Genomic DNA, 262,671 nt, shown 5'->3' with positions numbered 1-262,671 from the left:
CTAGTCAAATCTCACATCGCGGTGAAAACAACAGCGGAAATCCGATACGCGTGTCTATTCTGTACCCATATCGGACGCACCGTCCACGAGGGGGACGCAACTGTCTTCCAGAGCGCAGATCAGCTTCTTCAACACCTCTCTCGTCATCCACAGCCTCTTCCCGAAGTTCCTGGCGTTACTGTCTTGTATGGTCAAGTGGATAAAGACCATCATCAAATCGAGGATTATGATGTCCATTTCCCATCGCCTCCAGCTCCAAATGCATTCCCCGACAATGACATTCTCACCCAGTTTCCCGTCGCCACGGCTTTGAAGAGCCACGTTCAACGGAGAGGCGAGAACTTGTTGGGCCCTGACGGTAGCTCAAATGTGCTCACATTCTTCCTTGGCGCAAAGATTGTCGGTGTTGAGTTTCCGGAGCAATGGGGCGGCAAGTGGTGCACCGGGTGGCACGACGGCATTCAAGGACCCTTTCCAGCCAAATACGTTGAGATTGAGAGTCCAAAACAGAATGAGATTTCGTTCCAAGCTACCAGCGCGGTATCGATCACCACGAGATGGAGATGGGACCCTCCCGACAACTCGAGAGCAGGCTGGCTGACGTTTGGGAAGGGGGAGGTGATCAGAAACGTTGGGTGTAAGTGTTGTTTCTCTGCCTTGAGTGACTAGTTAGGCTCCATGCCAGTGCTAACCTAAGCATCTTCAGGGCTTTATCAGGATCATTGGTGCTGGTCTGGAACGAACAGCAAAGGGAAGTTTGGCATCTTCCCTCAGTCACACATCAGCCCTCAGTCTCTGAAAGAGGGCTATTTACCGCCAATCTTAAAGCGAACACAACCCAGCGGACCCATGAGGTTGTTTAGTCGAAGAAGAAAAAGTACTAGTACAGCCTCCTCTATGAGTGGCGATACTTAGTGTAGAATGATGTGTGCAATAATTCCATGCGTCACTCCTTCCCACTATCTGGAATGGCGTTGATTTTCCCCAGCATGTTTATGGTGTCTGATATCTCAATAACCAATCTGAATCAGCACATCTGTATTTGTGGCAAAATCTTCAGAAACTACCAAGAAGACTTTTAAAATGCAGTAGGGACCAGATATCGTGTTCGAACCTCAAGAGCAGTCTCCGCGCTGTGCAATGTGAAGATTGTGGTACGAGAAGCCCTCCTGAGCAGTGGCCTCCACTGGTCACTTTTCGCAATCGCTTCCAATCAGTAACTCGAGTTTCGAGGTGTGAGATTATGAGACGCAGCCACTCATCAAGTATTGGAGCGTTGGATTAGGCACGATTTGAGCCAGAGAACAATTATTAATCGTATCCACTTGTACATCGCAAGCTAGAGATATAATCATAAGGGGAAGAAAGATCATCGCGTTTGAGCTTCACGGGAGAACGGGGTAGACAAAGCCCATTGTCGGGTGTGCCTTAGCACTCAATGGGAGCCTTGGTAGGTAGAATAAGGACAGCGAGATAGATCCCTTGCGTCACAATTCAACGGGCAACATTCCTAATTAGCGGCATCATCTAAGACCAGCCAGGCCGCTATTCTTATTGGTGAGCGCCTTCATAGGCTGAAGCAGACTGTCTCACAGTTTCAAGACAGTGGAGGAACGAACAAAGGTACTTCAGCACGTGGGAAGTGTGGAAGTTTAAATTGTCGCGAAATTTCAGGATCCACGACAAAAAGCAACTCGCTGGCAATGCCCGCAAAGTGACCGTCTTGGGGTTCATCGATAAGTTTGCCGGTGTGCCGTCTCCGCTTCGAAATGATGAGAGTCAGCAACCCGTATTCTTTCCTCGCGATATCATGATCTACAATCATGTTTTCCATAGGTGATCTGACGCGATTTGAACTAGCGGTTGGTTCGCTGCTCCAGTGCTCGCGATAACGGAGCAGCGAAGGAAGAACGCCCCATCCTAGCATGATCCCAGCCGTCAATCCCGATTGGGTTAACCAACAGACGCCAACCTGCACGTTAAGGCGGCCGATCAGGGGAACGGCAGGGTTATGCCGCATAACGGTCTCGAATTAGGTGTGCCCATTCCGTATCCATAATTACGAGCCCAACTCAATGGTGGAAATTATTCCATTGACTTTTTGGGCACTCGGGATGAACGGCATGGGTCTGCTCATCTCCGCGCTCAGGTCGCGCCCGGAACAACGCGAAAACTTGGGGTCAAATCCCAGGTAACCCATCTCATCATGCATACAGATACCAGGTTCCCCATCGTCAGGATATTCTGACAAGTACTCACACATGCAGGATGCGAATTCGAGCCGCTTGTAAATGGAGGGAGTCCAGTAGCAAGGCTTCAACATTAGTCTATAAAAACGTAATTCAAACTTGTGCGAAGGCAACGCCAGACATAACCCATCCGATTTTTGTGTGATATAATCCTCAATTCCCAGCCCCTCCAAATGCACTTCGCTAGTTTGTCGCTACTCCCTTCATCGTAGCCGGTTGGTATCATTCGGGTTTCTCAAAACAGCTCTAAGGAAAAAAACAAGATTCGTGCGTGCATCTAAATCTTGCTTAGAAGAGCATGTAGGCGGCGACGGCGACGGAGCCGAAGATGGCAAAGGTGGACTTGATGGCAGAGGCGCTGCTGGGAGCAGAGGTGGAAGTACCGGAGGCAGCGGAGCCAGTGGCGGTGCCGGAAGCGGTACCTGAGCCGGAGGCGTTAGAGGCAGCGGTTCCAGAGGCCGAGGCAGTGGCAGAGCCGGTGGTCACTGTGGTCACGGTGGTCAGGCCGGAGGTCTGGGTGACGGTGGCAGTGGCCGCAGAGCCGGAGGCCGAGGAAGACGAACCGGTGGCAGAGGCAGTGGCAGCAGAGCCGGAGGCGCTGGCCGACGCAGTAGCGGAGCCAGAGGCAGAGGCGGAAGAAGAGTCTAAGTCACGGAAGGTCAGCGCAATTGCCCACGACCATTTGAGCAGAGAGATGTGCGATCTTTACGTACCGTCAGAGCCAGTGAAGCTGAACTCGTTGGACTGAGCCAGGATACCAGAGTTCTGGGGGTCGACGGAGACGAGGTTGATGCGGTAGGCATCGCCGGCGGCGACCTTGGCGCCCTTCAGCTCGTACTTGCCATCGGCGGCCTGGACGGTGGCGATGGTCTCAGAGACCTCGGGGTAGCCGGACTGGTTGACGATGACGATCTCGAAGCTCTTGGGGTCGCTGGAGACGGTCTCCCAGGTGATCTCGTTGGTCTTGGACAGATCCCAGTCGTCACCCTTGGCGGGCTTGGTGACCTTGACGGCCTCGGCAATGGCCAAGAAAGAGGTGATAGCGACGGCGGTCTTGGAGAACATGTTGTCGGTCTGAGTGAGAAATTAGATATAGTTTGTTTTTGGTGTTTTGAAGTTTTCCGGTATTAGAATAAGTAGTGTGTCTGAGCGAGTGACAAGAACGAACGTCCAAAATTGATGAATCTGAGAAGTTGACCGAACACCACAGGGGAGATTCAGCTTCCCCCCTCAAGCTTTATAAACAACCCATTTGTAGACGATCCCTGTCGATAGTCCGGACGAGTCAGGCTTGGTGCTCCCACCTCCTCCTCCTCCTCCACTCATTAGTGCCACCCCACCGCCCCATCTCGTATGCAAAACCGACTTTCAGAGAATTTTAGATTGCTGTTAAAACCATCAATTCATGGTGGGTTGGTTTCTTTTCTGCCAGCCGTGACGTAGGCGACTCCCTGCTTCGGGCGTACGCGAAGGAAGCAAATGGCATCCACTGCAACTCGTAAAAAGCAAAGGCCGTCGGCCGGTATTGCCGAGACTATGGCCCATTGCCGCCAATAGAGTTCCGTGTTTTTGTTGTGATAGCCAGAGACATCTTGTTTATGAAACTTTAAGCTCTTCAAACAAAAAAACGAGAAAGACTCACTAGGAAAGGTCAATGACTTCAGGCTTTCAACACGAATGCTTTCTTGTCCTCAGGTCCAATCAGGAAACCTCCATTTGTGCCCATCCCCATCATACAAATCCAGGCGAGATGAGGCACACCCATGGTCAACGCTGTTGGGGTTGTGGCTGGCAGGCTAAATTCAGTAACCCCCCTTTTAGCTCGGTTGTATGGTACCTTGCATGGAAGAGCCGCCCCCGTGCAGCACTGATTTCCACCCTAAAGAATCTAGTGTAGTAAACAAAACGGGCTGTTCTCTTCGGGCTCTCCTCCTTCTGTGCCTCTTTTCTCGTCTGGGTTACCAGATACGCACGCACGCAGCAGGCCGGGTTGGGCGTGATTGTCAGATTTGTTGGCACCGGGCAGCGAAAAGCCATCGTTTTCCTCGTGTATGTACTTTTCCGAGGCGACGATCAGTGGCAACGGGCCCCGTCATCTTGGTGGACAGACCTCGAGCCTGTCACTTGTCAATCCAAATTTGACACAACCCGACCAGTTGGAGGCTCGTCCAGCTGTCTTTTCGGTGGGCACCGCCAAGCTGGTTCAAAAGTTCCGACGGCGGAGTTCCTGACAGCTGCAGCCTGCAGCGGGATCAGTAAGTGTGACTAGTAGCAAGGACTTGGCGTCATACCAGCCCACCTGCACTTGGGGCAGAACTATTGATAGAAGACTCTACCTTAGCCGCAAACGAGCCACAGTAGCTCTTCGGGGGAATTCCGGGCCATTGTGTCGTATTTGGAAACAACTCGTCGTATCTATCGTGTTATCTTCGCAAAGTGGCTGCCATCTTCGCCATCGTGCTTTCCAGAGTGCCGGAGAACACACACTGCCGCCGCTAAAGCCGCTGGTGGAATGAGTTGTCATGGTCAAGGCGCCCCCAACGCGCATCGAATCCCCGGCACGGTGGTCTTCGGAAGTAGCCGAATGGGGTCATGATGCAAGCACAATCTTAGCCGCGGCGCGAAATTGAGACTTGACAACCGCATGCCGCGCATGCAGAACGCTCATTGAGATGACTATTTTAATAGTTACCTGATGCTGCCTCGAAATCTGTCACTTCGATGTACTACGTAATATCCAGCCTGGAAAGAGACTCAAGTGAATGATGTGCTCTCATTCCCGCTACCCGTTCTCAGGCAAGGGGATTACTTGAGAACAACAGACAACAGAGCATACTTTTCGAAATTGTTAACCAGCACTTTGTTGGATTTTATTGGCACACCCAATGGTAGTTGGCCGGCAGCGTTGAGACAAGGACACAGCAACATAGTCTTTTCTTCATGGTCTACCAGATTGCCGCCCACGCTATCTTTCAAAGAGAGAATCAAGTGGCGCGGAAAGTCCTTACACCTTGCAAGATGACTTGATCGCTTTGATGCAGGCTACGACTGGGCGTCATGCTGCCAAGAACAAATACTTTCTCATGAAATAAGAGTTGCGGACATCTCCGCTGGATCAACGAAACCTTTGATCATTCATCTATTTCACCCAGTTTCAGCTGGGGTTTACAAATGAATCGATGATTGATTGAGGCTCGGGCTGGTAAAGGAAGGCCACCAGTTGACCTGATAGAGCATGTAGATGACGGAAGGTCTTACTATGTATAGGCATAGCTCGAACTCATGGGAAAAGAGGCATTGCAGCCTTCCTAAAAGAACACTAGAATTATCCAATCCTGAGCCCCCGTTAGCTAGAAATGAATCAAGAGGTCGATGGGTGGTATCATGTACGTAAGACTTGCAATTCCGCTAGCATATATCAGAATAAAGGGCATTAGTTTCAACACCGATGTCAGCTTAGGCATCATTTCTTTGACACAGACACATCAAGAGCCTGCCTCACGTGCACGATAAACATCTTTGAGCCATCAATTTTCAAACCCCAAAATCAGATTTCTCACATTCTCAACATTCATTTCATGCTCGCGTGTATTATGACGTTCACTTTCTCAAGCACAGTGTGGTTTGATGGCTCCTGGCTTGTGAATCTTTTCGGGCATCATTCACAGATTCAATTCAGTATGCATGTGTTCACAAGACCATAAGGTTTTATGACCCATAGCTTCCGTGACTGGCTCTAAAAGCCATGGTGACGGGGCCTGTTTTCGCATTCGAGAGGGGTCCGAAGTTTTGTACCACGCAAATTTTGTGAGCTCCGAAGCATCCATCTGCCTTTTCAGATCGTTCCCCAAGCTACTTAACAACGTTTGGACCAAAAAAATTAAGCTTCAATGTTAGACATCTGTGGTAATGTCTTCAGCATCTCGTCACTATCGTGCCCGTAAGCCACAAAATAACTCCCGATCACATTAAGGGCTGTGAGTTTCAAAGCCTTGGCGAGTATGCTTCCGATAAGACATTCCTGGAAGCCTGTTACTTTCAAACTGCGAGAGCATGAGGTCAACCTTGGCAGGGTCTGGCGGTGCTCTCTTCAGATCTATGAACCAGCTCAGGGGCTCGTCAAGTATCTCGTCAAAACGTAGTTCTTTCCGCTTCTCGGACAGATCGCCGATCGTGTGCTGTCTGAGAACGTCCTCTTGGGCGATCCGCGTCAAAGTTGCAGAAGAGATCGCTTGGAGATCTGAAGCGAAAGATCACGCAGCTAAAAGCCCATATGCTCATAAATCGACAGCTGTTCCAACCAGCATGGTTTCAAGTTCTTTCAATCTCGTCTTAGCTTGTCCGTCAATGTCTCCAGTTACCATGAGGTTGACGATTCATACAGTCACGCGTTTTTTCAGCTAATTGAATCAATCTCACGTTGCATCGGCGTCCACTGGATGAGCGCGGATTATGAGGGCTAAACCGACCTGCGCACACTTCGTGTAACAGATGCCACAGGCAAAAGACAGAGCGTAATCCAGTAACAGGCAATTACTCTTAGGAATACTAGATGCCAATCATGCAGATTGATTCCAAGAAACGTGATTGCTTTCATGAAACGTATTGCACATGCAGCAAAGCCAAAGACGAGGACGCAAGATTACCGCTGAAACGACGGAATATAATAAATACTATAAATATAATGTAGTTTGAGAAACGCACGCTTACAATTACGAGGCAGTCACTGTCTGGACTGGCCTTTAAACAGGAAAACCGCAGACCTCCAAGATAAACTCTCCAATCTCAGTTCTGCGTAGCCTCTTCTTCCCCTTCCTTGGGGAACGGCTTTCGTCCGTAGATGGAGTATCCGTACCAGTAAGCATGGATGCCCAGGTCCTTGGCGTCCTTTCTGACGCTTGAACAAAACGCAAGGACCTCGTTAGGGTCCCAATCTAGCACGCGGGTGAAGAGGGCGAGGCACAGGCCCTCGATGCCGGGGAGGAGCGAAGCCGACGTCCACACACCCAGCGCCTTCAACTTTTCGTCCTTGGCCCAAGGCGACGCCGGCATGACCTGCTTCGTGACTACCACGTCCACGAAGCCGGCCTCCTCGAGCATCTTGTCAAGCTTGGAGGCAATGGTAATGGGACGGCCAATCTTGTCCGTGGCCTCGACGAGGTATTTTGACCACTGGAACAGCGCCGAGTCTTCCTTGAGGGTGCCGTCATCGCACTCGAGGGGGTACACGTTATCGTGGATCTCAAAGTAGCCGCCGGGTTCGAGGTTTTTGAACGCCTGTCTAATGACTTTTGCCCAATCCTGGAAGCTGCCAGCCATATTGCGCGCAAAAATAAAGTCGAACGGGGTCGTCCACGTCCACTCCTTCTCCAGATCATCAACCTCAAAGTAGCAGTTCGGAGGCACGAACTCGGGTTGAATTGGACTGAGGTCTACGCCTAGAACTTCTGCACCTTGGAAGGCGTCGGCGTATAGGATGGACCACACGCCCGTTCCCGTGCCGAGGTCGAGAACCCTCTTGGCGCCCTGGTTCTTGGGGCACAGACAAAACTTACCGTCCCAGGCGATGAGCCAGAGATGGTTCGCAATGTCGAGACGCTCTTGTTCAGTCTCATCGTTGGGAACGAGGTAGCTGCCATCGCTGAGGCGGTGGTAACTGCGGCCGTTCTCGACCCGATAGTCGAAGATGCTTGGGGTCACAGACGCCTGCGATTCGTTTGTTGTGGCAGTAAGTCCGCTCTGCAGTGAGGATGCGTCGGTCTCGTTCTCAGTATCGTCGCCTGCGACTGTCACTTGTGCAGGAGGATCTGTGCTTCCCCCCTCGGCTTCAGGAGAGGCGGCTGCCGGGCTCGCCGGTTGAGCTACCGGTTGATTCACCGTTGCGGCGGCCGGCTCTGTAGCGGGCCCCGATGATGGGTGCGGGGGAGGTGCCGGTGTGTCGGCCATTACAGATGGGTTTCCTGCCGTGAGGTAGCTCGAGTCGTGGAAAGTTTATTTAGTCGTTGCGCTAGAAAGAGCCGTGACTCGTGGGAACAGAGTGGGAAGTTGATGTAGCCAGGCAAATCCCCCCAAGTTCCCCCCTCTCTCTCTCTAATAAGTCCGCCCCCGCTTCCCTCTCGTCCACCGCTAGTTGGTTCTGTTTGTTGGTTTCCGCTCATATCACTAAGAACCCACCACACGAAAATCGGTAGGGGCCCGGGTCCCCGGTCCCCGTTCTAGTCATCTCTTCCGTCCCCCTTACCATTCTTGTACTAGCGCCCATACTCCTTCGGAAACGGAACAACGTCTCCACCGACCAAAAATTCCCCCGGACCCGACACGACCAAGGCCACCGATCGCCTCACATCACCTCACCTTGCTATACAGCATTGAAGCTGTCTCCAGCTCCGCGATCACGACGCACCGAACGCTCGACACCTCAATCGATCCCCGCTCGAACCTCCCGACGAAGCCGTCTACTTTCCCCAACCCCGCCTCGAGCCCAGAACCTCCACACAACCTCCGACCATGGTCGTCCGCATACGCCTTGCCCGCTTCGGGCGCGTCAACCAGCCCTTCTACAACATCGTCGTCACACAAGCAAGGTACGCCTTCAACCTCAAGTCAACATCACCGAGTCACCATCCTCAGGAAATCACATCACCGTCGCCATGAGATGAGCACCATAAACCCCCTCCCCATTGCCAAAGAGCGAAGCTCTCCGCATCGCAAACCCAAACGAACCTCGAACACAAAAAGAGAAACCTCCCCCAAAGCTAACCCTTGACTCTTCTTCACCAACAACAGAACAGCCCGCAACAGCAAACCAATCGAAGTAATCGGCACCTACGACCCCGTCCCCCGCCAAGACCCCTACGACGCGACCACCAAGCCGCACAAGGACATCCGCCTCGACTCCCTCCGCGCCCGTTACTGGGTCGGCGTCGGCGCCCAGCCCACCGACACCGTCTGGCGCTTACTCTCCATGGTCGGCATCCTCCAGCCCAAATTCAGACCAAACGGCACCGCCAACACGGCGACGGCGGCGAAGTCGCTGAGGACACCTGCCTCTCCGGCCAAGGCGGCGGCACCGGCGGAATCATCATAGGCATCGGCAGCGACGATTTGTAGGAAAAGTTTTGCTCAGACGGATGGGACGAGAATAGGGTAGCCAGCCCATATCGGCTGGGACTGTGTCGTGTATCAAAAGCATCAAAAACCGTCGCGCGAATCGCAGGGGTCGCACTTGGCTCTTTCACGCATGAGATTCGTGGCTGCGCAGAGCGGAAGGGGCAGATGGTGGGATTGTACTATTAAGGCGAAAAGAGACGGCAACGGGCAGGCCAGAACCGTGTCCAGGATGCGGCTCGGCTCACCCACGGGCATTGACGAGGGACCGTGAGGTGGTGAAGCCAGATGCATCCAGCACCACGTCACATCACAAGAGTTGTACAATAAAACGACTGTAAAAAAAACCAAAATGTCACTCCCGATTGAAGCTATGTTTGAAGGTTATCAAAAGGCCGCTATGACTATGAGCCGATGGGCCGAGTCTGTCCTAGAAACTGTTTCTAGACTGAACAATGAGAAAAAAGAAAAGAAGACCAATGCAGGACGTAACCAACGCCCCTGACATGCAGCCACCACGCTGGTAAGGGGTACACGAAGAAAACAAGAAAGCCCCTTAGGAATCAGAAGAGAAGCAGACCATCCAACTCCAAAAATGCGCGACGCTACCCGTGGGACTTTTTATGACGTCGCCGTATGTCTATCCCGGGCGGCCGTATAGTAAATATATCTGCATCGTCGTCTCAATGAAATAATTCTTCCTCTAAACTGCATCTTCATCAAAGATGAAAGTAGCCGCAATTAGTGAGATGCGTGGAACACAATGTTCATAAAGAGGCAGACCACCATGACACATACGCCATAGATGGCGAGGGCGAGGGCCATTTTGCGGAGGGCGTCTTGCTCAATGTGCTCGAGGTCCCAACGCCACTTGCGCTTCCATTGGCGAGGATCCGTCACATGGCTGGCAATGCTCCCAAGACTGGCGATACTAGTTGTCATAGGATCGGCATCCTCTTCGTCATTGGGAGCATCGGCGTCATCGTCCTCCTTGTGAAGACGTTGCTGATGGATGCTATCGGGGTCGCTAATCTTGTAGTAAAACAGGCCTGGAAGGATGAAGCTGATGCTGGTTGAGCCGGTGCTTCCAACGTAGGCCAAAACTCTCTCGAGACTGTGTACTGAGAGAGCGGTGACATAGGAAAGAATGAGAATGACTGAGGTTAAGATCGCAAATCGAGTCTCGCCCATGGAAGAGCTGGAGCCGTGGTCGGAGCGTACAGAAGCCGACGAGGGCAGCAGCGGACGTCCGCCCGGAGAGGTAGACCGGCCGTTTGCGTTCGAAGCACGGTTTGGTCGCCACTTTAGGATAGCATCGACGGAGGCGCGGCAAGGGTGAACCTGAAGAGGAACCGAGAACGTGACCAGGACGACTATGGCAAGCTGTCCGATATAGGAAGCGGCGGTTGCAGAATCTGAAGAAAGTTAGCAGGGTCTGAGGGTATCATTCTCCCAGGATCACTTACACATCATGACAATATTGCCCTTGACAGCGTTGCCAAATGTGAGGTAACCAGTGATAGCTACAACAATGTAAATCGAGGCGGCCGTGCCGATGCTAGTGCCAACAACCCCTATGACGCTGCCAGGAGAATTGTCCTTTATCTCATTCAAGATGGCAAACATCTGTCCACGGAATCAGCATAAAGCCCCGACAACCAATCAAAGTCAACTTACGTTTTGATGGCATGTGTAGGCAAAGACAACAACCGGCAATGTGCTGAGGAATGCGACAGCGCTTTCGGGCTCAACAACTCGAATCTCGCTCATGTCCTTGAGCCGGTCCGTTGAGAAGTGATAGATGACCAAAATGACGAGGTAGCCGATGGAGACCAGAGCAACAATACTGGTATACTTGAGCGAGTCGAGCTTCTTGAGGAAGCTGAGAGGAATAATGACCAGCATGAAAGCCGTAATCCAAAAGTTCCTCTCGCCGAGGTAAGGGTTCTGCGCCACGGCACTCGCGAACAAGCCGATGAAGACCTTTGGCATCAAGTCGCCAATGATGATCATGTAGGAGACACCCACTCCAAAGCACTTTATCGCAATGGCAGTGTCGAAAATGATGGCGGCGTTTGGGTACGTAATCTTGGAAATAGCGAAGAAGGACGATGTCCCTCGATCAAGGTAGCGGGCGCAACGAGACTGAAGATACAGGCCAAAGGCGGCCGTAAGTCCAGACCACACGATCATCAACACACCGAGCATACAGCCCATGTGCGACACCACTGATGGCATTGCCAACGTTCCCGCGCCAACGACTGTAGTCAAGATTCGTCAGCTCTTCTTCTTGCCCCGCACTCGTGTGCCATCTCGTGGGAATACGCAACAGCACGTACTAGTATTGAGCAGATTGATCACACTACTCAGCATCGAGGCCTGGCCTCCCCCCTCCTTAGTGTTTCTTCGGCGTTGTCTGCAGAATGGTATCCCATACGTCAGCAAAGTTCTCTTCCATCTGGGTGATCTGGCTGTATGCGCCATCTGCTTCTGCGGGGAGGACCGGGAATTCGGCATACCGTGACATTTCGCCGGAGCTTCCAGACGCAATTGAATTTGCGTTTCCATCAGTAATGCTAGAGTAATTCGTCATAGTATTGCTCGCCCGTTTCGTGATTATCGATCGCCGTCGGTGTCGTCGTTTTGATCAGTCGGTCGTCGGTCGTTGTTCGTTGTTCGCTGTCGTCGCCAGATTACGTCGCAAAGCTCTCTCTCGTTCGAGTGGTTGGTAATAGTAGTCGCAATCGCAATCGCAAAAGCGGAGGTCAGATAAGAATAACCAAAAAATAAAAATAAAAAGAGTCCGTAAGAAGTTGCCGGATTGGGGAAGTAGAACGAAGTGTCCACAACTGCGACCCAAAGTCACAGAACACAGTCACAAGTCGTGAGTTATGATAGATATGGAGCTGGTTTGTTGATGGTTTGGCGAGCAAAAGCTGAAAGCGTACGAGTAACAAGAGAGGTCGAAAGAAAGCAGAGCAGCTGTTCGTCGTTTATCGGAAGAGGAGAAAAGAAAAGAAAGGCGGCGTTTCTCGGCTTCGCGGCGTTTGGAATGCGACTGCGGCTTGCGGTTACGGCTTTGCGGCTTGCGGCTGCAGGAGGTAGGTAGGTGGTCGGTCGTCACTCGTCAGTGGTGTTCGAGTCGTTGCACCCACCCACACACTCTTCTCAGCAGTCGAGGCGGAGAAGGCGTAGAGAAGGCGTGACGTTGCGACGAATGGCCGGCGGAGAGTTTGCGCAGGGCAGCTGTGACGTGCTTTTGGAGGAATCTCTCGAAATCAATCGAGAAAAAGGTGGTTGCCCCTGCTGGGACAAACCTCGCAGGCTTCGGTTCGGGGTGTAGCGACCGAGTAATTCAAGGTTTCTGGTTCTGCGGCGGGCTGTCGCTGGCTGAATGGGGCCGCCGGGCTGGGAAGGCAGCACTGGGACGGACGGTGGACGGGGTGGCCAATACCGGCCAGCAAGCACCTTTCGCCTGTCTGTCGATCTCTGAATGCCCTTCTTGGGGGGCGGCGACAGAACGAGTCACGACGGCACGTCCAAGGTGTCGAAGGTCGTCTCGGTCGCAAAGTCGCAGGACGAACGGATAGATCACACGACAATGTGCGATGCGATGGTCTTTTTGCTTCCCCCGGGACGTGGGTAAGGTGTATACGTGTACAAATGGGAAAAAGGACGTATGTATCCGTAGAACACTTCAGCCCCCCGCAGGTACAAAGTACACGGTGGACGGGAGAGAGAGACAGAAGGAGCAAGAGGAGGGACGAGGGTTCCCGCTCAATAACCGAGAAGTTTAAAGGTATTAATTATGGACAGGCGGCGGGCAGCTCCCAGAGTAAGGTGGTATTAGGATGACAGGACCTGGTCGGGGGACTCGGGGCGGGTAAAATGAGCAGGCACAGGGTGTCGTGAGGGTGGTGGTACCTTGCGTCTTGCGTGGTGGTGGACTGCCAATGTTGGTGGTGGTAGTGGTGGGTATTGGAGCAAGTGGAAGTTTGTCAGGGAAGTAAATGACGAACTGACGAGAGTGTTTGTTACCGCCGAGCAAAAGCTGTCCAATGCCATTGATTCTTGTTACACAGCATTACCTCTGGGGAGCTCTCAGGTAAGAAAACCGGAGACCCGCGACTGGAACTTGACGGGGAAAGCATTTGGCAGTTTAGCAATTCTTACGTATTGCCCAGACCGCAATGGACCCTCGGTATCCGTTCCGACCTACGTAGTGTGTAAGGTACATACGTGCCTCATACCTGCGGAGACTTCCATGGCCACGGCCACGAGGCATTGGCACGTTCCCAAATGTCCGTCAGCGGCCAACACCGGCCCGCGCAGGACAAGGCGAGACAGCATGGCACCAAGCAACAGAATGCCAGCAGGTCCTTACCTTAGCGTTCACCACAACCCGCTCACCCGCTCTACCTATGACACTTGCCTCACTCTGTGCTTGGCGCAGGGGTCGGCGTGGAGTTGCACCTGAAAGTTTGGGGCACGAGACTCAGACGACCCTCACATGCCGTTTGATGTCGTTGGTTTTGATGTGCCTCAACTTACCTAATGCCTGTTAGAGAAGTTGCTTTTGCTTCTCCCTTTCATCGTCTTCCCCGGAACCGCCCCAAATATAGTTGATTAGGATCCCGAAGATATGTGAAGAATAATGACTTTGTAATTAGAGAGACATTGTGGGAAATGAGTCTCAATGCGCCCGAGACCAATTCATTCCATTGGCTGATTCAGCCAGAAAACCTCTTATCTAATCGCATGTCATGGATGGTGTGGTCCGGTGGGTCGGTCACAAGCCACACTTTCCCGGGCAGCTGGCCACACTGATTCTCAACTTCGAGATCCTAAGAGGAGAGCTTCAGCCACTCAACACCGTCCCTTGCTTCCTCACCTCCCAGCCTTACCACGCTAAATCGCAACCCGCGACGATCAACTCTCGGGGAATTGCTTGCTTGTTTCGACCTACCTCCCAACTACGACATCTCCCTCACCGGCCATCACCAGCAACGTCTTGCGCTAGACACGTCAAGCCTGACCCACGCGCGACGGCACACTAGCAGCGCAGTGGAATTCATCTCCTTGCTCCAAACGACACTCACTCAAACACGCGACGACGCAAGGCACGATATCCCCCACGACCATGGACACTTCCCTCGACAAGACGACGCTCTCAACAATGTCCCTCCTCGAATCGCGTCTACTACGCATCGAGCACCTCCTATACGGCCCAACGGCACCCTCTCACTCGTCCCAGACAGAATCAGCAGTCGATACCCTAGAAGATCTCGAGCGCCGCTTCAACCACCTCCTCTCCCGCATACGCGTATATGGTGAATTGATGAAGATCTGTACGTTCCTCCATCAACTCTTACGCTCTGCCAAATTCCGAACCTCATGAGCACAACTGACCCCAAAACCCCTTGCCAGACAACTCCCAACCAACCCTCTTCCAACCCCCGCCGCCCTCCGAGCCGCCAATCCACCTCGCCCCAGAAGCAATCCAAGCCACCGTCCTCGCCTCCGCTGCCGCCTTCCCGGCAACAGCCTCGTCTCTGACCTCCGTCAACGACTGCCCCATCCCCGAATCATCCCAGAGCGCGGCCCTCGCCTCCCTCATGCCCAGACTGCGCGGTATCGAAGCGACCCAGATTGCCCAGGAGGCCGAGATGGCCGAGCTGCGCGCCCGGAGTGAGGATGTCCTCCAGGCATGGTACCGGCAGGGCGTCTTGGGCGTCTCCGACTTCGTCGCCGATGTCGAAGGCCGGGTGGAGATGGCTGAGCGCCGGGTGCGGAGAGCCGAACGAGAGAAGGAGGCCGCTGCAGCCCTTTGATATCTCCCGTCCGGGGATGTCACATCATGTTAACCCTTAACCATGGCGTAAAGACTACCAGCATACACGACGAATGCCGGTGGGCTTGCACCACAGGGCCCTGCATATACTTAGAACGCTGGTTATACCCCCAGGGCCGCTCAGTACGAACAGTCTACCTAGCCAGATCCGAGATCAGGCCATCTGCCGGTACGCATGAAACGGAAGAGTCACCTTGGGTGGGAGCTTGCCCGACGGCCATCACAGCAGCCCCATCCGGGCTAGCAACAGAAAGCTTCCCAGCAACCACCACCAATATCATCACATGAGAATCCGACAAGTCGGTTACAGCACTCTCTCGGCGGATAGATTTTTCTCATCCCAAAAACTCTGGGTCAAAGATAGGAAGCTTTGTTCATAAAGGAGTTTCGCAACAGGATGCTCCTGGCCCGACCTGCAGAAGACGTCGCCCCAAGCCGTGTGCTCGGATGACCCCGAAAAGCTTGGTCTCGGCCGCCCGAACCGCAACGAAGACACAGAAAGCTGCACTCACGAATGCAACATGATGGGGCCAAAGCCCCGATTGCATGGGCTCAATGGATGGGTCGGCTCAGGGGAGAGCAGTATGCAGAATCACACACAAAGTGCTGGCCTCGCAGTGGCGGGATCTCCCTTCTCCGCGTTTCAGAAACAGGTTTGTCGGACTTTGTCCCAAGACTGATCAGTTGTGGCAAGACACACTGAACTCTGGCGAGTTGCTGGGAGGCTGAAATAAACTCGGGAGTAACTTCAGCAAACGCTCGGGCGATGACTTGTCGGTTTGCTGGACCTGCTCTCTCCCGAGTCGTGTAGATATGAACAGTGGCAAATTGGCGATAATACTAGAAGACTGAATGTAAAGTTTCCATAATCATGTCACGACACTGATCTGCCCATATCCAACCGACCTAAGCATATCGGTGGAGGGGCCGCTCGAGCGCTGAGGTGACACTGGATGCTAGAATCGGAAGAAGCCTGATCTACCAGACCAGAAAAGCTTGGCTTTTCGGGTGCTGTCCAATGCAGCTCTCAGGGGGCCTTGTCCGTGAACACTGGGCACGGATGGCGAACTACAGGTGATGGCACCAAGCGGCTGACAACCCCTCACGATAGTGCCCAAGTAGCCAGTGTGTCAGCACAGCTTCTAGTCCGTCCGAGGTGGATCAGTGGCCATTTGAGCTCGAAACCTTCTCCATGAGGACTCCTGGCTGATAGCAGTACAAAAAGCCAGGACGCAGTAGATCGGGTATGGACACGTTGGCAGTCTGTCGTTGAGAATTGGCCAATAATGAAAATGGCAAGACTCGATACCCCGCGTCAGCCAAACTACCGGGTCACCAGATGCTCATTTCCCTGTTTTGCGACTGCTCAAGCTGACGTGTCAAGCCACACGCAGGAGGACGAAAGCCACTGAGGCGTCGACATATTCAAGGGAACATCCTTGGAACCCGTCTGGTTAAAAGCGAAGTAGCTCAATCGTGCCGCTGGCCGTATTGGCTGAATACTCGGACGCGGTTGTTCAAACTTCATGAGATGCGCAGGGGTTGTTCTCAGGGATGCTGGCTGGAGGAGGGGGCTGTGGTAGAAATTGTTAAGACGCACAGTGTGCGACAGGTGGTTTGGGAACCGGTGGGATTGCAACAGATGATTTGCTGCCGCAAGCTCTGTCAATGATTAAAACGTTGCGGAGTTCGAAACCGTCGATCCCGTCTTTGGCACTCTATCAAGCAGAGGAGAGAATCATGCGTATCGTCTTAGTCTTTGATCGAACGCTCTTCACGCCGCCCGCTCGCATGGTAGACGTCGAGATATCATTTCGGTCCAGACTTGGCGTAGTGCCAACACGGAAATGGGGGAAATGGCGAATCCCAGTTCGGAAATAGGGCGGATCCTAGGTGATTTGAATCAAGAACAGTCTCGGGATCTTCGGGTGCATGAACACCAGCAAAGCTCGAACGGTGCCCACCATGGGCCCGCGTCAATGAACGACTGGTGATCAGAGATGGAGGAAAAGAGATTTTCTGCACGTGCTACATCTTGCCGGTTCAACAAGAGGTCCGCCGACTCATCTAAAGTCTCTCTGGCCTTGAGAGCAGGCCCGTCCGTTTCTCTCCGTGTCTAATATTTCGCATATTGGACAGACGCAGAAGGCTGGGCCTCTCGCAGACGATGGCATGTATAGATCTTGTATGAACGGTTTCGTAATACGAACGAAGGATCGAATGCGTCAATGGCAGAAGATTGCGATGGAACGGTTTCGTAATACGAACGAAGGATCGAATGCGTCAATGGCAGAAGATGGGTTGCGATGGGAACCAAGATGGTTGCTGTGCCTGAGTAGATAGTCACAAAAGGACTTGTCGACCGCCCCGACGATATGTAATTCGTTGGTTGGCGGTATTTCAAATTCGCAATCGTGAGCAAGATCGACTCGGCTCAAGACCGGTGCTAGGCCTCGTTATTTCTAGTTGGACGGGTTCTTAGGGTCGGGTGGAAGGTTGATTGTACATGAGCTCTGTTCGACAGGCTGCTGTTGCTCAGCCAAAAATCGTTCCGGCCGTTTGAACGGTAGTTGATCATCAGGATCTTCGGAGTTCCCCCAGAAACGCAACGCATTATGACAAAAGAGGGATGTTGGGACGAAAGGAGAGAGTGCGAGTCAAGAAGATGTCAGTGACGTGCGACAGGCTGTGCGGTTTGCGTAGCAGCAACGGCTATCCTAGACCGAAAGCTTGCGCGGTTCCTCCATAGTGCCACAAGCTTGTGACCATTAGCTGGATCGTGAGACTATGTCGAAAATTCTGATGCGTCTTCCGGGAGCGATCTGTCATAGTAGAGTCGGAGTGGAGAAGGCGTGCTCACGAGGCGACGAAGAAGACTGTTGTCACTAGACGAAGCCACGTTCCGAGATCTAGACATATCGGGGTTCGGTCGCGATGCTAGGCATTTGCGAGACAGCTTTGTGGCGGTGGCTTCTGTTTGGTTTCTGTGGTTTCAAAACTTGAAAGACGCCAACGGATGTCTTTCGTACGAATGGTTCGACTGTCGAACAAAATTTTGGACGATGGCTCAATGGGATAGGCGCCTTTCAGTATTACTCCACAAACTCCATACAGAGATGCAGATGTTTGGCAGCTGTCGGGTTCAGAAATTCGAGAGTCAAGCGCCGGCGAGTACGAGGTGACAGGCACCCGTGTTCCTGCATGTCAAGACAGTCTAGTCTGACCCAGTCGATCACGGCGGCTCTGACCGCGGCACGGTATCATCAGGTTCCATCCGGACAGCTGTCAGGAGCCGTGCTGTGAAGTTCGTTCCCGTAGCGCGCTGCTGCGCGTGTGCCTCGGAGGAGAGCCGGACCATCGGTCGGTGGCATGATGGCATCTATCCCGGAGAAGTCAAGCGAAAGACATGCGAGGGTCCAAGAGCTGGGTATCGAAGTGTCTGAGATCGGGAGACTCGGCTCTCTAGTATTGGCCATCGGTAGCATTACTCCGTACTCAAGTAACTCCTCCTACCTACCAAATCGAGTGTGCGCATGCTGATCTCTGTCCGCGCTTGCAATATGGATGCACCACCACACTGGTCAGTGGTCGTGATGAAACGGCGAAAGACTGGCGGGTAGTGAAGCCATGGTGTGGTGCCCCTGCGTCAGAGACGACAGAAGATTGACACTGTCGTGGCGATGGAAGATGTCGAGACAACAGTGGCATTCTCCACGATTGATAGGCATTACCAAAAGTGATTTCTGTTTGATATATCCGGAGCAAGCGCGCAAGACTTGACGAGATCTTCGCTCCTCCTGTCTGCGAATAGATAGGCTCAGGTAAGGCAAGCAGTGTCAGGGCTGAGCTGTACCAAATTGGAGGGAACTGGTTAATTGAGGTACGTATCTCGCACCCGGATGGAGTGGGGCATCCGTCAGGGGTAAGCGGTATTCATAGCCAATGATGTTCCGCATTTCGCCAGCTCATCCAATGCTGTTGGTGGGATGGCTTGCAGGAACCCCGAAAGGCCACTTGGAAAGTCAAAAAAATCTCAAACCCGCTAGCCGCGACTTCCAGACAAGGGGGGGTGAGGCAGAGACAGACACGGACGACAGACAGCAGAGGAGACCTAAGGATGGACGAGCAGGGACCAATGGTTTCTAGGGAATTGATAGAGGGAACCGGGGAGTTGGCGGGAGATCCCCTCAAGATGAGCACGGTGGGCAGGTACCGGTCTATCAGACGGCTCTTTTGGGACATGTACTCTCCACGATGATCGAATGGGCCAGGCCGTCAAAAAGGGCTGGACTCGTTCCTTCTGTTGAACCTGGGAAAGCACAGGTAATGGAGTGCCTACCTACCTTACTACAAATACCTACCTAGGTAGGTGCGTGACTACGTACCTGCGGTATCTTACCTCGCCCCGTACCGAATGGAAGGGACGCGTCCAGTCGTGCGCACAGTTTCAATACGAAGTCTCGACACAGTGCGGTGCAACAGACAGCGGGAAGCAGTCATCCAGGGCTGTCTTCCTTGCCGCCATTGTCTTCCATCTCTTGGGATTAACAAACGAATACTCCGCAGTACCATATGTTCAGTTCGGCTGGCTCAGATTCTCCTTCCAGGGTGTACCTAATTCCTTACTTTTGTGTGCGAATCTGTCTGCGCCTGCATCATGTCGCCTGCAATATAGCGCTGCCCGATTGATTTCATTGGCAACGGGCAGTTCTCGAGCAGGTGCATATTGGCTGCACTGGCCATCAATTACTTAATGGGGGCCTATAATCTACTTCCATTGCCTTCCGCATGCCCCCTTTGAATTGGATTTCAGCAGTGCAGTGACGAATCGCTTGGTATTCGTCCGGCATGCCGTGACTTCCTGTTCTTGACTCCTTCCACGTCTCCTCTCTCCTTCCCTCTCGCAGCAAGAGGTATCCGTAGGTACATGGGTACGTCCCCCTCGTCTCGCTTACCTAGGTAGGTACCTTACTACCCACCCCCACCTAAGGTACCGCCTGCCCGCGCAGTGTGCCTGAGTTCCGGGTCTGGGTCCTCCTCCTCCTCCTCCTTCCTCTCCACCTGCCACCGGGTCCCTGAGGTTGGTCCACGACCACGTTTTGCGTATCATTGACTCTGGATCCACCGTCCAGTACCCTCCCTCCTCCCTCGTCGAGTCGTCCTCCTACCAGTTGCCCTCTTTGCGGATACGGATACTTCCACTCAAAGTTGGTAGACCAGGAAGTCGCAGGCACAGCCAGCACAGCCTGAGAACCTGCAGCTACAACCCTTGCATCTTATCTGCGCTTGCTTCAGTCAGGTTCCTGGTTGTCTGTCAGAGTGCCCAGTCTTCCACTCTTACGCCGCAGCCTGCCCTGTGTGCCTGTGTCCTCTTTTATTTCCATTCTTCCCACCCCACCGTCCATTCCTCTCATCCCTTTCAACCCTTCTCTGCGACAAAAAAAAACGGTTACCCCCGTTGCTGCCCGCTGTCGACCACCTGAGTGAGCCAGAGAGTCAAGGAACCGGGAATTGGCCATTCGCCCAGTCAAAGGAATTGGACATCTATCAGCAGCGTGAAAGAGGGTCGGCCGAAGAATAAACAACAAATACAATCTCCGCCGCCGCCGTAGTAGCAGAAGCGCACAAGACACGAGCCGCAGCACCAAACCAAACGAGTACCTAACGAGCCCACATCTTACGCCGGGGCGCAACGGCACCCGACAGGCACCGCAGAAGAAAATAGGGGCGCGGATTTGCACATCAACACGCGATCCGGGGGTGCCACGAGCAAGTCAGCTCAGTCTAGCCCTTCTCTCTCAACTCAAGCCTTTACAAGCCTGAGAAACACATAGAGAGAGGTGTACGGATTCTCTCTGTATCCGTACCAACAACAGGCACACCACCACCTTCACCCGTTGCGACCGAGAACTCTGTGCTAAGGAAAGACGCCAAACAAGCACCAAAATCGACGCCACAAGACTCGCGCCTCCTTCTCTTCTCACGGCACCACTGTGAGTTGGGTCTGGCTGGTCTTGGTCTGCTTGGTCCGGTGGCATTTTTCTGCCTCGCTATCCACGCCGCCTACTTCCTCTTCGGGATCTTGCTAGTCGTTGCCCTTCATTTCACGCGGTCAACCGCCAACAACGCCTACCCCTTCTCTCCTCTACCGCCAGCCTTGGCTCAAGCCTGCTGTTCCTACAACTGTCGTCCGTCCCCCGACGCAGCCCGCCTCCAGTCTCTCCTTCGACTTTCGACTCGACATCGCTTTCGTCTTCCACTCTTGTATTCTCTAATCCTATACATCCTTTTCTTCCGATTCCTCCTCGCTCCTTCGACTCTGGACCTTCGGTTCTCCCTTTCTTCCCTCAATCGACAGCAATCCATCGCCGTCTTCGATTCGCTTCATCGCTTCATTGCTCCTATCTTGCATCTCACGGATTCCGACTACCATTCTCTTTTTCTTCTTTAGAAAAGAGGCTGCCTTGCTGGACAACCCTCTGAAACGATCGACTCGATTTCGCCATCTCAATTATCAACCGCCGCAACGTTCATTCGAGCCTTCGTTCGCTGCCTACCAGCTCATCCCAGCTCAGTACAGCGCACACGCTACGTCGCGCACTGAGCAGCACACAGCGCACCCGTCACAACAACCTCTCCAGCGCCCTTTTTCTATTTTGGCCGACAGCCCAACCACCAGTCACTCCTTTCCAACCTAGTCTTCCGAGGTCTTGCATTCCAGCCACGACAACCCCCTCGCGGCATTCGAATTACGTACCCACCGTTGGATTGGCACCGCTCCGCCCATTTGCCGAACACTTCGCTTCGATTACTCGGTTGTCGACGTCTTCTCGTCGGTCGACTCACATTCGCAACCGTGACATTTTTCGAGGCTTCCTCTCGAAATCTGCTCCGAAGCAATTAACTCTTCGTCCATCGAACTCGCACATCATTCTCTATGCCATCCTACGGCTCTCTTCATTCACCATCATTGCGCAAAATGGAACAATCAAGGGTTCAGTACGGGAGGAAGGGCATTAATTTGGGGAACATCATTGGAGATCCCTTCGCCCTGGCTACAGTCTCCATCTCCATGGTACGTCGATATCCAAAGACGCCTCGAGAATCACTGACTCTTCTCGATTGGTTGGTCTTCTATTCATGTCTGTACTAACAGTCTCCTTAGCTAGCATGGATAATTGCTTTCATTAGCTCCATCATCGCGACAACACAAGTCACAAATAACTCCGGCTCATTCCCGCCCTTCGCTTGGTGGACCGTCGTCTACATGTTCTTCCTTATTGCAGGAGTATTCGTCGTTGTGGCTTCAGACACTGCGCAAACTTATCATGTCGCCCTTACGGGATACCTCGGTGCCGCTCTGTCTCTGAACTCACTGACCATTCACTCCCTCATCTACTCCTCCAACGGTGCTCGCCAGGCTGCCGGCGCTGGCTTCATTCTCATGGCCATGGTTACCGTAAGTTCTCCGCCACGGAGGTGAGGACCAAATGCTGACCTTGTCTCTGTAGATTGTCTGGATCTTCTACTTCGGCTCCGCCCCGTCAGCGAAGCCGCGCGCTTACCTCGATTCCTTCGCGCTCCAGAAGGAGTCTGGAAACCGACAGATGATGTATGGCGGTGGCCGGCCCGAAACCTCAACATCGGTCCAGCCTCCCCAGATGTACACTTCGGCGCAGCTCAATGGCTTCGAGAACCCATCCCCCGTTCAGGGCATTCCCACTACACAAACCCGCAACTCCGGAGTGGCCCCGACATTCAACGCGGCGCCGCCTGCAGCGAAGCCTCCTGGTCTTGACCAAGAGGTGGTGCCCCCCACCGAATATCCCTACCGCGCGAAGGCCATCTATAGCTACGAGGCCAACCCCGACGACGCGAACGAGATCTCCTTCTCAAAGCACGAGATTCTAGAGGTTAGCGACGTGAGTGGAAGGTGGTGGCAGGCACGCAAGGAGACGGGCGAGACGGGTATCGCGCCAAGCAACTACCTGATCCTGTTATAATGAGCTCATGATTTTCATTTCGCCGTTGGAGATGGGAGCAAAAAAATGACCATATGGGACATGGAATGGTTTCGCGCTCAAATGCTTGTTGGAGTACATTAAGGTCTCTTGTCCGGGATAAAACCATTGCCGCCTCTTTTGAGCCACAGGCGGCACACGTATATCCGCCTAAACGGCTTCGCTTTTTTCTTCTTCGACCTGTTGTTTCTACTTCTATCCGCCCACCATTGCGTGCAGGCTTTCTCCCTATCACTGCTAGTGTATGTTGCCATTGTCGCTCGAGCAGAGGGATTGTGTGTTTTCTTTTTGAGTCTTCTGGGGCGGGTTTCACGAGCAACGGGTCGGTCATTCGGATAGCTATGGTAGCCCGCAGGTGGAATACCCATGCATATTGGTGTTCCCTTGCTGTTTTACAAATGGCATTTGCATACATTCATATTCCGTCTTCATATTCTCGACAGTGATAATGTGTCATCTTTGAGTGGGATTTATGAGCCCGACAAGTAAACAGCTTATCCAAGCTCGTCATGAGGCGGAGGTAGTGGAGAAGTGGGCATTTCCACGTTGATGTTGTGAATTCTCTTCGTATACGTTACATCATTGACGATCTGGATATTGTGCATAAAGTGAAAGACTTCTTCTTTATCCGTCGTTTGGGTATCATAACACTCTCCCTCCGCCCTCCCCTTAGCCACTTTAGCTGGTAAACCATGAAGACACTCGCAGCCAAGTGACACGTCCAAGCCGCCAGCCCAGGGCGTCATCTTGCAGCCTCAACCTCAACGCTCAAAACACGCCTCTCTCTCTCTCTCTCTCTCTGTCTCTGTCTCTCTTTCAAGCCTTATCAAGCCTTATCCAGCCTCTTCCTCAACTCCCTCTCCTTCGTCAAGACCTCCAGCTCAAGCCTCTCAACACTATACTCCAACCCCTCCCTCCTCTGCCTCACAGCCCTAGCCCGCAAAGCACTCTCTCCATTCAACCCCCTCTTCCCACCACTTCCGCTAGCACCAACAGCCCCTCCTCGTCCCTTTGTCTTCTTGCCCCCGTACCCATCCTCCTCAGACGGCGCAGCCAACCGGCCCTGCAAGAGCTCGCACCTAGCCTGCAGAGTCTCGATGCGCCGTTCGCGGCGCGCGATTTGCGCGTCGGCGCGATCGAGCAGTTTTGCGATTTGCGGGCCGATTTCGTCGCGCAGCGAGGCCTCGGCGGCGGCGAGGGTGGGTTGGGGGATGAGTTCGAAGTGCCGCGTGGGACGGAGGACGGAGGCGAGGCGGGGAAGGTCAGAAACGCCTGTGTCGAGGGTCGATACGGAGTTTTGGAGGAAGTTAAGGGAGGTGCGGAGGGAGGCTACGCAGTCTGCGTATGTTGCTGCGTTTTGGGACATTGTATTGTGGTTTGCGGTTGTGGTTCTCTCGGTGGGGTGTGGTTTTGTTTACCCCCCGTTTTTGGTTGGTGAGTTGTATTGTGGTGCGCTAGACTTCTCTGGTGATGGCGATGTTTTGAGGTGGTGTCAAGGGTGTTTCGCTTCCTCGCTCCGACAAATACGAAGGTTGGGAGAGAGAGATCGTGTGGCGACGGGGTTGGTTGTGGTGTTGATGGTCGAATTGGGCTTGTTTTTGGAGGTTTAGCTTGGAGGGGATGGTTGACAGTAGAGACGGACATCGATTGTTTACAGCCCCGCTAAGGAACTGGTGGCTACGTACCGACTAGAAAATGGTGCACGGGCCATATATCCCCGGTTCGGTGAGGCTCGGTGTGAGGGCACTATCTACAGCTCTTGGCACCTGGCTGTAGCCGAAGAGTGGTGATTACATCACTTTGAGTCCTGAAAACAAGACTCTAAGGTTTTCAGATAAATCCAATAGCCTGTAATATCGATACTAACTGACAGCCTATGACACGTCGATGGGCCATCATAACCAAGGTAAAGCGTGACGTCCATACGGGTGGGTGATCGTGAAAGGAGCATAAAATATTACGCGCATATAGCTACTTCTTCACTTTCTACAACCATATATATATATACTTCGCCATCTAATTTCTGCTAGTAGAGCCTTCTGGTGTCAGTCACTACTTACATCGGCAGTTATTAAAAAGATCCAAAAATTCAAGGTAGACACCATCAAAAGAGTTCACCCCCCCGGTGCTGAACTGGGGGCTACATCTCTGGTGCACATGCCGGGACTCGAACCTGAAATCCTGGCTTAGGCTAAGCTAGTTGAACAGGCTCGCCCGTAACCATCCCGCCAAACGGCAGTTTGACCTGACCTCACAGGCCTGTGAGGCGCCTGCTGCCGTTGGTGACAGGAATAGAATTGAAGGGGGGTATAAGGGAAGGCTCGCATGGGTATGCACTGGTGTATTCAACTCATTTCGCCGCGTGGGACATCTACCTTGAGGGCCAAGGCATCTATGGACAGCGACCTGAAGCCACTGGGAAAAATCTTTACCAGGCGAATGGTAATACGATGTTCATCGCAACGACAGCAAGGCCTGTTCTTTACTTCTACCGTATTGGTACATCTCCTCTTCAATCTTCCGCAATCTCCAATACTAGATAGAGAGTACTCCAGCCCCTTATACTTTGCGCAACATCTTCAACGTGACTAATAATGAACACATCTTCGAGGATCACTGAATGTACCTTGAGGCTCATCTTCTGGAACAATATGCTGGAATATTGAGCAGCACCTAGTCAGTTGAAAGCATCGAAAAGACGACATGAGCCTTACAAGCGTCCCTTTTACCGACCTTATTTACACCCATCGGAGGAATCGTGGGCGAGGCCCACATGCACTTTCTCATCTTTCAACATACACATACGCAGTCTGGTATCAGACATGTCGTTTAGCCTCGTAGCAGGTCTTTCTCACAGCGTTCAGAAGCATCACAGAGCCTGATTACCTCTATGACTGGTTTGGGAGAGTGAAGTCGTCTGTGTAGCTGAAAGGCTGCCATGCTTGTGCATACCCTACCACCATGAGTGTGCAGTTTATGAGCTCATTTTGCAGTAAAAGAGACCACCAATGTAGTTTATTACTCGTCTGTCTTCCAAATACTTTCCAAGCATCTTTGAAATCGCTCTTTAGCCCCTGACAGGATGGGGCCACCAAACGCCAGTGACTTCACGTGTAAACGTTTTCTTATGGCTATGAGTTCTTTGAACAGAGAAATCCTTGTCGAAACTCGTGTGATGTCAAACGAAGGTGACCTTGACTGCCGCTAAACGTGAAGAGGCGTGCACCAAGTAGGCATACAGTCTACTAACATGATGTAAGCAGCCTCCTTCCAGCGACAATCCACGAGTGGCCAGAAATTTTGAGGGAAAGAAATGGTTCGTCCATTTATTGACGCGAGCATGCAGTCAGTGCCAGCTGGCCTTACTCTCATTAGCCCGGCAACATGATGCACAGGTTTCCTCACCGCAGTGGCGTTGTCTTCTGACTACGTGCCAAGCTGGAGGGCCCAAATCCTCAACTGACACGAGCCACGATGTGAAGTGGGCGGCTTGGGAACTCCCGTGTGGCACTTGCAAGCGAAACCGACCAATTCTTTGAGGCTCGATTCAATGGATCCGGTGACTTGACGCCCGTGTGAGCGCACTTTTCGGCCGTGGCTACGATGACTATGGTGCTTTGAGCCTCTCACCTCAACCAAGGTAGATGGGTGACTGCATGCACAAGTCTTGCGGCGTTCAATGATCTTATGGCTTGGATTGCCACGTGAAATGGATGAAAGAGCCGCACGAAGAGGTATCAAATGGTGATGGAATTTCTCTTAAATGCCACCAGCCGAAGCCATATAATCTAGCATCCGTAGATGTCACCTCATTGCTTTTCTCTGAACACACCATACCCTGAAGATCCACTTGTCACACCAGTTACCACAGAACTCGTTGACTCTCACAAGCTCAGGCATCCAAAGGTTCATCATATCAGTCACGCGCGAAAGTCTGTCTTCATACGGCACCCGGCCAGCTCATCTTTTGTCATGTCCCGAGACCACAACCACCCCTCCTTGCACCCTGCAGCAACATCACATGTAAGGATTGCCCTCAATTTCAAGCCAATTTGGCACTGATTCGAGACTAACCGTTCTCAGTCATCTACACCGGCCACAAATGGCATCAAGCCAGAGAGCTCAGGTTCATCAGCCAACAGCACTGCCACTGTAATTGTCGCCGTCGTCGTGGGTCTTCTCCTATTGACGATCATCGTCTGCATCACTATTATGGAATACCGCAAGAAGAATAAGATAGAAGGCTTGAGGGCTAGGACGAAGGAAGACAAAGAGCGGGCATTGGTAGCAAGCGGTTCGAGGGAGTCATTTGGTAGTTTCAAATCCGAGTTGAAAGAACCTGCACATGGGGTAATAGTTTTCTCCCGCATAGCTTCTTAGAGAACATACATATAAGGTAGTAATCAACTCAAGCCAATAAAGATCAATAGTATTCTCTCAGGTATCAATAATGGTCCTGTTCGACTTCTAACCCACGTGCACCCATGCGATACATTGACATCTCCGTCACTCCATGTTCCATTCCGCCCCGGGATGGATTGATCGTTTTCCATTTCCCGGCAATGTATGGCTTGAATCCTTTAGGATTCCGGAAGTTACGCAGCCCAAATCCTCCAGCTAGCCATCTCAATGCAATGTTAAGTCAAGGTTGGTCCGTGTTGCTTGACTGAGTTCGGTCGTAAGTCGACCTAAGTTCCGGACCCACTCGGATCTAACAGCCGTGCAACTACTCCGGTACGGGCCGGCCGCACGGACGCACTGGGCCCCTCGGTCTTGCGCTGTTGCATCCTCAGTCCGTGTAAGTGGTTATAAGACTTCTACTTCACTTCACTCCCATGGTCTCAACATTCGAAGAGACCACAGGCATTCAGGTCACTATCACTTATACCCACACAAATTCAACTTTCGAGAAATCGCCATTCTTCCCGCTTCCCGCTACCTTTCAGCCCATAACCATGGAGTTCAATCTCAGCAAGCCCAACCGCAAGATTCATGCCGGTGTCATATTGACCAAAGGGTAATTATCGAACCAAAATTCCCCGAATCCCCTGCAACATCTGAGCTGAGACATTCACAGCGTCACCGAGATGCTCGACGTTGCACCTTTTGAATTCTTTGCCTGGACCGATAAGACTTCGCGTCAAATGCTTAACCTGCCGCAGGAGATGTGGGAGGACGATATCGAGTTTGACCTCCATTGGATCACCGAGGACGGCAAACCGGCGCAGATGAAGAGCAGGGCTCAGATTCAGCCAACTGTAAGTAACGCAAGGCACCACCATCCCAGTAGAGAGATTCTCCAACACTGATACCTACCGCCCAGGACTCCTTTGAGTCTTGTCCACCCTTGGATATCGCACTCATGGGAGCTCATGACCTAAAGTACAAGACCAGCGAAGCCGAGCTCGCCTTCATCCGCAAGGTCTACGAGCAGTGCAGCGCCTTCTTGACCATCTGTGGCGGTATGTTCCCGCTTCTCGAGGCTGGCCTTCTGGCTGGTAAGACGGCGACTTGCCCTCGTATGATTGTCGGTGCTATGAATAAGAGTGTTCCGGTCGTCGATTGGGTTGAGACTCGTTGGTCACATGACGGGAAGCTGTGGACTTCGAGCTCGCTGCTGAATGGCACCGATATGATGCGGGCTTTTGCTGAGGCTACGTGGGGAGGGAAGACCAATAATGGGTGGGTCGAGGCGGCTCTCGATATTGGGGGGTACCCTTTGAGAGACGTCGACTTTAAGGATTTCAAGGGCCACCATTATGCCGTCGAACAGCTTCCCTTCTAGGATTCTAGGCAGTTGGAGGAGGATTCTGATCGAATGATGGGCCTTGTGAAGGGTATGCTAAGGTGTCAAGTCCGGTGGCATTTGGCTATTGTACAAATTAGTGAAGCAGTAACATTCACACAGATCTGACTTCCATTCCTATTCTCGGTGGCAAACTTGAACCCGATGTACAACGTGACAGCGTGTAGGAGATTCGATTTGTGCGGCTGGGGCACTGTGTGGACTGTGTGGGTCCCTCGGTGACTGCCGAACCGGCGGTGGTTCCTGCGGTCCGGTCGTGTGGTTCGTCACTGACCGGTGTGCTAAACTCCGATGCGGAGTGATGTCAGCCCGTCGCACGTCCCTTCCATCTTCATCCACCTTCCGACTTCCCCAGCACATCTCGAACCATCACCCCAACTTCACGTCAACTCTTTGGAGTCGTCAGAAATCGTCCTGAAGCCTCACACGACAACATCACAAAGTTTGAAGCAGAAGCATCTTGGAAACGTCAACAACATGTCCCTCAGAGTAAGTGGTTAGAAGTAGCATCAGAGAGGGTTTCGCTGACACAAACACACCAACAGACTCTCGGCGCAAAGGCGGCCGCGGCCTTGGACAAGGACCTCATGAGTACTGGTGCCTTCTCAATCGACCAGCTCATGGAGCTTGCCGGATTATCCGTGTCACAAGCAAGTGAGTTCCTGCAACGGCCAATGCTTGTTCGAGCCTTCGGTTGACACCTTGTTGCAGTTTACCGCGTTCACCCTCCCAGTCGGGGTCTAAACATTCTCGTTGCATGCGGCCCCGGTAACAACGGTGAGCAGCCTTCCATAGATTCCCCCGTCTCAACCACCAAGCATCTGACCAGGACCCCTGTACAGGTGGCGATGGCCTAGTGGCTGCCCGACACCTCCGTCACTATGGCTACAAGCCAACTATCTACTATCCCAAGCGGAGCAAGAATGATTTGTATCAGGTGAGTGAAGATGCCATTCGCTTTTGTCTATATCGATTGGGTGGTTCGTTCGGCGCATAGTACATGGGGATGTTCTGGCAACTACATACCATCTATCAGCGACACCTCTTGAGCTCTGGGCCATCCGAGCTCAGAATGCTTTTGTTCTCCTTCCACGCAACGCTATGCAAATGCACAACTCTATGATTCTTCTCTCGACAGAAAGAGTAAAGAAACTGGCAGCATCTTTGCGTGTATACGGTGCTGCCATAAAAACTGACCCCTGCCGACCTTTGTTCTCCATGGGGCTTGCCGTCGATCGGTCGTAGCTTTGCTGACTGAAAATTCCTCAGCGGTTGGCGCAGCAGTTGGTGGATCTGGACGTTCCGTTCGTCGACGATTTCCTCACGGCGGCGAAATCTACTGATCATATCGTTGACGCTATCTTCGGTTCGTTCTTTTTCCCCTGTCTACAACATGATCCGTTCACGCGCCTGACATTTTGAGGCAAGGGTTCAGCTTTTCTGGAGAAGTCCGGGAGCCTTTCCCCGCGGTGATCAAGGCGCTCGAGGAGACAAAGCTGCCGGTCACTTCGGTTGACGCCCCATCATCGTGGGATATCGAAAATGGCCCGCCTTCGTCCGGCCCCGGGAGCTCGTTCCAACCTGAGGTCCTTGTCAGCCTGACAGCACCAAAGCCACTGGTGAAGCATTTCAAAGGACGGCACTTCATCGGCGGAAGGTATGCACAATATCCGCCATAACACCAAGCTTGAGAAATCTGTTGGCTGACCTTGGGAGCAGATTCGTATCGCCGGGCATTGCTGAAAAATACAATTTGGAAATTCCGCAGTACGAAGGCATCGACCAGGTGGTGGAAGTTGATAATAACGGCCAGAAGCTGTAAAATCCGTTAGTCGACTGAATTTACCAAATTTTACTGTGTATTAGCCAAGGGCACTTACAGTCGGCTCTTGCTTTCTCTTTTTTTTCCTTTCCGAAGTTTCTCCCTAAATGACCAAGCAGCCCCCCACGCGGCTATTTGGACAAACAGGACTCGGACATCGCCCGTCGAGCATCTGCATTGGGTGTACTACAACACCAAATGGACACTCCAACAAAGGAGGATGGTATGCTTGACAAAAGGCGACATAGACTAAGAAGAGTCTCCGACAGACTGGGCAAACAGATTTGTGCTCAACACACATGAAAGCCGAGTGAAACGGACGTTGAGCCTCTCGGACAGCGTGTGACGAGTGATTCGGAGGGCGTTGTTTTGGAAAAGGGCAACATGAGAGTATTATCCCGGATTAAAATGACTGACAGAGAGAATAATAGGCGAGGTGACCACAGAGGCAGTTGGAGAGCGTGCCAAACCGGTGGCCTTGGTGTGGCTGATATAAACAACAGCTGTGGCTGCCCCGCGACCTTGGTTCGGGTCATCCAATGGAGAGCAAAGTTTTGAAGGAATTGCCACACGATGGGTTCCACCAGGACCCCTTGCTGGGCCGGAGCGTTTTCGACGACGACGGACGTTGCGGACGGAGGATATCGAAGGCTTCTCTTCTGGTTGGTCAGTGCGGGCAGGGTCTTTGAACCGGGGCGGGAGAGGCGAGCCAGTACCGGATAGTGTACGCAACGGACTCGACGGGAAGAAGAGTCTAGGTGGTGTAGGATGTACGTTGTACCTGGGGGTGGAAGGGCGGGAAGAAGGCAACGTACGAGGGGCGAGTGAACTTGTGAAGGGAAAAGTGGAAGGGGAAGAAAGGTTGAGATGAGAAGGGCAGGGCAATGTTGGCGGCGGCGGAATGGAGCGGATAAGGCGATGACAGTGAAGCACAGTTCTAGTCATACTGGACAAAATTGATTTGTCTGGTTGGGCATATATTTTGGTGCGTTTCCATATCCCGTTCTTTTTTCCACGGTATTCTCCCCCTCTTGCTTGAGGTACTCTGTACTCTGTACAGTACACATTGCCTGCCATAGGTAAACCTTTTTTCTCACAGCTGCATCCCCAGGTCAGGCCCATGTCCGGGTCAGGTAAGGTACATTGGAGGGTGCAAAGCCACAACTTTGGGGCCCAAGGCCCCTTCAATGGGGGAACGGGTGGGAAGACTCCAAGGAAGGGGAGAGCGCGCGCGGGCAAAAAGTCGAATGGGGGCATCTCCAACTCACGGCATAGAACAAGCTGGGCCTTGCCGGAGCAAAAGCTCCGTTTACCCCTGTGCCAGGCCCAAGCGGCAAGGCAGCGCTTACGGGGCCGCATGGAGCACTGCGTGGTACTACCGAACGGGACCCGCTCGTCCTCTTTTTTTCTGGAAGGGAGACTGGGAGACTGGAGTGCATTGTACACTTACCTTTACATTTTAGTGGTCTTGTGCCAGTTGTGGGAGGAGCGAGATGGAGTTCCACCTTGAAGGAGAGTGAGAGGGAAAGTGGAAGCCACGATTGGTGGCCCTCCACTCCCTCTTTCCATTCTCACTTGACTGTTGTACCTTCCATTGCTGACGAATACCTGTACGGGTGTAAGGTACCTACACAGCAAGGTACAAGATCAAAGTGCTTGGGTCCCAGGACGTTCCTGTTGACCTCGGAACCCCGTCAATTGGAGTCGGAGCAGAATTCCTGTGTTCATCCAGGGAAGGTCTAAAGTGAAAAGGGGAAAAAGAAGAGACGAAGAAAAGGGTCTAGAACTTTTGTTGGTGATGTGGGATGTAGATGTAGCAGGTACAATTGACCGGCTCAGTTGCTCCTGCTCTCGTTCTTTCCTCCATCCCACCTCATGGACCCAAAGTATTTGTGTACCTGGCCCTTCCTTGCCTCGCTTTGCATCTATCCTCTTCTCTCTTTTACACTCACACACTTCCGTCATCTTCCTGCATACCAGCCTTGCGCTTCCTTTGCTTCATCTATCCAACATTGCCCCCCTCAGCTGCCGGAAGCTTTCTCCATCGACCAACACCAACCAGGCGGGCCGGTTCGTCTGCGCTAAACCGTTCACCTCTCGGTATTTTCTCTTCGCTCCTCGGATGTCAACAACTGCCATTATCTGGCCTCGGCCTCCGAGTGCCGGCCATCCCAACGTCTAGCACCTGCATCGAGTTCTGGACTATTCGCTCCGGTCGCAACACGGCAGCTCATGGTGCCAACGCTGAGGTGTCGACCTGAGGAGGATGTCGTGGTTCACTGTACAGAGACTTCGCGTCAGCAAGGGTAGGACAACCATGCGTGGCCGGGCCGCCCGCGTGGCTCTCCGGTTATCTGTCCATCCAAGGCCCCTGCCGCTCTCAAGCCAAATAACGGTTCGCAAGACGTCATCGACACTACTAGGAATGGGGGTATCCAAAAATGCACCATGGCCCCGTGGATTTTCTTGACCACGAGGGCAGAAAAAAAACACCCTTCTACTTCAGTCGCGGGACGACAGATCTTTGGCTTCCTCGAAACCTCGGAGCATCACGGTCTAGTTCGCCTCCATCTCACGACAACTTACGATCGGTTATGTCGGACAACGCAAAAGAGTCAATCCTTACCCTTGTCAGGTTCACATGACGAGGTCTGTGTCAATCAGGCACAACGACACCGTCCTCCACAGGCTGAGAACAGTCAAGCCCATGAAATTTGACGGCGTGTTAGCGAACTAGCGACTACAGACCTCAGGGTGCCTACTGTGTAAAGTTTCTGGTGCCTTCGAGCAACATGGCCGCGTCCCGCCCTAAGATGAGACCCTGGACGGGAATGCCCTCTGGGCCTCCCGTCAGGATCAAGCTAAAAGCTACCGGACACAGCGATTAACCTTGACTCGGGCCCCCGCCAGATTGAGGCTGATGCTTTTCCTACTGCAGATGTGGTAGCTTGGAGCACAGCAGTCACGCAGCCACGCAGCCACGCAGACGCAATGGTTGGACCAAAGATGGCCCGTTAGCCTGGCGATCCCTTCGAAAAGACGGATTTTCAGTGATCGCGCCGCCCTCAAAGCACAAGTCCTGCACAGGCCACGCAGTCTGTCACGCGAATTCGCACAACCCGACAACAGAAAATGAAGCATGGTCTGATTGCGCAATTGACTTCGCGGTAATGAAGAGAATGATCAAATTCTGAACCCACGAGACTTACGGCTGGCTAGCTATCCTACTGCCTAGGTATGCTAGATGGCAGAGCTTGCTTCATCAACTCGACAAAGTCGTATTCGCAAAGGTTTACCCCGCCGTCCAGAGCTGTGGCCCCTGGTCATTGAGCGGGGACTGGGGCGTTGCCCGACAGCGTGGCGGATGACGGACACTTCCGACCAGATTGGCAGACTCGACTGTCCTACTTGGGCCTTTTTATGCAGGGATCCGGCAAGGGCAACATCACCATGTTGAATTGGTTGGGTTGTCCTGAAACGGACAACGAATCATCAAATTCTTCCGGCAACGGGGGCTCTCCGTTGGTCCCAGAAGAGCGGATTTATACGGATACATGCTGGACAGCTTTGGAGACAACACCACGCGTTGAGCGGATCGATCGCAGAGGTTCGCGGCAGGCAAATAGGCAGGGGCCTGCATGTCATGTTGTTGCAATGCCTTTTGCGTGCTGATTTCCACGGACTATCAAAACCAGCCCACGTCAATTCAACCGTCGGACTTGATTCATCCTCCCCCTGAAAGAGTTCCTCCGCATTATCAAGTTCTTCACACTAGTCGTCTTGATGTTTGGTACACTAAAGTCCTTCTGCTACCCTGACTTCTGGTACTGTGGAATTGCGGATATTCGTTGCGGCAATGATTCGGCGACTGTCGGCGCCCAACGAGATTGAGTTTTCTTATCATTCCAGCTCTCCCTCTGTTCCTGACTCTGCTGCACTCAGCATGACCATATGTGGAGACGCTTCTTGAGTCGTGCAAAAGCTTTAAAACCTAACGATTCCTTGCCCATTGCTTTTAAGGGTCCATGAGACCATGACAGGCAATGGGGTAGCTGACTGACGTCGGCAACTAGGGACATCTCCCGCATCGCTCTACGCCGCCTTTTTGATATTGCTCATTCGGATCGATGCGACACTGTGTTGCATCTATTGGAATTCAGCGCTGTGAGGCAGCGATTCTTGGCATGAGCTCCTCCACCAACTGATGCCAGACAGATACTTACCGATCTTTCATGGTAAGGCTTGCGCGCCGTAAATTGTGTCCTGATGACTTGGAGCCCAATATTCAAGGTCCCGTGAAAACTGAGTCGGAGCTGGCTCCGGTTCGACAACTTTTTGCGCCAGCGCAGATCACAGACTAGGTAAGGCCGCGCGAGTTGGCCATGTGGGATAATTAGTGGCCGCATCATTTTGGCCACGAAATGCATGGGTAATTTACGCAAGCCCGCGTGCCCGCGTCAAGGATCGACATGTCTACCCACGGAGTAGTGTGTAACTGGCAATCAGCGGTGATCATTCCCTGCCTTGGTCGAAGGCCAATCGTCAGCCCGTGACAGCTCAATTCGGCTCTCTGTTCGATTCGTTTGCCAGTTTCAACTTTCACGATACAAATACCCAATTTCCCAATGCATGTGGAGTTTGAGGGTATTCCCACCCTTGCCTCGTGTTGCACCATTTCTCTGAGTTTGTCTTTCCTTGCTTTTCTCAATATCGTGGTGGGACCTGTCTTGTGTGTTGCATTGTACGAAGAATCTGAGCGTTGCGTTTAGACTTCTCGACGAGATTCGCGAAGATTCGAGCTCGTTGGAGACCCGGGTGGGGCACGGAGTTTCCCACGTCTTATGTACAGTGCGGGCGGGGCCGGTGATGCCTTCGAAATGGCATGACATACCGGTTCACCTGCATGTACGAAGTCATCTTTGACTACGTGGACAAAATTTGCGCGTAATCTTCAGTTTGACTTGGTGTGTACACTAATATCAATCAATGCCTATCGTAACAGAGGGGAAAGAGGGGTCTACGAAGGGGGGCACCGAGTTTGTTTCAACGTCAACCAACGATGTTAGGCGGCACGGCGGACACGGAAGACTATGCCTGTCTTCGTCTGATGTTGCTCAAACCTTGGATATCTAGTTCCAGTGGAAGCTAGAACTCTCACGAATGCAGTAGTTATATCCAGAAAAGCTTGGGATTTCTGCAGAACCGTTGTCAAATGACTTGCCACCCCTCAAATTTGAGGACTGAGTTGTCCATGGCAGAGTTTACAGGGAGTCCTTGATGGAACCAGGCGTAAAATCCTGGAATTCTGGAGCAACAACAAGAACCCGGGTGCAAGTCGCATCTACATCGTTTGTACATTATACATCTCTTGTATCATCTACATCCCCTTGTGACATGACATCGAGTGGTTATACTCAACCCACCGTGTCGGAAACGATGGCCAGGGACGGAATGTAACGATTTTACCAACATCACGGAACCGCGTCGCATGAATCCCAAAGCCACGTCAGAAACCTGGGTGGCGGCGGAGTCCATAGTGTAGAATCATAAGCCACATGTTTGATTTTGCAAGATAAGCTCTAGATCTCTGCTCATCTTCTGCTTCACGCCCTGCCATCGAGTCTTGGCCCTGATCGATAGACTACGTTCTAGACCTGAGTAGAATCTTCTAGCCTCAAATGCCAATCGTCCCAATCTCATGGTAAGCCTGGTGACTAACTCTCCGCCGCGAAGAGTATTTGAACCTCCGGACCTACTCTTCCGATTCATGATGTCGTGGGTCGTTGTTGACGTGGTCCCGACGGGGGCGAATCTACCATACGCTCCCATCTTCGTCAGACAGAGGTCACAGTGGCCTCGGAGGAGGTACGTTGTGATGAGACTTGTTTGCCCCCGGTGACAGAGGCGGTTTGGTGGGGTGGAGGGGCAGTATTGGCGCCATGTCGATTCGATTACATCGCAATCGCGGCACTTGATGATGTGGATTGTGCACATCTTGGAAGTGGCGGGGCGGTGAAGGCATAGCTGTGAGTCGGTGTCGAGTTGATTCTGACGAGTCTTGCAGGGTTTGGCAGGACTTGCTTAGTCTGCTTTTCGAGATTTGTGGACCAGAGATCGGACTTTGAGAGCGGTTTTGTCGGAGGAAGTTTTGTGGTGATTGTGGTGTGACGGTGAATCACCGCTAGGAAGTATAGTGGAGGAATATCGTCTGAACGTTGCTTCATTAGGGCAAGTACGAAGAGTGAATGAGTATGATCTCCACGACAAAATTCAACATCGAGACGAATGAAGGGTGACTCGTCATCTTCGTTTGTAAAGGCTCAGCCCGTCTCTTCGGGCTTCAAGAGTCATGAGTTCTGGGTATGAGACATCGCTCAGTGCAATCGATCGTCGATTATCAAGGTGGGGATTGCAGAGCGCCGCGCATTCGCCACCGCGTTATGTTCACAGAGCCTATGTTATCATAAGTCTTAGGCGATGTCATGTCCCCAACGCTGCCCAAGTGGCTGGCAGAACGAGGCCATGTGAAGTCAGGCTGGATGTAGTGACAGACCAGTAGCTGCTCATAGGCAATTGAAGAGTCAGCGGTCCGTTACACGTGTCAATATCTCTCAATAATTAGAAAGGATAATGTGGCCAAGAAATATCTTGGAACACCTCTCTTTTTGAGGTACCGATCGACCAGACCCAAGGGAACAACATTACGAGCTGGATACATGCATCATGATCCCATAGTATGTCAGTGACAGCCACGAAGGCATTGTTACTCGAAAACTTTGTACTGAGATTGGTAGACTGGTAGTAGAAATGTTTGATCCCAATCCCCTAACCGTTCCTCGACTGTTGAACTCATGTCGATGGACAGAACTTGACAAGCTACACCCACTTTCAGATCGAGAAGCATTCGTCGTAATGTATGCTCCTCATGCCGATGCCTCTCTCCTAATGACCCATTGCCTCTTTCTACCGAAGTAAACATGTCCAGAGATCTCTTCGTTCCTTATTCGCATTGCAAGGGTCTCAAGGACCGGTACATTCAGCCATGCACGCCGCGTAATCCGTGAAAAGTCTTCTGAGGCATGGGACCAAGCATCCAGCCTATTCATATCGTCAGTCAACCGGCCGCTAATTCGTTAGCAAATTTAGGCAAGGTTTCTTACGTCCTAGAGAGCATAGAATATTAGCCGTTCGTCACTGAGACTCTGTGGATTTGGCAAGGGTGTTGTCTACTTACGTTGATGCCACCTCTCCATGGGCGGCGCTCCTCCTCGGGCACTGGGGTAGCGCTGACAGTGGCGAGGAGCAAGACGACGGTCGCCAGGCAACTCATTGATACGCGCATCTTGATAATTCTAGTGAATTTTCTTGTGGATCGAGACCGGTGTGGTGTGGTTGCGAATGTGGATGCGACAGATGCGGAAGCCTTTGCGTGGTGGTGTGGTTGAATGTGATATGTTTCGTCGTTGTGTGGTGGATGAAGATCTCCGATAACATTAATCCTGGGGAAAAGACCATTTATATGTGACTTTATGAGGGCATTGATTACCTTGATAGGTATGCTCAACAAAGTTCCTCGGAGTTTTGGTCCCAGATCTCGGTGCATAACCGCGCCCCATTTACCTTGTGTGGTTTGTGAGGACCTTCCACTGAGCAGCGGTAGGTATTTTGAGTTCCATTGGAATAAGTCAACACGTCGAGCCGTAAGTTCCTCATCTCTCAGGAGCAAAGTTTCGGGCCCTGAAATGAAGGATGTCACTTTAGGAGTTCACTCAGCAAGTATCCATGCGATCATATCTAATGGTCAGATCACGGTGACCTCTTCGCCTTGGGGTTTTGCTGAAAGGACACGGCACTTCCGTATGCCCGGAACTTTGATGAGGAAGGAGGCACTTACATCTTTTCATAGGTAGAATACCTTGAGTCCTTGACCGTCGAACCCTAACAGAGGTCTAGTATTGCCGATGACCTTCACTTTCGACTTATCGAAGGATTTCGAATTTCATCGTTCTCTTAAACACTGAGTATATCGTCCTATTAGTCAAGCATTCATATTGCAACGACAGCCAAATTTCACGTAACTGCCGCACAAAGCGCTCCGAAGCACCTCGCCGGAGACATTTCCAAGTCAGATCAGGGATGTTGTTGTGGGCGGTGGAACTGTTGCTAGATACTATTCTCCATTACCGAGGGAAAGCTCGGAAGAAATCCTTTGTCCAACGTTTTTTGAGCGCGTGTGCAGCTTCAATGGGTCTTCTTGTTCCGGACAAGACGCTCCGAAGACCGAGTCTTGCAATCGATACGGAGGACAGTGCTAGAGAGCTTTAGGGGAAACTTCTGTCCGTATTTTCCCGTTCATTTTCAATCCTTCGAGAGGCTCCTCCAAGGCTTACGCTCCAAATATAGCACTCCCAATATTGTGGTACATTGGGACCGTATGCAACCCCCCAGATCTTTCGTCGCTGACTCTTGACAAAATCCCTGGTCTGCGCACAGTAAAACTAGCCGAAAATGCCGTTTAATGCATATCCTTATCCAGCTGTTCAGAATGCTAGAGAGGCTATGGAGTGTGATCCAAGAATCCCATGGAGGTCAACACAGGCAACAGCTGTGTCCACCAGCTGTGAGAAATATTGGATTTTTCACCCTAGAAAGACCACAGGGAATTTAGGCCATGAATAAAATCCAGTTTTTGTATTGAAGTACATGTTCTACCAGTCATAGAGTGAACTTGATGCTGTTCTGAAACATGTGTTTGGTGCAGTAAAGAGAAATCACTGCTGGGTCATGCCGGGAGGGCAGGGACCAGTGTAGTGCTCACATTCAGCGACCCATTCACCCTTGCCGCCGTACTTTGCGTCACAATCCGCTTGGGTGATGGGGTTGTTCAGAATACACTATGACTACGTCAGTACCTGCACGAAGCATGCGTCACGTTGAAATATCTCACCGCTTGGACGTTGGTCTTCGAGTTCCAGCAGCGGGTGTGACCCAAGCCAGGTCCGCAGAACTTGAGGGCAACCTTGATGTTGGGTTGCTCTCTGTTGCGGCAGTTGCACATCCAAGCCGAAACAGCATTGGGGGCACTAACGATGGTGTCAGTCATCGAATTGTAATAGGTGAAGGGCGAGTGCGGCCTCACAGGAAAGCGAAGGCGAGAACAGCAGCAACCTTCATTTTGAATTAAGGCCTGAGGTTGAGATGATGCGAAAGTGGTATAGAGACACTTGGGTATTGATGTGAATGATGAGACGAATGGAAATGGTGAGAATGCTTGGCGATCTTTTACTCTTATTATACTCAAGTGCGCACCATCTTGATGTCTGCATTTCTTTCTTATCTTTGATTGTGTGTACTTCGCATTCGCATCACGGCTATTGAACAGCCGGGTTGGAATCAAATTTCCGCTTCATGGATCGCAATTTCTGATGGTAGGAAAATCGAACTATGGGAGCATGATGAACAGAACCTCTGTGTCTACGAGAACTTTTGTTATCATGTGCGCCTGGATTAATCTGTTTGATTTCCAACTAGAATGGGTTTGTTGGCAAGCACAGCTCAAACCATGGTGTCAGCACGTTTTGATAGAGTTCATATTTGGCAAGTGACTAAACCAAAGTGCAGACTACGAAAAGCATAAATTGTGTGGATACTGTCTCTCACCAACTGTCTAGTCGGTACTGACCGGATAAGATGATTGATTGCTTGAGGCAGCTGAGTAGCACAGATGCTATGAAAAGACCGAAGTCATCGCGATTGAAGGGCAATGAATGACATGGCCAAGTATCCCTAGTTTGAAGCTTGATAAATGGGTGGGTAAGTCAAACCCCCCACTTCCCGGCACCCCCCTGTTTCTGGCACCCACAAAAACGCGAAAATCCACCACAACGCAATGCCCACCCCCAACCTCCTTTTATCACAACATTTTCAATTCGAGTCCAAATGGGCTCATTTTTTGCACATACCTTCTTCTATATCTAATGCCTCAATATACCGAAGATCAGCTTCGTCAGGCTCTCGAGGACATCTCAAACGGCAAGAGTCAAAGAGAGCCTCATTGGATATGGGATACCACGATCAACCCTCCAACTACGTCTCCAAGGTGGTCAGACTAGGAAAGTGGCTTTGCTGACTGGCAGAGGCTGTCTCCTGACCAGGAGAGTAAGCTGGCACAATGGGTTCGCATTCAGGCTTCGCTGGGCCTCGCACCACGCGCACCAACAGGTGAAGGAATTCGCAGAGCGAGTTCTGGCTGCTGCTGGGGATACCAAACCATTAGGAAAAGGCTGGATCTATGCCTTCGTGAGAAGGAACCCTATCATTAAGGTTCAGAGAAGTCGTTCCATCGATTCTAGACGCGTTAATGGGGCATCTACTGAGGTCATTAGGAACTGGTTTAAGTTCCTTGCTATCCCTGAGATCAAGGACATCAAACCAGCCAACAGATATAATATGGATGAGACTGGCATCCTCGAGGGTCAGGGAGCTAATGGGTTAGTGCTGGGCATGGCTGAGACGACGTCTGTTCGCAAGAAACAACCTGGGTCGAGGGCATGGGTCTCTATCATTGAGTGTATCTCAGCCTTGGGTAGGGCACTTCGTCCTCTTATCATTTTCAAGGAAGACGGTCCAACAACAGTGGTTTCCATTACATCTGGTTCCATACGATGGGTGGGAGTTTACAGCAACAGATAATGGCTGGACTACAGACTTAACTGCCATTGAATGGTTAGAGAAGGTGTTTATCCCACAGACTATGCCCGAGGCTGAGGGCGAGGCTCGACTGTTGATTGTGGATGGGCATGGGGTCATACGACGACAGACTTCATGTGGAATTGCTATATTAACAATATCCATTTACTGTTCTTACCACCACACTCCTCTCATGTCCTCCAGCCACTTGACCAGTCTGTCTTCAGCCCTGTTAAGTCAGCCTATCGGAAGGAGCTCGGTTACTTGTCTCAATGGAACGACTCTACCATTATAGGTAAAGGAACTTCCTGGACTGTTACCAGAAGGCTCGACTTGCTGGTCTATCAGTCTCGAACATCAGAAGTGGTTGGAAGTGGACTGGTCTACACCCTGTAGCGATGGTTAAGCCCCTGATGAACCCTATGGTATTACCTGAGCCTTCTGCTAAGCCCACCACACCCAAACCAACCAGTCGGGGCAAAAAGCGATGCCATAATGGTCAACAAACTACCCCTGTTGAGCCATGGGATTCTGCTTCCTCTGCAGTGGTCTGGTCGACACCCAGGAAGCTGGCAGAGCTCAGCGGTCAACTGCACTTATACACCCAACTCGACAATGATACCAGCACTCAACGGCTGCTGTTCAGGAAGGTGAAAAAAGGCTTCACAGAGCAGGCCTGGCAACTGGCAGCTGCCCAGCAGCAGCTGGCTCACCTGAGGGCTCAAGTTACCAACGCTGCAGTTAGGAAGAGGAAGACTGTTCAGATCGATCCCAACACGAAGTTTGCGAACATCAGGGATATCCATCGGGCTCAAATCGAAGCGGGTGAAAAGGAGGTTATTACGGCTGAATCCAGCGACTCTGAATGCCCTAGTGAGGCTGGCAGTTGTATTGTAGTGGGTGTGGTTGAGGATCAATAGTTAATAGTAATGAGGAGGTTGGGTTGTGATCCCATCGTTTTTGTGGGTGCCAGAAACAGGGGGGTGCCAGGAAGTGGGGGGTTTGACTTAAAGCTAGATCATAATACGCAAGGGATCTTGACTTGGCTAGACGCGGCAAAGACCTTGGTGGGAAATTGCCAGACATGCCGGCTGCCGCCATATTAATCGATGTAGAGAACCCGGCCTCAAGGCAACAGTAGAAGACAATCGCATCTGTTATTGACTACTGTAGCTTTTGAGTGCTGCGATTGCATGGTATCGTAAAGGTGCTAGCGTAATATACGATTTAGCCAAAAGGGCTTCGTGTCCACACGAACTCTGAATACCCCAGAAGTGAGGCAAACGTCATGGGCACTTTTGTCTTCGCGAACTTCCGTTCTGGGTGCCTCGTACAGAAGCATATTAAGCAATAGAATGGAAGTAATGACAGCGATGACTTAGAGAAATTCAGCCGGGAGACCCGAGATTATCTTTGGCATTGCTAGGTCAGATCACTGAACCGGACACTTAACTTCCAGTAGTTAGCAGAGAACTTTCGTGGCCGACTTAAGGCACGGATTCGCACAATTGGGTGCCCTGTCTAGGAAACTTAAACATTGCGTGAGGTTAAACTAGTGCGGACCTTGTAGTCAGCAAGCAACCGCGTTCGTCGGTAAGTCCGCTCCGCAAACGCTAGAAATCATGGAGCAAATACAATATTGAACTCATACTTTGCTGACTCGTGCAACTTCAACTACTGCATAATACCCAATACCCACTAGGTCTCAAACATGATGCTTGCAACTTTTAATTGTGCCCGGACCGATCAAAAGCTTAGCAACTTTTACACTTTTGTAGGAAAGCTTGTGAAAGTTATTGCCTCAATGATGAGTCGGAAGGCAATACCCGAATTCAGTAATCGTTAGCTCTGGACGGAGCATTTGCAAAGATGCAGCTATTTTCAGGCACAGCGACTGCCATAACACTCTTCTATTGAAATATTGTATAAAAGGTATGCTTCAGCTCGCCACGAAATAGTATGTATTCAATAGCACAACATCACATTCACTTTCAAACATTATCTCATCAACTTCCACTCGCTTCATCTAGCTTAGATCTACAAGCTCACCATGCGTTTCGCCGCTGCTACCATCGCTCTCCTGCTGGCTGTTGCCTCAGCCACTCCTGTCCCTGACGTGAACGAGGCGAGCCTCGACAGGGAGCCTGAAAGTGAGCTTTACCTGCAAGAATCGATAATCAGATCTAATGAATGATGTAGGCAGGACCATCGTCGACCTCGGCTTCCTCCAGGCTCACGAGACTCGCGATGTCAACATCGCTGACGGTAAAAAAGCCTTGAGATTCCAGCACTTATACAAAGCTGACATCGAAAAGTTGTCGTAGCCAGAGCTTCTGATGATGTTGAAAACTCGCTCGAGCGTCGTGGTATGTCAGTCCGCTCGTGTTCAGCGAAGAAAAGGGCCATTAACACATCATAGTCTGGCCTCATGACCACCAGAGTGGCATCTTCAAGGCTGGTAATGGCTACTACAAGAGAATCGTCACCGGCCTCGTCATTAATGGAGTCAACGTCGCTGTGACCGCTTGGTTCAACGACATCCATACACTCTTCTTGCAGTTCGATGCCGCCTTCCCCAACGGTTAGTGCTCATCCACCCAAATGGATTCACAGTGAGCTGATACTACAAAGCCCCTAACTTCATCTTCGCCGGATTTGAGGATGTCTCTACCGGCGTGGAGCGCGCCCCCTGGAGAATTAGCTGGGATGAGATTTACAGCCTGGCCATCAAGCCCGGTGAAAGATTCCAGTTTGACAACTCCTTCGTCATGTGGTGGAAATAAATGATGACCCAGCTCTGATGAACCTCAAACATTGTGTCAGCGACTTCACTCACATTGGGGTTCATAGAAAAGCTCTACAGCAGCACGGTGTCTCGACAATTGCTATCTCTGTGTCTGTTCGGCGGGAAACTTATTCGGATCCGAACGCGGGGCTGGTCGCCAGTTAACGAAGGGGGCTTGTAGCCGGGGGTGGAAAAGAGCGCTTTGCCTGTCATTCATTATGTTCAATCATTATATCCGGCAATAAAATCTTTTTCGCTAGGAGGATTAGAACCTGAAGTGGTCATGAGGATTGCACGTGATACTGATCAAATTACCTGACACCTTTCCAAAGCCAAGAGGTATCGCAGGTTAGAGCGCCCAGCTCTCGGCGCCTACATAAAGGGGGTGGGCCCTACAATGGGTCGATGATGGGATGGACTTTAGGGAGCATCGGACGGAGATGACCCCTGGTTCAGGGATCGAACCTTGTCCAAACCACCAATTCACAGCGAACGATGACTACAGATCAGGGGTGATCAGTTCGCCAACAATATGATGGTCGAAAACTTTTAGAAAACTGATTTAGGATTGTTTCTTGATGAAGGACAACGGTAGGTTGGAAAAGTCATGGTCTGATGTTTCGTTGATCTGAATCATTAGGGAGAATCTCAAACGCGTCCAGTCACAAACATCGTAAGGTCTCGACCCATCCATAAGGGAACGCAAGTGTTCTCCAGCCCCATAAGACACCGTGAAACGCATGAATCTCGAGTCGGAGGATTGTGGCGCCACTGTCAACCAGACAATTGCGTTGGGCTTGGCCTTGCATAGAACTACGAAAAATATAACATGCCGTAATTTTGCTGTATAAATTTGGATTGCAGAGTTCAGAGCCTACATCAAAGAAAGAATTCCAGCTTACAACCAATAAATCTGACAATCGATTGTATTGCAAACGAAACAAAGAATGAGCAACAAAACAGGCTCCAGTGGGAGCATGGGCAACTCCAGTAATCCTCGCCCCGGACAATCTCCATTCCCGCCTTCCAATGCCCTGGTCCGCCAAACGCCACCAGGTTCGCAGCAGAGCCAACCATACACGAGCTCATACAGCAACAACTTTGATCGGAGCAGCGCCAGATATAGTACGGGCAGAACTGATGAGAGCTCGCGCTACAGTCAGGAGACCACAGAACCTCCGAAGCTTTCTCGATCACCCCCGTCACGCCGGGAACAAAAGAAGCCTGAACCAAATAAGAACTGGGAGGACAGCATCTACGGAATGTACGGTGATATTAAAACACCCAGGGAGCCGCCACTTCCTCCACCACCGAGGCAACAGCAGCAGCAGCAGCAGCAGCAGCAACGCCGCCGATATGAGCAGCCCGAAGATGATGAAGGAAATAATTCCTTTGATGAAGAGGTACCACGGCGACCTGAGCCGAGACCAGAGCCTCAAAGACCACGCAATAGCCGGCAGCGACAGAATTCCAGACCAGAGCAGAGGCGCCAAAATTCACGACAAGATCAGCAAAGAAACGAGCAAGATGATGACAGAGATGAAGACGGAGCGCGAAGGAGGGTGCATGTTAACATCGATATTGGTGGCGACGGAGGCCGCTCCTGGTCATGGACATCCGACTCACGTGGGCCAAACACGGTCAACTTTGACAATACTCCCTTTGTTGGCGGAGGCTTCCCCTTTGGTGGACGAAATAACAACGGCGGTAGGCTTCCCGTCAATATTCCCTTCGGCGGAGGACTTCCGATCAATCTTCCGTTCGGACTATGATGGCACGACTGGACATCAAACGAAGCGCATGTCTTGCGAGAAGACCGGGCTCTACACAGCTCCTTAGGAATATTTCTCAACCTTATGTAACTTATACTTGCATGTACCAACAGTCACTAGCCTTTACTACTTTGAGAACAATTTTCCCCAATCACCCAAGTGTTTCATATCAATCTTGGATTCTCGCAGCATATCCCAAATGACTGTGATAACGGTGTCAAGTACGAGAATGTCATGCTTGTCCTCCCAGAAAGCCACCCTCTGAGCTGCTCTCAAATTTGTGCAGAATATTGCTATTGCTTCTGGTCTCTGAGCCGCCACAGCGCTCACGAGACCGTCTAACGTAGTTTCGTCGACGCGGCCAAAAGATGAGTTCACCGTAAGGCCTAGATGCCGTTCTTTTTGGCAGCTCACTCCGACACGTGAATAGTTCCGAATGATGGCTTCCTGGACAGCATCTGTGTAAGGAGTGACCAAGCCAAGATCTTTGACGTCAAACTTCTGCAAGGCCTTGTTCAGCGCGAGAACAGAAGTCGTCGCGGGAATTCCTGTTGCCGCAGTGATAGCTGTACACAACCTCTCGTCGGCTTCAAACCCCAGCCAACCCGACGAGGTACCACTCCAACCGATCATGTCAACCTCGGCATCGGCCAAAAGCTGCGCGGCTGAGATCAAGTTATCGGTCTGAAATTGGTCAAGCCCATCGTCATCTAGGCTGATCTTCAGGACTCGAAAACGAGAAAAGTGAACTGTGACATCCGGAAGCCCGGAGATGATGGCTTGTGTGAGAGGTTCGAGGCTAGTATTGGAAGAGGGCGTGATGATTCCTAATCGAATCTTCCGCGCCATGTCCAGGGGAGTTTCGATGAAGACTTGAATTTGCCCGCGATTGGATTTGCTTTCGTTGCTTGATCGTAATCAAGAGTTCTACATGTGTGATTTTTCCCTGAATATTGACATCAACTTTCCGTCGCTGGTCCTAAGCACCGTTATCAATCACCGACGTACCCCGCACCATGTTGACCCATAACTTATCCGAGCCTTTCGGGACGGAGCATGGATCAGCCGGCTGTTGCCTTCCTGCCGTCCGTCTTGGTCGTACCTCAAATTATACCGCTAAGTCAAGGTGGATTTTCAAATCCAGTGCAAATTACCCTAGTGAACCAACTTGTGAAATTGCCTAGTATCTCTACTATGTACCTATCCTGATACCTGTTTCTCAATGCAAAGTTTGCGTAGCTGACAGCAGCTTCTTGAACTCGGAATCAGTCGCTAGCAAGGCATCGGGGGTATCCCACTCCACGACCTCTCCCTGTTTCAAGAGGAGTACCCGATCATACTTTTCGATGAATCTCAGACGGTGTATAACAGAGATTACAGTCTGCTCTGAGAACTCTTCCCCAATAATTCGCTGCATCTTATCTTCCGTGTCTTGGTCGACGCTGAACCGAGGTTAGTCGATGGATGGTCTATGAGTGTTGGGGAAAAGTCCATACCTGCTTGTAGCTTCATCCAAGATCAAGATTTGGCTCTTTTCAACAAGGGCGCGCGTCAATGCTAGAAGTTGTCTTTCCCCTACTGAGAACCCATCGGCATCTAGTTCACTGTCTAGACCACCTGCCATTCCGATCTTACCCAGGAGGCCAACTTTATCGAGTGCTGCTTTAATCGTGTCACTACTTTCGCGGGAGTGTGGATCCAAGTTGAAGCGGACGCTGCCCGGGATGAAGAATGGCTCCTGGGGTATGACGTTGATTCGTGAACGTACTTCCGCTCTCTCCAGACCTTCGAGATCGATGCCATCGATAGAAATCTTCCCGTCAGTAACTTCAATCATCTGAAGAAGTGAGAGAACAAATGAGGTCTTGCCGCTGCCTGATGGCCCGCAGACTGCAATCTTCTGACCGGATGATATTGAAAGTGACAAGCTTTTCAGAGTTGCGTCTCCGTCTTTGGTATATCTCGCAGTGACGTTCTCAAAGTCGATGTGACCTTGCATTGGCCACCTTTCAGGAGGGACACCGGAGCTTCCCAGCTCACGCTCCTCGGAAGGCGTTGTCTGTGCAAACTCTCTTATTCTGGCCACAGCACCGATGGAAGTTTCCAGAGCAGTCCAATTCTTGATTGTGGTCGCAAGAGAATTGTTGAACCCCAGGACCAAGACCATAGACACACCAATTGCTCCAGGAGAAAACTTATCGGTAATGGAAGTTGCCATGCTGACGATGATGAGAGCTAGAGCCCCGACAACGAGATCCAGAACGAGCGCGAGCCATTGTTGGATACAGGCCAGCATGTAGTGGGGTTTCTGTGACGTATTCAGGAGTTTTGTCGCCTGCTCCTCAAAGTTCTCCTGCCATTGGTAGGCGCGAATAGTGGCAACGCCCTTAAGTGTTTCAAGAAAGTGGGTGTAGATTGGGGCCTTGGCTTCGATGTCGAGGAGACGGACTTGGCGAGAAGTGCGGAGATAGTATCGTTGAACGAAGAAGAGCACACCCACTAGAAGAGGCACGGATGTCGCCAAGTACTTGCCCATGACACATAGTATGATGAGCTTCACGATGCAGGCGCAAGCATCTTTAAAAGAGTTAGCTCAGCAAAAGAGTAGCTAGAAAGGTGTTGAAGAGAGAAAACTTACTCGAGGCAAAGTTAATGGCGTTGGACGGAAGAGTCACATCAACCAGATTGAGATCCTGGCTGAATCTAGAGTACGAAGCGGTCAGACTTACGTTCAACTACAAAGTAAGACGTCGCTATAAGGCACACGTACCTGTTGGTGATTGAACCTGTATCAGTGGACTGGAAAAAGCTAAGAGGTGCTCTAAGATAGTGTCAACACATGCGACAGCAGAAAGGGGTCGGTTCTCGCGCTACCTCAAGCTTGTGTGCAGTAAATCGCCATGTAGGCTCATGGCTGTCGCGCTGATGATGCGTATGAAGAGGAGCCTGCCAAGAATGGTCAGCGGCACCGAACCTTAGAAATCAAGTTCTCTCAGGTCTTACCAGCATTCCACAGAAAGCCCAATGCACGCCATCGCGAAGAGAAGGGCGTAAACCCCAAGATACATGCCGAGGTTGTCATTTGGCCGTTTTTCGTTGGCTTCTACCCACCATTGAAACCAGATATCTGAGACGCACGTTAGAGCGATATGAGCAATTCGTATGATTCCCCAAGAACGTACTTGTAAACCCGCTGCAAAACGCCTCGGTGAAAGTGGCGAAGACGAACGCGCCAACTACCAGCCAACCAGCTCGCTCGAAGTAGTACTTGTAAACTGACCAAGAACCGTTTTGGCGCAGTCTATCTTCCTCGGCATCCAGGGTCCTTTGGATGTGTGTGGGTTTCAAAGCCTCCTCAGCTTGCTCCAAATCTTCACCGCTCTGAAGATTATCGTTATCTTCTGATCTCGATTTTGTGATAAAGTCAGGCGAGCTAGCAAGGACCTGTTGATATGGGCCCTGACTCAGGACTTCACCATCGGCAAGAACGATTAACTCATCTGCATGTCGAATTAGGGCACCTGTGTGTCGTTAGCTGAAAGCCTCCGAGTTGCTGTCAACTTCTCCCCGTGGGCAGTCTTACTGGTGTGAGTCGCAAGAATGACGGAGATATCGTTCCGGCGGAAGTGACCATCCTTGCTGAAGAGACGGCTTGAGATCTGGCTGACACTTTTGGAATCAAGGCCGCCGAAGATGTCATCGAGAACTATAACTCGGTGTCTGGAGTAGACCGCGCGAGCGAGTGCCTTGCGAGAACGTCAGACATGGCCATACTTGTGCCTTGCGAAAGGAAGGGGTTCCCAACTCACCACACGCTGTCGCTGTCCTCCGCTCAAGCCGACACCGTTACTGCCAATGTTGTACAACTCTCCTCCAGGCATATTCTTGACGTCATCAGTCAAGGAGCACAGCCACAAGACTTGGTCGAACCATTTCGGATCATGATCGAAGCCACCAGTGATGTTCCTTCTCACGGTGTCGTTCATCATCCACGGAGTCTGCGCGCAGTAGGCGATACCATGAGCCATGCACTCTCTGGTCCCGGCGCTATGTGATGTCTCTCCGAGGATACTCTCCATCAGGCAAGACTTTCCGCATCCAACAGGGCCTACTACCATAGTGATGCCTTTCTTTATCGTCAAGGATAGGTCTTTAAAGACTGTGTCTGAATCAGGCGACCAGGAGATCTTTGCATTGCAGAACGAGATTATCATTACTTCCGATGACTTTTGCGTTGAATGATCCGCGAGCTCGATGCTTGTCCTGTTCAAGGTGGTGACTGATGAGCGCGATGGAGGTGTTGGGTGTTCCCGCAGTGATCCTTCGTGCACTTTCAGACAAAATATTTCGATGCGCTTGAAGCAAGCCACCCCTTGTACAATGTTAGGCACGAATTGGCAGAATAGCAAAAGTGGTTCTGTCAAGAGGCCGATTAAAGACAGAGCAGTGAAGGCATTCGTTGTCGTCAGTGTTTGATCTTTGGTGATGACTGCGATTATACTGTAGATGACAAATGTCGCGAATGGCGCAAATTCGACAGGAAGATTTGCTGCGAAAAGGTTAGCTTTGAAATAGCAGCTCAATGATACAGAGGAACTTGCAAACAAGAATCTGAGAGAGTACTAATTTGCGAAACTTCTCAGAGGTCCTTAACTCGACACGTCGCAGCTCTGTGATAGTGGTTGACAACACGCCTGAGAGACCCAGCATTTTGATAGACTTCATATCTCCCAGCATTGAGGCTGTGACTGCTACTCGCTTCTGTAAACGTTCAATCCAGGCCGTTTGTGCCCTTCCAATGGTCTTAGAGACTGGGATGACGCCAAAAGCGCAGACTTGTGACAACTCCGTCAGCGTTGCGGAGCAGAGTTCAGTTCGTGGACAACCTACCAATAGAAATTACGACTGGCACTACAGATGCAGAGGCTATTTGACGTTGCAGGAGGAATATTGCGATGCCAACTTCCAGAACCGCAGCCCAAATCTGATGAAGGTTGTTGAACGTGAGTACGATGCGTTCGATATCTGTGCCCATCAAAGTAACCGCAGCACTATCTTTCAAGTCATCTGCTTTGAGAGAGATAGTTTGTCTGAATATCATGGACATCAGCCCGGCTCGAAGCATCGTCGTGAAGCGGAACTGGTGGCGGGAAAATGCAGCTCGGGAGACCGCTAGACCGAGGTACGTAAGAACATATGCCCCGACAAGTGCTTGCCCATATCTCTCAGACTGTGGCGTCTTGGGCGTCTGCATGTATTTCACTGTCGCCGTGATGAGGAATGGCTGGCAAAACGTGAACGCAGTGAGAAAGAGACGTGTTATGACGCCGGCGAAGAGAGTCCCGCGATATGCGTGAAAGCCGGAGCGGATCAAAGCATGATACTTCTGCCCTTTGCGCTTCGACCACGCTGCCTCGAGGCTTGCTCCTGCTCTATCTCCAGCTAAGTCTTTGTCAACCTCCGGCATATCCCGGATGTGAATGACCCGCGAGTAGCCGAGACGGAAGAAAGGCATAAGCCAGGTGAAGAAGCTGCGGCCCCAGAAGCCAGTTTCTTCCTCTTTTGTAAGAGCCCGGTACTCTGTTCGCAAGAATCGCTTCTTGCCGATGGACTCCAAGGGAACGACTAGGATGGTGAGAACGATGATGGCAGTCCAGAGACCTCTGGGCGCTCCGGCACTGGTGATGAGCCATAACGTTCTGAGACGCGGTAGTGAGAGTATGGCAGAGGCTGAGAAGTAGAGTATGAGCAAGTCGGATGGACGAGTGGAGCGTTGGTCTTCGAGGAACGAGTGAAAAGTGGCGGCGAAAACGGCGATGAAGTTGAGAATTCCCGCTGCCAGTGAGGTTGGCGTGCCGGGGGCTAAGGTCCTGATGTTAATTACGACAAAACTGAGATGAAGTACAGTCAAGATGCTCAAGAGAGCCTACATCAGTGTTAGTATCTTGAGATGGATGAAGTGAGTTCCTCGAGTCGAGACCCACCAATTTGCAGATGGCAAGTCTGTAAGTGGCTACTTTCACTGGTGTCCGTGCAATGGAAAATATTCGAAATGGAATGAGCAGGAGAAATACTGCCGAAGGGATAATGTGAAAGATGGCATCTTCGAAAAGAAGAGTAAAGTCAAAGTGGCGACAGTTGTAGTCGATCCGAGGGCCGAATTGACCATCGCTGCCCAAATGACAACTGGTGTTGGTCGCCATAGATTCGGGTTTTGTGGATATATTGCGATCAACTCAGTCCAACTTCCCGGACTTTCACAATGAATGCGGATCAGCCCAGTATTTCAAGCCTCGCAGCTGTGTAAGGGACTTTCGTCTTGTGACACCATGTACGCGAACAAACGTCTTACATCAGACCCTTCACTTTCCAAATGATAGCTGTGCTATGCTCAGTGAGGCAGGTCAATCCGGTTCACATAGCCGCTGATTGGACACCATCGAATCGGTATTGACCCGAATATGCATTGCTTATGTCGTCGCGTCCCGGACCCGAGAAGCGGGTCCCGCCATAATGAGTGCAAAAAATCGCCATCTTAGGAATGGACAAGAATGGCGGCGGAAATAAGAGTTAAGAAATTGGGGCCAAACAATGGGGACGCGAATTGAGGAGGGAACTGGGGGTGCCGATGTCGTGATTGATGGGCCCCTCTTTCCTCCGTCCCTCGGTTCTCCACTCGGAGGACCAGAATCCGGAACGTCCACCACGCCCTCAGGCAAGCACCCGTACCCGAAGGTACTTTCCCCGGATCGTCCACCACTGACCCGGACACCTACCGGCCCGAAACTGACGCACGCAAACATGCGCGTTCCTGATCTCATCAGCAACGACAACGCAGTCTCGCAACGCACACGCCAACGTCGCACGTCGTCCACGGTGATAGCTGCATCTGCAGCTTCTTCATCACAATCAGCATCACCAGAAGTGGAAAGTCTACCTCCACCGGTCTCAACCAGAGCCGGCCCACCAAACAAGAAACGACGTGTAACGCAAACAGCAACCCATCTCACGCGAAGAAAACGCGCAGCAACAGCGTGCCAGTTCTGCCGTCTTCGCAAGACGAAATGCGATAACGTCCATCCGGTGTGCGGGTTCTGTCGACATCACCATGCGACCTGCGTGTACGGCGACGAAGGGGAAGATGAAGAAGGAAGAGAGATGGCAGTTAGTGCTGGCCAGGCTCAAGATGAAGGCATCGCTAGTTCAGTCATCTTGGAAAGACTAGATGAGATCAAACACTTGCTGCAGAGAACAAGAAGCCTCTCGAAAGACCAGCCGGCGTCGGTGGAAGCTGACGTACCTCAGGCGGAAACCCATCAAACAGGCGGGACCAAGGTTCATCAGTTTGGGGAAAACAGTGAGCCTCATGGTTACTTCATGGAAGATCATGACCAGCATCGCGAAGAAGCTACCCGCACGCTGTACTCGGCCCTCCGCTGCGAGTCTATGCTCCGGTGGCCTATCTTCGAAGGCATCGTACCAGAGGACGACGCACGAATAGAATCATTCATTCTAGAATTCGGCACCGACATGATCGATAATGGTGTAGACCTGCCCAGCAATTCCTCAACGGTCAACGGATCAGGTATCCAAGAAGATGCTTTCGTCCCCCTTTGCCGGAAGTTTCTCACACATGTCCATCCCCGTAACCCGATTCTCGAGAGCAACGAACTTATAGCCTACGCCAAACAAACAACAGAATACGGCATCAAGTGGGATGCTCCATCCTGTCTTGTGGTAAGAGCCTCAATACCCCTTTAGCGTCCCTAGCAACTAATTACAACCAACAGCTTCTCGCCTGCGCCTTGGCAAGTCTAACAACTCCCTGGGTCCCACCGCGAGAAACCACTACCATGACCTCAATCGACGTTTCAGAGACCCCTCTCCCGCCAATACTTGAACCACAGGACTGCAGCATCGCAGAGGCGTACTACGTCGCAGCATCCAAACGCATCGGTCTTCTAGGTCCCTCCATCCTTGACATACAATGTCTGTTCCTGGCCTCCATGTACGAGAAGTGCCGCCTGCGGCCGCTACGAGCCTGCTTTTACATCCAGCAGGCCTCGACAAGACTGCAAGCTCACCTGCTCCGGCGAGGACGACGGCCGTGGAGGGGGCCCAGTGGACGGGAAGAGCCGACACAGCCCCTTGAGCAACGACTGTTTTGGTCTTGCTTCAAGGCTGAGAAGTGAGTAGCCTCCACCTCCTCTCTGTCTCCACACGGTGAAGGTATTTCCGCTGACCAAAGTAGCGAGATCCTCCCGACTTTGGGCCTCCGACCAAGCGGCCTAGAGGACTTCACCTACCCAGACTCCTTCCCTGCGCCTCCTTCGACACTCTCCACGGCAGCGGTATGCACCATCGGCGTCAACGAGGCACCCGCGAATCCCTCGGACTACGCCTGGTCCCCATTCTCAGACTCCCAACAACGCCTGGAAGAAGAACGCAGTTGGCTTTACTACCTCGCCGAGATCTCCCTCCGGCGAACGATCAAAAACACCATGTCTGTGTTATACCGAAAAGGCGAAGCCTACTGGCTGAGGAACGAGGATTTATTAATCCGACAATACGATGAGTTTGAAAAGGAAATTTCGCAATTGTTAGTTACTTCTGCCCCGCCTTCCCATGTTATCCGGACGGAGTCCTTCCCTGTACCCCCAAATCGAGTCCTCCACTTGATTTCCCCAGTCTTGGCGGATTTCGAAGCACCGCGAATAAATCTCCGAGGAATTCAGCACAGCAACCACCCCAGCCGAATGCCGAACTTACACGTCTCCCAGACACTTCCATCTTCCGCCCCTGATCCAATTTACCGAACACGACTACCCAGAAAACGAACTCGCATTCTATCTCCAAGGTCGCTTCCAAGGATGGCGCGAATCAACCCTCCGCCCGCTCCTCTACTGTGCTCTCCACGGAACCTGGGGCCGTGGCCAACACGACCAGAGCCAGCGGCACCCGACGAACCCGCGCGTAATCCACCTCGCTCAAAAAGCCGTCGACACCTGCGCCGCCATGATCGTCAAAACGGCGCACCACCACCGTCACGGCGGAAGCTGGTTCGTCGCCCGCCGCGCATTCTCCTGCGCCGTCATGGTCCTCGCGGTCGTCGCGGCAGGGACCCATCCTGTGGAGCCGCCCTCTAACTGGGACTCTCTCGTGCGGCTTGCGCTGAGAGTTCTCGGTCGATGGGGCAGAGAGGCGCGTGATCTCGAGCGCATGCGGGAGACGCTCCAGCGGCTCTTCCACAGAGTGCAGCAAAAGGTGGGCTCCGGGGTGGCGGTTTGAGGCACCTTGGGCGCCGCGTGGCGCTCGAGTTTAACTCAGATATAGGTACATGGAAGGCTTCTTCTTTCTGCATGAAGGGCACCGGGCGTTCGAATCACATGTCTATCGATCAAGTCCTTGCGAGAAATGGCGGCGGTATCATATAGTCCCGGAAAACTGGTCGTCCGCACACTTTGGGTACGTTTAGAAAGTGATAGGAAATTGATTCGGGCAACATGATGCCGCACAATAAGTAGGGGCTGGCGAAAACGCGTTGAAGAAGTAATTCTGGGCTGGCCAAACCACTCTCCACAGGGTTAACTATGACACGCATCCCTCGGGGTAGACCTTGAATCAAGGGCACGCTCAATGACGGCCAATTGAGGATCATCCATCTCCTAATTACTCGACATACGTCCTGAGGGAAGCTCTCTCTTTCCGCCCTCGGAAAGGAATCAAGTACGAAGACTCTCTGAGGCCTGAAAAGTACTCACCACTACCACTGCAAGCTTGCTTAGACAGTGCGGCGTGAATACGAGTTAGGCATACCAGTGACAGACCTGAACTCGCCTGTGAGGAGGCTGAGAAGAGCACCCGAACCAAAGAAAACCAGTGAACCCGGTTGGGAAATCTCCAGAGCAATCGAAATCTTAGTATTGATGGTGACTAGAGCCAGCCATTCCACCTTCTCATGTAACAGACACATGAGGCGTTCCCACGCGGAAGGTTGGTGACCACCCTGGACGTTTACCTTCCAGCACCCACAACGAAGCACGCATGCGCCTGCACCCAAAGACACTTTCCAATCCATTTCAGTTATAAACATCCAAAGAGTCATATGACATCACCCGCACAATCTCGTCATGGTGTCCACGAACCTCGAAAAGTGTCCTGGTACCCGTAAGTGTACACAGCAGCTTGCAATTCGGGAGCCCCGTCCCTGCAGAATGCAGCCAAGAGATCCGTGACCCGCTCAACTTGTCCCAGTCCAGGTAAGACCATGATTTGCCGAAGCCTCAACCCGCCGGAGTGCCACACTAGTGGTGCCAGAAAAGGTACCCAGAAGGGTGCATGAATAATGAATGCACTCTCATTACTCTGCAAGGATGCTGCTACTCACCGTATTAAACCCAGGCCGCCAAGCAATCACTTAGAAAACAAATGTAGAGAGTATCGTGTTCAACTTTTTTAGTTGTATTAACAGTTATCTTTGAGCGGTAGTGTAAGCTAGTCACAATCGTGACGACTATGTTATCCCCCACACGCCATGCATTCCACATCAACATTTCGCATTACAAGTTGTTAAGATGCGTCCAAATGGGACCCAACTTCAGAGGTGCCTCCCAGGTTATTCACCCGGTAAGACGGGTAGTATACTAGGGGTATAGATAAAAGTGAAAATGGACATTAGATAGACGCGCACTTAGACGTTGGAAGTGCGACGCTCAATGTTGTCGACGTGGACCTTGTCGAGGACGCCGTTGCGGGCGACCTGGGAGGCGAAGGTCTCATGGGGCTTCCACTTGGCGGAAGTGCGAGGAGTGGTCTCCTCCATCATCTTGTCAACCTGCTCCAGGGACAGGCCCTTGGTTTCGGGAACCAAGAAGTAGGTGTAGACCAGGGCGCAGGTGCAGAGACCACCCCAGACGAAGAAGACGGATGACTTGAGGTTGCCACGCTTCTCACCGACCATGTAGGGGGTGATGACGGCAATGATGGTGTTCCAGAGCCAGTTGGAGGCAGTGGACAGAGCAACACCGCGGGAGCGGATGGGCAGAGGGAAGACCTCACCAATGAGAATCCAGGCACCGGGTCCCCAGGTAGAGGCGAACCAGAAGATGAAGATGGCGATGAAGGCAATCTGGGCGTTGACGGCGGGAATGTTGTTGGCGATGCTCTTGGTGGCATCGTTGGGGTCCGGGTGGGTGTGGTTGAAACCGACAGTGACACCAATGATGGCAACGAGGAACTGGCAGATGGTCATACCAGCAGCACCCCAGAGAAGGATGGTGCGGCGACCGAAGCGCTCAACAGTCCAGAAGGACAAGGGAGTGGAGCAGACGTTGACGAGGGTGAAGACCAGGGAGATCAAGAAGGTGTTGCTGATGGCACCGGTGGACTGGAGGAAAGGAGTCGAGTAGTAGAAGATGAAGTTGACACCGGTCCACTGCTGCATCATCTGGAGGGAAGTACCGAGAATGGTCTTGCGCAGGTTGGAGTTGGCCTTGAAGAGGGAACCGCTGAAGCAGTTGGCCCATGAGCCGAACCAGGTGGCAGAGGGGATGAGCTGGCGCTCGTACTCCTCGTTGGCGACGATCTCAGCAAGCTCGACCTGGATGTACTCAGAGTTCTCGGGCTGGCCACGAAGCTTGGAAAGGGAGGCGGCGGCATCGGCGAGTCTGCCCTTCTTGACAAAGTATCTGGGGGAGTCAGGGAACAGCATGAGTCCACCACCAAGGATCAGAGCCCAGGGGAACTGAATGGCGATGGGGATGCGGTAGGCGCCAGTGTCGGTGCGGTCCTTGGTGCCGTAGACGACGCAAGCAGCCAGGAGAAGACCAATGGTGATGCAGAATTGGTATCCGGCGACGAGAGCGCCACGAACCTTCTTGGGAGACTATGAAGTTGTGTTAGTGGAATACTCTGGGAATAATTCGTCAGGGCGCGAGTGTGAAAAGCTTACAATCTCAGACATGTACAGAATGACAACGGCGGACTCGAAACCCACACCGATACCGGCAATGAGACGACCGGTAACGATGGGAGCGAGAGGGGAGGAACCGACACCAGTGATCATCTGAATGACGACACCGATCATGTAGATGAAGCAGCCGAGAATGACAGTCCACTTGCGTCCCATCCAGTCGGCAACGTCACCGGCAATGAGAGCACCAAAGAAAGTACCGCAGGAAAGAATAGAGACGATGAGGGAGGTGTCAGACTCGCCAATGGCGGTGGCACCCTTGCCCTCAACGGCCTCGATGAAGTTGATGGAACCCAGGACACCGTTGATGTAACCGGAGTCGTATCCGAAGAAGATACCTCCAAAGGAGGCAAAGGCGCAGATCAGGTAGGCCTTCCATGTGACGGGAGCCTCAATCTGGTCGACATTGTCGGTGACGGCGAGGCCCTGGACGGGCTCGCGCGTAACGCCGGTTTCTTTCTCCATTGGAGGTTGTTGCTGTTGTTGTTCGCCTCGGGAGCTTGGCGATGATCCGAGCTGATTGTATGGGAAAGGGACGAGAGGAAGCTTGTCGGAAGAGTTGTTGGCGAGGAAGCTCGTGAGGAAGGGAGGGGAGTAAGTGAGAAAGTGAGGGCGAGACGAGGACCTTTTATCAGTCTTGGTGTCACGTCCAGGAAGGTGCAAAGGTAAAGGTAATGCTACGCAACTGCGTCCGTGTCAGTCCGCCTGTCTGGCATGGGGGTGTGTGTGGTAGTACCGACTGATGGACTGGGGACTGAGAACTGGGGGGGAATTGGAGATAGCTTACTAGGGGAGGGGGGTGTGACACCAAGACTTGGGTCCGGAATGGGGAATGAGAATGAGACGACAGGCCAGGCGGATGCGTATGGGTCAGTCAGAGTCAAACAGAGCAGAGCAGGCTGCCGTGTTGTCGATGAAGACCTTACACTACTACGCCTATGCCTATCCCTATGCCGTACGGACGTGGTGAAGACGAGTGTTGGAAGTGTGAGTGTGTGTGTGTGTGGTGCTTCATCTCCCCATTCCGAGGGTCTGCAGGTCACAGTTCATCGAGAACGAGCTCCCATTGGGTTAGCCCCGTTGGTTAGCCGTCCCCATATTGAAGCTCCTGCTAGCTCATGCTTAATAGGGCCGATAACTTTTGGGCAGGCGTGGAGGCCGAGGGGGAAGGGGAGGGGTGGAAGACTAAGAAGAAGGTACGGCGTACGAGGGGGGGTGGGAAGGGGACTCCCGACGAGTTGGGAAGGGGCCGCGGGGCGGGCAGGCCACGGGGAAGGAGGGAAGGACGACGGGGGTGGCAGCCAAACAGTCATGAGAAAGAGAGAAAGAGAGAGAGAGAGACCAAGAGAGGTACAAGGCACCAAGGGTACATGGAAGGAACTGCTCCCCGTCCAGGTTAGCGGGCGATGTGGGAGGTACCTCCCGTCTCCCACAATAGTCCTTGGGCAGGAAGGTACTTGAATTCCTTCCTTCCATTCCTTGGTTCGGTTCTTTACTCACCTGACGATAGCTACCTCAAGGTGCCATTCAGCATTGCGGTCGTACTTGCTCTTCAGGTACGAGGATGAATATGGAGAGCTCAAGGTGCATGCCACCCTAATTTGTGGTCTGTTTGTTTGCGCATTCAATTCTTGTCAATGTTGGAGCGAGCATTTGGGGAAACAAGGACGCCGTGGTTGAAGAGGCACTTCCCCAATTGCCATTGACTTTTTAGGACTTCCGTCCACTGGAGGGGAGCGAGCACCTGCCACGGCAGCCGACGAGTGATATTAAGATAGGTATGCTAGACGGGCCGGAAGGAACAAGCGACTCCTTAGCAAAAGAAGACTGCAAATGTAAGGTACTGAATGCTCCTGTAGCACATACAAAAGGTACATGAACGGAAATGAATTGGAAATCGAGCAGAAGCAGCGTCCACTTGGTAAGAATTCAATGACTCCAAGTGGACCAAAACCATCAGATCATCAATTCCAGGCGGATCTGGACTGAACACGGCCTCACTAGCCATGACCGCAGCAGAGGGGGAAAGAGTAGTTTAGCGGCCGATGCCCACTACCTTGGTGGACAGATTGACTCGTCAGTGGCGCGCGATGACCGGCAGTCCACTACAAGCGCTAAAACATTTGGAAAACTGAGAGCCGGAGGGGATGACAAGTCAAAGGGGGGAAATCATTTCATAGATTGTTAGCACACACGATTATTGGAATTGGACGTGAAAATTAGCCACTGGGGAACAATAACTGGGGGAGACCACACTGGCCCGGGGACTCCAGTCTTCAGCTGTCTGGCCCCCTGGGGACCCCCCTTTCGTGCCCAACATGGAGAGCGCAGCCACCGGGTCACGGGGTTTCTTTCCCAAGCACCAAGGCCCCCCCGAAATGCCCCTAGCAGAAAAGAGACCAAGAGGAAGAAAAAAAAAAGCTGGGGAAATGGATTTCGCCGTTGTCTCGCCGTCGCGTGGCGTTTTGCGGGGCGGGGCCCTGGAGACTTGGTCATCCTTTTTTTACTGATGAATCGACGCTAGGCTCGATCCAGACCCTTGACCGCTCCCGGCTCTGCTGTTCGCCCATGTTCTGGCAGTTCAGGTCTTTTGCGCTGCGCCGGAGAAGAGCGTGGGCACGGGACACGACACGATTTTTCTCTGTTCGTGTTCCATCCGTTTACTGCTATTTTCACCCGGTGTTCGGCTCGTGTTGGAACAGGTCGATGAAAATTCGAGGAAAAAAGCACTGGGGCTCTGCTGATCTGGGTCCGGTCTCGACCCTTCGGCTCGGGCTGTCGGGTCTGACAAAGAATCTGTCAACTGGAGATCAAGCAAACAGACCAGACGAACGGGTGGTCTCGGCCGCTGTTTGTTGGTGGGCAGTTCTGAACTTGTGGTAGGCTGCAGCAAGAGATTCCAAGTCGCGACCCGGCGCGTCTGTCTTTGGTTGCAATCTCATGAGTGTGCAAGATGTCTAATTGAATACCTACCTTACACCCTGCACACCGAAAACGATGCGCTGGAATCCCCAAAGTCTAAACGCGGAAAGTGTCACCTCGTCGGACCGGTCGTTTCGAGGTCATTTGACGATCCTGACGAGAGTAGTTCGATACGCTTTCATCGCTTGCATCGCAACAAGCGCCGAATAGACGAATCGCCCGCACGCAACCCTGGCTTGGAGAGGTCTTGGAGTCTGGAAATGCGTGACACTTTGCCTCCCCCATGGGCCATGGCCGGCGCAGGACTGCGGCGGGGGAGGGGGCCAGCTGTGCGCCAAGTCTGAACGTGCCGAGCTTGGCCCCGAGCTCATGCAGCGATAATCTGCATACCAAGACGCGCGCCTCTCTCTCTCCAGACTCCAGAGTTTCCAGAGTTGAGGACGCACATGGCTCCATGGACGCCCAAGAATGTCATCGACTCGACACTACTCATCTACGCCGCAGGGAGGGGAACGCGGAAGGGAAGGAAAGCGGCGACGGCGAACATGGGCCAGGCATGCAGTAGGTACTGTAGGTAGTCCTAGGCTCCTAGCAGACAACGGCAGACTTGATGAAATGCGCCCGTTTCTGGCCAAGCGCCCGGTGGCCGTGGTCCAGTGATGACATGCCTTCTCCTTTTCTTGCCTAGTGGTCCTGGCCAAGTCATCGTCACCGTTTGACATGGCTTTGGTATGAGTGTTTGACTGTATGTGGACTAATTTGGAGGTGCAGTTACCTGCTTACGTTTGATGACCTCCTGAATCTCACGATCGCTTCATGCAATTTCAGAATTTTCACCAACAAACGGCCTACAGAACAAGAGTGTCAGAGTTTTCTCCCCCTAAAACTCCCGATTATCTTCATTCGGGTTACTTTCACCCGCGTTTGGTGGGGTCCCCGAGGGGTATTCTTTATCCGACATGAACCTGTCCCGTGGGCCCAACGATTAAAAGTAAGGAATTCCCATAATTCCATAATTCCATTGAAAAAAGGTGCCCCCGTGGAGAAGCAGACTGGAGACTTTTGGCATAGGGACTTGGGGAAAGCGCCATAGAAGCGCCGAAGAGGCAGGCAACAAGCGTCCAGCGCCGTCCCAATGGAAGGTCAGGTCCAATCTTGAAGGTACTTTAGGTAGTTCTTGCCAGTTGGTGCCAGACTGTCACTCCACAGCAATCTTTAAGATACGTACCGGCAAAGTACCGAAGTATCTTCCCCGGCCACTTTTGTGTGGCGCTCATTGGCTTCGCCGCCTCCCTTCTTTCCCTGAGTCCTGACACCTGGGGGAAGATGTGGCCCTTCCTTTTGAGTCTTGGTCTGGTGAGCCACCGGTTCCTCCCTCCGATTCGCCCAGATGTCAATCCCCAAACATGACACACCCAGAACCCCCCGGTCCCTGTTGCCCCGTCATCCTTCCGAGAAGGAAGAAAGTCTTCGTAAGGAATTGCCAATGTCTTGCCTTGACTTGCTCGCAGCCTTCCACGTCGGCGCGTCTTTCAGTCAGGCAATTGGATGATGCATCACTAATTCGTTCGCGCAGGCGGCCTGCGTCCGACTCTGGCGCGCCCTTCTCTACTACCTACCTTACCTTAGGTACCTTAGTTGTGCCTCTGCGACAGGGCCCCCCGTGACTGGCGATGCTTTGCGACACGATGCGATGCGCTGAGATTGGGTGGTGAATCTGCGGCTGGACTCAGACATCACGGCAGCATTGCGGTCTCTAACTGTCAGCAATCGAGACACGAGGCGCCCGTGTGGCTTTTCTTCCCTTGCCGCTCCCTGGACAAACATCTCCACTGTCGTCGTTCGACGGACCATCTGGTTCAGCGCCATGTCTCTTCAGCCGCCGACATCCGCCATGTCATTCGTTCGTGATGAGATGGGCACATGTCGGCCGGTACGCTCGCTGTACGAACAACTTACAAGTACTCCGTAGGTAGGTATGGATTCCGATCCTAAGGGCCACCCTAGTCCAAGCCGCAACGTTGGAGCCCCAAGGGCTCTCCCGCATGCTCTCCTGCAGCCCTCCAACACGTCTCTCCCTATCCGCGGATACCTTACCACAAGCTACAACGCCTTACGCTTGAGCTCTCGACGCTTTTGTGTGAAGCTCGCTTGACTGTTCTTGGCTCAACTAAGCCATCTTATCTTCAGACTTCAACACCTACAATCGAACTCGCTTAGACGGTTATTTGAAGCTATTCGGGCCATTCAACCTCGCCAAAACCTACTTATACAACTACAGTAGCTTTGCTAGCCGCTGCATCTCGCTATCCGGACTGCATGAGATGGATGCAACCCCATTCAATCCATCCCATCTTCATCCCGCACTTTCACGCCCTCCCCCAACTTCTCCCCATCCCATCCAACTTTTTTTTTTCTTCCCCCAAGTTTCCCCATCATCTCTCCCTCCAATCCCCCGGCCCCGGCCCCAAATGGGACAATGCTCGGTGGTACTCGATGCGCTAACTACCTACAGATCTCTCTATTCGGAGTCTACTATGGTAGACACTTCGTCTTGGTGTCCAATTTGGCCGAGTTCCTGTCCGTTGTGGATCGCCTCACATGCACTTTCAGACGCCGTCTGTCTCTCTTTCTCTCCGCCTGGAGATATCGGGGTCTCCAAGCAACCCCATATCTTCAGCTTCACGAAGCCGGTACCCAATCACGACGTTGCTTCCGCCAGATCGCGCGCTTGCTCGTCTGATTCCGCGGGTGCTTTCGGGGCTCCGTGCTCATCGTTCAGTTCAATGAGCCGTACACAACAGCCGTCCTTACGAGGTCACCGCCTATAATCGAAAGAGTCACGTCGTACCACTACCCCACCCGAGTCAGCGCGCGTTGCTGTTAAGAGGGCCCAAAGTCCGAATGACCAACAAGTTTTCCCTCCCCGGCGCTCCAGACTTGGGCTCCCTCCCCCCGGCGCTTGTTCGCCAGTGGGTGCCTTCCGAGCCATCCCTGGTCGGCCTCCGTACCCAGGTGCTTACTTTTACCTGTCACGGCCGTGATATCGGCCCGTCTTTGATGACGGCCCCATCCAACCATGCCCGAAATCACGACAGCGGCCTGTCAACACTGGCGCGTCGCCTTGCCTTGACTGCTTCAGTGCTTCATCGCCTCGGCTTTCGGCCGAGTTTGGGCTTGGTCTCGATTCTTTTCCCCAGCCCACCGCCCTCGTGCTTCTTCTCCAGGACTCCTCTTTGTTCTTCCCCGTGGGAAACTGGTAAAACGACCGCGTTTTCGCCGGCCGCCTGATCTCTGACGCACCGTTCGTCTCGGAACTTGAACTACAGATACGAAGAAGCTTACAAACCGCCAGACCGGTACCAATAGACCGACAGACTGTCACCGCACCGCAAACTCTGTCACTCCACGGGGTCTCCGGACGCGGGCACGGTGTCGGTCTCCGCTCGGAAGGATTTTTCTCTCCAGCAAAACCACGAACATCCAGACTCTATCCCCACTGCGGAGAACGTATCATTAAACACCCCTGCTACCCCTGGTGGACACTTCCAAGAAAGAAAAATTACCCCCAAGATCTCTGCTGGAGACTTGCTAACACAGCCTGAAGCGTGGACTGGGAACCTCACACGATGTTCATCACGTGATGTCTCGACCCAGACCTGAAGTTCATCCGCTGTTTTGCTCGCACGGGGCCGTCATGAACACAAGAAAAGCACAGGCTGCCGTACGCTGCACGCCCATCCCAGCAACCAGGCCGTCCCCAGCCCATCCCGAGTTCTCGGGACACGTGAGTCGCAGGGCCCTTGGGTGGCAACGCCGACCCGCGTCTTTGGTGTTGGCTGATGATGCTGGCGCCGTGCACGCACGATCGTTGTCTCTTCCCCCATTCCAAATGCCCGTCCTCTTGGCCGCCAAAGCTAACGATCGATAGGTAGTGTAAATGAATCCAAACCACCGGATTCTAGCGTGGTAGTCAGGTGCAGCTGTGCCCAGGTCCGAGCTCGACCCCTGTCCGGCACCACCGCCATCGAACCTCGGAACTTGTCGTCGTCACTGACCTGTCACCAACCCGCCGACTAATGGGAGCTGTTGACTAACACCTTTGGTATGGACTGATCTCGACCGGCAGCCGGCTCCGTTGGCCTTCCGCAGTGCCGCACCGCTACGTAGCCCTCACCCGAGTGCCGCTCTGGTACCTATCTAACCTTTGCCTCCCGCCAATCCCACCCATCTTCCAACTTCACCGTCTCTCAACTCGCGGGGTTGAGGTCCTCTTTGTCGTGATGACTGGTTCGATCATTGAGACAATGCAGATCTGGGGTAGCCGCCATTAAAGCGCCGCAGCGCGCCAAGTCGAGGTGTTCAATTGCAGAAGAACTGAGCTATTGAAGCATCAAGCCAATCGAATTCCCTCGTGGCTTGTCACCTGCCAGCTAGAAGCGCACAGGTCGTAGGATCAGCCACCCGATTCTTTTGCTACCATCCAATGGCCGTGCTTTTGCCTTGGAGCCGCAGAAAGACTTTGGGCACTCAATGGCTGCATAGCTACTCAATTAGGATCTCAGGTTTCACAGGCGACAGGCGGGCACGATGGGCAAACCGAGTGGTTGGACCGGTGCTGTGCGGTGCTTCTCCCCTTCTTACACAGCCTCTCCAGCATAAGAATTCTTCACAAAGAGTTAGGTCACGCGCGAGTGTGCGCCGACTTCCAAGTCCCAGACGAGGGTTTGACACTACAGAAGCTCCCTTTGTCTGGCCGTCGGACTAGCAACACGCTTCTGTCATGGTCGGTTCTCGATTGCGGGGTTGGTGTTTGTTAGTGCCCGGTGCAGATTCTTTCCCGCCACTCAGAGGAGCTAGAATAACCAATCTTCTGTAAATCAATTCCCGATCAATGCTTAGAATAGTCCAGTCTTTTTCAATCTACTTGTCGCAGGACTGTGAAGATCAGAGGAATCGCCAATTGAACTAACCGATCTACGTGCATTCTCTGCGATCCCGTGACTCTTGAGTCTTTCAAGAGAGCCTGCCGTAAGGTCTATCAGTGACACTGCAGCTCAATGACGATGCCAACAGCAAGCTCGACTTTTCTAAATCGGCTCAGCTGCAGCTTTTGTTTGTCGGGTGGCGCTTTTTGGTCTAACTGCTTTACCTTGTCGTGCTTGCCTAATACTTCTGGTTCGGGTCCGTCCCCCGGCTCCCCGTTTTCCTGCCGGTAGTCGTCGGTTAAAAGTGGCGAAAGATGCAAGGGCTTGGAGGAGTCTTGGCATCTGCCATTTTTGAGTCTGGTGGTGACGACAATGGGGATGCGGTGATGTGTTTATGGCGGTTTGGCTGGCCATGTTGGATTTTCCAAGGGTCGGTTTGGTTGAATGGAGATGGAAAGGATGAATGGATTTAGATGAGGTTACATGGCGTGTGAGTCTACAGCTTATACTTGAGGCATCACTTCTCGCTCGGCACATTGTCATTGGCGACGTTTCCTTGGGAGCTTCAAATTCCCGGACGCGAACAAACGCCAGAAGACCCACGTGGTCGAATCATGTGGAGGTACCTACCAATGGATAACTGCAGACGGCCTGAGATCTCTCGAAGATTCGAGCAGCGTACCAGGAAAAAAAGACACAGGCGCCAAACGCTTCAGGAGAATCTTCGAGGATGATGCCCCTGACGAGACCGCGAATGAGGCCACGAAGCGCACTTCAGTGGCCCAAGATTCGAGAAATCACCGGATCTCTTGCATCAACTGGCTCAAATCTGGTACCCAATATTCTGGTGCAGTGTGAAACCCGGCTCGGGGAAGTCTACGCTGATGGGATTTATCATAACCGACTTGCGGACTAGAAGCGCTCTCGAAGTGTGGTGCCCTGGCGTGGCTGTAATGTTACACTCTTTCTGGCGACCTGGAACCCTCATGCAGCAGAGCATCATGGGAATGTTCTGTTCGCTGCTGCATCAACTTCTTACAGATGACTTGACGGCTCTGGACCGATCTATGAGCAGTATTCCAACATTCGAACAGAAAGACTCCGAGACAGACTGGACTGTTAAGGAACTTCAAACGCTCTTCTTCAACATCATTCAGCACTACAATCGTCATATCTGTTTGTTTTTAGGTAGTATACTAGGTAGATGAAGTGAGCCCCGAAGACGACGTAGTGAGACTCCTAGATATCATACACAAGCTGTGCATCATTCAAAATGTCGAAATTTGCGCCCCTTGATAATCAGGCTATGGTAAGTTTGTCAAAGTTTCAGCTTAGTTCGAGAACCTGGAGAAGTTGCGCACCTTGCTGGTTCTGCACTCATGAGAGGTACGTAACTATGTGCCGACGTCATCAGTCGACGTAGCCTCACGGAATTCTTTTCAACGACAGACACATCTGGAATCATCCAGTCTAAGGGAAAGCAGCTGCCATTCACGATGCCAGTCTCGGAACATCCCGAGATTGATGGAGCCCTCATAGAGGAAAGGCTTACAACTCTCGGAGACGACTCGGTGGCTCGACCAGGAGTAACAGTAGCGCTTCACATTTGCGATGATTACGTCCCGTGCGATCAGTCCGACGATACCGACCAAGTGTTGAAGATTTTTCTACGTCGGCTCGAGGGCAACGGCCTCACCACTCTTGCGGCGGAGGTTTATTTATACCAAAATGAGCCAGACAAACTCCGCGCTCTCAGAAACCATTTAATCGACGCGCTGCTTAAGCCTAGTGAGTAACAAATCATCTATATGATACGTATTCAAATTAATAACTGACCTAATAGTGCTCGCTCGTGGAAGAGGAAAGGGACTCATCTCCCAGCCGGTGGATGAAGACGCTCAGACTGAGATACAAAGCTCTTTGCACGAAGTTGAAACAGTATCGAGAGACGCGGCACTGAGAAACGAGTGTCTGAAAAGAGACGGCGGGAAGTGCATGATCAGCCAATACTGGTCCGATCCATGGGAGGAGCCTTCTGAGGGAGATATATGCAGCACTAAGTGTGCACATTGCATTCCTTTCTCTCTCTTCACTACCAACGGTAGTTATACCCAAGTAGGTATCCCTGTAAAAATGGGGTGACTAGAATGCTTACACCATGCTGTAGACGGTGAATATTGCCACAATTTGGCTCGCGTATCATCGATATTTCACCGACCTTCAAGGAGCAATTGCTTCTGAAAGCATAAACCAGCTTCCAAATGTTATGACGTTGATGGACACGCTGCAAAAACAGTTTAGAAAGCTGAAGATGGCTTTCAAGTCCACAGGCGTCCGAGTAAGTTCTGCAATGAGCTGTAATTCGAAACATCTATGTGTCTAACTTACTTAGAATCAATATGCCATCCAATGGTTTGGTTCTGCCAAACGGTTCTATCTCAGAGGGATCCTGCCTCCCACAGTTCAGTTTAGTACGCACAATGGTGATGAGAACCTGCCCAACGCAGCATTTCTTCGCTGTCACTACATCTTGGCTGAGGTTTATAACGTAAGCCCTACAATCTATATCCGTGAAAAGTCTATTCCAAAGAATAGTACTTCAGATATCACAGGGTCTCACTACTCTATAGGACATGAACTTGCAAAACCTTTCCCTAAAGGTACTTTCGACGTTCCTACGAGACGAAAAGATGACGCTGAATGACACACTGTCATTTATTGGTGGTGCGAGTGTCGAATTTGTAGAGACACAGCTCAGGACATGAAATTACAATTGTGAACATCGTTTAAGCCTTAAGGGCTAGGCATGGAATACTTGACGTTGATATAGACGACAACAAGGGAGTGAGAAGCATTACTACTCATGCAAAAAGGCTTTTCTTTCCCACAATTCAAAAGACGATGAGATTGAGCGCGGGGATCAAGTGAAAGAGTTCGGAAAGAAATTAGAGGCTGTTGTCGCGAGGAGCGAGATGATGAAAGAAGGACGTCCAAGATCATCTCACAGACCTCGGTTTCAGAGAAGTAACTATATACGCCGACGATGATGGAGTGCAGTATTCTCGTGATATTGCAAAGAAACTGACACCCGGATGGATGATCGTCTGGCTCTACGGGGAATCACCCGAAACTTAAGGCTTCATTCTATTTGACTATATTTGTCACCCATAAGCTATGGCACTCCGATGTGGAACAATACAGTATAGAGAAACCCTACAGTAAGTTTTCCGGGTAATGGTAGTGGCTGGTTTCCAAGCGAATACTGCAGACAGTCTTCCAATTCTCTTCTGTCAGGCTGTCCAGATCCCATCAAATTCTCTTGGATAGGCGACATCACCTGACTAAAAAAACACGCGAATCGCTGATTCTAGCCTGACGGCTGTTACCGTCTTTTCTTCCAGGCCTCAGGAAACTAGGAGATTTGTACTATACGCCCCAAGGAATATGTGAAGCCATGAACGTTCGTCATACCAACTATTGCCAGTTTTCGTTGGATATAGAGAGTGACTTACCGGTTTACCAATTGTTTGGCGATGATGTGACAAAATATTTCACGGCTATATTTGAACACTTGGGGTCAAGAAGGCTCTTATAGTGATGTAGAAAGATAGCGGTGAGAATGCGGCCCGGCTGTGGATCCCGGGATGTCGAAAGCCGAATTCGCAGGGTCACCGAAACTCAATTATAGAACCGTGGTATGCCGGAGCCGCCGAGCACCAGGAATACTCACCCGAGATTAAATCGAAACTCTATTGAGCCTTGAGGAAATCATTCGGCCAATGCCGCTTCCCGTATTTCTCATTACGGACGCCGGCTAGCTGGCTTGAAGACCCCATTTGCAAGGTTTCTTAGTAGTGTTGAAGAATTATGCCTCACCATCCATGATAAAGGAAGAATATAAGTACAGGAGACAGAAGGTAAGCAGTCTTCCAACGGAGCTGTGAAGCTTTGACTATCGAGAGCATCAACTGAGTTGTCTGCTGCGTGGAATCAGTGTTTTTTCCCCCTCGGCTAGTTCTTCACATCTGTTCTTTGTTCTCTGCTGCTCTCAACAGCGGATAATACAAGCCATCATGCGTTTTCAGGCCTTCTCATATGTGGCTCTATCCTCATTAGCCGCCGTCGCACACGCGCAGTTCGAGGACCCAGAGCACCCATACATGGCCCCAGCCTCAACCGATCGCCGCTCACCATGCCCAGCCCTCAATATCCTCGCCAATCACGGCTACATCAATCGCGACGGCGCCTTCATCTCAAGTGAAAGCGCCACGGTAGCTCAGATGCAAGCCTTCAACTTCTCCCGCGCTGTGTCGGCGGGCCCCGTCCCTGCGGCGCTGAAATACTCCACCACGGGTGTGAACGGGACTTTTCACCTCGACGACCTGGCGCAGAAGCCTCTGGATCACGACGGAAGCTTGAGTCGCGGAGACCTCGCGCTGGGTGATAACTTGCGGTTCAATAGAACGATTTGGGATTCCTTCGTGGCTAGACTACCTGACGAGTACGTTACTTGGAAGCAAGCTGCCGAAGCTGGTGCTGCGAGACTCGAGGATGCGAGGAAGGAGAATCCCGAGTTTGTGCTTGATGCCGCTGGTGTCGCGGCTACAGTTGAACAGATGAGTGGTCTCCTTGCCGCGCTTGGAGGAAGTGTCGAGGATGGAAAGGCGAGAAGAGATTGGATCAATGCTAGTTTCGTGGAGGAAAGGTTGCCGTGGTCGCTTGGCTGGAGGACGAATGAGAAGGTGCTTGAGGGGGCGGCGTTTGGCCCAATGGCGAAGGCCTTGAGGGAGTTTGCGCCAGGTGGGGTTTGATCGCATACACCTGAGCAGGAAGAAACTAGACATACATGTCAGTGAATTGTAGTACATACTTCTCAGAGGGTGGTCTTCCAGGGTCGATGAATCTCAGTAGCACCAACTTCCACAACGTGGGTACGTGGCATAACTTCAACACAGATTCATCTAGCACCTCCAATTGAGCGCCCGCCTTATATGAAGAAGCAAATATGTGGAATTGAGTGCTACTGATGAGGTGCTAGCTGAACATCTAGTCGTGGCCAATGACGTTCTTAGGAACATAAGGCTCCTCCAGGTATTTGGCCTCTTCGTCAGTCAGAGTCTTGCCCCGCAGCTCGCAAGCCTCATCGATTCTCTTGACAGAGTTGAAGCCGGTGATGGGAACTCCACCCTTGTAACGGATCCAAGCGAGCGCGACATGGCTCATGCTCCATCCCTTTTTGTCCGCAATCTCCTCAACCCGGTGAATGATGTTCTCATCGGCTTCACTGAGATCGGGGTTCATCGGACCCTTGCCTTGGGATCGGATGCTGGTGTTTTCAGCCTTGACAGACCGCGCCAGCTTTCCGCCGTAAAGCGGCGACCAGGGAAGAAGGCCTACGCCCGTCTCCTTGCAGAATCGGTTCATTTCGCGCTCTTCCTCACGGTAGACGAGGTTGTAGAAGTTTTGCATGCTGACGAACTTGGTCCAGCCGTTCTTCTCGGCGACGAACTGCATGCGCGCGAACTGGGTGGCCCACATGGAGCTGGCGCCGATGTAGTGGATTTTGCCGGCTTGCACGAGGTCATGGAGGGCCTTCATGGTCTCCTCGATGGGTGTGGTCGGGTCGAAGCGGTGGATCTGGAAGAGATCGATGTAGGTCGTTCCCAGGCGGGCAAGAGCGTCATCGACGGCCTTGAAGATGGCCTTGCGAGAGAGGCCGCCTTGGTTGACGTAGTCCTTGCTCTGGCGTATTTCTTGAGGAAACATGGTAGTGTGGAGGTTCGTCTCTTCGCCTACGTAGATGAAGCACTTGGTCATGAGAACGATCTTCTCGCGGGGGATGTTGAACTTCTTGATGGCCTTGCCGATAACTTCCTCGCTGACGCCGTTGGAGTACATGTTCGCGGTGTCCCAGGTGTTGATGCCGCGGTCGTAGGCGGCCTTGAGGATCTCAAGCGATGCTTCCTCGTCCAGCACCCACGGCGCCCATTCACTGGACCCGAGGGACATGCCGCCCAGGACTGGAACGGACACCCGAAGACCGGAGGTTCCCAGGTTTACATATTCGACCTTGGTGGTGTCGAGGCTCTTCTGAAGAGAAGCGGGAACGGGAAGTGCAAACATTGTGAATAGAGGTTGCCTTGAAGGAAGTTGAGTGTTCTGGTGCTTTTGATTCTGTTGTTGATGTCAAGATCGGAGATGTTGCGGTGAGCGTGGATTGATGAGATACTAATTCACGATGTTCGGCTGAAATTGCATGGTTATATAGCAAACAATTTGAATCCTTCATGACATTGAAAGACCATCTTACCTTGAATGTCGGCGTGGATTCATCAGCACTGGCCAAGGGTACTGAGGAGATAGTCGTAAAATCCGCATCATGAAGCCTTACACCTTGAGTATCACCAGGCTTCAGTTGGAGTATCATGGCTTCAAGATAGTAAAACACTGTTAAGACCGTCTATGTCCATTGTTCATTGCCAGGTGTAGAGTGTATGTTTGTCAGACGATGATGGCTGGTTGGCTTCATAGCCGGTGTATCAACGGAAATCTGCCACATTTCCACCGCAAAGTTGCCAAACAGTGCAACGGGCAATTGACGGACTCTTTTCTTGTCCGTTCCATTTGAGTCCTTTTGAACAGTGTCGCAGCATTTGGGACTTTGGTTCTTAAGAGACAGCGGACCTTGGCGCCTTTAGGGCCCAGCTCCGCAAAATCCGGGGTTTAGTGCTTAAGCCCGGGGCAAATTGGCCGAGCCGGCAACGAACAAAGCTTGCTTACATAGCGGCCGACAGGCGGTTGTTTGGAAGTGCGGGCACTACCTCTGGCGCTCTGGTAACAGGAACCTTATGCGACAAAACACCAATTCGGGAGCCTTTACACGCGATTACGTTCAGTCATGATGGCCTCAAGCGCTCGTGTACCGGACAGTTCTATGAGCTCAACTTAATGGCATACATGCGCCGGTGAAGCTGAGTTAGATAGGCTTCACGTTTCTGTTCTAGATCTCAGGGATCCAGCTAGCGCCGCTCATCTTCAAACATACTACATTGTCACCTTCCATCATCGTAAAGTTGTAGCTGTGTGAATGTTCGAGCTCTTTTACCACATACAATTCAGCAGGTGGCATGAGTATGATCATTGAAAAGAAAGATTTCTGCAGGTCCATCCCTTTGGTCATGAGATTAAACGAGTGACCTGGAGGCGGCCAGACTGCCAAAGTCGCTTACGGCATTCCCAGGACTCGGTTGTCGTTGGTTTTGAGTGGGAAATTGAGTCAGCCATTTGGATTCAGTCCAGCCAAGTTACGATGCACGCGACTTGCAACAGGGTTCCCTGACTATAATGATCGTTCGCATGAAATCCGCCCAGTTTTGTGGCACATAAATCAGTAACTATTCCCAATCCCATTATGGTCTCTACGTAGGTATAAGAGTGGGTAGTTCTGAAGGCTCTCGCGGCAATTCGCCTGATCAAGTAGCGCTTTAACTCCGCCAACGATACCTATGCCCAGTGCCCTGCCCATCAAATCCCACCTCTCGACCACCCAAACTGCACATGAGCTCACCAATATGTAGACAAATTCGTGAACATACGAAGCTTGAAACTCTTCCAATGTGTGACAAGTCCGCCCAGTAGGATGAGCGTCTACCTACCTAGCTCAACATCACTGCAGAAGGCAGCCAACGAAATGAGTTGACAGAAACGCCTCTTTGAGCCACTCTGAGACACGGCATGGAGTTAAGGTTGCTCGCGCCCGGCCAGCGGGCCCCATCTACGTCCCGACTTAAGCACTTTGAAAGTTTAGGCCCCTCCCGACCATCTGGAACTGGTCCGCGCGGTCTCCGCTCCGCTCCCCCTTGCTAACTCCGTCATAGACTTGGGATGAAGTCGCAAGCGGCCATTGGTAGTATATAATGGTTTCGTCCAAACACCTTTTCAACGTCATGTCATTAAGAAACCCCTCTCATCACTAGGACTGAATTCATTAGCTTCACTATCATCTACGTATCAATCACTACTATACCCTACACTTAAATCACACAATGGGCTTCATCTACAGCCAGCTCTTCAAGTCCTTGCCGTATCCCACCGGCTCATATGCGGGCAAGACCATCATCATCACCGGCAGCAATGTGGGCCTCGGCAAGGAAGCCGCCCGGCACTACGTCCGTCTCGGCGCCAGCAAGTTGATCATCGCCGTCCGAAGTCTCGACAAGGGCCGGGCCGCCAAGCAGGACATCGAGTCCACCACGGGCTGCGGCAAGGACGTTATTGACGTCTGGCAGCTAGACATGTCCAGCTACGCCAACGTCCAAAAGTTTGCTGAGCGTGTCAAGTCTGAGCTGGAGCGCGTTGACATCTTCATCGCCAACGCCGGTGTGGTCCACAGCAAGTTCAAGGACATGGAAGGGGAGGAGGGTACCATCACCGTCAACGTCGTGTCCACCTTCTTGCTCACTGCCCTCGTCTTGCCCAAGCTCAAGGAGACTGCTGCCAAATTCAACACGAGACCTACCTTCACAATCACCGCCTCCGAGGTGCACGCCTGGACAAACTTTGAGGAGCGCACCGCCCCCGATGGCGAGATTTATAACACCATCAAGGAAAGGGCAAAGGCCTCAGACGATGCCGTAGGCAAGCTCTACCCCCTCTCGAAGCTGCTCGAGGTCCTTGGCGTCAGGACTATCGCAGAAATGCACCCGGCTTCCGAGTATCCCGTCACCGTCAACTGCGTCAACCCGGGTCTCTGCCATTCGGAGCTGGGACGCGAGGCCGGTGGCTGGACCCTGTGGATTATGAAGCTTCTCCTGGCCCGCACGACCGAGTACGGCAGCAGGACGCTGGTTCATGCGGGCGCCTCGGGTGCCGATACTCACGGCAAGTACATGTCTGACTGCGGTATCGAGGAGCCGTCGCCGTTTGTGAGGAGTAAGGAGGGCAAGGAGGCGCAAGATCGTGCCTGGAATGAATTGGTGCAGAAGCTGGAGGCCATCAAGCCTGGTGTGACGGGCAAGATCTGATTTTTGATGACAGTGTCCGGTTTCAATGAGCTCATGTTCCTTGGTAGTCTGTCTATCTAGTCTCCGTAGGATTCCCCAATTTCATAATACTTCGTACCGTTTATGACTTCGTCTTCACGGTGAAACACTAGCACTCATCATCAGCATGCCATGCTTCGTGTACCTGGTAAAGAACATGAGGAGGCTGTGAGTCCATTGCAAACTGCCTCAATTTCGCGATAGAGTTCATTCTCCTTGGAAATCATCTCTCCTAGTACTCACTTGACGACTGAGAAGCTCTCAACCGATATTTGAATCGCATTCAACATCGCGCTCATGAAGCTTTATCTCATCAACCATGAACGTAGTAACACGGACTCACTCAATGCGAAAGGTTGATTTAGGTCAAGGGGGCGTTGTTAAGGAAACTCAAAAGCGAGGCATTATCCAAAGTCTCCTGATGCCCAACTTCAATTCGTGTTATGAGAAGGGGTTAAGTCGCACTTAAACCCGACCGGCCAAGCAAGCCACTAACTGATTTGACGACACCGCTGGCAGCACGCCTCAGCTGAGCATCGGGCCAATAGCGGACAAGTCGAAACTTCCGAAGCTTCAAACTCGACAAGAGTACTCTCTTGATGCGCTTTTACAGTCTTATCACCGTTATAATCAGCTTTTCCGTATTAGCAATCGGTTATGAGGTCGAAATAGGATGCCATCTGAAGGATCGACTGTTTACCGGATTAGGCAACCAATCTCGAGTGCATGGAGATTGTGGTTGGCCGTTCTTAATTCCGTGCCTTGCTTACTCAACCACTGCGTGTAAGAGAACCACCCCCGGCAGAGACTACGAATGGAGGCAATACAGGATTCGCGGTGAGTCGGTCGTAGTTCTAAGCCAGAGATTTCCGAATACTTACTTATAGTCCAGTCCTCAGTATCATCCAATACATCGAAATATTTGCCAATGACAACATCAATGTCCCTCACACAACTCACCTCACAACCGCTTCAACCATCAATGACTTCTCAACCCCCCCAACAGCGCATCTTCTTGACTGGAGCCAGTGGCTACGTAGGCTCTGTCATCACAGAGCTGGCCCTCAAAAACGGCTACCAAATCCACGGCCTCTCCCGCAACAAATCCAGCGACTCAAAGCTCCGCAGCCTTGGCGCCGTACCCATTAGAGGCGACCTCACCTCCCTAGACGTCATACGCCACGAAAGCAAAGCAGCAGACGTCGTCATCCACCTAGCCACAGCCTACGTGTTCGGCGGAGAGCCCTACGAGACCTTCAGACCCATAGACACCGCAGCCGTCGACGCCATAGCCGATGCTCTAGCCGGCACCGACAAGCCTCTCGTCGTCACGTCCGGTACCCTCTGCGTCGCGGCGGATCCCACCGGCGCAGAGACCACCGAGACATCGCCCGCGGATCCGGAGCCCATCAACACCCGTATCCTGACCGAACTACACTCGCTGGATCTCGCAAAGAGAGGGGTTCGCGTCATGTCGATCCGACTGGCGCCCTACGTCTATGGCCGAGGCGGCAGTGGTGTGGCGCAGTTCATGGGCATCGCAGCTCAGACTGGCGGGGTGACGATCGTCAACGGCGGGAAGAAACGGACTACTAATGTGCATGTTGACGATGCGGCGCGGCTCTTCCTCCTAGCCGCGGAGAAGGGACGAGCAGGGGAGATTTATAACGCCAGTTCGGCGACGGACGTTACTTCTTTCGAACTCTCCGAGGCCATTTCTGCAGCTGTTCAGGTTCCGCTGAGGGATATTAGCATGGAAATTGCAAAGGAGCAGTTGGGGCAGACTATCTCCTTCTTCCTGTCTACAGAGAATAGGGCGTCTGGTGCAAAGGCCAGAAAAGAGCTTGGCTGGGACCCCCGAGGTCTAGGTATCTTGGAGGACATTAGCAAGGGTTCGTATGTGGAAGTTGCCAAGGCCCTCAAGAAGTAGCTTGGCGATGAGGAGAGAGAGAAGGAAGAGGGAGGGAAAGCCGCCTTGTGCCTCATGAGGGGGGATGCTGGAGTAAGAGTCAAGGGAGGGGGTGTGAGAAGCGGCACCGGTGAGGGGAACCATACCTAACTCCAAATGCCAAGCAAAGATGCAAGCCACTCAAGACATGTTGATTGCCAAAGATTTCTTGGTGAATCTCTTGGACCTGACTAGCGACTTACTTGGCGTTTGTACAGGCTAAAAGAGCTTAAATTGACGTTGTTTCTGGCATTGGGCCTCATCGCGATGTTCTCTCTTATCCCTCATCCTTGCAGGTAACATGGAGTCGCCCTCAGATATCCAGGTTCCTGTTTCATTACCATGTCTGAGTTACATGTTGGAGGACTTGAATTTTCTCATGAATATGATGAAGATCATTGAAATCAGATGTCTTTAAGACAGTTACAGAATCACATGCACAGGTAATAGGGAACTGAGGTGAGTAAAAAAGCGGCGAGTTTGTCTTCGGTCGCATTCTCATGAGCACTCATGAAGAAAGAACCAGTGATGAGCGTATCTCATCGTCCAATGTTAATCACTGGAGTTAGGTCATGTCACTCCTCATCAAGGGGACAGTATTGCACGAATATCCTATCACGGCGAGAGAAAGCAGATTGGAAGATAATGCATAACATATTGGGTATATTGACGAAGTCAAACTTCATTATTGACTATTACATAAACAGATTACACAACCACTCGCACCTAACACTTAGAAGACATAGCGGAAAGACAGATTCTCCTTGTCAGTCTTGTCCTCGAAGGCGTGGGCAGTGTAGTCGGGCGAAGCCTCGGGAATACCAGCAGCAACCATCTCATCCCTCTTCCTGTTCTCGCGAGAGAGGTAGATGCGGAGGCAGATGATGACGATGATGAGAAGCGCGTAGCAGCCCAAGTGGGTGGCGAAGGCAATAAAGTAGCGGGGACCGTCCCACTTAAGGAAGACCTGGGGGCCGATGGCGTTACCGGCGGCCCAGACGATGAAGTTGATGGCGACGGCGAACTGCTTCTTTGTCTGGCCGGCGACATTTCGGGAGATGAGGGAGAGGGCGAGGGTCTGGGCTGACCAGAAGGAGAGGGTGATGTAGTAGCAGATGAGGAGGCCGACGCGCTGGGAGAAGGTGTTGTTGGGGACGGTCATGAGGAGGACAGTGCCGATGACGGAACTAGCGAGGTTTGTTAGTGACTTATTGACGATGGCACTGTGAGAAGGGGCTTGACTTACGGGACACAGAAGCCAAGCATGACGTAGAGGTTCTGGTTGAACTTCTTGACAAGCCAGACGGAGCCGAGAAGGACAAAGATGATGTAGAAACCGAGAACCATGGCCAGGAGCTGGACCTCGAGCGTGTTGAAGCCGAAGCTCTTGATGATGATATTGGCAAAGGCACCGAGACCGGAAGTGGGCAGGGTGGTGCACAGGGCGATGAGAGAGTAACCCCAGACCTGGGGATCCTTGAGGGCCTCGATGGCCTGCTCGCGCTTGAAGGTCTTGTTCTGGATACCAGTCTGGTTGTCGCGGACACGCTCGACCATCTCCCGCTTGACTTCCTCGGAGTAGCACTTGGCGCGCATGGGCGAGTCGGGCATCCAAAGGAGGACGAAGAGACCAAAGATGACGGAGATGACACCGTAAGCCAGGAACAGCCATTGCCAGGACTTGAGGGGACCAGTCTTGATGTGGGTGAAGCAGTAGGCAAGGAGACCGCCGACGACCTGCTGGGCACCGTTCATCATGTACCAGTACGTGACACGGGACGCCTGCTCCTCGCGGCGGTACCACATGGAAGAGAGAATGACGAAAGCGGGCTGGCAGGCGGACTCAAAGATACCGAGGAGGGTACGAACGATGACGAGGCCCTTGAAGTCGGTGCAGGCGGCGTGGCAGGCGAGGACAGCGCCCCAGGCAATGATGGAGAAGCTGAGGTACTTTGCGATGGGGACACGGGCGATGATGTAGTTCTGGGGGTACTCGACGAAGAGGATGGCAATGTAGATACAGGTGGTGAGCCAGGAGAACTCTTGGCCCTTGAGGTGGGTGTCCTCCTGGAGGCCCATGATGGAGGCGAAGGACATTGTGCCCTTGTCGATGGCCTGGAGGAAGTAGGTGCCGATCATGATGACCAGGACGCGCCTATCAATCATCTTGCGCAGCTGATCGCTGCGCTCTCTGGAGACGGTGATGGAGCCGTCGCCGACGTACTTTGACAGCTCATTGTCGACGTTCTCGAGGCGTTGGTGGTCGGCCTTCTCGTTGGAGATTGTGCGCTCGACTTCGTGGAAGGACTTCTTGCCCGGGCCGCCTCCGCTCATGGGGCGCACGAGCTCCGGGTCGGCGACTTCGGTAGAGGCCATCTTGTCTAGGTGAGACTGAGCGAGAGAAGGTTCCTGATGGTGTGGTGGTGAGGGCCCGAGGTGCGAGAGACGCAGCAAAGGTCTCAGATATTGACTTGATGGGGGCTATGGGGTCCGGAGTCTTGTCTAACCTCTGCAAAGGAAGGGAAGAAGCTGAGCAACCTGCAGGAGAAGAGCAGGAGGTGGAAGAAAGAGGATGCTACCTCGTTCTATATAAGAGCAGATCTCAGGTGGAGCACCCCGAAGGGGTGGTAATGGGTGGGTGGTAAGGTGTTAGGGAAAAGCGAGCCGTGGACCGTAGGTAGTGCTTCAGTTTCCTTCCTTTTCCCCTTCCGGACGTGGTATCAATCTGGGCTGCCAAACCCCGGAATCTCATCCTCATTCTCTCCTCACTTTTACCCCAAGATTTCTTGTTGGGAAGCAGGCAGGACTTCTCCATTTCCCCGGTCCACATCTCGGTTCCCCGCGAAAAGAGACGACGAGACCAAAGCCAGAACCAAACCCCCACGGGCCCTAGGCTCCTGGTATCCCGGGGTGGATATAGAGACGGCTTACCGGGTCCTGTGTGGTTCGGCGAGCCGGATCACAGCTTGGACCAGACAATTGACAGGCGAGGAATGACCAGGAGTCCAGGAGGAGTGGGTGCAATTTGGGACATCATTCGACCGAAGTGGCGGGAAGGGCAAGGTGCGATGTTGGCAGGGCCTGGTTTACCACACCTCCCCCATACGCTCGCTCTCTTCCCCTCTCGAACTCCGCGTTCCTGCGGTGTATGCCCCAATATCTGGGGAGAAGATGGAGGATGAGACCGTAATTTGGGTAACAAAGATTGGATGAGAAGGATAAGAAAGTGGGCAGGGTCATGGCTAGAGCAGCACGAGTCAGGATTAGGGATTGGGGGACAACGTTGCGGCGACTGGGGGACCCATGGGGGCAACAACATGAACATGTGCGTGCTGGTTCTGATGGATGGTCAACCGGAAGGATACCGACAGCAAGATAGGTGGGAATAAGGGTGTGGATGCATAGCTCCAACGGGGAAGTTCTCTGGTTGAACTATCATGGTTGGCACGGCTGGCGAGGTCGACCCGGCGCGATGGCGTGCGCCTATACTGTGGTTCTCTGAACTGAGTGAAGTGATTGGTGGTTTGCTGCAACGGGGGATAAGGCGCGAGACTAGTTCTAGTCAGTAGCATCTTGTTGGAATGTCTCACACGAGTCTGTGATTTCTCGAGGCGGCGAAAGGTCAACTAATCGGTGTTGGTAATCAAGCGTTTAAGCGGTTGAGAAACCACGATCCCATGGACGAGAAGAGACTCTGTTCTTCTGGGTTTTGGAGGAGAGGTTATCGATGAATGAGAATGGATGGCGGCTGCGACGGCAGTGAGCGACTTGGCATGGCACTTGGGCGCTCTCCCGGCCGCCTCATTCCTTGGTTTCTTGGGCTTTTGTCGCCGCATTTCTGGGCAGACGAAATGGTTCAGCAGCGACTGGCGAAGAACAGGAGTCTCAGACCACGAGGTCCCTCGACGGAAGGGGGTGTGTGGTGTGTGAGCCAGCGTGGTGGTGGGCGGAAATGTTAACGACACGAGAAAGCTGCTTCGGGCTGGCGGCGGGCATGCAGGGATGGGATTGGTCGATGTAAGGAAAACGGCCGTCTTGCCTCAAAGCAGCCATGTCGTCGGCGCGAACCCTACCGATTCGACCGGCCGGACTTGGCTCACCACCAAAGGAAAAGCTTGACGAAGTCTTTGGTCTTGACGCTCGGGCTGAGCTGGGTCTTCTCCGTCTCTTGAATGACTTTGCAAATCGTTGTTCCGTCAAATCTGCGTTGTTGACTCTGGCTCAGCTCATGTGAAGACGTGGTAAATAATGGTATCGCGGTGAACTGTACAAAGCGTACCGCAACAGTATGCAGACTTTGACATGGGGCTAATTTCCAGCAGGAGGCTGGGAATACGTGTGGCCGTGTGTGCAGGCACATACGCAGTATGTCGTGTTGCAGCGGTTGCATTGCGTCTAATGTCCTGCGGTGAGAATGCTTGCAAGCACAGTGACTACGAAAGGAAATTGAGTTCCGCAATCAGAAGGTCATAGTAGTCAGGAATGAGGGCAGCCGTCCCGTAGAAGCCGTTCCTATATGAGTAGACGTTTCCGTTCCTTCAATTTCTCAAGATGACTCTAGAAAATCTCGCCCATCTCTGCGATCTCGTTCATCTCGCTCAATCTCACTCCGTATTGTGCCGTCACTGCGGTGCCTGGGAGGGCATGGGATAACCTTATTCTACCGTCCAGGGCTCCGCAAAATGAAGTTTAAGCCTGGTTGCCTAGGGCAGAAATGGCCCCTCAAATCTCCTCTCCTACTCCGTACCTTAGGCTCTGGACAGTTCCCGGTTCCCCGTTGCCCGCCCTCTCCAGCTTTTGCTCGCCCAGAATTTCCCCCAAAGATCCAGTGTAGAAGGGATTGCGGAGAGTGTGCGGAGATGACTTCCCCAAAACACAGACCCCGGACGGCTAAACACAAAAAAGCCGGGGGCGCCAGCAGCGGGTTCGGCGACAAACCTCGTAAGAGGCGCAGGAATTTGGGGAGAGAAACAGGGATGATCCAGACATTGTCCTTGGACATATTGCTAAAGTAATGACAGACCAGTCAGAGACGGAGCAGAGAGAACTGGTAAGAAAAGGAGGCCCACGGGAATTACGGGGGGGCCAGGAAAAAGACCGGGAATGAACAGAAAAATCGGGGAAAGCTTTCTCCACCGGCGCGGGGTAAGAAGCCCGGGGCGCGGGGGAGGAGGGCCCGAGCAGCGAGCGGAGCACCCCGATGGCGTGCCATCTGAAGCGGGTCAACGTCGGGCCCTTCCGGCCAACCATCGACGTCGTTTCCGCACTCGTCGTCCAGGTCCAGGAGCGTACCTGAGAGAAACGGTCTTTGCTCACTGATTCAAGCCTTGCATTACCTAACTCTGCCTTAGCAGACTCAAGTACGGAGTATGTACTGCGTAATTGTTTCCTTATGCGATTTCGCAGTCGCAAATGCACAATCCCAGCCAGAACATCTTTGGCCGTCCATCCAGAGTGTGGGGATCCCCAGCTCTCCTCCCATGATCCATCGTCCTTGAACCAAACCGCCTACTGGAAAGCGCGTCTTGGAAGGACATCTTGGGGCCTTGGTCCTCGGCCACCATCACTCCGAGCATACGTTCCCCTCCATCCTCCCGCCCACGACCCCTCGTTTTTCCCACCAAGCATATTTCGCCGGAGCCCTCCCCTTCATAAAGGATTCCGCACCCAAACTTCGTGCCTTTGAGCGTACCCTTTTCCCCCGAGGATCTGACATATTGTCGATAAATTTCTGCCTCACGTGTCTTCGCGTCTTTCGGTGCCGTGCCGTGCTTGTACATACCTAGATACCCCCTTCCCCAAAACTGTCGCAAAGTCACATGTTATCTGTGCCGCACGACGTTTGAACAAGAAGGTTAGTCTCATTTCACACTACCTGTAGAGTAGTCATTTTGCGACACCAATCGACACGAATCCGACATCATGGGAAACGAGATGACCATGGCCTCACATTACCAGGCCAAAGTTTGACCTCTCAAGGCTAATTACGGACACAGACACCTATAGGGTCTAACAAACAATCCTCACAATAACACAGAAAGAATACCGCCAAAATGCCTGCGGGAATCACAGAGCTCCATGGCGTCAAGCGGGCCGACATTCACAAGCAGGTCAAGCAGCTGATCCACGACATGGTCAACATCAAGGACACCACGGGCGAGTTCCTCATGACGCTCGAGAACGGCCGCGTCATCGACACAAAGGGCTGGGGCGACTGGGAATGGACCCACGGCATCGGCCTGTATGGCATCTGGAAGTACTACGAGCTCAACGGCGACCCGGCCGACCTCAAAATCATCGAGGACTGGTTCCGCGACCGCTTCGAGGAGGGCCACAAGGGCAAAAACATCAACACCATGGCCGTCTTCCTCACCCTCGCCTACGTCTACGAAAAGACCGGAAACGAGACCTACCTCCCCTGGCTCGACAGCTGGGCCGAGTGGGCCTACCATGACCTCCCCCGCACAAAGTACGGCGGCATGCAGCACATCACCTACCTCGAGGTCAACGACCAGCAGCTCTGGGACGACACCCTCATGATGACCGTCCTGCCCCTCGCAAAGATCGGTCTCGTCCTCAACCGCCCCCACTACGTCGAGGAGGCCAAGCGCCAGTTCCTCCTCCACCTGCAGTACCTCTTTGACGCGCCCACCGGCCTCTTCTTCCACGGCTGGACCTTCCACGAAGGCGGCCACAACTTTGCCCGCGCCCGCTGGGCCCGCGGCAACAGCTGGCTCACCATTGTCATCCCAGAGTTCATCGAGCTGCTCAACCTCACGGGCGACGACGCCCTCCGCTCCCACCTCATCAACACCCTCGAGGCCCAGTGCGCCGCCCTCGTGCCGCTGCAGGTCGAAAACGGCCTGTGGAGGACGCTGCTCGACGTGCCCGAGTCCGAGGGCTCCTACGTTGAGGCGAGCGCCACGGCCGGTTTCGCCTACGGCATCCTCAAGGCGCAACGCAAAAAGTACATTGGAAAGGAGTACGAGGCCGTCGCCGTCAAGGCGATTAATGCCATTTTGGAAAATATTAGCCCCGAGGGCGAGCTGCTCAACACGTCTTTTGGCACGGGTATGGGTCACGATTTGCAGCATTACAAGGATATTCCGCGGACGAGCATGCCCTACGGCCAGGCCATGGCTATGATGGCACTGGTCGAGTTCTTGCGCGTCTTTGTATGAAGCTCATGATATAATGCTAAATGAAAAACAAAATGAAACTGAATGAACAAACTATGGTCTCACGATGCTACTTTCCTATGAACTACAATGGAGTGTGACCCAAGCTTTCGAGAATCGAGGGTTCGGTATCATACGCTGGCCGATGCCGCAATGAGTTCAGGCACCTGACTGAAAATCCCCTGTAAGCTTCGTCCATAAGGCGCGTGCGGATCTCTCAGGGGATGGAGGATTCGGTTCACTTTTGACCGAGACATCAAGATATCTTTTGTCGCGAGCCTTGGCGTTGGGGTTGATTCCCCATGCACTCGGGGGGGGTGCCTTGTCAGTACCTTGCGGAAGACGGATACGGGATACAGGGACATGAGCAGAAGCGAAGACAGCTTGATCATCGCTTGAAAGCTACATAAACAAGGTCTCTTGATGTATTCCTCGGCGCTCTCTACTGCACTACGGATATAAGAACTTGACTGGACACACAATGGTCATCTTGACTCAGCTGGAAGAGCATCGCTTGGTGACCGATATTGCTTAGAGTTCCGGGCAGGGGATTCTCAGGATCCTGTAGAACGACACTAACTCCGAAGGTATTGCGTGTCGCAGAATTGAATTTGCTCGGCAGGTCGGTGGAAATCGGCTTCAAGCCATTCCCAGTCGTGACAATAATGTGCGATCCGTGGGGGCCGAGGATATACCGCGCTCCTGGGAACTCTATACACATGGCACCCCCGAGGCCCGGTTCAATGCGGCCCGAGACATGTACGCCTTTGGTTGCAGCCGGACGTGCGGTTTTCATAGTACCCGAATCCAGGGCTGCGGGGCACGCCGGGTGTCAATCTGCCATGTAACTCTACAAAATGTGCCTCAACGAAGAATCTTCCAATGACCTGAGGGAAAAGGCAAGACAGACAAGGATCAAGGCGAAGCTTTCGCACGAGCTCGGTACTGGGAGCTGTTTGTCGGTGACTGATACCGAGATATCGAGTCGCGTCTGTCTAAATATATCATGGCATGGTCATCTGTGATCCGTTGACGCTAGCGATCATAAGAGGGATGGCATCTTGTCGATTCACAAGGTTGCCCTATCTGCCGTAGTCGCCTCTCTCTGCGTTGTTGAGCATTTATAAGACGATCAAAGAGACATCTTGCAAGACTTGATCTCAGTCTCGACCAGAGTTTCGACACGAGATCAATGAAAGATTCGCTGGCATCGCCCACCAGCTACCAGCATTCGCACATGATTCGAAGCCCTTGACGTAGTTCTTCTTCTTTTGAGGCGTCAAGCGCAGGGTCGTGGACCATCTCTTTGCCAGTCTAGAGAAGCACACGACAGGACCCTGCGTGAGGCTAGCTTCGGAGGTTTTCTGATCCAGGGTCAGATGTCTCGCTGCCACGTTAGATGCGGTCTCGGAAAGATTTGGCCTGGTGCCAATATGTGTTGATCACAAGGCAGTCTCTGGTAAACACCGCCGCTACTTTGAATAGCTAAGTACTATGGTGGTGCGGATTCATCACGGTGTGTTGACTCAAATGATTGGATGCTGTCAAAGAGACGAACGGTTGGAGATGCCGAGGAATACACGTGTAGTGTAGAAAGCGATAGCAAATGGGCAAAAGAGAGCAGAGGGCCAACGCCAGGGTTCTAGTGGCTGTTTACATTTTGTCTGCTAGGTGGGAGGGAAGATCTGGGACGATCAAGGCCAGATGAGAGATCCGAGATCAGATGGCATCAGCCAATGACAAAGTGGTGATTTGGAGGGTGGGCGTCATCTTCTGCGCGTGATGCGAGAAGAAAGTCCAATGCGAGCCTCGTGCCTGCCTCGATCTCCTGGTGCGTTGATTGGCTGTTAGTGCGATTGGTGGCAGTCGGTGCGGAAAGCTTAACTTCCCGCCTGCCACCTTCATTTTGGCTTGAGCACGAGCCACAGGCAGCCGCGAGCACTGAGCACGGATCACCCCAGGCCCCAAGCGAAGAGACTACGTACACATCAAAACCAGTGGGAAGGATCGAAGGAAGGGAAGGAAAGGGAAGGAAAGGAAAAAAAACCGAAAAGAAAAGTACTGAAAAATGAGGTCACCCATGTCCGTGCTTCCTTCCAATTGGACCTTCACCCGTCACCTCCCCCCGTCTTCGCTTGCTCTTCTGGGCAGCTCTTACGTCGCATCAGGTCCAGGCCGAGAGCTACCCGCCGATATCCTTCCGCCGACCTGCAGCACCTTCCGTGTTCTTCAACCACCCGCTTAATTAATTGCCTTACTTCATTGCGCCGCAACATCATCCGCGCCTTTCTTCCCCTCGCCCATCTTGCGACCTGCGAACTCCCCCTCCGCCTTCTCACCTCCCAGCTCAGGACATTGAGAGACGCACACCTCCACCCTCCCCAGTGTGCCCACCTCTTCAATTGTCCTGTTCCCCTCCCAAACCACGTCGCCGCTTCGCATTCATAGGCAACTCGAGACCATGCGCTGGAGGTTGCGATTCTGCATTCCATCTCCGTGAGACCCTGGCAGCGGGGTAGCCTCGTCCCAGCAGCTACACCCGAACAAGCAGCTCACCACCGAACCCATCTCCGACCGCCGCAAACCGACAAACCCCCGTAAACCGTGACCGATCTCGACGACCATCTCGACGACGTCACCGCTTGTGCTGCAAGAACTTGTGTAGCTGCATCTGTTCGCCCTCTGGTATCAGGCCCTGCGCCGCCTCGATTGCCGCAGCTGCCAACATGCCTCGCACCACCAACAGCAACAACATTGCTCGCGCAGCTGCTGTGTCCCGGACAGCCTCGTCCGGTTCCTTCCACGCAGGCGCTCCCATACCGACTCTTGGAAACATCGAGTCCAGCCGGAGGACCACGATGCGACGCCAGTCTACTCATAGATATCACACCTTTCCGACACCACCTCCCAAGACCCCCCGCGAGCAATCCTCGGCAGAGCTTTTCCCACATTCCGATGAAGATTCCGATGCCTCAGACGACGATCACCGGCAGACGCCTCTACCTGTTAAGCAGCTTGCTTTGCTTGCCTTCCTCTCCTTGAGCGAGCAGACTGCATTAAACTCCATCGGCCCTTACCTGCCTCAGATGGTCGAGTCCTTCGCCGATATACCCGACTCTCAGACAGGTCTGTACGTCGGTATCCTTGCCTCAGCATTCGCCCTCGCTCAATTATCAACGAACCTACTATGGGGCTACCTATCAGACGTCGTCGGTAGAAAACCGACCATGGTTCTTGGCACCTTCATGTTGGCATGCTGTTTTGTGGGCTTCGGCTTCTGCAGGACCTACTGGCAGATCGTAGTCGTTCATGTGGCCATGGGTATGCTCAATGGCAACGCTGCCGTGGTTCCCACCGTCTTAGGCGAAGTGACGGACCGCTCTAATCAAAGCCGGGCCTTTACATGGCTTCCCGTCATCTACTCCCTGGGCGGCATTACGGGTCCAGCCCTGGGCGGGTTGCTGGTCGGTACTATGGGAAAACGGTACCCATATTTGGCGCCTAACTTGCTGAGCGCAGGGTTATTGTTCATCAGCGTGATTGTCGTCGCAATCTGGTTCGAGGAGACACTGGAAACCTTGGAGCCGGATCACGCAGCATGGATTCCTGCCTGGGCGCGCAAAGCTTGGTCCTGGATTTCGCGAGAAGCGCAACCGCGCAGAGGCTCATGGGCCACCCGCTGGCCTCGCCGCGGATCACAAGCCGTGGTCAGCACTGACGACGACGAAGAAGAGGAAGAAGGAGATGACGAGGATGATGCGGGAGAGGATCAAGGGTTGCTCCAGCATGCATCTGAAAACGATGCTCAGGCCGACGATGACGCGAAACTCCCGGGCGACCTGGCGACATGGCGTCAACTTCTGAACCGCAATACGGTTCTCGTACTATTGACGTACCTGGTATTCCAGCTGTCAAACATCTCCTACAACAGCTTGTACCCGATTTTCGCCGATGCCAATCCTCCAACTGGGCGCGGTCTTCCGCCAAGCAAGATCGGTATCAGTCTCAGTCTGGCCGGCGTGGCTACTATTGTGTTCCAGGCTTTCCTCTTCCAGCATTTGAAGACGCGGCTGGGAAACCTGGGGACCTACCGCATTGCCTTGCTGGGACTGGCCGTTAGCATGGCCCTGATGCCCTGGATTCCGTACTTGGACGACGAGCCGCTGTTCGGTATCGGCAGCGGTTCTGCCTGGCTGTACGCGGAACTCGGCGTTATCCTAATTATCAAGAACATCTGCGCCGTGGGCGGTCTGTCTAGCGTCATGCTCCTGGTAAGTCACCCTTGATGACTGAAATCTTAAATTTTTGCTAATGCTGGCTGTAGATCACAAACTGTGCACCGAATCATGCTACTTTGGGAACTTTGAACGGCATCGCCCAGACGCTGTCCGCCGCGGGCCGCAGCTTTGGGCCATTCGTCTCCGGCTCCCTTTTCACGCTCTCCACGCGTGTCCATCCCAAGGGTGAGGCCCTAGTCTGGGGCATATTCGGCGGTATTGCCCTCTTGGGATGGATTGGCTCCCTCGCCATCCGCAACCGCGGCCTCGAGAGTGACGATTGGGTCGGCGAGGAAGATGGCACTGACGGCGAAACTGAGCCATGAGCCATCCCACCGACGTTTGCGCCAAGAGCAACACATGTTAACCCGCCGGATTTTGTGTTTTTAATACGGTCGGAAAATGTTTCGGATAATCATAGCATTGGGAAAAGGTCGGAAATGCCTGGTCAAAGCGGATATATTTGCATCAATAGAGAGGGGTGGAACCAGCTCACCCTCTGGAAGAGGACGAAGAGGCAGACAGCTACACGGTATAGATTTAAGAGGCCAGTACCGGGCCCAGACTCGTTAATCTCAAGATTTGAATTGGTCTTTGGATACTTTGGGCCGCAGCGAGGCATGTGATTCTCTGGTGACCTGCATCAGTATATGGTCCTTACGAGCATCGCCTTGCCGTGCTCGCAAGGCGCTGCATGTTCACGCCCGCATCCTGGCGATTGCTGCTTGTGATAGATCGCTTACAGTGAGTATTTTCATCAGCTCTTAAGCGTCGTGAAAAGAAGGCCGTGGACATTGTATTTAGCTAAACTACGCCCGAAAAAATGGATGATACTCCGTCGGCGGACCGGCGTAATTTCTGAACCACACAAAGTTCTCACCGCCGCATTCGGCGTGTTCTGTTCCGCTCCGCTCCGCATGCCCCCGATTCGGGCGCCATGCATGCAGTTGCGCCCGGGAAACTTCAACGGCTGTTCCTATCTCTTGCTTGCTAAGCGATTCGATGACTCTAGAATATTCTACATCTCGGGCCTGTAGTGATCTAGGTATAATCTTGCGTTGTCAAATAGTTTTTGCCTGTTGCGCCTGATTGGTACGCACGCGTTCGTGATGCTTCATTTTGTGAGAAAGGTCGACGTATCTTGTAGCGTGCAGCGCTCTCAGCATAGTTGCGAGATTTCATACTCATTCAACCGAGAACTGACATGGAAAGTCCCGGCAAAGTTGCGCAGGAAAAAAAGTTTCTACTCTCTTGATGCTTCTAAATAAGGGTAGATGAGATATATCCGTAGGGCTTGCCAGAAGCCCTCTATAAGTGCAACCTTTGGGACTTGGACACCTCTTCTAGAGGAAACAAGTACAACAAAAAAGGGCCCAGAAATTGCTACAAAACCCGACCATTGTCGTGAGACTGAGTGGTGTATGACGATGCTTCTTCCCAATGCCCAAAATCCCCATGCCAATGCTATGCCCTGAGGAAGAAATCTCGCTCGCTCCCTCGCTCATGCTCTAATACCAAGCAAATCAAATGGACGCCGTAAGATGCGTGCCGTAAATCTTTCTCCATCCGTCTATTGAAGTGTCATGCTCATGTAGGCCGGCTCATCATGATTGTGAGTCCCCCACGGCACAGACTAAAACCACGTCGGGGGAACGGACCAGTGCCGCAACATCGTGTCGACGGCCTTGTTCCATTCATATTCGAAGCAGGCGCCGAGCTGGGCCGCCTCATCGGTGGACGGCTCGCGACCTCCCCACATCTCGGGCTTGGTGGCCTCCAGGGCCGCGTATCCGGAAACGAGATCACTGCAATCGCAAAGGAAACAAATGTCAGCCATTGTCTCTTTAAAGTGTGATTTGATCACAGTGATGGTAGTACTCACTCTTCCTGAATCTTGACGAGACACAACCAGGCTAGGTTCCAGCTCTTGTTCGAATTGGGATCGTTGCGCACGCGGACGTGGGCGTCGTAGAGGAGGTCGCTGCAGAGGGGGTAGCTCCGCGTCAGGCCGCGGAGTTCTGTGAGAAACTGGTTGCTGTTCACATAGTAGTCCCAGGCGGCGGTCATGGGACCTTGGAAGGCCAGGGCGTCTTCTTCGTTCTCGCAGGTAGCCGCCACGCGCTCGATGCGGCAGAGCTCTGTGAGGGTGTTGACTCTGTGCGTCTCTAGGGACTCGATGAGCTGTTGGATTGAGCGCTATGGATAATCAAAGGTCAGTACGGTGCCCGATGAAGAAGGAGGATCGGGTAAGGCAGTCTCATTTTGGACTTGAGACTTAAGATGGATTGGAAAGCTAGATGTAGTGATGTATGCTTGTTGAAAAGGGGGGGTAGTACAAAGAGGAGACCGTGACTAACTTGAACCGCCCTTGGTTTCTTGCTACTCTTGGAGCTACGGTGGTGGCTTGATGACCCTCCCGAACGGCCGGAACGCGACGACGACATGGTTGATGACGGTCTGCGGGAAGGATGAGACTCCTGACTAACTGACGGCGGCGCAAAGGCGACAAGGATATCCTCGACTGTGTACTGGGTATCCGAGTCTATTTGATCTTCAAGCTGGGTGATGTTCGTGTGGCTATGGTCAAAAGAAGGTGGCAGGTTCGGATCGGGGGAAGCTAGTGATATATCCTGTTCCTCGACTTCGAGCTTGATGCTCATCACGACAGACATCCACTTCGGGGTAGAATCTCCGAACCGAGTAGATGGGTCGATCGAGGTAATCAGACACCTTCGGACTGGATGTACCTCGCTGTTGGTAATGACGTCGGCGGAGCTCAGTGACCCAAGATAGCCGTTGAATACTCGAAAGAGATCCGCAGTAGTCGAACCGGAGACGGCGTATCACGAGATGAGTGATGATGTGAGTTTGCGGTGCCTCAAACAGTCGGCAAAGGCCGTCAGAAAAGCTTGGTATGGAGTAACACCGAAGAAAAGTCGCTTCTGTGTCGGGTATCTGAAACGACAGAATGTGTTTGTATGGTCAAGATTCGTTCTTCCAGAGCCAGAAGAAGAAGATTGCAGCCAAATGTGGCAGCATATGATGGTGCATCATATTGATATGGGCTTGCCCAGCCACAACGCACGTCAGTGCCGGACACCGCACCGGCAATGGTGGTCAATCGTTTGAACTCTAAACGGTGAGGAAGCATCCACATGGAGGTAGACGTAGTCCGGAGCTGAGGCTGAGGCTGATGAAGGCATCGGAAAGGACGTCAGGGGTCACGGCAACCATATCAAAGGGGCGTCCACCAAGACGACAGACTGAAGAATGGGTATGCCATGACCAGGGACCGCAGAACGGGTGATCACTGTGCTCCTGACCAGAATCCTCAACCATTCCCAGCAGACCGGCTATGCTGCAGGCCTGGTTGAAGAACATGCTCGCGACTTCGATCACTCTCTCTATCAAGACTTGGATGCTGAGGAGGGGACGATATGCAGTGTGATGGGCGAGAGAACGAGGTTGAGGTCAGTGATTGGCCACATCGCATACAGGTGCCGATGAGTAAAACTGCTGACAGAGCAGACGTATTTTTGTCTCGAGCTCCAGAAGAGCTCACCACCCCAGCGGATGACGATGGGAATCGCGATAGACCGACCCCAGAAGCCGGGACAGCCTAGACATGCATGCTTCTGGGGTGGTACTGGCTGCGCGAATGTCGTAGCTGCAGCCCTACCAGGCATAGTGTCAACGATGAGAGCCATCTCATAGGGTATTTGGGCAGCCGGTCAACGGGAAGAGAGGGTGGCAGGGTCCCAAGAAAACAACGTCAGATTTTAGTGAAGGACAGATCGTATGGCAGGGACTAATGGTTGCGCATCCCACGCCAGTCCCGGCCCGTGATTGTTCGGGCCTCACCGGTCTATCGTCAGGTGAAGATTGCATAGAGCGGACGTTTTGACTGCGGCGAAGGATGGCGAAACCCAGAACAAGGCATTACTGCTGACCAAGATGGGAGGCTCTGTCTGGCAATCCGACGGAGGTCTGTTAGCTTCTTGGGTGGAGGCTTGACGATTGGCGCCAGTGGGCCAATAGGTCTCAGAGGGGTAGTTGGCAGTAGGCGTGCAGATACGACTATGAATTGTAAAGCGACAAGCGGGCCTGGTGTTCTGCCGTGGTGCCAACGGAATACAGATTGGGGGGGCCGGAATAGCATCGAGGCCGGGCACGGAGGGAACGTATGCAAGGAATTTTAGCGGCACATAGGCGTGAGTCTGCAGAATAAATCTGCAAGAGTGTCAAAAAGGGTCGAGGTAGGTATCCGCAAGCGCGAACCAAGCTCTGTCTCAATCTTGCATAGCTCGCGTGATGTTTGAGCATCCCAGACATCAACCACGTTGTGGTAAGTCGTACTCCGTAGATGCGGGGATGCTTCCATAGGGCTGAGTGTCAACCAGGTCGCTTTCTCCACGGGTTGGTTGGTCTGCATTTCAGCTGCCCCGCCGCTCGAACTCTCTTGTTCATGTGTCGGAGGGGACTCTGAGCTCCGATCTGGGCCCATTGTGAGGAATCTTGAATCCCTGTTGTGAAGGATTCGGTCATTAGGATAGAGGTTGTCGTCTGCTTCAGGTTGGGCATCCTGCACGCTTGTTTGGCGTTCCTAGAGGCTGGGAACAGTACCAGGGTGATTCTGGTTCTAGACTTTGAGGCATGGCTAAGCCCGTGCCTCGGCTCCCAAACTTCCCGCTTGCTAGGGTCTTGGGCCAATGATTATGGGCTGAGGTGTTTCTTCTGGAAGTCGACGACGGGCTGCTGAAGTTGAGGCTGGGAGTAGCTGTAAGATCCGGGCCTACCTGAGCAGATCGATCGACATACTGTAGCCGTAAGGAGATCTGTCTGGTCGATCCCGTATCAACAGGATGCTCCAAAGGAAGAAATTTGCCCCATCCGACACAGGATTCTAAGCGCCGAGCGAAAAGCATACAAAGATGTCAGAATAGCCTTGAAAATCCCGTGTTGGATATTCGGCGAGGCAGACTCGAGGATTCTGTATGCCCCGGAGGAGCACTTGACGACGAGCCAAGCGCCGGAAGAGCGCAGATACCGGAAGCGCCGTCTATGGCCCAGGAAGAAAGGGTTATAAGCGCGATGCGAAGCATCTGGTTTGCTGTGTTACGGCTCGAAAGGTCGGACAAGGCCGGGAGACTCGCGGTAGACCGGAAACAAGCGCGGCGACTAACACAAGTTGGGATGAGAGGACGGGATGAAGCATGGAAACTGGGAAGAAGAGAACAAGCAGACAGCAAACAGAGAAACGTCACACGCGCACACAGCGATCTGACAGCACCTCACAATACTCTCGACTGCGCCACAGCCTAATGCGAGTAGCCCAGTTTATAAGCTCAAGTGGATAATATCGACCAATGGAAATCCAGAAAAAGAAGAAAGCAAGGGCCGTGATTCGCTGCGGATGTGGCTTGCCCCGTCGCTCCTCCCTAAGCCATCCGGCTCCTGATAATCCGACGAGACGGCAGAAGGAGACAAGGAGGAAGCTCCGTACCTTGGCTCCCCTTCTTTCTTTCCCAATGAGGAATCATTTCTCATGGAGGGAGCCAACCTACCTTAGGGAACCTTTTAGGCATGCGCCTCGAGTTATGGCTCCTTCTTGAGCAGCTTCCACAGCTTCCAGGATGTCTTGAATGCAAGATTGGAAGCAGTGCCTTGCATCCGCTCTTACATCCTTTCACTTGACAAGCACTTGCCATCGTGAACTCTGCCGGAGCCGGGGCGGAGGCGAAAGTCCTGTCTCCTGGTGCGCTCAAGTGCTCCATCTCCATTTCCATCTCCACCTTCACATCATCTCAACTTCAACGCCCCCACGCCGGACGTCACCGAACCTCAGAGTCTGTTGTGCCCATAGTGGATTCTACCATGATGTCGACTTGCTGCCATGGCGAAATGGTCTCTGTTCGGGCGCATCGTCATAGCCAGTGATTCACGCCGAGACGTCACATTCTCACGACAACCGATGATATGTCAGCCGTCAACATACTGCACTCTGCTCTGTAAGCCAGAAAGAAATCATAGAATCGTTCAAGTTGACCACACGTGACGTAAGTAAGTTACCCAGACAATAACTGACGGCGTTTAGACCAAACCTGCAGTGCGGCCCCCACTCCTCGCGCAGACAGCTCGCTGCGTAGGTGTGAGATTTGTGAGGTTGGGCTTACCCATCGCAGAGCCGATCACGTGTTTCTCACTACCTACTTCCAATTGATTCTCTGCTGCTTACTGCATCGGGTAACAGCAATCCACTGTGTCGCACACCTCTGATCGAAAAGAGAATGATCGAGGTCCCCGAGCCCAGCGGCCTCCGCTTATCTCACGGGGTAGAGCTTTTCTTCCACGGCCACATTGCCGGTAAACCTGCTGACCACACTCCGTGAACTCCGCGAGTTTCGATATGCCTTCACTGACATCATGGCAAGCTAGCAACATCTAGTACGTACATTACTGCATCGTATTGACAAACGTCTGCCTGGAACGCGTCTATCTAAACACATGTCGCTGTTGCCTGGATGACGAGACCTAAATGATCATCAGGTCAAACAGCATGCGGCATTCGGCACATGATCGCTTGGAACCTTGGTACCTCAAGAAACTTCTTCTTCCAGTACCTAATCAAACGCCTCTACCTTTGAATACAGTTTCAAGACCGGTCCGATTCCAGCTTGAATGCCTACATCAATTCGCCACCATGCAACTCCATCACTGTCTCCGGATGTTCCGTGCTTTGCGCTTTTCTAGCCTTTTCACCCAAAGGTGGACATCTCGTCTTGGCCATTGTATCACAAGTATCCAAGGGCGGCGGTGCCATGTTCGATTGGAATCAAACGCATCTGATCTTCTAGCAGTCTCGTCCCAGCATAGACTTATACTCTCAGGATTTTCGCCAGACCCAAGAACGAGTAGAAGCTATTCAAGTCATCCAGGGCTCAAGTTGAACGTCATAGTAATCGAGTAGCTCTATCCACATTCTACATGCGTAGATCAGCCACCTTTACGAGACCCTATATAGTCTCATCATGCACAACGACATTGAATCAGAAACAAAACTCCCATATGTGTTTTCCCACAATCTTCCATTCGTAAACATACATGGCTTCAATCCAGTGGAAACCAAAGCAATGTACAACAACCGTTTACCAACTGCCCATTTGCGTCAGATGCCTCGAGCTCTCGCCAACAAGGAACGAATACTCTCCAAACGTAATCATCGCCCAGTTCTGTTGCCGCACATCCCAGTAGCTGAGGTCGCGGCGTGTCACATTGAACGTGACGGTCCTCTTCTCGCCCTTCTCCAAATTGAACTTATCAAATCCACGAAGGACCTTGACCGGGAAGTCCACGCCGTGCACGTTCTTCGGGTATGACATGTACAACTGGGGGACGACCTTGCCTGCTACAGCGCCGGTGTTGGTGACGTCCGCCTGGACGGTGACATATGTCTCCCACAGATCGGGGTTACCGCCCTCTTCACCGCCGGCTTGGGATGGAGGCTGCTTCACCTCGTATCCGTCTGGGTAAGGGTACGGGTCCGAAGAAATATCGTCAACGGTATCCAAGTATGGGTATACATATTTCTCGAGCTTGCGGAAGCCTTCCGGGAACAAAGCCACCTTCTTGTCAGGGATCTTGTCGCTGAATTTTGGTGGCTCCGCACCGGGCGCTGGGCGAGGTGGAGGAAGTGCGCTCTTTTCCTTGACGCCCTTGACGGTGACATTGGAAAACTCGAAGCTTGTGTATGAAAGGCCGAATCCAAATTCAAAACGAGGTTCAATGTTGTTCTTGTCGAAGTGTCGGTAGTCGATGTAGAGTCCTTCAGAGAAGTCTTGCTGGGGCACCACGCCGTTGGGCAGGTACAAGATCTGTCCGCCCGGTCCAAAGTCCTTCAGAGACTTGGGGATCGTGTACGGCAGCTTGCCACTGGGGTTGACATCGCCAAAGATCACGTCCGCTAGCGCGTTTCCACTCTCTTCTCCCGGGAGGTTGGCGTAGAGAACGGCCTTGACACCGGGATGGTCGATCCAGCGTTCCATTTCGACGGGTCCTACCGAATGAATGACAACGATGGTATCGCCACCGGCCGAATTCCCTTCACCCTTGCCGCAATTGTCGGCAACCAGAAGGATCAGATCGTCTCCTCCCTTTTGCAACTTGAGATCGTTTCGATCACCGCCAATGCCTCCCCATGCCAGGAAGCCTTCTCCCGAGTCCGCGTTCGCAAATACAATGCAGACATCCTGGTTGTGCAGGACAGAGGGGTCCTTTTGGAATGGGGGCGAGTTTGTGAGATACTCGGACAGCTCAACTTTCTCAGACTTGAAGCCCTTCTTCAAGGCTTCGACAGGAGTAACGAGGTACGGGAATTCCACAGCACCACTGCCCCAGCCCGAGCCCAGTGTCCCTTGGTTGCAGCCGCGATCAGCGCAATAATTCGGGCCGTTGCCTGGACCAGCGTCCTCGCCATAAATGCCAATCTTCAACTTGCCCTCGTGGCGCTTGCGCTTCGCGTCGATGAAGCCGTCTCTGCTGATAGGCAAGACGTCCTTATTCTTGAGCAGCACTGTGCCCTCGGCAGCAACGCGGCGGGCAATATCAGAGTGATTGCCTTGCACATGAACATACTTGTTGACCTCGACCTCCGGTTGGGGTGTCTTGCTACCGGGAGCGAGAGTACCCATCTTGTCGTTGGTCCACGAGGAGAAATTGGGAAGCTCATCTGGGTAAAGCTTCTTATCGTCCTGACCCAGCTTATACCAGGAAGCAACAATACGGACGGCCATATCATCCAATCGTTCGACAGGAACGGATCCGTTGAGGACGGCACGAGTAAGCTCGGGGCCCCAAAGAGACTTTCCGTTCTGCCAGAATAGACCATCGCCAGGCATTGTCATATCCAGACCTGCGAGAGCGCTGCCGACACCTGAACGTTGTGCAAGCCAGTCGCTCATTACGAAGCCTTGGAAGCCCATCTCGTCCTTTAGAATACCGTTGAGAAGCTTGGAGTTGTCGCAAGCGTACGAGTTGTTGACCTGGTTGTAAGAGCACATGACACTGGCAACACCAGCCTTGACGGCATCGAGGAATGGCCACGCGTACAGCTCGTGCATGGCCCGGTCGTCGATGTTGCTAGAGATAGCGTTGGGCAATCCCCACTCCCAGCTTTGTCGGAAATGTTCCTGCTCGTTGGCAACAAAATGCTTGATGGTAGCCATGACGCCCTCCTCCTGGATGCCCTTGATCGTCTCAGCGGCAGCGATACCAGACAGGTAGGGGTCGGCGCCAAAGCCCTCCCAGTTGCGGCCGCCGGCAGGCAGTCGACCAAGGGGTCCAACGCAGGGTCCGAGGAGCACGTTGATTCCCTTGCCTCGGGCTTCCTGTCCGTGTGCCTTGCCTCGCTGGTACATCAATTCTTTGTTCCAAGTAGCGCCAACAGTGACGCCGGCAGGGAATGCTGTCGCATTGTCGGCAAACCGGATCCCAAGGGGACCATCTTGTAGTTGGAGCTGCGGGAAGCCAACGTGGACGGCAGGGCCAGTCGTGCCAACCGCGAGACCCATCATCCAGCCAGTTCCTGTTGTAATGTTGACCTTTTCAGGCAACGTCATCTTGGCGACCATCTCTCCGGCCTTCTTGTAGCTCTCTGCCCAATTCTTGGATATACCACCCTTTGGGGTCGGATACCATGGTGGCGATAGACCGGTGGGGGGCGCGCCCTTGAACTTCTTGTACATGACGGCTCCTCCGGCGCTGATGAATACCCACATGATGAAGACGACAGCGGTGATGAGCAGGCAAAGCTTCGAGCGACCCTGAAATAGTCTTCTGAAAGCTGCAATGCAGCCCCGCGGCCTGGCGGAAAGGAAGGCGGGCTTGGGGAATCTTGACTCCTGCTTCTGTTCATTTCGCTCGAGGTAATCCGTGGCGTCGATGTCGGAGCCGTCGTCGGATTCTCCATCGTAGGAGCGGCGGGACTTGTCGCCCAAGAGTCCCTCTTTGCTTGGGTCCATGGCGGACAGAATGGATATGTGTTGTACTGTCCGTGGCTGTGACTCTAGATCCGCCTAGGAGAATGTCGAATGCTTCTGTTGTTTGTTCAATGATGTACAACTTAGGCTGGATCTGCGTCTGACGAGTGCACCAATCCTGTTCAGAGACGGATTGTGGTAGCACGGTTCGACTGGCGTACCATTGCTCGAGACGCCCTCGGGGATGATATCGTAACGAAGCAGTCTCGGTACGTGTAGGAAACAATTGGGGTATCTGCGAGACGGTGCTTACAACTCGAATTCGGTCAATCGAGATGGAGTATGGTGGTATGCGAAGAGCGTAGGCGACCTCGGAAGTTGACGTGATGTCAGTGTCAGGTCAGGACAATCAGACAAAGACTTGTGAAGACGAGAAGAGAGAAGAGTTGGAACTTGGGAAGAGTGACAAAACAATTGAAGGGACCGGGACGAGGGACGGGGTATCAGGTCTGTTCCCCTAAGTTTCGACTCGCAGCACTGCGGCTTGTTCTTTTGGCGTGCTGGCGGCGTGTTGGCGTGCTTAACCTTTCGTAAACCACGCTGCTGAGTGCAGAGGGATCAGGCCGTGCCCGCCTGGATTTGGGAGCTTCCGGTTGAAACAGTGGGGGAATCTGGGTCTGGGTACGTACTGGATGCCCCACGCTTGGACCGCTGCCCCTGTCTTAGTGACGTCCCTTTGGCCTTCCAGTCCTCGATTGCAGCGCCATTAGGCCAGTGGAGCCGTGTTCTTGCTGGGCTGCCCCGCTGATTGGCGCGGGGCCTCGGCAGCACGGGCCCACGATACCTAGCGTCTGCCCCTGGAAGAGCCAGAACCCGGCAGAAGCATGCCAAATTCCCTCCAAATTCCCATCTATTTCCAGGTACCTTAGGTACTCCGTACTTTTAGGTTGTTTGCAACTTTGCTGAGGTTCTTGGATAATGTGCCTCATCTTAGGTAAGCATGTCTGAATCTAAGGAAAGGTAAGCACCGGAGATCTCCCGCTTGGATGCGATGGATTCCATCCCGTCTTGCACCTCATCTCAGTCTCAAGATGCGATACCGAATGACCCACCGACGAAGGTAAAGACACTGACGAAAGCTGGCAGACCATATCAGGTGCTCACGTCCACCTTTTCGTCTTCTGATCAACCCGACGTCACATTCTACTCTTAACATGAAGCAGGGAGCCATCTGCCGTCAGCCTTTTCTCCAGCATAAATAACGTCTATGGGCTGAGACTGTAAAAAAGCAAGCTCCTTTATCCCCAATTTCGCACGAATTAGGCTGCCTCCTCGACCTCGGTCCATCCAACTTCGCGAAAGAGAAACACGAGGTCTCAGCTAGATTTTGACGACGCTCAGAAACATTCAAAGGCCAGCAGCTGGAATGTGCGGGACTGATATGAAAAGCAAAACTAAACTATAGCGGGGAGGCAGTTTAGTGATCCAAACGTCACGGGTGGAAATGTTCCAGGCTCTCGAGAATTCGACTACTACGTAAGATGCTGCCCACTTCGTCTGATGAGTGTTCTGGTACACTTATGCTTTTGTGCCGGTGCTACGCATCAGACTGGCCGGGTTGCTGATCATCGCAGGATATGTCTTTACGAAAACACCGCGAGGCCGTAATTCTCTGAGGTTGTAAAGAACACGAAATGCCCATGTTGAAGCCCTCTCGATGCACCACTGAACCATGGTTCCACAAAATCAGTGCAGCATCTAGACAGGGCTCACATCGGAAGAGGAAGTCAATCCGCAAGTCGGACAATGGGTCGAGACCAGCTTGGCGACCTCGAGGTTCTCTCATGATTTGGTCACCCCAAATGTGATGTCGAACTCGCCTTGGCCAGTTCTTACGATACGGTTGGGATCAGTTCTGAAAGCGATGAGACTAGACCAAGGCCAAAAACAACCGACACTGCAGCCTCAGCTAGCGAACGGCTGTAGCCGAAACTCTGCTGGTCATGGCTGCCACATGTGAAGAGGTTTCTTGGGTCGCCATGTACGCCACGCATCAATCTCCACACAGCTTATGGTCAAGAAGACATCAATCTCTGCTTGGAGTATCTGCAAGGCAGAGCATAACGGTGTTGCGGACTAGAAGAGCCCTTTCAAGATAAGACAAAGCGGGCTAGACGTCGACATTAATGGGAGAATGAGAAGCAACGCTGACCAGAGGCTCTTGCGCACGAAACAGGGTCGCACTCGCAAGACGGAATTTGTTGCTATCTTGAAACGATATGGAAGGACAGTGACCACTTAGCCGAGTCTTTGGCCGACGCTGAGGCGGGACGCAACCGCGGGGTGGACCGCGCTTCCTCAACGGGATTTGGACGCCGGCACCGGAGCAACCGCACCGGAGGGATCCAACATGTTGAGAGAATCTTGCAAAAACTTAAAGGGGAAGAGATGAATGATTTTCCGCTGGACCCTTGGTCCCTATTTTCCTTGCCGAGCAACGAGAGTTGCGTAGTTGGATTGGTAATTCGGGCATCAAGAGCCTTTCGCAGCGGAGCGAAAAGAGATGGAGGCGTACGTATATCGCGAGATTTCGAGAACAACCGATAGGGATACAAAGTTGAATTTTTTTTTTCCACATGGGCCAAGGATGCGATTCTGCTGGTGGATTGTGAGAAACAAAGAGGAAAAATCGCGCCCACATGGGCCAAGGATGCGATTCTGCTGGTGGATTGTGAGAAACAAAGAGGGAAAAATCGCGCCCGGACTTGCAGTGCCCAATCTAAAAAAAAATCTGTGTTGCGACGGAGGGACACTTGTTGCTGACGACCTACACCACACAAACTCGCCGTCCCACGAGAGAGAGGACAGACGAGAGCATCCTTTTTCTTTCCCGCGAAACCCTTTTCCGGTTTTTCCTCCTTCAGAATTGCAGAAGCGAGGTCCCTTGTTTCGCGCGCGCTCTCTCTCTCCCTCTCTCGCCCTCCGACCCCTCTCTCCGAGTGCTGGTTGTCGCTTCCATGCCTCACCCTGTAACCCCGCCCTTATCGCAGCAGGAACAACACCAAGCGAACATGACCGTCGTGGCCAAGGGCGATGCCCCTCCCCCGCCATCCCAAGAAGAGGTTTCGGCCTTCTTGAACTCCATCTTCACCGCGACCACTTCCGCCGCCTCAGTCGATGCCGCCTACGGTCTTTGCGAAGTCCTCAACAACACGGTCGGATACCAAGGTCTTACCCATTATGGCATTCTTGCCGAGATCAAGAAGGCTGCCGCCAACAAGAAGTCTCCTCAGCTTCGCGAGTGCGCCCAGAACCTGCTGGGTGCCCTCTTTGAGCGCATGCCCCCAAAGTCGCCTTTGAGCGAGGTTGTCTTCCTTGTTCAGGATGCCACCCTCGTTCCTGCAGCTCTCGACGCCCTGTCCGACAAGGGCTCCGTTGTCCGCGAGTCTGCTCAATATGCGCTGGACGCTCTCTTCAACAACTTGAGCGCCGAGGCTCTCGTTGTCGGTCTGCTGCCCGTTCTTCACACCTACCTGTCCAAGAGGACCGGAAAGTGGCAGGGAACCGCTGCTGCCCTCCTCTTGCTCCAGAAGATCGCCGAGAAGGCCAAGCAGACTGTCGGCTCCACCCAGGAGCAGGCTGAAGAGCAGGATGTCCTCCGTGAGGCCATCGGAACAAAGCTGGCTGGCCTCATTCCCATCGTCGAGGGCGGCATGCACGACCTCAAGGCCGAGGTCGAGAAGCAGTCTGTCCAGACTATGACCGCCCTTACCGCCCTCCTTTCCAACGACGACGTCGCTCCTCGCGTGCCTCTTCTCATCGATACCATGCACCACCCCTCCACCGAGACTCTTCGCAAGGCCATCCACGCCCTGTCCATGACGACCTTTGTCGCCATCGTCACCTCTCCCGTTCTTGCTCTCTTGACGCCTCTGCTCGAGCGTTCCCTCAACACCCCCTCTACCGCTCAGGAGGTTCTCCGCCAGACCGTCGTTGTCGTCGAGAACTTGACAAAGCTGGTCCACGACCCGATCGAGGCCAGAACCTTCTTGCCCAAGTTGCAGCCAGGTGTGAAGGGTGTCTACGACCGCGCTTCCCTCCCCGAGGTCCGAGAGCTGGCTAAGAGAGCATTGGATGTCATTGAGAAGGCCATGGGTGACGACAAGGATGTCATCGAGCGTGTCTCTAGCGAGGACGTCGGCAAGATCCTTGATGCCGAGATCAAGAAGACCGGCGGCCTTGCCGTCACCGACATTTACAAGGTGGCTCGCCCCTACATCTGCGAGCAGGTTGCCGAGGACGTCAACCACCGTTTCGTTCAGCGCATCTCTGGACGCATCGCTCCCTACCTGCAGGCCTTGGCCCCGAGCTCCAACATTGCCATTGCCGACAGCGTTCAGAAGTACTACGTCGAGGAGGACGAGCGCAAGTACGGTGTTCCCGAGAAGGAGGACGACGGCGAGACAGAGATTGTCAATGCCCACTTCTCCCTGGCATACGGTGGCATGCTGCTGCTTTCCCACACCAACCTGAGACTGCTCAAGGGCCACCGCTACGGTCTTTGCGGTCGCAACGGTGCTGGCAAGTCCACGCTGATGCGCAGTATCGCCAACGGCAAGCTCGAGGGTTTCCCTCCCCAGGATGTTCTCCGTACCATTTACGTCGAGCACAACCAGGGTGAGGATGCCGATATCAGCATTTTGGACTTCGTCCTCAAGGATGAGGAGATCGCTGCTCGCGGTCGTGCCAAGGTCGTCGAGGTTCTTGATGAGTTCGGCTTCGGCAGTGGCCCTGACGAGCGCCAGTCGCACAAGGTCGGCTCCCTGTCCGGAGGATGGAAGATGAAGTTGGCTTTGGCTCGTGCTATGCTGAAGGGCGCGGACGTCCTGTTGTTGGACGAACCTACTAACCACTTGGATGTTGCCAACATCGCCTGGCTCGAGAACTACCTCAAGACCCACCCCGACATCACCAGTTTGATCGTTTCTCACGACTCCGGCTTCCTCGACAACGTCACCACGGATATTTACCACTACGAGCCCAACAAGAAGCTTGCCTGCTACAAGGGCAACCTCGCTGCCTTTGTCAAGGTTCGCCCCGAGGCAAAGAGCTACTACACGCTCTCCGCTTCCCAGGTTCAGTTCAAGTTCCCACCTCCGGGCATCCTGACTGGTGTCAAGTCCTTGACCCGTGCCATTATCCGCATGACCAACGTCTCATACCAATACCCCAAGGCGCCCAAGCCCTCTCTGGCTGAGGTTACTTGCCAGCTTACTCTGTCGTCCAGAGTGGCCATTATCGGCCCCAACGGTGCCGGCAAGTCCACGCTCATCAAGATTCTTACTGGCGAGGTCATTCCCAGCACCGGAAAGGTCGAGAAGCACCCCAACTTGCGTATCGGTTACATCAAGCAGCACGCTCTTGAGCACGTCGAGATGCATCTTGAGAAGACCCCCAACCAGTACCTGCAGTGGCGTTACGCCAACGGTGATGATCGTGAGGTCCACATGAAGCAGACCCGTATGCTCTCCGACAAGGATCGCGAGCAGATGGACAAGCTCATCGATCTCAAGGATGGCAAGTCCGCTCGTCAGCTTGAGACTATCGTTGGTCGACAAAAGTACAAAAAGACCTTCCAATACGAGATGTAAGCACAACCTAGTTCCCGGGTAACATGGCAAATGAGCTAACAAAACGTAGTAAATGGCGTGGATACCTTCCCAAGTACAACACTCAGGTGTCTCGCGAGACCATGATCGAGTGGGGCTTCGACAAGCTTATCCAGGAGTTCGACGACCACGAGGCATCTCGCGAGGGTCTCGGTTACCGTGAGCTCCAGCCCACTGTCATCTCCAAACACTTTGAGGATCTCGGACTGGATCCCGAGATTGCCAACCACAACGAGATCGGCTCTCTGTCCGGTGGCCAGAAGGTCAAGGTCGTTATCGCTGGTGCCATGTGGAACAACCCTCACTTGTTGGTTCTCGACGAGCCGACTAACTTCTTGGACCGTGACTCCCTCGGCGGTCTCGCCGTTGCCATTCGCGAGTTCAAGGGCGGTGTCATCCTCATTTCCCATAACGAGGAGTTCGTCGGCGCCCTGTGCTCTGAGCAGTGGCACGTCAACGACGGCCGTGTCGCCCTTCGCGGCAACGCCGCTATCAACCTCGGCTCCTTCGAGGACAACAGCAGTGTGCCCGGAAGCGCCATCGCCTCCACCGCCGTCTCCTCCGTCGCCAACAGTGCCGTCAACAGCGCGGTCAACTCTGGCGCCGAGGATAATTCTGAAATGAAGTTCCGCGCCAGAAAGAAGAAGAAGAAGACCAAGAAGGAGCTCAAGGAGCAGGAGGTCCGTCGTCGTCTCAGACACATTGAGTGGCTCAACAGCCCCAAGGGAACGCCCCACCCTCCCGACACGGACGACGAGGAATAAGTTGGTTTTTACGACGACTCACGAAAAGACGGTTAATAACGAGCGATACCTTGTTCTTCTTCTGTGGTGCTGGTTTTAAGAATGAGAGAGAAAAGGAGCATGACCAGAACATACACAGACGAGGTCGACCTCTTTTCCTAAGAAAGAAAAAGTTGGGATTTTTTGCTGCTTTCAGAGATATCTTGGGGATAGAAGGGATTGGAGGGGAAATGAAAAAAGGGGAAAGATCACGTAGAGACGTCGTTCTTCTCCCCTAACCCCCATCCGTGTTCAGACGGGATTAGAAGGCGTTCTGCATATAGACGGGATCCAGGATGGGCTCTCTCTTTTTTTGTCGTGCTTTTCTTATGTTTTCGTGTGGTGGATATTGTCCCTGCCCTCTTCAGAGATTGTCGCGTTTAGTTAGACATTGACAAAGACAATAACCCCCTCTAGACAGCCCTTTTTGGAATGATGGAACGAAAACTCGATTCGAATAAAAATTGCACCCTTTCATCTTCTCTGCTTCGCACGTGAATGGCAAGGGTCCATGGTCCCAGCTAAGGAGAGCGAACTCTCAGACCCAGATGCTAGTGATGTTTACGGAATTCATGTGTTTGAGGGCAAAAGGCATCCTCGCAACACATCGCACGAGTGAAGTAAGATGAATAAAGAATGTGGCTCAATTTTCTCTAAATTTGTGCTAGTGGAATCAAATGCCTACACTTGGGCGTGTGTGTGCGTGTCTGGTGACCATCGTCTACTTCGTGCCCTATCCTGTGGTCCAACCTATCCCCCCTATCCTTTGGTTCCGCGATGAGCCACCTCATACTTGATCATAATAATTAAGCTTTATATATAAGTGTTGAAGATATTTTGCATGGCATCTTTTGTGAAATGGTAGAAAAGAAATGAAAACAAACAAGAGCGCCACTGATCATGTCGTGGTCTGCTCAAGCTGGGATCTAGGTATCAAAGCCCCTCGCAACTCCGTCCCATGTCTATATCGTTGCGGGAAAACGCCCACTGTACAATGTTTGTCGCCTCGTACGGCTCATGAAAATAGTAAATAGCATCAGATCCAACATGGTCATTCTTTTACCACGAGAAGGTCATGAGCGCGGGGTTGAGAGCAATGGGTAGGAGCAAGTGACTGGCCGAAACGGTGGCCATGGGAAGGATGGCGACGAAGTCGGTGATGCGCCAGTCGTGGGGGACAAAGTCGGCGACGGCAAGAATGATCATGCCGGCGATGAAGATGCAGGAGAAGAGCATGGAGAATTTGAACTAGTCACAAACTGTTAGCGTCGGCTCGAATGGGATACGAAGTGGTTGAAATTGGAATGCATGGCCATGAATAAGCACCACTGGAATGTGGAGCAAACACCTGGCATTAGCAAGGGAGTGTGGTATATAATAGCTTACCTTCTTCAGAACCTTGGGCACCTCGATGAAGAAATTGGAGAACTCGGCTTCCTTGGAGGTCGAACCCCACGTCATGTCGATCTCGAACATGTGAGCCAGAAGGGCTTGGCTGACGTGAAGACTGAGGCCACCGAGGAAGATGGCGAGCAGGAATGTCCACTTGAGGTTCTCAAAGAAGGCCATCAACAAGCTCTTCTCACCAAGACGGTAACGCATGATAGCGAGGGCGACGTTTCCGAGACCGTTGAAGACAATGATGATGGAGAACCAAACCTGCCACGAGTCGACATAGTACTTGTCAAGGTACCCGTTGTACCAGCCCATGAGGAAGTAGTTGACCGAGGTCATGATCCAGGCAGCGCCGATAGCGTAGTAAGTACCAATGTATGAGACGACGGTGATCTTGGAGGTGAAACGAATGTTGCTGAACAAAAAGGTGCGGAACAGCGGGGTGAAGGGACCTCTCCAGAGCCAAGTGCGGATGGGGTGGAAGAGAAGCTCGTTGCAGCCGTAGGCATACTTCTCCCAACGGGCAAGCTCATCGTACACAGTAAGCGATACACCCTCCTTGAAACCTTCACCAGCCCAAGCAGCTAAGCGAATGATATAGCCCTTGCATTGGAGACGAAGCGACATGTCAAAGTCCTCAGACACGTGTGACTCGGACCAGAACTTTTCGTATCCATCCTCATCGTAGTAGCCGACCTGCTGAATGGCGCTCCAGCGAAGAATAGCGTTGTGACCGACGAAAGGAGCAACATCGCCGTTGGACACAGTGTACCGAATGGCGCTGTAGATGAGGTTGGTGAAGAAAGTGATACCATTCTCGAAGTAGGTGTGAACGACCTGCATGACACCAGACGAGAATTGCATGATACCGACATCGGGAGACTGCTCCATTTCGGAAACGGCGTCGAGGAAGCAATCGGCGGGAACTTGGGTATCAGAGTCGATGATGAGGATGTAGTCGCCAACACGAATGTTACCGTCAGCCCATGCACGGCCATCGTCCTCGAGAACCTCCTTGAGAGCCTGTTCGTAAGCCTGAGCCTCGTCGTGCTGAGTCCATTCGTTGGGGCGGTTGATGGCCTGGAGCTTTTCTTCGACCTTGAGGGAGATCATCAAACCGAAGTTCATGTTGGAAGCCTTCTTGAATTTGCCCTTGCGGGTAAAGCCGTTCTCGCCGTGCTTGGGGCGGGCAACCCATCCAATGCTGTTGTCGGCGTAGAACTCGATACGAGCGCGGCGCTCCTCCTCAGAAATCAACTGGAGACCATCGTCGTTCATGAACATGTTGGCAGAGCCACCCTGAAGTTCATAGGTGGACATGGCCTGCTTGATGGATTTGACAGTAGGGACAATGACACCACCAAGACCCTCCTTGTAGACAGGGCACTGAACGGTAACGTGGGGCAGGAAAGAGCTCTGCAGCCTCGGAGGGGGACGAGCTGAGTAAAACTTGGAGTTGATGGTCAACTGGCGAATAGGTCCGAAGATCTGAGCCAAGCAACCGACAATGACCTGGGCGAAGAACAGGGTGAAGAAGATCTGAAGGGGGAAGAGGGCGACGAGAGCCAGACGAAGGTAGTCTCCGTCGACAGAGACTTCGATAGCCAGCTGTCTCCAAGCAGCACCGAGGGAAACGACGACGAGAACCAGAGTGACGGAAACCAGGTAGGTGTTGAGGAGGTGGACAGGGCGCTTCTCGGGCTTGATTTGACCGCTTTCCTCGTCAATCTCGTACTCGCCAACATTGGGTCCCTTCTTCTCGTCACCCTCCTCGTCTTCAGCACCAGCTTTCCAGACAAGCTCCATGAGCTCGGACTCGATAGCCTTGGCTCTTTGGACAAGATGGAGCGCATCGTCATCCCAGACAATGAGAAGGCCCTCGGCAGCGATGAAGGCAGCGAATTGATGCTTTCTCGCTCTGGGAAGGTCCTCAATAGTGGGCAGAATCTGGACTCGGAGACCGTTCATCAGAGGAACGTCGACGGCGTCAGGCGACCACTGAAGGAAGGTCTTGATAACACGCGAGTTCACCGTCATGGCGCACTGAACGTTGAGGGCTGCGCACGCCTGGGCAAACGGGGAGGTGCCCAGTTGGGGAGGGCAAGCCATGTACTGACCCCTGGACTTGCGCAGAAGAACACCCTCGACCTCACCAGATCCGTCACTGACCCAGAGGTGAGAGCACTGCTGCTGGTAGAGGTAGTTGACCATGACTTCATGCTTAATGTCGTCGAGGAACATGGAGCTGCCATTGGAGTGCGTCGATCGGCCAGAAATGGACTGCGGGCGAGAGTTGTAGCGAGGAGTAGGTGGCTGGAGTTCCATATCGTTCGTGCTCGTTCTGTTCGAGTCTTTCTCCATGACTGGAGCCTGGTTGCCGCGAGCGGGCTGCGGTGGGCTGCCACGGCCGGAAGCTTCAGGCTTCTCAGCCTTGAAGTAGCCACCGAGACCCATCGTGTTGACGAGGGGTGTGATAGCTTCTGGAAGTTTTCAGAGAGTCGTCGACCAAGTTTAGTACGATTCGAGCTACTTGGATATTGTTAGTAGCTCTCGCAGTCACAAGCTTAGTCCGAGTGGAACTAGCACAGCATGAAGGTCGCGCACCTCTGGATGTTACACAAAGACAATGCAGTGGGCGCTGCCGTGTTCGAACTCGGATCGAACAAAGTAAGTTTGAAAAGACGATGAAGCCCAAGCTGAGGCAAGTGACCAGGCCGTGTTCGAACTCGGATCGAACAAAGTAAGTTTGAAAAGACGATGAAGCCCAAGCTGAGGCAAGTGACCAGGTTGAGAGGGAGGTCAGGTGGGCAGTGATAGCGAGTGTGTAGGCTTCCGAGTGGAACCAGAGGCTGATAGTAGCGAATGTATGGAAATGTTCAAGCAAGCATGAACAAAGGCGCCGAGTTGTCGGATCGAGTCGAATTAAAGTCGAGTCGAGGAATGTGGACCGGAGGGCGAGAGTCAAGCCTAAGAGGAGGCACGAGACAGTGCAAACAACCTCGAGGTCTCTGATGGGCGCCTTGAGGGTTAGTCTTGTAGACGATCTCGAGGGATGAGAGAAGGGAAGGCAAGGCAAATAGTGGTCGAAGACGAGGGAGGGTTCAAGAGGTTATTGAGGAGGGTAGAGACACAGCAGCAGGAGGAGGATGAGGAGCGGCAAGAAACAAGGCCAGTCCAATCGGGGAAAGCGTCGATGAGCCTCGCCAACACGACCAAGGGGTGGGTGTGCAGACGGATAGCGCAACAGGCCAGTCTTGGAGGCGAGGGACCCGGCGGACAGAGCGAGCGCAGGTTGGTGGGCAGCGGAGGGGGAGAGTGAGTGGGTAATACCTTAGTTGGTAGGATGGTTGAGTAAGAGAGGAGAAGTCTTGCCTACTAGCCAGACCCAAAAGCTTTGGCTAGAGCATAGACTAGAGGCAGAAGACAGAGCAAGGGGGGGTGAGATGATGGGAAGGGAATCGGGAAATGCCCTACGGCGAGCGGTACGGACGGATACACCGTTCCTTGCCCACCTTAGACGAGCTGCTGGCCTGCCACTGTTGCCGAGGGGAGCGAACGGGATGGGACGTGAGAGGGGAACGTGGTGATGGGATTTGCAAGATTCGCCCGGTATATCGTATAAGCGAGGGGACGGACTGGATGGGTACAGTACCTAAGGTATCGATAGTATCCTTCTCTGTTTACGAAGTTACAGTTGCGCGGATGAGGCACGGCGAGCCAAGGTTCTGGGAATTGGATGCTGAGAGAGCGGGCAAAGACAACAATCGGACGCTGGGGCGCTGCCCTGGTCTGCACGGTTTATCTAGGAAGGCGTCTGTCTCTACTTTCGTGGGAGGGCGTGTCTAGGTTCCCGTCGATTGGGATATGATGCGATGTGCTAGCGACCCTACTACGTAGGTATGGTAGCAGCCGTGTTCTGGTTGTTGGAGATCTTCGCGGTGCTCGCCACGCTGAAGCTGGGATCACTAGTTTGAAGTGTGGACGAAGCGAGGGATCGGAGGGGGAATAGAGCGTATCCGTAGAGGAGGGGGGATGCAAAAGAAAGGCGCGCTTGGAAAAGCAGCAATAACTGGGAATCTCACGTTCTCCTCTCGGGGTGGAAATGAAAAAATAAGGGCGACGATGCAGTGGTTTAATGGGACAAGGTGCAGACGAGACTGGGTATAGAAGCCTGCAGTGGAAATTGGTAGCTTGGCTTCAAGGGGTTTAGTCCACGCGGAAGAATAACGTGAATATCGAGAGGCTAAGGTAGAGGGGAAGAAAGAGAAGTGAAAAAAAAACTAGAAACTACGGAGTACCGGTAGGAACCACCTTAGAAACCACAACGTACTTTTCAGCGCCGAAAGCCATGATGCCCGGATACGGCAAGAGCAACAATGGGAACAAGGGGGCGTGGCTCTGGGAGTTTGGAGTTGGGGGGGAACCTGAGGAAAGGACGACCGAGGAGTGAGGACATCGTGGCTACCCGTACCAACGTGCCAAGGACAAGGGACAACTCTGTGTGCTGAATGGGAAGGTGCAAGTAAGAATTATTGCGGGTTACGAGAGACATTGGGCCAATAGAAGTCGTTCCAAGCAGAAAAGCAAGGAACAAGGGAAAGAAGGAGGGGTGTGGGAGGTTGCCCTGCTGCTCCTGCCTCTGCCCACTTACATACTTTACTCCATAAGGTACCAGGGGGTGAGGGCCGGGATCAGGGGTGAGGAAGGAGCCAGCCGGCCGAAGATTGACAAGGATGGAAAGAGACGGGCCACCGGGCTCCGCTTACTTTACTTTAGCGCCGCGCCTGTGCCTGGGCCGAAGACTTGTCTTGGTCTGTGCCTTCCCTTGTCTGATGGGGAACTCGTGCCAAATGTGGGGCCCTCGGACACACCAAGTAAACACGCTAGGTGCTGCCGGGACCAAGTGGAAGGCACCGCTTCTTCGGCGACCCAATGTTAGCAATGTTAGGTTCTTTCCTTGACCTGAGATGGTAGTCTCTTGGCTCGTCATCTTGACCTTTTGGGTCCTTGGGCTCGGACTTGCTTCCTCACCTCATTCTCCTCTTCTACCACCAGAGAACACGCAAGCTCGCCAATCCAGACTTCACACTTGGGACTTTGGGGCTTTGATAATCAACAGACGCGGGTAGCCATGGCGGCCGATAGCTGGTGAGCGGTTACCGGGGTGGCGCTCTGTCATTTTCACTCATGGCCCCTTCTAACCTGCTTCCGTCTACTCTCCCGCTTGCTTTCCTTTCAGCCTTTAGGAATTTCATCGCCAAACGGAACACACTTCTTTTCTTAGACCTCACGCACACACCGACATCTTGGGAGCGGGAGCCGCATCTGCGACTACGCTTTGCCGACCACTCAGGGATCGACATCACCGACCTGTCAAACTCGCAATCCCACCCGTGTCACTTCCTACCACCCGGTCCGTATCCCGAATTGATGCCGGCCCCGTTGCTGCTTGGCATCTACCCGTCTCTTTGTTTCTCCCTCACCGTCCTCCACGTGCACCACTACACCTGAGAAAATCGTCCGAGACCGAGAGCCTTCATCATGACCCCATCGCCTTCGGCCCCGTACGCTGCACAAAGCACCGAAGATTTCGACGTTCTACGAATGCAGTGATAGTATTGGCCCGAGACAGCAAGACCCACGAGGCCGCACACCACATACATCTCATATCTGCCAGATTACCGATACGGATACACCAAACCATTCTTGTCTGCATCAATCACAGCACTAGAGCTGAATAACGGCAGACCGCCACGAATGACATGTGGCCGCTGCTTGAGAATTTGCTACTAGCTCGCATTGGCCTTGAGGCAAATGCACGCCTCTTGTCTCGAGTCAGAGATGTGATATCAACGGGACTTGCATTATCGTATTGGGCCACTGCTGCATTGCTCTGAGGCGTATGCCTTCGCTGCTGACAGTATCAACGGGTTCAGATGGCTGCCAAACGTCGAATTCCGAATTATGAAGCCCCATATCAATTCACGCTCTTTTTTGAGCATCTTTCGCCAGTGTGCGAGAATCCGAAGAATTCGGCTAGTATAGAAGCTGTTGTCACGGTTGAGAAATTTCAGCCGCACTTGTCGGAGCTGGTATTCGACAGAGCGATGTCGTTCCTATCACGTGGAATTCGGGGTCCAGTCAACGCCTGGTCATTGTTACCTACCAGCGTCCCTTTGTTAGCCATCGACAACTGCGACAAATGTCGCTAATCTCAGCAGCCAGACAATCAAGCATCCAAGTAGATTTGAGGCGATAGGCTGGAGGGCGGTTTCCAGCGATGTGGATGAAGCCGCCCGCCCTCATCTCCTTGCGCCACTAGTCTGTCACTCTATCGGTTCACAGGACAGGACCAGATATCCTTAGATGTGTTGCACGATGCCTCATCCAGCTATGCCGAGACCACATGTTAACACTTCAGGCTGGCTGAGAAGTGCCCCCACCAGCGGAGGTGCTAACATTCAATAGCCACAACCTGAAGCTGAACCCTTGGCCGTCGCTGCGTGGCTGCGTGATGCATCAGGATGCCCACAGAGAACCAGACTCTTGGTGGGAGGGGCACAGCCATTGTGCACGAAACTGCTGCCACGCCTCATGTTGGCAACTCTCCAACTGTTTTACAACGCTGCGGCTGCAAAGACAAAGACACAAAAATGCCGAATCCGGACTATTTCCGATGCCTCAGGGCGAACAACAAAGAAGCTGAGTGACATTTACCAGAAGTTGAGGATGACGTGCCGAATGAAATCTCGCGGGGGTGGCAGAGACCCAGATAAGGTCATATCGAAAAGCGAAAAGTCGATCAACAGAAACGTACCCGTTCTTCTCACGCCTTACGAAAGCGATATACCCAGCTTGTCGCAGGGCTTCCCACAATGAGAAAGAGTATCCGTACCTCAGCATCCTCTTCACGGCCCATTAAAGCAGCGAGAATAGCATGGGCCCGTTGTGCGAACAGGGGTTCGTCCATGCTTGGGTGCATGCCACGCTAAGCAAACGAACAACGGGTGCCCGGCTCATTAGCCACAGGAGAGAGTCTTTTCTTGGACGGCAGAGAAAAGGAAATATTCGAAAAAATGAAAATATTATGGGGCGCTAACAGAAAACAGATGGAGCTTCTGGAACGCCCAAAGCTAAGTACCGCGTACCAGCAAGCTAACTGAGAGCGGCGCTCAAAGCCATGATGACACCGCTAAGAAAAGATGAGACGGCGGCGCAATACCTGACTCTGGCCGACCAGGAGGGTGGGTTTCTCATGAGCTGATCGGGTCTTTGTCCATTGTTGCCCTCTGAGAAGGGGCTGCGAGGCACTGCAACGCCTAACAATCTCGTATCTTCTCCAGCATGTTGCAAGATGCAGTCCTCGAGGACAGCATTCACGTCATACATTTTTAGTCTGTGGAAACATCACCTTAAGCCGTCGGATATGGTCGATCACTGTGTGTTTGTGAGAGATCTGGCGGTGCTCAGGTTGACCCTCTCACTATCCAGCACGCCATCTCAAGTCTATTATCAACAGTTCCAGGAGGATGGACTCGCACACAAAATAGCCATGGATTTGAGGGAAGCACTTCTGCTGGTCGCGCAAGGGGGCGGGCAACTCGGCCGAAGTTGCTCAACATTGGGATCCTTCACCGACGGGCGTTTCACTCTGAGCCATGGCTGACGTAACAAATCATTGATGCTCCTAGCATCTTGAGAGCCCACCAGACCCGCTGGAAGCTGAACACTCGGTGCACGGCAAGATTAATTCCAGACCCGATATTCGTTTCTCGTGCGTGATCTCCAAATTTTCCGACATGTTTTTGCGGGTACGAGCACACCATCACCATGAGCTACCTATACATTGGGGAGGGTCAGTTGCATGTACCCATCCGAAAGCAAAACACAGTGAGTTGATCCTCAAAAAAAGAAAAAGAATAAACACGACGGATAATTAATGATTTCTCAAGGCGGTCTATCCTTGAGTGTGCCCAACCCGCCAATTCTTCGTATTCGGCAGGAACTTGCATCAAGCAGCAGCAGAGAAGGATGCTGGCCAGGGTATATTCCAGCCAATCCAAGCCACTGCAAACCACACACTCACTCACTCGCACTACACACACTCGCTCACACACACTCGCTCACACACACTCATGCACATTCTCACCCAACTTTGGCGTGCTCAACCAGTCAGCTCCTTGACCGTTTGAACCCTCCACAGGAACAGCATAGAAATCGAGATGATGGCTTGTGGCGACTGACGCCAGGAGTGAGATATGACGCGCTGCGAACATGAACCCAACGGCTCCGAGGCATACCCTTGGAAAGGCCCGTTACGTTGGATGAGAGGGCGGTCCTGTTCATCAACCCACCACCTTCTCGCCTTTGAATGCCTCAACCGCCGCCTTTCACGATGCAGACTGGATTGCCACAGCACCTGTCAGCAAAAGTGACAGCACATGGAGTATAGGCAGGGGTACGCCGAAGCGAGCATGTCAAGGCCCAATATCAGCATGGCCCCTGTCATCTCACGCAATTAAGCTTATCAAGGACCACACTGCCTGGACTCGCCGCTCAACTATCGATATCGCAATTGCACTTTCTATCAGAATCTCGCCATGTTGGCGTCTCGCCGAATCAAGGCCTCATCCCCCGTCGATAGCATGCTTACGCCCGTCTTATTCTCACCAATGAGGCCAAACCTGGTACGCTTGTCGAGTCAAGCCTACCATCTGTCGACGGTGCAGCACATATAAGCTTTTTGTCTGAATTCTAGGCTTCCGCAGCAGCCACACTGGGCCACAGCCCACACCTCATTTTCCTCCCTTTCTCCCCCACTAGCCCAGCTCTTTACGTCCAATCAGCGACGGGCGATGTTGGGATGGCAGATATCGTGGCTAAAGTGACAATTTCCACCCAAGTGAGGATAGGGGGTAACGCAACTTTGGCGCGCTCTTATTTCCAGGAGAACACTACGCGGCCTCTCTACTCGCTTCGCCTCTAGCTACGACCATTTTCCGCGCACGCACTATCCGCTCATTGAAAACAGAGAGGTAGACTATAATAGGGGGAGAGGGGTGAATGAGAGCGAGGTGGGCTCTCCAGACTTGTCGTTGTCAAAGTCCAATATCGTCCAGGGTCTTCAGCCGCAGCCGCGACGACACTACCTGTACAACGATGTCCCAGGCGACTCGCGCCATCAATTTCACCTCAATCCGCCCTCCGCATGTCCGCGTCGACCGGCTCTGGACCATAAATGTCCGCGTCGACCGGCTCTGGACCATCGTCGACTGACGCGTGCGACTTTGTCCGTGGACCGTTGTCACTTTGTGTCTCACACTCTTCTCTATTCCCAGAATAGCAGTGTCATCCATGCTGTCGGGTGCGAGCATTTCCCGGTCGTCAACCATAGTCTTTTCCACTATCAAGTTGCAGGCTTCAGGTCCTCAATCACACCTTTCGCACCCCTTGTCGAGATAAGACTCGACTGTGATAGCAAAGCAGGATTTCGCAATCCTCCAGGCGGCGGAAGCATGTTGCCGGCAGCCGACTATCTCACCTTAACCGTTCAAGTCCTGCTGTGGCCTTGCAGTCTGCTGTAGAGATGTACTCGACTCATCTGCCGAGCATTCAAGCGAGCAACTTTGGCACCGCGGCTCCAACGCACACGCACGCACCGCCCGCCCACTTACACGGCCAGGATCACGACAGGCCTGCCGTCCGGTGTGACTGACAGCTCACCCTTGACGGCAGTATGCCGGCGACAGCGGCACGCCTCAGCTCCTATCTTTTGTCCCCATTCAGGTTGTTGGGAAAAAATACTACCCGTAGCTTGATCTAGCTTGTCGGCGAAATTCCTCGGGTCCCGGTGATCTTCCGACCCACCGGCATGGGTAGATGGATTGTGGGCAGTCAAAAAATCGCGGGCGGATCCTTCGGAGAGAAAAACGTGAACGACCCCTTGTCGGGCTGTGACCTTGTCTACGGAGAGTATCCAGGCCAGGCCGGCCCAGACCCATACGAATTGGATACCTCGAAAGAGGCCGCACAACGAGACGTGTTTGCAATCCACTTCTGGCAAGAGGAAACAAACCATCGAAAAGCTCCATCAGCCCATTTTTCAAGCTGAGGTCAAGGCGGCGTTTCTCCATCGTTTGTCCATCGCAAACCCCAGGACAAACGAATTTACACGTGTACGAAGACCCTGGGATGCGGGACATTCCCTGCTTATAGCAATCGCTCCGGTATCTTGCCCCCGCCAGATTTGCCCACCGTGTCAGAGGTGTGTATCTTGTGGCGACCTGAAGGATCAAAGATGAACAAGATCTCATACCAAGAAAAGGGTCCGTGGCATAGTAGGCGACGTCAGCTTGTGTCTGTGACAAAACGAACAGTCGGGAACTCGTGTAAATCGGCAACGACGGCTGGACCCAGTATCGCTAATCGTGGGCCGCCCGCGCACAAAGATTGTGCTGTGCTGCCCAGCCTTGCCGCGATTCCGGGCCTGGGACCGTCCGGTTTTCTTTCACTTCACGGCTCGCACCGAAAGGTTCTGTGACAAAGGAAGTCGGGAGCCGGGGCAGCTCGTATTTGCGCTTGCGTCGCTTGTGTAACGCGACGCATGGCCGTATCGGACGCCATGCGCAAAATATTACATGTGGTAACATGCATTCAGCAGTGAGCGAGATACATCACGTTCGCATCAAAAAATTCCGTCCGTAAACTGCAGCACAGCCTCGAGACTGAGAGCCCTGGAGAGTCTGCTCTTCGGTCGGCAACCCTCGCCCGGGAGAGTAGCAATCTCTGCCGGGGCTCCCTGATTCCCAAGCAGTCGGGCACTCGCCAACTGGCCAAGTTCCCATTGTGCAGTGTTGGTGCGGGATTCTGTACGAATGCTCCATCGGTGGATGAGGGGGAACAGAACAAACAGCCCCTCTCATCCATAAATTCATCAACACACTTATCATACGGATCCTCGCAAAAGTACCAATTTTCCATCTTCGCACTCTTGTTCGTTATTCCCGCGATGACCGAGTCCCACCGAATCAACATCGCATCACTTATCCGTTCCCTATGAAGTAACAGTGAGTCTTCAATCATTACTGAGAGCCCGAGGCTATGTGTGGGTGTGATCGACCGCTACCACATACCATATCTAATGGATCTTTCTTATCCCATTGATGAGTGGAAATGCTGTGGATCTGGGTGGTATGTTCACCACTTTTTTCCCATAAGCTTGCTCATAACCTTGTATTTTCATTGTTGTCCTTAGACTTGAATGATTAAATCCTTCTGGTTCCCACTTTATGTGATGAGGATCGAGATTGGCGGCCGCTTCACCTTGGGGCTCTCCATGGTGAACTGAGAGGTATCCACTGCGGTGACCCCAAGGTGTCATCGACCTGAAGCTCACCTTGAACCTGAACTTGTGGGTTCTACCAACACCTTGGGATACTACTGCTTTGATACACGGACGGCTCTCACGACAAATTGTCCGTACATGGAGACATCGTAGAAACAGAGACAGCCAAGGGCTCACGGACAGATTCTGAGCCCTGTTTCTCCCGGTCAATCGGGGCTGCCATCTGGTGTATTCGCCCTTACGGCGTAGAGGTTCATCTTTCCAGCTCTTGCTCCTCATCACACAGAGATAGTACTTATGTTTGATCACACTGATGACGCAGAAGGGATGCCATGTTCGACTCACGGCAGATCTGGTATAAGACACGAAATGACATCGCCACAATCAATCAACCATCCAGTACCCCCAAGACAAACCTCCCCCATGCTCTATCCCTCGCTCCACGAGGTCTTTCTTCAACTCTATATTTGATGCGGGACAGTCTCACACACACACATCCGGTTCGGAGGGAAGGGGGGCGAATTGGTCTCATTCGTGACTTACCCCAGCTTGTGCAGCCCGAGACCTATGTTTAAGGAAGAAAAAAAAAAAAGAAGCAACATGCACAACAGATTCGCAGGGCCTAGTCATCTTGTGTATCTGTAACACTGAGATCTCCGCTGCCTTAATGAAAGGCTGATGTTTTTAATGAAGTTCTCAATCTTATTATATCCATTTCAGTGCGCCTTGCCGAAATCAAAGGAGGATGCAAATAAAGTACAGATATTGGAGGGCAAATGGCTTTCTGACGGGAACGAAGGTTAGCAAAGCAAGAAATGCCGGATACTAGCAGATGCCCAGTGGTGCCGGTGGCAAGGCCCTGCGCCCGAACAATCACCAGAAAGTAGCATTGCATCCAGTGTCATCAGGAAAACCTGGCAAAGGTAAACAAGACGTAAAAAAAGACTCCGCGACGATCCATCCAGGATGGTGATTTGATGAGCTACGGCCGGCTCCCAAGGTCCCCAGTCTTCCGACCCTTGATTCTTGGCTTCAGGCTGTCACAACTGGGTGTTGCTGCCACCCGACGCTGTAATAATGCACCAGTCGCCTGCCGCAGGGTTGTCTTTTCTGGGTTTGTCGATTCTAGGCCCTTGTTGTACAGGTGTTGGCCGGGCGCTGTGATAAGTCAGCCAACTCAAGGCAGAACTTGGAAGTGTAGCATCTGCAGACTGTGGGAGCCACGGCCCACGAACAGTCAAGGTGAGTAGCATGCGCCGTCTGACAGCAGCTGGCTGGTGTCGGTTACAGTGGTGGTGATGACTGCATCGGCCATATACCTGCCTTGAGTCTTGAAATGCAGGGATCTCAAGCTGCCGGCAGTGGCAAGACTCTGGTGTTAGCTGCCTCTTGGAAGTGTTGAAGCTTGGAAGTTATCAGCCAAGCTGCAGATAACCTTACTGTGGGTAAGAATTGTTTGAATCATACGAAATTGGTTATGTAAGTTTTCAAATTCATTAGATGGTAATATGTTTGCATCTCCCAATATCCTAATCATAACCCAAGATATTGTCATCAAATACATGTGCTCAAAGCACCTGGGTGAGTAATCCCAAGTTGGTATTCCAGAGTAATCGCCTTCCGTTGTAAAAGCCGCACCGCGCGCCCGTCATCTATCCCAATTGTGCATGTAGCCGTCTATATGTAAATGTGCGAAAAGTTCAAAAAGAGAAATGGCCATTCGAGCGGGCTTTTACAGCTCCTCGTTGCCGTCGCACTGCTGCCACATGGAGACCTTCTGGACAGTGAGCTCGGGCTGGGTCCACGTGGGGTACCACTGGTCGCGAGCATTCCAGAAGTCCTTCTTGGCGTTGGGGCTGCTTCCAACCCACGGCTTGCCAGACTGGCCATCCTCGAACCAGCCATTGGTACCGCCGACGGCCACGTTGATGATGAGGTAGAACTTCTGGTCAAAGGGAGTGTTGGAACGGCCAGTTTGACTCCAGACGTCCTCCAGGCGGGAACCGTTAGAGTTGGTCTGGGGGAAGTCACCACGCTTCCACATGGGCTCGTCAAAGTTGGTGTAGAGGACCTGGAGCAGACGACTGTTGACGTAGGTGAAGAGGTACTTCTGGGACCATTCCAGACCGAAGGTGTTGAACTCATCACCATAGGTCGTGTGCAGAGCCTGACGCTTGTTGTTGGTTCTCCACCAGGCATCGTTGGCCTGGTCGGGGCCCCAGTGCAGAGCAGAGGAGACGATGTTGTTACCGCCCTGAGCATAGGTCCAGTTGTTACCGCGAGACTCCATGATATCAATCTCACCCGAAAGGGGCCAAGCACCATAGGTATCCTCGACGGGCATCATCCAGATAGCGGGCCAGAGCCAATCACCCTTAGGCAGCTTGGCGACAACTTCAACGCGGCCATACTTGAGGGTGGCACCCTTCTTGGTGTTGATGCGACCAGACTTGGTAGGGGGAACAATGGAAGAGTTGCCAGAAGTGGTGTTGGTGGCAGTTACACAGGCGGAGAACTCTGTGGAAGTGCAAGTTCCGTCCTTGAGCAAGTCAATCTCGGTGTCCTTCTCAATGAGAGCGGAGTCTTGGAGAGTGGGACGGATGACCAAGTTGCCGTCCTTGAGGAAGACGTTCTCGTTGTCGGCAGTGGTCATCTGGAATTCGCCATTGCTGGAATTCAATTAGCGTGATGCGGGGTGAGAGGAATGTAATCAAGGGAACGTACCCAAAGCCGCCGACTTGCACCTCCTGGGTCCAGATGTTTGTGTCCAGACTGCTGCCGGAGAAATCCTCAATGAGCACGGGGCAGTACTTGTGCTTGACGACACTTCTGATACCGTCCCAGACGAGGAAGCCAGAGACGGCGAGACCAATAAAGATACCGACAATAGGAATGATGGTGACCCATTTCTCCTTGGGGTCGGCCTTGTCCAACCAAGGCTTCTCGATATCCTCCTTGCGGATACGTCTGGAGTGAAAGTACCGCTGGGATCGCTCATCGAAGCGTGCGCCGATGGCACTGGACGAGCCGAAGCTCGAGGCAGGTCGGGAAACGGCAGGCGTGCCGAATGGGTTCGTGCCCATTGGTGTACCGGCCATGGGCCCTCTCTGAGAAGCTTGGGACTCGACACCATCGCCAAAGGGATTACGGCTGTTTTCAGTGTTGGGCGTGCCGGGGCGAAGAGGGGTTCCGGTGGCAGTGGTGGCCTGTGAAGGCAATCCAGCTGCTGGGCGGGAGTAGTAGCCCTGGTTGTACTGGTCCTGATCCATGATGGGTTATGGAAGAGGGTTGAGGTTGGCGAGACAAGTGAATGGCCTTGCGGCTTGATGCGGAGGAATAGGACTTGTTCCTCGAGGTAGTCGACGGTAAGCAAGCGTGGGTATAATGAATGTAAGGCCGCGAATCGTCTATGGATTTGCCGGTTGTCGCAATGCCAGTGCAGATGAGTAAATCCTCGAGACGGCAGCGAGAAAGAGCGGCAAGGGAAAGATTTGTAGTGTTCCCAACGACGGACAAGGCGAAGGAGAGAAGAAAGAAATCCCAGCTGGGCTTGAAGGAAAAAGGCGAGACCGGGGAGGTAAAAGGCAAGGTCAGGGACTCAGGTCGCCGCCAACAGGAGAAGACGCAGGTAGATCAAAGGCGCTCTTGCTCCTCCTGGGCGAGCTAAGATGAGGAAGGTCAAGTGCGATTCGGGTACCTCTGCCAATGTACTTTTTTGCCCATTCTGCTCATTCTGCTTATTTTGGGAGGTGTAACCTTTGACAGTGCGTATCTCACCCAGTTTCGCTTACTTCATACAGTACAAAGGATAGCTCAATTCAGCGCTTGACCCGCTGCCTTACAGTGGAACTTCAGCCGTCGAGACCCCTAATTCAGCCACGGTGGAAATCATCAACCAAGTCCGCGCACTGTACGTACCGAAGTCCTTTTCCTCCTCCCACGTTCGCTCGCACACCCCTCAGCAGTCTTTTTTCGTCGCGTCTTCTTGCTCCTCTCTTCCTCCCATCGTCTTCTTCTTCTTCTTCTGCCTCTCCACGTACCACCACCCCCGGCGCCCCTCCCCGATCGCCTTTCAGCTTGCCCACCTCCTGTCGTTAACTTTGGATCCGGTCTTTTGCTAGTTCGGACGGGGCCGCATTTGTTTCTTTCACAAACACTTCGACGACGACAATCCTCGTTCGTTTCTTCGGCCTCCCCATCGCCCTCACCTCGATCAATCCAGACCTGAAGCACTCCAGTCCCGCTTCGTCTGGTCTGGTCTGGCCTCGCCGTTTGCCCAATATTACCACCCAAGATAGTCTTGACACGCACCATGGGCTCCATCACCCACCAAACCTAAGTATGCATCTCGGCGCTTCTTGTTCAGCTCTCGCCATGTACGCCGCCTTGAACGGAGCAGACCTCGCAAGAATAGTCAAGGATCACTATCTCATAATGCCCTCCGGCACCGCAACTACGGCCAACACGAAACCTCACTATTGAAACACTGCAGAACGCTTCACCTTCAGCCCTGAGCATATAATGGCAGCATCGCAAGTACCGACTGCTCTCGGTCTCCCTCAGTCTCCGCCTGCCAGCAGCACCCCTTGGCCCTTGCCTGGCCCGCTTCCCGTCTTGCCGTCGTTACCTTGCTTCCTCGGGCGGGTTGGTTCCAGTTCCCTATGCTTCTCGGGGCACAGCTCACCAAAGAGCAGCAACTGTACTCCGTATCCACTGTGTACGCAGGTGGCCAGGAAAAGCAGCAAGAGATTTGCCCATGCGGCTTGTTCTAGTACGCTCGTTAGCTCAGTGGCGTGCATGCATCGGCCAGTTCGCTCAACGATGCCCTTGTACCTGCATTAAAGCCCCTGTCTGCTCTTATGCTGGCACCCTGGTCCTTGACGTGGTCGCTGGTCGGACGAAAAAGACACGATAAGGGATGCTACCTATTCAGGACTAGTTCCAATAGCGCCCGACAGTATTGAGCCGGTCTGTCATGGCCCGTCTTGGCCCCCTCCTGGCCTCCCTACCGCAATTTCCACCGTCACGTCAAGACCGTCGCCGTCGTGTCGCGATGGCGTCAAAGCTCAACTCGAACCATCTCCTATCCAGGTGCCAGACACAGACTCGGCCAGCGTCCAAAGGCCCACCGCGCGCCTGTTGTCTTGGCTTACGGCATCTCACCAAAAGCCATCGTCCTGGCCCCAATACGAGACTGAGCAAACAACCTTCAGCTGAAGTAAGGTAGTGTAGGCCTCCCGGGGCCAAAGCCAAAGCTCAAGCACACAGCAGCTCCGTGTCAAAGAGCTGCAGAATATCGGACGATGATTTCCTTGGAAAACCATTGCTTACACCATTTGGTGCCAGCAGGTTGACCAACCAGATGAATCATACATTCAACTCACTCAAAACATCTTCGAGATTTGACATCATCAACACTAGCTCAGAGGCCTTCTACAATGAGACCAAGGATACAACATAAACGATGCCCTTGCCCTTTCCCATGGAGCACTTTACATAGTCGTGCTCTGTCCCAGCAGCTCGGACGATCCGCCTTGGAAGTTGGAGCTGAATTCGACGATCGGCAAGGAGTGTGCTTCTAGCTCCCCGATGTTTCCCAAGGGTGGCGAGTAGCAACTGAGGTCAACTTGTTGATCGCGGCCTCGAGAGTGCTTCTACCGGCCCCGCCGTCGGATGCTCCATGACACTTCCGACTCTGAGCTCCAGTATCCTTGGTTCTATCCCTACGCTAGGAAATTCCATTGGGCCCATCCTCGGAAGATCGACGCCTCCGGGACGGACCCCGGCGAAGCGGCGGTTGTCTTTCTTTGTCTCGTTAATACAACCTTGCCTTTTATGGTGACCCGGTAAACCCAACTCGGGAGCGCTGCCTTTGTCGGTGTCAAGATATGGCAAGCCATCTCCAAACTGATACAGTGAACCGATACAATGACAGCTGTTCAGCCTCAGTTTCTATAACGCACATTCATCACGTTCAGGGCTCTTGCCGGTTATCTTGCAGGAAGACACCTGCAATGCAAGTGTAGTCGGCACGTTGGCAGGCCTCAGACAAGCAAGAGGGCCGATTACACTGCATTTAGCATGCGTTAGCGTCTCAATATCGGCCAGCCGAGCTGATGTTGCTATTCTATCACAGTACGGCAATCCGTGAGGAGACCATGGACAGAATTTTGTGGCCCTCTCATTCGTCGCATTAGACCATATCCATCACCTTAGGCTTCATTCATCGAAATTCAACGGGCGTATGTTCCGTCGGGCTTTTTCTTTCCGTAGGGAATTATCTCGTGCGGCAGCACTCCCCAACTGAACCCGTTCCGCGGAGTCGGTATGTCTCAATGCTTTGGTTACAGTACATGTGTTGAGCTATCGTCACGCGGCTTGTAAGTGGCACGCTCTGGAACTACCACTGCCGAATCAGCACGTGAAGCCATGCCATGCTGTGCGATAACCTGTTGCTTGCCTGTCGATAGGATGTTGCGCGGGCTTTAGCTCGTCCATCACAGGACTACTCCAACAAACATACTGCCATTCATTCTGAGCATGATTGTGTTTTGCCACACACCTCAAGAAGGTTTTGTCGACGTTGCATCGAAGTCTGACGCTTGAAGGTCTCGCAGCGCAATGAGCCCATGAGCATGTCGTTCAAGCCGTTGGTGTGGTGGCTGGACGAGCCAGTCAGTCGCCGTACAAGCTCATCAACCCCGCCTTTTGCAGGCCGACATGGCTGCCCCTCCTTCTCGTGTTCTACGTTGGCTTCGATTCCACCCGGCCAGTCAGGCTTGCAGCTCGCCTAACCGGTTATTTTAGGAAGAAAAAGGCGCCTGCATCGAGAAGGCAAAGGAACCCCTACCCTCCCGACGCCTCCCCCTCTGCCCACCACGTCAATCTGCGCAAGTCTCGCATTGGGGTTGGCTTAGAGCTGGTGACCTGTGGTCCAATCGAGCAGACTTCGCAGCTCGTAAGTCTGGGCCGTTGTGCCGTTATCTTGGGGCAGAATGCCAGCCAGAACGTATGTTTCAGTTGAGGCAACAGCCGAAGGCGCAACGTCCCATCGTCCGTATCCAACCTTTGTGCGTGTAAGCTTGTCTGCTGATATTCACTTGTCGATAATAGCTGTTTTTGTGCGGCTGATGCGTTGTTATCGAGAGATCGAGAGGCATACAATTTGTTGGGTGGTTGACCCAGGCTAAGTCATCTGCAGCTGTGCCAAGGCAGAAATTGACCTTTTGGTCGACAGCAACCCTACTTAGATGAATAGCTTTTGGTCGCTGCAGGCAGAACAGGGGACTCTGCATGCAATGCATTGACTCTCTACAGGAGGGCTAAAAGGCCCAAATCCCGGGCGAGCTGGACAGCTGGGCGTGCATTCTTGCGACTTTGCCACGCCCGAAGCAGGGTCTCTCGCTGTACCCGGTGATCTGACAGATGCTGGCGTTCTGGGTATGTGCTGGCCGGTTGACAATGGGAAAGTGTGACTTGGCTAGTGTGGCGAGATGTAGGCATGTGGCGGTGGCCTTGACTTGCTGTGATGAGATTGTGCCAGTGCCAGTGGTCTTATTGGTAGTACCGCTTGATAAGTATTTGTCCTCAAAGATGCAGTTGTCAAGGTGACAATGAACTGAGACGAGCTTGGCGTACATTGAACGGTCGGATTGCTTCCAATAGAGTCATGGCTTCGCTTTTCAGTCTCATAGCCTGTAAGGTTGACTGTTGCAAGGTCTCACTTGTCGAGCTGTAGCCCGAATAATTCGAAAGATGGCATATCGAAATCAACAGTCTTGGTCTGCTGATGATGCAGGTCTGATATATTACATGCAAAAGCTTATTGCTAGATGCAGTATAGATGAAGCCGTGAAGTACCGTCATACTATGTACACACAGTGTTGTTATCTTCCGGTTTCTTCGGGATAGAATATCTCGTCGTGCGTCACCTGATTTCGTACGTGTTCTGGAGTCATTCATTCTGCGAAGAACCGTATCATAAGTCAGAGCCTAGCCATGAAACATAGATTAACTTCGGATATTGCAATGAACGATACCATCAAGGCTACTTGAAGCCTTCCTGATTATTGCCCAGGGTTAGTTCCGAGCACGATGCCTATTCTTGGCTGTCCAACGAGTCCATCCTGAAGTCCCATCTAGTACCTGAGTAGAGTTCGGAGACGAGATGGTTGAGGCGACCCGGCAGTTTGTGATCGAGTTAGTTAGCAGTAGTATTAGCAATACTTAGATGGCAAGATAGTCACTGGCCTTTCATGAAGGAAACGCATTGAGAGTAAGCCCACTGCACAACAAGACTACGTTGGATTGAAAGGATATAAGAGGAATGTCATATTTAGCGGAAAGTTTTTTCCCACCTTATGGTACACGTAGAAAACTCCGGTCTTGAAGTTCGAAAGCTTTTAAAGATTAGCAAGCAATGGTTATCAATGTTGGAAATGAAAGTTGGCCTAGACAACAGACTTCATTTAGTTGTGAGTCACCAGCAACTTGGCGTGTCTGGAAACGCCGTGAATATCGTCGGCCGAGTATCAAAGGTGTAATCAACCCAGATTTGGTTCTGGGACATGAAGTTAACTTGGCAATGCAGTAGACATGCATTTATACAGTGTGGAATAAGCGGTCAGTTCTACTAAAAGTGAAATCTAAAACATTTTGCATTCACGATCACGATATCGCACCTTACAATATCTTCACTTTTTTATTATCAAACGAGGTTGTAACCACAATTACCTTGTCACTCACTTCAGAACACATCGTATAACTGACCAAACATGAAATTAGGCCCTTGAAGCTGTACATCAGTACTAAATATTAAGGTATTCTATCTAACACGGCGGTATAGTCGTCTCACGCTCCCTTGTCAAACCAGCCGGGTCCAACAAACCAAAGTCTAGGCCAACGCGGCAAGTCCCGCAAGCAGAGCCGCACCAGCAGCCACACCAGTTCGCACCGCCGAACCGGGGCTAGTCGTAGTCCTAACCCCCATCGTAGAAGACCGCGTCGAAGCCACCGTGGGACTGGCAGTCGTCGTCACAGGGCAGCTGACTGTGCAGGGAATCGCCGTCGTGAACGGCAGCCCGGACGCCGAGCTCTCAGGGTAAGCCGGCGCCTGTGTGACGGCGCTGGGGTTCGGTGTCATGGACGGGGTATCTGGGTTCAGCACGTTGTCGATGATGTGCATGATACCGTTGGCGACGAGGATATCCGGCTGGATGATCTGCGCCGAGTTGAGGAATAGGTTGTTGCCGGACCGGATGACGCTTATGTCCTCCGTTGCGAGTGTGGTGAGGTTGGTGCCGTTTTTCAGGTCCGAGGAGGCTAGGATTCGACCGGGGACGACGTGGTAGTTTAGGAACTTCTTTAGAGCGGTTTCGTCTAGGCTATTCAGGGAGCCAGCGACGCGTTGGAATGCCTCGTTCCGGGGCGCAAAGATTGTTACGTTCTTCTCTTCTGATATCGATGGGATGAGATTGGCGGCGTAGAGTGCGCCGAGAAAGGCCGGGAGTTTGAACGAGTCCGTCGTGTTCTCTAGCCTGGCAGGCGGGATCATGAGGTTGTCGACGACTTGGATGAGTCCGCCGGCGAACTTGATGTCCCCCTCGACCTGAGTGGTGCGGATGCCCTCGGACGAGGTGAAGACGATGACGTCGCCCGGCTGCTTGTTGACGAGGACGTTTTGTCCGGTGGTTACGTTGGTCCAGGCTTTGTTCAGGAGGAGCGAGGATCGGAGGACGGACGGCCCCGATTCAAGGGCGCCGGTTGAGACTGTGCCTTGGAGGATGTGGTATTCTAGGATGGGGACGGCGATGGAGGCATCTGATTCATTCCAGATGCCGTTTAGTTGGGTGCCCGGGATGTTATCAAAGGCTGAATTTGACGGCGCAACAATCTGAGAGTTTAATCAGTATTGGTCAGGAAAGTTGAAAATTGTTTGCCTATGAGTCGAGACGTGGCTGATGACGAGGTTCATGATAACTTACAGTGACACCATCATAATTTGGCAGTTTGAGGATAACCTCAGGGTATTTCTGCTGGAAGTTAGACTCTATGGCCTCGCACAGATACAGAAATTGTTCGGAACTGAGAAAAGCTAGGATGAATCCCTTTGACGCTCGAGGCTTACCTTGATCAAGTTATAATATGTAGACAAGTTTGACTGTGACTGAAGAACACTCCCAAGGTCGTCTTCTTGGGCAGTGACAGTCTCAATCAGAAATGAGAGAGCGAGCAACCCAGCCTGAACGAGCGCGGGCAGCATCTTCATAGTCGGCCAAAGGATTGAAGAATACGATGAGGAGAGATGGGAAACGACTGGGCTGCTCAAATGAGAGCGGATAGCCTCACTTGACGTCGAGACTTCGAGGAGATGTTCCTCTCACGAAAATACGCACGACGGCAACGCGGCACGGGTCGGAGATCCAAAACCCGATCAGAACAACGGCAGCAATAATGAGAGCATCGAATGAGCCTTTCGAGACGGCGATCGGCCCATAGGAGAAGGGTGAGCCGCTTAAAGAGGCTGTGAGAGGCCTACTGCACGACCAACGGCGGTTACCCTAAACCCTGGGCTGCAGGTAATGTCGACGAGCCCCTGGGAAGGATCTTCTCTTCTGCATTGAACTGGGGGCTTAGGGTGGTGCCGCGACACCGGGAGAAGCTTCTTGGCAGAAAGCCACCGGCAGAAACAGAGAGCAAGATGTTTACTACTGTTACAATGTAATTGATTCTAGGGCGTGGTTGAGATTTGTGTCTTGCTAGCTGGATCAGCTCACAGAAACATGTACTATACAGTGCGTCAGTTGCAGACTGCTTGACGCAGAAGCTAGGAGGAAATTTGGATTGATTTGTGTCGACACTCGATTTGGGCATGTCAATGTCAGCACTATTCAAACATAAGACGAATCTTGCTGGGATAATCGGAAATAGGCACGCCAGAGATGGCTAAGTTGTCCGAGAAAGAGGCCAAACAAGACTTGCTTACTTACCTATCAGTAACCGTTACACGTTGGCGATTGATCTGCCGACAGTCCTCTGCAGACTCCCAGTTAACAAGGCCCCCGGCAAATAGCAACATCGCGCTTGAGGCTCGAGAGATAGCGAGCGGAAACCGGCAACTTGGAGCACAGGAGGCCCAGCAGTGCTAGATTGCCAGTCAACCAACCGCCCAGGGGCGAGGGAGAAACCCCATGTTACACGTCCACACGTCTCCCATGCAGCCCTGCATGGGAAAGTGACACGGCCAAGAGGAAATAAGCAAGGACTGGCAGACAGAGAGGGTCGCATTTGCCCACGTTCCCGGTCCAGCTCACCAGCCACCCCAATGCGCCCTCTTGATAAGGTAAAACAGCGGTTGCTTCTTGCGGTGACATTGTCATTCAAGGACGCTTTTTGGGGGCTGAAGCTGTCGCGTGGTGAACTGGACAACGCTGCGATTTGAGTCCGGCTCGCAAGCTGTGCAGTTTACTGAGAAACACATCACTTTGCGGGTCTCACCATGTGTCTCGGCTGGATCAGCTTTTGAAATACAAGGTTAAGTTGAATAGAGTTTAACTTGGGATGTGGTCTTCGCTCGCCTGTGGCACCGCCCGCCCTTCTCAACGAAATGCGAACTTGCAGCAACGCGCGAGCGCTCCATGGAAACTGGGAGGGATTCCGGCTGATCTGCCAATTTGACCAAAGAATCTCTCACGCCTTATCAAAAAGTGTGATACGAGCTTCCTCGCCTTCCTGGCCGAATTCGAGACACTGCGCGTACGACAAGGTAGCGCATCCGGTAATGGGATCAGGAAGCCAGTTTGCCTTGGCCAAGGTTACACGTTTTGCGTCCTCTTCCCCCCTCCCCCTCCTCAACACGAGCTGCAGTGCAGGATAGCGTGGATCGTGACGACCACTGAAATTGGAGGTTCGGCAATAGGCGGCCGCTGCAGAAGCACTTCGCGAATCCCAGTCGGGAGCATCGCATCTGCGGTCTACCACGGGAACACGAGATGCAAGTTGGATGCCAGGCCCCCCCTTGCCCTGTTACGCCCTGCCCAGCATTTCTTTACAGGGGTCATTGATGGCGTGTTCCCGCGGCGCCCGTGCTCTCGAGTCTCTGTCTTGATCAGCACTCTCCCTGCTGGAAGCGATGAGTTGCCTCAGCTTGTAATAGCTTCCACGTGGTTGGACATTCATTTGGTGATTTCTTGCTTTGCAATGGGCGTTCCATAAGTCGGCGAATACAGAAGATGTTTAGGGGCAGGGCGGAGCAACATGGACCAAGTAACCGGCACTGTCATTTTGAGGCAGCTGGACCAGTAGTGGTTCGATGAGAGGTTGGCCTTTACCGACAGCGTTAAAAAGGGCTTCGTTCCTCAGTGATGTGTGTCTTCTTGGATAGGCTGAGGCAAGGATTCAGTGATCCTGGCGTAGACCGATCTCTATGGTGCTTCGGGGACGGTTGAGCAGCCGTCCTCCGCCGGTTCTGCTTCCGGATCCGACCCACATTTGCCGGCTCTCCGGCCTCGTCGCCTCCGAGTTGTCTCGTTGATCAATGTGAAAATGGGCAAATTGAACATTTGAATTATAGACCCCATCTTGGGTGACATGATACAACTCTTTAGGCTTCATATTTCTGCTCTCGAGAATTTTCAGTTCAACATAACTGGAGCTACTCGCATCACCGGCAAACACCAAGAACCATGGGACATGAAGAATCTTTTAGATTCAGATATGCTACGACTTCACGTTATCACTCGATAGAAGCTCCACAGAAACGAAGAGTTCGCCGGATCTGCTTACTTCATCATTGAGATCCCAATTAACAACCTATATGTGAGAGAGGGTGCTCTATAGTCACTGATATAATGTGAGGAAAAGTGAACAACAATGGAGCCCCATCATCACTGCGTCACGGCAGCCTTTTCGAACTTGAAATCATGAAGTAAAACGTAGCCATTAATCTCGAGTGGTACTTCCCTTACCCATGGAACGCCACAGGCCTTTCGCCTTGGGCAATGGTCTTGGATTGTTCAGGTGTTCTTGGTAATTTGACTTGTCGAATGAGAGTATGAAGTATGAGGACTGTGGAACGAGCTCCAGCATACCTGTCAAGCATTCAAACAAAACGTTGAAGACGAAAGCAACATCGTCAATGGTAGATTGACCTTGTTGAACTTTGCGATCCCAATCCACGCCCATCGGACACAACAAATGCTCAGTCGTAGCGGCATTTAGGAAAATAACACACGAGCCTGGCGTTCCTGCCTCCTACGTGTGGTAGTTTCGCCAGCTTCTATCTCTTACAGAGTAGATTAGACTTGAGGAAGATTAGGTGTGCAAGTATGTCCAGCGCGGCGCCGTGTTGTAACTTGATCGATATTTAGCCTTCGATGACTTGGGAATGGCAGAAAGTAGAACAGTAGCACGAGGATTTTGAAATAACGTTTTCATTGTCTAGAACGACATCTCAGCAGAAGTATCGCGGATGTCGTTGGTATTTCCCAGTCATCATGAATGACCATGATGCTGTTTTCCTGGGTCCTGCGAGATGAATACGGGATAAGTCATGTTGACCTGCTACCGGATGATCATCGAGAAACGAGATTATGTGTTAGAGAGGCGCGTAGTATTCGAATTTTGACCGAATCGTATTGAGAATGAAAGAGAATGATGTAAATTATCACGTTCCGGCTCAAGTTTTGACAGCCGCATGGAGTCGAATTACCTGTCCTCGAGAAACGCGAAACAATGTATCAAAAGTCATAGGGCCTGCCGAGGGCTTCAACGTTACTGAATCCTGGATTGCCACACATCTCAACTCAATTGCTTTGTGAATTCAGATACAACATCAAAGCCACTAAGCCGGTGGTCCCAATCAGCACACCTTGATACTGTAGATGGTATTCAATCATTGAATCGTGAAATCATCTCCCTTTAGCCCTCAAACATAGCTTAGGCCGAATGCTGATCGTATAGTAATGAGACGAGCCTGCCATGTAAACTCACTGTTATTGTTCACCACAGCCACGACGACTCTCTCTGCCCACGTACTTTAATTCAGTTTCAGTAACCAGTGAGCAAATCTCAAGAGACACAACCCAAGAGAGGGCTAACGGCCCCCAAATCCCCATAGGATAAGGACATTCTTCACCTCGGATCGCTTAGGATATATCACAAAGAAGGCTGATAAGTCTATTTGAGCTCCATGTTGATGAGTGTATTGACTACATGGGCGTCCGTTTCTCTATTACTTAAAAAGCGAATGCCACCCGATACCATGAATGCCTGCTATGAAATAGAGAAGAAAAGAGACCATTGAAAACGACTGCTTAATGATATGCGGATGATGCGTTTTCTCTTCGCAGAGAATGCAAGTCTAGTGTATGCTTTGCGAGTGTACTGGTCCCCGTGTTGGTGTCTTCATGCCGGGGGCGTGAAACGGGGACAAAAGAAAGGGAACGAAGGACATGATGAGAAGGTTGACGTAGTGAGAATCGTAGAAACTAGGGATGAAGGTCCGAGTTGAGCCAAGGAAAGAGTCGACAAGGCACTGAGGTATAAGCAGCCATCAAGACGACCGCTTAGCAGGATCCTTAGACCTCGGCGGCTGCGGTGCTGAAGACCCGCATTTGGCAGCCGGATCCTGAACGGGACACCCAGGCAGTTCAAAGGGTCCCGCGATAGTCTCCGAGTCTCCATTGACAGCCGAGGAGGATTCGGCGCCCTGCTTCTGACCGGAAGCAGCCGTCGCCGTCTTCTTTCCGCTCTTCTCCTTCCCAACGGGTGCAGTCACGAACAACAGCTTGGACGTATCGGTGTAGACCAAAGAATCTCCAAGCTAATTGTCGTGGCCGAAGTGTTCTCCCAATTTAGGGACTGTTCGGGGGTGTAGGCACGTTTGGCCAAGGGGTAGGTCCACGTGGACCGCCGCCGGGTGGTGTAGGAGGAGGATCGGGAAAAGTGATTGGGTAGATGCCCAAGCCTTCGTCTAGAGTGTGTGTTGGTACGTGGATCTCTTCAAAGTCTTCGTCTGAGATGTGTGTTGGTACATTGGTCTTGTCAAAGATGTTTGAGTATATTGTGGACAGCATTGTTGCAATGTGTGCCTCTCTAGACGAGTAATTTTATAGTGTAGCCTTGTTGGAGTTGTTCAGGATTTGGGGGCCAACTGTGATCAAGTTGGTGAATAAGTGGTATCAAAGACGGTGTGTTCAGTGAATGATGAAGTGACTGATTCAGTGATTTCTGGGAGTCTTGCTAGGAGTGGTTGAGGGTTGTGGTGATAGAGTTCTGCCATCTGAGACATTCAGACTCGATGCCAGCCGCCTCCTATATACGTCCTCACGAACCCTCCGTGAGGCTCTGCCTGTACACCAAGACATATACACAGACAAAGACCCTCCACAACGTTGAACATTGCCCAGCTAGTCCATGGAACATGTCTATACCTCCGACACCATGTCCCCAAAGACATGCAAACGGCAACTGACCTGGCGCTTAGCGCGAAGATTACTGCCTTGTGTGACACGACTACCAGAGCTCATCTGCCAAATATCGCGTGTGACAAGGGGTGGAAGGGGGTATTTCGAAAGGATACATCAACTTTGTACTCCCTTCCCGTAGGGATCTCAAGCCGCTTCTGGCAAGGCAAGTCGAAGCACATACAGCCTGTCGGTCAGGCTCCCAGGAACCGGGAACGACCAACCAGATTCGGCATAAGGCTCCCAAGAGAGTGGGTAGGAAGGGCGCCCCCGCGGGCAAGGAATAGGCAAACATGGCTGTGAAGGGGTGGATGGACATCCTACTCCAAGATGAGTGCGGCAGGGGTCGGGTAAAGTGTGTGGCAGTTAACAACGTGGAATGCCAACGGCGAACGCGGGATTATGCCTCGTTGAAAGCAGCTGTGTAACCAGTCAAGCCAGGCAACAAATCGTCAAACGGCCGGCCGATGGCATGAATGAGTCGGAGACCTGTTGTTCAACTAACTGTCAGTCGCCCGGTACAATGTCCAGCAGTACCAAAGAGTATTCCTGGACTTGCTGCCTGGGCGTCACTCGCCGACTGAGGGGGGGTGGTAAGAGTCCCGCCGAGGTGGTCCGTCATGTGAGCGACGACGACGTCCTCCGGTTTTTGATTCCGGGCTGCAGGCATGTCGGGCCCGGCCGAGCGGACAACTCAGAACACGTAAGTTGAGCAGAACAAAAGGCCTTGGGGCACACTGAGAGGCTAAGAAATGGCCCCCATCTCGGAGGCTTGGGGATAGCAAGACGATGAACGCGGGGCCACTCAGCCGGGTGTGGTGTGGCTCGCGCGGATTTTGTCCAATCTACATTCAGAGAATTTGATATTCCAAGATAGGGTGTGGAGGGTAGGCGAAATGAGACATGGCCACGCTGACACTGGGACAAATTGAGCACCCGGGGGGCAGACGAGAGGGCCAAGATGTCCAGGACGTAAGCAAATAGTTGACGCGAAGGACGCAGTGCGTACGTTTTTCCGGTCTAGTGCAGAGCCGACGGGGCGGATTTGGCCACACCCACATCCCACGTTGTTCCACGCTTTCCACCCAGCAGGCTGGAGCAGGGCGAGGGTGTAAGTCCATAGGGCTGAAGGATGCCGAGGCTTTGTCAACCGTTGAACGACGACGTTGTACAAACTCTATGGAGTGCTGGATCGTGGCCGAGAACGATCTCCTGCATTTACGGCGTTTCAGTCTCGATCAGCCTGGTGGATCATGAGACCCAGTGTTATAAGGCAGTCGACTAGGTCAAGATGCGTTCGTTAGACCTCTTTGGTCTGTTTAGCTCAGCTTAGCTTTCTCCTTAGTGGGCGATGTGGGGGATTTGACTGGGGTAGGAGACAGTCACCAAACTCACAACGAGGGAACTCCCCTCTGCGCCGCTCCTAATGCTTGGCTTGCTGCCACGCAAGTGTGGACTGCGGCATATCGAACATGCCGTAAGACGACTGAAAGCAAGTTTCTTGAGTCAGAAAGAGACTTCGCTAGTCGAAATCGCGGGTGAGCCACGGCGAGTAGGGGGTTACTGTCGGCCGCCCCGGCCTTAAACCCCCCTGCTGCAGAATTGTTGCAGCCCTTCGATGGGGTGATAGAGCAACAGTAGGTAATAGAGCAGGGCTACCCTAGAGCCGAGACATCAATATCTTGTACCTGGCTGCCGGTTCTGATGTTGCTGCCGCCGCCAACGGTGTTTCGTTTGGGTGAACCGGCCAGGTGGTCGTGAAGCATCAGGCTGGCGGTGGGTGCGGAGTTATTGGTGTGATGCCTGCGTGAACGAACGAGTTCTCAGGGGCCACTGCCCCTCATCCCAGTATCGGGGTCAGCTTGAACAGCCTACGATTGGCTCTGACAGCTACCATGACGACTTGCATGTTGCGTGGGTCTCTTCAGTGCCAAATGAGGGTGCGCGTTCAGATATGTTGTCAGCGTGCCCGAAACCAAGCCCATGGAGTTTGTGTAACCCGAAAGATGAAGAATCTCTGTCAACCGTCGTACACTTGTGGTGGCCCCAAGGTACTGTGCATATTCTTCCCAGATAGTCCACAAGGTGATATCCGAAATAATAGCATTCGGTGTAGTGCGGTCAGTTCCTCCACTTCGGCGTAAGCAACCGTACGGCTTGGTCAGAAAGAGTCGAAGTGGCAACACGCTGCCTATTGTCCCGATGTCGATTCGCTCTGCGGGAGTCAAAAATAACCATGTATGGAAGCTGACTCAACATCGAATCGCTGTGAAAGGCATCATGGACGTAGGCAACATCGGTTGATCTGCATCTCTGGAAATGCTAGTCGGGCGGAGACCAAGATAGGTGCGTTCTGTGAGGTTGTGTAAGCTCACATGATACCAAATCGAGCCCAAACCGCATCCACTTTCTCCGCCCGAGAGTACACTCAGTCGCAACCGCCGAAGCAGAACTCGGACAGGTTTAGCCCTTGCTTAGACTTGGTGACTCTTCGAGATGACCGGGAACTTTGTCGAAAGCGCAGGAACCTTTGAGAACCGTGATGTATCGCGGGAACGGCCGGCAAGACTCCACAGCATTGCACTCACCGGGTTGGCTCTATCGGCTAAAGGATTGCGGCAAAGGCGAAAAGCACCGAAATAGGACTGACCGATCTTCGCACTACGCCCTCCTATTCGCCATAATACCATCCAATCAGCCTGCTCAGACCAACCGAAATAAATAAATCGTGTTGCCAGTTTGCAACATACGAAGCTCCGGCGTAAGCCTATACGCAACGCTTGATCCACGCGCGAGGTTATCACTTGACAATTGCAGGCTTTTTTTGATTAGTGATCAGGTGTAGTACAGCTCTGCAAGCCGAAGATGTCAAAAAAAACACAGTAAATTCCGCGGGCAAGGGAGACTCATGGCATCGAGTCACCAGTCGAGATAGGGCGTGAAACATGTGTGAAGATCCAGCAATCTAAGCATTCGTCTACGCATTATTAGCTGAGAATACGTGCAGGCATGATCAGGTCTTACGGGTTGACTGAAATGCCCACGCCCGCCGCCCGCCTTAGGGTATCCCAGCCGACTTTTCCTCGTTCCTCATAACGCCTGAAAGAGAAATCACAAACCAAACCCATCTCGCCCAGCGGTGCTCCAAACTTGACTCATCTGTACCTACGGCCACCGCCGCCGCCGCCGCGACCGCCACGATCACGACTACGGCTCGGGGACCGGGATCGACGGCTATCGTAGCTATCGTAGCTGTCTCGACTCGGGCTCCTTCTTCGGCGGTTACGGTCGTTACCGCGTGCACCTCCTCCACGTCTCGGGGGTGGTGATGGAGACCGAGAGTATGATCGTGAACGGCTTCGGTATCTGCTTCCACCACCGGCTCTGGACGGGGGAGCAGCGACAGGAGATCGGCTTGGGGAACGCGAGAGCGATCGAGGCCGGTAGGTGTCTGATCTGGGGCCAAAGCGACCCTGAGGTGATGATGCACCCCGTCGGGGACCGTTCTGGCCAAAAGGACCGGGTCCGCCTCCTCCACCACCGTGGAATCCGCCCTGGGCTCTTCCCCCACGGCCGCCTCTGGCATCGGAGCCTCCGCCACGTCGAGCGGCAGGAGGTGCTGGGGACATTTTGCGCCGGGGAAGGACGATTGAAACGTTGATTACCGCGCCGTCAAGCTGTGCCTCATGCATGTGGGCAATGGCATCCTCAGCATCGGCCTCGGTATCGAATAGGATGTAAGCAGTGCCGCGGTTAGTGCCGTCTGGAGGAAAAGGAATGTCAGCCTCATGTAGCAGGGATTTATTTGGAGGCCGTTCAAGTCGACCTTGTGGGGACAGATACTGACGAGTTCTATTAATGGGCAGGTCAAGATCCTTGATGTGCCCGAATTGGCCAAAGATCTCCTCCAAATGGGCTTCATTGATATTCTTGGTCAATCGCTCGACAACAATCTAATTCAATGCAGAGTCAGCAGCCTGGAAAATAACAGCGCGAGTGATTAATAGGGCAAGAGAATAAGTTCACCTTGGTGCTTCTGATGGCAGGACTAGCGCTTCTTCCACGGCTCCGGCTGTGGCTTTCGCTTCTCTGTCTGCCATTTCGTCGCGGCGTGGGAGATCTAGAACGCGACGGAGATCGCGAATCATACGTATGACGACGGACTGGGGAGCGAGACCGGTCTGACAGCGGTGTCAATGACCGAGAATGGTCGCGGTAGCGGTCGCGAGAGAGCGATCTCGTTCGGGACGCCATGGTTGCTTGGTTTGGGACAAAATCTTGGTTGACAGGTTGACGAAATTGACCAAGGCGTCGCAAACCGCGACCCTCTTTCCTGCCGTGCCAGGACTGACGTGTGATCACGTGATATCGATGGATCCACACCGAGCTGGCAAGTACCTACACAGTACGCGTCTCGGTGGGGTTCGGTCAACGGGCAACTGCGGTTCGTTCATTTTACTTGCACAGGCATCTAGATGCGGAAGATGGAGGTAAAACAACATTAGTTCAACGTACTCCGTTTGAAATTATGCTGTCGACGTGGCTCTAGATCAGCCGAACCGCAGTATGCCTACGCCTTGCCTTACTCTTCAACATTTCAGGTTTCATTCTCTGATTTGGTTCTTTTTGTAGCCTCCTCGAGTTAGTGATCAGTGTCTTCCAGTATGATTCTTACGTGGTATTGAGCGCCCGAAACGAGGACGAGACTTATGGAAGTGAGTTGCTTGTATGGAATTCAACCAGTATCGAACATCAAATACAGGGAATAGTATACAGGCAGATAATCAGGACGAAGTTCCATGACAATGTACAGATTCCTATTATTACTATGTACACTCGCTGTAACATTGCTAAACGTCGATGACGAAAACAAATCCCGTCAAAAAACCTGATATCTCAGACTCAGAGTACGCAGGAGTCCACTGCCTCCCAATCCGCTTGTGCTGTAATAATACATGGCAAAGGGCCAATTCATGTTTTGCTTTTGCCCCGAGCCACGTCGTGTCTTGAGGGTACCTGAACGCCTCAACCATTTCTGTTGAAAATCAACGGCACCATTATATTGCCTACTACCTTGTGCCCTCCGCCAGAACAAAAGAAATCACCAGGGAGCCTATGCGGCCCACTCTACGACCTCCAAAGCGCACATGACGAGCACCAAGGTTGATGGAAGAATCCTACGACACTTGTTAGTATATACAGAGGAAGAAATCCGGACACATTTGGCTACATACCAGATAACGTAGCTCTGGAAGAGGATTCTCGACATGACACTTTCGTAAACCTCGTTGATTTGACAAATCTGAGCCAGTTGGAGAGCACTCGGGGCGCCGGTCAACAAGAAGCAGACGATGACAAAGATGGGGTCATCCAGAATGCTGACTGGCACATACTTGGCGAAGACGGCCAGAATAGGAGTCATGATCAAAGTCGGCAGGAGCATGCGGCACACCAAGGATGCGACAAGGAGCTTGGTTCCGATCTGGTCCTCCTCAGGATCCCGCATCTTCTCGCTCTTTTGCGTGTTGCGAGCGAGGTTGGCACCAAGAACAACCAGGATCAAGGGCACAGCGACGCCACCACTGGACTGAACAGCATCCGTGAAACTGTTCTTGATGAAGGATCCCTCTTCGAAAAAGATCTTCTGCAGAGCCGGGACAGAGGCAACAACAACGGCGCTGAGCATGGCCCACAGAGGCGGGTTCATGAACTCCCACAAAAAGTTGTAAAACTTGCCGGCGAAGCGGCTTAGGGCCGAGAGAATCGTCTTGAAGGGGATCGGCAAACTGTTGTAGACTCTCGCAAAGAAGTTTGATGTCGATTGCTTAGCAGAGGTGACGGCGTTATTGAAGGCGTTCTTAATGCGGCTAGGGTAGCCTTTGACTCCCTCGGGGATTTCGGGTTCATCCGTATTACGAATGCGGGGAAAGGACGATATCTCATCGCCACTTCCGTCGAAAACGGGGTGGTTACCATTGAGGGGTGCGAGACCGTTGGTCTTCATCGGCTTCTTGGGAAGGTAGTCGTCGTCCTCGTCTTCGGTATCGGCGGGGGAGGCTCTGGATCTGCTAGCAACAGGGGTGCGACCAGCCGGCTCATAGTTGGACAGGTCATCACTCGAGTGACTACGAGAAGTAGCGGTGCCGTCATCGTACTCATTCAATAGGGGAGCGGTCTCGCGATCTCCCGGGTATTGTCCCTCCTCAACGCGCTCGTCCTGGTACTCGGGATACTTGTCCTTGGGAGCAAGCAGCACGTGGTAGCCCCAGCTCCAGCGCACCAACTGACCGAGCTGCTGGAAGATCAAGAGGTATAGAATACCACGGGCACCGACCTCGTCATCGTTATCCCCGGGAATCTTGTCCCAATGCAGCCCCTTGATAGTTTGCGACAGGGACAAGATCATGGAGATGGGCAGGGAGTTTGAGTTTCCAAAGACTCCCATGGCCGTGACAAAGTTAGTAGCGCGGCGGTTGAAGCCAAAGCCGCGGGCGACGCCGGTAGCGACGAGCCAGGAGACAAGAGTCTGGATGATGAAGATGATGGGGATTACAGCGAGATCGAGGAGCTTGTCGGCATTGAGTTGCGAAGCCAACTTGGTAAAGACTTGTGAACACTGTCAGTAAGGCTACTTGGACGCTATCGTGCAGACGAGGTGGAACTATAGACATACTAAGACATGGCGTGAACAGCATGACATTGAGGTTGGCCAAGAACTTTTGCTTTTCAGCATCAAAGTGGCCAAGACGGGCAATGATGTAGCCCGGCAAGCTCACGCACACGACTTCGAGGACAGCCTCGAAGACGAGAAGAACCAAATTGCCCATGGAGGGGTGTGAATCGTGAGGCTTCTTCATAGCCATGAGGGGCATTTCGTATACGTTTTGAGCCATATCTGCCAGTCGAAACGACGTCGGCGACGTCAAGTATTGTTGGTCCATTCTGGGCCGTGGATATTAAAAGAGAGCGCAAAGACGGAGACTGCGGATGTCGAGGTTGAAGGAAGGTTACGGCGGAGATGGAAAGGGCTTCAGGACGGAGGTCCTGAGCGGCCAAAGCTGATGGAACGTTCTTGAGAGGCTTGGCGCGGCGCGTTGACCTTGTAATCGGGCCCAAGCAGCACGATGTGAATGTTTCGGATAGTCGGCGATGGGACGGATCGCAACTGAAAGAGTTAAGGTACGGTGTTGAAGTCGGCGATCGGGTTTTTCGTTGGATGTCGGAATTATCGGTGGTATGTGTCGGGCCTCCACAGTAGAGTTCGGCCTTTTCCAGAAGATTGCGACCAAGCTCTCATTCTCTGGCAGCAAGAGACATGAGGAAGTGCGAAGGTAGGTAGTATTAGTGTGTTGGTGTCGCTGTTCGTCGTTTGGTAGAGAATCGTTGAGGAAAGGAAGCACGTGCAGTAATCAAGTTGATGGACAAGGTGTGGGAGGGGGAAAAGATGGAAGAAGGGAAAGGCAGAATAAAGGTAAAGGTGATTGTTGAAGGACCGGGAGTTCTCAGCCACAGAAGGGAAGGCACGATGATATGAGGTTGGTCCGAGTGGGTAGATTGATAAAGGAAAGAAAAAAGCAGGTACGTAGTCGAGGCGAGCTAATCACGGCGCAAAAAATGGCGATGGCGGCGTACCAACTGGGCTGGGCTGGGCTGCCCAGGCTGAGGTCTCCAGGGATGAGGGCGGCTCGCAGTGTGCCACTTCAGCGCGACAGCTCACTGTTTGGGAACAGCCCCAGATTCCGTCACCTCCGTTTTTGCCGTTTCTGCCTGCTACGGATACTTTTACTGCCTGTTCTTGCCAGCTTTTCGCAGTAAGGTACCTTAAGGTAAAGTCCAGACTCCCAGACCACCTCAGACTGGACCGTATCAGTTACGCAGATGGTGCAGCGGCGCAACCTTGACACCTTCCCCCCAGTGGGGATGCGCAACACACTCAGCGACAAGCCGCAACCTGGCACCCTGGCAGCCACCCACCCACTGCGTAGTGGAAGGCACTAAGGTAACGGACACCTCCCGCTAAGAAACACTTGGCGCCCAATCAGGAGCGCGAATGAGCCCACGATGACGCCGGGCTCCCAGCTCCAGCAGCAACAGCAGCAGGAGCATGTCTCCGTTCTGTGCCTCTGAGCAACTCATGCCGAAACTGAGCTGCCACCACCCTGTTGCTTCTTGCTGCGTCTTGCAACCCGCAAAACTCTGCATGCAAGGCACCCCGGCTATTCTTGCTCCGTTCTACCAGTACGCTTAGGTTGTAGGTTCCCATCCGTGCCATCTTCCTCCCCTCCCTTCCATCTGTGCACTGCCATTGTTCATCAAGTTAACTTCTTCCATTTCTTACAGACCATGCGAGCCCACAAGAGATATTCGAGGGAGGCAGCCGCTGCGTTGTACATACAAGTATGTCCTGGTGGCAAAAACAACACCAAACGGGTCCAACAGGAAGCACATCATCAATATGCACCCAGAAGCAAGCGCCTCACAGAACAACCAACTGACCTGACCGACTGGCTCTTGGCACAACAGGCGCAGCGTATTACACGGCGCCTTGGCAATGGCGTCGAATCGAAATCGAAATTGCCCTGACGTCGCCAGCTCCCGTTGACATGACGGACCCGACGTGGCCCCTCGCCTTTGGCCTTCTTCCTTACCGATAGCTGCTGCGACACCTCCGACTGCGACGCAATCCGCCATTTAATCCATCCATTCACCACCGTTTCTCTCTCTCGTCCCTTGCTTAGCTCTAGGAGTCAATCCCCTGCCGTTGGCCGTTTCCGGTTTTCCGCCCCCCATCTTTCTTGATTCATCCGTTGTCTGATAATGTTGCACATCGGCACACGACCTTGCATCGCCAGACGTTCACGACTTTTACGGCAGTACACCCACCAGGCACGGATACCTACCAAGAAATTGTTCGAATGGTACTCCATGAGTCCGTACTCCATACAGAGTATACGGAGTACCTACACTACCTTAGAGAGTATCCATTCGGGATGGGATGCCACACCTGACGATCCTTCTCCGAGAGACACCCGCACCCGCATCCACAGACACATCAGATCGTCTCCCGCGTTCCGCAGGTACGCATGCTGTACGTCAGGTTGCAGCGGTTGAGAAGCACACGTTCGTTTCGGGAACTTCACCTCTGTTAGCCTCCCATTTAGCACACGGCGGAACCCATTTCTTGCTTCCCAACACACAACTATCTTGCCTTTCTCTTTTCCCCAAGATTTGGGGTGCAAAAAGAATACCACATCAGCCACATTGCTGCCCAGACACCATCACCGAGCGCTTGCTTGCTTCGCCATCTCATCTCTACGCTGATAGTTCCCGCACCCTGGGCTGTGCGGTCAAGATTTGGTCCCGATACCGCCGCAAGCTGCCTCGGAGCCCAACTACTCAAGGGTCTTGCCGGCAACTTAAGCTTCGTGGCCGCGGTCCGCAGCGACTTCAGGGAGGGAACACTCGGCTGCGTTTGCCCTCCTACTTAGCTATTTTGCATGCACATCCGAAGTGAGGCTGTTGCATTCCCCATCACCCCGCCGTTTCTCCTCAACTTTGCCCATGATGGAAACGGTAGCTTTGAGCTTTACCAAACGTACGCACAGATGTTCCATCAAGGTAGATGCTTTCTCCTTCTCGACTACAGCTACCATATTCAGGTCACTGCTCTCAGTCCGTTGTCTGGTCGTGTCAGATGTATGACGAGAAAAGATATCTCGAGCCGGAAGATCAGGCTTCCACCGCGCCAAGTCGGGTTCAATACAAACAGAGAACATGAGGCTATGCAGAAACGACTTGGCTGCTACACTTTGGATGATTTTGTTATCAGATCGCCAAGACATACTCCACATTGCCCGTTGCTTCCAACCATGCGCGGTATCTCGTTGGTATTGCAGCCAGGCGAAACGTTTAATGCTACATACAGTCTTCCCGATTCTTCTGTGATGGTCCTTTGAGTATCGAACATGCGTCTTGGCAGGTTCTGCGATCTCCCGTCTTCGAAGCCCTGTACTTGCAGGTACTTAGGAAGGCAATCACTTGGTAGATAAATGTGCTGATGCTTTCACGTAGTTTCTTTCTCTTTTTTCAGTTGTTGAGCTGCTCTAGGGCCCGTCTCAGCATCCTTTGAAGTAGGCAGACGAGTGTTTGCAGAAATAAAATAGCTATTTCTCGGGCTTTCACTCATAACTTTCGTTCCTTGTGAGCGAGACGAGCAGCTTCAGGTTAACTGGTGACGTTCACAGCCATTGTCCAAAATCATTGAGTACAATCGGATAACACCTATACATAATGCCGTGGGACTGGCTCTTCTGAACGATGAAGAGACCGCTGGTTGCAGGCTGTTTGCTTTTGTTCTCCCGATCCAGTATGTCTCTCTTCGCGCCGAGGGTTTACTGCAGATGTCGTAGTTCATACAAAACCCTTACAACGGGCCCAAGAAGACGTCCTGAGGCCCACGATAATGCGGTTGACCGGGCAGCCTTGAGAGTGTCCTCACCTTCTCGTTTCGTCGAGGACCATCGAAGAAACAAAACCTCTTCTCAAAATCCTTCAAGTTGCTATACAAAATCAATCAAGACACCTGCTATACACCACACCACAACGCAACTCACAGCAAGCCCAACATGAAGAGCAACGAGACTGTCGATCAGAAGAAGAAGCAGAAAGAGGAGAAGACTCTACAGATGGCCGATACGAAGAACGAGGACAGCAAGCTTGCTGGCCCTGCGGGCAAAGTTGCCCGCGCTTCCACCGCACAGCACCAGCAGCACGAGAAGCCTCGTCGCGTCGTCAAGCCTCGTCCTCAGCACGCGAGCTCCCTCGAGACCGCGGACGATGACGAGTATGACGACTGCTGGGACCCTTACTATGAGGATCCGCCGGCCAAGGATGACAAAGTTGTCGAGGAGGACTTTGTCCTTTTGAAGAAGCCTGGCCCGTCTCGTTAAGACTCTCATTGTGGATGGAAGGGAAATAAGGAAGGAAGGAAGGCAAGGAAAGATCGGCTACGAGCCAGATTGAGCTGCGGCAAGAGCTTCACCATTCCCATACGGAGGTCAGTACTGCCCACTTGGCATCGTCGCGGCTTCGATATACTAATTTGAATATCTAGGTGATGAGAACCCTTTCGAGATTACGATGACTTCCTTCCCTTACATACATCTTCATGAAAACGAGGGCTAGTGGCCAATTTCCATCAATCAGCGGCTCTTTCTTCTGTGTGATTTCTTTCCGTTCCTAAGACCAGCTCTGGATCTCCAGCTCTGGATCCCTGCTTCGGATCGTTTGCCCCTTTACGCAGGTGAACGTAAAGAATATTGACGTTGAATAGGCAGTATGAGGCAGCCTTTCCGAAATTTCTGGCTGCAGGTAAGTCTGATAACGTTCCTACTCATTATCGTGATCATGCGAGATCACTTCACCAGCCCGGTGGCAGCGGTCCGGCCAGTAATCTACGACTCGATGCCGGCAGTTGAGAAGGTAGACGGGGAAGCTCTTCGTAATCAGTATCGTAGACTGTATTTGGCTGATTTGTTGGAATCATTGACAACGCGGTAGATGGTCGATACCAATCTCCGAATGACGCAACAAAAACAATCATCTAATTTTCCTCTTCTCAGTCCAAGATCGTACTCAATTGCTCCTCGTAAGGTAAATTTGAGGTGAATCGCCGTTCCTTCCTTCTGCAGCGCTAGCCACGTGGGTACATCAGGCTGACCGCTTGCCCGAGATGCCTCATGTTCATATTCAGCTTCTCCTTCCGTTGGTGAGCGTAGCCTATCCAGGATCTTGCATTCGAGGCTTTCAGATGTATGTCGATATAACCAGAGGCCGAAGGTATATCGAGACCAACAGAGCGCGAGATATATGACGTGGGTGCGAATAGATCAGTGATGGGAATCTTCCATGTCGAATGCCATGACTATTCCAAGTGTTCAGCACCTCAATGATTAGCCCATCTACGCAAAACGTGATTATTATCACCCAGTTAGTTCCACATCACGAAAGATGGCTCACAGATTGCAAGTGTGCTCAGTCTGGAGATCTATGCACCGGGCACATCGAGATGAGGGAAATAACATCGATTGACCTAGTTGGCCCAGTTTGCTATGAACGCCATCTGCAGTCTTCAAAATTATATCATCTATTTCACGATGCTTCAATACTCCCGGTTGATTCTACAGACGGCAGCGGACCTATCGTCCAGGCTTCAATGCCGTCAGCACTGAGATCTCCCCCATAAAAAGAAGAAGAAGAAAAAATCGTAATACCATGCTTGTGGTTGACGTTTCGATGTCTCTTCATGTGCTAGCTTGCGACCTTGACGTAATAGACATGTTATTCGGAGGATGAACAAGATATACGTCTACAACTTGCATTACATCAATCGCCAGATTTTCGGCTACGTACCTCAAAAGATTTGATGAACAAGTGATATGCACAAAAATTAGATGCATGATATCAATCAGCATCCCATCATGCGCCGAAGATGCTCAACATTACGGTCTTGTTCGACATCGAGATTATCGGAAGCTGTCAGCAGAGCACATGAGCTTACACACACTTGCATTAAAGGAGGTGATCGACAAGCGGCGTGGGGGAAAGAAGAGTCACACTGGGCAAGACTGGACAAGACATCAAAGTGAAACAGATGACAGATGTGGAGAATCGAGGATGATCTCTGCGGTGCTTGTGGTTGCTTTGTGGCACGACGGATGAGCAGAGTGCAGGTGGCGAAACCATGTGGCTGATGACGACAGCGGGTTCATCCTTTTCGCTCTGCTTCTCCCCGGTCCAGATATCGACAAAGTCGACAACTTCAACAAGACGATTACAAATGTTCGTCGACTGGGGCAAGAGACGCGGAATTGATAGGAGATACGGTCGGCAATTGCAACACCTCGGAGGCCGCTTGCCATTGAGTTTACGCTTCTCCTTGACACTGCAGGGCCTTCCCTGGCGAGCTGAACTACACTACAATTTACCATGGGATACTCTGTTTTGACAGCGTTTGCCACTTTCGACGGCCATCGGCGAGAGCTCCGGTCGACTGCGCGACAGGATTGGTCCGGTTTGCGCGGCGTCCAGCCTTAGCTCTTCTGGCTGTGTCCCCTCAAGAGGCAGATCTTTTTGGAGGGTAACATTTTCTCTTGGGCATCAGGGCATCAAAACACTATGTAAAAAGTTAGAGGACCCTTGAATCATTTTCGACTGCGTGGACCGTTAGACTTTGAAACTGCATATTTCCCCCGGGGGGCTGTGAGGCGATGATCGAGGGTAGGCCGTAGCGAGTGGCGGCTGTGGATGAGATCAGAAAACGTGCCCAGAGTCTGGATTCTGCTTTCGTTCACCGTATTCTAGATTCCGTATTCCAGATCTCGCAGATCAGGTCATGGGATTTTGCTCGCTGGTATCTTGTGTTTCCGCGATCACGCCCGCCCAAGCCGTGGTGGTTTCGAGATGCTCAGACGCTCCGACCGACGACGCCTTACTTGACAATCAAGGTACCTAGGTACCTTGGCTGTTAGTTTGCACAACGAAGACGTCAGCGAATCGCATAGACGCGGGCGAGGTTCCGGTCGAACTGCGATTGGACGAAATGCAGAGAACAATTTCGTACCTCGATGATGTCAGGCGGAGGTAATTGTCCGCTGATGCTGATAAGATAAGGCATCACAGTACCTTACCTAGTGAGGTACTCAACAAGCTGCCCTGTTCCATAGGTCCTTTGGGGAAAGCAAATGTACGTACCGTGCCCATGTTCTGGACGCCGGGAGAAAACGTCATCAGTCGATGGGAAATCGTCCTTGTGGCATGCCGTTTCTTCCATGAATTCCCAATACCCAGTGCATAACAATGATGCAAAGCCCATCTCGACCTTCTCTTGCTTTGGGGAAACCATCTGATGGTATCGTCTATAACCGTAACCTTTTCGAGGTTAGCAGCCTGCAAACCATGCCTACTGTGACCTGCTCATCCCGGATCCGCGATGGGAAGACGTGCTCCAACGACGAAGAGTTGCGGTGGGGGTCGAACCTCGCCAGGAGACGTTGTACGGGCTAAGTAGCCAGTAGCGCGAGTGTAGTGAGCCTCCCACAGGAAATTACGCTCGTCCGTTCAAAACTTCAAGCCACAAGTTTTCCTCAGTCTGTCGTTGGCGTTGCTCTTTGCGACTCGTGGAACTCCCTCTTACTCCATCAACGTCATCACTCCTCAGTGACGACCCCATAGCAAATTGACGAATTGCGAGACGCCGGAAGAGGGGGCCAGGATCAGTGACCGGGGTATGGATGACACTGGCGCTGAGGGGCCGTCACTATCAAACTTGTCAAAGGCAAGCATTCTCCAACAGAGACCTACCAAGCAGAGAACAGAGCCAACCTTCGTCCTGCTCTTTCGAAGGGCTTCTATCAAGTCGGCTCGATCATTGGTTGACGAGGTCGAGGATGCCATGCGCAAATTCAGATGGTCGCTGCTTCGGCACGGTACTTTGCGGTCTAAGAGACTAGCGTCAACGGGGGAATATGCAGCTTTCATCTTAAACTGCCCGTCGTCGTCCCTCCTGGCGGGTGCTTCGACCGCATGACAGTGCCGCCTTCGCCAATCGTTTGCTTTGCCTTCAACAGGCAAGCCCTCCGCCGGGCGCCAGAAGTCATGTCCGATGCGTCCCTATGTAATGTGCTGTGTTTGTGGGGGCCGCATCGTGAGAGGTGTCGAGGGAAAAAAGAATGCAGCTGTTGTTGCGGTGTAAGACAGAAACGGTCTAGTCGTCCGTTGCTTGTGTCTGGGTTTTGTCTGCTTGGTGGCTACTATCGCTTTGGTTGAGGTAGGGGTCTGTAGACCGGCTCGGTTCCGAGCTGCGAGTTACATCACTCTGGCCGTTGCATGTGCTATTTTCAGAAACATCGCGACGAAGTTAGCAGGTTTCCGCAAGGTGAGATGAGCGTTGTGATTCTCACTCTTGATGTACAGAAGCTAGCTCAGTCATTCCCGTCACTGGAGCGAGTATCCTTAGCAGATGGAGCATAATGCATGGAGCACATATGCAGGCGCGTCCACCGTCGAGAGGTGATGTGCGGAAAAACCTTGCTGATGGTCCCCTGCAATGATCACTAAAGAGCCACAGAGCCTGCTTGAGGGGGTTCGAATGACTCCATGCTCCTGGTCCCCTTGCGACAGCCGAGTCACACAAGTATCTCTGGGTGGCTGCTGGTTGCTGCCGTAGACGCAGGGCATCTCATCGTTTGGTGCAGTGTGAGGGAGGTAGTCGAACTGTCGCAATGGTGAGAACTGACTGACGATGCGTGGGTAGCTCTTGGGAAACGATTGGAGTGGACCGCTGTCACCGGATGCACGATGTCCTGGAAGAAGCCGGGAGGAAGTTGGTTAGACTGGGCGGTGATGCAGGTGGCGGTGCTCTCCAAGAGACAGACGCTGCATATGCGGATGTGCATATCGTTCAGGGCTCAGGGAGTCAGGGCAGGGCGGATGGAAGGACGCTTTCCCTTCATGCTTGGGACTCGGGAGAGTACTGCGAGGCCTACCCAGGTTGAGAGAGAACTTGTTGTTGCGCTACTGTTGCGCTGCTATTGCACACCGGGAAGGCTTGATATGTGGTTTTTGTTTCTTTTTGCGACGCATCTGCCCAAGCTGCCTTCCCTGACCTTGCCTGATGTCTGTAGCTGTAAAGCCAAGGCAGGGATCTTCTCCCTTTAGACCCTCAGATTATTGAGTGTTATTGACTGACCAACATTGAAGTCTGGACTGCCGGACAGCCGTCAGGTCCCACCGAAGAAGAACAGCATGGAACCGGAACGGTGCTAAGGTACCTGACCTGATTGTGGATGACACGACGAGCCTCTCCTGCCTCTTTTTTGGTAAGTTTCGTTTCTCGTACCAATGTACCTTGTTGAGTGGGCAATTGGAAGGCAAAGGCAGGAAGCAGACGTTCCGGCACATTGGGGGTGTACCTACCTACCTGCTTTGCTAGGTATCATTAACTGGACGCGGCTGAGATACCTACCAAAAGTACGGGAATTGAGTGTCTCTGGGCATACGTACCGTCAATAATGCCCGGTGTGAGATTGCTTTTGATGTAAGGTATCTTTACGGAGTAGGTAAAGTAGGGAGTATGGGCCGCGTTTTACGGAGACTGCATCCTGGATCTTCCATCTTGGTACCGTAATTAACAGAATAGCAGTCAACGTCAAGGTCAATCTCAACAGCCACAACCTGGACGTTGGCGCCCAAAGTGCCCCTTGTGCCTTTTTTTTGATCCCGTTCATCTTGACACATCCCACATATCTTTCGACTATTTCTGCCCTGCTGCAGCGTGCAACTCTATCTATCAGGGACTACCTAATAGATTTGTAGATTCTATATATGCTCTACTAGTTCGCCCCCCTCTTCCCATCTGAACTCGTCCATCACTTGGCCTCTCTCCGTGCACGCAGACGGATGCCCTACATACAAACACGCGCAGAGCAACATAGGCATTCGACCTCTGGCACTCAACACCCTCTACGGTTCAGTCTTTAGATTTTCACCAGAGATTGGTTGATTGGTGAGCCTCAAGTTTCCTCAACTCCCCGATCCCGTCCAGTTCCAGTTCACTCTCTCCCATCAAGCGGTGCATTTAAGCCCTTTTGTTTCTCTTCTCCTCCTTCCGCAATTCTGCTCGATTGCTCAGAGGCAGGCACCGGGGCAGAAGTAGAGGCAGACGTTGACCTTGCTGGATGAGTACAAGCGTATGGTGCATCCACAGTGGACGGAAGGTACAGGTACAAGAAAGATGGAGCAAATACCTTGTTGTCTGCTCCATCGTCTGCCCAGTTATCCAGTCCTGGCAAGCACGTCCATGTACCTTACCTCAATTCCGTAATCCCCCGCCTGGAATTTCTCACGAGCCACCCACCTCACTGCTGAGATGCTCTCTTCAGCTCGTGGAGGAGTGACTAAGGTTACTGCGTATACTGTGTAGGTCGTCACGGATGGTCCCATGTACCCCTACTCGACGACAGATGGCCAAAGTACTTCCGGGCTGCGCTGCATCTGTGACGTTTGCACCAAAATTGCGTTGCGACTTCGAACCCATTTTCCCTCGTCTAATTCATGCCCCGCCGCCAACCTCTTTTTGGGTTCTTGAATAGAGCAAAAGCGACAGACAAGGTCCAACGAGGACATCATATGTCGGCCTCTCTATCCGTACCTCGCTTTGCCTTCTCTACCTTTCTTCTCGATACCTATCCATTCTCCTCACTCTATCATACCTCAGCCTCCCTCATCTCTCTCTCCCCTTAAACGCCGCATCCACCCTCGCATATTCACTTCTTTTCTCATCACCCTCACTCCGTCACTCACTAACTCACTCTCCTCTCGCCCCACCACTCCCCATACACTCCTCTCTCTCTTTCACCATCCGTCTCTCCTCTCCCTATTTCTCTGCTCAGCATTGGACATTGGACTCACAAGCCAGTAAGCCATCAGACGACCGCTACAGCTCAACAAAATCGGACTGGCCGGCCTAGCCCGCTCGCGCATTCTCTGCCATTTTCCGACTTAGAGTTTGCCCTTGCCACCGCCCCGGTCGCAACCCCGACCCCGACTGCGCAGCAGGCCACACTACCAAAACCGCCGCGTCTAGACCCCGCGGCAGCATTTCGCTACAACCCTCGAGTTTTCGATCCTCTGCCACCGCTTACCTCTGAGCGATCGACCCTCCTGTCTCCCTAGCACCCCGCGTGCGACCGGACTTGACGATATTTCGATATCTATCGCGTGCCCGACTTTTGTCCTCCCGCACCCTACCGTCCCGGTCCATCACCTGCCGCACATGCTATAGGGTTATCCGAGACATTGCCTGCAGTCGACTCATTCGCCCACCCATTCCCATCGACCATCGATAGCATCAGGTCACCGCCAAGGTCAATTCATACCTCGCAATGACGGACCTAAATACTCCAGACTCCATGCCTGCCACCCCCGATGGCTACGTTGGCGACAGAGACGGACTCGGCAGCCCTACGTCGCCCGGTTCCGCCGACTCTTCCGAGGCCAGCACCCCACTCGAAGGCCCCTCGGAATCCCCTTCAGAAGTACCCAAACGTCTCCCGTCGCTTCGCACCGTCTCCGATCCCCAAAATATGACTCCGTCTTCGACACCATTGGGCATGCTGAGCAACGCACGCCGTCCGCCGCCTACCGCTTCTATGATGAGTATGGGTGGTGGTGCCATGAACGAAGTCATGGCAAGGGCAAGGGCGCTTCACGCTCAGCGCATGGGCAAGCCTGCTGGCTCACAACCTCCTCCCAATAACATGGCAAGCTCGCCGCAATCTCCAGTCCCACGACAAGGCTCTCCCGGAGGGTTACCTGGCGGAATACCTGGAGGGCTGAAGCTGCCTGCTGGTATGGTTCGCCCATCCCCTGGTGGTATGCCACGCTCTGCCCCGGTTATCCCAACGAAACCATCTCTTGCAGCCAGGCGTGGACCCATGATGAAACTTTCCGACATGGGCGGTGGTCCTTCGCCTGCCTCTCCGACCGCGCCGAAGTTGTCTGATATCCACGGTCCTTCCAATAACGGGAGCGGTGCACCCAACGGAACGACTGGGTCTAAGATGGACGAGTTCAAGAAATACATTGATTCGGAGAAGGGGTGGATTACGTTCGACGGTGCTGCGACTATCACCAAGAATGGTGTTAACTTTGCCAATGGCACAGCTTTCACCATTTCGCTAGACGAAGTGGAGGTCTTGGACGAGCTTGGCAAGGGTAACTATGGTACCGTCTACAAAGTGAGGCATACAAAGCCTAGAGTCCCGAGGTTTGGATCTGGACTGGGCGGTTTCAAGAACCCGAACTTGAACTCGTCACAGTCGGACCCATCACCCATCCGCCATGCCGACACATCAATCGAATCATCACCAGTCTCAGCATCCACCGAAGGTACCGGCAGGGTGATGGCGATGAAGGAGATTCGGTTAGAACTGGAAGAGGCCAAGTTCACGACCATTCTCAAGGAGCTCGTTATCCTACACGAGTGTATATCGCCCTACATCATTGACTTCTATGGAGCCTTCTTCCAAGAGGGTGCTGTCTACATGTGCATTGAGCACATGGACGGTGGATCGATCGACAAGCTGTACGATGGTGGTATTCCCGAAGGCGTACTACAAAAGATTACATACTCCACGGTGATGGGCCTCAAGTCTTTGAAGGACGAGCATAACATCATTCACCGTGATGTTAAACCCACCAACATCCTGGCCAATACTAGAGGCCAAGTCAAGATTTGCGATTTTGGCGTCAGTGGAAACCTTGTTGCGAGTATCGCCAAAACCAACATTGGTTGCCAGAGTTACATGGCACCGGAACGTATCTCAGGAGGAGGTATGACTGCTGGCGCCGATGGCACATACAGCGTGCAGAGCGATATCTGGAGTCTCGGTTTGACAGTGATCGAGTGCGCCTTGGGGCGATACCCCTACCCGCCGGAGGTTTCGTCGACGATTTTCAGCCAGCTGAGTGTAAGTATACTGATCACTGCTGAGAGACGCTAGCTAATTTGGTGACAGGCTATTGTTGAGGGAGAGCCCCCAGGCCTGCCAGAAGAAGGTTACTCCAGCACCGCACACGACTTTGTCCGCAAGTGCCTCAACAAGATTCCGAAGGATCGTCCAACCTACGCGGCGCTGCTCCAACACCCTTGGATGGCGCCCTTCTCCAAGATTGAGACGATTACCGAGGAGGCAGAAGAGGGAGAGGAGGCTGAGGCCGTAGCAGATGCCGTCGGCAAGCTCTCCCTCTCCTCTGGCACCGAGGATGAAGAAGTCGCGGACTGGGTCAAGTCGGTGTTGGAGCGGAAGCGCGCAGGTCTCATCGCTCCGGCCGCCAAACCGGCACTGCACGCTGCTCCATTACAGTCTCCGGCCGCGAGCCCTGTGGTCGGAGCTGGTGGTATGCTGGAATAGGAGTTGTTGAGAGAAAAAAAAAGTAGGCCGAGGCCACGTCGTCGGCGGGGGAGGTTTATGACATTCACAAATTCCCATGCTGACCGAGCTGGCCTCCGTTAGTCTTTTTATTCGGCCCTTTGCACTTTTCATCTTTTTTCTTTTCTTTGCTTTGTCTCATACCCTCAATCCAAGTATTTCTACATTGCATCATCAGCATATACTACTGGTTGGCAAGGAGTGTTTGTTTTCGACGATTGGGGTGGGTTTTCTGTGTTGCTTCTCGCGTTGAGTGGTAGGCTCCACGGCCTTTTGGAAACGTCCAGTATACGACATGGATGGCGTTTCCCTTTCTTGATGGGCAATTTTGCCACTCCCCTTTTCCTTGAATCACGGAATGATGGTCATGATGGTTTACTGGGTGTGGGAGGATTCACAACGAAAGGAGCATATACGACGGATGGGCTGGGTGGCATGGCAACGGGACAGAAAGAAAGAAGAACTTCAAGATGACAAAAAGGCAACTGAGGTGTCGAGAGATCCTGAGATGCAATCGACGTAAAATCCTGTGTTATGTGTGTGTGTACACGTGTGGTGCGATTTAGCATGTAGACAAGGAGCAGCGAGGACAAGACCTGATGCATGTGAGCAGAGCTGGTGGGAAGCAATGGACCTTTTTGAGTGAAATATTTCTAAAGTAAAGGAGCGACCCAATCAATCAAGTACCTTTGCCTAGAGAAACCTGTCTTTCGTCACAATCCAATCGAAAAGGAGTCCCGAAAGCATACAGACCTATTCAGTGCAACGTGTGATACGTAGCGGGTTCACGTAAGGAAAAAGTACGTGGAACATTACTCATGGGTAAGCAAGTTGCGACAGAAGTGAGAGCATTACAAACTAATTCACTCAGTCTTATACAGCGCTTGTGGGGTGGCTGTTGAGCGCTGCGTAACTCTTATACTTATACGTTGTAAATTCTCATCGTTGGAGGAAACATCGCCAAACATAGGGCACACGATTCAAGTGATCTGGAGTGACAAAGTTTTACGGTATTAGTCTATTAGTTTGAAGTAGACCTAAAGAGTGGTATATGTTGGTGCCGGGGACTAATAGACGCATAACTCCAAGGCCATGGACAAGAGGTTGACCATCAATCCATCCTAGGAAGACCTCATGGGTGTATGCGGCTCTTCCAAAACGCCAGCGAAATGCAGAAACAAGATAACATGATCGCGTAAATACAACACACACGATGGACATATCATTAATACAACATCCTTTACACGTTGGAATGGTCCCCAAGATTGGGAAATGTTGCGAGTATATTCGTGGTGCTCCTTTGCTGTGAACGGCCAGCAGCTGACTTATGCGTAGTCTTCCTTGACACGGCGGCTGCTGTTGACGTCGAACGACTGGCGGCTGCGAGTGCTGCGCTTGCGGCTGAAGCGGCTGCCTCCAGAGTAGCCCTTGTCGCCGCGGATGCCGATGCAGAACAGGAGGGTCGCGATGAGAAGAGCGGCCCAGGCTCCCCAGGTGAAGCCAAAGGCGTAGGTGCCAATGTGGGCCTCGCGACCTTCGGCCTGGAAAGCGTTGCGTGCCTTGACGAATGTTGCGCTATTTAGAAACGTCAGTCACTGTGAATAAAATGAGACGATGGATCAACTGTGGTGGGACGTACGTCATCAAAGAGGCGGCAACGGTCAGGAAGAAGAGAGCCGAGGCGGAGACCAGGCCGGCGACAGCGGCGCCGAGACGACCGCAGCAGGCGAGGAAGCTGGCGAACCAGGCCAGAGCCATAAAGAAGAGGGCAATCAGGTACGTGACCCAGCCGAAGCGCCACATGTAGAAGTACTCGGTGCTGGTGGTGCCGCCTCCGTGGCTACCTGAAAGACCGGTGGGAACGTTGGCCGCATCACGGCCCCAAGCCCAGCCAAAGGCCGGGGCAGGCCAGGCACCCCAGCACTCTGCGTTCTGATCATTGCAGTAGTAGAAGTAGTTCCATCGCGTCAGTCCGTTGCGTGCGCCGGTAATACCGGTGGTGTCAGCCTCGAGGAAAAAGGTGTTGTTGAGGGGCGCGGCGTCGCGGACAGCAGAGAGAATGACGAAGAGCAGCAGGACGATGGAGCCCGAGAGGAAAACGATGGCAGCAGTGCCGAGCGGGGCGTCTGGAATGATGCTGTGTCAGTCTGCGGCTGGGACTCTGGAGTATGTTTCGCGGCGCAAGGGCGGGAACAAGGATAGAGTACTCACGTTTAACCATTGCTGCGATTCGGTTGGGCTGTGTGTTGGATTGCCTTTTTGGTTCTCCGAAGGGTGGTGTTTGCGATTCTTTGCGATGGCTGGGAGGAGAGGGTCGGCGGAGACCTGTAGGGATTTGTACTCAGCGATTGTGTCTTTTTTGGGCGGCCGGGGTTGTGCAGGAATGCAAGGTAATGGAGAAGTGGTTAATTTGGCTTGGGAAGGACAAAGTGGATGGCGTACGGGTGTGTACACAATCGCAATTCTACACTCGTCACTTGGGGGGGAGGTAGGCTATGGCGTTGATGACAAGCAATAGGAAAACTCACCGGATTCGCAAAAAGTGTTTCAGAGGGACGAGGGAGCTATGACAGGGTGAGGCGGGTTGTCTCTGGTTTATGTTTCTGGGGTTGTTTTCTGTTTGCTTCCGACCCTTGTTCAAAACCCGGCAGCAATAGCTTGGAGGGAACTATAGGAAGGGTAGAGGTAGGGATGCCGGGGTTATTGATGTCTCTCGCTGTCTGGATGATTCGTTTGACCGACTTGTTGGTTCTGTAAGGCAGGTCAAGCGGCTCATAGGCGGACCGAGATTGCAACAAGGCTGGTGGGAGTGCAGGATTAGTGTTCCTAGAGACTGAGCTGGCAGAAGAGATGAGAGTATCCGTAGGTCGGGGGTCTGGGAGGGAAAAGTAAGGAATAAAGAATTGGACGACGGGCGAGCAATCAGATGATGCAAACCAAATTCAGAAATTCAGACAGCCGACGCCAAACCAGACTCGGGACTGCGCGTACGATGTACCTACTTCAGGTAGGTACCAGGGTACGAAGCCAAACTAGCTAGCGGGGAGAGAAGGAGCCCCCCGGTCTTCAGTACCTACCTACATTACTGTGTACCTAAAGTGAGGCCCCGACTGACCGCAGCTCCTGCGACTTTTGGCTGCTTGGAGCCTTGGATGGAAGGAAGCAGCAGCTAAGCTTGCTGCTCGTGGAGTTGGGTCCGGTGTTGGTCGCTGCCCACCTGCTGAACAGCGCATGCGTCGGGTGGGCCATGACGACACCACCGAGCCACTGCCGGGATCCACCTGACGGTGCAGAATATCAGACGGACTGTGGATACATACGTGCTTCTGCACGTTAAACGTACAGTTGATATTCCGTCGCATACGGAGAACCCGCCGTCAACCGAGACCTTGCTGGGCAACAGCGCTGGACCGTCCCCCCTAGCGCCTGGTTCTCCTGAGCCACTGTGATTCGTCGCGCACGCCAGTCACCGACTGCCAGCGCAGGGACCTTCCTCGGCCCAGCCCCCACCCTGCCACGACGTCATCCAACATCCTCTTCCAGCTCCTCTCCCCCCTGGCTTTTCTCTCTTCGCACCGGGCCAACCACATCGTTCGTCATGATTCAGTTCCTCGCACTCTGACCCCTCGCTGGCTGCTTGCATCTTCAAGGCTCCATCGTCTCCTTCGGTCGTGATCGTCAAAACGCTAATCTTCTTCAGGCTCCGAACAAGGCTGGCAATCTTCCGCTCAGATGCTTCATCGAAGTAAGGCCTGGGACTGTCAACTTGCATCTCAGTATTCTGTGCTCCGTACGGATATTCTTCTAGGATCCTTCCAGGTTCTGTTTGGGTTCGGATGAAAAGCACATGGCTGCGGCTTCTTCGTCTGGTGCTTCGGCCCAGCGTTTGCTGAACTTCAACCCATCCGATGAAAACCTCACGTGCGGCATGCCAAAGCGGACGGCTGGACCCGAACAATTGCTCACCCTTTGACTGGAAACACTGATACCTATCCTATTGTCAACACTGTGGGACGAAACGCCGGACGTTACTTCTCGAGTTGAGTGGCTCGTCTCCTCGGACTGCTAGATGCAGGGTCTTTGTCCGTCCAGCAGCACCCTGCATGCCGAGGTAGAACACCTTGTTTCCGCCATCCTTGACCAACTTGCCGAGACTTGCGCGTCTGGCCCAGCTCCCAGAGTGTCCAACGTGTGAGGGGTGGTCTGCATCTTGACATTTGAACCACTACCAACCCACCTGTCTTCGCAAGATTCGATGGCATCATATCGGGATGAATCTGTTGTCTTGATATCTTGCGCGGCCTGGACCAAGGCGATGTGTACTACTGTGGCTCAGATGTCGTGTTGCAAATATTCCACCCACCAGCTCGCACACACAGAGGCTTAGCTTGTGTGCTCTCGCGTCAACCGCCGGATGGGACGGGCACTCTGACTTCTCCCTCGCAGCTTGACAAACGCACTGCTTACTTCGACTTCGGTTTCGATTCTCCTCGCTATTGGGCCCCAACTCAGAAGACCTCTCCTTTCGAAGTCCCTTTGTGACTGACAAATAAGAAACACCTGGCTTGTCCGTCGTGCTCTTGAGACCATCGGCGCCAGATCGACTCGGTGCATCCGGTAACCCCACTTGGTCGTACGCCGGCGTCGGCTCGGCACACTACCAGACTTCGAGCTCCATACGAGACATCTTCTCAGCTTGACAAGGCATCTCAATGTCATCATCATGAAGAGCTGGGTGACGGTATCATAGCTGGAAAGAAGCGAACCTGGTCCAGCTGGTTTTACTGTGTGGGCTAGAGCTCGACGGACAATAGGGCATCGTGCTTTCCAAGAAAAGGGCAAGCCGTCATTAAGAGGGCATTGAGTTATGGAAAAACGCACAAGTGTCTCACCATCTCAAGGAAGTTACGGCATCGTGTCTTGGATGTCCAATGGCACGCACATGCAGCGCGGACACGAGCTGACAAGACCTACCTAGCTTATACAGATGACATAATGACGACTCGTAACCGACTCGCAATGAAGCCACAAACATACCGAGGGACCTTGAGGCAATCGTGAACGCACTCCCGCTCAAGCACGACATAGAACCGTGGGAGCGTACCTACCGATGAGCTGAATGAACTTGACGACGTGACAGTTGATGTGAGGCGACCAGCGCGGACAGAGGCCACACCTTATCGGTAACGATTGCTCAGAAAACGACCTGGATGCGGTAACAGGCCGTGGGTTCTGAAGGATCATGAACCCTACGCCCATCTCACGGTACCTATGACGGAAGGTGGCTTGTGCGTTTGCCGATAGCCCAACTCTATCGATAAGATACGTACCGATGACAGTTCCAGCCGGCTCGTTCCGCTAAACTTTGTTCGAGCTCCGGGCAGCTTGCGCACGACTTCACCTCAGCCACAATCTTCGTCGACAAACTCCGTTCAAGTCCACAGCAACCTCCGACAACACGCGAGCCGATGGGGACCCTTCGAACCGCATGCCGGATTTGTACCTTTCGAACTCCAAGCCTCACACGCACAGCTAATCAGATACCTGGTATCATCTCGCGACAGGCAAGATGGAGCTCCTCAACGCCAATCTCGAAGTTGGTCTTCCCTGAAGACGACGGCGCCGAACCGAGCGCATTGCGACACCTTCACCTCGACGGTTCTGATTCGAACGATTTCCCGTCGTATCACTCGGCTTCAGAGTTTCAAACTGCCTTACGTCAGGCCTTCCTCGACTGGAAGTCGGCCCCGAACTCCCGCCCTCCGTCGCCGCTCGTCCTATCTTTCACTCCGGCACCAACGTATACGCTCGGCCGACGCCAAAAGACCTTACTACCCGAGCAGCTGGAACGGCTTCAACAGCCTTTGACTGTCATCGAAGAGATGAAGGCCGCGGCAGGGGTGAAAAATGGCGGAACAAGTTTAGGAGAGCGGCAATTCACGCCCAAAGTCATTGAGACAGATCGCGGCGGATTGACAACATACCATGGACCTGGGCAGGTCGTCCTGTGGCCGATACTGGACCTGCACAGCAAATACTATCCCCAGCTGACCGTCCGATCCTACGCGCGACTTCTGGAGGAGACCACACAAGCGATCCTCGCTGACGGACCTGGGATCCAGACGTACCTCTCCGAGGACGATCCGGGAGTTTGGGCCGAGGCCGCAAGGCAGCGAACAGGAGGACAGGAGCGCAAGATTGCCGCCATGGGCGTTCACCTACGCCGTCATATCTCTGGGCTCGGCACGGCGCTGAACGTGGACGTCGTCGTCGATGGTGACGAGACATTTAATCCTTGGGCGAGGTTCGTGCCGTGCGGACTCGAAGGTAAAACCGCCACCAGTGTAAGAGCTGAACTGGGCGAGGATTCATGGAGGCAATTGAGTCTTGCTGGCGATGGCAAGGCGAAGAGAGAATGGTATGCCCGCCGGTGGGCTGAGGAACTTGCAAAGCGCCTTGGAGTCGGCATTGCGCCGACGACAGTGCATCAACGACTTGGATGATTGTATCCTCGATACTTGCCTCAATTGGCTGATTACCGTCTTTTTATGAGTAGCACCCCGGTACTGGTCCATGGATAAGACGACCGCCAGAAGCAAGAATGCTGGTGACTGGAGTGCATCACGGGTTACACAACATGTAGCTTGCCCGCTTCTTTTCCTCTTCTCGTCAGCTATCAACTTCTGAGCCCCTCTTCCGGACATCGGGGCAGCTAGCATTTGACCGGACCGTTCGCTATGAACGGCACCTGTTGAAGGGAGACGCGCAATCCGTGGTCGGTCCGGGTCAGCATATCCTCCTTTTGCACTCTCTTCTTATTTCCGGAAGAGCCAGAACGTAGTGTATCAAATTCCGGCTCGCTGGGAGCCTGGTTATTTCCGGTGCGGCGGGGGCGAGGATACCTCACCGGACATTGTCGATTATGATACCCCCATTTGCATCAGCAAACATATTTTTTTTTTCCATATCTTGGCATATCAGATCCCAGCCTGCCAAGCCAGGACGACCTCTTGGTCTTGTGTGGCGAAGCCATCTCCATCACCTCTGCAAACCGGAGGGGCAAAGCAAGGTAGGCATGTCGGCATTGCATGTCACGAATACGATATCTCACTGCCATCGGGTCTCTACAACCAGCTACTGGTTGTAGATTGCCATGTCGATATCACGCTTAGCGAGAGCCTTGGCAGCTCGCACTTTGTCAAGCTGCCACGCACATCTTCCCGTAACGTTTGCTCCGGAGTATACCAGGGACGGACGGGGAGAGAGAGAGAGAGAGAGAGGAGGGGCGTGGTGGCATGCCCGAACCCCATAGGATGATGCTTTTTCTTCCACAAGAGGGCCGCCCAAGCGGGACCCCCCTAGCCGTCAAAGGTTTGCAGGTAGATGGGCGTAAATAGACATGGATGGAGAAGGAGAGCCAGTATAGATGCTTACTTCTAACCAGGTAGATAAGATCCAACTCCAATTCCTCCTCTTTGCGGGATTTCTACCGCCGCATTCTCTCTCTCCGATTTGTTTCTCTCTTAGCAATCGAATAATGCAATGCAATGCCCACCCGTCCCCCATGCTCCGGGCAAAGTCCATGATATGCCGCGCCAAGCCCCACCACCCGTGGGACCTCAAGCTCACACCTCACATCTCACCCCGTTGACGCCTTCACGCCATCCATGTCAGAAAAGATGAAAAAAAAAAAAAGAGGCCAAGAGTCTCGACGGGCGTTCGTCGCATGCTTGATGTCAGGGGTGCCAGGTGGCAATCTTTCTTTAGCCGCAGACGCAGACGCAGACGCAGAACGTGTGTGAGAGATCCTGGATAGCCCACATGTGCAGTGCATACAATACTTTTGTACACACCCACAACAATCACCTTGGAACGACGTTGCAGATTTGTTCCCATAGACGGGGCAAAAGGGAGGGGGCGAGGGGCGGCAAAAGATCGACCATCACGTTTCCATGTCAAGCCCGTTTTCGCGGCAGGCAAAGACTCTGTCTTCTTTGCCTTGGCGTTGGCTGTCTAAACTCGCCGCTCCAATGATACAAGAGTCAAACACCTACTCAATCGGATCATAAGGGGCAGCAGACTTTTGCGCACTAGAGAGTACTATTAATTATCAACGCCGATGCTATGATGAGTATCAACCCGAGGAGCGAACCCTCCCGCCAAATAAAGTCGTGAAGAAGATGAAGCCCTCCATCATAAAATCATGATGCCTTTCCCATCTGCGTAGAGCAAAACACTAAAATCACAATGAGCCAACTCAAGGCAAATTTTAATTCTCCCACAATGCGGGCCCCCAGAGACCGCCCAAAAAAAAACAAGTAACACCACCTTGTTCCCCCGTCCCCCTCCATTACACTCCCGGAAAGCGCAGTGACGGTCTGCCTCCTGATGCCCGTGGACCACGGCGAAAGTCCAATATATCACTGGCGCAATGGCTGATGGTACAGTGGTCCCATCGTTTGTGTGATTGCCTGGCCTAGTGATCCGACCTGACTCTTCCCTTCTTCTTGGGCGCCGGCAGCCGCTCGTTGTGGCCATCATCGTCCGGAGTCCACTCCTCGGGATGAAAGTGAGGATTATTATAGTGCGCCTTGTTGAAATGGCTGTTCTTGAACATTGCAGTAGTAAAGCTGGGTTCCTGGAAGCCTGCTTGGCCGGGTATCACTGACGGTTGCGCCGAGCTAGTGTTGTTAAGATGCCAGCACTGGTGACTAAATCTGAGCTGGTAGTCAACAGGCTGCGACGACTTCGTAGGGGCAGGCGTCGACTGTTGTGGTCGAGCTGGCGTTTGAGGCTGCGGTCGAGGGGCTGGTGCCGTCTGCTGTTGCTGCTGCTGCTGAATGTGATGATCAGAGTACGGCGTCGTGAGCCAAGGAGATTGAGGTGAAGGGTCATAGGCGTCTGGGAGCGGAGATGTGGACGTGGGCGAGCCGAGTGAAGACAGGGCGGAAGACAAACCCGAGGGCGGGCCCCCGAATCCGGGCAGCATGGCCAAGGGGCCGTAGTCAAGAGAATAGCTGTGCAAAGGGGGGCCCACGCTCGCAATCTCTTGAGAATGAGAAAAGGAACCAACACGGTGAACCTGAAGATTCAAGGGCGCCGGGTTCGGAGGCGACTTGTATAGAATGTCGTAGTGGTCGGGCCGGTAGAGCAAGTAGATGATGGGGCCCAGAGTGGCAGGGTCTTGACCATTGGCCTCGTCCGGAAAGCGGTAAATGTTGACTTGGTTTCCTGGGCTACGATCCAGATATGCAATCTCCAGCACGAAGTTGATGGGCTTTAGCAGCACCTGAACGAGCAGAATGATGCCGAGATGGTCAATCTCTCTGTTTGGGCGTTCGATTTCGGCGCAATAGCCGATGATACCCGTCTCGGCGGGAATGAAGGGTTCGTAGAGCTCAACATTTCCCTTGAGCCACGAGAGTGCCAACAAGCGAAGGTGGTAGATGATGGCGTTGGAGGAGCCCTGATCGTTGAAGCGCTGGACCATGATGTCCATGGCTAGCTGTGGGTTGGCAATATTCTGGGCGACATCTTTTAGCAAGCCAATCGTCTCTTCCACCATGTCCTCAAACAACATCCGATCGTAGCCGCCGACATTGAGGAGATACTGATTTAAGCTCGTGATGCGCGCGGCCTCGCCAAGGATCTGATGCTGGTCGCCATTGTTGATGAGATGCTCAAAGTAGGAGAAGCCGATTGCTAGAGAGAGATAGTGTTAGTTACAACTTGCTTTGAGTGCTGAAGTGAAGCAGTGTCCCCCATTCCAAGCAACGAACATGTGCGCCGACATGTGTCGAATTGAAGAGTGGCGTGTTTGGAAAGAAGTGATTTCCCAGGAGCCTTCCACCCTGTCGAGGGGCGGGGATGCGGGGTAGAAGGAAATATTGGTGGTGGTGGTGGTCAGGATGGTGAAAGGTAAACTCACCTCGCCAGCCGCAATTTCCATCACCTTGAACCGGACGATAGTGAGAATATGTCTGGGGAAGGTTCTGAAGTGATGAGAACGAGCAGAAGCACTACGTTAGCCAGTGCAACATACTGCGCGAAGTAGGCATCCCCTAGGCAAGGAAGGAATGCTAGAATGTAAGACTCACGATGGTCTTTGCGACATAGATTTCGTCAGCCTTGGCGTACTCGTCGGTTATGGCGTCGCTGGTAATCTTGTCGCCCACCAATAAACCCTAGAGCAGGGCGTAAGCCATGTTAGCGTTGCATGTGGTAGGGTGTGGATGACGAGTAAGAATTCGGGTTCGATGGGGCGCTGTCGACATGGAGGAAATGTTGAATTCAATGGTATTGGATTCAATAAAGAGATGCTCAAAGAGGTTTGTTTGTATAAGGGTTAGGGGGTTGAGGGCGAGAACGAGCACAAGCACTCGAAGCTTGGGGTGTTGGGTGACGGGAGCTAGGCGTGCGTCTCCCGGAGTCGGGGTGGCGAGCCAACTTACCTCGAGCTGTGGCTGATAATCCCGAGCGGCGGCTTCTTGGGCGGCAACGTCGGAGGGGTCGCCGGGTTCCATGGCGGAAGAAGGACGAGTGCTGCTCACGACGTGGGCGGGAGCGTGGGCGTGATCAGGAGCGAGGGCGGCGGCGGTGTTTGTGAAGCCTGGGTTGGCGTTGGAGTTGGTGGTGTAAAAGGCAGAAGAGGATGTTGTCGAAGAAGAGGCGCCGGGATGAGGATGAGGATGAGGAGGAAGAGGGCGTTGTTGCTGGACGTGTCCGTGGAGGAGGTTGTGGTTGGAGTAAAGGTTGGCGTGGGAGTATCCGTAGGACGACGAATGGGAGTGGGAGTGGGAATGGGGGTGGGAGGAGCGGGAGAGGGAGCGGGAGGAGGAGGAAGAAGACGCGGAGGAGGAGGAGGAGGAGGAGGATGAGGAGGATGAGGCAGAAGCAGAAGCAGCGCCGGGGCTGTTATGGTGGTTAAGGTGCAAGTGGGCAGCAGAAGTAGCAGCCGAAGCCACGGCGGAAACGCCAGAGACAACGTTGGCGTTGGCGTTGGCGTTGGTGGTTGAAGTGGTGGTTGTGGTGGTTGGAGGAAGTAGTAGTGAAGGATGAGGAAGAGGAGTGGAGGCAGATGAAGGAGACTGAGACTGTTGTTGCTGTTGCTGTTGCTGATGATGATGTGCAAGTGCAGCAGCCTGACTCTGAACAGGAACTGGAACCTGAACCTGAACTGCACGCGATGTGGTGCTGGTGCTGGTGCTGGTGCTGCTGACAGCTGGAGCCCGGCCGGCACCCGGGCCGGGGCCGACCACAGGCGCTGTAGCCGCTGTTGGTGTTGTCGCCAATGGCCCTCCTACTGCTCCTGCTATTGCTGCTGATGGGACTAGCTGTCTTTGCTGTAGTTGCTGCTGCTGCTGTTGCCGCCCAGGATACTGCTGTTGGCGCTGTTGGTATTGATGATGCTGCTGCTGCTGCTGCTGATGTGCTGCTCCTGCCATTAGCGAGGTTCCAGGTCCGGCCGGCGACGCAGCATTCAGGCTGTGTGTGCCTGCAGCTTCCCCGCCCATCCCCATAACACCAGATAGCGACTGTGACAGTGATTGCGACCGCGGCTGCGACTGCGCCGACAGGGACAGCCCACTGTGGCCCAGGCCCATACCCATGCCGTTCAAGTTGCCCATGCCCATGCCCATCTGTCCCATCTGTCCCATCCCCATCCCCAGCCCTAGCCTGCCGCCGCCGCCACCATCACCACCATCACCACCGCCGCCGCCGCCCATCACCAGGGGGTTACCCATGCTGTCCAGCCCCACCGACGATGCACCCGACGATGAACCCACTCCAGCTCCAGCTCCAGCTCCCATGCCAGGTCCAACAGCTCCAGTTTGGCCATGACCTCGACCTCGACCTAGACCATGTCCTTGGCCTCCACCACCAGAACGAGAACCAGTACCAGATCCAGAAACAGCATCAGAATCAGAGCCAGAGCCAGAGCCAGAAATAGGGCCGCTTCCTGATCCCCTCTCTTCTCTCGCTGACGACAAGTAGCCGTAATGCGAGCCCGCCATTCCTGTATCAATGCCGACGTCGTGAGATGCACCTCCTCCGACACCATCGCCCACCATACCCATCCTCATCCTCATCTCCACTCTTCCTACCCCTCTTCCTCTTGCTCCTCCTTCTCCTTCATTCCTCATCATCATTTCTCCTAACCCTGCTGCGCCAGTGCTGATGCCATAGCCTCCGCTGTTCTGAGACCGGTGGTCCTGCGGCGAGCCACTCTGGGTTTGCATGTACGTTTGATCATGACCGTGGGGATGAGGGTGAGAGTATGGGTTGTGTGCCGAGGCGTGAAACGCAAAAGGCGTTGGTTGAGGCTGGAACATGGCCTCACTTGCGCTCTCGCTCCTTTTGCCCTGCACTTTGGCGTCTGATTTGGTCGACTCGGGCGTCTCAACAAGGCTGTTTTTTTTTTTTTTTTTTGCGTCTCTCTTGGCTGTCGTTCCAACACCCGGCCAAGATACCTGATGTGATGCGCTGCGCGCTGCGGTGCGGTGCGGTGCGGTTCGGTGCGATGCAGCAGCTGTGGGTGCTACCGGCTGTATTGCTGCTATTGATGCCGCTATTGCTGACGACTCATGCAGTATGTCTTATGCCGCGTCTCCGGTCCTGAGTCGGTCTGAGGTGATTGGCACAAGAAGACGACGGCCAGAGACTGTGGAAGCAAAGGAAAAAGAAATGAAAACGGGATGATCGCTGAAACGATGAGAGAAAAGGGAGGGAAGGGGATGACTGAAAAACGGGCGAGGCGAGTGTGAGTTGAGTCGCGTCCAGTCGAGTCTGAGTCGGGGGAGTCGGACGATGTGACGGGTGCGATCCAACGAGCCAGACAGCAATCAGTCCAATCTGCTCTCCAGAAAGAATCCTTACAAGATTCCAACGACGGGGTAAGGAAAAGCTCACGGCGACCAACAGGTAGAAAGACGGCCGCCCCTCTAATTTACTCTACCACGCAGATCGAGTCGAAAAACGATTCCCACGCCGAGCCAGACAGGTTCGTAGGTAGGTATTCGGCTTCTCTGTTTCTTCCTCGCTCTGTCTCTGGACGAGTGTGTGTGTCTCCTCCTCTAGATCGGGTCGGGGATTAGGTCAGGTCAGCTCAGAAGCAACCCGACTAGTACTTCCCTCCCCCCCAATAGTGAGCCGCTTGTATGCAGCTTGGCTTGAGATGACGAATAGAAGGGCCCGTAGCAGGGGTGATAGTAGTGCAGAAATTCGATGGCCGTCCGAGGGGCTAAAAAGGAACAATAATGTGACCTGTGGTTTTCCGGGGTGCGTCTGGCTGGCCTTGTGCTTTCCGTCTGCGCGTTCTTGGACGTTGACGTTCCTTTGGTGTGAATCCTCGTTGCGACAGTCGCGAGAGCAAGCCAACTTGTGCGATCGACTCTGGGGTCCGGGCTTCGCTTGTGGAGGTGGTCCGATGCTAACACTCTTACTGCCTTAGACTAACAGGAAGTACTCCGTATGTGCCTGTCACTGCCTGCGGCAAAGACTGTTATTGCCAAAATGTCTTGGTGGTTTGTAGCCTAGTCTGACCTCCTGTCTGGATTTGGAAATTGGCGTGTCCGGTGGTGCTCATTGCCGTGCTGAATACAGCTCGAATGGGTGTCCTGAACCGGCTGGATCTGGGGTTTGGTTCTTGATTCCGGCCTCTCGGCGAGCCGAGCTGAGGTGCCTCCGACGAATGGCGGATGATAGAGGATGTGGAGGAATTTGATGTGATGTGATGTGAGTGTGCAGTGCCGTGCCGCAGCTGGAGATCGGAGGGTAAGGTAGGTACAGGTAGGGCAGGGCAGTTGAGCCCGGTATCGCGGTTGTACTGCCTGCTTGCTGACGATGGCTTGGTGGCTAGGTAGGTGAGGGTCTACCTACCTGGCTGTGGTGAAGTTGACACGATAGATGATAGATGGCTAGCAGCTGGTTAGGGGACAGAGTAGGTATGCTGGTCTGTCAGCCTCCTCCAATGACAATTCGTAGAAGAAGGGAGAGAAAGGTGAAATGTGAAAAACGAGATTTCCAACCAAAGAAAAGAAGATGGGAAGATGAAAGAAGGAGGGAGGAGAGCAGGTGTAAGTACTGGGGGAATGGACGGGAGAAAACATAGGGGCGAATAATGATAATCAGAGTCCCGGGCCTGTCAACTTGTGTTGCGTCCACACGCGTAGGCAAGGTGGACGAGGCCCGGCAGACAAAAAGACAGGCAGCGTATCCGTATCGTATCTTGCTCTGGGGTCAAAGTAGGTAGGTAACCATGGTTGCACCAAGAACAGGCGATGGGAGCTAGCATGACACAAGACTGGAGTAACGGCACAAGCAGCCGCATGTGCAGGTGCAACAACGTCGGCAACGGCATTGAGGCAGGGATGTTCAAAGGAAACAACAATATCAGGACCGCGACAAGACGATGAGGAACTGGACGGCATCACCCGGCCCTGGAGTTGGAGCAAGGCCAAAGTACCTTGCCGTCCATGACTGAGTACTCATCCGTGGAGGTAAGGTAGGTAGGTACTTGGGCCGAGGGAGTTGCAAACTCCATGTAAGAAACATCAGGTATCCGTACAGATACATGCATCCCATGTAAGGCAAGGGAAGCCAGGGGATAGAAATGGGCCATGGCAGAGCACTTGGAGATGAACGGATAGAGAAAGAAAGAAGAAAGAAGGGGGAAAGTACCGGTAGCCGTACGGTACTGTACGTAGTACATAAGGTACTGTAGCCTCCAAACTCAATGAGGCTTCATTGTGTGATGCAGTGGGCAAGTACTGAATATGGGGTGCCGTGCCTCAGAATGGTTGGCTGGTGTTCTGATACAAAGTCTGCATACCTAGTCCGGTGAGGTAGGTATTCGTACTATGTATGGCATGACATGGTAGCCGTAGCGTGCTGTGTAGGTGGTTGTGAACTTGTGGTCCCGATGGTGGGATATTCAGATACCACCCAGAGCGGCGCGCGCAGCAAATCGCCCGTGATGGCAGTGATGGGATAGGTATGGGACTGAGCCGGGGGCATTGGCATACAGAATACATACGGATAGACATGGGATGGGAACGTTGTCAACGGGGATAACGGGGAAAACGGGGAAGGGAATGGATACGGACGTCCAGTGTACATAATTGCTAATTGGGGTCCAGTCTGTGGATGGTGAGTTGTGAGGGCGCACTGCGAGCGGCGACAATTGAGAGAGAGAGAAAAAGCCCCCTGGTCCATGTCTTTTTCCCTCTATTCGGATGGATGCTGCATACGGGGTCAGGTATTTTGTCGAGAATGTCCCTGAGGTAAGGTAGTCTTGACGTGCTTTGCCTTGTACATCTCAATGCCAAGTACACCTCTTTTTGGTATCCACAGAGGAACCGTCGGCCCCGAACGGCCAAAGTGGCACAGCCAGAGAAGACTGAGAAGAAGAGGATTGCGGATACGTGGAGAAGTTGTGTGCATCGTCGGATAGGTACCGTTTCGAACAGATGACAAGGCTGGAGGGTCGTCGGGTCAAGGATAGGTCGCAGAACAAGACAGAGAGAGAAGAGACAAAGGAAAAGTCGGACGAGATACGGAGACAAGAGCGCGAGCCCAACGATCCTGGTCTGCAGTCGGGCCTAGGTAGGCATGCTTCCTAGACTCCTGGATTCCTGGTCCTCAGAGGTAGTCTGCGGCGGTCTGGCCAGGTCGGCGCCAGGTTTCCTCCAAATCGCGGACGTCGATTGGCCATCTCAATCTGTTGGACTGGTCGACAATCCCTCAGTTGACAGTCGGGGGGTTCTCCGTCTGCTATGGATTGGTCGCGGGCAGAGGTACACCATGGGAAGTCGGTAGGTGTGCCGTCGTAAAGTACCGTAGGTCAACGATGCCATGGTGATATTGGGTACCCGCACGAGGGGCCACGGGAGCGGCATGTCTTTCAAAACCTGGGAAAATTAGTTTGGGAATGTCCTGGACGAGGCGATACGTACCTTGCTTTGTATGCAGATTCGAACACACACGGGATGCCTACCTGTGTCCGATGTAAGATAGGAAGCAGCATCTTTCTGATACCTTGAGGTAAGGAATCTCGGAAAGCAGCACAGACTGAACGTCAATCCAAGGACCTGGAGATGAATAATTGAGATGAAGATGAAGGTTCTCTGAAGTTCTCTGGAAAAACCTGCCCAAGAGTAAGGCAGAGCCAAGGTGCTCCTTACCTTTCCTTCAGGTTGAAGGTACCTTGAGGTCAATCGGGCAGGAACCTGGGATCAGGATGGGATGTTCTTTCCTCTTTACTTTGCGGTATTTCAGCACGCGGCAGGTCCGCCCCGTGACGTTGCTGAGAATGAGATTAAAGAGGCAAGAACAACTTCAGCCTCAAGCTTCCGTACCTAAGGTAGCGACGAACCTGCCTCACTTTTACCTGAAGGTATGGAAGGCACTTTGGGTACCTTGCCTTGGAGACAGAAGGAAGATACGGAAATCCCAGGGTACCTACCTAACTGCCTTAAGGTAGGTAGATAGGCCTGTCACTTTGAGACTCCTCAACTGCTCTCTCTTTCCCTCTTCATATTCAACCGTCTTCAGCGTCGTCTCTTTGTCGTGGCCTCACCATCTCCTCACCTCCTCTAGGTATCTGCACCTTGCGTTTCTCTGGATCTTGCACGCGAAAACTAGGTATTGGGGTTCCTCCTTATCTTCGATGTGGATGACTCGTTTCTTATTCCCACCAAGTACAAACAGTCGTGACTGATCGCCATTTGCACACACGCGCATACAATGAATGCCTCTGCAAAGCCTAGGTAATTACCATGTGCTTCCTTACCTACAAAGTAGTCTGCTCACGAGGTACCCCAGACCTATCCAAACTGAGCAACATCAACACGAATCCTTCCCAGCGCCCGACCTCTATGTCTTGCGTAGGAGATACATTGACCTTTACCGAGCGAACACACACCTGCCTCATGGACATTGCGAGCCTGCGAATCTGCGAGCCCGTTGGAGAAGCAAGAAGACCAAAAACACGCCGATAGACAAACAAGGGTGGCATTCTATGGGAGGAGGGTACCAGGGGTAGGCCCTGTCCTTCACCGTTCCGACTAGCAAGGGACAAGGTTGACTGGGATTTCCACTGCGAGCCCGCCCGTCCTCCCCCCATCGTGCCCATCCCACAGACATTCAACAGGGACTGGACGGACCTGGCAAGCCTCGACGTCGATGGGCTGCGGGCATCCTAGGACAGGGTTCCAGGTTGGCACAAGCATTTCCCATCAGCATGCCGCACTGCATCACCAGCATCCAGCGGGCCAGACGAGACCACTCAAAGGGCCGTGGCACCCCTCGATGGCTCCTTAGCGCCATCATATGGGAGGTATGTAAGACTAAGATGCGATGGCCTCCACAAGCCCCCGAACGACGTGACAAGGTATCCATACCAGGTACGTCCAAACACAACCATCGTGAACAGAAGCTCATGTATCCCGTAGTAATGTGGTCCGAATACAAGTCTGTGGTGCTGATCCGACTTTCTCCATCGTGATCAATCATCACACTCCCTCCACACGTCCCGTCACCCACGGTGGCCTGTGGCCACCCTGCCTCTAAAGCTCAAGCCGGCAGGATGTGTGCAAAGGACCTCCGCCCAGCAAGTATCGTGGCATCTGTTCACAAAGGCACAGCGTCTCTCACGATAGCCATACGCGCCGAGCATGCCATCGCCTTCAACCATGGCATGGATGTTAGTCGACTGTACGAGCAACTATGTGGATCATTGGCAGCCAAAGGTCCAACAAGCACGACTCCCGGGGAAGATGCTGATTGAACAAGAGCGTATCCCAATGCCGACACGGTGAAAACAGCATGTCCCACCGCCTCGCTTCTTCTCTCGCTGGCCCTTTTGTTCGGACACCTCCAGCATGAGATCTCAGGCATAGGCACACACGCACGCCAAAGGCTGGAAGGAGAACTGGGCTCAGGGCCAAGGAGCCGCAAAGGAAAGCGGGACGACCACCGCCAGGAGCGTCAGCATTGTGGGCTAACGACATTCCAACACAGGCCTCGTGGCGTCAGAAACAAATCGTCGTGCTGGGCCTTTCCTTTTTCTGCTGTTGTTTCCGAGAGCCGCCGCTGTCCATCCATTGGCCATCACCTCAGCATCTTGACCGCTCAGAGTCTAAAACTAATATCCCCAACAACTCATGGTCCTACCAATGGTGTCGTGTTGAAGCTTACTTGCTATCTTAACAGCACTGAAGTTCCCACGAGACTGGCTTACACTATCCGTAAAGTAAGCTACGAATCTAGCCCGCCACACCCCACCACGCTTTCTTTGCCTTGCAGGGAACAAGCCAGTCACTGGCTGACGGCCGAAGGCGGCCGCTGCCGAGCACACTTTAGCTGCGCCGGTGTGCTCGGCTGCTACACTACGGACAAACGTTTCCCACGGACAACTTTGACATCATGTTGAGCTAGCTCTCTCCGCGGACGGATCATCCATCACCTGAGGCTGGTTGACATTCAATGACACGTTCTGTGAGCGCCACGCTGGAGTCATTCCTCGGGTGTAGTCTTGCATCGCATTGACTATAGGTTAAAAACCCCTCGCAATATTACACATACCATTGTAGGATCTCCATCTGAGGTAGTGCCTGGCCTGCAGCTCGGCTTTTGCGAGGATCTTACGAAGTAGAGTGACTCGACCGCCGTCTTGTAGCGATGGTCGGGACGCCCAACTCCAAACTCATCAAATTAAAGCAAGAGACACGAATCATTCTGACAACAAGATGGAGTGTAGACCATGAGTCGAGTTCACTGGCAGTTGATGATACCCCTGGCTACCAGGACCGAGAGATCCGTCTGGGCACTGTGTATCTGCCCGGTTTCCAAGACTCCCGTGTCAGAAATGGAGGCCGTGATATCGAATTTTTCCTGTTCCATGGCAAATCATCTCCACCGACTCCATGGTGGTGCAGGGAGACGACATCTCACGCTGTCGATCACTTACCTCACCACAGCGGCCAACCACACATGCCGCCCGTGGCCCGCTTGTCAGAACGGCCGAAATAAGAGACTATCAAGTAGCTCCCACTGCGTACTTTGGCCCCGATCTCCTGCAAATGTCTTATACTAGACTTTGCAGGAGATGCTGCCGAGAATATCCCGCCTTCTGTCAACCTGTCAAAAACTAAGACGATGTTCGTGGATACGGGATTTCGTCGCACCTGCATTGCGCACCGTCTTCAACCCTGAGACGCAGCCTCACGACCAATTTGACCCTGCGAGCAACGCCTAGTATCGGGCGCCAGGGGCCAATGTCCTCGCCTGTACCAACTCAATAATAATCGCAACGTGGTGATGGAAGGTACTTTATTGCGCAAATTTGAGCTTCGGACAAGGCGGACAAGCGGCACAGCCAATGCCAAGGGTCACCGAATAGTTGGGATCCGTGACACATCGGGATGAATGGCTTTCGATTCGACAAATCACTCGCCAAACACGCTTACTACTACTGCGGACATCTGTCAAGAAGTATATTGGTCACTGATCATGATCAAACAAAGCCAGACGACCACGATATGTCAATTCACCTTCCATGCAGCTAAGATTGGTTGGTGGGGCTTTTGGACGGCCTGTTCCGCACGCGACCTCGACTTGGAGAATGCGGTTTGTCCAGGGGAAAGCAAACTCGACAATGTCAACTTTGCAAATTCGGTCTTGTGGCAACGTGGAGCGTGGGGACACCTAGGGATCTACATGCCCCGTTTCCCGGTGGGCACAATCTTGAATCATTGGCACACGTCGAGGGCCATTTCTCATTCACCCAAGCGCGTTCAATACCCTCTGCTTCCGAGAATTATTGGTATTGGAACAGATCGCAACATATTCCGATATGGGACAGACTACAGTTGAAGTGCGCGTCCCGAGCAAAGCAAGAAATTATATGAGCCTCCTGAGATACATTCTGTCGAGACAAGTCGGTCCTGAGAAGCCAAAAATTACAGAGACTTGGCGCCCAACAGAGGACCCTTACCGACCTTTGCAGGTTTGCTCCAACCAATCTCTTCTTTTTCTCTTGCTCCATTAGGCTCATTGTACCAAATGGGCCGGGCACACCAGTCTCGTAGTAGGCAAAGGAAGCCAGAGGCTGCCATGGAGATCCGATACATCTTCTTATATGTCTTGCGTTTGGAACAGAGTAAGTATCTCGTTCGCTCTGCACAGCTTTCTGCAGGGTTCTCCACATAACATAGGGAAGAGGTAAGAAAGAATGGGCGATAAACAGCTTAGGCAGGCAAGACGACAGATGAGAGCCTCTCCGATTCAAGGAAACAATTTGATTCCGGCTTTTGGAGTACCAACAAACGAGCCGGTTCCAGCACTTTCTCGGCAGGAGGAGGAGCATGGGTGACTGACTGGCGGCGCTCCTCACGTACTTTTCAAGTGAGACCAGCTGCACTCTGGCACTGTGCAGACGAGACCAAGATAACAACGTTGCTGCCCCAAGCCCTATGCCCCTGGTATTTCTCTGACGCTATCGCAGATTCGTCTTAGTCTGTATGCTTGAGGAAACAGGAGACTACGAATAGCACAGCATCTTGACCGGGCCTCGTCCACTGCTCGATCATCGGCAGAAAGTCGAGGGCATGTGAAGAAGTTGTGGAGCGCTTGCAAGGACAATGGAAATCTTCTCGGCCGGGCGGGCACAGCGGCATCCGAGGCCACCAACAATGCTCCGTCAACGACGATGGTCTGGGATGTCTCTTTTTCCAAAGGAGGCGCATTCGGAGCTCTGAGTCTGGAGACATTAGCTGGGCCGCCGAGTATATCGCAAGCTATGCCAACAACGTTCAGTCGCCAGCAACGTCGCATCGGCTACGTTGCCGCCCACTTAGACCCCGTCCCGTCCCACGTTCGCTCCGTCCCGTCTCCACAGGCGCGAAGAATGACAGATGCATTCCAAGTCTTCTACACAGTCCTTCGGACCTGATCCTGAGCAGTGGGAGATACAAATGAATGGTTGATAGTGTCGGCACTGAGGCAGTATGGCTACTCCGTACATCCGCCATCTCTGCAGTCTTCCTCTTGGTCTCCTTGAATACTCCCAGCCTCGGGAGCTTGCCATGCAGATACGCAGCTGGGGCTGCACGAAATACTCCTCTGCCCTTTCCCGACGGAGGGCCTCCAAAATAACCACCGACCTTGGCAATATGACAGCTCATCCTTCAGAAAATTCTAACCCCTGCGTGCGCATATAGAGGGTGATCACTTGTTCAATGGTAGACGGAGCCCGTTATTATCGCCTCATCCTTTGATCAAGGTCCACGATTGAGCCAACGTCAAAATTGACATCTCATCGATGTGGACATATGCCTTGGACCATGTCGCTCATTCGTACTTTACTGGTCGGCTCCGTCCTCGATGAGCCATGCCTGCGTTGATCAACCTGTCTAGTCTACCCCAGAGCGGCGGGAAGGCAAACAAGCACGACAGGGAGTGAGATGTTTGGCGCATACGGGATACGGATAGCCACAAATCGACATGGTTTGCGGCGTAATCTCCAACAACCAGCTGCAATCATTCTTTATGACTGCAGTTGTGCCTGATAAAACCGCCATCGTCATTGTACAACACGCTTCCTGCCCTCAACCGCCAATGAGGGCCAGTGAGTGTTGCGGCAAGCTGCAGAAACATGCTCGTGGCGCATCTCTCCAGCCAAGCTCGGCTCAAACATCCCCGCGAATTCAAACTCTGTCAGATCTTCCATGGCACCATGCGGGAGAGACACGTTTGCCATGAGCAGAATATTTTACAACACCTCACCCCCTTTGCCCCCAAGTTTTGATCATCGTGGACGTGTAGTCATCCGCTTGGGTCATCGACTGTGCTAGTACGCGGTACCGATATCCGTCATGTAATGACGCGAAGTCTGAGGCACAAAGCAAATTTAATTACACTCTCGGCATGCAAGCATCCATAACGCAGACAAACATACACTTGCCAAACATGTCACATTAGCTTCCCTCCGCTTGAGTCTTGACTGCTCTGGCCGCGAATCTTCTCAGTAACTACCACGGATTCTCCATCTGCTCACTTTATGGACTTCTCGTCCCTTGTACTCGCTGAATGGAACATCCAATCATCAAGAGTAGGCTTTGGTTCTTTAACACGCAGGCTTCTCCGATGGTTGAGCCAGATTCGCCCGCTCAGACCATCACGGATTCCACTCTGCATTCGCCCAGTAATCGGCCGAGAGAAAGAGGAGAAGGAGGAGCAGGAGGAGAGACAGAGGCGGAGAACGAAAGCAGACCACTCGCCCGTTCGCTTCTCTGCAGCCCACCTGCCGCCTGCGTTGCGCACCACAGATTCGCCCTTGTCGCGGCTTATGCAGGTGTCGTTTGAGCATTTGAGTGGATGAACCGGCTCGTCAATCGCCCTGCCACGCTTGGGTTTTTTCCCCCCATTACTCGCGAGCCCGCGGAGGTGTAGTATACTTGGAATACGCAGGAGGTGGTGGCCACGGAAAGACGCATAATGAAGGCTATTTAATTGGCTTCCCCTTAGGCCAGGTCTCCATTCGCAGGGAGGCGATGGCGATCTGCCATGATGGCGGATCACGATCATTGGACTGGCCTCGCAGAACCGAAGCAGAAGGAAGAAGGTTGAAAAAGTGTCTTCATGCTATGTAGTGTGACAGATCTAGATTCCGGAGCAGAAGCTACGCCCGGTCAATCACCACCACTGAATCTCCGGGTAGTGGTCAACGTCCGAACTAGACGCCAGGCGACGCAACCTGAACAGTGGTATTTTGGAGACGATGTGAACCACCATCTAGGTATGCATCTAGCAGACGGGCCGGGGATGAAACTCGACTGCATAATACCAGCCCAAGTGTGATCTGCAAGCGGGATGGTGATTGATGGTTCGATGTTGTTGGAGATCTTACTCCAAAGGCTAAGGCAAATACTCCGTGCCGCGATGAAATAAAGCACATCACGGGAAGCGAAGTCTGTGGGCAAAATGTTCATCAGACTTGCAGTTGAAGTTACCTTGACGAACCAGGGTAAAGGCGACTAAAACTTTCCGGGTCCACTGTCTCTCTCTATTTTATGCGACGCTGCCAGGAACCATCGGTACAATCCCGCGCCAGCATCGTGTCATATCATTTGACGGCCACGGACACGACGCCGAAGAGTGGGTGATGGTGGTGCAGAATTTTTTTTTTTTCTTTTCTTCCATTTGCTTCGCGTTCTGGCTCGGCTCCCTGCCTTGAGTCTCTGCGGTTTCCCTCCCCAGCCCCCATCCTGCTGCTGCGCCCATGTCTGGCTGGGTAAATTACAAACTGTCAGTCAAACTACGTCGAGACCAACGACGCGGGCCATGCAAACCAAGCAAGCGAGCTGAGCTGAGCAGAGCACCAACACATCGTTGCTGCAAGGTGAAGGTCTGAAGACGGAAAAATCGATAAAGGTTGGTGGTGGTTACCACACAAGACAGGGCCAGATTCATCTCGTCTGCGTCTCGTTTGGGGGACTGCGCCGCGGCCAACAAGACAAACTGCCGCTGCATCGATCGGTCAGGCGCCTTTTCGGCCCATTGATTTGCGAACTGGGACGGTGATGGCGGTGTCGAGTGAGAGCCAAATAAGTTGATCACCAGTCTATCGTCTGCGTGTCCAAACTCTTTTTTTCCCTGCTGTTTGGTCAGCTCGATGCCCCCTCCATTGTGTCGCGGGGGGGAGATAGATGGTCGTATTCCGGTTCCTATGGACAAATGAGATTTCCGGAAATGAGATTCCGGAACGAAGCCCAAAGGCTGGATGATAGATCTGAGGTCTGGATTGGATCGTCACAAAAACACCATGGCGAAAAACACCATCGCGTATTCTACTAGCGTTGAGGGAAATCGAATTGGGAGATTCCATAGGCGTGTCCGGCTCTTCGTATTTTCGGTTTCTTTCGGTTGCCTCCACGGGATCTACGAGTCCGAAGAGGTGATGAATCAACATACGTATCTAGTGTGCTAGTGCTGTCCTCTATTGAAATGTACGAGAGGGCCTATACCTCTCCCAGCCAAGGAGTCAACTCCTCTCGATCCCTCGCGTCGTCGTCGTGCGACGTGATAACTTATCCCACGCTTAGCCTCCTTCGCCGTCTCCTGCTCCCTCGGCCTCGTATCCCGTCACCAGCGTTCCACGAGATCTTGGAAGCTCTTTGAATTGAGCCACCCGCAGCGGGAAGCTGCCTTTGAACCGTATTCGTCCACGGATTTGCCTACATCCATACTTTGCATCGATTGTTTGGCGTGCTACTTGAAGTGCTTGATGAAGAACATCTCCTTCCTTTTTGGCTAATAATGTTGATTGCATGATTTTTGGTATCTTGTCATGGCCTGATGAGCTACTTTGACAACGCCTCTACTCCTTTTCCATGCTTGCTGAGGCCGTCATGGCATCGTCTTCCTTCTTCGTCTAAGCACTTCCGTCCCCGTCCCTGCCGCAACGTAGCTGACGGAGCAGCCATGGTGCAATGGCCAGTCGTAAGTTTTGCCTGCTATGTCCATCGCCCGTTGTAATCAACCGGCATGCGCGTATACTCATGCTTCTCATGTCCACATCGATGGCACCACGCCCTTGCCCTTCCGTCCGACGCCCCGCGCCTGTCCACGACCGCCGCCTCTGGGGGTCATACCGCCGCCCATCATCTCCATGGTCTGCTCATCGGTAGGAAACTCGGTAGATCGGAAGCCTTCGCCCTCCTTGAACATGGTAGTGTACAAAGTCGAGACAGATTGCGTCAGTTCGTACAAAGCCTTGGTACGATCGCTATCCGCGTCCGATTGAATCTCGAGAGTGCCGGCTTGCTGGTCAATCTTGCCCTGGATCTTGCCGTCAACAATGAGGAAACCTAGGATGTCTTGAACTTCGGGCTCTGAGATCTTCAGTTGCTTCGCGATCCATGACAGCTTCATTCGCGTGTACGGTGCAATCAGCTTCAGGACGCCCTTCGTCCTCATGTTGCGCGTGACTTCGTCAATGTTCTCAGCGATGAATGGGTCGGCGAGAATGTCTTGGTTCTTCTGCAGGACATTTTCGTAGGCGTGGACGTCGTCACGCTGGTATGCGTCCACCAAGTCCGTCATGGCAGTGATTCGGGGATCCTGCTTGTACGGCTTGGTCTCCTGCGAGTCGAACGGGTTGATGGTAGACTTGACAAGCATAGTCGTAAGAAGTAGGTACTTGAGCACCTGAATTCGCTGGAGCGAGCCGGCCTCATCGTAGTTGCGGAAGGATTCGAAGAAGTCCGTCTGGGCTTCGGCCCAATTCTCCTCGCTCATGTGCATCTTGCCACCGCATTCGCGAATGATGCCCATGATTTTGGGGTGAGGTACAGCGGACCGGACCTTGAGGGCGCGCTGGTAGAGCCTCTTCAGCTGCTTGTTGTTCTTGGTCTCGGCGTGCATCTGGATCTCGAGGGCGTATATCTCCATAGAATATGTGCCCTTGCTGGGATCGTCACTGCCGTCTTCCTTCTGACAGGCCTTGTGGAGGTCCCTCAGCTTCTTAGTGACCATGTTATAGTCCTTACGGTCGAGAAGGAGTTTGGCCAGCTTGATGTTCGTCTTCAGCCATAGCCTCTCGTTGTTTGTGCTCTGGAAGCTCTCGAGTGTGAGCGAGTAGAACTTTTCGACGCACGCCACGGCCTTGGGGCTGTCTGATCCCTTCTCAATGTAGTCCAGCATGTTATTGATCGACTTCTCGGAGTAGTTTCTCGTCACGGCCGACTTGACGTAGGTCAACAGCTCGGCATAATGTTCCGTCGCCTGGTACCGGAATCAGTATTTCCCTTCTATTGGTGGCAGGACTTTCTTCAAGAAATGGAGATTGGTTGTACCTTTTCATACTGTCCCAGCTTGAACTCGAGTTTGATGGCTTGCTTCAAGCCTTTGAAGCCCCATTCGCCCTTCTCTTCCTCTAACGGTGGTATGCCCAAGAATTCGGCAATAGCATCCTCGGGATCGGTAAGCTTCAGTTGCTTCGCATTGTAGTATTTGTTCTCGATGCCGACATCCCCGGAATCCTCATCGTCGTCTTCCTCGTACTCAAAGTCGTACCTGCGCCTAGTCAGTCTCGGCGGTTCCTGCTACAAAACCCAGAGTTGAGAGGCCCGTCTGGGGGAAGCTCACTGCTCCTCATCAGACTCCTGCATGAAGTCCTCGTCGTCAGACATCTTGACTGCGTGATGGAGTTGTGAGGTATCCGAAAAGGCGATCGCAAGAAGTGCGCTTTGGTGACTGGACTGGAGAAGAGCTATAGAAAAAGAGGTGGTGGAAGAAATTGTAGGTTTGTTCGTCGTTGGAAATTGAACGTGAAGGTAACGCTGATTGACAATGACCGGGACAGTTCCAGGCAGGTGCAGCTGTGGTGGACAATGGAATGAATGGAAGGCGGGGGGAGCTTATCGATTGGCGGACCCACCAACGGCCTCTGATTGCGCACTGGCCACCTGAACGGAGGCGACTTTTGGCTCCCATGGCTTTTTTGACTCGAACCCATCCGTGCCAGCCTTTTGACTTTCATCTGCCTAATCTCAACCTCCATCTCTCCCAACAACCTACATCTCCAACTGATCTCCACGCGACTCCCTTTCCGGCTTGGCCCATTCTCTAATAACTGTCGACGAATACTTCAGTACACTCGACTAAGCAGTCGGAAAGATGGGTGGCGATCTCAACTTGAAGAAGAGTTTCCACCCTTCTCTCATCAAGAACCAGGCCAAGGTCTGGGAAGAGGAACGCAAGGCCCTCGATGAGCGCAAGAAGACACAGCAGCGAATCAACGAGCTCAAGGAAGAGCGCGAGCGTGAAGAACTCCAGAAGAAGCTCGAGGCTGCAGGGCACACCAAACGAGTCGACCGCGTCGAGTTTTTGTACAGCGGACCTACCGATGGACAGACCGGCACGACCGAGGAGCGCGAGAGCTACCTCTTGGGCAAGCGCCGCATCGACAACTTGCTCAAGGGAACGGAACACAAGAACTTGGAGAAGCAAGCTGGGCAGGAGAGTTTTATGGCCCTACAGACGGCCAACACAGCACGCGACACAGCAGCCAAAGTTCGAGAAGACCCCCTACTCGCCATCAAGCGACAGGAGCAGGTTGCCTACGAAGCCATGATGAACGATCCTATCAAGCGTCGGCAATTACTTGCATCCATGGGTATGGCAGACGATAAATCAAAGTCGAAAGGAAAGGAGGAGCGGCACAAGAGAAGGCACCACAGGCATCGGAATGACGATGACGATCGGGAAAGGCACCGCAAGAGGCGGCGATCCTATTCAAGGTCACGAAGCCCGCGCCGTCGGAGAGACGACCACGACGAGGCAGAGCGCTCTGAAAGGCGGCGTCGACGCAGCGATTCCGAAGACAGGCATCACCAGCACAGACGCACTTCTAGATCCCGATCTCCTCGAAGACGCGACTCTGGCGAGAAGAACGATTACGATAGACGCGATCGACGCGACAGGCGTGACGACCGCGAACGGCGGCGCCGAGACTCAGTGTCCGAGGACGAACGACCCGTCAGGTCACGGGAGAGATCGCCACGAAGTTACGACAGGCGCGGCGACCGGGATGGAGAAGCTTCAGTTTCCCGGGGTCGCCGGAACAACGATAATCATCGGCAAGAGCCTGACAGACGACCTGCTGCCCGTACCAATGGATCCAGTAGTGGCAAAGAGGTCGTTGACAAGGGCGCTGAGGAGGAAAGGGCTCGCAAGTTGGCGGCGATGCAAGCAGCCGCTTCAGATCTCGACACAGATCGGGAGCGCCGACTAGCTGCGCTTGAAGAACGGGAGAACGCCGCGCGACAAGCCGATGATCAGGCGAGAGAACGATCATCCAAGTTTGGGGATAGGCAATTTGTGAACGGTCTGCATCGGAAGGCCGGCAACATGAGCCTCGGGGAGAGGATGGGCCGTAGTAGGCAGGGTCTGCAGAGGGACGATGACTGAGGGGTGAATGCGGTAGGACCGGCGAGACCTGGCCGAATCAAATCGAATACCACGCAAACTACCAGCTTGCGGGGCAAACCTGAAGAGGAGGTCGAGCATTCGCGGGGCAAAGGTCGAGCGCCAAAGAGCGGGCGCCGTGCGAGCCGACAGAACGGAGCTGGGTCGCAGTAGCCAGCGATCGCCTATGCATGGTCGGGCCCGGCGGGAGCGAAGTCGGGATGGGACGCTGCCGGAAGACGGAAGGAAGGGACGACGTGCTCAAGCGCGTCCATGGATTCGGCGCAAGAATGGGTCGAAAGCCTTAGTGCCACCGACTGCACGTCATGGATGGATTCTATGTAGAATGCGAGGCATGTTGCAGGTTGCACACACGGTGATGGAACGCTGCAACGGATACCCAAGACACGGTGACGAACGTTGCCGTTTAACGAACAAGTAGAAAAATTGAACAAAAATCGAATACTTCACGATACGGTGGCATGTCATCTGACGTAAGGCCCCGAGAGAAACAGCAAGTGAGCACTGACGATGGGATATCCGGGGTAACGGCACTCGGACTGGGTGCGGGAGGCGTCGCCGGGCACAACAAGGGGGGTTGAGGATCCGAAGCACGATGGAGCGGCGAACGGGCGCTTGGCGGAGGGGTGATGATGCGTCACGATTCTTGGCCGTGCCTCACTGTTCCGTTGCGCAAGGGTTGCGTTGTCAGTGAGGCTGACGATGCCAGCTGCCTTTGCCTCACTGATGGGGAAGGTCATGGAGTGATGAGGGGTAATGAGGGGCAGAATATGATCCCAGGATGCCTTCGGACACTGCAGTCAACTGAGGGTTCTCGCAGCCCTGCTTAATACCTTTAGGGAATAACAAGAACAATCGAACCGAATAGGACCAAAAGACCTTCACTTCGCACGGGGTAACCACGGGCCCGGCCTTTTGCCTCTAGGGTGATTGCTGTGGTGGGTTCGCCCACCTCTCTCGATCCGAAAAAAACAGGCGCCGCTCTCGGGGCTTCCAGCGAGTCGAGCTCCGGCGCTTTGTGGCGGGAGTGTCACTGGGATGAGTCTGCCACAAAGCGCGGTGCTTCCTTGGCTAGCGATGGAGTTTTTTGTCTGAGTAGTGGAGAGCGTTTGTTTTGACAGAGGTGGGTTTCGGATTTACTTCCTTGGTTCGTTGCAGTGTGGACTATGGACATGACGATGGGTGGGATGAGTGAGGGGCGCAGCGAGTCGTACAGCCCACGACAAGTAGAGGTTGAGCGGCGGGATTGATGAGGTGAAACCAGAGGATTGCGTATTCTGACTTCAAATTTTGGCCAGTATATTGAAACGGTGCGAGGGATACGGCCGTGATGGCTTCAGCATACATTGGAGCTGCATATTCGTATGTGAGTGAGACGGAGGTACAAGGTTTGTGTGGATAGAGGTCGGGGGATCTGGCGATGGATCGTGTCTGACTTTGGCGTTCTCGAAAGGTGCCGCAGCCGGGCGAAAGAGCGGAAGATAAGGTGGCCTAGGCTTACAGCGCAGCCGAGCTCCGGCGGAGGTTTCTGGCGTCCAGTACCGAACATAGATAGCCCTCGATGCCTTCCTATACGTGAGAACTTGGTGCCCCTCGTTGACCTTGTCTGCCCCATTCAGCTGTCTTACCAAGAACGGCCTTGACGGGAGTTGAGTTGAGGGGCTTCGGGGGTCCTCAAGCGCCACTCGGCCATGTTGTGGCAGGGGGGAGAGAGAAAAGCCTAAAGGCTAAGCTGGAAAAGCATTGGATCAATGATGCCGTTTTGGCGAGACCTCGTCGTCAGCCTCAGCTCAGCTCACATTGGACGCGCACTGGCCCATGCCCCGAGCCTCTTCATCTTCATGGCGTCCATCTTGGTGATTTGTGAGAGGAATATATCATGACTTTATTGGAGGTCGCGGGTACGTTCGGGACGAAGGGCAACTGATGGGTTCTTGGGAGGGATTTTCTTTTCTTTTCTCGCGCAGCTCAATCGGCTTTCCCTGTCGTGACATGTCTGCAGCTCGATAGTGAGTGCAGATGCGCGCAATTGTGTGGCGGGGAAGTCTCCACTCGTTCAAGTTGTTTCTTCCCAGTTCGCGTCTATGTACGGATATTTTAGCGTCTTCGTACACTTTCGGAGGCAGAAGTAGATGTCCGGACGCTGCAAACTGGAGTCGCAGCCCAAGTGATTGGTCTCCTGGTCGATAATGGAGCAAGAGTGTCAAGTTGGACAGGCAAGGTAGGTATCCGTAGAGTGTCCTCAAGTGTGCTCATAGCATTCTTTGGCAGAGGGGCCTCCGCAGCTCGGTGGAGGCGCTCAGTCAGTGACATTCATGAGGTTCCCCATTCCGGTCCTTGTGGATTCGTCAAAGTGTACCGAGTACTGACTACTGAGTGACGAGCGACGGAGTACGCAATCACGCAGCCTCCCTGCGCTGGTCCCCTTTTCTGCTCTGATCGGGCTGGCGCTGAAGTACCTATATCCCCATGGAGGAAGAGGAAGAAGAAGATGATGATGATGATAGTACCTACCTGGTAGTTCAATGTTTTTCCCACACAGAGCAAAAGGTTTCTTAGGTAACAGCTTGGGAAGGTGCCCATCTTCAAAGTCCCAGTGGCTCCTGCCTGTCCCTAAGGTACCTTATCCAGCTGGTTGGCTTCCTTCCTCCATTTCCAGCCCAGCGCCAAAAGGCAATGAGTGTTGTGTTCCTCCGTCTCCTTTCCTCCTAGGCTCACCCCGGCAAGAGGTGCCTGACCCTGTCCGCTATTGCTCTTTTCTACTCCATTGAGTGGCCCTCTGACATGACTTCAGCCAATTGAGCACCGCACCTTCTTCCAACCCAATTTCAATTTCCCGCTCCTGCATCTTTTGCTCACCCCAAATTCACACTTGCACCTTTTACCTCATTTTGGTCTCCAGTGCCTGCCTCCTTCTCCCATTTGTTTCTTCCCATCTGCCTTCCCTGCCTGCCTTCTCTCTGCCTCACATCACAGTCACAGCCATCCCCTAAGCCACTCCGCTTTGCCTGGCACTTTCCTCTCCAGCAAAAAGAGGCACTGTTGCACTGCATCTACGGAAAGAGCACTGGACCTTGGACCTTCCTTGCTCTTTTTGTTCCCCACCGTTCCCTTCCATTATTCCTATTCCTGCTCCTGCACCTGCACCTGCACCTGTACCTGGACCGCACCGTACCGTGCCTTCCTTCCTGCGTTACCATCAATTTACCTCCCTTCCACTTTCAGTGGCAGTTACCCCAAAGTCCATCGGCCTTTCTTTGTCCGTTTCCTTTCACCACCACATCGCGCACCAACCAGCCGTGCCAACCCACCTCCAAACAATAACCCAGAACCCTCTCTGGCACCTTCCCCTTGCTGATTGACCGACGAACCACGAACTCTCCTCCAGATTCCTCCTACTGGCCGACTGCATCCTTTTTTGCTTTCCACAAACAACCAAGCAAACCGATCTCGTACAGCACCGCTCCGACTCGCCTCACCTCGATCAACCCTCCCTAACCAACTTCCTACAACCCGACCGAATCTACCTCCTTCAGATCGCCCAGTATGCCTTTGTGCGGTGGTAACAAGACCGTCCAGCGCAAGCTGGTCCTCCTGTGAGACCTCCCCGACCTTCTCTTTGTGCTGCCTCCTTGGTGGCTGCGATTGCGAGTGTTTGGCTAATTGACTTGCGACCTGCAGTGGCGATGGCGCGTGCGGCAAGACATCGTTGTTGAACGTCTTTACCAGAGGGTAATTCCAACACCATTTCCTTCAACCCTCGAGCCTTAAGGCCCGGCCTTTTCCGGGCTTCCGATTGCGCATCTCTTGCTGACTCGACCTAGCTACTTCCCGACCGTCTACGAGCCCACTGTATTCGAGAACTACGTCCATGGTACGATCCCTCGATTCCCAGCGAAAGGCACCGAGTCGCAAGACGCCTCTGTCGCGATCCTCCCTATGCCGATTTAAATACTGACCTGAGATTGCTAGACATCTTCGTCGATAGTGTCCACATCGAGCTTTCCCTCTGGGATACCGCTGGCCAGGAAGAGTTCGACCGCCTTCGCAGCTTGTCTTACGGTACGGGATTCTAATATTGGGTGGTTTGAGAGGTTGCGTGCTAATTAGGCGCAGACGATACCGACCTCATCATGCTCTGCTACAGCGTCGACAGCAAGGACTCCCTCGAGAACGTCGAGAGCAAGTGGGTTGGAGAGATCGCCGACAACTGCCCCGGCGTGAAGTTGGTTCTCGTCGCCCTAAAGTGCGATCTCCGCGAGGCCGATAATGAGGAAGAGGAGGCCGCCGAGGGCCAGCAGCGAGAGAAGCGTCCTATGATCTCTTACGAGCAGGGCTTGGAGGTCGCTCGCCGCATCAATGCCCTCCGCTACCTCGAGTGTTCTGCCATGCGCAACCGCGGTGTCAACGAGGCCTTCACCGAGGCCGCTCGCGTCGCCCTCAGCGTCAAGAAGGATCGCGAAGAGTCTCAGTGCATCATCATGTGAGAAACATCACCTTGGTGCATCCGATCCTTGCCATGATCGTTCTTCATCTTCTTACGACCACGATCGAACGAGCGGCCCTTGTTTCGAACGGATTCGAATTCCATTTTTTCAGTGTTTGGCACTTGGAAGGCGTCGGCGTTCCTACGGATTGGACCTTTCAACCTCGACTTGCATCTCGGCCTTTACCCTATGTCTTTTTATTGCAGCCCGTCCAGCTCCTTGGGCAGACGCGACCTTTTTCCCTTTCACTTCGGCGGCTATCTACGGATTGTGTCGCCAACATGAGTTCTTGATACCTTTGGGCACTGACCACTTTTGAGAAAAAATGTAAATACCCGTTTCACTTCACAATGCACATACAGGGTTGGAGGGTCAGGTTTCATTCCCTTTGTCGCTTTCGGTCTTCAGCGCATCCGCAGAAGGACAGCACGGCCGGAGGAACGGCGTGCTCGGCAGGTGGCAGGTGGACGGCATGTGGTATTGGTTCAGGGTACTAGAAATCTCGGATGAAAGCTCAACAGCAGCAGTCAGTTGGGTTCTGGTCTTTTTTGCCATTAGCCTACTCTCAAGCAAGCGAGAAAAGTTGTCACTAGATGGATGACCCCTAATGAACTCTGTCACTACGCCCAAAGTCTTTGAAATCAGGAAACTCCTAAACATTCACCACCTTGCCCTCAATGAATCGAACTTGGAGTTGCGGTCCATGTATCAGAAGGCGTCGCGTCACGGATCGGCGCCTTGAGTAAGAAATATCGGAGAATCTGATCGCTAGGGCAGCAAGGAATCTGACGCTGCAGATTCTCGTGTCCGCTCCGGTTAGAGCCAGAGGATGAGGGGAGGAATGAGTGGTGTTGACCGGGTGTCAAGGCTGAGAATTTGCGAGGGGGTGTTCCGGGAACACCCCCGATCCGTGCTTACTCTTTCGGAGCTGAGTAGATTCTCCGGTTACGGTCGGACTGGAGAACTGGAGAATGGCGGGCAGATCATGGAGGGGTCTTGTCAGCCTGTCAGCACTGTCAACCATGGCCTCAGACCTTTTCCTGTCGGCAGAGGTTTGTCTATCTAGTTTGACGAAACTGTTCGTTGGTGGCTCTCAAATGAAATTGGTTGGAAGTAAAACGCTTTCATGGAAATTGCAGCATCGATAGTTTTGCGTCACAAACATTGACTCGGTGTTGTGTTCGTCAAATAGTTTATTTTTCAACATGTTATACAGGTAACGTTTGCGTTTCCGAATCGTCGCTCATGCGTGTATAGTAGTAATACATAGTGTGAAATCTTTTGTTTCGCTCTCCCAACTCCGTATTGTTCAACGTACGCCATGATCCAGATCATGAGCTCATAAATACAAAAGAAATGCTGCTGAGTTCCTCTCAACCACACCACTCATGTTTGTGACCTTAGTCTCCGTGACGTCCCAAAGCCTTGCCACGCTTGGAAACCTCGCGGGCATGGTACTGCTTGATCTTGGCCCGTCTAGCCTCCTCCTTGGCCTCCTCCTCAAGCCTACGCACATCGGCCCTCGCAGCAGCAACGCTCTCCCGCGCAGCCATGAGCGCGCGGTCAGCCTCCTTCTCAGCCGCTTCGGCGCCCATGACGCGCTCACGCGCCTGCACGATGCTGGGGTCCATCTCTACGCCTCCGCCGCCAAACTTGTGCAGCAGACCGCCCCGGCGACCGGATGACGCGTCCGTGGAGCGGCGAAAGAGGCCGCCTCCGCCGGCGTGGTGGCCATCAGGGGAGGTGTGGTAGGTCGTTGACGACAGAGAGGAGTGGGAGGTCGCGGAGGTGCGGGATGTGCGGGCTGTCGGCGTGGGGGAGGGGTCACGGCGAGAGGAGCCGAAGAGGCCGTGCTTGCGGGGCGCGGGCTCGGCGACGGGCTGGTGGTGGATTGGCTCCGGAGAAGGGTCCCGGCGAGAGCCAAAGAAGCCGGTGCGGCGTGGCTCTGAGGGGGGTGGGGTCAGCTCCCGAACTGGTTCGGGAGAGGGTTCGCGACGGCCGCCTCCGAAGAATGGCATTTTGAGAGTATGGAGGTTTTGTGATGGAAGGGATATAATTTGCTAGGATGATTTGGCGAAAGGCTTGTTTTCGCCTACAAGGTTGTCAAGTGTGGTTGGTGGTGTGGGTGCTTCTGTTTATGAAGGCTTGGGATGCTGGATAAGACGGAACACAAGACTCTGGGCGGGAGGAGCATGGAGGTTATATCTATCTCTCTCCTCCTATCTCATACCCTTTCCCCTGATCCTCCCTCTTCCTCATCCTCATTCGTGACATTATGGCTCTCCTACTGCTGTGACCTGTTACAGCTCACCGCAAGGTACCTTACGTCGCTTGGGCGGACGCCCGTGCCGAGACCCTGGCTGCAGACATTGTTGGCAGGCTGGCATGGTTGATGCTGCACAATGATGCCAAGATGGTCATTTAGATGCCCTCCGTCCGTCACTCATTCCTGCTCCGCGAAGGAAAGCTAACTGTTAGAGCCGATTGAAACGCCGTTTGGCGGGTTGGGTGGTTGGGTGCCGTGCGACTCCAAACCTGTTTGTCGGTGATCTGCGCTCCAAGATCACCGTCCTCGGTGACGTCAAAAGTTGGCAAGGGAAGGCTGCAGTGCAGGGGTCGAGGTGTTGCCAGTCAGCCAATGAGAGGCTGATGATGACGACGGACTAACCTCTTGTGGAAGGACCCCTAGATTCTTTCCTCCAGGTCACGCAGGGTCTTGTTCAGAAATGTCTTGCCCTTCCGTTCCCCGAGACCCTGATCTGTTTGGTAATGAGCAGGTAGAGTGATGCAAAGTCGACAGGGGAGGACAATCTCGATCATGACATCTCATATCTTTGGTAAGACGGCGCGTTTAATCTAGCCTCTAAACGCCAAGGAGACTGTGCTGCGATGCAAGGGGTCATTCTGGGTGACGAGATGGCGGAAGCACCAGAATTCGGCTAACGGCGTGTGTGACGGTCGTGTGCCCATCGGTTTTGATGAGCTGGCGCTCGTTCACAGACCAAGACTCGATTGTGGTCCCAACGGTGCGAGACACTATTGATGGAGGCTAGGGATGACCGTTGACGTTGTGGCTTGCCCTGCAGTGCTATGGTTTACCGATGGCTGTTATCGCGAATCTTTCACACTGAAATCGAGAAGCACAGCGGTTTAGCAATGAAATAGTAGGTGGGGATTCTGCGCTGGCATCCAAGTGATCCTGAAAGATGGTCAAAAGACTTGATCGTAGAACTCGCGAATCTTGAATCCGGGCATGTGGGTTACGTCCGGGGTGGGCCATTCTTGGTTGGACCCAGGCGCAGAGCGGACGATGCAGCATGTTAGCCATGTTAGCCATGCAAGCTATCCTATGAAGCTTGATTAGGAATGGGTTGTGGGGAAGTCTTCGTTTAAACAAGGACAGGTTGAGAGTCCATTTCTGTCTGATTGACTGTTCATGCACTAGAGTATCATTGAAGACCCCGTATTTGGCTCACCGGAGTGTGCCGAAATGTCACAGAAGACACGGTCGAGAGCCCGTGGCGGTGGCTTGGTCTATAAATTCAAGATTTGGTCTCGGCAGATTTGAAGCGAGATGAATTGATCATGTCGTCTCAGCGGAGCATGACATACGCTGAGACGACTTGCATAGCCAGCCTTTCTACATCACACTTTGATGAGATGCTGCTGCTATCTGTGGCACATGTTTGCCCATCAGTAGACAGCGACCTCATCACATTTTGCCTCTGCCTCTGGTAATGTTAAATGGTGGCCTTAAGCCCATCATTCTTGCCAAGTTGGATGGAAAGACCCTATGACCCTACATGGCGCGTAACAATTCGTTCGCTAACGCGAATTCCCAATTTGACGAGGAGAAAGCTGTTATGCGGTACTTCGGTCAAGGTTCACAGCTATCACGTATTGTATGCATATATCAAACAGGAGCGGCACCAGGGCGACCGTAACCTTCAGAAGTGCACGTATGTACGTAAATCAGTCTTGGGGTGGCAGTCAGTGAGCCCTGAGAGTTTCCCTGGAGACGGATGTGTACAAGCCAACAACTACACTGACTAGTCTCAGTTGAAACGTCGGGTTGGCCCTTGAGAAACACTGAGAAACACACAAAACCAACCTCACTAATCTTGCCGGATGATGAATCTCATCGAGCGTCTGTCTTGAGAGGTTACGTTTGGCGATACTTGAACCTATAGCAGATTCTCTTGTTCTGGGTGAATGGCCTGCGCGTTTCTGGGGCAGGCAACTCGATCACTTCTCCGGATCGCGTTACCCCTGAGCATTTGGGCTCGCATTCTGCAATGAGACTTTCCCACGAGGGAGGGATCTATTCTGCTGACAGTCTACGGCTTAGACGGATATCTAAATTATGACTTGACGCCCTTCTCCAGCTTGCTCTCAACCGGCTCATTGCTGGCCCAGCCCATCCAGGCGACGGCAATGATGAACTTGACTCCCCCAGAAATCCAAAGAGCTCCAGGCATGCCAGCCCGACTTCTCTGCAACCAGCCACCAATGATACCTCCAAGAACAAGCAAAACAACAGCCAAGAACCTCCTGTTCCTCTTGGGGTTTTCCTTCAGGGGTGCGAAGAGCTTGGGGTCGGAGAGGAGATCACAGTAGACGCTGGTCAGGACGTTGGTAGGAACTTCGTTGTATCCCAGAATCCTGCTCGTCACAATCTGTCCGCCAAACTGGAAGGCCAGAAGCGCAAGGGGTACCATCACAAGAGGGTTTTCAGAGGTCTTGAATTCGTGATTCGAGTCGGAGCCTTGCACCGAGGCTTTTCCAAAGTCGGCGATGAGACGTGTCTGAGCAAAGGCGGCGGCGAGGAAGACGAGAGACGACTGAAGAAGGAACGATAGGGCGAGAGTGCTTCTGCGCTTGGGATGGATGTGTCTCGATTTGGAGAAGAAGAAGCACCCAAGCCAGAACGCGGCGATGGAGCTGAGGGACTTGAGCCAGAGGAGAGGCTCGCCAGCCGGAAGCTTCGAGGCGCCAAGAGCCATGAAGATGGTGTTTCCTTGAAACAGGTCAGTATCGCATGTTGCTTCCCCTGCCTGATAGCTAGATTCTTACCTGTTTGCATACTGACGAAGACACCAGCTGCATTCACTGCTACACTGTCGCACAAGCCGGACACCAGACAGCAAGCGAGGACTGGGATATCGGTATAGCGGATGTTGACATCATCACGGAGCCAGTCACCGAAGCTGCGCCGCTGAGCTTCATTCCTTGGTTGTTCATTTCCGGCATCGGTGTCGGACGAGTCTGCGACTTGCAGACCACTTTGCGCGCTCATGTCGGCTGCTTTGATGGCTTTACGAACGTTGAGTGAAGGCGTGAAGGGTGAATTCGAGGCTCGACAGGGAGATGACTCAGTCAGGAGCCAGGAGTCAGCCCAGTATTTGAGAAAACAACAGCTGAAAATTTCATGGGCTCATCCCGCAGACCTTGTCTGGGGTTGGGATTGCGTTATCGCATCTAAGCATGTCGTTGCAGGGCGGTTTGCACCACTATTACGTCTCGGGTAAGCGTCCATTCTTGAGAGAACCCACCGCCGCGTAATCGGGAGCGGACTGGGCTGCCGAAAATCACGTTTGTTTGGTGAAGTTCGGGGACGATGTGGGTTTTGGCACGGATAGATTGCCGAAATTGGTGTTGGCATTGTGCATACTAAGAAAGAGCATGTCTTTAAGTCAACCTCCAGAGTTCTTGGATCGTTGGTGAGCTGGAGTCTCGTTACTGCAGCTTCTTGACGCGAGTGAGGGTTTGAGTGATAGTGTGATTCAGACAATGTCTCGTTGTGGCTTGACTTAGGTTGACGAGCGATATCGGTCTAGCCAAGCTGTACATATATCACTGTATCACGCGGTGACCGAACAAGGCGGAAAATCTTGTGTTTTAGCGGTTGCTTTGTCATTTAAGGATGTGGGTCTCTCGGCCGGCCCTGACCCGGACGCCTGGGCCCGCCATGCGCCGAATACCCGATGAATTGCCTTTACCTTAGCAGCCTTACTCATCTCACTTTGTTCACCTTATTTCCCACCTTACTCACTCACCTTACTTTGTCCTCATGCTCCTTGTCTCACTCATTTTCCGCAAACCTTCGACGCTTCCATGATTGAAGTTTCGCAAACAACTCAGCACGTTGACGAACACTATTACAGTGTTTCCCACCAAACGGGTCGCAGCAGTAACAAGACACTACGATTGCTCATTTGCGGATGAAAATCATCGCCATCAGTGACCCACAGCGACCGAGTCGCTCAGGTCAGATCTCAAGCCTGTAGATCCCAATTGACACGACACCACAGCTCACGACGCCAATCCCGCCTCAACTATTCCGCGACTGCGCTTCTCTCGCTCATCTTGAGTCGTCAGTAGACGCTTGGCTCTGCTACTCACGAGAAGCTCCATCGCTCTACAACCATCATCATTTCGGATCACAGCTGCAGCAGATCTCGCTAGGCGTCTCTCTTGAGGTTAAGCATTAGTAACCCGCTGTTGCAGTCTCGAGTCAGGCCCGGAAGCTGGCTTGTAGAGGACGATAATTCTTGTCATTGATCAACAAACAGGATGCTAGCAACAACCAAACTCGGTCGTGTTTTTTGGAGAACAATGCTCGAAAGCTGGAGAAGTCCTATCACTCACCGTGCGGATACCGAATTGACCGCAAAGTCGTGAGTATCGGGAACCTAACGCCTTTCCAACCCTCATTTGCCATTTGCAGCCACAACTATCTTTTCAAATGCGGCTTGAAATCACACAACACCACTGCAAGCCGTACCCGACTGCTTGGCAGATGTTGTTTCATGCTTCCAGCTTGGGCAGGTGCCTTGAGATTTACGCGACGGCGGTGTGATCGCCGACTCCTGAAGCGGGCCCTCTTTGGTATCACCTAACACGGGTATTCGCATGGCCATCCATACCCTGAAGTTTGAACTATCAAGAGGCCTTCGATGCGCGCATTCGCTTGCTTCAGTATCACGAAAGTGCCCGGAAGCGCACCCAAACGCGGACCGCGGCCTCTTCGCAATACCTTATACTTGATCGCTTTTCCAACCGCCCATGACGCTGTTCACCAGATCGCCACAGCCGTTTCCCCCGGCCCAAGGTGCCATTTCTCCTCCGGCCGGCCCACTAACAATCTCGGGATAATCTTGAGAGTTTCCCAGTCGGTCGCTTGACCGTTTGGCGAATGTCGAACAATTTCCTTTCTGATAACCTTGCACTGCTGGTGCCACAACGAACCGGGCCCTAGAATGCTGCTCGCCTCTGGTTCGACCGATAGTTGTAACGCTAATCCTGGTTGGCGCTGGTGCGGAAACGCTGCCCGTTGCAGATGCGACTCCAAGAACCCAAAGAGGAGAAAGAGACATTGGCACCCCCTTTAATCAACATGCTGCTTGCCACGCGCCCGGCATCCCCTGGCTTGTCTTGCATCTGTCTCTCCGCTTTGCCCACGTTGAGATGAGGTTGCCTCCTATCATTGCTCTCCGTTTGATTGAGTCCCTAACTCAATTCCCGAGTCTGTGCTTTCGGCTTCTTCCCATGCGTGCCATTTGCCTCCATCTGAAAGGCGAACGCCAACACCCATATCCACACTCATTCCCAGCTTTTGAATTCTTGGATTTTGAACCCCACCATCGCCATTCCTTTCGACATTCCACCAGAGGTTAACTTTCTCTCCCTCTGTTCCAACAGCCCGGTCTGTGTCTGCGACGTTGAGCCTGGTGAATTCGTCCGTCTCAGACAGCATACACTCCTTGTCTCTCACTCTTGTCACTCTCTTGTTATAAAGAAGACCTCACCGCTGGCGCGCCGTGTTCTGCGGACTTCTGGCGATACTAAACGTGTCGCAAACGTCCCAAACCGCTCATTTCGACAACTGTTCGTCCTTGCGGAAGTCCAATTGGATCATTTTGCATTCACACTCCCTCACAATGCTGTCTCAATACACTCTTTCGGCACTGGCGGTGCTGGCATCGCTTGCCCAACCCGCGGTCGCTCAAGTCTCGACGAAATGTAATCCGATGAACACGACCTGTCCTGCCGACCCGGCTTTTGGCATGGACTACAACTTCAACTTCAACTCTACTCCCTCGACTGATGCCTGGGAAACCACTGTTGGCCCTGTTACGTACACCTCGGACAATGGCGCGGAATTCACGATTAGCAAGCAAGGCGACTCTCCGACAATTCGATCCAAGTTTTACTTCTTCTGGGGCCGTACCGAGATCCACATGAGGGCCGCCAAGGGAAAGGGCATTGTGAGCTCTATGATGTGGCTCAGCGACACCTTGGACGAGGTTGATTGGGAATTCCTTGGAATAAAGAACGACGCCTTGAGCAACTTTTTCGGCAAAGGTGTTCAGGACTGGCACAACGGTGCCGAGCACCCTGTGACGGGTAGCATCCAGGACGACTTCCACAACTACACCTGCGTGTGGACCAAGGAGAAGCTCGAGTGGTGGGTTGACGGCAACAACGTTCGCACTCTTCTCCCCAAGGACGCCAACAACTCCCTGGCCTATCCCCAGACTCCCATGCGCCTCAGTCTCGGTATCTGGGCTGGTGGAGATCCCCGCATGGCTGCGGGTACTAGAGAATGGGCTGGAGGTGACACCGATTACGCCGCCGGACCGTACACCATGTATGTCAAGTCTGCGCAGGTGACGGACTACAGCTCCGGAAAGGAGTACTCTTTTGGCGACAAGACGGGCTCTTGGGAGAGCATCAAGATTGCTGCGTAAGTTACGCTCATTGAACTGCTGCATTATAACCGAGCTCGTGCTAACCTCAAATCTCAGCGGCAACTCAACTGTCAAGGAAGCTCTTCTGGAGGAACCTAGCAAGTCTGTGAGCGAAAAGTTCAACGAGCTCAGCCCAACAGCCAAAACGGCTGTATATGCTGGAGGTGTCGGCGTAGGCTGTGCTCTGATTGCCTTTGGTCTCTGGTACTTCATCCGTCAGCGTAGACGTGGTGCTAACGAGGCAAGCCTTGCCGCCAAGAGAGCCGAGGAAGAGCGTCTGGAGCTTGAGGGCTTCCACAAGCGCGGCGTCGACCCTGACTCGTTTGCTGGCGCGACAGGCACCGAGTACAATGCTGGCGCATTCAGCAAGAACGGCATGGTCCAGGAGAACACCTACAGCATCCCGGCATCTCAGGAAAAGGGCGCGTGGGGTGTCGCACCCATGGCCGCGGGCGCCGCTGGGGTTGGTGCTGCAGCTGGCATGCGATCATATAGCGACAACCCGAATGGCCACGGCCAGCTCATGTCTCCCTTGCGTACCCAAAGCCCTGGAATGCCGCCTTCGGGTCCCCTGCCTATGGCCCCAAGCCGTAGCGCATCGCAAGGAGGTTACTCTCGCCTCGGCTCACCTGACGGCCAACAAAGCCCTCCCCCGCCGATGAGCCCGCCTTCACACGGATATAGCGACCATGGATTCGGCGCGCAGCAAGGCTACAATAATGGCGGTTATGGAGGCGCGAATCAGGGATACTTCAACAACGGTGGCGCCCAGGGAGGTTTCCGGTAGCGCCGATGCCCACTCATTTTTTTTCCTAACGTCCTATCATTCTTTCCGCCAACGCGCTTGCGGCCTTCTTGTATTTGTTTCCAGCTATCTTGCATGAATATCCGAGCGATTTCCTTTTCTTTTCTTATCTTGAGCGGATGATATGATAGGGAGGTAAAGAAAGAAAGCCCTCGATGGGGTTTGAGATGTACATCACCGGTGCCAAGATATCCTCTATGTGTCTCGCCCCTTGAGCAAGGGGGCTAACGAGTTTCAATAAATGACATACCCGACTACCAGCTCCCTCGAAATCCTGTCTCCGCTGTTTCTAGTTTAGTGAAACTTCCCCGGATCGCGATGGCGTGTGAACAGCCTCGCTGCGGACCACGAGGTAGATCGCTTCAGCTGGTCTGTTCGTGAACCGGTTCGCATGAAGTTTGCTCACGTCGATCACCAGGAACGGCAGTTCTTGCCTCGCAGCAGGGTGTTGGTGGAAACGTTCATGCAAGCCTCATGGAAGCGTTCAATGCCATGACTCCTTGGCAAAGCCTGCTTGTTCATTCATTGGTCAACCTTAATTTCACTTCACAATCTCATAAGCCAGATCGACTGTTCGTGGTTCAAAAGCTGCCCAAGTCATTCTTCGCGCCGATGAGAAGTTCAGGCGATCCACGTTGGAGAAGCTTAATTCGCAGCAAACTTATCGACAGGAATGTGAGGAGATTAAATAACCTCTGTCTCCCAAACAAGCAGTGGTTCATGCCAGAAGCACAACATCAGCGCGGGACGCAACAATTTGCTCAAGGTCCAGACCAATGCTAGAAGCCGAAACATTTGTGCGAGGGTGCAAAGTGTTTGGTTTATAACTCTCAACGCATACCAGACGAACTGAACTTTGCCCAATCTTGAATCAATCGAACAGCTGTGCTGTGCTCTCCATATTGTGAGTGTGGTTCGTGCTGACAACTGTGCAGTCACAGTGTAGCGCAGGGCTCGCGTCGAGGCTTTGAATTGACTGTGCGCCGCAGATGCAGGATATCATTCCAAGCTACGACCTTGTTCCCATAAGGTTCAAGACCTCATAATGAAAACAATTCCGAACACCTCCTTTACCGAATAGTCATATATTGAGATTACGTTTGGGATGCTGGTCAGTTTGCATGCGGAGCTCTCGGGATTCGCAAAAGGTCGGGGACTATCCCGTGACGCTGATCAGGAAGACAAGTCGAGTGAGCGGCTGAATAGACGCGTGTCAGACGAGACTTACCCGTCAGACAATTTCATACACTATTCATTTACGGGGATTGAACTCGATCTCACGCGATGATCTGCCACCGAAGCCCTGATCAAAGACAGCCTCGAGGGTACTTGGACAGCATATACAAAGTCGAGCTCGCCTTTTGGGGCTAGCGGGAGATGAACAGAGTCTATCTCCCATGAACCTTCCACCCAGGAAATACAATGGCTTAATGGGCAAGGTTTGCGGTTTCTGAGGCGTGCAATGTTTGCCGTCACCTTTGACGAAGTCCAATCAGAGGGACGGAGCGGCACTTATCGGGTCTCCCCGGGCGCCGACTATGATAGCTGAAATGTTTCTTCACATTAGTCTGCACAGCAGTTGAGTTGAAACTTGGCATGATGCAGGAAAGCTCGGGTATAGCAAGGGACCTCGCGGATACGGTCCAATGCAAGATGGGTTATCCACCTGGGGGGTAGAAGAGATCCTGTGACCTCTCCATCTTGAAGATTCAACAGTTAATGAAGCAATAACGTTAGTTGATGGCTGGACTATGCTTGAGCATCGCTCGGAGAAACGACCTGGTTGTCGGGTATGGCAGTGACTTGATCCTACCTTAGTACGTGGAAAAAGGTACCAGAAACTTACACATTTGCTGCTTGGGAGCGCATTATCACCCATCCTTATTCGGAAGACCTGCCGGACTGCCAAGGGTCGATCCCAAGTTGAGGATTTCCGAAATGGAATCAAGCCGCCTTGCTCAGCTTAGCTAGAAAGTTTCGACTCTTCCGAACTGTAGAGGTTGCAACCATTTTATGCTTGCACCATGCGACCATTTCCCCCGTTTACAGCTTGAATAGAGTTAGATGGCACACCATCAAGCGTAGCAAGCCAAACGTGGAGGCATGAACTTCTGGTTCATTTGCCAGGAATCCTGGACAACTTTCACGAACATGGTAGTACAACCGGCAAGCTGCCGTTAGACCTTTGCCTAACACATGCCATCTCTGTAGGGCACCTCTGCTCTTGATACTCCGCCAGTTCGTGAATGACAGTCACCAAACCCACGACGCATACTGATTGCAGCTCATCCGATCTGTGGGACACAACTCAGGATGCCTCGGAGCAAAGCCGATCGAGGTAGCTTGCTGAAAGCTGCACAGCTTAGGTAGCTCTTTACGGATGCGTCGGAGAAATGGACACCCTTGGATGCCAGAGGGATAAACAACGTTTGAGTATGTCGACGAACTAGATCCGGTGCAATGCGAGCGCCAACAGTCCATTGAGTGCTCGGCAGGCGACGTTTCACGGGAAAGATGAACTACAGCTCAAGTGATCCCAGACTATAAAGAACGGCATCACCCCCCGTGAGATATTGTCTTCTTTTCTCTTCATCAGACAGACAAGACAACAATCAGTTCAAGCTCAGGATACCCTTCCAGTTATACCCACCTTTGGTTTTGGATACCAGCACTTGCGGTTCGCTTAGATCGTCAGCATGCTCTACTCAAAGCTTTTCGTTGCCGCCCTCAACGGCATCAGCTGCGTCGCGGCTATGCCCGCTGAGCAGCCTGCCGAGCTGGCCAAGGCAGAGGCGTTTCCCCGTGGCGAATGCCGCGATGAACGCGACGAACTTTACTGCGGCCGCAGTGTCAAGGAGTTTACTCGCTACGGTAAATTATTTCAACGCATCGTGAGACTGGCCTCAGTCAGCTTTGCTAATGGAGCTTGTAGATGCGAAGAACAGGCTCTGCTTCGCGAATGACGGAGGCAACAGGCTCTTCTGCGCAATTCGTGAGCAACAGGAGCTGGCTATCGAGCTGGCTCGCGAATTCGACAGAATCACACGATGCGAGATCGATCAGTACTATGGCTACAGAGAGCGCCGCTGCGAATGCTACCGTCGCCGCGATGGAGACCGTGGCGGCAGAGGCCGCGAATGCCGCGATGGCGATCGTGATGGCGACAGACGCGGCGGCCGTGATGGTGAACGCGATGGTGACCGAGGCCGTGGTGGTCGTGATGGTGACCGTGGCCGCGATGACCACGACCCCAATTGCAAGGGCGATGACCTTGCTTTCTGCGCGGCTAGTGAGGACTTGATCATTACCTATGGTAAGTTAAACATGCTTCAATGTTGGTTCAATCAGGCAAAATGATAACATTCGTACAGAGCGTGGCGCCGAGATTTGCGACAGAAACCGTGGCAACTACGTCTTCTGCGCCAACCGGGAGCGCGGTGCTGCCCGCGACAAGGCCAGAGATCACTTCCGCGACCGCAACAAGAAGCAGGCCTAGGTCTTCCTTTTCCTAATGTGCTTCTCATCTAGAGCATACAGCTGGTATCAACTGAACCAACTTGGGTGTGCAGGTTGGGGAGGGTTTACTGAGCCAAGTCGAGTCTAATGGAATGTTTAGTCTGTAATCTGTATTTCGTATATTGGATTAATTAGTGTGGAAACGACAGAGAGTGGAATGGAATTGTTAGCCTTTGAATATGGAACCGTGACGTGTTTGTCTGCTAAGCCTGCCAATATTCGCTCTGGGAGATCCGATCAATTTTTTGAGCTTTCACATCTAAAGGAATGTCTTGCGCCGCCTGCATAATTCCTGCATTCTAATCTTAACGTGATACTGACCTTTGAAGATGGAGGATACTTGTCTGCGATTATAGGACCACAAACGATTATGAATGCCTAGGTAGGCATGGTCGATCGCTGTCTTCTAGTGGCCGACATACGCTTGCAGATGATCTACTCATTTGATTTTCGCTTTAAAATAAAGTGAATAATATGCTTCAGAGTTGCAGAAATGTGAGATAATTGAATGATCAATATTTGAGCTGTAAGAAAGCACACTTCTAATCAGTTCTTAGCCTGCTTTGTTCATTAAGCAACTTTAGGAAACCAGAGCGTTGTTGGCTGCGGACCAATTGCAGTCCTTTCGTCTCGACTTTCCTTCCTAAAGTACGGCTCGACATTCCTTCCCGAGCTACAAGAGCCCGAATTGTGGAGACAGTCTCGGCTGCAGGGCTACTAATGCGGGGGGTTGGGAAAGATTAACCGACACAAATGAAGACGCCGACGAACGTCGACAAAACAGCCCGAGCAAATTTGTCCCGCTGACGGGCCAATACGACTTGTTTGGAGTCTGTCTAACAGTATTTTTCTTAGGGAATTCTCGATGAATCTGGTAAACCGAAACCCCGAGATTAGTCCAGAGACACCCCCGCAACAATGTCCAAACCCCTGGGCCGTAGCAGCGGTGGTTGTTGGACATGTCGTATCCGCCATAGGAAATGCGACGAAGCAACTCCGACTTGCAAAGAATGCACAGATCGACACATAGTATGCCATGGTTATGGAGCGGAGCCTGATTGGGTCAAGGACCCTGTCAAGCTACAGGCGGAACTTCAACGCATCAAGCATGCTGTGAAACAGAACTTCCGCCGAACTCGAAAACTGCAGGCTTCTTCCACACGTTCATCCACCAGAGCCGTAACGGAGCCTTCCGGGGAAACTCTTGAAGAGTCAGCAATATTTTCGCCAGGCGGGTCTGAGTATAGGGAAGCTGAGCTCCTGACATATTATCTGGACTACATATTTCCCCTTCAATACGCCTATTACGTGGATAAGCCAGCACTCGGTGGCCGAGGATGGCTTTTCTGGCTTCTGTCCAAGCAAGGGCCGCTTCGTCAAGCCGCCTTTACGCTATCCGCTTTACACCAACACGCCATGTCGCAAAGTAAGACAGAGGAAATGGAGTCAGAGCTAATCCGGTATCACACCAATGCGATGCAAGAACTCCGTCAAGTTCTCATTCGCTGCGAGACAGACGGTTTCGCCAGTCATCCCGAGTATCGCGTCGAGTTTCTTACATGTGGGACTTTTCTCATCAGCTTCGAGGTATCCACTCTTCCAATCTTTGTTGAACCCATGGTTACACCCTGCTAATGCTAACCTGGCTAGGTCTTCCAAGGAGGAACCACTAATTGGCAGTCTCACCTGAACGCTCTTGTATTGGTGGCGGGTCAAATTGACTTGGAGAGCGTGGGAGGAAGGTCCGAATCTTCTACGAGAATTGAGACTGGATTCCAGAGGATTATGAGTGCGGCCATCAGATTCCATGTGTCACAGCTGCTTTGGTTCGAGCTTCTGTCATGTGTTTCTACAGGTGAACCACCTAGGCTACCTTATCAAAGGTGGCTCAGCCACGAAGAAATTGATGTGTCCTGTGTCATGGGTTGCCAGAACTGGGCTATGCTAGCTCTTGGAGATGTAGCCTCGCTAGAGGCACAAGTTGCAGAGATGAACCCGAGAGCTTTGAGCCGCAAAATTGCAGACATCACTAAACGTCTCGAAGACGGTGTTGGATACTTGGGGGTAGAACAAAAGGTAGTATACCTTCTCAATACTATGGAGTATGGAATGATACTAATTTGTCCGGTTAGCCCGCTTCAGCTTTAATCTCGCAGTCGATTACCCGCATATATGCAACGGCAGTCCTTGTGCAACTGCACACAATTTCAGCCAACACAGAAGACCCACCAGAAAACGCGCTTGAAACAATTCATAACGCAGTATCTGGCGTCATGGATGCTCTTCAAAGTGTGCCTGATGGCCTGTCTCTGAAACCAGTAACATGGGCTATGTGCGTCGCTGGAGCAATGGCAGCGCCAGATCAACAACGATTTTTCGAGAATCTGATTGAGGGAATCCTTGAAAGCTCGGGTTCCGGTTTTACAAACGTTGATACGGTGCTACGAGTCCTGAAGGAATGCTGGAAGGAAAGAGACTACCATGGTGCCGACAACAGTGTTCCTAGAAATGCGATGTCACGGCTAGGGATATGTGCCCTTTTGATATGAGCTGTGGCCAACATAGATTCTTGCTCCTTGCATGACTTAACGCCGGGCAGGGCTATATTCGGGCATACGAGAACCCTTTAGTACGGAGGAATGAGACCCAAACGTTTCAAATCGGTTGCGAAAGATATGGAAAGACTCTAGGACGTCGACGCTGCAGCCTGCACAATGTTTCGCGATGTCGAAACCTGCAACCCCTATTTACGTCCGGGCGGAACCACTTCCTTGAACGAAGATACAATTAGAAAGCTTAAGCTTGAGCACTACCGCCCTGGTTTCTAATCGTCAAGTACTTGAACTTTCAATGCCAGAGCACTAGGGTCTGAAGCTGTTTTGAAGGCCTTCTCACCATCTTCAAGAGCAAACCGATGGGTGACTAATGGTTTGAGATCAATGACTCCCTCAGCAACAAGGCCAATGGCCCGAGGATAGATATCTCGGTAGCGAAATTGGAAGCGTAACTCAATTTCCTTGCCAGCCATATACATGATGGGAATTGTGGCAAGATCTCTACCGCAACCGATAACGAAGACCATGCCGCCGAATCGGCAACACTTTATATTTCAATTAGCACAAGTATCCCCGTCCAACGAACAAATCGTGTAGATCACTTACGTATATGCCGGTGACCACACTTGACTCAACGCCAGTACATTCTAGTACTATCTTGGCTTCTTCACCAAGAGCTCCCTTGATATCCTCGGCAGTCGCCTACAGCTCCTTTCCAGCAGTAATAAGAACAGTTCGCACTCTAGGAACTGCCTTTTTTACCATATCCAGCCTAGTCTAATTAATATCCGTAATAACAATAGGGTTTACACCTACTACGCTAGCAGCCAGCAAAGTAGTAATACCGATAGGACCAGAACCGCAGATAACCACGGGATCACCCAAGCGAACGCCAGATCGCTCGAGCCCTGTCAGAGCCACTAAGAGTGGCTCGAGAAGAGATCCCTCTTCATATAACATCCCATCAGGAATCTTATGAAGCCAGTCTTCTAGGTGTACGTAGTAGCGGGTAAGGGTTCCGTAATATAGCAGCGTCGAGTAGAAGACCACCTCTAGATAGGCGTTATATCGACCTATATAATAGAAGAAGCACAATACCTTCATATAAGGGATGCCACACTCGATAGCTACCCTGTTACCAATCTTAAACTTCATCACTTTAGGTCCTACGCCAACAACTACGCCTGCACTCTCATGACCTAGCCCGTTTTCGCCCGTCACAACCATCTTGCCAATGTGACCTGCTTTCCAAAAGTGAACATCGGAGCCGCAGATGCCAGTTGCTCGCACGTGGATGAGGCACTCCCCTTCGCTTGGGGTCGGAACATCGAGCTTCTTGAGATACAGCTCATGCTCAGGGTTAGTATAGATTGCAAGGTTGTCCGGTTTTCGGCGAAGGATATCGACTGCATTTGATGTATCCATGGTAGGTATAACTGGTTGATGGATATGACTCTGATTGTGATGGCCAATACAGGCCAGTGACTCGAGATTCTGTGGGTGTTAATGGCGAAGTGAGTTGGGAACATCAGCTACGTGCGGCCAGCTTGTTATATACCGAGTACATCTGATCTCACAAAGGTGGGCAGCTTGATTAGATATCTATCTTTTCTGGCTGCGTCACCTTCGGAATTCTTTACCCCTCCCTTACCCCCTCCGAGCTCGCTGGTCCTGTCGTTCACGTTAGATCGTCTCGTGCAGCCTCAACAAATTGGCCCAAAACATTGTCTCCTCACAAGGCACCATACACGGCGCCGTCTCAAGTCACCACTACCCCACGTTCGGCGCACTGTCACCCGGTTGGGTTTCCGCCACATTGTTGATTTGGATGGAAACCCCCGCCCACTGCGACTCCCCGCACGCAGCCTATGCAGGCCTGGGTTTTTACCTTCTCTATACTCTCTATACCTATACCTCGCCCTTGGTCGTAATCGAAAAGCCCTCAAGAGACCTTGAGAGTAAGGATCAAGATCCATATCTTTCGTTCTCCCCTTCAGCTAAAAGGGTGATTCGAGATATACGACCACTGGACTTCAAGTCATCGTCATGTCTCTAAATGGAAAGATCGCAATAGTGACGGGAGGGGCTCGAGGAATCGGTGCTGGCATAGTTCGAGCTCTTTCTAAACAAGGCGCAAGTGTAAGTCCTGATCTTATTGCCCGAATCAGTTTATCAGGTCGATCAACCAGAGCTTCCTTACTTAGTATATCCATAACGGTCTCATCTTAACCGAGTTGACCTGTGATGAAAGTACTGATGTTAACACAGTGCAGGTTGCATTCAATTATGTCTCTCATTCATCCGAAGCTGCTGCTCTAAAATTGGTTGAGGAAGTAAAGGGGTTCGGAGTTCGAGTGGCGTGCATTCGTGCCGATATGGCGTCTCCTGAGGCTCCCTCTCTTCTTCTGAAAGCCGCTCTTCAAGAATTTCAGACCGACAAGGTTGATATTCTGGTGAACAATGCGGGCGTCGGAGGAAATGCACCACTCGAAGAAGTCACAATTGAAGAGTATGATCGTCTGATGGCAGTCAATGTCAGAGCAGTCATCTTCATGACTCAAAGCGTCTTACCTCACATCAACCGCGGCGGTCGTATTGTCAACTTGTCTTCGATATCTGCCCGCGGTGGCTACCCGACTCAATCGGTTTATGCCGCATCCAAAGCTGCTGTCGAAGGTCTGACACGGGTCTGGGCCACAGAGCTAGGCCACAAATATGGGGTAACTGTGAATTCAGTCAACCCTGGCCCTGTCGATACCGATATGTACCGTGCTGCCGGACCTGTGCATCTTGCGAGGATGGAAGAACAGAACAAGAAGGTTCCTGCCGAGCCCAGATGTGGAACGGAGGAGGATGTGGCAGATATCATTGTGTTCTTGTGCGAAGAGAGATCGCGCTGGGTGACCGGGGACACGATCTGTGCGAATGGAGGTATGGTGTACACATAGAGAAGGATAGTTGTGAACTGTTTAGCCTTCGCGGCATCGGTGGTTCTCCCATGTTGACATAGGTAAGGCACATAACAATACGAAACTTCAGAAATAGAGATCTCGAGCGGGTTACCACCTTTGGTGTCCCTTTGTGTTTCCGATGTCACTACAGAGATCCACCGGCCGAAGCCCCGAAATGAGCCAAAATGGACACGTATTTACCATGAGTGGCTAATGTAGAGATATTGCAGGAGTCGTCGCGTGGTATGAGGGAACTAAGCCAAATAAAAGGCAAGCCGATCGGAAGTTCATGGTAAATTAAGCGTAGCAAGTATATCTAGACCTTGAGATACTGGAGTCTCTCCTTAAAAATCAATAACATAAAGCTAGTGTTCACAGAAGTTCCATTCCGTCTTGAGCCAATCAGCCTCCTTCTCTTTCATCCACGTTCTTTCAGCCATCAGCTCCTTCCTCAGCTCCTTGGCCTGTTCCATTCCGATGGGCCACCTGTCTCTACTAAGGCTCTGTTCCCAACTCTCTCGAGCCTTCAACCAAGCTTCTTCGGAGTTAACCCACTCTTCCTGAGCCGTTTCCCACTGAATCAATCCCTGGTCATCTGATGCTGGCACGGGCAATGGACCAGTCTTAGGCTCAGCAGGCCACCAGTGTTTCTGCTGAGGCGGCACGTTTGACGTGCTGATGATAGGAATGGCTGGATCGACGAGGAAGAGAGCTACAATCTTCCTATGACCAGGCTTTGAGGGATCTGCCAGCTTGAAGGGAGAAACTCGGTGTTGGAGGAGGTTAGGGAAGAATAATGCCCGGCCTCCTTTCGTCTGTACTGATCCCACATTCTGAAATGTGTGGCCCCGAGGTTCGATTGCGAATGCCTGCTTGATACTCCACCAGTCGTACTGCTCATAGTCGAGCGACGTTCGTGACTCAGAATCATCAAGGTCTTCTCTGTTGGCACATGTCCGGAAGTTGAGAGTGCAGTCCGTGATGTTCTCACAATCGTAGTAGTACAGTGCTGTGCTGACAATATGTTCGTTCAAAAGACCTTCTGTATGCCAAGAGCCACCTTTGTATGCAGGGTTCTCTGGCGTGAGATGGATATTGGCCAACTTGACAATGACTTGACAGCGGTCTTTGCATCCAAAGAAGCCACTGCTTCTGATGTCGGAAGCGGCGAATTTGACGTAATCTTTTGCCTCGGGGTCAGCGTCAGGAAGGGCAGGGCCATGAGTCTCTCTGAACCAGGCTTTGTCACGAGCGTTGCGCTCCGGATCCTTTCGGTTTCGTGGAACTTCTCCCTCGGCAAGAGGACGTGCCTGGGGCCTGCATGCACGGCGTCGACCGCAAATGTCCGGACAAGGGCACATTGGCTTCTGAACATTGGATGTTACGAGACGCTGAATCGCAAACTTTTCCTCCCAGTTGTAGATAAGATCCCAAGCTGGTAAAGACTTCTCAATGAGCTGCTCGATGATTGGATAGAGGTGAGCCTGCTCTACAGGATGAAGGTTGTTGATGTAGCTTGCAATTCTGGCTTTTCCAGTCATTCGATCGAGGTCCACATCGCATGGTAGCCATTGAAACTCCCTGCTCAACACCTTGTTTCTCGAAGTGTTCCTCCAAGAAGTGGTGGGAGATAGTGTAGCCTCCGCCTTTGTCGGCTGGCGTATTGTAGTACCCATGCCGCAGTAGTCAAGAGCGTCATCGACGCCGATTGTGCGGTCATGAAGCACCTTAGAGCTACCGTATACCAAGGGCCAGAGGGAGGGGTGAACTAGATCCAAGACTTGATCATTGCTGTTAGGGTGCCAGTCTTTGCAGTCTGAGGGGACATCCTCAAGTGGCTTGATAGCATCTTGGATAGACTTGGCGAACTCGGGGGTAAGGATGCTGTCAGACTTGATGACGGCAGTACAGTAATCGTAGACCGGCATAAGCCCTGTCTGTTCATACACTACCGCCTTCTTCCGCAGTTCACTGATGCACTGGAGGTCGTTAGCGCTGACACACTGTATGAAGACACAAGTCACCTTACCGCATCGGCCATAGAAGGAGTGAAGTGAGCATACTCGATATACGATGCCCAGTCGATTGTCAAAGCCTCCGATTTCCACTTTGAAGCAATACTATCGTCTTTGACCTTGAGCCACCACTGAGGTTTATCAGACAATTCGTTGACAACCCTCAGCATACAACATTCGCGAACCAGAAGCGTGACGGCTTCCCATTCGCCCAAGAACAAAACAGGAAATCTCTCTTTCAGGCTCGGCATATGTCCAAGATTAAGACCTGCCCCGGGACGTTCGACAACCAGTTGTTCCAGAGTCAATTGAAACGTATCAGTGATCGTGACTGGACTTCAGGCCTCTGTAGGCTCACCTTGAATGCGCGATGGTGGTATCTCCATACCGCCTGCTTAATGAGGAGGTTGAGACACTTGAACGAGAAGGCATTGAAATCGAGCTCGGTGTTCTTTTCAATCCAATATTTCGCATCAGATACGTCGGGGTCTTTCGGGCCAGCCCAATTGTCGAAGGCTTCTTGTTGATTGTCAGTAAACTTGACACGCTCGTGCTCGTGCTTCATGAATTCCTCCTCGTCGGAGGTGAGAGGCACGGGACTGCTAAAGGCTTGAGTGGCCATAGCGCAGACCGGTATGTGGAAGGATGGATCGTGTTGTAATGAAGAGGCTTGGTGAGATGCTGTTGTTGCACAGTCTATAAGTAAGGTGAAATACTTTATATATGTATATTTCTAGGTGTTGACTACCTGTGAAGTAATAAGAACCCCTGAAATTCTGTATATCGTGAAAGACTTAGGCAGAAGTGTGGGTTCACTTAATTAAAAAGTTTAATCCTGCAGGCAGCATGAACAGAATCCCTTGTACAAGACTTAACATCCCGAAACCCCACCGGCCATTCCAAAAATGGTTGCGGCGATCAAACTAGCGATAGGCTGTTGCTGAGCATTGACTCACATGCTCCAGCTAGACAAGGATAACGTGTCGGCCACTGGATCGATAACTACACGAATAGGCAGGTCGACGTTAGCTTCCTCGGCTGCGCCTAACAAAGTGAAATGTTCTCGTTTCAACGTCCCCCAGTGAAATGGATGAGATACGTGGCATCTGTTAGAACCATCACAAATGGCTCACAAATTCTATCATCATGGGATTCTAAAGGTGTGTAAGGTGGTTTATGTTTCAAATATCGATGCCCCCAACTAGCGTAAAGACGAGCTACTCTGTGAATCCGATCAATTCGGCTGGATTCTATCCAGATATTGGAATTCCAAAATCTCACTATTATCCTTCAAGCCGTCTCCGTAAAAAGATGAAAGATGTGAGTGGAAATCAAAAGAATTATTGCTCTTGGCCCTCAGCAAGAAAGTCTGCAAGCCTTTCGCTCCTGTTATCACCGCAAAGCTTCATGTCCTTGTGTTATTTCGCCTTCATTCAGCATGTGTCTAGGACTTTGGCCCCGACTCAATGTTTTCCTCCTCTTCGAAAAGATACAACGTAGGCTCAGGCTCGTTTTTCTTGCGCATAATATAGCGCTTAAACCACCATGGCAAGACCTCCAATAGTTGATAAGACGCATGCCGCCTGGTAGAAACCGAGAAAACGTCATCAAGTTCTTCAAGAGAGCGCTGCTTCGTCTCTGGAAGGAATAGAAATATTAGAGTCAAGCATATAACGCCAAAGACAGAATAAAGTGTGAAGACTCCCTGGGGCTTGATGGCCTGGAGAAGTGGCGGGGATGTCTGTGCCACGACGATGGCCCAAAAGTTGTTCGTTGCGACGGCCCAAGCCATGCCAACCTCACGATGTGATAGAGGGAAAACCTCGGCCGAGTAGACAAACGCCACTGGTCCCTCCCCCGGACCATAGAATGCGGCGAAGATATAAATGAACAAGCAGATAACACCGAGGTGCGAGGGACTACTGTGCGGAATGTAGAAGGCCATGCCTGCTGCTAGCATAGCCCAGCACATGTTCGGAAAGGTGACTAACAGCAGCGCTCTGCGGCCCCAGCGATCAATGGTCCATAAAGCCGGGATCGCGAAAAGGAACATTGCCATACCATATCCCCATGAGGCGAGAAGAGCAATGGTGTTACTTGCCCCTGCTTCCTCAAAGAGCGTCGAGGAGTAAAATGACATGAGATTGACTGCAGTTATTAGTCAAGCGTTCTCGAACATTTCGGAAGTACGTTATCCTACCTCCAAAAAACTGCTGAGCAGCCATGATAATACCTGATGCTTGTGTCGCCCGACGGATTCTGGGGACGGTAAATAACTCCACGCATCTGGTGAACAAGTTGCTGTCACCAAGCCCGTCAGCCTCCACTAATTCTTGCTCCTTTTCAAGCTGAGCGTTGACGAAGTAAAGATCCCTAGCGGCGAGTAAATTGTTGCCACGTAGTCTCAGGAGTGACTCGTAGGCTTGGACAAACTTGCGCTTCTTCAATAGCCAGCGGGGTGATTCAGGTGTAAAGTAGATTCCCAGGAGTAAAGGTACTGCGGGGATCATGGCGGAACCAAGTTGAAGTCTCCAGGCGATATCCCCAAATCCAACTACAGCGAGATTTGCAAGGAATCCAAGCATGATCCCAAAAGCGCTGAAAAGTTGCCACGACATGACAAGAGCTCCACGTATGTTATGTGGTGAGTTTTCGGCCGAGAATACGGGTACAGTAACTTCTTTCAGTCCCATTCCCATGCCGAGAAGAATTCGACAGATCAAGATCTGTGGCCAAGTCTGGCAAAGGGCTTGGCCTACGGGGCCGAGAATGCTGAAGATGGCGCCCAGGAAGATTGCACCGCGTCTTCCAAACCAGTTGTTGACGGGATCAGACAGCCAACAAGCGCTATTAGTACGGACAGGTAGTCAGTGATATGTCCATTATGGAATTGGCGAAGGACTCACATGACACAAATAGCCATGTACGGTGCGCTGTTGATGGCACCAATTATCCAGGAGTTTCTTGCACATGTTCCAGCTATTATGCAGGCCTCGCCTTTGTCCGCGATCCCAAATGCTTGCGGGAAAGATAAATTTGCTCCATTTGACCCTGTTTGGTCCCAGCCCTGTATTGCTGCGCTGACCGAGTTCATAAGAATGGTGAAGTAGAGAGCTTTAGGATGCCTCCAGCGATGCTCGATCTCGTTTCTCAGAACGACTCGATCCTCTTCAGTCAGCTCCGGTATGTCTTCGTAGGCTTTCGGAGTCTGTGCAGCCAACGTCCCCTTTTCGAAGTAGGTGATTTCGTTTTGAAGGCCAAGGCCGATGGCGAAGAGTCTTGCATCGATCTTGAGCTGTTCTCGGGGAATACCTTCAAGAGGGTTGCTTGGCCTGTGAGTCCATCGTCTTAGTAAGAAGCATAGGATTGAACCGGGCTCCTTGGTGGTAGCCTACTCTCCAGTGGCCATCTGGCTTTCACTGCGGCGAGGATTGTCATGGCGACTTATTTCGATAGCGTTGCCCACTTCAAAGCCGCCCTTGAAGCTTAGACGGTCAGTTGATGATTTGATCAGGTATGGATGTATGTTGAGACTTACATGGTATCATTTTTCTCTAGAGGTGAACTCGACATCTTGGCGGCTGATGGTTTGATACAGGAATGGGAGAGGTGGAAGGGTTGAAATCTGGCAACAGAGCACCTTCTTGTCTCAGGGAGACTTGTGGGACGACGAGAGAACGGCGGAAGAACCCACAAGTAGTAATACCTATGGCTGATGAACCTTGAAAGACAGGCGCTGCAGTAACTATTGACGTGTGTGGATCTTACGAGGTACCAAGTCTTCAGATTCGGCTGTCGGCAGTCCAAAAGGTTGTTGGAATGGAATTTCAAGTTTTGTCAACGATGTAGTATTTTGTCGACGTAATGCATTTTCAGTTGGGTCAAGTCACCCCCCTTTTTGACGAGAGTCTCAGGGCTCGAAGGGTACATAAATCAAGATAACCCTGTGCCGGATGGCCGTCTTGAAATCCGCGACGACGGCATACGATACCTGAATTCTAACGTGGATGGCATTCGTAAAATGACTTGGCTAGGTTTTGGGAGAAGGGCCCTCTAAAGTCCATCTATCTGTCACATGTGTTTCCGAACAGGAAAGAATCGCCTCAATGTCTTAGCTAGGTAGGCGGCATGAATATCTGTGGAGCTCAGAAGAACTTTAGAATAATCACAAATGTGACCTCTGTGGCCCTTACCCCTTCTTCAATTATGTTCTACTTTTCTGGCAGGTTGATCCATCGTCAAACACCGTCCATTTGATGCCGTTTTCGAATGCGTACCTCTTTAACACTATGTAGCGCAAGACGCTTCAAAATCTCGCGAATTTTGATGTTCGTGTAGTAATCAATGATGGTTCTCAAGATCTTGGTTCAGCACAAGGAAATTGCGCCATAAACAGCGCGCTGCGTAAGCCATGGCGCCAGCTCGAGTACCACGCGAAATGTTAAAGTCGTATTGAACTGACATGTCGACTTGTATCCTATGCGAGAAATTCCCCGCTGAGGAAAGAAAAGACCATGCGGTTCTCCAACTGCTGCTCCAGGCTTGCTTCATGGAGTTTGAGATAACGAAAAGTAACAGTTGGGGGCTTGATAAGCTGTTCAAAGGTTCTCGTCAAAGTCCAACACCGCAGTGGCTTAATGGGGCCGAGCTTTCGACTGCATCTTCCTTCTAATCCTGGCCGCGGTATCGGTGCAACCCCGAACCCGTTGAAGCAGGTCATTGGCCGCTCATTTGTCGAATGTGTTGTGTGAACTTGTCTTATATGTGGCAGTGGACAGTTTTTGTTGCTTAGTAGTGCTAATCAAGTGAGAGCGAATGACTTTAAAGAAGTTTGAACCGGGGCTCTTACAATGTTCGGTCTCGTCTCGACTTTCCTTCCCAGTCGGTGACGAAGGGTGGAGACGCTTCGTCGCGGCCCATCCTCTCGCCCCGTCTTAAGGGCGCATGATATGTCAAGACATGCTTAACGCTGGACGCAGAACATAAGTTTGGCAAAGCGCCGCAATTATGAAATAAGGATAAGAAGAGCAACAGACACACATCTTGGGCTTTTTCAATCAACTCATCATCTCCAATCGGTGAATTAGAGCACCGGTACGAGCTGCAACATCAAATCTGAGGCCCAGTTCACCACATCAACCAACGTCATGGTCCAGATCAAAGCTTTCGAGGTAGAAGAGTGGATGGATCGTCTCGAGACAACGCCTGGTGCTCTAAACATTGCCGAAACATGCTGCGAGTCTGTGTCGATCAAGGAGTTGACAGAGCTGTCGAGCGACAAGTCGGCTGCGGGCCCCCTTGACATTGCAACCCGACGAATGACTTACGGCGCCATTTACGGATCAGAGAAGACGCGCCAGCAGATCGCCAACATGTACGCAAACGATGTTTCGGGCTCTCTCCCCAGCGATCAAGTTGTCATTACGCAGGGAGCCATCGTTGCCAACTTCCTCACTCTCTACACCCTCGTCGGCAAGAATGATCATGTAATCTGTGTATACCCGACCTACCAACAGCTGTACGAAGTTCCCAAAAGCTTGGGCGCTGATGTTAGCCTCTGGAAATTGAAGGCTGAGAATGGATATATCCCGGACATTCGAGAGCTACAAGACCTGGTGCGAGAAAATACCAAGGTGATACAACCATACTTCAGACGAGCAGCTCCCACGGCTAACTCGTAGGACTAGATGATCATTATCAACAATCCCAACAATCCCACTGGAGTCACTATACCTAAGCATGTTCTAGAAGATATCGTCGCGTTTGCCAAGTCGAGAAACATCATTGTCATGGCCGACGAGGTATATCGACCACTCTTCCACAGCCTTCCTGTAGGAGAAAGCATGCCCCCATCGATCCTGTCATTGGGCTATGACCAAACCATTTCTACCTCGAGTATGTCGAAAGCTTTCTCTCTTGCCGGCATCCGCGTGGGATGGATCGCATCGAGAGACCCTGGAATCATTGAGGCCGTCAAGAGTGCGCGGAACTACACGACCATCAGCGTCTCGCAACTTGACGATCAAGTGGCCGGCTATGCTCTCTCGGATGCGGTCAGACCAAACCTCATCAATAGAAACATCGAGCTTGCCAGGACAAACCTTGAGATCCTCGAGACCTTTATCGAGAAGCACCAGTCTGTTTGCTCCTGGGTTAAGCCCACAGCCGGTACAACGGCAATGATTGGTTTTCGAAGAGGCGATGAACCAGTTCGAGATGACGAGTTCTGTCTTGAACTTCTCAAAGAGACTGGGGTTTTGATCATGCCTGGGTCTACCTGTTTTGGTGAGGGCGTTGACTTCAAGGGCCAAATGCGCTTCGGTTACGTATGTCGGACAGAAGTGCTGAAAGAAGGCCTGGAGAAACTGAGTGTTTATCTGGAGAAGAGCTTCCACTGATTGTGTTTAAAGGGGAACACTCTGAGTAGGCATATTTGGGTCGACATAGGACTTGGCACAAGTACCTATCCTCTGCAATAGAAGCGAACCGTTAATCTTAGCCTAGTCGCTGTGTAAACTTCAAACCAGTATCCCTTTCTCTTGTAAATCGATCACCGCCCGCTCATGACTCTTCTGTAGCTTCTTCCTCAAATTGTACCAAGACCGTTCCGGCTTTGCAGATATCCTAAGACAGTGTCAGTGAGGGGCGTGCAACTTTGGGAAAAGAGGACTACTCACGCCTTCCTTATGCGCCAGCTTCTTTACCACGCCGTTTTGGGGTGACCGAATAACAGTCTCCATCTTCATAGACTCGATACTGTGTGTCAAAGTTAGCCACTGGAAGTCATCTTGTGACCGCGGTCTTGGGTCGGGTGGTACTGACACAACCAACGGGGCTCCCTTAGCTACGGCTTGCCCTTCTTCCACTTCGTTCTTCAGAATCTTACAAGGCATTGGTGCAACGACAGACGCGGTGACCTCCTTCAAACCGAGGGCCTTCTCGAACCAGCTTGGTGGCAGAAGAGAAAGCTCGGTCTTGATGCCATGTTGGAACACAGCAATCTTGGTATCCTGCTCATTCTGTGCATTCTGCACAACCGTCGACTCCAATCTCTCGTTGGGAAAGAACGTTGTCAACGCATTTGTTGACGACGATCTTGGTTGAAATTTGCTGATGAGGTTCTCGAAAACCTTGGGTGGCTCCTCTCCTTTCCTTGTTACGCGCGCCTCAAAGAGTTGATGGGACTTCTGTGTGATGCTGACTTCCACAACTTCTCCCTCTTGCTCACTGTATGAATCGAGCACCTTGAAGGCAAACTTGCGCTCGCTGAGGGTGCTGGCCTCGCCAAAGCCTAAGCTACCTCCATGGGGAGCAGCATGTGATAGTTGTGGGGATAACGAGCTGAGGGCAGCCTGGACAAATACTTCGTCATGGATTGGCCGCGGCTTAAAGAGCTCATCTCTCCACTTGTCGATAAACCCTGTCTCGACATCGCCTTCTATGAAAGCTGGGGATCGGCAAAGACGTTTAAGGAACTCGATATTGGTGCTGAGACCGACTACCTCATACTCACGGAGAGCCAGCTCTAGCCTGCGGATAGCTGTTTCTCTGTCCTTGCCGCGAACAATCAACTTGGCAATCATGCCATCGTAGGCTTCCGAGACAGTATCACCCTGGATAAAGCCGGCGTCGATGCGAATGTCCTCGTTCGTCTTCGGCGTGGTGAGGTGAATCAACTTGCCTGAATCGGGCATGAAGCCCTTCTCCGGATTTTCGGCATAGATACGAGCCTCAATGGCTGCACCGTGCTGTTTGATGTTCTCCACAATCTCCTCCTGTGTCATAGGTAGCTTCTCCCCAGCAGCGACGCGGAATTGCCATTCGACGAGATCGGTGCCGGTGACCATTTCACTAACGGGATGCTCGACTTGCAATCGGGTGTTCATCTCCATGAAGTAAAAGTCGCCAGTGTCCTTGTCGAGAATGAACTCAACAGTGCCAGCGCCAACATAGTTGACGGCCAAAGCAGCCTTCCTGGCCTTCTCCCAAAGATCGAGACGAGTTTCTTCGTCCAAATCCGGCGCTGGAGACTCCTCAAGAATCTTCTGGTGTCGTCTTTGTACACTGCAGTCACGCTCCCCTAGAGCAACGCAGTTGCCCAGCTTATCCGCAAACACCTGCACCTCAACATGGCGAGGGCGCACAATGTACTTCTCCACCAACATGACCTCGCCACCCTCGCCAAAGGATGCGCGGGCTTCGGCACGAGCACTACCAAGCTGGGCGGCAAACTCGTCCTCGGTCATAACGATGCGCATTCCTTTTCCACCACCGCCCTTGACACTCTTGAGCAGCACTGGGAACTTGATGTTCTTTGCGTGTTCCAATAGTTGTGCCTCCCCCTGATCGGAGCCATGGTACCCTGGAACACAGGGGACGCCGGCGTCGGTCATAATGATCTTGCTTCGTGCCTTGTCGCCCATATCGGTCATTGCCTGCGCCGGAGGCCCAACGAAGACGATGCCCTCCTTTTCGCATCTCTCGGCAAATCGAGAGTTCTCAGACAGAAAGCCGTAGCCAGGATGAAGGGCTTGTATGCCGTTCTTCTTGGCTAGGGAGATGATGCGTTCGCCGTCTAGGTACGCTCTTGCGTCGCCCAGGTTCAAGGAATGCGGGGAGCACGCGGCATGCTGGCTGTTGCTGTCGGGGTCTGTATAGATAGTCGTCGTCTTGATTCCTAACCTGTCCGCAGTCTTGTGGATTCGCAGAGCAATCTCGCCACGGTTTGCGATAAGGAGAGAGGTAATGGGTGTAATTTGGCTCGAAGCCGGCACCTTCTGGCCAGCGGCAGTGGAGAGGAGCCGAGGGAGGGGTCGGACGAGCCGGTGCTTCGCTTTCATGGAACGCATGATGGATGACTGAAGCTTTGTGACGTGGATTTCAAGCTTGGGGTATCAATTGGATGTTCATGGAGAGAAGGAGAAGAACGCGAAGTTGGTGGCAGAGGAGGAAAGCGCAGAGCTCAATGCGAGTGCCCCAGGTAACCCGAGGTCTCAAAGCAGCTTCGGCTTGTTGCGCTCGATCATCTTGGAACAAGCGGTGCCGACAATAGCCGTGGGTGCTGAAAGCCGCTGAAGGGCGACCCCGGATTTCAGGCGGGACGTGCTAACTGCTAAGGTCCGGTAAACTGCCCCCAAGCCGCCTTAGGTAAGGCGACTGTTGATAAGATTCGCATGCAAGTTCCTCGACGTCATTCCGCGATAACATGGAAGGTCCGATAGCTCTGCCCCGCATTAGTCAGCGTGGGCTGGGACCTTGCGCCCATCTTTCCTCTCCAGCCCGGTCGATCCAGACAGGGCTCCTTCGAAGGAAGCTCACGATACGTTACCCAACATCCACACACACTGTCAAGAACAGCTTCACCAACATGGATCAACAAGTCCCTCTCAACTACGAAGCTTCGGCTGGCGAGACCAACAAGCAAGTCACGGCAACTCTTCCTCAAGAAGTCGTACAATGCTTGGAGAATGCTCGATTCGTAAGCTCTCAGTTCTTCTGCCCACCTCATTCAAGCTTTGCAATGGCTCTTCACCACAACACCAATGTAGACATGTAGCTGACGAGACTGCCGCGTCGATAGCTTCACCTGGCGACATGTACCGACAACACGCCGAACGTCTCTCTCATGAACTACACCTATCTGCCATCCTCGAACCACTCGGCCGGCCCCGTTATTGTCATGACCACGAACCCCGCCTCGAGAAAAACACAGAACCTTCTTTCGAACCCCAACGTGTCTCTATTGGTACATGACTGTATGTTATAGCTCTATTGTGGTAGCGTGTTCGTAAAGATTGCTGACGGCTTCGTTCAGGGTCTTCCCATCGGCCGCCGACGTCTGGCCGACGACCTTCAGGCGGCAGCCCCGGCCCAGAGCACCGCTCCAGCCTTGCATCCCTCCTATTGAATCTTAACACCGCGGCGGTCTCTAGTATTAGTGCTACAATCAATGGCACCGCCAGACTGGTTGATAACGGTTCGGAAGAGGAGAAGTTCTACCGCGAGGCGCACCTGGAAAACAACACCTTTGACGAAGGCCAGAGCTTCAACCCAAGTGTTCAGGCCGAGGATGGTGGCAGGGGATGTTTTGTCGCCGGTGAGGAAGTACGAGTTATCGTGGTCAAGATCAAGGACGTGAGAATCAGTGATTGGAAGGGTGCAGTGCGGGATTACGTGCTGACAGAGGAGACCGCTGCTCCCCAGCTCAATGGCATACGGTAGGATAATCTGGAATCCAAGTAACAATACCATTGATGTCTGAGCCATATATCAAAGACTTGACGACCTCATGTGAGACAACACTGGCGGGCGTATCTTGGATGAAGCCGTCAAGAGGCCTCCCTTGTCAAAGTCTTGACGCCCCTGAGCTTGCTTCGAGATTTTTACGCGGCTATTGCTATGCCTCGTAAACCCAAATGCTATGTATGTGACTGGTCGCGAAGGAGACAAGGATCCCACAAGAAGCATCCATGATGATGCCAAATGGACGGGCAGTGATCACCATTTAGACTCGAATTAGACTCGATTTAGACTCATGGATTGACATGAGGCTTACACAGTACACTGGGTAGAAGTGGGCTAGGCACGATTCGACGCCCCAACCGATACTTTATATCCCTGGCCATTGAGCATCTTCTAGTATAGGATTCTAGTATTTGACGTCCTTATGAGACGCCGTCATTGGATATTTAAAGGCTACTCGTCAGTTCATAGAACCGATGAGAGTTTGCGTAGCGTGGTGCATGATCGTCGGAACACTACATTTCCGTCAGTACCTTATTAGAAGTGTGGCAGCTGGTTGAGGCATCATTTAATGATACCACAACAGCAAGTACTCTACTGGATAACGCAAAGCATTTTCCACAGGTGTCTGGGCAGCAAAGACAAGGTTGCAGTAGAGAAAAAATAGGTAGCGTAGCGTTGGGCATCGGGCGAACTGAGGGGGTCTAGGCATGTTGGACCACCAACCTTGCAGCGCGTAGGCTAGCTGCAGCGGCAGGCAGAGTGAAACATTCAGGGATCAAGGCCTCTCGGGAGTTTCTGTAGCGGGTTTGAAGCTCGGCACATTTTGTTTTGAGCCAAGTGGGATCTCTTTAAGCATAGCGTGCGCCGGTGTGCCAGTCAGGACCAGGTTTAGGGGCGACACGGATAAAGGGCGAAATGGAGGCTGATCGGAAGTTTTGGGAGGGTTGCACAGGTTTAGAGTGCATATTTAGACTCGACCAGAGCCACCGCCGGTTGGCACCGAGGAAAGCCCGAGGGTTCTTGACTCGGGTCCGCAGAGTCCGACGAAGGGATCACATCGGCAGATAACCGACCGACCGACCGCGGGGTTAGTCAAATCCCGCGGGGTGTGGTAGTTCGTGCCGGCATCGAAGTGTGTGAATGGAAGAGTGCTGGAGGACTAGGGATGGAATGCTTCAGTCATTTTGGGGGTAAGTCAATGGATATAAATCCAAGTGACGTGAGTTCATTATAGTAGGTAAGTATTCTCTATGGGTATAATCCTGCCCATTCTTCTATACAGAGTAGATAGAATCGATTAGGTCAAGTCCGATCACAAAGGCTTCCTCGCTGTGACAAATGATCTACATAGCAAAAGTCAGTCAACTGTTTCCCAGTCAAGTTACAACCGTATCTCGAGAAACCTACACTTTGCCATACGCCTCGTTTGCGGTATCGCGCGACTCCTTGTGGACTCTCTTCAGGAGACTCCGGGTATCATTCTCATCCCAACCCCCCCTGCCAAAGACTGCCAACGAGTAATTCTCCAAGCCTGGTGACGTGTTAGTTGAGGAAACTTGAACTTGTTAAGAGTACGGACTCTGAACATACCGTATTCCAGCATCTGAGCAAATTGTGCTCCTTTTCTGACCATCTTTTCATCATGTCCCACAGCCTGTATGGGAACCAGATCCGACCAACGCGCCACCTTCTCAAAACCAACCTCAGAAAACATGGCGGGAATCTTTGGTGTCGGGTCAAAGTCCACGCCAGCAATCTTGGCCATTTCCGAGAACCGCACCTCGAACTCGCGACATGCCGTCATCCCGCCGTGATTCTCCTCCTCAGCCGTGGACGCGACGGGCTCGTCTCCGCTGCTGTCAATGAGGTCGAAGTACCTCGTCCTTACTTCGGCGAACTCAATCTGTCCACCGGGCTTGAGATGTTCGTACGCTTGCCGGAAAAGCGCCTTCCAGTCCGAGACGCCCCCGCCAACGAGGTTCCTCATGTGCACAAAGTCCAAGCTGTCCTTCTCACGAGCCCAGTCACGGTTTGCATCTTCTACTTCAAAGGCGACGTTGGCCGGCACAGTCGTGGGTAAGAGTGCGGCGGAGATGTCGATTCCCATGATCTTGGCCAGAGGGTACTGCTCGCCCATCTCAACGGCCCAATTGCCGGTCCCAGAACCAATGTCGAGAATGTTGAGAGGTCTGTCCTTGGGAAGCTTCGCCGCCGTCAGACCACCTTCTAGACATAGCTTGAATAGTTGGTGCTGAATTTCTAGACGAGCTCGCTCGGATTCGTCATTGGGCATTAGTAGTACACCGGAACCGTGGTATGTGTGACCATAAGCGCGGATGGGCGGGAGCTCGTCAACAGAGACGGAGCTGAAATCAGACCCGGCATCTGAGTCGTCTTCGTCGCCGTCGTCGGCATCTTGGGTATTGTCTGTTCGAGATGGCCTCCTCCGTTCTTTGTGGTCCGTCCGGTTTCTTGTGACACCGGCACCGGCACCTTCGCCCCTGCGTCGATGGCCATCGCCGATGCCGGGATCACCAACAGCGTCAACGTCCTCACCCATTTCGGCGAGCTTCAGAAAGGCCTCCGCTAGAAAACCGTTACCAGGATTTTCTCTTAACTCTAGCTGGCGTCAATGTCGTATCTTTGTCGCGTCTCTACGTTTGCAAAGAAACTTTAGTGGTCTGTTACTCTCTTAGAGCGACTCACTACGGATACACGGATGTTGTCTTCGCTCGCCAGATTTCCCAAAATGGGGACTCAATCGTGGGCCCGGCCGCCTCGGGTGTAATATGGCCACACGTGGGATGGCTGATGAAATTTCCCCAAAGGAGAATAGGAGGGAACGCAAGAGATGATAGATGAAATACCCAGGCCAATATGAGCGCGGGGAAAGGTGGGTTACGCACAGCGTATCAATATGGATACATGAAATGGTTTTTCCTGTCGAGGGTTGGCGGATGTCTTTGTATTCACCCCCTTGACGACCGGTGAGGTAGTCGATGAAAGGATACAAGGAAACGAAGGACAAGGGGAGCCCGTTGGTCTCTTGAATGTTGACAAAGGATGATGGCAGAACAAAGGGGACGAGGACTACGCAATGCACAAGACCAGACGGGAAAGGCTAATTTGAAAGGGGGGAGGGAGGACCTCATGAGGGAAATGGACATTTACCGCGGGATACTTCAGAGCTTGACTTGGACGGGATTCGATGGATGGAACCTCCACGTGTTGTGCATCATTTTTTCTCATTCTCACTCTCTATCCTCCCCTTGCTCCTCTGCCAGGATCTAACGCCATCAAATCACCCTTGGCTTCTGATCGGAGCACTTGTCCGCAAGGAGCCACTGGCTAGAGAGGAGACAGCATGGGAAGTGCGGGAGGCGGTCGACGGCGGGACATGGAGCATGGGATAGCATGGGATGTGCCGCCCAGGAATTGGTGAAATCCATGGAGAATTTGAAAACATGAGAGAAAAAAAAAAAATTCAAGCCGTTGAAAACTCCCCTCCCTCTCCCCCCGACAAAAGATGTGCATGCATGCATGCATGCAGAGAGGGACCAGGAGAACAACGGGGCGGCTGGGCTGTGGCTGGCAAGTTGCATTTACTCTTTGCGGCAAGCCATCTCAACTTCTCAAATCGTAACCTGCCCTACCCTGTGCTTGTCCACACGGGCAGGGCCTGAGCTTGCCTGCACTTGTACGGATAGTAGTGCTAGGATCAGAGAATGAGACAGGGTACTCATGGCACTCGAGCTTGAAGCACGGGTATGATTTTCAGGGCAAGGAACACTTGTGAAAAACACTTGCCAAAGAGAAACGCAAATCAAGTCAAATCCCGGTACACTCTCCGTACATTACATACTGGGCTTACGCCAGCAATGTCTCTTTAGGGTATCTAAAACTTCATCTTCTCTCGAGATCCCATATCATACGCGCAGGGGCGTCAGTTTGGCTACTCAGTATTCTTATCCGCGCAAGGGATCCTGAGTCGGATACTCACCTTGTTCGTGAGGTAATTCCCACCTCACCTGTCTTTCTTGTTCTTGTATTCTGCAGAAGGAATTCTAAACACCTCTCTACCATTTCACGCCGTCCGGTATACCAGGATACGGCACGCCTCCGAACTACCTTGTTCGGATGTTCCAGGGTCAACCGGAGCCAGGCTCAACCCGGCATTCTCTTCACGACCTCGGTCACTGATGTCTTACCTTGAGGGTGAGTACTGTACAGTACAGTATCGGTACTCTGAAATAGCTGCCCAGTCAAAGCACGTCTCGACGCGTCCTCCCAAGGATCGGGATGCCACCCCAAAAGTGAAGGTCTAGAATGGTCCTGGCGGGATACAACGCTAGCCGGCAGGATGCTTTGTTCAAGGGCGCTTGCTCGCTCTTTTCGAGAAAGGCTCGATCGCCAACGTGGTGGACATTGTGGGCGATAGGACTCGAGAGCGGTGAACGGTGAACGGTCCTGGGAGCGATTCCTCGCTTGCCCTCGAGTTCCACCGCAGAGATCGTTGGTTCCCTGGGTTGTCTTAGGTTCTGCAGGAAGCCCGGTCCGAACCGGCAGACCAACCGCGAAACGAGAGACCATTGTGATGACCGTTGCTTTGTAACTTGCCAACCGCCCTCCAGCGGAACTCTCCCGATGGCAAGAGGGCCTGACGACCTGTATCCGTATGAACTGCTCGCATCCTCACGCTGCCCACCAAAGCCACGAGGGAGAACAAGGCAGGGGGGCATGGGGCCGTGGTCGACTTGCCTTCCTTGGGAGCTCCAACCGCCCAGGGTGCCACGCAGTGTTTGCCTGTCAAATGGAGCTAACGGCGTGGCAATCATGTACGCTAGCCTCTGCGGATACAGCAGAGCAGAAGCTAGCCCGCTGCTCCATTGTCTGTGGTGGTGTAGCTGAAGTGACGCTGTTCTTCCCTTCCCTTCCCTTCCTTCCAGAAGCCCAGCCCAGTTCGGCACATGGATGATGGAATGTGGCAGTTGGCGAAATGAAAAATGGGTTCATCAATGCGGTGAGGCAACGCAAACCAATAGCTCGACGACTATCAAGCTTCAGGATCCGGATTCTCTCTGGGAATCAATATATCAGCTCCTACTGACGTACTTGACGTCAACGGCAATGTTTTGATGAGATGGTCCTTTTGGAAGAACCCCGTCACTTGGAGTATCTCGTAGCTGTTGGTTTCTAGGGATTTTATTCCCTCAAAATCAAGTACAGACCTTGGCACCTCGTATTGAGTAAATTTTCTGTCGATTCTTTCCTCGGGCCACCGTCAACGCCGCCCACAAAGACAGTGTTTCCCACCTCACCAGTCGTTGGCTTTTCATGAACACAGTTTAAGAGGACCTTGCAGAGTGCAGCTTGAGAATGAATGGACACCGAGCTTTCACTCGCATCGGAGCTTCCGGTTGCTGCTGCAGCGTCCCCTGTCTGGCATTGCCTCTGAGAGAGGGGAGGAGAGGGGTAGCGCAGCAGCGGCGCGACCAACGAACTTGAGCCTCTCTCTTGACTCACGTCTCCAACTTGTCACGGGCGGCGAACTTGACCGACATGAGGCCTCAACTCAGCTATCGCAAGCCAATGAAAGGGATGTGACCACTCGCAGCAGCCAACAAATCGTACGCCAGCTCCATCACATCATTTGCATGTACGACCCAGTTGAAAGGCACCTCGGCGCGCCGCTCAGAGGTAATGGGTCTCAACATAAGCTTCGAGCGCCCCCCTTCTGGGATTGGATCAGTGGTTCGCTCGCTCGTCACCGTTATGCACCAACGCACCAAGTTGTCACAAAAGGTGCATCCCACATCACCAATCAACCTCACCTCCATGTTATCCTTCACCCTGCACAGCAAAAGCCTTTCTCGAACACGATTTCGCCAGCCAATATCAGATGGCTAAACAGCCGCGGCTGGCGCTGCTCATACGTATATCAATATGTCGGCATTTGAAGAGGGTATCTAGATAGGGTCCCTTTGAACAACGCCGGGCAAAGTAGGTGAGGATGCGCAGCCAAGGCAAGGGAAGTGGAAATGTGACGGTGACCCCCGTCCATCTCGTGAGACGGCAAGGGCTTCGACGAGCTCCATAGTCGCGTGGCTTGACGTCTTTCCCGGGCTGATCCGATATGGGATAAAATATCTTAAAAAAGTCCAAACAAGTAGGTAGTAGAAAAACGCGCTCCGCCAAACTCCCAACGACTAGACCGTTTCGATGTACCGTTTTACCTCCCTGTGTAGGTACTTCGTTAGCCATATTCATCTTGATCACCATCAGATGTTGCTCCAAGGATTGTCACATACCAGTCTGTCACAGCCTCGTCCCAGACCCGAATTTCGTGATCTCTTGTTCCACCAAAATGATCGACAAAGTCATCACCGAACACTTCTCTTGCAATGCTCTCCTTTCGCATGAATCGATCATTTGCTTCACGCAGACTCTTTGCAAGCCGCACGCCCTTGTCAGCTTTACCGCCAACATCCTCGCCCTTGCCCAAAGGCGGGACGGGGATCTCCAGCTTCTTCTCCACACCCCGCCATCCGAGGGCAAGAATTGCCGCCAGAACGAAGAAAGGGTTGGTGTCTGCGCCCGGGACACGAACTTCGAATCGCGTTGCGCCAGGCTTCGATGTCGGTGGGGCGATGAGGCGAATTGATGCTGCTCTGTGCTCCAAGCCCCATGATACTGTCACTGGCGCCCAAAAGTTCTCGACAAGGCGTTTGTAGGAGTTGACTGTTGGCGCCAACATGGTCATGACATCTGGAAGACCCTCCAGCAAGCCGGCCAGGAAATGCCGGCCCAGGTCGGAGAGATTGGCGACGTCGGGGTACGGCGCATTCTCGTCCATCGTCTCCCGAGCGAAAAGATTCTTGCCATCCTTATCGACAATGGAAACGTGCATGTGTCCGCTGTTTCCAGGCAAGCCCTGCTTTGGTTTCGCCATGAAGCACGGCGTGATGCCGTATTTCGTTGCGACCGACTTGACAACGTACCTATGAGAAATGCGGTCAGTAGGATGCAAGCCTAAACGGATCGGCCAACTTACTTGAACAAGCTTGCTCTGTCGGCCATCTGTGCAATCTCTCCAAACTCAAGCGCGGCCTCAAAGACACCAGGGCCACTCTCCGTATGCCAACCCTCGATATCACACTTGAACTGAGAACAAGTCTCGAAAATGTCATAGAAGTAGTCCTTGTTGTGCACCGTCCGGGTCAAACTGTAGCCAAACATGCCCTCTGTTAGGGACGGCAAAGCTTGCGGGGGGTTCTCTTGCAAGTATCCGGCCGTTGAGCTCGAGGTTTCGGCGGAGCGGGTAGGCGCCTTGAATTGGTAGAACTCGTATTCGGCTGTGAGTGGGATCACGCGATTAGCTTGCCTTTTCTCCCAAACGAGAGCAATGACGGATCGTGTTTGCAAACTGACCTCCAGCCATGGCACCGTAGCCCTTGGCTTGCAACTTGGCTAGAGCATTCTTTAGCAGACCACGAGGGCACGCGCAAATGGGCTCTTGGGTATCCGGGTCGAAGAAGCTGACGAGGAAGAAGGGCACATTATCCTCCCAGGGTATGCGGCGGAAGCTAGAGAGATCAGGGATGGCAATCAGATCGTGGTAGCCGTTCTCGGCGTTGCTGATCTTGAGCTCCTTGATGTACGTCATATCGTGCATATCCCAGCCAAAGATGACAGAACAGAAGCCAAAGCCCGATTTGGCGACGGACAGGAACTTGTTCTTGGACACCAGCTTTCCTCGGAGCATGCCGTCGACATCGATACCGGCAAGCTTGACCTTGTTGTCATTCTTGAGAAGCTCGGGTAGCGACTCGATGGTCACGGCTTCGTTGGACGACGCCATTGTGGATTGAGATAAGAGGGTGAGAATGCGCGGGTGCAATGAAGCTACCAATTGACTTTGGATGGCGATGGATGGGACGAAAGCTCGCGGCTTGAAGTTGGGGTTGGAGTTGGAGGTGTGGTAGCAGCAAAGTCTGTTGTGGCAGAAGGACGAGAGGACAGAAGTGTTTGCTACTTTCTACGTGCGTGCGAACTGATAAATGAGGATGTCTAGAAGTAGGCCGTGGCAGAGGGCGGGAGAGAGAGAGAGAGGGAATGGTTCAGGAGAGCGCGCAAGAGACACGAGGAACAGATCGAGGCGGAACAAGATCGTGGGTCCTGAGCGAGGCGAGAGACTGGAGACGGAGGGACTTGAGGGACTTGAGGTCGGGATCTTGAGGGAACGCGGAAAGAGACGTGTAGGGCCAGCGGTACGGAGCAATTATCGTATCTTTGGAGAGGTATGTTATCCGTATGTGGGAATGTAAGGTAAGGTAGGTAGGTAGGTACTTGCGGAGTGAGCGAGCATTGAGCAGCAGCAAGAGTCGCAAGAGCAAGGAAGATAGCGCCGCTGCATACTGCCCGCGCACCCCCAGATGTTAACTCCAAAGTATCTTCCCATAGACATGTAGGTGAGCATATACATGGGCTAGCTCCAAGGTTCCCTCGTCTGCGGCAACTGGTGTGGATTGTCCCGCCGATAAGGGAGCGCGCGGCCAATGGAATGATGCGATTTGGGGATTTGGGGGAGCTGGGGAAGCCGAGTGACGACTGACAACCTGGAAATAACCTTGCCCTCCATTGCCTTGCGCATGCCCTTGATTGCGGTTTACGGTTTATGGTTTACCTAACGCTTCCGACTGAGCAATGACATCCGCCCGGAGCGCCAATCTGTTTACAACTTACTGTAAGCACGTTGAGACCTGAGTGTGGAAGGTAAGGTATCGAGCCGCGTGAGCTGTTTCCCATCCTGTTCCATGTGTCTTGTTCCTTGGCAATCGACGTCTGCTTCCCGGCCACCTACCTCTCGGCTCGACGCGGGGATACCATTAGCAGGTGAGCGGCACCCAGCGGCACAGAGCGAGGAAGGAGGGGGGAGGGACGCTGACTTTCTAGGTGCGTCATTGCGGCAGTCGCGCAGGCAACCTGGAAGACCGGGCTGAGGTGGCTAGACCGCGGTACGTTCCCAGGGGACGCACTGTCCGGGCCACGACTGCTCACCACCTCAGCTCAGTTCAGTGATGAGTCTCCTCGGTCGGTCTCCTCAACCTCAGGCACAGGCACTTCTTCCCGAGAATGGCAGGATCCCATGGGCGCCTTCCATCTGGTAGATGCGTGTCTTAGGTAAGTCAAAGCCTGGATGGGCAGGACGCAGGAAGGAGCCCAGGTGATCTGGGATGCTATTGCTGGATTGTGACAAAAATAATGGAATTGTCTCAACCGCCATTGGGGGCACTTGCTGTTGCAGCTGGCGACAACTTACTTTAGGTTGGTAGTCATCACTGTGTGAGTATATGAGAGATTTTTTGTGAAGACCAATATCTTCTCCATGCTTCCTCGCACGCTGTCTCCATCTCTGTCCACCTGTCTTCCTCCCTTACAACTTTCAAGCTGCTCTCACTCAGTCCCTCTCCACCAGTCAACAACATCACCACCATCGCTACTTCACCGTGAGCTTCTCTACTGTCGCCAACCCATCAACGCCAATCTTACCCCACGTCACGCCAACCGTTGCCCATCCCGCATGCTGCCGCGCTGTGTTGCTTGATTGACCTGAGACCGCGGCACACGGCTGCTCGATGCCAAAAGGAACATCCCCGAACCCAGATAGATCTCTTGGCCCCATGACGGCCAGATCCTCCGCGCTTGACTTGCCGACAGCGGGGAGTTCTGAAATGGAGGGGTTCACGATGGGGATTCAATTTCATCGGTCAATGACCCCTCTGCCGCCTCCACAGCCCGCTACCTACTATCGCTTCTACCCACCCTTGTCATATTCTATTGTCCGCTGATACCGCACACAGCTTTCTTTGCGCAACTTCTTTGTCGCCAGCGCGGCAAATATCTTCTTTGATCCTGTGCAATCGTCAACAATGACATTACTCGAGTACCTGCGCATCCTCGTCTCCATCGCTCGTACTGCCGCCTGCTCGCTCAACTGAAATCAATGTTCTACCGCCGCCCTCACACGGTTTACCCCCCCGGACGCCAGGCGTCTATCGGCACCGCCGCCCCTCGACTCGGGGAACCCCTCAGCGCGGTCCCGAGCCGCGATCTGCCACGATCCACGAATGATGAGTTTGTGAATGGTAATGGTTTCTCCGATGCGTCCGGACTCAAACACCACATGGACGTTTCTCATTCACCGTCAAGGCCCCCGGCTGCCCACATGACGATGTGAGCCTGAGAGGTGTGGAGGGGCTCCAACTGACCGCTTCCATTACCGCTTCGCTTGCCTGGCGCCTCTCCGCCCTTGATTCCCCAAGTCACCAAGTGTTTCCGGATGGTACGGTTACAGGCACACACCGTATTCACTCTACCACCTGCATTCTGCCGCCATGCCGCCCAATCTTACACCGTCCGGAGTACGAACACCTACCTACACACCTTGACACCTGACGAGACGCTCAGTGGCGACTTGTCTGATCAACTTTCAATCCAGCAGATCCCTAGTCTGTGCCTTTCTTGGTCTGTACTCCTAGTCCGATAACTCTGAGCCTTTAGCTCTCGCAATTCGATGCTATTGGCCTGGGTTCGCCTTAGCTCACCAATCCAGCTGCACTCTCGGAACCATGCACATAGGGTCTCGTTCCTTTGTTCCCCAACTGGCTCTACTACCTACTGCTATCCAAACGTCTACCGATGATGGGGTTTTCTTATATCTCCAAGATAGAGAGATAAGGCATGCCGCGAAAGGTGCAGCCAGCCTCTGGAGGTAGCGCTCGCTCGAATCACCCTCTCGCCTACGGACACCTCACCCAACCTTAGCAGCGTACGGAGTACCACAGTGTCTCTCTCTCATATTCCCCCTCCATCAGACACGGAGGGGTTGGTTCCTGACTTGGACGTCCGTCATGCAACGCCGCGGTCTGACCCACTGATAAGAGATAACGCGATATCGGAACTTGCGCCCGTCGACACGTTTTATGCTCCGTATTTGGAAATCCACCAACGCATGCGATGCCGCCTATCGTTGACCGACAAGCTCCGTTCTGATCAGTGGTAGACGGACGGTCCATCGATCACGATCCAAGCCGTTTCTTTTACATCCATAGGACTGTACAGCTGGACAGGCACAACATGGAGTAGGGACAGCATGGCCCTGGCAACGATGCGCAGCTGCGTGCCCAACCCGCCAACCTAGGTCGGTCCTGGCTGCACCCCGTCACCCCGTGTCACATATGGGAGCCGAGATGGTGTTCCCGATGCGCCGTTGTCGGATCAATCTCGCCAGAGGAAGGCTCGAGCAGCTAATCGTGAGCAAGGAAGGGGGTGGGCGTTGATGTCTGGTGTATCTCGATATGTATCCGTACCGCGCTTGCGCGCTTTGTATCCAGTGCCTACTCCGTGTTTGCGACTATCTTAGCAGTCCCGTCCATCATTCTGTCTTAGTCGATGGAAATTGGCCAGGGCGGCAACAAGTGGCCTGGACCCCGGATTTCCTTGACTCATTTCTTGCCAGACGACGGCCTTCTATCCTTCTTCGGCTCCATTCAACTAGACCAGCCCCGTCTTGCTGATTTCTTTAAACACATCGTGCCCGTCGCATCGTGGTGACAGTCCTGCTCTTCTCTCTTCTCATCAACACACTTTGTTTCCAACTTAGAGCTCCAAGCTACCAACGGCACTTTGACTACCACACCAGAACCTTCGAACCCCAACTCACTCCTCCGCCACTTCGCGATTCACCAACTGTGACTTGCGATTCAACATCACAGCAACAACAAAAACACACACTTCGAAAGACATCAACACACTTAAAATGGGTTCCGTTCCTGCTGAGATTGGAGGTCGCCTGGCTGGCAAGAACGCCGTCGTCACCGGCGCTGCTGGGTAAGGTCACCCAATGCAATGTTGCAACCCCCCTCATGGTCTCAGAGGCGCCTTATCAGCACGGCGCATCGGGATGAGTCCCCAGTGGCTGGGCGTTCACCGCATCATACACACATGGCATACAGGATCCGATAAGCTGACAAGCACTTGTGACAGTGGCATTGGCTTGGAGACGACCATTCTCTTTGCGAAGGAGGGCGCCAGCGTTGCTATGGCCGATATCTCTGCCCCGGCACTCGAAAAGGCGAAGGCCAAGGTTCTGTCGCTGCTCCCGTCGGCCAGAATTGAGACCAAGGTACGTTGAGTCAGGCTGCGAATGAAAAGTGTTGGAAGATCCCATTCCCGCCGCTCCGGCGTGCATCAAATCAAACGCCGACAGCAATGCACTGCACAACGCTGGACGCAGCGACAACAGCAGCACGCCTGCACATTGCACAATCCAAAAAAAAGAATTACCCCGCCATGCCCCGCCATTCATCTTGTCTCGTTTTTCTTGCCTCGTCACACGACACAACGCGAAACCCATCGACTGGGAGTGGTCCATTCAATTTGCTAACGATTTTTCTTCGCCATGATAGGTTACCGATGTTTCCAAGGAGGACCAGGTCAAGGCCCTCATCGATTCCGTTGATGCCTGGGGTGGACTCGACATTATTTTCAACAATGCCGGAATTATGCACGCCAAGGACGACGATGCTGTGAACACCCCTGAGGAGATCTGGGATCTGACCCAGAACATCAACGTCAAGGGAGTTTGGTTCGGCAGCAAGCACGCCGTTCTCGCCCTCCGCCGCAACAAGAAGACAAAGGGCTCCATCATCAACACCGCCTCAGTTGTCGCCCTTGTCGGTGCTGCTACTCCCCAGCTTGCCTACACCGCTTCCAAGGGTGCCGTCCTTGCCCTTACCCGTGAGCTCGCCATGGTCCACGCCCGTGAGGGTTACCGCTTCAACTCCCTCTGCCCGGCGCCTCTCAACACTCCTCTGTTGCAGGACTGGCTCGGCGACGACGTGCCCAAGCGCATGCGCCGCGAGATTCACTTCCCTACCGGCCGCTTCGGCGAGGCCATTGAGCAGGCTCAGGCTGTTCTCTTCCTCGCCAGCGACGAGTCCAGCTTCGTCAACGGCCACGATATGGTTGTCGATGGCGGCATGACCAAGGCCTACGTTACCCCCGAGGGCCCCGCGGCGCCTGCCCCCATCAACAACGCCAGCCGCACCAGCCTCGAGTAAGGGTTGCGTTGCGCTGCTTGTTTGATTGAATCCGATTTTCGCGATATGATACCGTATTGGGTTGGAGTTTAGGGCGCTGGGCAAGAGACTGGGGCATTTACGGCCAAAAGGTCATGATGATGAAACTGTGCATAGACAATTTGAAGCCTTTATTCTTGAAGAAGCTCACAAAACCAGTGATGGTGTTGTTCCGTCTGCGAGATCTCGTGTATTGGCCCAACCTCCCGTCTACACGCAGGCAAACACGGAACATGCAGGCGAGAGGTGTACATCAAGAAACGACAAATTGATATCCTGAAAACGCTAGAAGATTTCCACAACGCCGCCCATATGCATTTTATAGATGGCTCTCTAGTGGAACTGGCTCTCAGTGTTGCCCTCGCCCATGCTCTTACTGCTCGAGCTGCCACTCTGGATAGCCCCGAGGATCCCGTCGATATAGCTAGCGCCACTCCACTTCTGATGCGTCAAAACGTCACAGCCACCTTCCTTCTCGCGCCTCTGCACAATGTTCACATACGCCAGCATGCCATCCTTCTTGAAGTCCCTCGCAAGCTCGTTCGTGATGGTGGCGTTGGAGTGCAAGCCAGCAAGCGAGATAAGCTGCAGCACGAATCCTTCCTTGGCAATATCCCAAATAAAGCTCTTGAGCGTCTCGTCTGTGAATCCGTGTGCCATCCAGTTGAACGAAGGGCTGAGGTTGTAGACGAGCCCCTTGCCCGGATAGACGGCGCGGACGGCCCTGACGAGATCTGTGGCGACCTTGACGTTGGGATCACCAGTCTCGACCCACAGGAGGTCAGCGTAGGGGCCAAAGGCAATGGCGCGCTTCGTGGCGGCGTCCATGCCGGCGCGGTAGTGGTAGAAGCCTTCGCGCGTGCGGGGCACGTCCCAGGAGAAGTAGACGGGTGTCGAGGTGTGCTCGTTGGCGAGCTTGCGGCGCTGGGAGATTCCCATATCGCGGTTGGAGCGTGTCGCTTCGAGATACGCGTCAATCTTGTCCTGGGAGACACCCTCCTTTTGCATATGCGCCACGGCGGCCTCGTCAAAGGTCACAAGCTTGGTGCTCTTGACCCAGTTGGCCTCGAAAGCGTCGATTTCGGCCCCAACCGCGCCCTTGGCCTCCATGGCCTGGATAGTCTCGGCGAGGGGCTCGAAGCTCGGATCCGCCACGCCCAGGATGAACTCGTGATCGCGAACGTCAATGGCACTACTGATGAGCTTTCCGCTCTCCGAATCGGTGCGGGCGATGACGAGGTTCTCGCAGCCCATGACGTCCCATTGGAAACGAGCGGCGTTGAGACGGTTGATGTGCTCGCCAATGGGGACGAGGACCTTGCCAGCCAAGTGGCCGCACTTCTTGCCGCCGTGGAGCTGATCCTCAAAGTGCACCGCCGCGGCGCCGTTCTCTGCGAAAAGTTTGGCGAGCTTGAGAACGGCAGAGAGACCGCCGTGTCCGGTGTCGCCATCGGCAATGATGGGTCGTAGATAGTCGACATACGGGGTCTTTGCGCGTTCTTCGGCCTTGAGCTTCCGCCGAGAATCCCATTGTTTCCGATCATGCATCGACTGCGCCTTGGCGAGACGCTGGACTTGGTTCGGAACGGTGTTGTAGGGATAGTCGCCAAAGTCGGGGGAAACCTCGTTGGTAGAGGTCAGAAGGGAGGAGCAGGCCCAGCCTGAGATATACAGGACTTCTTGGTGAGGGGCCTGCTGGGTCATTTGGACAGGATCAATGGCGCCCACTACAAGATATCGGCGGTTAGCATTTACCCATCTATAGAAAGGTGGGGAGAGGAGTGTCCGTACTCGTATGGATAGGCTTGCCCTCAGCTTCCCGCTCCTTGACGAGGTTGAAAAGCTTTCTAGCCATGACGGAGCTCGGGTATGACTGATGCTGCGAACCGCGCTTGGAAACCACATCGGCTGAGCTGTATGGCCGCTTTATTCCTTCGTATCTCGGTGACTGCCACCATGCCTCAACCTCTTTGATCTGTGCTTCGTACAGTTCATCCTCGGCAGCACCGGCCTTCTTAGACTCGGCCAGAAGTTGGAAGTTATCGCTAGGAGGGGCGGAAGCAGAGAAGGGGTTCTTGGGTGTTTGTGCCATGTTCCTTGTTTTTGAAAAACAGCGCACAGCAGCAGCAGCAGTAGCAGGTGTTGAAGACGGGCTGATGAGAGGAACCCTCCGGGTGACTGCTCGCGCAGCAGCTCGTCGCATCATTGTCGTGTCTCTTTTTCCTAGAGGTAGGAGTACCGAGATGCTGCAAAGTGTGAAGGAGAAGCACAAGATAGAATCTGCAAGACTTTCCCCGGTCGTGGTATTGTCTACAGAGCGATGATGCCCGTCTATTACGAGGAGTTTAGCGTCGTATCGCCGGCGAGGCAGGTTTCTACCAAAGCAAATCCGAAAGGCAACGACTCGGTACTCGGGACAAAGGATGTTACATAAGAATAGCTGAATGGGAATAACGTGGGAAATGGCCAGGCGCAATTGGGAGCGCCCAACTTCGGCGAGTCTTAGCCGGGCAAAAGCGAATCAACAGCCTTGGTAAGCAGCGGCAAGACGAATGTCACCACGTGCAAGGGCAATGTGAGGTGCTCCCATTGGTCAATTGACAAGACCAAAGGTCCGCAGTTGCGTCGGCTTGCCTCGGCCCATTCTTTTCCCCTCATCGGCCACAGACTCACAGTGCAAGCGACGTGGGGAAGGACTGATCACGGATGTTAAAGCAGCTATGTACTGCGTACCTATGGTGAAGCAAATATGGGTCTGTGAACTTCCCCGGCCACTCACGGCGCACGGGATATGGGCAATGACGCTCCGGCCGCTGGAACGGGCAAAAAGCTGGGGTCCCGTCCCCTGTGGTTCCAGTGCACTCCCCCACCGACCTTGAAGACCACCCCGCCAGCGTCTTAATAGCCACAATATCTACCTACCTAAGTACCTTAGGTACCGGGCACACAACCCAAAGAAGCCCGCTTAACATGGGATTGGTAGTTTCCCTACCGTGTGATGTTAAGGCACCGGACCGGCATACCTACTACCTTGCCCGTACATGGCTGACGGCGGTCTGAGGAGTGCAGCAGCGCGCTGACTTACACATCCCCTCTCCCGCGGGGGTAGGTCAGTGCCGCTCATCCAGGCTTCCCCAACCTCGGGTCAAGCTGTTTGTCTCGGCCTGCTGCGGTACCTGCTTATCTAGCTAGGTCGGCACAATGTGAAGTTCCCTCGCCCGTCTGCTCGTGACTTTTCTTCCTCAAATTTCTCCTCCTACAGTAGTTTCATCACCAGCTGCTTGTCTCTGTCAACCTACCTCCAGTACTCCTTAGATAAATTTGACCCGATCCAGCCGATTGATTCAGTAGCCATTCAGCTACTCCTGCCTTTCCTGGTCACCTTATTCAGTCCTCCTCTACCCCTCCCCATAACTTCTCCGTCACCGATCCTCCCTTTGAACTTCTCTCGGTTGACAGCCATGGCTATGAATATCACAAAAGGCACCAGAGCTCTTGGAGCTCTGAGGGTAAGTCGAAGCCATACCAATCAACATACCGCTAGACGGTTATGGTCTAACAACCCGTAGCCTCTGGCAGCTCGTTCTGCCCTCAATGCGCGCCAGTATTCAACTTCCGAACCGGACCTCAAGACCACACTAAAGAGCGTCATTCCCGCCAAGCGGGAACTTCTGAAGAAGGTCAAGGCACACTCGTCCAAGGTCATTGGGGAAGTCAAGGTCGAGAATACTCTTGGTGGCATGCGAGGCCTCAAGGCTATGGTTTGGGAGGGATCTGTCTTGGATGCGAATGAGGGCATTCGGTTCCACGGCAGGACCATCAAGGATTGTCAGAAAGAGCTTCCCAAGGGAAAGACTGGAACAGAAATGTTGCCCGAGGCCATGTTCTGGCTTCTTCTTACAGGCCAGGTCCCGTCTACAAGCCAGGTTCGCCAATTCTCTCGCGAATTGGCTGAGCAAGCTCAGTTGCCCGCCTTTGTCAACAAGCTTCTCGACGATTTCCCCAAAGACCTGCATCCAATGACCCAATTTGCCATTGCCGTCTCTGCTCTCAACTACACCTCCAAGTTTGCAAAGGCCTACGAGCAGGGTATCAACAAGGCTGACTACTGGGAGCCTACTTTCGACGACTCCATCTCGCTGCTGGCTAAGCTGCCCACGATCGCTGCCAAGATCTACCAGAACTCCTACCGTGGCGGCGGCGCTCTGCCCGCAGAAGTAGACCTGGAGCAGGATTGGTCTTACAACTTTGCTGCCATGCTTGGGAAGGGTGGCAAGGCGAACGAGAACTTCCAAGATCTCCTCAGATTGTACCTCGCTCTCCACGGAGACCATGAGGGCGGTAACGTTTCCGCCCATGCCACTCACCTGGTTGGCAGCGCCCTTAGCGATCCCTTCCTAAGCTACAGCGCTGGTCTTCAAGGTCTCGCGGGTCCTCTTCATGGGTATGTTGTATCATCGATTGCTGCTGTTTTGACAAGCCAATGCTGACCTCCATATAGACTTGCCGCGCAAGAGGTTCTTCGGTGGATTCTGCAGATGAAGGACAACATCCCCTCGTCCTATTCTGATAAAGATGTCACAGATTACCTGTGGTCCACCCTCAACTCCGGCAGAGTTGTCCCTGGCTACGGCCACGCTGTCCTGCGGAAACCCGACCCTCGGTTCGAGGCTCTGATGGATTATGCCGCCGCTCGACCTGAGATCGCACAAGACCCCGTCTTCCAACTGGTGGAAAAGAACAGTCGAATTGCCCCCGAAGTGCTCAAGAAGCACGGCAAGACCAAGAACCCTTACCCCAACGTCGACTCAAGCTCTGGAGTCCTATTCCATCACTATGGCTTCCACGAGACTCTGTACTACACCGCCACCTTTGGTGTCTCCCGTGGCTTGGGACCCCTTGCTCAATTGATCTGGGACCGAGCATTGGGACTGCCCATTGAGCGGCCCAAGAGCATTAACCTGGAAGGTCTTCTTAAGCAAGCTGAGAGCTCGTGAGCCAAGTTATCTTGAGCAATGTAATGGGGAATTAGATGAATTTGACTACAATAGCTTTGCTGGTATCTAGATATAGCCGGAGTTTATCCAGGAATCTTATGACACATCATCACAGGATACATCTTCCGAAGCTCTCGACACTTTTTACTGATATCGTAAGCCGAGTAACATTCCGTAGTCAAAAACAAACTGTTGTCTACGACTGACGCATGGCCTCTGGCTGTCAGTTTCTGGATAATACATTCAGGCTTGGGAACTTTGATGCCAGGCGTGAGCTTTTGAGTTTTATTGAGCGATACCATTATGCCACGATCCAACACGAAGTGAATTGTCTTAAATAGAAGTCATGAGCACCTTCCTTGTCTCGGACTGCGGTAGCTCTAGAAGTAAGGTTTGGTCAAGACAATAGCTGCCGGGATCCCAAGTTCACAATACGAGCGGCTTTTTGTGCAGAGTCCCCCTCCTAGAGTGCCTAATGCCTAGCAAAGTTAATCCAGGAGATTCACATTTCGCTACGGGATGAATGATAAAAGCCGCTTTCTGCAAGTTAGTGCAGCCTGGCCAATTACATTAGACAACGATGAGCACACAATGAGGCAAAACTTGGATGACTCTAGGCTAAATTCGCCTTCAACGAGAGGCTTTTTTGTCGCCAGAACATGCTCAAGTGCCACTAAGACTTATATGCTCGCCACATTGAGCGATGTCACCTCGGTTGGCCAAAGCAATATGGAGGTCTAACAATGCGTAGCACTGGCGCCTCCGCTACTGTTCTCAGAACATGGTCTGGCTTTGCGCGTAGTAATGCAACTTCCCCTTTTGAAGAAGGCTCGCATTAGACTCAGCTCAGCTTTTCAAGGCCAAGAATTCGGGCATCAGCTGGAATCATTAATGCATAAGCGTGGTCAGCTAAGATGTTTCTTCGCTCCCAAGTTCTGATGGCTGGCCATCGTTGCGCCGAGACATCAAGAGAAGCCTTTGTACATGTGAAATTGTTGGAAGCGGCTGGTATCGTCTGTGGTTTCTCATGTGGTAAAAATCTTTCTCGAAGTGGTGAATATTGCATTCATCAAGTTTACTTCTCAAAGGAACTCTGGGCGCATCCCTAGCCGTATAATACTAGTTTGTCTAGACCGAATATGACCTGCTCCGATATCATTGGTACGGCTGGTCCAGAACATCAAATCCCAATCTTGTGGCGTTCTAGTACAGCTGTCAGCTGATGAATCATTCTGTGAGCAATTTAATTTCATTTGGTCTTCGCTCAAGGCTCGCCCGCCTAATGTGATTGCGGTTTGAACCAAATCTCTTTGATGTATCGTGTAGTCAACTTCTGGTATTTGAGTAACTTCAGGAATAGCTCTATTATTAACCGAATTTGGCACTGCGAGAAGGTTACTTGTGGTGTTTTGTCTCGTATTCGGCAGGCTCAGTTGACCTCGGCCTCAAGGAGAACCAACTGAAGAGGGTCAATATCATTTGATAACTCTAGCCCATCAGCTATCATGTGTGCTTCTTCGATATGGGTATAAATACACGAGATCAACACCAATCTGAGAACTGTGTTTTCCATCACTGCTCTATCGAAACTACTTAGACAAAAGTGTTAATAACACCAGAGACACTGCATCATTCATTCATACCCTTCAAAACCTTACACAGACTCCAACATGAAGGGCCTTTTTGCTCTGTTCCTAGCGGTACAGGCGGTAGCCAACCCCCTGGGGCCGACTGGAGCCTCTGATACACCTGATCCCAAGGAAATCCAGATCGTCAGCGCAAGCTTCTCGGGAAGTGGTTGCCCTCAAGGCTCCGTCTCAACCACGATTTCTCCAGACCGTACGGTCATCACCTTTGGCTTCGACAAGTTTCAAACCTACATTGGTCCGGGACTCTCGGTGGCCGAACGCTCCAAGAACTGTGCTCTTCACCTTAGCCTCAAGTATCCAGGTGGTTTTCAGTTCGCTCTTGTGGACAGCACATACCATGGGTATGCTCAGCTTGAAGAAGGGGTCACTGGAACATTCTACTCGACGTACTTCTTCTCTCAAGACGCTGCAGCCACTACTACAACGCAGACTTCCATCACCGGAGGTGGCATCTGGCTTAATGGCCAGGTCTATACCAAGCAGGACACCATCCCTACTGCAGCTCTCATTTATTCGCCTTGCGGCGCGACGGGCATCCTTAACGTCAACAATCGTATTGCTCTTACGTCCAAGAACTCCCAGGCTTACGGTTCTATCACCGACGATGATGCCACGGTAGCATTTACTCAACAGATCAATATCAAGTGGCTGCCTTGCAAGAAGTAGATTGAACCGTGGTCTCCCAAACTCACTGTTAAGGAGCGCTACCAGTATGTTTCACCTCCTAGGATGGTACGGGAATGATACTGGTGCTAGCTTCTATATGGAGCTGTACAATGGTATGAGAAGTTTGAGAGCGCAGTAGTCCAGTACATGAGGTTACGGAATCAACGAAGGGGGGTATTGGGTATTGGCTCAGCACAGAAACAGACATTGATAATCCATCTTCACCCAATATCCGTCAATCCAGTTAATCCACGTTTTCTTTCGATCTTCCTCTACCTTCTGCAATTATAGATCAAACAACAGATATGAGCTAGCCCCTTACCATGCCTCATTATCTTACACACACAGCCCACATCTTTGACATCAAATTGTTCGATCAAAAGATGGGAGTATCCCGGGTTAGATTGTGACCAGAAGATATCAATGGTGACTTCCATATACGTAGTTACAGCCATGTGCCATAATCTTCAAGGCCCAGGAACTGGTCAAACATCAAGAGGTTTCAGGCGAGAAGAATTCAAGGGGGTATCCACCAGACGGATATTTTAGAGAAGCTCAGATCAGTAAGCAAAGCCAGAGTGAGCCTTTCAATGAACTGCGCGTTGTCGTCGTTCACGATAACTACGTAGCTGGAGAAGTGAGAGTAGACGCTGAGCACCGCCTCACATCCGGCCAGACTATACGGGCGTACCAAATCATTGAAATGACAAAGCAACATGTATCCTCAGCTGTTTCTATGTCTACGTTGACTCCAAAAGAAGCCTACGTCTGTACGCAATCGAAAATTTCCAGGAGAGTTGCTTTTGACGTCTGGAGATCTCCCCGACTTCCTCCACTCAGTGGCCGCGTCTGTTACAGGAACCCCCGCAGAAGCTAAGCTTTTGTCCCGCTGCTCCGCACTCCATGATTTGCGCCGCTAAGTACCTAAGCCCACCGGTTAGTGGAGTAATAAAAGCCCATCATATCAGCTGAAGCCCCTGAGGCGCATCAATGCAGCCTTCTGTCGGTGCCACCTTCCATACTGGCCGGATCCGACCCCCCACACGGAGAAGCAACCTATTCTGTGAATCAAGGACAATCTCAGTGCCCCCAACCACGGGGCCGCCAGGTTAATCCCGCTCCAACCTATCATTGACGTAGCAAGTGCACTAGCAGCTTCAACAACGTGTGCATGTTTCAAGGAAAGCGCCATGATAGCCACTTATCTTGACAGAGTAGAAGGATTATCAAGTGCCCTATAGGCAAAGACAATGATTCGTTGAGGGCGAATACCATATCAATCGAAGGATCGATGAAGATCCACCCCCGCAGCCGAGTAGGACTGCCCGGCCAAAACGGTATAGACACGAAAGTAACCTTGATTATGCCATCTTAATGTTCAACTTGCCTTGGAGGGCCTTGCATCGTGGCGGAGGAAAAAGACTGCCGGCGCGCCCACCGCTGCGCTCGGATCCCGAGCTGCTGTGCCCCCCTTTTCATCGCAACAGCCGGTGCTGTCTGTCTCCTGTCTACCTTCCATGTGACCTACCTGGAACTTCTCCTCGAGTAGTTGGCTGCAAAACGCAAGAGCGTACGACTCTAACCCTGGCGCAATATAGCATGCTATGCTCGCTCTTCGAAAGATATAACTCCACTTGGTGCTGTAACTGCAAAATACCTGTCACCTGCATCAGGGTTTTGGAACCATCTGTTGAGATCCCAGCGACTTATCCTCATTCGCCCATCTAATCATATCTCTGGAACGATAAACTCAGCCAACCGGCCGTTCTCGGCATCTTTGGAATTGACTCGGGGTCTGTCCCTGGATCATGTCAGCCAACGGTAAGGTTATACGTGCTCACGTCAGTTCAATTATCCGCCAGGCCTTCCTCCTTCAGCAGAGTTCAGGATGTTTGGATGTACGAAGTCACTAAGCATTCAAAATGTGTGATAATAGTTCGTAATCTGCGTATGCTTGGTATCATTAGCTTCAACGAGACCCAAGTTTAAGGTAGCTAGGCGCAAATAGCGGATTTCTATCTGCGCCAACTTTGCGATGGGAAAGTGACACGCAATTACAACGAAGGAAACCTCTCCAAGCGAAGAGTGCCAGTTGATGCTAGATGAGCTGCTCATCATGAGCAATACTGCTTTCCCCTACTCACCACCAATCCAACTGATTTCTAGCTCAAATGCCAATCAGACGCAGAGCATACCTCTACGACCAGACTGGCTGGATCGGTTGATTACATCCAGGCTTGAGCATGGGAGTTCGGCCCTATTCAAAGGAACCATGAAAAGCATTCTTCTAAAATAAATTGCAGATCGTGTTCTGTCTCAAGTTGTGAAGCAACCTGGCGTCGGGTGTTGGAATGTCCATTCCCAGTGCGCCCTGGAGAGGCGGCAAGTGATCACGACTGATATCATCAGACGGTGAATCCAGTCAGTAAGAGAGTGACCCAGTCCAGTCATTTCAAAAAGACCTCGAGTACTGGGAACCGCCAAACACGTCCATGTTTCCTCAGCGGGGCTCATAGCCATATAACTGACTTGCGTCTGTACCGCATGGAGGCGGGGACTCCCTGTTTCATCTGAAGCTTGAACCAGTCAAGCTCTTTGATCCAAGTCCAAGCCACCTCTGATAGTACCGCTGCATATACCCGTCGGCTACCCCCGTCCCGGGGTACCCAAACCCACACTGCGTTTTATCCTTGGCGCAAATGATGGAGATCTCAAGTGCCGATGTGGAGCAGATGTCTTTGTGCGCGAACAATATCCAAACCTCAAGAGCCATCTCAAGCATATTATCCAACACCACACTAAATGCCGAAAGACCTGTTACTTGACAGGGAGACTACTGAACACTCAAATGATTCAGGATCATGACTACTGTCCGCGGACGGTCAAGTTTTCGCCGTAGCTAAATAAAGAGACAAGCAGGCCAAGGCCAATCATCGAATGGGAGTACACACCAGAAAGACGCACAGTTCTTAATTTGGCATCGGAATAATACTTTGGAACATCAAGACGAGAAAGGGTTGTCCCGGCAGCTCGCCCGCCGCAGCTGACATCGGAATGCCACTCAAAGTTTAATGCATGAAATCAGTCATCCCAATACTTCGCCTCTTCTAGGTAGTAGATTGCCGCATTCTACCATGGCAAGGTATGAAGTCTGACCGCACGGCAAGAAAGCCGTTGACGCAGACACATCCGATAAAAGGTATTGATCTCACCGTCGAAGGTCATGGTTCGTTTGATGAGGTGTGCTGTCTCGACCTTGATGATTACATGGCAGACACATTCTTTCTCTTTGCTTTGATCACTTGCCAGATTTCCGCTGACGGCAATAAACATGAAGTTCTTCGAAAACGCCAAGTCTGAGTTTCAGACAGACAGCACTATCAATACAGTCCGGAGAAAGGTGGCCTCAGGGCTCCCAAGATTGCCCCAAGCAACCGGACAGTATCTCATCGAAAAAGTTCCTATTGTTCAGTGGCTTCCGCAGTATCACCCAAAATGGCTCCTGTCCGACTTTATTGCAGGAATGACGATTGGTGTCATGATGATTCCTCAAGCATTGGCCTATGCAAAGATAGCAACGATCCCCGGGGAGTTTGGTCTCTATTCTAGCTGGCTACCAGCTGCCATTTACGTCTTCATGGGGACTTCGAAAGGTGCGTACGACCAATATGCTCAGGTGTATTCATTTTCTAACATTGATTCAGACCTCTCTACCGGGCCAACTTCCATCATGGGCCTCCTTACCGCCGAGATTATCACGGATCTCAAGACAGAAGGTTTTGCTGCCCAAGACATCTCATCAGCCGTCGCGTTGATGGTCGGCATATACTCGCTCATTGTTGGACTGCTAAAACTCGGCTTCATCTTGGAATACATTTCAGTCCCAGTTCTGTCTGGGTTTCTGTCTGCAGCTGCTATTACGATTCTTTTGGGCCAGGTTGGCTCGCTTGTTGGTCTTAGCGATGTTCCCTCCGGCACCTCGGCTATCATCAGTAACGTTCTGTCACGTATCCCGGAGATGGAGCCTCTTACGATCGCTATTGGATTCAGTGGTATTTTGATGCTGTACATCCTCGAATTCATTGGAAAGAAGTGGGGAAAGAAGAGCGCAGCAATCAAATTCGCCTGCAGTAGCCGAGCGGTCATCCTATTGCTCATCTACACGACAATCAGTTTCCTAGTCAACAAAGATAGAGCAGACCCCTTGTGGGCTATCAGCAAGGTCAAGGCCAACGGTCTTCAAGCGCCAAAGATTCCTGCCGGAGACCTTGTCTCCAAGGTTACCACCAGAGCAATCGCCCCTCTCGTAGCTTCGGCCCTCGAGCATCTGGCCATCGGAAAGGCCTTTGGCCGAAAGAACAACTACGCCATCGACGAAAGCCAAGAACTCTGTTATCTCGGCATCACAAACACCATCAACAGCCTTTTCGGAGCAATGAGCGTGGGCGGTGCCATGTCAAGGACAGCTGTGAACTCAGAGTGTGGTGTCAAGAGTCCGCTTAGCGGCGCCTTTACCGCTGGGTTCATTCTTCTCACCTTGTATAAGCTTTCAGGAGCTCTGTTTTGGATCCCCAAAGCTACTCTTTCTGCAATTATCGTACGTTCAAAACGCCCCTCCTCTCTTATATCGGCGTAAGCTAACAGACTTTCACCAGATCATGGCCGTTATACACATCATTGGCCCTGTTTCTGTATTCTACCGTTACTGGCGTATTTCGTTCATGGACTTTGTAGCTTCGATGCTCTCTTTCTGGGTCACACTTTTTGTGTCTACGGAGATGGGCATTGCTTTCGCGGTGTTATTCAGCATAGGATACACCTTGGTTCGATCCGCATTCCCGAAGGTCAAGACGTTCTCAGCTACAAGCGGCCAGAATCGCACGATTCAGCGAGAGCAGGCAGCTGTGCCTTCTGTTGCAGAAGATACATTCGTTCCCGAAGACGCCATGTTAATCAGTTTCACTGACTCAATCTTCTTCCCAAACGCCGGCCGGATCAAGAAGTCAGTGCTTGAGTCAGTTAAAGTACAGTTTGAACGACAAGAGGTTGGTGATCAGTCACAGAGCAAGTCAGTCGATAGATCTTGGAGTGTCGCATCGTCTAAACGCATCGAAATGTTGCGGAAGCGAGACAACGTCATGCCCTCGAGCAAGCAGATGGCTGTCATGGTCTGGGACCTGACACATGTGCCGTTTATCGACGTAACGGGAGTACAGACACTTTCCGAGTTGAAGGAGGAAACGAAACAGCATGTAGGAAAACAGATGACACTCAGGCTGGTAGGAATGAACAGCAAAGCCCGCCGCAGATTCTCTCGCGCTGGCTGGAAAATTGTTCAAGACCGCGAGGTTGACGACTCAACTCCAGAGCACGTCGACGTTGCGTACGAGTCTATAGAGGCGGCTTTATGGGATAGAGACTTTGCGGATAGGGATGAAAAGTCAGGACTCCAGGGAAGAGCATACTACAGCCCCCGAGAAGGGTCTCCATAGCGATGAGCTGGGTGTCAGGTGTGCAGGTCGATGCTAGGGTTCTCGAGGAGAGGCGAGCGTTGAAAATCTGCTCCTCTCCAGTGGCTGTATCTTATCGTTCTGGTTCTGTTATTCTCGTTGACGAGAGTTTGGGTTGCATGCTTGGGACTTTTTGCCTTTGGAGGAAACGATAAGGAGCCCTGGTGGCCCCTCGAATGAGTACATCAGAAAGCATAGCAAAAAAAGATGATCAGATTTCTTCTAATTTTGTTCAATAAATTCTAAGCGGATTATACGTCTCCAAGGAGTAATTGAATGAGTTATTAATTATTCTACTTTGCACCCATTCATACACTTCTAACGTCACCGTGCATTACTTTTATGTCGACAAAGCCCACGCGTTTGCCGAGAACCACCAAACTAATATACTGCTTGAGTGAGTTCTTCTTCATTTCGCCGCATCATTCGTTTTCCCAGCCGCTCTTGTAGATTTCTGACCGCCGTGGCCCTGGCTGTTCGGGGTGTCTCCGGAGTTGCCGGGCGGGGGCTTTCCTCCGCTTGCTTCTTGAGATTCCTCTTACCGAGCCTGTCTTGAAGAGTCTTTACCGCTGCGGCTCGGACTGTTCTCGGTGTGGCAGGAGAAATCGGGGTGCTTGGAGACGCCGGTAAAGGTCCCTCCACCTGGGACCGCCTGGCATTTTCGGTCTCCTGCTGCTTGAGTGCACGGAGACGCCTAGCAACTTTTGACTGCATTCTAGCAGCTGCCGAGGTTCGAGGCCTGGAAAAGTTGTGCACATCGGATCTGATGGACCGGACTGTCGATGTCGGGCTCGCAGGTCGTGTAGCTAGTGCTGCTATAGACGGATGTTGGCTTGGCGGACGTGTGCTTGGCCGCGAGCTTTGCTCAGATATGACTCGACTCTCTGTCCTGTACGTCAGACGTCGCCCCTCAAGAGAGCTGACACTTGATATCCTACGCCTCCGTCGTCCCTCGTTTGGCAATACATTGCTGTCAGGTCGAATGCTATTGGTAATGCCATCCGCTCTGTTTACGAGGGTTGCAATGTGTGGGAGTGAAGGAGGATGGTCTGGAATAGCTTCAAGACCATAACGAGACGATCTAAATGTCGTCGTGGTGCGTGAACTTGCCGGCCGGCTAGCTTGCCTCATCTGTAAATGATAGTTTGCCTCCCAATCCCCATCCCGGGTCGAAGGTCTGCGCCCTACGAGTCTGTTTTCTTCTTCCATGGTCATCAATGGAGTCAGCGGCCTTCTGAATGGAATATCCAGAAATCGACCGTTGATGGGAGGTGATTGCATGCCGATAGCAGTCCATCTTCTTGAATCATATCTCCCCTGTTCTTCAAGTAGAGCCTGACTACGCGGAGAGTACTCAGCATGCCGAGGCATGGATGGCAGAATCACTTCGCCAGGCTGTGCCGAGGCATTGGTGGATATGTCAGAATCCCCTTGTCGCATACTGGCATGTTCACGACACGTAACCCAATCATCGAGTGCCACTCTCGCGGCTGCTTTTGGTGTCGCGCCATCCCTCGTCGGTGGCTTCCATGCGAATGCACTGGAGGACACTGGAGAGTCGGGCAATGAGACACCAGGGCGATCCCCGAAGACAGCATTCAAGGGCGTTGGCATGGATATGCTTCTGGCGTGACGTCTAGCGATTTCGTTAGTTTTGAGTCATATTATGAACAGAAGTAAAGTTACTTACAAAGCTCTTCGCTGAGGCTCGTGAGGATTCCTTTTCGTCAGAGTCTTGCGTTTTCGCTTCTCGGGTTTGCTTGACACACGGGGCTTTTCGGCGTGCTTCTCTATATTCGCCTGGAGGCTCGGCGTCATATAGACAACTCCCGGCTCAAGGTCGTCGTCATCATCAGGACACGCTAGTGGATCCTCGCCTCGAATGAACCAAGCTTGAGAAATGCCTAGAGTCGCGAATGGACGATCTGCCATCTCAATAACTGCAAGTACTGCTGCGAGAGAAAACCTTGTGAAGGTATTAGCTCTGACCATCCAGTCCCTTTGGATTCAATCACTCACAAGGAAGATATGCTGATTATGACATTAAGCCATGGGAGGTTTTCTTGAACCCCCTTGGAAAGATCCAGTCCAATGTTTACAGCCACAAATATCGACAAAGTGATTGCTGCCACCCAAACGGGAAGACCCAGCCTAGCCAGCAAAAAGGCAAAGCCGGCAACATATTTGCCGTATTTAGTTGGAGATCCATAGTTCTTGATGTACGCTGTTCTTCCAGCGACTAAGTGCGTGAAGACGTAGACGAGACTCATGCAGGAAGCGACGAAGAAAACAGCTCGGCTAAGAGGATCAAGGACCTCTGTTGACTCGAGATCCTGGAACAAGACCACAGCTGATAAAGCTATACCAGCTCCGGCCGAAATGAATAATAGTATTACCGAGAGAAGAGACAGTACGGGATACAATCGATTGGCTTTCTGAGGGGTTGTTTTTGGTGACAATGCAAGCGGCGGCACTGAAGTCGTCGCGTTCTCATAGTGCTGACTCATTAGTACTCGATTCCATCCACACGACGCAAAAGTATTGTCCGGTGTCGCCTCGTGTTTGTAGTGAGAAGACTCGGATTGATCGGCTGCCACTGACGATCGACTTTGACTCAGCAGCGTCGGAGAGCGCGATCACACAAGGCAGTGTTGCCTGAACCCCAAAGGTGACATTGAAACCTTGTAAGAAACGTGATAATTCTCCGTGAATGTGGCTTGAAGTTGAAGTACAGCTGGACAGCGGAAGAGAGGGGTTTTGTTTGCACATGCCACATAAATCAGCCTTGATTCATCTGAGTTTCTGGAGTGAGCATGACGTGTCGCCTCGTTCAGACTCGAGATCAATAACACAATCCGAAGTTTTTGAGGTTCCATCCCCCGGCAATCTAGCCGACGCATGGATGCCGACTGAGTCTCTTTGTGTGTGATCGGTTCTCATCTGATGTCCGCACCAGCATGTGAAACAATGCGATGGCCGAAATGGCCCAAACTCACGTACAGCAAATGGGCTGCGCATAGACTTTAGAACGTTTCGGGTAGCCGGATCGAACGCTGCAGCGAATGATTTCATTACATCTTTTCGTCTCCTCCCGTGTTTTCATTCAAGTCGGTCGCCTCGGTAGGGCCGTTGGTGAGACGAACCTGAAGTACCCAACAATGGGCGCTTTTTGTCCTTACTTAAATTCAATGGTTTCGAGGTTGTCTTCGATCCTGTTGACAGGGGTCAATTCGACGGGTTTCAAAACACTGGTAGACATGGAATTCCTTTGCGCTTAGCTTGCTTGGAGTATAGCCCAGAGCGTCTGTTTGGCCATGGGAAAACGCAACTCCTCCATAAGGGCATTTGATTGCAAAGGCCAAGCGGGAGCCGACTCGGCCAAGAATTGCCTTCACTGGAATGGTCTCAGGACCTTTAAGCTCAGTGAGTTTAGCTACTGTGCCTCCCCACTTGTGGGCCTGCGTTGTGTTGTTACATTGACAGTGGCCCACGTGCCTTACACAGTAGGTGTATCAAGCGCGTGTCAAACCCTGCCCCTAAGCTTCGACCACAGTTGTGGCATTTAGCCTTACTCTCTGCGTTGTCTCTGTGCGAACAACACAAATACCAAGCGTGATCGAATTCATCAGCTTTTATTAAATTGGCGACGCAATCAGAAGTTAGGCGAGTGCGATCAAATAATCGTTCCCCTCCCTTGCCAATCGGGTTCTTACAAGCCCACTCATTACGTTCTCCGCGCCCCGGGCGCGGGCTTTCCCTCTGGGCACAATAGTGTTCAAGGCAATGCCACAATGGTACATCAACAACCCAATCACTATTACATATAACCGGGAATGAGGCTCTCGGTGATCGCCACCAACTTTCATATCCCCGTCACGCTCAAGACCGCCCATTCTGGCGGTGCTAGCCTCCGTAGATGATTGACATAGTGTTCACGCTCCCGACCGCGACCAGCGGCATCTTGTTGATCACCATTGCAGGTCTCCAAGTTTGATAGGTACACGAAGCATACGGTGCCCAGAAGCCGTTGGTTGTGGCAGCTTGCCAGCTCGGATGTTTGTCTGCAGGGACTGGTGAAGTAGCTTTGGCTCACCGAGCTTAGCATCGCGCTCTTTGCGTTGCGCAACGAATTCCTCCTCGGTGATACCGTCCCGTAAGTGTTTGTTCAGCTTTCTGTGGTCGCTGACTGTCATCCATGGTACCGGGCCTTCTCGATCGTCCGGGGGATAGTCATGGCCTGTCCAAACTTTGACGTGGTCTGGAAGACTAAGAAGCCTGCGGCCCGAGTGATAAAGGTTGTTGGCGCTTCCCCCAGGAAAGTCACATCGAGCAGTCCCAATGTCCACGTGGAAAAGGGAATCACCGCAGAACACATTGTCTTGTCAAGAACATCAGCAAAAGTAAATATGAAAACGGGGCGTCTCAGGGGCCTTACCTCCGATCTTATAGCCCAGATGGTCGGGCGTGTGCCCGGGGAGATGAATGGCAGTCGCGCTCAGGTGACCAATGCTGAAACTCTCATCGTCTTCAAAGAGTTTGTCAAAAACACCATGACGCTCTTGGCTGGACACGTCATATCGTTGGCCGAATAAATCTTGTACCTGTCCGATGCGCCTTCCGATGCCAATCTGTGGCTTGTTACCATGCTCTTCTGCGATGCGCTTCTGTAGGTATGAAGCTGCAGTGAGGTGATCTGCATGTGCATGAGTTTCTAGGATCCGCAAGACTCGGTAGCTCTTTTCTTTGACCAGTCGAAGCAACTCGTCTGCTGAAGAAGTGGTGATAATTTGAGTTGTGCGGTCATAATCCAAGACTGGATCAATGATGACAGCCGCTTTCGTCGCTGGGTCTGCAACGACGTATTGCCAGGTTCCTGTGTTTGACTCAAAAACATCGTGAATGACAGGCTGTGTGACATCGACGGGGGCTGTGCTATATGAGTATCTTCCGGACTGACTTATCGCATTTGGGAGATTCCGCCATTTCGAGAGGGGCGTTGCAAAGCCGCCACTTGGTAACATGGCATGCCGACGCGCAGTGAAGACATCTAGATGGACGGCCCTGGTTGCCCTAGTGTCATGCACAGCACGCACCTGAGTGCTGCAAGTTCTTCGGATGAGTGGTGATTTTGCAATCCCTGGTGTCGATAAAAGACAGCACGACTGGACTTGTTTATTCACACGCGCGCGCATGCATGTCATTTTGAAGGTGAGTCGCGGCGGTGAATATAGGAGAGAGCGAGTGGGGTTTGGCGATGCAAGCTGCTGGAGGCAATGATGCAACTAAAAGTTGGAGGATGCACAATACAAATGGACCGAGTGGTGGGGGGGTCAATCTGCCGAAACCTTTAATACTGGGAGCAACCGAAAGAAAGTTTAAACATCGAACGACACCCCCACTGCAACCCGGCGGCTGCCCGTGCCGGTCGGGGAGTTGTAAATGAGATCGGCGACCATTCTCGCCGACTAGTCTCGCCGACAAGCCGGCCGGCCGGTGCGGCTCTCTCATTGAAGAAATACCAGTGGGATGTCAAGCCCGGGAACGAGCAAGTTTTCTGTAGCGGACGCTTGCGGCTATCGGGGGATGCTCGGCGCGGCTTGCAATCCTGACAACTTGACTCGCCTGTTGGTTCCGACAGTGGAGTGGGCCCCCGCACCTCTTTTTAAGCTTCGGCGTTTTCATTTTCCAGTCGGCGCCCCGTTTCTTTCCAGGCGCCATACTTACTTGAGTTGGTTGGCTAATCTCTGTGCTTTATCATCACGACATCTCGTGGTCCAACCCTCCCGTTGAAAAAAATAACGCCATCACCTGTTCTGCAAACTTTTTACAGCACTCCTTCTTCGTTTACTTCGAAATGCTTGCCAGTCGCGCGACTTTGGTATCGCGCCATGCCGGCCGCGCCCGGATTGCTGCAAAGGCTTCTGAGATTCGGAATCTCGCGACAGTAGCCCCCGTGAGCTCAGCTGCTCGGAACCACAAAGTTGTTGTAGTCGGAGGCGGCAGCGCAGGTCTGACCATTAGCCACCAGCTGTTGCGGTCCGGCCGGTTTTCTCAGGATGACATTGCTGTTGTTGATCCAGCCGAATGGCACCACTATCAGCCAGGCTGGACGTTGGTAGGCGGTGGCCTCAAGTCAAAGCAAGAATTGCGAAGGCCCCTCGAGAGCCTGGTTGACCCCAAACTCAAGTTCTACCAGCAGGGAGTAAGCTCCTTCAACCCCGAGGAGAACAACATCAAGCTTGGAAACGGCGATAAACTTGGCTACGAGCAGCTCGTTGTCGCTCCTGGTATCAACATCGATTACGGCAGTGTCAAGGGCTTGCCCGAGGCTCTTGCAGACCCCGGTTCCCTTGTGTCTTCTATCTACGGCTATGACACTTGTGACAAGGTATTCGGCACCTTCGGAAGACTTCAGAAGGGAAACGCAATCTTTACCCAACCCGCCGGTGTGATCAAGTGTGCTGGCGCTCCCCAGAAGATCATGTGGCTTGCCCTCGACCACTGGAAGCGTGCCGGCCTGTATAACCCCAACGACCCGGCAAGCTCGTCCATTAAGATCAGCTTTGCCACTGGCCTTCCCACCATGTTTGGTGTCCCCAAATACAGCGCAAAGCTTGAAGAATTGCGCAAGGAAAGGGGTGTCGAGGGACTCTTTCAGCATGATCTTCTCTCCGTGGACGGTAACACAGCCACCTTCGGCCGTCCTGATGGAAAGGAAAAGGTCACAAAGCAGTTTGACCTCATGCATGTCGTTCCGAAAATGGGGCCCCATGCTTTCGTCAAGAGCAGCCCTCTCGCCGACGCTGCTGGCTATGTCAGTGTTGATCAAGCAACAACCCGACACACCAAATTCCCCAATGTCTGGTCGGCAGGTGATGCATCTAGTCTCCCCACCTCCAAGACTGCTGCCGCAATTACATCTCAGGCCCCCATCCTTGTCAGCAACCTGCTGCGGTCGTTGGACGGCGCTGAGCCTCAACCTTCTTACGATGGCTATACCTCTTGCCCGATTCCTACAGAGTATGGTAAACTATTGCTTGCTGAGTTCAAGTATGGGGGAGTTCCCAAGGAGACTTTTGGCGACCTCATTGGATTCGATCAAGCAGTCCCTAGACGTGCGTTTTACCACTTGAAGAAGGACTTCTTCCCGTGGGTTTACTACACCTCCATGGTGAAAGGAACTTGGGGTGGCCCTAATGGCTGGAGAAACTGATCTCGCCGTCTGAGCACGTGTGACCTGTACTAGCTATGTATTCCTAGGAGTAGAGTGGCGGTAAAAGTCTTGAATCCGCGCGGTTTCCGGTCGATCTTTAGATTTCTCTACTGGCTGTGTGATTTAATTGCGAGATCTGTTTCACTTGGTTATCTTCCTTGAGGACCTGTGCTGTCCCAGCGAATGTGAGTGGCCGTCAATCCATTGTAGTACCTGCAGTAGCGCGTGGTTAGTTGGATATGTAGTGAATCGTGCGTGTCGGTTGATCCAGCATTCGGGGATGTTGCCCGCGGAGGTTCTTTTGAAAGCGACTTGGTTATACGTGCCGACTTCCATCCCAGGCGCTAGCGTGACCTGGCATTTCCCATCTCGGTAGCTCTGTAGTGATACCAATTTGACTAAGCTCGCGTACCACCGGTGCGGCGCCCCGCGTTAACGTTACGCTCGTATCTTCAGTCGTATTCAATTTTCGCATCCGTCCTTTTTCGTATCAAACGGTCTTCCAGATCTCCGCGGATATAAAACTGTGTGCAAAACCAAAGGATTCGGGAATTGCTTTGATGAAGTACCGAACATGATTTCTTCAAGATGAAACTAATCGCTCTTGTTTATTCCTTTGCGGCTGTAGCTGAGGCCAACTTTTTCAACCCCATCCTTTCTGGCTTTCACCCCGATCCAAGCTGCATTCATGTCGACAATGCGTTCTTCTGTGTAACCTCAACCTTTACGTGGTCTCCTGGTGTTCCAGTCTATACAAGCACAGATTTACGCCACTGGACTCTTGTGAGCCATGTCCTCAATCGACGTGAACAGCTCCCGCAGCTGGAAAACGCGCCAACTGGCCAAGATGGCTTATTTGCATCAACAATTCGCCACCACAACAACACCTTCTATGTAACAACTACCTTCGTGTCTATCACTTCCTATAAGGAATTCACCATGCAAAACCTCATATTCTCAACAAACAACCTCTTCAACGCATCATCGTGGAGCATTCCTACTGAATTCAATTTCACCGGCTACGATCCTTCTCTCTTCTTTGACGACGACAGCGACACCGTCTATTTAACTGGGGCTGCTGTCTCATCTACTGGAACCGCGATTGCGCTGACTACCATTGATATCGGAACAGGAGTCCTCGGGGATTTCTCGTATCCATGGAACGGCACCGGGCTGGGGACCGCCGAAGGACCCCACCTTTACAAGAAAGACAACTGGTACTATATCCTTGTTGCCGAAGGAGGTACTAAAGAATTGCATCGCGGCTCCATCTCCCGTTCCCGCACTGTCTATGGTCCTTACGAGAGCAACCCAGCCAATCCAATCGTCGCCGCCGAGCACTTGAACTCATCATACATACAAACAGTTGGCCATGCTGATATCTTCCAAGACAAAGCAACCGGACACTGGTGGGGGGTCGCACTCGCAATGCGTTCAGGAGCCAAGTTCGAGACGTATCCTATGGGCCGAGAGACGGTCTTATTCCCAGTTTCCTGGTCAGCAGGCGAGGGCTCGTGGCCGCGTCTGCTCGAACCCGTTAGAGGACAGATGATGGCGTCACTTCCTGGCACACTTACCAACTCCAGCAGTCTGCCTGGCATTCATCATGGGATTGATGTGGTCGACTTTGCGTCAGACTCCGTCCTGCCCTCACATTGGGTACATATTCGATACCCAAACGAGTCAGCGTACTCGATTTCTCTCGAGGGACATGCAAATTCGATGCGACTCGGCTTGTCATCAAGAAACTTATCGTCGATGATTTTGCCTCATGACACTCTTACAAAGGACATCACATTTGTCGGTCGCCGGCAGACAGAAACGCTCTTTTCATTCAGTGTCGATCTGGACTTTGACCCCCAGTTACTCGGAGAAGAGGCTGGCATTTCCGTATATCTGGATGAAAAAAGACACATTGACTTTAGTGTGGCGTTTGACAACCAGACAACCAGCGGGAAACTGCTTCAAGTTCAGTCATTCAGTAGCAACGAGAATGTCACTGTGCCGCAACCCGTCACCTTACCTCTGCCTTCAGAATACCGAAACCGCACACCAATTCGCTTGGAGGTTTTGGCATCAAACACGACGCATTACACATTCCTTGCTGGTTTTCCAGATTTGTGCAAACCCGAAGCTGTTCATATGATGATAGTTGGGCATGCAGGTGCAAGTCTAGTGAGCGGTGGATACACGGGGGTTGTCATTGGGGTATACGGAACCACCAACGGTCAAACTATCAAACGAAAGTCAGCAGCATACGTAAGTAGATGGAGGTACTCTGGCAGAGGACAGTATATAGACTATGATCTCGTGGTAAAGGACGTTCGTGTTTGATCCTGTCAACAAGCAGAGCGTGGAGCTTAGACACGAAGCGCAAACACTTATTTTGGAAGACTAGGTAGCCTGATTACTAGGCATGGTAAAATTTGATTGAGGGCTGAGTATGGGATTGTTGTATATTGGCACAATACCAGGCTCAGTTTTGACACCCAGCTCTGATACGTATCAAACCCTGCTTCATTTTGCCTGACAAGTCGGGATTTCTTCTTGATATGGCAGCACCACATGGCGACAACAATGCCGCATTGGGACGGCACAAACCCCACACCAATCTGCGACTTATAATCCTGGCCAAGTTGTGACCAACAACGAAAAATAGCCCCGCCGATATCGAATGTAACAAACATGCGAACTTCGTTGGTGCATCAGACGGCCAAATTTCTATTCGCGCGGGGAAACACCCGTGCCCACCCAACCGCCTATGGACATGGGTTTCTCTGAGTGTTTGGTGCAGAAAGGCGGCGCTGCATGCGCCAAAAAGAGGACCAACGCCGACCGTATATTAGTCCACCCGCCATTACAACTCTGTCATTTTCCTCTGTCACTTCTGTTTCTCTTTTCTCATGCTCGGGGCTTCTTCTCTGCCCTGAAGTTTCGCACCGTAAGCCATCATGGCCAACCCACCTCAAGATTTTGAGGTCCAGATCGCTGCTGATGAGGAGGTTCGTTGATACACCGCACCGTCAGTAAAATACTTTGTGTCTGATTGAATTTCTACAGCAAGATGATTCTAGTTCGGAGATGGGAACCGTGAGTGTGGTCAATTTTGCCAACCATTGATGCTGCAGACACTGAGTTTGTAACAGAGCATTGCCTCCTCTAGCACTAGTCTACGCAGCTCACTTCTAGACTATCGCCGTGAGAATGGCCGGACTTATCATCGTTACAAGGATGGAAGTGAGTTTTGAGATTGACTCAATGAGTCAGGTTACTAAAGTTGTGCTTTAGAATACCAATTCCCGAACGATGAACGCGAGCTTGACAGACTTGGTATTGATTCTCAACCATGACCGTGGGTTTGCCATTTCGCTAATCAGCGCTCTAGATTTGGTTAACCATCTATGTCTTCTCACGCTGGATGGCGAGCTTGGCATCGCCCCACCCTGTAGAGAGGACGCCAAAGTTGGCCGCGTTCTTGATGTCGGTACAGGCACGGGCATCTGGGCGGTTCAGTTTGGTGATGACCACCCAGAGGCCGATATATTGGGAATCGACCTTTCCGCCACTCAGCCAAGTAGGTATGTTTCAACCGAAGTCGGTGGGCTCCTAACGAGCATTAACGTCAATATTCTAGTGTGCCTCCTAATGTGAGGTTCGAGGTCGATGATATCGAAGACGAGTGGACATTTTCACAACCCTTCCAATACATCCACAGCCGCTTTATGACGTCTAGCATCAGAGACTGGAGGCTTTTTTTACAAAGATGCTACGAGTAAGTCTTCATCGCTTTGTAAATCACAAGACGAGGCCACGCAGCTTGGAGCTGACTAGCGCGAACATAGTAATCTTGAGCCTGGTGGCTATGTTGAGCTTCAGGAGACCGCCATTTTTGCTCAATCTGACGATGGAACCTTGAAGCCCGAACATGCTTTGTCCGATTGGTCCAAGTACCTTATGGAAGCTTCGATCAAGCTTGGAGCAGCGTGGGTTGATACGCCCGAGCTAAGGGAGATCATGGTCGAGGTCGGGTTTGAAGATGTCGCGCTGAGCACTTATAAGTGGCCGACGAACACCTGGCCGAAAGACGAGCACTTCAAAGAGCTGGGCTCATGGAATAACGAAAATTTTATGACGGGGATGGAGGCAATTACGATGGCACCCCTCACACGTGCTTTGGACTGGAGCCCCGAAGAGGTCAGAGTCTTTCTCATCGAAGTCCGCAAGAATGGAAACGACCGAAATATCCACGCTTATTGGCCTCAGTAAGTTCTCCCGCTGTAGAACCGTCTGGCTTTTTCTTACTGGCATAGGCATGTTCTCGTTGGGCGAAGGCCCATCCAAGAAAAGGAAGGCACTGCACTATCTCCGACCGCAGTTGTGGGTGAGTCTGCAGGTGCAGTCTAGAGTGGCAAGAGCCTGGCTACGCCAAAGAATATTATAACTGTCGTACCTTCCCACAGTCTTCTTGACAGCACCTTTTACGGTGAATGGCATCGAATGAAATCAAATGAATCTTCAACATTCGAAATCCCTGGTTTCATCACAAGTTCCATCAGTGAATGGTGCCATAGGCATTTATCAATACACGTGGATTGCGATTAGCTCGTATGCACTCCGATAGAGCGTTTAGCGTACACTACCGGTCTGCAATCCGAGGTTGGGGTTCATGAGAGTGGCATAGATGGCTGGTCTGGGCAACGATGATGCCGCCAAGAGAACCTCAAGTCTTTCAAAAAATGAAATGGTAGTTGTTGGATTACAGCAATCAGTAGAAAAAGAGAATACGCGACGCGGTCACGGCTTATACAAACGAACCTCCCACTTTCATTTGACTTCTGAATGAATCATGGGCTTTGCCTAGTTTCTCCTCATGAACCTCGCGCAGCATCAATAAAAATAAAGATCTAAGAAGTTTATTACTAGTACTCATCTGATGAAATTCGAAAATAAGCGCATAGAACAACAACCTATAGTTGTTAAAATAAGTAGTGTCCCGCACTTGACAAGTATTTAGGCAACCCTATTAGTGTTTAAAACCCTATAAATTATTTTCTTAATTTGTCTTAGAATAAAAAAATAAAAATTCATAACCTCTAGCTTTTTAATTACTTTGGGTTATGAGTCAAAGAACGAATGAGCTAAGGACCGCCTTGTTGAGGCCGCGTCCTCATCTCAAACCACACTTAGTCGATAGTGCCGAGCTGGTATCTTGTATAAGTAGAGAATCAAAGAACCGTGGCTGTTAAGCCTTTTGCAATAGGTGGTGATAAAATGTTCGTTTGATTGACATAGATTGCCTTGTTTAGCTGATCCAAACTCGACAAAGGTGTTCCATTGAGTAACTTGATAATACTTGGCCCTCGGAAATGCTAGTAGCATTTTGTGGCAGACAAAATGCCCCGAACAGGAATATTATAATAGATAGCGGTCAGTAGAGATATCTTGTGAAAGAAAGTCCTTTGTCGCGCAACCAAATGATAAGCCGTAAGAGCATAGGGATTGTTAACTTGAAACGCAATATCATGTATCTCTTCTCCGTTCCAGCATATGAGCTTAATTAAATCATTGACATAGAAGTTCATATGTAGCTCGACCTGAAGTAAACGAGTAGCGATTTCGTCATCCCACTGTAGGAGAATGTCGCCCGTTTGGACTGCATGGTCCGCCGGTCTCTCAGGAAGAACCACCTTGGTAGAGACTCAATGCTCAGCCTCATGAGACTCGGATCGGGCCAACCACTGCTCTCCAAGTCTAAGTCTCCTGCACTCACAGATGTATGCATCATGCCAGTTTAGGAAGGTCCAGTCGAAGGCAGATCCAACCAACTTCAAACTTATTCAGCCTTAGGCGAAATTGCTGAGGATATGTCGATCAGGCTGTGATTGGGCTTTGCTCGAGGCGCCCAACTCGCCAGCGAACCACGTCTCAGGCAGGCAACTTACGGATTGCGTCATAACTATTGCATAGCACGCTAATAAGGTCGATGCTGGGACTTTGTTAGCCTTCGACACCTCTCAAGTTCCAAACTCTATTGTTCTCGTTGAAATCTATTCAGGCTACGGTATTTCGGACAGCATCGTTGATCTTCAAGTCAAGTTCGACTTTGTTCCAATTAGCGGCCCGGGAATGTCCGATACGATCCATCCCGCCCTCAAATGGTTGCGTCTGGCAAACGATGAACCATCAGACATTGTCTTTGGATGTCTCGCCGCCATTATCAGCAGCACATTCCTGGCGCTACATCTCAATGTCTCGCCTACACGCCCTAGGAGCCAATCCACCTTCTTCCTCCGGCGATGGTGGGATGCCGCCCCAACTCGACAGCTTCGGCGCCAACTAGTCTGGACAGGCATGGTTGTGTTTGCCCCCGAGTTTCTCGTAAGCATGGCATTTGGGACGTGGCGAGCGTCATCTATTGGCGCCGAAGTCTTTCGCTCAGGTCATGGGAACATACAGACCTGGGGTAAGAGGCATGCCTGCTTCGCGAACATGGGTGGAATAGAGTTTAGGCTGCAGAAAGACGGCGACAACATCCCGGAATCTCATGACCGTCAGTTTCTTATTCATTTGGCAAACAGCAGAGAGAGGGAGAATACGACGCTACGGAAGATTGCGGTCGTTTTCGATCCTACGACAGAAGTGCTACGGACATGCCTGGAAAAGGCATACTGGGCCGTCACCATAGCGACCTTCCAGTATTTGACTAAACCTTTCTCGAGAATAATCGGAGACCCCACAAGTGAACCGGCAAGGGCTGAAAGAGAGCCTAGTGGTCCTCTGCGATCCCCAGAAACATCAATTGAGCTCTCAGAAATGGATCCTGGCGCTATCGCTACGTCGTCCCGGCATCCGGAAATAACAACGGCAACCACTATCAACATATATCCTAGAATAGGCGAGTCTCCAGCCGGACCGTCGAATGTTCACAGGGATTCAATAGACCTAGGACTAGTGAACCTCGCTGATGTTGCCAGCTCCGAAAGCAGTCCTGATAATACTGTGTATGCTCAACAGAATGAGGCCATTCTTGCAGATCCAGACGTATTCAGTCAGGACATTGCACCGCAGGACAGAGAGAGCTCCTCTACCTGTCTCTCTAACACCACCGATACAATAACTCTCTACTTGAACGCCATACAAATCGTCGCTGCTCAGAACCTGGGTCTTTTGGGCGAAGGCCCATCAATCAGCGAGGAGGATATAAAAGATAAAGACAAGACAAGTGCCTATGCCAGGGGTCTGGTAGTCTTCCAGCTTGTCTGGTTCGCGATGAGGAATGTTACGCAGCTTTGCCTCGGTCAGTCTCCCGCCCAAATCGAACTCGCAACGTTGACGTACGTCTTGTGCGCTTTGATGGCCTACGCGATGTTTTGGAACCAGCCTCAAGGAGTCGAACGGCCGATACAACACGCTGTTCAAGCGTCTTCGACTAGGGAGATTCGTCCAGTAACCGCTGAGGATATTCACTGGCTGAGCTTCTATGGCGGGTCACCTTTTCTTGAACGCAACTTCGTTCCGCCATTCGGCATGGGCAGCATGGGATTCGACGCCACTAAACTTCCGCCTACTGACTTGTCGCTCACCTGCTTCACTACATTCGGAGACGTCCTGCTGATGGACGACGACTTCGCGGGCATCATTGTGGGAATGATATTCGGGACCCTCTACTGTCTCGGGTGGAACCACTATTTCCCTTCAAAGTTGGAGCTATGGGCATGGCGTGCATCCGCCCTTGTTATTACGGGTTCCCTGGTCCCTTTCGCTCTCGCTAATGCCCTATGCTCAATGTCTGCCCTCCGTTACCAGGCAGATCGAGTGAGGCCATCAACGCACTCTTTACACATTTTATCTCTCTATATGTTACTAGTTTTGTATATTCTTTGCCGGGGATATATGCTCGTGGTTATGGTAAGGGTGCTCTGGCTATAGAGTTGAGTTGTCACGGTTGCTCGTCCTGAACAAATATTGGATTCGCAAACTGTCTTTTCTGTATCTGCTTTTTAGATCTATAATACGAATGACTCGGACCAGAAGCCGTTTTGCTCGAACCTATTAGTACTAGTCTGTTTAGTAAAGATCGGCGAATGCTTGATGTTGTGCTTTTCCTCGACTTCTCGACTGGATATTTCGGACGGGCATGTATTAGACGTTGATGGATAGCCCTGAGGATGATGCTATCCAAGGCATCAATCTGTGAGGCGGATGTAGCTCAGTCAGGAGAGCGTCAGACTGAAGCGGGTTCACCCCCGAGAAACTTCTTTCAATCAAGCTGAAAGAAACACACTTACGTGATATCCACTAAAGAACATGGACTTATATCGCCACTCTTGACGCCTATTATGCTCCTGCTGGAGACTCCAGTGGCTTGAGTGCTAGGGGTAGATGTGTCTCGGTCCTAGAAGGCATAGAGCGGGTTGCAGACTATATACCTTAGAATGGTGATGGACTGCCCTTGTACTACAAACTGTCTCCGTAATACGCAGTGCAATACTCTATTCCAACCCTTCCGTCTAGACACCGGCCTTCATGAACACCCAGATTGGATGGCTTTGAAAATGCTTCCTTGTGGCTTGTGGGTCGCTGGCACTGCGTGAAGGTGAGTCTTGTGGGTAGCCTCTGTAACACTGGAAGACAAAAGGGACTAATATCAAGGTGGGACGAGTTCTTGGAATTAGTGCCATATACTGCGAGCGGCATGAGGGAAGCACCAGTGAGAGTTAAGCTATTGACTCAAACTCGGCAAGATAAGAGTACCACGCACAGCAAAGGGAAAATCTCAAGCCTCGAACCTGTAATCACGCCAAGCACGACATCTTGTTCTTCTTGAATTAATGTCCATTCTAATGTTTCATTTGTGGTGTGTAACTCCTATCCGTTCTGTACTAGAGTCCAACGATGAATGCAAGATCGGGAGCATGACACAACTGTAGGCGTAACCGCTTGAAATGTGACCGATCCGTTCCGCACTGCCTAAAGTGCACAAGTAGAGACCAAAATTGTCTAGGATATGGCGTCTTGTTACGATAAGGAAACGGAGTGGCGAGTCATAGTAAATTAGCGATCGTTACCTCCGACAAAATCAGGCAGATTACCAAAAGAGACACGATCTCAACTCTACAGGCATCTTGGGGTTCTATCGAGTCTACACGGCAGCTACTATCCGCCAGTTCTGAGCCGAAATCTCCTCATTCATTACCTCGTTCATTATTAGACCCGCTTGCAGAAAGTCTAGACTATCGATCGAGGAGATATCTGGCCTATTGTACTTCGCATCCGCCTTCCCAGCTACTCTTTGTACTAACACTGTTTGTTCAAAGTCGCAAGTAGGGCTTACAGGGACCTCGTTCTCTATAATATCCCGAACCAAAACCCGTTCCGCCAGCTAATTGCGGTTACGTATCAGCAGCCGATCTTAATGCAGACCATCGTCGCCAATACAGCTTTGCACATGTCAAACGCTTATCAACGGCTGCCACAATCTTCAATTATGTCAGCCATGATAGCCTCGACTCAGAGCAGCACAAGCTTACTGAGCTCTCTATTGGCTGAGCGATGCGGGCCGGACCTGCCGGAGACTATCCACGACGCACTTATGGCTAAGCAGCAGGCACTTGGTATGCTTCAGTCTGCTCTCGAAGATGTGGCCACGGTAAATGTTGATCTGATCCTCGCGGTGGTGCTCCTCCTCATTTCATGCGAGCTTATAGACTCTGGGCAAGGCAACTGGATGTTTCACATCAATGGTGCCAGAGTGATCATTGGGAAGCTCATTACATCTGCAATGGCAACGGAGACTGCATGGAGTTCACTTTGCCGCAGTTTGATATCAAACTGCTTAGTGTAAGTCACCCTGTATCCTGACCGATGGCTGCTGACTTGATGTACACTAGGTATGATCTCTTTGGGTCATCATTCGCAAGTTCTTACTCACCACGAAGTTGGCTACCAACGGCTACGTTATCACTTCAACAAGATGCAGAAGGCAACCACTGCTCCTCGTTTCCGGCTGCTCTGCTTCCTTTGATACAAGCAGGTTCTCAACTCTTAAGGACTGATGACGGTATCACGTCTTCAGATGATTTTATCAACTCAAAACAGAACAACGCGCTTAATCTCTTGCAAGCTGCAAGGTCGTTCAGCCCAACTGCCTGGGCAATTGACTTACAGTCACGCTCATCAGCCGAAGACATGTTTCAGCGAATTGAAATTGCCTCTGCACACAGGGCAGCTGTCTGTATTTATCTGTCCCGCGTTGTTCTTGCTCTATGGCCCAACGCAATATTTCAGGACAATCTGGGAACTCTAGCAGCGGAAGTGATGGCCCACGTTTTGCATATTCCCCCGGGAGATCCTCTATTCACAGCGACCGCGTGGCCAGCTTTCGTTACTGGCCTAGAAACGTTTGATTATACAAAGCGTGCCTGGGTTGGGAGAAGATTCCAAGATCTCTGGGAAGCTGAGCCTTGGGGGCTTACGAGAGACGCACTTAAAGCCTTAGAAATGATTTGGGATAAGAGGCAGAGTGAAGGTATTAGAGAGAGTAGGAACTGGATCGAGGACCTTAGAAAAATAGGGGTACATTGGCTAATTGTATTATGAAAGGCCTCTTGTTAAGATTTATGATTTACGCTCATGGAAATCTGTCTCATAGTCAGCCATAGACATTTAGCGTCCACGATAGAGATAGTTATAGTGTCTTAGGTCAAATCAGTGCGTTAGAGCCGCTGTTTGGTCATCTCCCTACGGGTGGCCCTATAGCCCTGCAGCCTACGAATTTAGGAGGATACTAAGAATAAAAGTGGCTCATGTCGGATGCCGCTGGATTCATATCATGCTGCGATCGGAAAATAATGGAAATATTGAACAATATAAGTGATCAAATTCTTATTAACAGTCCTTTGTAATTACACGTCCGTCAACAAACTGCGAACACTTTCTAATATACGGAAGCTGGTTCGCCGTGACATGATGTCCATCAATATCGTAGCGGTTGTCAACCAGCTCCTCCATCCTCGCCATCCTCCTCTCGGTTGCTCTCTTATTGCCCAGGGTGAGGCGTTCCAGCATTAGCCGCAGCCACTGCGCGACGTCATGATGGCCAGCCGCAGCGGCGTCGTCGGCGGCGGTGTGGCCGTTGCCGTTCTTCCTGGCCAAGAGAACAATGGCCACCATGTAGTCGGGGACGTACATTGGTTCGGGGTCGTGTTCGAACTCCCCCAAATCTTCGCAAACAGGCGCGTAGGCATCGGACCCAGACTCGTAGGAGGGTTGTTTCCATCCTGGATGCATCCAGAAAATGCGCCAAACTCCGTTCACGACGTCCAAACGGCCAGTGCGAGCCGCAACGTGAAAGACAGTATCCCCAGCCTTGTTTCGGAGGAAAAAGGGGGCTCTGAAGCACGTCAAGAGCCAGGGGTTGGCGCTCCAGTCCCTCCCAAAGCTCTCGATGTGGCTGTCGAGGGCACGAATGTTCCGAGCAGCAGCAGCGACGTGGACAGCAGTGTCACCGGTAGTGGGGTCGGTCACCCAGCGTAGCAGCTGATACAAGTGAGCGTTATGAGGTATGACGGCCTCGTATCGGAAAAAGATCTCCCGGGCGTCTTCCTTGCGAAAGAGGTCGAGAAAGCTCCGCGCGGCCTCGGGACTGAATCCCTCGGGAGGAGGTGAGGTGAGGATCTCCTCATCGTCGGAGTCGTGTTCGGCCGGCTCAGCCATGTTGCCGGTAGTTTAGACTTTGTAAACCGCAGAGATAAGGCAAGGGATAGCGAGGGAGTAACGTGAGCCCGAAATATGGCAAATGAGTGATTCGGCTCTTAATGAGGGCTGAATTAAGGAGAATTGGCTGCTTGACCGTGCCGCAATGCGCCTCTTTAAGTAGAAGTAAGTAACGGAGTCCGCGGTGTATTATTAGTCATAAAGTATATACAAGGACGGTCACGTTGGGGCACTAACGTTCCCGGGGAAAAGGGATCCAACGTACTAGGATAGTCTACTAAGTATACCTTATCTTACTAAGATTAAACTTTAAAATAAGAGACTTGACCTTTTCTTTATATATAGGCCTAAGTATTATTCAGAAGCAATTCAAATAAAATCGGCTATATAAACTATAAAATATAATCCGAGCTTTAAAGTAATATTAATTAGAATTAGGTTAGTACTATAATTAATTAGTACTTCTTATTAACTAAAGACTTAGGGTTAAGGTTATATAAGTAATTATTAAAGTTAAGCTATAAAAAGGGTACTAATAAAGTAATTAAAAATAATAAATAAAAGATTACTTTATACTATTTATTTATTATTAAAAATAAAAGTAATATTAAATTACTATAAATAACTTCGTTAAGATTAATAAAAATATTATATACTTATTTATTAAAAATATAAAATAACTATCTAACCTAATAATAATATTAAGTCGTACTTTTATTACGAGTATTAATTAAAAAAAGTTCTTAAAAATATTAAGGATTATTATAATTACTTAGATCTAACTAATTTAAAAATTAATATTTTACTTAGTAATAGTAGCTTAGCTATTAAATAGCTTAATATTTTATAGGAGTATAGTTACTTTATATATTACTATTTTATTATAATAAGAGATAATATTATATATTACTAATAAGAGGCTAAGTATATAGTAATTAAGTTAAAGTTAATAAAAGTTTAGTTATAAATATAAATACGTAAAAGTATATATAATACTAAATTATTAATAATAATAAAGCTAAAGTAGGACCCGATTTAGGTAATAATAGTAAAAGGATATTATAAAACTAATAATAGCTTAGTATATAGCTAAATTTAATATTAAGGATACTAAGTAGTTAAAAATAAAGGACTTAAAAAATATAAACTAAAACTTATTATAAATAAAAAGCTATAATAAGTTAAGTATTTTAAATTTTATAATCTTCTTAGGATTTATAATACTACTAAATAAATATAAACTAAGAGTATAGTATTAAAATAAGGCTAAAAACGGGATAAAAGGCTATAAGGAGTAATTAATCTTACTTTATCTTAAAGAGAGCTTCGATTATAAAATAGAATAATATAATTAATAACTAAATAGTATACTAACTAAAACGCTTTAATAACTTACTAATATTATAAGCACTAGTATTACACTAGCTAGTCGTAATAAATATATTAACAAAAGTTAAGGCTATAAATACTAAGTAAATAATATTA

General features: G+C 52.3%; 67 protein-coding genes across 67 annotated transcripts in view; 35 read left to right on the top strand and 32 right to left on the bottom strand.

Annotated features, from left to right (window-relative positions):
* Positions 1-985, top strand: part of HER10_EVM0002174 (SH3 domain-containing protein) — a 2,899-nt gene extending 1,914 nt beyond the window's left edge. The window contains exons 4-5 of the mRNA XM_035471899.1: positions 1-637; positions 707-985. The exon at positions 1-637 is cut by the window's left edge and continues 47 nt beyond it. Coding sequence (XP_035332249.1) covers positions 1-637; positions 707-915 — 846 coding nt within the window. The 3' untranslated portion in view covers positions 916-985. The remainder of the gene's footprint in view (positions 638-706) is intronic.
* A 1,173-nt stretch (positions 986-2,158) lies between these two features.
* Positions 2,159-3,614, bottom strand: HER10_EVM0011984 (developmentally Regulated MAPK Interacting protein). Its single transcript, XM_035483171.1, has 2 exons — positions 2,963-3,614; positions 2,159-2,893 (listed from the first exon to the last, which is right to left on the bottom strand). Exons 1-2 carry the CDS (start codon positions 3,312-3,314, stop codon positions 2,538-2,540), a joined length of 708 nt encoding a protein of 235 aa, XP_035333446.1. The 5' UTR covers positions 3,315-3,614; the 3' UTR covers positions 2,159-2,537.
* A 3,355-nt stretch (positions 3,615-6,969) lies between these two features.
* HER10_EVM0008080 (methyltransferase domain-containing protein) lies at positions 6,970-8,300 on the bottom strand. Its single transcript, XM_035477614.1, has one exon. It carries the CDS (start codon positions 8,193-8,195, stop codon positions 7,035-7,037), a length of 1,161 nt encoding a protein of 386 aa, XP_035332958.1. The 5' UTR covers positions 8,196-8,300; the 3' UTR covers positions 6,970-7,034.
* A 109-nt stretch (positions 8,301-8,409) lies between these two features.
* On the bottom strand, positions 8,410-13,407 carry HER10_EVM0005788 (transmembrane amino acid transporter). The gene is made up of 5 exons (XM_035475392.1): positions 11,876-13,407; positions 11,696-11,772; positions 11,034-11,617; positions 10,823-10,982; positions 8,410-10,771 (listed from the first exon to the last, which is right to left on the bottom strand). The coding sequence occupies exons 1-5, from the start codon at positions 11,947-11,949 to the stop codon at positions 10,098-10,100; spliced, it is 1,569 nt and encodes a 522-aa protein (XP_035332680.1). The 5' UTR covers positions 11,950-13,407; the 3' UTR covers positions 8,410-10,097.
* HER10_EVM0011332 (ribosomal protein S16) lies at positions 8,757-9,336 on the top strand (the record flags this gene model as incomplete). The annotated part of the gene is made up of 3 exons (XM_035480767.1): positions 8,757-8,833; positions 9,036-9,195; positions 9,232-9,336. The coding sequence occupies 3 exons, from the start codon at positions 8,757-8,759 to the stop codon at positions 9,334-9,336; spliced, it is 342 nt and encodes a 113-aa protein (XP_035333373.1).
* An 816-nt stretch (positions 13,408-14,223) lies between the features above and the next one.
* On the top strand, positions 14,224-16,307 carry HER10_EVM0005605 (nuclear distribution protein). The gene is made up of 2 exons (XM_035475213.1): positions 14,224-14,704; positions 14,784-16,307. The coding sequence occupies exons 1-2, from the start codon at positions 14,497-14,499 to the stop codon at positions 15,185-15,187; spliced, it is 612 nt and encodes a 203-aa protein (XP_035332653.1). The 5' UTR covers positions 14,224-14,496; the 3' UTR covers positions 15,188-16,307.
* Positions 16,308-20,260: 3,953 nt separating this feature from the next.
* Positions 20,261-23,594, top strand: HER10_EVM0011398 (SH3 domain-containing protein). The gene is made up of 3 exons (XM_035480831.1): positions 20,261-22,282; positions 22,373-22,666; positions 22,719-23,594. The coding sequence occupies exons 1-3, from the start codon at positions 22,145-22,147 to the stop codon at positions 23,208-23,210; spliced, it is 924 nt and encodes a 307-aa protein (XP_035333380.1). The 5' UTR covers positions 20,261-22,144; the 3' UTR covers positions 23,211-23,594.
* A 460-nt stretch (positions 23,595-24,054) lies between these two features.
* On the bottom strand, positions 24,055-24,825 carry HER10_EVM0010464 (uncharacterized protein; the record flags this gene model as incomplete). Its single annotated transcript, XM_035479923.1, has 1 exon — positions 24,055-24,825. Exon 1 carries the CDS (start codon positions 24,592-24,594, stop codon positions 24,055-24,057), a length of 540 nt encoding a protein of 179 aa, XP_035333248.1. The 5' UTR covers positions 24,595-24,825.
* A 3,263-nt stretch (positions 24,826-28,088) lies between these two features.
* On the top strand, positions 28,089-29,013 carry HER10_EVM0003511 (uncharacterized protein; the record flags this gene model as incomplete). The annotated part of the gene is made up of 3 exons (XM_035473186.1): positions 28,089-28,245; positions 28,306-28,486; positions 28,552-29,013. Exons 1-3 carry the CDS (start codon positions 28,184-28,186, stop codon positions 29,011-29,013), a joined length of 705 nt encoding a protein of 234 aa, XP_035332396.1. The 5' UTR covers positions 28,089-28,183.
* A 230-nt stretch (positions 29,014-29,243) lies between these two features.
* HER10_EVM0001733 (YjeF) lies at positions 29,244-31,953 on the top strand. The gene is made up of 7 exons (XM_035471471.1): positions 29,244-29,523; positions 29,580-29,688; positions 29,746-29,811; positions 29,877-29,971; positions 30,304-30,400; positions 30,463-30,691; positions 30,754-31,953. Exons 1-7 carry the CDS (start codon positions 29,326-29,328, stop codon positions 30,854-30,856), a joined length of 897 nt encoding a protein of 298 aa, XP_035332199.1. The 5' UTR covers positions 29,244-29,325; the 3' UTR covers positions 30,857-31,953.
* A 7,674-nt stretch (positions 31,954-39,627) lies between these two features.
* On the bottom strand, positions 39,628-40,030 carry HER10_EVM0007618 (uncharacterized protein; the record flags this gene model as incomplete). The annotated part of the gene is made up of 3 exons (XM_035477170.1): positions 39,628-39,750; positions 39,804-39,939; positions 39,996-40,030. The coding sequence occupies 3 exons, from the start codon at positions 40,028-40,030 to the stop codon at positions 39,628-39,630; spliced, it is 294 nt and encodes a 97-aa protein (XP_035332900.1).
* Positions 40,031-41,943: 1,913 nt separating this feature from the next.
* Positions 41,944-42,465, top strand: HER10_EVM0012129 (transposase; the record flags this gene model as incomplete). The annotated part of the gene is made up of 1 exon (XM_035481530.1): positions 41,944-42,465. The coding sequence occupies one exon, from the start codon at positions 41,944-41,946 to the stop codon at positions 42,463-42,465; it is 522 nt and encodes a 173-aa protein (XP_035333468.1).
* Positions 42,466-43,595: 1,130 nt separating this feature from the next.
* On the top strand, positions 43,596-44,328 carry HER10_EVM0010577 (uncharacterized protein; the record flags this gene model as incomplete). Its single annotated transcript, XM_035480033.1, has 4 exons — positions 43,596-43,695; positions 43,745-43,810; positions 43,965-44,126; positions 44,177-44,328. 4 exons carry the CDS (start codon positions 43,596-43,598, stop codon positions 44,326-44,328), a joined length of 480 nt encoding a protein of 159 aa, XP_035333267.1.
* An 875-nt stretch (positions 44,329-45,203) lies between these two features.
* HER10_EVM0012278 (uncharacterized protein) lies at positions 45,204-46,102 on the top strand (the record flags this gene model as incomplete). Its single annotated transcript, XM_035481676.1, has 1 exon — positions 45,204-46,102. The coding sequence occupies exon 1, from the start codon at positions 45,278-45,280 to the stop codon at positions 46,100-46,102; it is 825 nt and encodes a 274-aa protein (XP_035333488.1). The 5' UTR covers positions 45,204-45,277.
* A 126-nt stretch (positions 46,103-46,228) lies between these two features.
* Positions 46,229-46,951, bottom strand: HER10_EVM0001437 (ABC transporter; the record flags this gene model as incomplete). Its single annotated transcript, XM_035471184.1, has 2 exons — positions 46,229-46,488; positions 46,525-46,951. 2 exons carry the CDS (start codon positions 46,949-46,951, stop codon positions 46,229-46,231), a joined length of 687 nt encoding a protein of 228 aa, XP_035332156.1.
* A 370-nt stretch (positions 46,952-47,321) lies between these two features.
* Positions 47,322-53,006, bottom strand: HER10_EVM0010822 (ABC transporter; the record flags this gene model as incomplete). Its single annotated transcript, XM_035480270.1, has 13 exons — positions 47,322-47,544; positions 47,599-48,052; positions 48,095-48,679; positions 48,741-48,805; positions 48,873-48,923; positions 48,977-49,048; positions 49,106-49,229; positions 49,285-49,623; positions 49,686-49,848; positions 49,912-50,651; positions 50,704-50,937; positions 50,993-52,028; positions 52,962-53,006. The coding sequence occupies 13 exons, from the start codon at positions 53,004-53,006 to the stop codon at positions 47,322-47,324; spliced, it is 4,131 nt and encodes a 1,376-aa protein (XP_035333295.1).
* A 1,597-nt stretch (positions 53,007-54,603) lies between these two features.
* On the top strand, positions 54,604-55,390 carry HER10_EVM0005315 (uncharacterized protein; the record flags this gene model as incomplete). The annotated part of the gene is made up of 2 exons (XM_035474936.1): positions 54,604-54,701; positions 54,883-55,390. The coding sequence occupies 2 exons, from the start codon at positions 54,604-54,606 to the stop codon at positions 55,388-55,390; spliced, it is 606 nt and encodes a 201-aa protein (XP_035332606.1).
* A 1,152-nt stretch (positions 55,391-56,542) lies between these two features.
* HER10_EVM0001636 (uncharacterized protein) lies at positions 56,543-59,024 on the bottom strand. Its single transcript, XM_035471379.1, has 2 exons — positions 58,053-59,024; positions 56,543-57,986 (listed from the first exon to the last, which is right to left on the bottom strand). Exons 1-2 carry the CDS (start codon positions 58,536-58,538, stop codon positions 56,793-56,795), a joined length of 1,680 nt encoding a protein of 559 aa, XP_035332189.1. The 5' UTR covers positions 58,539-59,024; the 3' UTR covers positions 56,543-56,792.
* Positions 59,025-66,656: 7,632 nt separating this feature from the next.
* On the top strand, positions 66,657-68,874 carry HER10_EVM0005550 (methyltransferase; the record flags this gene model as incomplete). Its single annotated transcript, XM_035475163.1, has 8 exons — positions 66,657-66,755; positions 67,124-67,182; positions 67,254-67,309; positions 67,373-67,711; positions 67,767-68,038; positions 68,091-68,261; positions 68,316-68,471; positions 68,554-68,874. 8 exons carry the CDS (start codon positions 66,657-66,659, stop codon positions 68,686-68,688), a joined length of 1,287 nt encoding a protein of 428 aa, XP_035332646.1. The 3' UTR covers positions 68,689-68,874.
* A 1,122-nt stretch (positions 68,875-69,996) lies between these two features.
* HER10_EVM0009400 (uncharacterized protein) lies at positions 69,997-70,734 on the top strand (the record flags this gene model as incomplete). Its single annotated transcript, XM_035478889.1, has 1 exon — positions 69,997-70,734. One exon carries the CDS (start codon positions 69,997-69,999, stop codon positions 70,732-70,734), a length of 738 nt encoding a protein of 245 aa, XP_035333108.1.
* Positions 70,735-70,969: 235 nt separating this feature from the next.
* HER10_EVM0011804 (aldo-keto reductase) lies at positions 70,970-72,046 on the bottom strand (the record flags this gene model as incomplete). Its single annotated transcript, XM_035481223.1, has 2 exons — positions 70,970-71,614; positions 71,654-72,046. The coding sequence occupies 2 exons, from the start codon at positions 72,044-72,046 to the stop codon at positions 70,970-70,972; spliced, it is 1,038 nt and encodes a 345-aa protein (XP_035333422.1).
* Positions 72,047-73,825: 1,779 nt separating this feature from the next.
* On the top strand, positions 73,826-74,946 carry HER10_EVM0000436 (short-chain dehydrogenase; the record flags this gene model as incomplete). Its single annotated transcript, XM_035470219.1, has 1 exon — positions 73,826-74,946. The coding sequence occupies exon 1, from the start codon at positions 73,969-73,971 to the stop codon at positions 74,944-74,946; it is 978 nt and encodes a 325-aa protein (XP_035332034.1). The 5' UTR covers positions 73,826-73,968.
* Positions 74,947-75,946: 1,000 nt separating this feature from the next.
* HER10_EVM0004368 (alcohol dehydrogenase) lies at positions 75,947-76,894 on the top strand (the record flags this gene model as incomplete). The annotated part of the gene is made up of 2 exons (XM_035474017.1): positions 75,947-76,615; positions 76,676-76,894. The coding sequence occupies 2 exons, from the start codon at positions 75,947-75,949 to the stop codon at positions 76,892-76,894; spliced, it is 888 nt and encodes a 295-aa protein (XP_035332494.1).
* A 751-nt stretch (positions 76,895-77,645) lies between these two features.
* HER10_EVM0004672 (major facilitator superfamily transporter) lies at positions 77,646-80,786 on the bottom strand (the record flags this gene model as incomplete). The annotated part of the gene is made up of 2 exons (XM_035474308.1): positions 78,159-80,786; positions 77,646-78,099 (listed from the first exon to the last, which is right to left on the bottom strand). The coding sequence occupies exons 1-2, from the start codon at positions 79,286-79,288 to the stop codon at positions 77,646-77,648; spliced, it is 1,584 nt and encodes a 527-aa protein (XP_035332528.1). The 5' UTR covers positions 79,289-80,786.
* Positions 80,787-82,965: 2,179 nt separating this feature from the next.
* HER10_EVM0008107 (glycosyl hydrolase family 88) lies at positions 82,966-84,093 on the top strand (the record flags this gene model as incomplete). The annotated part of the gene is made up of 1 exon (XM_035477641.1): positions 82,966-84,093. One exon carries the CDS (start codon positions 82,966-82,968, stop codon positions 84,091-84,093), a length of 1,128 nt encoding a protein of 375 aa, XP_035332961.1.
* A 2,116-nt stretch (positions 84,094-86,209) lies between these two features.
* Positions 86,210-88,966, top strand: HER10_EVM0001151 (major facilitator superfamily transporter). The gene is made up of 2 exons (XM_035470907.1): positions 86,210-88,361; positions 88,415-88,966. The coding sequence occupies exons 1-2, from the start codon at positions 86,817-86,819 to the stop codon at positions 88,691-88,693; spliced, it is 1,824 nt and encodes a 607-aa protein (XP_035332120.1). The 5' UTR covers positions 86,210-86,816; the 3' UTR covers positions 88,694-88,966.
* Positions 88,967-89,901: 935 nt separating this feature from the next.
* HER10_EVM0001368 (uncharacterized protein) lies at positions 89,902-91,147 on the bottom strand. Its single transcript, XM_035471118.1, has 3 exons — positions 90,725-91,147; positions 90,250-90,563; positions 89,902-90,172 (listed from the first exon to the last, which is right to left on the bottom strand). Exons 1-3 carry the CDS (start codon positions 91,037-91,039, stop codon positions 90,001-90,003), a joined length of 801 nt encoding a protein of 266 aa, XP_035332147.1. The 5' UTR covers positions 91,040-91,147; the 3' UTR covers positions 89,902-90,000.
* Positions 91,148-95,183: 4,036 nt separating this feature from the next.
* On the bottom strand, positions 95,184-98,937 carry HER10_EVM0003018 (glycosyl hydrolase family 3 N terminal domain-containing protein). Its single transcript, XM_035472707.1, has one exon. The coding sequence runs from the start codon at positions 98,381-98,383 to the stop codon at positions 95,513-95,515; it is 2,871 nt and encodes a 956-aa protein (XP_035332351.1). The 5' UTR covers positions 98,384-98,937; the 3' UTR covers positions 95,184-95,512.
* Positions 98,938-101,147: 2,210 nt separating this feature from the next.
* HER10_EVM0006238 (ABC transporter) lies at positions 101,148-105,230 on the top strand. Its single transcript, XM_035475829.1, has 2 exons — positions 101,148-103,988; positions 104,042-105,230. Exons 1-2 carry the CDS (start codon positions 101,359-101,361, stop codon positions 104,772-104,774), a joined length of 3,363 nt encoding a protein of 1,120 aa, XP_035332742.1. The 5' UTR covers positions 101,148-101,358; the 3' UTR covers positions 104,775-105,230.
* Positions 105,231-105,851: 621 nt separating this feature from the next.
* HER10_EVM0002376 (uncharacterized protein) lies at positions 105,852-108,641 on the bottom strand (the record flags this gene model as incomplete). Its single annotated transcript, XM_035472091.1, has 2 exons — positions 105,852-106,040; positions 106,179-108,641. The coding sequence occupies 2 exons, from the start codon at positions 108,639-108,641 to the stop codon at positions 105,852-105,854; spliced, it is 2,652 nt and encodes an 883-aa protein (XP_035332276.1).
* A 10,395-nt stretch (positions 108,642-119,036) lies between these two features.
* Positions 119,037-121,134, bottom strand: HER10_EVM0004335 (beta-1,3-glucan-binding protein). The gene is made up of 2 exons (XM_035473984.1): positions 120,256-121,134; positions 119,037-120,200 (listed from the first exon to the last, which is right to left on the bottom strand). The coding sequence occupies exons 1-2, from the start codon at positions 120,798-120,800 to the stop codon at positions 119,264-119,266; spliced, it is 1,482 nt and encodes a 493-aa protein (XP_035332486.1). The 5' UTR covers positions 120,801-121,134; the 3' UTR covers positions 119,037-119,263.
* Positions 121,135-126,424: 5,290 nt separating this feature from the next.
* On the bottom strand, positions 126,425-127,798 carry HER10_EVM0002131 (fasciclin domain-containing protein; the record flags this gene model as incomplete). The annotated part of the gene is made up of 3 exons (XM_035471856.1): positions 126,425-127,423; positions 127,515-127,562; positions 127,658-127,798. The coding sequence occupies 3 exons, from the start codon at positions 127,796-127,798 to the stop codon at positions 126,425-126,427; spliced, it is 1,188 nt and encodes a 395-aa protein (XP_035332240.1).
* A 7,684-nt stretch (positions 127,799-135,482) lies between these two features.
* On the bottom strand, positions 135,483-137,277 carry HER10_EVM0004566 (RNA recognition domain-containing protein). Its single transcript, XM_035474205.1, has 3 exons — positions 137,022-137,277; positions 136,843-136,948; positions 135,483-136,758 (listed from the first exon to the last, which is right to left on the bottom strand). Exons 1-3 carry the CDS (start codon positions 137,247-137,249, stop codon positions 136,151-136,153), a joined length of 942 nt encoding a protein of 313 aa, XP_035332515.1. The 5' UTR covers positions 137,250-137,277; the 3' UTR covers positions 135,483-136,150.
* Positions 137,278-137,811: 534 nt separating this feature from the next.
* HER10_EVM0007730 (membrane transporter) lies at positions 137,812-140,686 on the bottom strand. The gene is made up of 3 exons (XM_035477275.1): positions 139,669-140,686; positions 138,230-139,601; positions 137,812-138,172 (listed from the first exon to the last, which is right to left on the bottom strand). The coding sequence occupies exons 1-3, from the start codon at positions 139,934-139,936 to the stop codon at positions 138,109-138,111; spliced, it is 1,704 nt and encodes a 567-aa protein (XP_035332915.1). The 5' UTR covers positions 139,937-140,686; the 3' UTR covers positions 137,812-138,108.
* A 2,934-nt stretch (positions 140,687-143,620) lies between these two features.
* On the top strand, positions 143,621-143,944 carry HER10_EVM0007226 (uncharacterized protein; the record flags this gene model as incomplete). The annotated part of the gene is made up of 1 exon (XM_035476788.1): positions 143,621-143,944. One exon carries the CDS (start codon positions 143,621-143,623, stop codon positions 143,942-143,944), a length of 324 nt encoding a protein of 107 aa, XP_035332850.1.
* Positions 143,945-149,381: 5,437 nt separating this feature from the next.
* HER10_EVM0002638 (uncharacterized protein) lies at positions 149,382-153,688 on the top strand. Its single transcript, XM_035472342.1, has 2 exons — positions 149,382-152,524; positions 152,573-153,688. The coding sequence occupies exons 1-2, from the start codon at positions 150,938-150,940 to the stop codon at positions 152,966-152,968; spliced, it is 1,983 nt and encodes a 660-aa protein (XP_035332304.1). The 5' UTR covers positions 149,382-150,937; the 3' UTR covers positions 152,969-153,688.
* A 287-nt stretch (positions 153,689-153,975) lies between these two features.
* Positions 153,976-156,109, bottom strand: HER10_EVM0001876 (SUR7 protein). The gene is made up of 3 exons (XM_035482873.1): positions 155,198-156,109; positions 154,626-155,112; positions 153,976-154,561 (listed from the first exon to the last, which is right to left on the bottom strand). Exons 1-3 carry the CDS (start codon positions 155,205-155,207, stop codon positions 154,312-154,314), a joined length of 747 nt encoding a protein of 248 aa, XP_035332218.1. The 5' UTR covers positions 155,208-156,109; the 3' UTR covers positions 153,976-154,311.
* Positions 156,110-156,660: 551 nt separating this feature from the next.
* On the top strand, positions 156,661-160,407 carry HER10_EVM0005949 (uncharacterized protein). Its single transcript, XM_035475550.1, has one exon. The coding sequence runs from the start codon at positions 158,455-158,457 to the stop codon at positions 159,487-159,489; it is 1,035 nt and encodes a 344-aa protein (XP_035332703.1). The 5' UTR covers positions 156,661-158,454; the 3' UTR covers positions 159,490-160,407.
* A 663-nt stretch (positions 160,408-161,070) lies between these two features.
* On the bottom strand, positions 161,071-167,599 carry HER10_EVM0000357 (peptidase C65 Otubain). The gene is made up of 4 exons (XM_035470142.1): positions 163,438-167,599; positions 163,084-163,170; positions 162,915-162,978; positions 161,071-162,688 (listed from the first exon to the last, which is right to left on the bottom strand). The coding sequence occupies exons 1-4, from the start codon at positions 165,316-165,318 to the stop codon at positions 161,463-161,465; spliced, it is 3,258 nt and encodes a 1,085-aa protein (XP_035332025.1). The 5' UTR covers positions 165,319-167,599; the 3' UTR covers positions 161,071-161,462.
* A 9,689-nt stretch (positions 167,600-177,288) lies between these two features.
* Positions 177,289-179,348, bottom strand: HER10_EVM0003999 (COP9 signalosome complex subunit 2). The gene is made up of 3 exons (XM_035473659.1): positions 179,132-179,348; positions 178,840-179,059; positions 177,289-178,768 (listed from the first exon to the last, which is right to left on the bottom strand). Exons 1-3 carry the CDS (start codon positions 179,173-179,175, stop codon positions 177,551-177,553), a joined length of 1,482 nt encoding a protein of 493 aa, XP_035332451.1. The 5' UTR covers positions 179,176-179,348; the 3' UTR covers positions 177,289-177,550.
* Positions 179,349-179,662: 314 nt separating this feature from the next.
* On the top strand, positions 179,663-180,955 carry HER10_EVM0004363 (uncharacterized protein; the record flags this gene model as incomplete). The annotated part of the gene is made up of 3 exons (XM_035474012.1): positions 179,663-180,100; positions 180,330-180,523; positions 180,562-180,955. The coding sequence occupies 3 exons, from the start codon at positions 179,663-179,665 to the stop codon at positions 180,953-180,955; spliced, it is 1,026 nt and encodes a 341-aa protein (XP_035332493.1).
* Positions 180,956-183,540: 2,585 nt separating this feature from the next.
* Positions 183,541-186,063, top strand: HER10_EVM0006862 (GTP-binding protein RHO3). The gene is made up of 5 exons (XM_035476435.1): positions 183,541-184,569; positions 184,655-184,705; positions 184,798-184,847; positions 184,946-185,035; positions 185,090-186,063. The coding sequence occupies exons 1-5, from the start codon at positions 184,520-184,522 to the stop codon at positions 185,458-185,460; spliced, it is 612 nt and encodes a 203-aa protein (XP_035332808.1). The 5' UTR covers positions 183,541-184,519; the 3' UTR covers positions 185,461-186,063.
* A 576-nt stretch (positions 186,064-186,639) lies between these two features.
* HER10_EVM0006046 (uncharacterized protein) lies at positions 186,640-187,777 on the bottom strand. Its single transcript, XM_035475643.1, has one exon. The coding sequence runs from the start codon at positions 187,476-187,478 to the stop codon at positions 186,861-186,863; it is 618 nt and encodes a 205-aa protein (XP_035332716.1). The 5' UTR covers positions 187,479-187,777; the 3' UTR covers positions 186,640-186,860.
* Positions 187,778-189,821: 2,044 nt separating this feature from the next.
* HER10_EVM0010268 (uncharacterized protein) lies at positions 189,822-191,306 on the bottom strand (the record flags this gene model as incomplete). Its single annotated transcript, XM_035479733.1, has 2 exons — positions 190,534-191,306; positions 189,822-190,477 (listed from the first exon to the last, which is right to left on the bottom strand). Exons 1-2 carry the CDS (start codon positions 190,754-190,756, stop codon positions 189,822-189,824), a joined length of 879 nt encoding a protein of 292 aa, XP_035333219.1. The 5' UTR covers positions 190,757-191,306.
* Positions 191,307-192,478: 1,172 nt separating this feature from the next.
* HER10_EVM0008254 (glycosyl hydrolase family 16) lies at positions 192,479-195,198 on the top strand. Its single transcript, XM_035477783.1, has 2 exons — positions 192,479-194,206; positions 194,268-195,198. The coding sequence occupies exons 1-2, from the start codon at positions 193,401-193,403 to the stop codon at positions 194,995-194,997; spliced, it is 1,536 nt and encodes a 511-aa protein (XP_035332973.1). The 5' UTR covers positions 192,479-193,400; the 3' UTR covers positions 194,998-195,198.
* A 2,513-nt stretch (positions 195,199-197,711) lies between these two features.
* On the top strand, positions 197,712-198,511 carry HER10_EVM0008255 (uncharacterized protein; the record flags this gene model as incomplete). The annotated part of the gene is made up of 4 exons (XM_035477784.1): positions 197,712-197,886; positions 197,948-198,115; positions 198,146-198,328; positions 198,387-198,511. The coding sequence occupies 4 exons, from the start codon at positions 197,712-197,714 to the stop codon at positions 198,509-198,511; spliced, it is 651 nt and encodes a 216-aa protein (XP_035332974.1).
* A 938-nt stretch (positions 198,512-199,449) lies between these two features.
* HER10_EVM0010540 (uncharacterized protein) lies at positions 199,450-201,080 on the top strand (the record flags this gene model as incomplete). Its single annotated transcript, XM_035479996.1, has 3 exons — positions 199,450-200,118; positions 200,182-200,607; positions 200,664-201,080. 3 exons carry the CDS (start codon positions 199,450-199,452, stop codon positions 201,078-201,080), a joined length of 1,512 nt encoding a protein of 503 aa, XP_035333260.1.
* A 275-nt stretch (positions 201,081-201,355) lies between these two features.
* On the bottom strand, positions 201,356-202,511 carry HER10_EVM0006113 (L-arabinitol 4-dehydrogenase; the record flags this gene model as incomplete). The annotated part of the gene is made up of 4 exons (XM_035475708.1): positions 201,356-201,631; positions 201,693-201,776; positions 201,807-201,863; positions 201,897-202,511. The coding sequence occupies 4 exons, from the start codon at positions 202,509-202,511 to the stop codon at positions 201,356-201,358; spliced, it is 1,032 nt and encodes a 343-aa protein (XP_035332728.1).
* Positions 202,512-203,132: 621 nt separating this feature from the next.
* HER10_EVM0008524 (uncharacterized protein) lies at positions 203,133-204,034 on the top strand (the record flags this gene model as incomplete). Its single annotated transcript, XM_035478042.1, has 2 exons — positions 203,133-203,225; positions 203,360-204,034. 2 exons carry the CDS (start codon positions 203,133-203,135, stop codon positions 204,032-204,034), a joined length of 768 nt encoding a protein of 255 aa, XP_035333006.1.
* Positions 204,035-204,402: 368 nt separating this feature from the next.
* Positions 204,403-206,674, bottom strand: HER10_EVM0002911 (uncharacterized protein; the record flags this gene model as incomplete). Its single annotated transcript, XM_035472604.1, has 3 exons — positions 204,403-206,016; positions 206,067-206,383; positions 206,599-206,674. 3 exons carry the CDS (start codon positions 206,672-206,674, stop codon positions 204,403-204,405), a joined length of 2,007 nt encoding a protein of 668 aa, XP_035332338.1.
* Positions 206,675-207,496: 822 nt separating this feature from the next.
* Positions 207,497-211,793, bottom strand: HER10_EVM0004427 (uncharacterized protein; the record flags this gene model as incomplete). Its single annotated transcript, XM_035474074.1, has 5 exons — positions 207,497-208,200; positions 208,253-208,899; positions 208,959-209,384; positions 210,515-210,593; positions 211,772-211,793. The coding sequence occupies 5 exons, from the start codon at positions 211,791-211,793 to the stop codon at positions 207,497-207,499; spliced, it is 1,878 nt and encodes a 625-aa protein (XP_035332499.1).
* A 156-nt stretch (positions 211,794-211,949) lies between these two features.
* On the top strand, positions 211,950-212,400 carry HER10_EVM0002319 (aspartate aminotransferase; the record flags this gene model as incomplete). The annotated part of the gene is given in 2 exon segments (XM_035472035.1): positions 211,950-212,378; positions 212,392-212,400. 2 exon segments carry the CDS (start codon positions 211,950-211,952, stop codon positions 212,398-212,400), a joined length of 438 nt encoding a protein of 145 aa, XP_035332265.1.
* Positions 211,972-215,114, bottom strand: HER10_EVM0006064 (carbamoyl-phosphate synthase subunit L). The gene is made up of 3 exons (XM_035475661.1): positions 212,875-215,114; positions 212,730-212,808; positions 211,972-212,676 (listed from the first exon to the last, which is right to left on the bottom strand). The coding sequence occupies exons 1-3, from the start codon at positions 214,899-214,901 to the stop codon at positions 212,614-212,616; spliced, it is 2,169 nt and encodes a 722-aa protein (XP_035332720.1). The 5' UTR covers positions 214,902-215,114; the 3' UTR covers positions 211,972-212,613.
* A 145-nt stretch (positions 215,115-215,259) lies between these two features.
* Positions 215,260-216,340, top strand: HER10_EVM0000316 (pyridoxamine 5'-phosphate oxidase). The gene is made up of 3 exons (XM_035470103.1): positions 215,260-215,530; positions 215,633-215,807; positions 215,867-216,340. Exons 1-3 carry the CDS (start codon positions 215,420-215,422, stop codon positions 216,271-216,273), a joined length of 693 nt encoding a protein of 230 aa, XP_035332022.1. The 5' UTR covers positions 215,260-215,419; the 3' UTR covers positions 216,274-216,340.
* Positions 216,341-217,482: 1,142 nt separating this feature from the next.
* Positions 217,483-219,420, bottom strand: HER10_EVM0007806 (methyltransferase). The gene is made up of 3 exons (XM_035477350.1): positions 217,888-219,420; positions 217,705-217,828; positions 217,483-217,640 (listed from the first exon to the last, which is right to left on the bottom strand). The coding sequence occupies exons 1-3, from the start codon at positions 218,855-218,857 to the stop codon at positions 217,610-217,612; spliced, it is 1,125 nt and encodes a 374-aa protein (XP_035332928.1). The 5' UTR covers positions 218,858-219,420; the 3' UTR covers positions 217,483-217,609.
* Positions 219,421-221,580: 2,160 nt separating this feature from the next.
* Positions 221,581-224,645, bottom strand: HER10_EVM0004120 (glutamine synthetase). Its single transcript, XM_035473773.1, has 4 exons — positions 223,726-224,645; positions 223,349-223,649; positions 222,606-223,295; positions 221,581-222,534 (listed from the first exon to the last, which is right to left on the bottom strand). The coding sequence occupies exons 1-4, from the start codon at positions 224,153-224,155 to the stop codon at positions 222,504-222,506; spliced, it is 1,452 nt and encodes a 483-aa protein (XP_035332464.1). The 5' UTR covers positions 224,156-224,645; the 3' UTR covers positions 221,581-222,503.
* Positions 224,646-228,115: 3,470 nt separating this feature from the next.
* On the top strand, positions 228,116-229,418 carry HER10_EVM0000087 (short-chain dehydrogenase; the record flags this gene model as incomplete). Its single annotated transcript, XM_035469882.1, has 3 exons — positions 228,116-228,186; positions 228,343-228,481; positions 228,765-229,418. The coding sequence occupies 3 exons, from the start codon at positions 228,116-228,118 to the stop codon at positions 229,416-229,418; spliced, it is 864 nt and encodes a 287-aa protein (XP_035331997.1).
* A 351-nt stretch (positions 229,419-229,769) lies between these two features.
* Positions 229,770-231,528, bottom strand: HER10_EVM0008168 (isocitrate lyase; the record flags this gene model as incomplete). The annotated part of the gene is made up of 2 exons (XM_035477700.1): positions 229,770-231,163; positions 231,228-231,528. 2 exons carry the CDS (start codon positions 231,526-231,528, stop codon positions 229,770-229,772), a joined length of 1,695 nt encoding a protein of 564 aa, XP_035332967.1.
* Positions 231,529-232,485: 957 nt separating this feature from the next.
* Positions 232,486-234,682, top strand: HER10_EVM0000523 (2-methylcitrate synthase). Its single transcript, XM_035470301.1, has 3 exons — positions 232,486-232,945; positions 233,006-233,880; positions 233,938-234,682. The coding sequence occupies exons 1-3, from the start codon at positions 232,898-232,900 to the stop codon at positions 234,431-234,433; spliced, it is 1,419 nt and encodes a 472-aa protein (XP_035332048.1). The 5' UTR covers positions 232,486-232,897; the 3' UTR covers positions 234,434-234,682.
* Positions 234,683-236,103: 1,421 nt separating this feature from the next.
* On the top strand, positions 236,104-236,748 carry HER10_EVM0008816 (uncharacterized protein; the record flags this gene model as incomplete). Its single annotated transcript, XM_035478325.1, has 1 exon — positions 236,104-236,748. The coding sequence occupies one exon, from the start codon at positions 236,104-236,106 to the stop codon at positions 236,746-236,748; it is 645 nt and encodes a 214-aa protein (XP_035333047.1).
* A 3,331-nt stretch (positions 236,749-240,079) lies between these two features.
* On the top strand, positions 240,080-242,240 carry HER10_EVM0003287 (sulfate permease; the record flags this gene model as incomplete). Its single annotated transcript, XM_035472969.1, has 3 exons — positions 240,080-240,401; positions 240,453-241,345; positions 241,404-242,240. The coding sequence occupies 3 exons, from the start codon at positions 240,080-240,082 to the stop codon at positions 242,238-242,240; spliced, it is 2,052 nt and encodes a 683-aa protein (XP_035332376.1).
* A 1,704-nt stretch (positions 242,241-243,944) lies between these two features.
* Positions 243,945-244,528, bottom strand: HER10_EVM0005815 (uncharacterized protein; the record flags this gene model as incomplete). The annotated part of the gene is made up of 2 exons (XM_035475419.1): positions 243,945-244,224; positions 244,278-244,528. 2 exons carry the CDS (start codon positions 244,526-244,528, stop codon positions 243,945-243,947), a joined length of 531 nt encoding a protein of 176 aa, XP_035332682.1.
* Positions 244,529-245,298: 770 nt separating this feature from the next.
* On the bottom strand, positions 245,299-247,556 carry HER10_EVM0000731 (metallo-beta-lactamase superfamily protein). Its single transcript, XM_035470500.1, has 2 exons — positions 246,694-247,556; positions 245,299-246,636 (listed from the first exon to the last, which is right to left on the bottom strand). Exons 1-2 carry the CDS (start codon positions 247,457-247,459, stop codon positions 246,227-246,229), a joined length of 1,176 nt encoding a protein of 391 aa, XP_035332075.1. The 5' UTR covers positions 247,460-247,556; the 3' UTR covers positions 245,299-246,226.
* Positions 247,557-248,038: 482 nt separating this feature from the next.
* On the top strand, positions 248,039-249,799 carry HER10_EVM0011294 (Sulfide:quinone oxidoreductase/flavo-binding protein). Its single transcript, XM_035480730.1, has one exon. The coding sequence runs from the start codon at positions 248,113-248,115 to the stop codon at positions 249,469-249,471; it is 1,359 nt and encodes a 452-aa protein (XP_035333369.1). The 5' UTR covers positions 248,039-248,112; the 3' UTR covers positions 249,472-249,799.
* Positions 249,800-250,059: 260 nt separating this feature from the next.
* HER10_EVM0004066 (xylosidase arabinofuranosidase) lies at positions 250,060-251,805 on the top strand (the record flags this gene model as incomplete). The annotated part of the gene is made up of 1 exon (XM_035473723.1): positions 250,060-251,805. One exon carries the CDS (start codon positions 250,060-250,062, stop codon positions 251,803-251,805), a length of 1,746 nt encoding a protein of 581 aa, XP_035332456.1.
* Positions 251,806-252,422: 617 nt separating this feature from the next.
* On the top strand, positions 252,423-253,875 carry HER10_EVM0006030 (uncharacterized protein; the record flags this gene model as incomplete). Its single annotated transcript, XM_035475628.1, has 8 exons — positions 252,423-252,473; positions 252,532-252,561; positions 252,618-252,708; positions 252,760-252,801; positions 252,857-253,049; positions 253,106-253,243; positions 253,314-253,733; positions 253,782-253,875. The coding sequence occupies 8 exons, from the start codon at positions 252,423-252,425 to the stop codon at positions 253,873-253,875; spliced, it is 1,059 nt and encodes a 352-aa protein (XP_035332714.1).
* Positions 253,876-260,358: 6,483 nt separating this feature from the next.
* HER10_EVM0012689 (uncharacterized protein) lies at positions 260,359-261,186 on the bottom strand (the record flags this gene model as incomplete). The annotated part of the gene is made up of 2 exons (XM_035482078.1): positions 260,359-260,682; positions 260,779-261,186. The coding sequence occupies 2 exons, from the start codon at positions 261,184-261,186 to the stop codon at positions 260,359-260,361; spliced, it is 732 nt and encodes a 243-aa protein (XP_035333539.1).
* Between the last annotated feature and the right edge of the window lie 1,485 nt (positions 261,187-262,671).

The sequence above is a fragment of the Colletotrichum scovillei genome (assembly GCF_011075155.1).
Source record: "Colletotrichum scovillei strain TJNH1 chromosome Unknown Contig00006, whole genome shotgun sequence".
Lineage (NCBI taxonomy): Eukaryota > Fungi > Ascomycota > Sordariomycetes > Glomerellales > Glomerellaceae > Colletotrichum > Colletotrichum scovillei.
The sequence above is the reverse complement of the archived record's forward strand: the minus strand, read 5'-3'. Positions and strand labels throughout refer to the sequence as shown.

What these genes read in the sequence shown, in the direction of transcription:
- HER10_EVM0000523 (XM_035470301.1), top strand. Translation starts at nt 232,898, where the DNA reads ATGGCTATGAATATCACAAAAGGCACCAGAGCTCTTGGAGCTCTGAGG. An exon ending in GAGCTCTTGGAGCTCTGAGG is followed by an intron (nt 232,946 to 233,005) that starts GTAAGTCGAAGC and finishes AACAACCCGTAG; the next exon opens with CCTCTGGCAGCTCGTTCTGC. An exon ending in CTCGCGGGTCCTCTTCATGG is followed by an intron (nt 233,881 to 233,937) that starts GTATGTTGTATC and finishes ACCTCCATATAG; the next exon opens with ACTTGCCGCGCAAGAGGTTC.
- HER10_EVM0001368 (XM_035471118.1), bottom strand. Translation starts at nt 91,039, where the DNA reads ATGTCTGTCGTGATGAGCATCAAGCTCGAAGTCGAGGAACAGGATATA. An exon ending in AGAAACCAAGGGCGGTTCAA is followed by an intron (nt 90,564 to 90,724) that starts GTTAGTCACGGT and finishes GATTATCCATAG; the next exon opens with CGCTCAATCCAACAGCTCAT. An exon ending in CTCGTCAAGATTCAGGAAGA is followed by an intron (nt 90,173 to 90,249) that starts GTGAGTACTACC and finishes TTGCGATTGCAG; the next exon opens with TGATCTCGTTTCCGGATACG.
- HER10_EVM0005605 (XM_035475213.1), top strand. Translation starts at nt 14,497, where the DNA reads ATGGACACTTCCCTCGACAAGACGACGCTCTCAACAATGTCCCTCCTC. An exon ending in TGGTGAATTGATGAAGATCT is followed by an intron (nt 14,705 to 14,783) that starts GTACGTTCCTCC and finishes ACCCCTTGCCAG; the next exon opens with ACAACTCCCAACCAACCCTC.
- HER10_EVM0007730 (XM_035477275.1), bottom strand. Translation starts at nt 139,936, where the DNA reads ATGGACCAACAATACTTGACGTCGCCGACGTCGTTTCGACTGGCAGAT. An exon ending in GCTGTTCACGCCATGTCTTA is followed by an intron (nt 139,602 to 139,668) that starts GTATGTCTATAG and finishes AGTGTTCACAAG; the next exon opens with TCTTTACCAAGTTGGCTTCG. An exon ending in TTCCAGAGCTACGTTATCTG is followed by an intron (nt 138,173 to 138,229) that starts GTATGTAGCCAA and finishes CAAGTGTCGTAG; the next exon opens with GATTCTTCCATCAACCTTGG.
- HER10_EVM0005949 (XM_035475550.1), top strand. Translation starts at nt 158,455, where the DNA reads ATGGGGACCCTTCGAACCGCATGCCGGATTTGTACCTTTCGAACTCCA.
- HER10_EVM0004566 (XM_035474205.1), bottom strand. Translation starts at nt 137,249, where the DNA reads ATGGCGTCCCGAACGAGATCGCTCTCTCGCGACCGCTACCGCGACCAT. An exon ending in CTGCCATCAGAAGCACCAAG is followed by an intron (nt 136,949 to 137,021) that starts GTGAACTTATTC and finishes GCATTGAATTAG; the next exon opens with ATTGTTGTCGAGCGATTGAC. An exon ending in CCTGCCCATTAATAGAACTC is followed by an intron (nt 136,759 to 136,842) that starts GTCAGTATCTGT and finishes CTTTTCCTCCAG; the next exon opens with ACGGCACTAACCGCGGCACT.
- HER10_EVM0007806 (XM_035477350.1), bottom strand. Translation starts at nt 218,857, where the DNA reads ATGGGTGAGGACGTTGACGCTGTTGGTGATCCCGGCATCGGCGATGGC. An exon ending in TGCTCAGATGCTGGAATACG is followed by an intron (nt 217,829 to 217,887) that starts GTATGTTCAGAG and finishes ACACGTCACCAG; the next exon opens with GCTTGGAGAATTACTCGTTG. An exon ending in AACGAGGCGTATGGCAAAGT is followed by an intron (nt 217,641 to 217,704) that starts GTAGGTTTCTCG and finishes TTTGCTATGTAG; the next exon opens with ATCATTTGTCACAGCGAGGA.
- HER10_EVM0001876 (XM_035482873.1), bottom strand. An exon ending in GTTGCCGCCTCTTTGATGAC is followed by an intron (nt 154,562 to 154,625) that starts GTACGTCCCACC and finishes GTTTCTAAATAG; the next exon opens with CGCAACATTCGTCAAGGCAC.
- HER10_EVM0006862 (XM_035476435.1), top strand. Translation starts at nt 184,520, where the DNA reads ATGCCTTTGTGCGGTGGTAACAAGACCGTCCAGCGCAAGCTGGTCCTC. An exon ending in CAGCGCAAGCTGGTCCTCCT is followed by an intron (nt 184,570 to 184,654) that starts GTGAGACCTCCC and finishes TGCGACCTGCAG; the next exon opens with TGGCGATGGCGCGTGCGGCA. An exon ending in ATTCGAGAACTACGTCCATG is followed by an intron (nt 184,848 to 184,945) that starts GTACGATCCCTC and finishes TGAGATTGCTAG; the next exon opens with ACATCTTCGTCGATAGTGTC.
- HER10_EVM0006064 (XM_035475661.1), bottom strand. Translation starts at nt 214,901, where the DNA reads ATGCGTTCCATGAAAGCGAAGCACCGGCTCGTCCGACCCCTCCCTCGG. An exon ending in AAGGGAGCCCCGTTGGTTGT is followed by an intron (nt 212,809 to 212,874) that starts GTCAGTACCACC and finishes TTTGACACACAG; the next exon opens with TATCGAGTCTATGAAGATGG. An exon ending in AGCTGGCGCATAAGGAAGGC is followed by an intron (nt 212,677 to 212,729) that starts GTGAGTAGTCCT and finishes ACACTGTCTTAG; the next exon opens with GATATCTGCAAAGCCGGAAC.
- HER10_EVM0000731 (XM_035470500.1), bottom strand. Translation starts at nt 247,459, where the DNA reads ATGACATGCATGCGCGCGCGTGTGAATAAACAAGTCCAGTCGTGCTGT. An exon ending in TCTGGGCTATAAGATCGGAG is followed by an intron (nt 246,637 to 246,693) that starts GTAAGGCCCCTG and finishes GTTCTTGACAAG; the next exon opens with ACAATGTGTTCTGCGGTGAT.
- HER10_EVM0001636 (XM_035471379.1), bottom strand. Translation starts at nt 58,538, where the DNA reads ATGGAGAAAGAAACCGGCGTTACGCGCGAGCCCGTCCAGGGCCTCGCC. An exon ending in TTCTGTACATGTCTGAGATT is followed by an intron (nt 57,987 to 58,052) that starts GTAAGCTTTTCA and finishes ACAACTTCATAG; the next exon opens with TCTCCCAAGAAGGTTCGTGG.
- HER10_EVM0011984 (XM_035483171.1), bottom strand. Translation starts at nt 3,314, where the DNA reads ATGTTCTCCAAGACCGCCGTCGCTATCACCTCTTTCTTGGCCATTGCC. An exon ending in CAGCTTCACTGGCTCTGACG is followed by an intron (nt 2,894 to 2,962) that starts GTACGTAAAGAT and finishes TCCGTGACTTAG; the next exon opens with ACTCTTCTTCCGCCTCTGCC.
- HER10_EVM0000316 (XM_035470103.1), top strand. Translation starts at nt 215,420, where the DNA reads ATGGATCAACAAGTCCCTCTCAACTACGAAGCTTCGGCTGGCGAGACC. An exon ending in GCTTGGAGAATGCTCGATTC is followed by an intron (nt 215,531 to 215,632) that starts GTAAGCTCTCAG and finishes CCGCGTCGATAG; the next exon opens with CTTCACCTGGCGACATGTAC. An exon ending in GTCTCTATTGGTACATGACT is followed by an intron (nt 215,808 to 215,866) that starts GTATGTTATAGC and finishes GGCTTCGTTCAG; the next exon opens with GGTCTTCCCATCGGCCGCCG.
- HER10_EVM0004120 (XM_035473773.1), bottom strand. Translation starts at nt 224,155, where the DNA reads ATGGCGTCGTCCAACGAAGCCGTGACCATCGAGTCGCTACCCGAGCTT. An exon ending in GACAGAGCAAGCTTGTTCAA is followed by an intron (nt 223,296 to 223,348) that starts GTAAGTTGGCCG and finishes CATTTCTCATAG; the next exon opens with GTACGTTGTCAAGTCGGTCG. An exon ending in GACGAGGCTGTGACAGACTG is followed by an intron (nt 222,535 to 222,605) that starts GTATGTGACAAT and finishes GTACCTACACAG; the next exon opens with GGAGGTAAAACGGTACATCG.
- HER10_EVM0001733 (XM_035471471.1), top strand. Translation starts at nt 29,326, where the DNA reads ATGCGGAGTGATGTCAGCCCGTCGCACGTCCCTTCCATCTTCATCCAC. An exon ending in ATTATCCGTGTCACAAGCAA is followed by an intron (nt 29,689 to 29,745) that starts GTGAGTTCCTGC and finishes ACCTTGTTGCAG; the next exon opens with TTTACCGCGTTCACCCTCCC. An exon ending in TATCGTTGACGCTATCTTCG is followed by an intron (nt 30,401 to 30,462) that starts GTTCGTTCTTTT and finishes TTTTGAGGCAAG; the next exon opens with GGTTCAGCTTTTCTGGAGAA.
- HER10_EVM0003018 (XM_035472707.1), bottom strand. Translation starts at nt 98,383, where the DNA reads ATGGACCCAAGCAAAGAGGGACTCTTGGGCGACAAGTCCCGCCGCTCC.
- HER10_EVM0004335 (XM_035473984.1), bottom strand. Translation starts at nt 120,800, where the DNA reads ATGGATCAGGACCAGTACAACCAGGGCTACTACTCCCGCCCAGCAGCT. An exon ending in GTGCAAGTCGGCGGCTTTGG is followed by an intron (nt 120,201 to 120,255) that starts GTACGTTCCCTT and finishes ATTGAATTCCAG; the next exon opens with CAATGGCGAATTCCAGATGA.
- HER10_EVM0006046 (XM_035475643.1), bottom strand. Translation starts at nt 187,478, where the DNA reads ATGCCATTCTTCGGAGGCGGCCGTCGCGAACCCTCTCCCGAACCAGTT.
- HER10_EVM0003999 (XM_035473659.1), bottom strand. Translation starts at nt 179,175, where the DNA reads ATGTCTGACGACGAGGACTTCATGCAGGAGTCTGATGAGGAGCA. An exon ending in CAGGAGTCTGATGAGGAGCA is followed by an intron (nt 179,060 to 179,131) that starts GTGAGCTTCCCC and finishes GACTAGGCGCAG; the next exon opens with GTACGACTTTGAGTACGAGG. An exon ending in AGCTGGGACAGTATGAAAAG is followed by an intron (nt 178,769 to 178,839) that starts GTACAACCAATC and finishes TTCCGGTACCAG; the next exon opens with GCGACGGAACATTATGCCGA.
- HER10_EVM0000357 (XM_035470142.1), bottom strand. Translation starts at nt 165,318, where the DNA reads ATGTTCCAGCCTCAACCAACGCCTTTTGCGTTTCACGCCTCGGCACAC. An exon ending in ATTATCAGCCACAGCTCGAG is followed by an intron (nt 163,171 to 163,437) that starts GTAAGTTGGCTC and finishes GCCCTGCTCTAG; the next exon opens with GGTTTATTGGTGGGCGACAA. An exon ending in TGGAAATTGCGGCTGGCGAG is followed by an intron (nt 162,689 to 162,914) that starts GTGAGTTTACCT and finishes ATCTCTCTCTAG; the next exon opens with CAATCGGCTTCTCCTACTTT.
- HER10_EVM0006238 (XM_035475829.1), top strand. Translation starts at nt 101,359, where the DNA reads ATGCCTCACCCTGTAACCCCGCCCTTATCGCAGCAGGAACAACACCAA. An exon ending in AAGACCTTCCAATACGAGAT is followed by an intron (nt 103,989 to 104,041) that starts GTAAGCACAACC and finishes AACAAAACGTAG; the next exon opens with TAAATGGCGTGGATACCTTC.
- HER10_EVM0002638 (XM_035472342.1), top strand. Translation starts at nt 150,938, where the DNA reads ATGACGGACCTAAATACTCCAGACTCCATGCCTGCCACCCCCGATGGC. An exon ending in CGATTTTCAGCCAGCTGAGT is followed by an intron (nt 152,525 to 152,572) that starts GTAAGTATACTG and finishes ATTTGGTGACAG; the next exon opens with GCTATTGTTGAGGGAGAGCC.
- HER10_EVM0005788 (XM_035475392.1), bottom strand. Translation starts at nt 11,949, where the DNA reads ATGACGAATTACTCTAGCATTACTGATGGAAACGCAAATTCAATTGCG. An exon ending in AGCTCCGGCGAAATGTCACG is followed by an intron (nt 11,773 to 11,875) that starts GTATGCCGAATT and finishes ACCATTCTGCAG; the next exon opens with ACAACGCCGAAGAAACACTA. An exon ending in GGGCAATATTGTCATGATGT is followed by an intron (nt 10,772 to 10,822) that starts GTAAGTGATCCT and finishes AACTTTCTTCAG; the next exon opens with ATTCTGCAACCGCCGCTTCC.
- HER10_EVM0008080 (XM_035477614.1), bottom strand. Translation starts at nt 8,195, where the DNA reads ATGGCCGACACACCGGCACCTCCCCCGCACCCATCATCGGGGCCCGCT.
- HER10_EVM0001151 (XM_035470907.1), top strand. Translation starts at nt 86,817, where the DNA reads ATGCCTCGCACCACCAACAGCAACAACATTGCTCGCGCAGCTGCTGTG. An exon ending in TGTCTAGCGTCATGCTCCTG is followed by an intron (nt 88,362 to 88,414) that starts GTAAGTCACCCT and finishes TGCTGGCTGTAG; the next exon opens with ATCACAAACTGTGCACCGAA.
- HER10_EVM0011294 (XM_035480730.1), top strand. Translation starts at nt 248,113, where the DNA reads ATGCTTGCCAGTCGCGCGACTTTGGTATCGCGCCATGCCGGCCGCGCC.
- HER10_EVM0008254 (XM_035477783.1), top strand. Translation starts at nt 193,401, where the DNA reads ATGCTGTCTCAATACACTCTTTCGGCACTGGCGGTGCTGGCATCGCTT. An exon ending in GAGAGCATCAAGATTGCTGC is followed by an intron (nt 194,207 to 194,267) that starts GTAAGTTACGCT and finishes CTCAAATCTCAG; the next exon opens with CGGCAACTCAACTGTCAAGG.
- HER10_EVM0011398 (XM_035480831.1), top strand. Translation starts at nt 22,145, where the DNA reads ATGCCATCCTACGGCTCTCTTCATTCACCATCATTGCGCAAAATGGAA. An exon ending in CTACAGTCTCCATCTCCATG is followed by an intron (nt 22,283 to 22,372) that starts GTACGTCGATAT and finishes CAGTCTCCTTAG; the next exon opens with CTAGCATGGATAATTGCTTT. An exon ending in TTCTCATGGCCATGGTTACC is followed by an intron (nt 22,667 to 22,718) that starts GTAAGTTCTCCG and finishes TTGTCTCTGTAG; the next exon opens with ATTGTCTGGATCTTCTACTT.